We start from the raw sequence: 288,358 nt of genomic DNA, 5'->3' as shown, positions 1-288,358 counted from the left end.
CACAATTTTTGGAGGAATTTCACAAAACTTGACACGATTTTTTGTTATATTTTGGTAATACGCATATTGCAATTTCATTCAATTCAGTCACATTTTACCAGAGGTATGGCCTAGTTGCCACCGGGGGATATTGTGCTCTCAGAGCACTCTTGTTTTATATTTTCCAAGTTATTAACACATCCAGAAAAGGAGATTCTGTAAAATAAAAGTGTGTAAAAATGTGCAAACCTGATAACACTCAAAAACAAGCATGCTAGCTGGTTTCTTAGTAAAGTCTATTGAGGACTGTGTCGATCGAATGAGCAAAATTTAGGAAAGAGACTTCTGAAATGATGACTGTGTGCTCAAATTAATAACACTGATGGGCAGGTATTAATTTTGCATAAGGATAGTTCGACTAAGAAAACTGAAACCACTATATTACTAAAGTTTTTCAAAATTGAGACTCAGTATGAGCGACGTACAACATACCCAGAGTAACCAGCCTGGGGAGCAGGTGGGGGTTAGGTGCCTTGCTCAAGGGCACTTCAGCCATTCCTGCTGGTCCAGGGAATCGAACCAATGACCTTGAGGTCCCAGAGCTGCTTCGCTAACCTTTAGGTTACCTTAAACAAGTTTTAGTTTTACACATGCTCATGTGTACACACTTCATTTTGCATTCAAATCAAATTCTGAACCATTTCTCATTGCATCAGACCAATTTATAACATTCAGTTAATTATACAGTGGGGCAAAAAAGTATTTAGTCAGTCACCAATTGTGCAAGTTCTCCCACTTAAAAAGATGAGAGAGGCCTGCAATTTTCATCATAGGTATACCTCAACTATGAGAGACAAAATGAGAAAAAAAAATCCAGAAAATCACATTGTCTGATTTTTAAAGAATTTATTTGCAAATTATGGTGGAAAATAAGTATTTGGTCAATAACAAAAGTTCATCTCAATACTTTGTTATATACCCTTTGTTGGCAATGACAGAGATCAAACGTTTTCTGTAAGTCTTCACAAGGTTTTCACACACTGTTGCTGGTATTTTGGCCCATTCCTCCATGCAGATCTCCTCTAGAGCAGTGATGTTTCGGGGCTGTCGCTGGGCAACACGGACTTTCAACTCCCTCCAAAGATTTTCTATGGGGTTGAGATCTGGAGACTGGCTAGGCCACTCCAGGACCTTGAAATGCTTCTTACGAAGCCACTCCTTCATTGCCCGGGCAGTGTGTTTGGGATCATTGTCATGCTGAAAGACCCAGCCACGTTTCATCTTCAATGCCCTTGCTGATGGAAGGAGGTTTTCACTCAAAATCTCATGATACATGGCCCCATTCATTCTTTCCTTTACACGGATCAGACGTCCTGGTCCCTTTGCAGAAAAACAGCCCCAAAGCATGATGTTTCCACCCCCATGCTTCACAGTAGGTATGGTGTTCTTTGGATGCAACTCAGCATTCTTTCTCCTCCAAACACGACAAGTTGAGTTTTTACCAAAAAGTTCTATTTTGGTTTCATCTGACCATATTACATTCTCCCAATCCTCTTCTGGATCATCCAAATGCTCTCTAGCAAACTTCAGACGGGCCTGGACATGTACTGGCTTAAGCAGGGGGACACGTCTGGCACTGCAGGATTTGAGTCCCTGGCGGCGTAGTGTGTTACTGATAGTAGCCTTTGTTACTTTGGTCCCAGCTCTCTGCAGGTCATTCACTAGGTCCCCCCATGTGGTTCTGGGATTTTTTGCTCACCGTTATTGTGATCATTTTGACCCCACGGGGTGAGATCTTGCATGGAGCCCCAGATCCAGGGAGATTATCAGTGGTCTTGTATGTTTTCCATTTTCTAATAATTGCTCCCACAGTTGATTTCTTCACACCAAGCTGCTTACCTATTGCAGATTCAGTCTTCCCAGCCCGGTGCAGGTCTACAGTTTTGTTTCTGGTGTCCTTTGACAGCTCTTTGGTCTTGGCCATAGTGGAGTTTGGAGTGTGACTGTTTGAGGTTGTGGACAGGTGTCTTTTATACTGAAAATGAGTTCAAACAGGTGCCATTAATACAGGTAACGAGTGGAGGACAGAGGAGCCTTTTAAAGAAGTTGTTACAGGTCTGTGAGAGCCAGAAATCTTGCTTGTTTGTAGGTGACCAAATACTTATTTTACCGAGGAATTTACCAATTAATTCATTAAAAATCCTACAATGTGATTTCCTGGATTATTTCCCCCCATTCTGTCTCTCATAGTTGAAGTGTACCTATGATGAAAATTACAGGCCTCTCTCATCTTTTTAAGTGGGAGAACTTGTACAATTGGTGGCTGACTAAATACTTTTTTGCCCCACTGTACGTGTCTTTGTTTCAGTCTTCTGCGAGACTTTTTAAGCTCTCGTCATGGTTGTTGATAACACATAGCACACACAGAGACACCTTGTTCCCATCTTTTCCTCACCTTACTTTACACATGATGTCATTTACACATTTATTCTTTGCAAATCACCCACAATTCACCTTCTGACTGCAAACACAAACTCTAGTACTCTTTATTTAGACTCAGGATCTCAGTGTGCTAAGGCCTAATCGTGAACAAGCATAGCAAGTTTTCCAAATCTGGCCCCTGGTGAGACAGATGTTCGACAGATGCTTCCAAAAGTTATTGTTCCTAATTACACTTTTTTAATAGTCCCACAACTGTCCCAAGCATGAGCTCGCATCATCTCCAGCTCTTTTTTTTGAACAAACCTCGGGACGATGGGACGCCATTAATTTTGAGCTATCGCAGGAGCCTGCAGTCGCAGCAGGAGCTATGGCCTAGCTTTTAATCCACGCAGGAACAGCCACAAGGCTTACTGACTCAGACATGATGAAGTAGTGGTGTCTGTATCGAATCTTTATGATGTTTTCATGAAGGAGGTCATCAACTGCGTATAGCATAATTATGTTGAACACTCTGCATATCTTGGAGGATATTTTCTTTATATAGTGTAGCACTTTAACGAGAAAGTGAGATTGAAATGAGAGCTCAAATTCAGATTGTGAGAAATAATAATAATAATAATAATAATAATAATAATAATAATAATAGAGGGCGGCACGGTGGTGTAGTGGTTAAGCAAAAAGGTCCTGGGTTTGAGCCCCGTGGCCGGCGAGGGCCTTTCTGTGTGGAGTTTGCATGTTCTCCCCGTGTCCGCGTGGGTTTCCTCCGGGTGCTCCGGTTTCCCCCACAGTCCAAAGACATGCAGGTTAGGTTAACTGGTGACTCTAAATTGACCGTAGGTGTGAATGTGAGTGTGAATGGTTGTCTGTGTCTATGTGTCAGCCCTGTGATGACCTGGCGACTTGTCCAGGGTGTACCCCGCCTTTCGCCCGTAGTCAGCTGGGATAGGCTCCAGCTTGCCTGCGACCCTGTAGAAGGATAAAGCGGCTAGAGATAATGAGATGAGATGAGATAATAATAGAGGTCATTTTTGATTGCACAGCTTTCATTCAATATTTATTCAAGCTTTCATTCACAAACTCACAGACTGAAAAGCTTTTACTGTTAGCTGTTCATGTTCACGTGGTCGAAAGTGTTTTTGACTCTTCTGACCTTAGCCATCAGGCAAAATAATGCAATTCAAAACTGGCAACTATACGGAAGCCGAGAGAGGCCCTTCATATAATCCTTTTTTTTATTCACCTTGTTATCCCGAGATAATGACATAATTAATTCAGGATCTCGAGAAAACAACGCAACTAATTTGAGATCTCGAGAAAACAAAACCGTTATTTCGAGATCTCGAGAAAACAAAACAATTATTTCATGATCTCGAGTAAACAGCTGAGAAATGGTTCATTCAGGTGCGCCAAGAGACTTGTGATATGCTGACTTTGGGGCTATTTCTCATTCTGTATAGACGCAACTTTGGTCATTAGAATGTCTGGAATAATCGATCACCTAATAAGGCAATATTTTGATCGGGGGTTGACACAGGCAGAGATTGCATTAAGTCTTTTAATAAGGGATAATTTCAAAATTAGTCCGCGGCACCTCCGCAGAAGACTGGCCTGCCAATTTCTAAGTCTTCGTTATCTGACCCACAGGGGGGCGCAGCTCTGCTAGAAATCTCAGCTGTTTTCTCGAGATCATGAAATAATTGTTTTGTTTTTTCGAGATCACGGAATAATTGTCTTGTTTTCTCGAGATCACGGAATAATTGGTTTGTTTTCTCGAGATCTCGAATTAGTTGTGTTGTTTTCTCGACATCCTGAATTAATTATGTCGCTATCTCGGAATAACGGTTTTGTTTTCTCGAGATCTCGAATTAGTTGTGTTGTTTTCTCGACATCCTGAATTAATTATGTCGTTATCTTGGAATAACGGTTTTGTTTTCTCGAGATCTCGAATTAGTTGTGTTGTTTTCTCGAGATCCTGAATTAATTATGTCGTTATCTCGGGATAACAAGGTGAATAAAAAAAGATTATATGAAGGGCCTCTCATGGCTTCCGTACAACTATTCTCCATTTGACAGGTTTAAAATTGGTTGCTTGGAGAATGAAACTGTTTTATATTTGTATGTGTGCTTTTTTAAATGAATAGATGAGAATCTATATTTATCACCTCTGTGTTATTATCCTCACACCAAATTCAACAAAAAATTAAACGTGTGATATGCCTACCAGTCAGGTCAGTGTGTTACTCATAATGTGTTACTCATTTCCAGGAAATGTTTCATTCACAAAATGAATGCCTGAAGGAGGAAAATCATGGGAATTACGCTGGCCTTTCAAAGTGGTGAGCTCGTTTGAGATGTGTGACGGTGGTATTTATAGATGTACAGAGTGCACATTGTGAACATGTAACAGTATTGCCAGGCCAGCTCACTCACTGGAAAAGCCAACGTGTCAGCAAACAGGCAGCTGGACAACAGAACATGTTAACAGGTTTCAGGAAACTGGAACAGAGCATTTCCCAAGGGTGAGTTCACCTTCATCTTTGTACACAAAACTAAAAATGAGAAAGAGATGGACCATGTCATTGGAAGTGGTGTGTACTATTTTTTTTAGTGTGCTTGCTGCAAGCAGCAAGCACACTATTGTTCTTCTTAAGTTGATTTCTTTATTTATTATAGCACACTCGTTTTTTGGAACCACTACTCCTCTTGCAGCTTCTGAGATATCGACACCGTTCCAATTCTGAAACGTCTGTCCTGAACTGGTGTAGTGTGCTTGTATACAGCTTTTGGCTCGACAGACCCATTCTCTCATTCTTGTTGTTTTTCTGTCCTTTTTTTCCCATAGAGAATGAATAGGGCTCACGAATAGAATCGTCCTGCTCAGAGACACTTCATCAGAGATGCACCAAACCTCATGCGATACCTCAGGCCAACTCCCCTGACACATATATGCAATCGGTCCTGACCCGCACTCGTCTTTTCCGTTCTTTTCGCTCATCCCTTTTTCCTCCATTCACTTCCATTCATTTTTTGGCTCCATTGAAAATGAATGGAGTTTCAGGAGAAAAACTTTCACTCTCCTCTTCCCACCAGAGACAAACAATAAGTAACTGAGTTCGCAGTCAAATTAACAATACGTCTTAGCACCATAAAACAAAGGCTTAACGAGCCTAACTTAAGTGTCGATCACTAACAATTATCGAGAACAGTGATCAAAGGATTGATAAAAGGACGAAATGACTGTTGATATGCAAAACTTAGCACCTAGTTAAAGTATACCGACAGCATTTTTATACCCCATGCCCTGCCCCGTGGCATGACATAAAGTACATCGTTGGTGATCTGCAATACATGAATGAACTGAATGGTGAAGATTTAGAAAACATAGCAAGTCAGTGGGTAAACACTGACAACGATACACCGGTAGCCTCCATTATTTCCATAACAGATGAAGAAATCATCACCTCCATTTGTGATCCTTTAACTCAGCCAATAAACTGCGATAGTGACTCGAAAGGAGAAATTTGTGATAAGAAGAATGTGCCTGAAATATGAACTTTTTGGTAAAATGAACTATTTGGATGTTCCCCAAGCAGTTTGTTATAGCGGGGTTGCAGTGTACTAATTTTAATCAAAGTTTGCTAGTTTAGCAATGCAGCAAGTGAGCCAATCATCTGGCAGTCTTTCGATTTTGATATGAAATGCTTTTATTCTCTTACAGTGTACAAATCAGATACTAGTAGAAGGGGGCAAAGATTAATAAACCAAATAAATGAATAAATAATAAACACCCAAGCAGATGTTTACATAATTATTATTTATGATACACTATGCATTACAATGCTCCGTCGCTCATGCAGAATCCTCCATTAGAATTCCAGGTGTTCCTTTGGAGCTGTGTGATAGCTGGCTTTGATCAACATATCATAACAATTCGGTCTTTCATCTCTGGAAGCACGGTTTGGTTACGAGGGTGAATTTTGGATCAAGCTTCAACTGAAGCCTTGGCACGACCTCTACCTGTGAATTTCTTATTCAGGTCTGGAGTCAATCCTTTAATGCGGGCTTAGTAATATCTCCAGCATCAATCTCCCGTTAATTCCTCACTGCATACGGTGCATAAGTGAAAGCATCAACTGAGTGTTGACTGCAAATAAGTACTGTGAGAGGTTTTTTCAAAGGGAGAATTTATATATACAACCCCGATTCCAAAAAAGCTGGGACAAAGTACAAATTGTAAATAAAAACGGAATGCAATGATGTGGAAGTTTCAAAATTCCATATTTTATTCAGAATAGAACATAGATGACATATCAAATGTTTAAACTGAGAAAATGTATCATTTAAAGAGAAAAATTAGATGATTTTAAATTTCATGACAACAACACATCTCAAAAATGTTGGGACAAGGCCATGTTTACCACTGTGAGGCATCCCCTTTTCTCTTTACAACAGTCTGTAAACGTCTGGGGACTGAGGAGACAAGTTGCTCAAGTTTAGGGATAGGAATGTTAACCCATTCTTGTCTAATGTAGGATTCTAGTTGCTCAACTGTCTTAGGTCTTTTTTGTCGTATCTTCCGTTTTATGATGCGCCAAATGTTTTCTATGGGTGAAAGATCTGGACTGCAGGCTGGCCAGTTCAGTACCCGGACCCTTCTTCTACGCAGCCATGATGCTGTAATTGATGCAGTATGTGGTTTGGCATTGTCATGCTGGAAAATGCAAGGTCTTCCCTGAAAGAGACGTCGTCTGGATGGGAGCATATGTTGCTCTAGAGCCTGGATATACCTTTCAGCATTGATGGTGTCTTTCCAGATGTGTAAGCTGCCCATGCCACACGCACTAATGCAACCCCATAACATCAGAGATGCAGGCTTCTGAACTGAGCGCTGATAACAACTTGGGTCGTCCTTCTCCTCTTTAGTCCGAATGACATGGCGTCCCTGATTTCCATAAAGAACTTCAAATTTTGATTCGTCTGACCACAGAACAGTTTTCCACTTTGCCACAGTCCATTTTAAATGAGCCTTGGCCCAGAGAAGACGTCTGCGCTTCTGGATCATGTTTAGATACGGCTTCTTCTTTGAACTATAGAGTTTTAGCTGGCAACGGCGGATGGCACGGTGAATTGTGTTCACAGATAATGTTCTCTGGAAATATTCCTGAGCCCATTTTGTGATTTCCAATACAGAAGCATGCCTGTATGTGATGCAGTGCCGTCTAAGGGCCTGAAGATCACGGGCACCCGGTATGGTTTTCCGGCCTTGACCCTTACGCACAGAGATTCTTCCAGATTCTCTGAATCTTTTGATGATATTATGCATTGTAGATGATGATATGTTCAAACTCTTTGCAATTTTACACTGTTGAACTCCTTTCTGATATTGCTCCACTATTTGTCGGCGCAGAATTAGGGGGATTGGTGATCCTCTTCCCATCTTTACTTCTGAGAGCTGCTGCCACTCCAAGATGCTCTTTTTATACCCAGTCATGTTAATGACTTATTGCCAATTGACCTAATGAGTTGCAATTTGGTCCTCCAGCTGTTCCTTTTTTGTACCTTTAACTTTTCCAGCCTCTTATTGCCCCTGTCCCAACTTTTTTGAGATGTGTTGTGTCATGAAATTTCAAATGAGCCAATATTTGGCATGAAATTTCAAAACGTCTCACTTTCGACATTTGATCTGTTGTCTATGTTCTATTGTGAAAACAATATCAGTTTTTGAGATTTGTCAATTATTGCATTCCGTTTTTTATTTACAATTTGTACTTTGTCCCAACTTTTTTGGAATCGGGGTTGTATGTATATATATATATATATATATATATATATATATATATATATATATATTTTATTTAGACACCAAAAAAAAAAAAAAAAAAAATATATATATATATATATATATATATATATATATATATATATATATAAATCAAATTCTAGGTTTCGGTCTGTTCCCATATTTTGGATAAGTACTGATTTTCAAGCACAGCATAAAGTTTTTTAATCTCTATTAATATATCAGTCACGTCTCGCACGTCTCATGAGCTCTTCTAACTGTGTGGAGGTCCAAAGGGTTCAATATCAATTATTATACATGCCCTCTGAATAAAAAAAAAATTCTCATTCTCAGGAAAAAAAAAAAATCAGGGAAATATTAAATACATTTTATTATTGTTCTATTCAATTATAATTTAAGAAGAAAAAAAGCCTTCCAGTATTAAGCATACTAAGAAGAGCTAAAAAGCAAAAAAAAAAAAAAAAACCTTCTAAATTAAAGCACTTTTCTTTACAGACTTTTTTTGCACCCCAAGCTCCTGTGTTGATTCAAGAGGTTATGACTCCAGGCTCCGTGTCCACAGACGAGTAAAATTAAATACATACTTAAATACTCGCTAGCAGGCCCTGACCTATCTCAGCTATTAAAGAACGGCTCTTGTTATTCATATTCTGCTTCTACGCCTCATATCTATCAAACTCAGGTGCAGCAGGAACAACTCCGCACGAGATGCTCACTATAGGGGTGAAAGAAAGGAAAATAGGCCTGAACTGAAAACCTAAATTATTTAACCAGGGAGACAAACTGAAAAATTGCACTGGTGCGCTTCAATAGGATAGCAAGACCTCATGACCAGTTGAGACAACAAATTTATTATGCATTAGGCAAGATAAAGGACAGTGGTCGCCTCCCTTTCTCACAACAGTAATTATCTTCTAGTGTCTCTCAAACTGCAGCAAATTCGGTTGCATCGTGAATCATCTGGAATAGATTCACTTACTAAGGCTGTGTTAATGAAGAATTTCAAGCTTGTTGATAAAACAAGCTGAACTTAACACTTAACACTTCCAAAGGTTTGACTCAGCTTCATCATGCTTTCCCATCTTATCAGTGCTCTGTTTATAGAAATACTGTACACACAGCACATTTTCATACTTTTTTGCATATTCAGCAAGAGCTATCATGATTCCAATTCACATTTTGCAACAGACTTCCAGTGATGCTTTAAATAGATTTGCAAATCAAATCTCTTGGGAAATGGAGGTACTGCATCTTTAACCAAACCTGGTTCGAGCAAAAGCTCAGCAAAAATGATATAATGTGTTCTGAAGATGCCTTAAGTATTGTGATATTATACGTTTTGCCATAACGCTCACTCCGAGAACTCGTTTAATTGCGGTCTTCAAATGGTGAAAGCAGGCATATGCAAATGGAATACCTTCCTTAGGGTTGTATTAAATTCTATATACAATCGCAGTTCTTCACGTGACCTTCTGCAAATTCCATGCAAAATGTGTTCTTTTGCTCATATTAATAATAATAATAATAATAATAATAATAATAATAATAATAATAATCCTACACACACTCTGTTAATAAATTCAGGTTGCACAGGTGTTATCAAGTTTACATGTATTTTATTGCACCTGCAAGCCTTTAACATATCAGGGCCTTGTCATCTTCGCAAATGGAGGTACTGTATCTTTAAAGTGACCCTGAAATCAAAATTGTTGCTTTGGAGCCTACTGTACCAGTCCCTTAGGGTTAAGGACACCAATAAGATATTATATTTATATTATACAAAAAGAAAATTGCGTTCGGGCTTGACAGAAAAGCATTCACCTTACTGTCCGAAGATCGCAAGTTTGAATCCGAAGATGCCACAGAGATCCGTGGCATACACTCTCTCTCTCTCTCTCTCTCTCTCTCTCTCCACTGTCAATAACAGTGACACTAGGCAATCAGGGGCATCTGTGAGCTCATTTATGTGAAAGAGGGTGGACAGTGCTTTCCTCTGAGAGTGTTACGCCACCCTGTGATGTTGCATAAGCAGCAGTTTGAAAAGATGAGCTTGACTGGCTTCACGTCTTCATGGACGCACGTGATTACTGGTTGGTCGGTGTTGTATGATTGGGAAGCGCTGAAGAGCTGGTGGGTGGGGAACTGGGCACAGCTAAATTTGAAAGAAAATGGAGAAAAATAGGTTTGGAGATATTCTTGTTTTAATTTTACAGTTCATAGTGTCCAGAATAATGATTAAGAAGAAGAAGAAGAAGAAGAAGAAGAAGAAGTTCAATTTAGGGGTGGCATGGTGGTGTAGTGGTTAGCGCTGTCGCCTCACAGCAAGAAGGTTCTGGGTTTGAGCCCAGTGGCCGGCGAGGGCCTTTCTGTGTGGAGTTTGCATGTTCTCCCCGTGTCTGTGTTGGTTTCTTCCGGTGCTCCGGTTTCCCCCACAGTCCAAAGACATCCAAGTTAGGCTAATCGGTGGCTCTAAATTGACCGTAGGTGTGAAAATGAGTGTGAATGGTTGTTTGTCTCTATGTGTCAGCCCTGCGATGATCTGGCGACTTGTCCAGGGTGTACCCCGCTTCTCACCTATAGTCAGCTGGGATAGGATCCAGCTTGCCTGCGACCCTGAACAGGATAAGCGGCGACAAATAATGGATGGATAGTTCAATTTATATAGCACCTTTCTCACACCCAAGGTCACTTTAGAATTGGGGGGGGAGAGAGAGAGAGAGAGAGAGAGAGAGAGAGAGTCCACCTAATTCCAATGGCGTAGCTACCACAGTCCCACCAAAAGGTGCACAAAGATAAATCCCACACCACCTGCACAGCCACCGTGATGACGCCGGGCAACATCGCTCAGAATATTGCGCCAAGCACAGAAGCACCGCCGCACAGAGCGCTGGACAACCCTGATGGTAAAAGAGCAACGAGCTCACTGCAGTCCATAGCGAGGAGCACAGGCATCACTCACGGCGCACCAAGGCCTGAAGGGAACCGACACCCAAAACTGGGTCCGGAGCTACACCACAACCAGTGAACAAAACATAAAAAAGAAAAAACATCAAACTATGCAAACACAAAAGAAAATAAAAAGCTCCGGTGAGAAGTGGCAGCCAAAATGCACACAGCGTACTATCAACCCGAAACGGAAATAATAATTAATATTTGTTGAGGAGGGCGGCACGGTGGTGTAGTGGTTAGCGCTGTCGCCTCACAGCAAGAAGGTCCAGGTTCGAGCCCCATGGCCGGCGAGGGCCTTTCTGTGCGGAGTTTGCATGTCCTCCCCGTGTCCGCGTGGGTTTCCTCCGGGTGCTCCGGTTTCCCCCACAGTCCAAAGACGTGCAGGTTAGGTTAACTGGTGACTCTAAATTGACCGTAGGTGTGAATGTGAGTGTGAATGGTTGTCTGTGTCTATGTGTCAGCCCTGTGATGACCTGGCGACTTGTCCAGGGTGTACCCTGCCTTTCGCCCGTAGTCAGCTGGGATAGGCTCCAGCTTGCCTGCGACCCTGTAGAAGGATAAAGCGGCTAGAGATAATGAGATGAGATGAGATTTGTTGAGGACTCATACCCATACAATTGTTTTTCTCCAATTAAATGCTCTCCAGAACATACTACTCCTAGGAGCGGGGCTTGCTCTAGAATAGCAGCTCAATAACAGCAGACATGGTTCTTTGGAGTGTTTGGCTGTGTGTCTTCTCACACACTAGTCCTTTTTCCATCTATCCCTGGTTGGAGTTTATTCATTTCAGAAAGGATGGAATTTGTGCGAGTTGGCAGTTATGTGATGGGCACCTTTTTTGGAAGTGTTTTGCCGACTTGGGGCTGTTCACTGCTGGAATATGTCACTTTCTCAAGCTGAGCAAAAATGCCTTTCCATGTTTACACACTGTCAGGGCTCCATCAGTAAGAGGAATACCATTTTGCCTATCATTAAAACGCTTCGGGTGCCTCCCGCCGCTGGTGCTCAGCTCAAACGTGCATGGCACAACATCTTGTTAACTAGGATACCGTCTGCGATAAATTTACCAGGTGAGGGTGAAAACAGTGATGAGAACTCGTCCACAGTTGAAAAAAAGGCTCTTAGAAAATATGCCAACATACGGAATCAAATCATGGCTCTGAAGCCATTTCATGGGGATTTGAACAGTTTCTAACAAAGTTCAACACTGCTACAGAGCCAGAGGTCACCCCAGAACATTTAAATTCCAGTTCCCTGAGTCCTGCAACATATTACTTTATTTAACACGGCACTCATTTGACCCTATTTAAATCTCCCACTCTTGATCATTCTGACATTATCGAAGAAGTAACTAAAGGACTCGCTCGTGTGAACTCATTTTCACACCCAGCCTTACGCATATCACAGAGTTCGGTGTAGAATCAAAATTCATACTGTCGTACCGTACAGTATGCGATCTGAATTCTGCAGACTGGCAGTCTGTGTTCTGCTGCTGGGCGTGGACGGACACGATAAAAGTGCATGCAAATGAAAGACTGAAAGAATGGATTAATGGATTATCAAGCCACATCTAATGAAGATTTGTGTCTGGATGTGTGCTTGCCTTAGCCGATTCATCTCTTAAGACAACAGCAGAAGCGAGGGAGGGGGGAGGAAGATTTACAACCCTGCTCATATCTGTAATTAAAGTGTCTTATTTCTCTGCAGTGTGAAAGCTCCAGTAACACTCTGAAATACTAACTAGCAAATGCACCATTTATGACGCCTTAATTAAATCCATTGTGCTAAAAATAACTGGACGGAAATGTAGTGCACTGAAAGTTTGGACTAAAAACCTTATACGATGAGTAAATAAATCCCTCGTGTCGACATTTTTTGCGAAAGCACGCAAATTTATACAGTAAAGTCAATCTGGAGTGAAACGTTCGTTTGTTTGTTTCTGCTAAACCCACGTTAAATATACGTCTAGCAAAATAATGCTAACCCTGTGTTTAGCGATTAGGTTTTCCCCCAATTTAAAATGTTTAATAACAGTAATGGCGCCAATAAATTAACGGGGGTTTTCGTGGTGCCTGATAACAGCAGAGAGGAATACTGTGCAGGCTTGATAAGTAAAAATCAATTTGTGATAATTAATAATTAATAGGAATGCTGCAATCAATTACTGTCACCCGGACACTGTTTGGCTCGCCATGTATCAGCAAAAAAGTGCATACGCCAAAACACTGCTTCTAGATTTACATATCGAAAGAAACATCCTTATTATTTTTAGTATGAGTGTTGAAGTTGCTGTACAGATCTCCACAGTGCCAGACATGGCCTGGTTCAGAGTTTACTACTAAGCAGCTGCTTTCATTTTTCAGACCTGCTGAGGCTCGGTGAGAGCTCACTAATTATGTAAACATGACTCAGAAATGTCGAGCGGCACACAGAGCCCAATGCTATCACCAGTCCACATTACCTCATCTAAAGATATTTCAAACAAAAAAAAAAAAGGAAAGCTTGCCAGAATTTTAACGACGCTTAATGGTATCACTAAGACCTTACCTATGGAGAAAAGAGGAATATTTTCAGGCATTGCCCAAAATGTTTCCACGCGTCATCTTTTTGGGCTTTCTAGTGAGAATACTGGGGAGCACGTGGTTGGGGATTTAAGGCTGCTTTTGCACAAAGCTTTTTCTCTACAAGCACTGGATGGAGTTTTGTGCTGATATGGAATGAAAATTTTCACTCACTCACTTATCCTCGTCAATGTTGTGGTTAATCAGGAGCCTATCCTGGGAATACTTGGCATCCACATCCTGGATGTAATGTCAGTCCATGGCACAGCACCATGCCCACACCCATTCATACACGTTCATATCTAGGAAGCAATTTACAGTAGCCCATCCATCAACTAGCAGGTTTTTGTGAGGTTGGAGAAAACCACAGAACCCAGAAAAAAACCCAAGCAGATGAGGTGAGAAATCCTGAGCTCAGAATCAAACCGAGGAACAGCGACGCAGCAATGCCACCTGCTGCACCAACATGCCACCTCTTCTAAAGCTTCCAAATTTTATTGTCACTATTTAACGGGCGAGGGCGGCACGGTGGTATAGTGGTTAGCGCTGTCGCCTCATAGCAAGAAGGTCCGGGTTCGAGCCCCGTTGCCGGCGAGGGCCTTCCTGTGCGGAGTTTGCATGTTCTCCCCGTGTCCGCGTGGGTTTCCTCCGGGTGCTCCGGTTTCCCCCACAGTCCAAAGACATGCAGGTTAGGTTAACTGGTGACTCTAAATTGACCATAGGTGTGAATGTGAGTGTGAATGGTTGTCTGTGTCTATGTGTCAGCCCTGTGATGACCTGGCGACTTGTCCAGGGTGTACCCCGCCTTTCGCCCGTAGTCAGCTGGGATAGGCTCCAGCTTGCCTGCGACCCTGTAGAAGGATAAAGCGGCTAGAGATAATGAGATGAGATGAGATTTAACAGGGGGCACGGTGGTGTAGTGGTTAGCGCTGTCGCCTCACAGCAAGAAGGTCCTGGGTTCGAGCCCAGCGGCCGACAAGGGTCTTTCTGTGTGGAGTTTGCATGTTCTCCCCGTGTCCACGTGGGTTTCTTCCGGGTGCTCCGGTTTCCCCCACAGTCTAAAGACATGCAGGTTAGGTTAACTGGTGACTCTAAATTGACCGTGAGGGTGAACGGTTGTTTGTCTCTATGTATGTATCAACCCTGCGATGATCTGGCAACTTGTCCAGGGTGTACCCCGCCTCTCACCCATAGTCTGCTCAGATAGGCTCCAACTTGCCCGTGACCCTGTACAGGATAAGCGGTTACGGATAATGGTTGGATAGATTTACCTTAACTTTAGCAAGAAGGATGCTTTCAATGTTGTGACAAGTTGTAAATCTTCTTATTCACTCACACTCACTGTTTTCTATTTGTCCAGGGTGTTTCAAAAAATTTGATATCATTTCACAATCTAATAACTTTGCCAATTCTCATTCAATAGACCTCAAATTTTAACAGCGTGTGTGGAAACAGGTCAAAATTTTATGTTCAATGTTTTTTTGTTTTTATCTTTTTAGGTACAGAAATGCCATTCACTGGAAAAGAAAAGGCATTTTTCGAACACGGTTGAACAAAACTGTCCAGCGTGCATTTATGAGAGAATTCTCTAAAAATGCACCAACTGCAATGCAGATTTGGACACGGCACAAAAAGTTCAAAGAGGAAGGCTGTCTGTGCAGGGCAAAAGGATCTGGATGACCACCAGCATTGGAAGAGACGGTCGAGCGAGCAGGTTCGCAAAAAACTCTTGCGAAGCCCCAAGAAGTCCATCAGAAGAGCAAGCCTGGAGACCCAGATTCCTCCGATGACAGTTTGGCGTGTCCTAAGAAAACGTTTGCAAATGAAACCCTACAAGTTGCACCTCGTTCAGTGCTGTGTTTCAGGTGGTGCGCATATTGAAAATTTGTGAAATCATTCATGGAAGCCACATACCTTTGAATTTCTCATTCAAATTTTGAGGAATAAATCTTATATTGCTCAACATTAAGCCTGTTCAGTTTCATTTGCAGAGACTATGTAGTTTCTGGGCAGCACGGTGGTGTAGTGGTTAGCACTGTTCCCTCACAGCAAGAAGGTCCTGGGTTCGAGCCCAGCGGCCCATGAGGGCCTTTCTGTGTGGAGTTTGCATGTTCTCCCCGTGTCTGCGTGGGTTTCCTCCAGGTGCTCCACAGTCCAAAGACATGCAGGTTAGGCTGACTGGTGGCTCTAAATTGACCGTAGGTGTGAGTGTGAAAGGTTGTTTGTCTCTATGTGTCAGCCCTGGCGACTTGTCCAGGGTGTACCCCACCTCTCACCCATAGTCAGCTGGGATAGGCTCTATCTTGCCTGTGACCCTGTACAGGATAAGCGGCTCCAAATGATGGATGGATGTAGTTTCTGGGATATTTACATCTCAAATAATATCAAATTTTTTGGAACACCCTGTATTTTCTACATGTTTCTTCATTACCACCCTAGTTGCAATCTGATTGGTCAAGTGATAAAAAGCATTCGGTGTTATAAATTCTAAGTCTTTATCTATTCTAGGAGGATAAGGAGACCTGTAAAACGTGCGGGAAATGGAAAAATAGTTTGAAATACTGTTGTATCTTGATCAAAACATGATCTTAATTTTAAACTATTTGATCCAAATCTTCCATTTTGGGGGGTTTCCATAGCAGCAGGCCACATGTGTTAGTGTTGGTGTTGGTTTTTGTTTTGGTCCTGTCTCCACCCCTCACCTGGTCATTAGTTTGCTGCCCAACTGTGCTCACTTGTTCCGTGTTACTAATTGATTCATCAGTCTAAATGTATACCGTGCTGTTCCTTTGTTTTGTCACAAAGTTATATTGTGCTTTCTTTTAAAGTCCGAGCCTTATTTTCTTTTACACGTCCTAGTTTTGACCTTTACTTCTTTCCCTCTGTGTATATGGATTATCCTTGTGTTGTGACGCCTACCTGTATATTGACTGGATTTTGTCAACGATTCTTGGAAAGCTGACAGTAAAATACACGCTGAGCACTTCCACTTGCTTCCTTGAATCTAATTTAAGCATCTAATTGCATTTTAGCAAGCTTTATAAGATCGCAAATTATGGGTGTGTGCAAATATAATCACCAGAATAATTTTTCTGCATCACACCTTACTCGCTTTAAAACAGAAACAAGCCAATAAAATAGGTACCCTCTGGGTACATGTGGCTACTGCTTATAAATAAAATTGTTTTCTGATACCATGCCCATACAGTAAATATAGCATATATATTTACTCCATGAGGCCACAAAAATGAACAATTTAAACATCTCATCTCATTATCTGTAGCCGCTTTATCCTGTTCTACAGGGTCGCAGGCAAGCTGGAGCCTATCCCAGCTGACTACAGGTGAAAGGCGGGGTACACCCTGGACAAGTCGCCAGGTCATCACAGGGCTGACACATAGACACAGACAACCATTCACACTCACATTCACACCTACGGTCAATTTACAGTCACCAGTTAACCTAACCTGCATGTCTTTGGACTGTGGGGGAAACCGGAGCACCCGGAGGAAACCCACGCGGACAGGGCGAGAACATGCAAACTCCACACAGAAAGGCCCTCGCCGGCCACGGGACTCGAACCCAGACCTTCTTGCTGTGAAGCGACAGCGCTAACCACTACACCACCGTGCCGCCCCACAATTTAAACATCTCATCTCATCTCATTATCTCTAGCCGCTTTATCCTTCTACAGGGTCGCAGGCAAGCTGGAGCCTATCCCAGCTGACTACGGGCGAAAGGCGGGGTACACCCTGGACAAGTCGCCAGGTCATCACAGGGCTGACACATAGACACAGACAACCATTCACACTCACATTCACACCTACGGTCAATTTAGAGTCACCAGTTAACCTAACCTGCATGTCTTTGGACTGTGGGGGAAACCGGAGCACCCGGAGGAAACCAACGCGGACACGGAGAGAACATGCAAACTCCACACAGAAAGGCCCTCGCCGGCCACGGGGCTCGAACCCGGACCTTCTTGCTGTGAAGCGACAGCGCTAACCACTACACCACCGTGCCGCCCCACAATTTAAACATCACAGAAGTAAAATATACCAAGTGTCTGTACTTTATATTATTCTACTCTTACCTCTTAGTTTTCGAAACTGAAACCTCCGAACCGAGGCTGACATACACACGCTGTCGCCATGAACCAAACTCCTATTTCCGGGAAAAGGCCTGGTGCTAGAGCTCAGTGGTCTCAATACTCTTTTCGACAACTTCCTGGAACAACTCGGAAGTGCGTCACATCGACATCACACATGGGACCACTGGCCGAAGAAGGCGAGGAAAGGAGGACGACCTGGAGTGTATTTTAAAATAGGAACGCACTTTCCCTCGGTAATAAGCATAAACATGTCTGAAAGCGATTTCTTTAGTCTAGTCCATTTATTTCGAATAGTGAACCGAATTGTATACACTCACCGGCCATTTTAATCTGAACACTTATAGGCGCATGCGCAGTGTGCTATTGTTACACTCATTCTGACATTCTTACAACAAGATGACATAGTGGCTACAGCCTCTATGTGAGGCAGTAACCACAGAAAGCCACAAGAACAGTTCCCAACATAATCTGTCATGCAATTCTGATGGCTTTTTAAAAAGCCAGCGCTTTGCATCTTAACTTCTAAGTGATTTATAGGGCTCTTTCTAGAGTTGCATGTGACCGTGGCTCACCATCAACAAGAAATATGCTTACCCTTGAGTGGATTATCTCCAATCATTACACAATAAGAGGAGGGAGTCCAGACGCATGTGGGTAAGTCGATCTCTTCTGTGCAATTGCATACTGATCGCATACACGTACATAGCAAGACATGCAGGCAAGCAGAGGGATAAATGATTATGGCCGTGTCAGCCTTTTTTAGCCCAGCAGTCTCGGATGTGTGCACGTCTATAAGGGTTGCGTGTCAGTTCCTCAAGGACACCTTTACTGGATTTTAGCATTCTTACTGATGAGTCGAATAAATAGAATCGACCAGAATGGGGTCACGTTTTCAAACTCGTATTCCACAGTATATTGGTACTACCATCGGTAAACTGAATTCTAATTATCTCATCTCATTATCTGTAGCCGCTTTATCCTGTTCTACAGGGTCGCAGGCAAGCTGGAGCCTATCCCAGCTGACTACGGGCGAAAGGCGGGGTACACCCTGGACAAGTCGCCAGGTCATCACAGGGCTGACACTTATGGCCCTTTTCCACTACCCTTTTTCAGCTCACTTCAGCTCACTTCAGCCCGACACGGCTCGCGTTTCGACTACCTCAGAGCAGCACGACTCAGCTCGCTTCAGCCCTACTCAGCACCCAAAACTCGCACGGTTTTGGAGTAGGGCTGAAGCGAGCCCAACCGAGCCAAGTGGGCCTAGGGGTGTGAGGAGACACTCCCCTGTGCACTGATTGGTGAGGAGGAGTGTCCTCACATGCCCACACACGCCCCGCGAGCACGCTGGGATCTGTAAACACCGCAAACCCGGAAGAAGAATAATTACGAATTACGAGAATTTCTGAAGCCTTATGCGCCTCGCCTCATCTATACGCTCTTGCCAGTATCTGTTGGCGTTGTCGGTGACAACAAGCCACAGCAGCAACACTAACGACTCCATGTCCTCCATGTTTATTGTTTACTATCCGGGTCGTGAGACTACCGCTTAAAAGGTCACTGATGTCACTGTTTGCGCCGCCTAATGACATCATGTGACGTCCACCCACTTTCGCTAACTCCACCCAATGTGTCCACCCACTTCCAGCCAGCACGGTTCAGCGCGGTTGTAGTCGAAATGCAACTCCAACAGCCCCGCTCAGCATGGCACGGCTCAGCCCAACTCAGCCGCGTTGGTAGTGGAAAAGTGGCAATAGACACAGACAACCATTCACACTCACATTCACACCTACGGTCAATTTGGAGTCACCAGTTAACCTAACCTGCATGCCTTTGGACTGTGGGGGAAACCGGAGCATCCGGAGGAAACCCACGCAGACATGGGGAGAACATGCAAACTCCGCACAGAAAGGCCCTCGCCGGCCACGGGGCTCGAACCCGGACCTTCTTGCTGTGAGGCGACAGCGCTAACCACTACATCACCGTGCCGCCCCCGAATTCTAATTATATATCAGGTTATTGAGTGATTTTTCTTGAGGATGTTACGTCCCCTAACAATGAGAGGAATCCACTAAGGAAGTGACATTAAAACTGAAAGTTGGTGGCTTAGAGGGGGGAAAAAAAAAAGCTCTAGCGTTACTACCTGAGCACATTTATTTAAAATTGGCAAAGTAGGAACTGGCAAAAATCTTGTTAGCAGAGGTTAGTCCATTCTCTTTCTGACAGCAGCACCAGGTTTAACTTCGACTATAATGACAGCCAAGTTAGCTCAGTCCAGGGAGCCTTGTCATTCTGTTTAAGCCCTGCTTCTCTGTCTGCAGGTCTCATAAATGCTTACATACGACATCTCCATCTCGAAAACTCAAAAACAAGCGGCTATTGGCACAAACTGCCTCTCCGAGTTGGTGAAAATATTTCCAAAAAAACCCAAAAAACATTTTAACATAGAAAGGAAGAGGGTAAATATCGATGCGTCATACTCAAGAACAAGCAAAGCAATAGGAAAAAAACGCATTCAGGCAAACAGAAAGACAGAAAAAAATGGACAGTCCAAGGGGTAAAAAGTGAAAGAAAGCGAGTGAGGCGTCTGCTTAGTCTAGTGCTGTCTATCATAGGCTCGACACGCAGAGCCAGAAAGAACCTCAGCCTGCTGGCTCCTCATTCTCAAGGACCTTTAAAGATCAAAGGCGTGAACACAACAAGAAAGTGTGGCTGAGGAGCAGCGCTGTGAAGCAGAAGAGCCCGCATGCCCTTGCACTCATTAGGCGAGAACATCCCACCTACTGATCCAAAGGCAAAGCGTCAGGCCAGGGGTTTCAGAACAAGCCTCTGTGATTCACAGCATCCATTGGCTCAGTTCACTCCCGCTCCTCCTTCCCCAGCCTGACGGAGTGTCTTCCAAGTTTCACCAAAAAAAGATGACTGAAGCAACAGAATACAACCAGTTGGAAACTAAGAGCCCTAAGTAAACCTTTATCTACTAGTGTTACTCAAAACAAGACTGAGGATTTGTACCGAGGAGCTGCTGTGATATTAATAAAGACTGCTTTTCACACCATACTCATACTCAATACCCTTTCAACCCACTCTTTGACTTTATAGTAAACAGAATAATAGTTTATAATCCCACACCCTGGTGTTACCTTCTGAGTCTGGTTCCTCTTCGGGTTTCTTCTTTCTGTCATCTGAGGGAGAGGTTTTTTTTGGGGTTTTTTTGCCACTGTCAGCTCTGACTTGCTTATTAGGAGTCTAAATCTACATTCATATTTCTGTAAAGGTGCTTTGTGACAATGTCAAAGCTGCTTTGTGACAAGCTAAAAGCACTTTAAACATCAAAAAGGCCAGAAAAGGTAAGGACTGTGCTGTCAGTCTTTGAAACAATGCCGAGAAGAGATGGCAGAGGAACTAATGTGCACATGAACAACTCCAACATTTCAGCTAGGGATCAGAAATCTGCTATGACACGTAAATGCTAATTGGGTGGTACTGGGATGGCACTGGGCTGACACTGGGGTGGCAAGGAAATTCAAACAAGGACGTGGTAGCTCATCTGGCCTGCCATCAGAACAACCATGACGACCAAAACGTCAAACAAAACTGAAATGTGACAATGCGAGAGAGGACCAACCTCCAGGACAAACTGTTTACAACAGGAAAAACCAACAAAGGACTAAATTTTGTTCCCTGAGGGAAGATCGACCCAAAACATCGATCAGAACTGAATTCGCATGAATTCGAATGAGAGAGGAGATACAATTCTAGTCAGAAGAAAATTTGTGAAGTTGACCTAATTCAGAGGTGGACAGTAACGAAGTACATTTACTTGAGTACTGTACTTGAGTACACTTTTTGAGTATCTGTACTTTACTTGAGTATTTTTTGTGGAAACTTATGACTTTAACTTCACTACATTTGAAAGGCAAATATCGTACTTTTCACTCCACTACATTTCTATCAAAGTCCTCGTTACTCTTCACCATGAAGCAGCTTTGAACGTGGATATTTTTTCTTTTTTTTTCTAAAACGTGATTGTTTTTTTCGCAGGTGACACTGAGACAGTGTCAATAATCACTAGGGTCACGTCACGTCCATAGACTGTATAAAATCAAGTTCAGTGATTTCTCCGCAGCGTTATTTAACACGATCAGTTGATGGCAGAATGGAAGGAGGTGGTTCTTCTGGAGAATGCATGCACCCATGGCTTTAAATAGAACCCATGTTTGAGTTTTCTGAAAGGATTAAAGATTCGTTTTGTTTTAAATGTTTTCTTCGTTTGCCTAAAATGAACCACATCACAGCCTACGAAAACTTGCCGTCCAACCTGCAGAAGCATATTGAGATATACTGTATAAACATTTTATTCCAAGAGAAAGCTTGCAACGAAGTTGTCTGTGCTTTTAGAGCTAGCGATAACGTTGCAATAGCGACACAGTCTGGTTAGTCAAATGACTTTCTATGGATTTGCCCACCAAGTTGCCATAGCCTTGTCCACGGCTAACGTTGACACTTAGCTAGTTAACTTGGACACTGTTAGTTAGCATGTAAAAACAGAGTTATGCTAACATGAATAACATTAACTTATCTGAAGTCCTTTCAGGAATATGTTTTAGCATAATCTTGCCAAATAAACAGAATGTAGAAATCTTTCTTTTCTCATAGCGTTAGCTACCCAATATGATTTTGAGTTGAGTTTGAAAAGCGTTTGCTAGCATGTCAGGTGGAGTTTCACTGACTAGCTAGCTTAACGTTAAACCACCATGATGGCACATTTTGTGAATTCACATTTCTGTCTTTGGTAAAGGCATTAGGTTTTGTAAGCGTTGTGGCAATAATACAACAATGCGTTGACAGAAAATGTACTTTTAATACTTAAGTACTTTTAAAAGCAAGTACTTCAGTACTTTAACTTAAGTAAAAAAATTGACTGGACAACTTTCACTTGTATTTGAGTAACTTTTGACCAGTGGGCTCTGTACTTTGACTTAAGTAATGAAGTTGGATACTTTGTCCACCTCTGGCCTAATTACTAATTTGTTAGCAAGAAATTGACAATACAATGACCAGGTTTTGTGCAGAAGGTCAAGTTCTTTCAAATAAAACAATCAGAACTGAAATCCATTGCGAACTGAGGGAGGGAGGAGACACGATTTCACTGATAATAAACAAAGTTGTAAACAAATTGTTTACAACAAGAAAATCAACAAACAAATGACCAAGTTTTGTTCCTCAAGGGAATATCTACCCAAAACATCGATCAGAACTGAAATTGGGTGAGAACTACGAGAGGAGATCCAATTCTAATGAGAAGTCTCAAAACCCATTAACGTGACCTAATTAGCAGTTCGTTAGCAAAAATTTGACAATACAATGACCAAGAATCAGGGGTGGGTTTCCCAAAAGCTTCTTAACGCTAAGAGTATCTTAACTAAGAAAGAGAGTGTTCATTGTGATGCTCACTCTACCATTTAACAATGATCTTTGTGCTACGATGCTTTTGGGAAACCCACCCCCAGAACTGGAATTCACAGAGAATTGAGGGAGGCCATACGATTTAACTGAAAATAAACACAGCTGTAAACAAATTGTTTACAACAAGAAAATCATCAAACAAACGACCAAGTTTTGTTCCCCAAGGGAAAATCTACCCAAAACATCGATCAGGGTTGGGTTTCCCAAAAGATTCAATGCTAAGAGCATCTTAACTAGGAGAGAGAGTGTTCATTGTGCTGCTCGTGCTACCATTTAACGATGATCTTTGTGCAACGATGTTTTTGGGAAACCCACCCCAGAACTGGAATCGGATGAGAAATGAGAGAAGAGATAAAATTCTAGTCAGAGGCCTGGAAAATTCCTTAATTTGGCCTAATTACTAACTCATTAGTAAAAAAAATTGAAAAACAATCACCAAGTTTGTGTGGAGTGATGAGTTCTATCAAACGAAACAATCGGAATGGAAATCCGTGGAGAACTGATGGCGGAGATATGATTTAACTGAATTGTGGGCAACGGACGGATGACATACCCACGCCATGGCGATAACAATACTGGACCCAAACTCAAAAGCATGAGTTGCTGGCAGTGGTGTTTTGATGACATAAGCACTTCTATGATCCACTTTCAAACAGACACAAATACTGCCAGTTCCTACCAGAATTTAATTACATGGACACTGATGAGTCGAATAAATAGAATCGACCAGAATGGGGTCACGTTTTCAAACTCGTATTCCACAGTATATTGGTACTACCATCGGTAAACTGAATTCTAATTATCTCATCTCATTATCTCTAGCCGCTTTATCCTGTTCTACAGGGTCGCAGGCAAGCTGGAGCCTATCCCAGCTGACTACGGGCAAAAGGCGGGGTACACCCTGGACAAGTCGCCAGGTCATCACAGGGCTGACTCATAGACACAGACAACCATTCACACTCACATTCACGGTCAATTTAGAGTCACCAGTTAGCCTAACCTGCATGTCTTTGGACTGTGGGGGAAACCGGAGCACCCGGAGGAAACCCACGCGGACACGGGGAGAACATGCAAACTCCGCACAGAAAGGCCCTCGCCGGCCACGGGGCTCGAACCCGGACCTTCTTGCTGTGAGGCGACAGCGCTAACCACTACACCACCGTGCCGCCGCCTTTTTTTTTTTTAAACAAAATTCAATTCAATCCCAGTTATACGTCACCTCCCTTCCATGATGACCAATTGTTCCCGATCAATCACAGCAGACTCTCATTATCAGACACATGTCCTCAAGCATTACTCTAACTTCTGAAAATCGACTTTGTGGAGTAATCTGGATAATTAGACAAGCTAAGAAGGTCTTTGTTTTTTCATTGATATGGCTATACAACACCTCCAGTCCTGCCATAGTACTGCTGATTCAACATTATCTTTATACTAATGCTACTGACTATTGCACAGCATTGATGTCTACTCTATTAGGTGAAGGGCTTGGAGCATTGTTGTGTCTATATGTTCTGGGATGTTTTCCATCCTTGTCCACTCGCTGGATCATTTGATGTTCCGATTCCTCATGGGGCAGCATGGTGGTGTAGTGGTTAGCACTGTCGCCTCACAGCAAGAAGGTTCTGGGTTCGAGCCCAGTGGCTGATGGGGCCTTTCTGTGTGGAGTTTGCATGTCCTCCCCGTGTCTGCGTGGGTTTCCTCCGGGTGCTCCGGTTTCCCCCACAGTCCAAAGACATGCAGGTTAGGCTAATCGGTGGCTCTAAATTGACCGTAGGTGTGAATGTGAAGGTGTGTGAATGGTGGCTTGTCTCTATGTGTCTGCGATGATCTGGCGACTTGTCCAGGGTGTACCCCACCTCTCGCCCATAGTCAGCTACGATAGGCTCCAGCTTGTCTGCAACCCTGCACATGATAAGCAGTTATGGATAATGGATGGATGGATGGATGGTTCCTCATGGTTTACAAATTAAGTCCTGGGGAGGGACAGAGTGAAATCCATGGAAGAAGATGGGGGGTTACTTACGAGAAATTTTTCAGCTTAATATTGCTATACATTATCCTCAAATACAGGGTAGACAACTATATTTTTCTCATCACATTTAGGACTTTGCTTCTTCTATCCATTCTCTCTATCATGGTAAAACACAAGTCTGTGCTCATTGTTGTTGTTTCTGCTAATTCTGTTCATTTTTTACATGACACTTCCTTTGTTCTCGATACCAGACGCTTCGGAACATGACGCCTGAATATGAGGCTCGGGATCGTCTTTTAAAAGAAAACAAAAGACAAAACAAAGACAAAAGAAAAATGAATCTCATCACATTTTCTTTTTATTTGTGCCAAACAACAATATGAACTACAACCTGCAAAGTACAGCAAATCTATCATTAATCAGCAACATCTTGTCGGGTTCTTCCAGGCAACCGTATCCATAAACAATGAGTCATTTTATTGGCAACACCTCATCTTCCAGGCTAGCTTTGGCTGACTTGTGTAGCCTCCTTTGCCTGGGAGAGGCGAAACAACTAGCTTCAATAATTAATCCAGCCCAAGATGCATCAATCACTTCATCTCGGAGACGCAGGGAGACAGATACCAATCCTATTTATTTCAAGAAGAGGCAGAGGAAGAGGGGTGTGGATTACACAGAGCAGTGCAGGCACGCCAGGCTGCCAGCCCGTATGAAATAGAATAATACATAAGCCTTCAGCATGTGTGGCTTAGCTCCCCTGCCATTTGATACATAGAGCTGAGAACACAATGGCATTTACTCGCACAATCATGTAAATATTAGGGGCAAAACAATTCAATGAAACCGGCATTGCTCGCGTGGAACAGTAAAGCATGCAATCAGGACCTCCCAGGTTTCTTTTTTTTTTCTTTTCTTTTCTTTTCTTTTTTTTAAACTGATAAATAAACTAAAAGTCTATTACAATACGGGAACACAAAAGCCTGACCAAGCAGTTCAATACCAAAGGTAGAAATCTATTTCTCCATTCCCTGAATAACTTCTCACCTCGATGAACACGAGGGAGAACGAAAGAAGAAAGACGGAAGATAAGAGGATGGGGAGGGAGGCGGGAGGTGGGAGTGGAATAAGAATCGAAAGAACAAACTGGGTTCAATTTAAAAGTGCCCACAGGAGGTGTGGTGACCTGTATGGGCTACAATAGAGGTCAGGTGAATTTGAACAGCTCCACCTGTCAACATACGGGGGACCCCTGCCTCGCAGACGGACATCCGGGAGAAAACTGAAAGGTCCTTGTAGCATTCGTGGCCCCAGACTGACCTGTGGGCGGGTAGGTTCTGATTACAAACAATAGCAAGTGGACCAGGGGGGATCAACTGATTCCACGCCCCACTTGGAAGCCAGCACCACTGCTATGAATAACACAACACAAAAGCCCCGTGGCCACTTCACTCAAAAAGGGGCTTTGGTTAGTTTACTAAAATGCATCAGCAAAAAAGCCAAGACGCCCTTGATAGGTCTGTTTATCAGCAACATTCGGCAGCCAAGCTCACTGGGTCTATAACCCACAAAGAAATCCAGGCTGAGATCATAATTACGACTGTGTAGCGTAAGAGCTGGGGATTTTTTCTTTTTTCCCCGTGAACAAGGCTTTTAAGGATGTATTTACAGGCCCTGGCACGACAGTCTCATTTATATATAATTTACTGCTAAAATATCATCATGATTCAAAGAAGTAAGCAATTCTGTACAAATACATGGGTACACGCTGTTATATTTACGATTTCAAGTGAGGCAAACAAATGGTATGCAAATGTTATGGCATGTAAATGAAAGCAGGACTATTTATGTAAATTCAGCTTCTCCCAGCAGAAGATGATATTCAAAGCTCTAATCTCAGACATGACATTTGAGGAGAAATCGACAGCTCAAGACTGAGACTTCTGCTCGCTGCATTATGCATTCCAGTCATGCTCCGGACAGCTGCTCGTAAAAACGTTAAGGCATTTCCTCATAGAAAACAAACATGACCTTTAATTTCTACTGATTGCCCCAGAGAAGCTAATGAACATCTCGACAAACACTTGTGATTCAGGCAGGGTAATTTTAATTGTGCACCGTCTAGAGAGAAGCGAGAGAGAGAGAGAGAGAGAGAGAGGTTTAGAGAGAGAGCTTTCATTCACATGTTCAAAGGAAGACAAACATTTAATCATGAACAGTATTGGCTTCAATTATCTAAGAAAAAAGTGGCAAGGGATAAGAGAAAAAAAAAAACAAGAATTGACAGCTGCCAATATCATCTAATTTGTTTTTGTAATCAGCAAAATGTATCAAAATGGGTCATTAAAAAGTTAAATGCCTGTCTTTGTGACAGAAACAATTAAAACGTCTTAATAAGAATTGTTCTAATCCATACAAGCGAGCCTTAATCCACACGAATTCTGTAATGAGGTCAGGCTGTCGTGCTGGGGATTGAGCAGAGTCTTCAGCAGCACAAACACACAAGCGAGTCAAGGAACAAGGAAGGGAGGTGGGGAGAGGTGACCACCGACAAGAACAAGAATGTTTGGCCAAAAAAGGCACGCAGGGACCAATACATACATGCTAAACGTGAGTCAAGGATCACGGACACTGCGGCCTGCAACAAGTGCAATAGAAGGCAGGCTGGACTGACAGAAAGAAAAAATAAACTTATTAATTAAAGGGAAAAAAAATAGCTTGGGGTAGAGAATGGAGCGTTATAGGTGCGTTTATTTTTTATCTGACATTACAGACAGTGCGGCGGTGTAGTGGTTAGCGCTGTCGCCTCACAGCAAGAAGGTCCGGGTTCGAGCCCCGTGGCCGGCGAGGGCCTTTCTGTGCGGAGTTTGCATGTTCTCCCCGTGTCCGCGTGGGTTTCCTCCGGGTGCTCCGGTTTCCCCCACAGTCCAAAGACATGCAGGTTAGGTTAACTGGTGACTCTAAATTGACCGTAGGTGTGAATGTGAGTGTGAATGGTTGTCTGTGTCTATGTGTCAGCCCTGTGATGACCTGGCGACTTGTCCAGGGTGTACCCCGCCTTTCGCCCGTAGTCAGCTGGGATAGGCTCCAGCTCGCCTGCGACCCTGTAGAAGGATAAAGCGGCTAGAGATAATGAGATGAGATGAGATTACAGACAACAAATATATCTGGAGGTCAAACCCTGTATTGTGGTGCAGAACACTTACATTGTATATTAAATGGATGCTTTCTTCTTTCTGTATTTGGATTCTGACCTGTGCACTGTGCAGTAACAATAATCTAACAGGAAAGAGCACTTCAAATTGAATTTCCCTGTTTTGTGAGAACGGTTTCACTGTAGAAATGTGTATTATTATATAAATACGTTTTTGTTCCATCAAAATCAGTAAGCAACGAGTGCTGCCAGGCAAAACAAACCTCGTCCGGTAGCACTTATGATGAATATGAAGGAAGATATCCCAGGGAAAAAAAAACAAAACAATTTTGACCTTTTTGGTAACCTTGACCTTGGTTTTGACCTTGAGTGTGAACATACTTGGCCAATAAACGTGGTTCTGATTCTGATTCTCTGCTGCTCTCAGCCAATCAGAACACACCGTACTGCGTGATTATTACACTCTTACGTTCTTACAGCACGATGACATAGTGGCTACCGCCTCGATATGAAGCAGTAGCCACAAAAACCTTGACCTTGACCGGATGACCCCCAAAATGTTGGAGGTTCTATTTGAGACCAGTGCCCATCTATCCTGAAAGTTTCATGAAGATTGAGCCAGCCGTTTTCCCGTAATATCATTAATAAAAAAAAAAAAAAAAGAAACCCCACCGAAAACAATACCTCGCCCCCTGGTGGACTCCCTCCCAGGCGAGCTAATTAAATATCATGACTGAATTAAATATCGTGACCTCAGGAGCTGCGACTAGAGAAAGTCTCATCTCATCTCATCTCATTATCTCTAGCCGCTTTATCCTTCTACAGGGTCGCAGGCAAGCTGGAGCCTATCCCAGCTGACTACGGGCGAAAGGCGGGGTACACCCTGGACAAGTCGCCAGGTCATCGCAGGGCTGACACATAGACACAGACAACCATTCACACTCACATTCACACCTACGGTCAATTTAGAGTCACCAGTTAACCTAACCTGCATGTCTTTGGACTGTGGGGGAAACCGGAGCACCCGGAGGAAACCCACGCGGACACGGGGAGAACATGCAAACTCCGCACAGAAAGGCCCTCGCCGGCCACGGGGCTCGAACCCAGGACCTTCTTGCTGTGAGGCGACAGCGCTAACCACTACACCACCGTGCCACCCACTAGAGAAAGTTTAAGTGTAAATGGTCGTATTTGTTATTTTTATATTTCATTGATTGCATATTAAACATCAAACCAAATGCACACGAAATCCATAAATAGCAGTTTCTTTTGACAGTGTGTTTGTGTCTCTCATTAGAATGGTACAATTCAATTTGAAATGCAAGAACTTTTCATCTAGCTAAAATACATACGAAACGGAAACACACTCACAATCCATTTTAACAGGACCTCCTGTACCCCTTCACATTTACACAATCCGTTTCAAATATTTTTATTAATTTTCAGAAAAAACAACAGAGGTCCAGTACTGAATAATGTACAGTTGAATATATTCAAAGCATGACCCACTCAAAAAAAAAAAAACATGCAAAACCCCCCAACGAACCATAACCACCCTCACCACCCCCCTTAGCCAATCGCAACCCCGAGCGCTGGATTTAGTAGGTCAGGAGGCCCGCTCCTTTTCCAGGAAGGAAAGCAATGGTTGCCATATCTTTTCAAATTGCTCAGTTCTGTCTTTTATAGAGTATCTGATCCTTTCCAGATGAAGGGTGTCTGTCAGCTCCATCAGCCATCTCTTCACTGTGGGCACCTCTTTCCCTTTCCAACATATTAGAATCAGCTTCGGGCGGCACGGTGGTGTAGTGGTTAGCGCTGTCGCTTCACAGCAAGAAGGTCTGGGTTCGAGCCCCGTGGCCGGCGAGGGCCTTTCTGTGCGGAGTTTGCATGTTCTCCCCGTGTCCGCGTGGGTTTCCTCCGGGTGCTCTGGTTTCCCCCACAGTCCAAAGACATGCAGGTTAGGTTAACTGGTGACTCTAAATTGACCGTAGGTGTGAATGTGAGTGTGAATGGTTGTCTGTGTCTATGTGTCAGCCCTGTGATGACCTGGCGACTTGTCCAGGGTGTACCCCGCCTTTCGCCCGTAGTCAGCTGGGATAGGCTCCAGCTTGCCTGCGATCCTGTAGAACAGGATAAAGCGGCTAGAGATAATGAGATGAGATCATACATGTCAACCTTTGGTCAATCAAACCTGTATAACCAACCTCCAAAATCCGTATTTCCCTTATAAAATCCGTATAAGATGCAAATTAAAATAATTTACCTAAAATTTGAATGATAATTCACAATGATATATCCCAGTTACTTTTTATTCAATATTAATAACAATAAACCTTCAGAATGAATACAAAGCTCCAATGTTTGACAAAAACACAAAGTGTTATCAGCGTAGTTACGAAGGAAATACTTCGTTGTTTGGAGACAGGTTTCACCGAGCGGCTATTATGCATGAGACTTCATATTAGCCACAAAGTCAGGAAAATCTGTTCGTAATATTACGTTATAATGACCAGATACAATGAAAAGTATTTTTCCAGTCTCACCTGTGAAAGGTAATCCCATGTGATCTCGTTTGGACGGTAAACCTGTTGGTACAGTTAAACGCAGCACATGAATGAGGCATCTTTATTCTCGGCTACTGTCTAGACGCTTAGAATCTCCACTTTGCCACATCCAATATGGCGGCAAGGATGACGTATGATTCTACGCAGAAGGCGGCGTCTATGTTTATATGTCTATGACTTCACGGTTGGCGGGATTCTCGCAATGCGGTGTGCGCATGATAAGAAGTGGAACAAAGTCTCGCTACCACAAGATAACGCGCGATTTCATAAGACTCTTTACTGGCTGTCTGTGGAGTACAGTACGTTTGTAAATGTTATGCGCTCTTTTATCATCGTGGGAATTGATTATAGCTCTAAATAAATATTGAAGTTTTTTTAAAGAATCCGTATAACTTTATTTATACGCCCGTATACTACGTTTATTGAATCAAATCCGTATAAAATACGGACATTACGTATAGGTTGACATGTATGTGAGATGAGATGAGAATCAGCTTCTTAGCTATGATCAGACCATATGACAGTAGAAGTTGTTGCGTCGCTCTTAAAGATCTCAACACGTCTGAACTACCCAAGATTATTAGGACTGGTTCGGGTTGTATCTGTACTCTAAATATTTTTGAGAATAAACTGAAAATATCAACCCAGAAGCCTTGCAGTTTGACACACATGGCAAAGCTGTGCAGCAGATCAGCTTCTGTACATTCACATTTATCACATAGGGGTGAAATTTCAGGAAAAACTTTGTGTAACTTCACTTTTGAATAATGGATTCTGTGCAAGACTCTGAATTGGATTAAGCGATGTCTAGCATTTAAAGAGCAGGTATGGACGTGTTCTAAAATGGAGTCCCTGGTGTTAGTAGTAATTTGTAGTCCTAATTCCTTCTCCCATTCAGATTTAATCTTTGACATATCAGGGTACATTTACACAATCATCCAATCAGCTAGTTATGTGGCAACAACTCAAGAGCTTCAGTTAATGTTCATATCAGACATCTGAATGGGAACACACGTGAGCTCAGTCAGTTTGATGTGCTGGTTTGAGTATTTAAGAAACTTCTGCTCTCTTGAGATTTTTATATACAACATTCTCGAGGATTTGGTGCAAAAAACAAAGGCATCCAGTGAGCGCGAGTTCTGCGGGTTAAAACACCTTGTTAAAGAGAGATGTTAGAGGTGTCTCCCATAACTCGGTGTGGAAAGTATGAACCGGAACGGAACGGTACATTACAATAACATTACATTTTCTAAATATTCCGGGGTTTCATACTTAACATATTGTACTCACACGTATCACTGTCATGGATTCTTTGATTATCCAGTGTTATTATATCCTGTCACATTGTATTAACGTTATATTCACGAAATTTCCATCGAAACTGATCTAAAAGCCTGGAATAGAGGTCTGCGCGGGTCGGATTTTTCAGTCCCGCTCCCGCCCGTGCCCGCATTGTGCAGTCCCGCTCCCGCCCGCTCCCGCAGTGAGCTTTCAAAATTTGTCCCGCGCCGCACTGCTTTGCGGCGGGTCCCGCGGGACTCCCGCGGGAGTGCAGGGCTCTAGCCTGGAACTCCAATTATGGAATATACCTCGGCGTGACGTCGCAAAAAAAAATCCCGTGTGGCGGAACGAGCGCCATCCTGTTGGGACGGGTTCTCACTGGATAGTTGTCTCCACTTTTAACTGTCATGACGGAGATGTTGATGTGTCAGACAGTGGCGGAGGCAACTATCTCAGGTTAACATGTTTAAGAAGTGTGGCTCGGTTTGCAAGACCAGTGTCATCAGCGTCACTAGTTTTGAAATTTGTAGATGTTCAATCCCAACCTGATACTAATTCCTGTGGTTTATTTGCCATAGCAAACTGTGTCAGTATTTTACATGGCATTGACCCGTGTACCGTCGAGTGTGATGTTAGGGTCATGAGAGAGCACTTGTATGCAAAACAAACTCTTTACCATGTTCCCACATAAAACTGTCGAGAAAACTGATAGACATAGAACCATTCATGTAGAAAGGCTTTACTGTAGTTGTAACTTACCAGAAGATTCAGATTTGTATTTTATGTGCAATGAATGTAAAATGTGGTTTCACACTGATTGTGAAAACGTGGGTCATAAAACAGAAGCACAGATCAAAAAAGATATGGACTTGAAATGTATACAATGTCAGCTGAAGAAACGAAAAGGTAGCGGTAGGGGAAGAGGCAAGAAATTGTAAAATAGATGAATAAATAGCCGTTAAGTTACATGTTTTGACAATAAAACAACTAAACAATATATTTTGTTTTTCTTCTCACTTTATTTATCATACGTAACGAGACGGGTTCATCTATAAAGGCGGGATGACTCATCTAAGTACCGATTAATAAAACGGTGGACGTGACGGATGTCTCTGTGAAACTGGAACAAAAAAGGTAAGATTATACATTATGTAGATAAATGTCACAAAAATGGTATTGTGGGACGGCGCACTCGTTATACGTGGGACGGAACAGCATATAAAAACCCGGAAGGCAAATACAGGTAGTCGTCGACTTACGACCTATGCGACTTACGACCGATCGATTTTACAACCGTCTGGTTATGACTGGCAAGTGTCTCCCAGCTGAGCTAGCTGAGCGTACGACAGTTTCCGCCCCAGCTCCCGGCAACGCCTCTCGCCACATACAACAGTTTCCGCCCCAGCTCCAGGCACATGCGCAGTCTCTCTCGCACGCCCTCGCGCACTCCATCATACAGTTTCCGCTCCAGCTCCTGGTTTACGAAACGAGCAAATGCTCCCGCCATCCCGAGCGCTGCAACAGCTGATGATGACGTAGACGACCCACAGCCAAGCACCAGTGATGCCAGCGGTCACTAAATTTTGTATTTTGCTATATTTTACATTTGTATTTTGGTATGTTTCAAACTAAAATGTTTTCTATTTTTCACACCTGTATTTCGTATTTTTTGTTTTGCACATATTAAACGAATTGTACTGTATGCGGTGTAGTATGCAGTGTTTGACTTAAACCAAATAATGAGCCAAGGTAATGAAATAAGAAAATGTTGATAAAATAAGACTTTAAGATGATTACAATATCATTACACATCACAATATAGGGGCGGCACGGTGGTGTAGTGGTTAGCGCTGTCGCCTCACAGCAAGAAGGTCCTGGGTTCGAGCCCTGGGGCCGGCGAGGGCCTTTCTGTGTGGAGTTTGCATGTTCTCCCCGTGTCCGCGTGGGTTTCCTCCGGGTGCTCCGGTTTCCCCCACAGTCCAAAAGACATGCAGGTTAGGTTGACTGGTGACTCTAAATTGACCGTAGGTGTGAATGTGAGTGTGAATGGTTGTCTGTGTCTATGTGTCAGCCCTGTGATGACCTGGCGACTTGTCCAGGGTGTACCCCGCCTTTCGCCCGTAGTCAGCTGGGATAGGCTCCAGCTTGCCTGCGACCCTGTAGAAGGATAAAGCGGCTAGAGATAATGAGATGAGATGAGATCACAATATACTTACATTCATTTAACATAGGCCGACTTACAACCGGTCAGTTGTCACCAAACGCAGTTGTAAGTCGACGACTACCTGTATAAGAAAATACGTGATGCCACATTAAAATACGTGACGGTACTGTTCCGTCCCGTTCTGTTCCGTACCCGGTTATGGGAGATGCGATGTTAGAGAAGAATGGCCAAACTAGATTGAGCTGACAGGTAGGATACAATAACTCAAATAATCACTCTTTACAACTTTGGTGAGCGGAAAAGCATCTCAGAATGCACAACTTGTCAAACCTTGTGACAGATGGGCTACAACATCAATAAACTACATCAGGTTCCACTCCTGTTAGCCAAAAACAGGAATCTGAGCCGACAGTGCGCACAGGCTCACAGGAACTGGACAGTTAAAGACAGGATACACTTCCTAGACTGTTACACATATAATACGAATGATTTTTCTCCATCATATGAAGTTAAATAATGAAATGAAGTTTAGTTTACAAATACCTTCAATTATGAGACTTCCATCAGACACTAAGACTTTTACACTTCAACAAGAAAGCACAAGCCCTTAAAATCATTAATCTAAGAGCAGATCACATGAAAATACATTTTAAACTTCTGTAATAAGTTTGTATGTTCTCCCCGTGTCTGCGTGGGTTTCCTCTGGGTGCTCTGGTTTGCCCCACAGTCCAAAGACATGTAAATTAGGTAAAATACTCAGCCACTGGGGTTGCACAAGCCAGTGCATACTTAGTGCCGGTCCCAAGCCTGAATAGATTGGGAAGGGTTGCGTCAGGAAGGGCAGCCGGTGTAAAACCTATGCCAAATTAAATATGCGGAACAGATCCACTGTGGTGACCTGCATCTCCCATAACCCGGTACGGAACAGAACGGGACGGAACAGTACTGTCACGTATTTTCTTATATTTGCCTTCCGGGTTTTTATATGCTGTTCCATCCCATGTATAACAAGTGTTCCGTCCTGCAATACCATTTTTGTGGCATTTATTTACATAATGTATAATCTTACCTTTTTTGTTCCAGTTTCACAGAGGCATCCATCACGTCCACCGTTTTATTAATCGGTACTTAGATTAGTCATCCCGCCTTTATAAATGAACATCTACAAATTTCAAAACTAGTGATGCTGATGACACTGGTCTTGCAAACCGAGCCACACTTCTTAAACATGTTAACCTGAGATAGTTGCCTCCTCCACTGTCTGACACATCAACATCTCCGTCATGACAGTTAAAAGTGGAGACAACTATCCAGTGAGAACCCGTCCCAACGGGATGGCGCTCGTTCCGCCACACGGGATTTCTTTGTGACGTCACGCCGAGGTATATTCCGTAATTGGAGTTCCAGGCTTTTAGATCAATCTCGATTGAAAATATCGTGAATATAACGTTAATACAATGTGACGGGATATAATAATACTGGATAATCAAAGAATACATGACAGTGATACGTGTGAGTACAAGATGTTAAGTATGAAACCCCTGAATACTTAGAAAACGTAACGTTATTATAATGTACCATCCCGTTCCTGTTCATACTTTCCGTACCGAGTTATGGGAGACACCGTGGTGACCCCTAAAGGGAGCAACCGAAAGAAGAAGAAGAAGTATGAGTACTCTCCTGTGTCCGAAAACACTCCCTACTCACTATATAGTGGACTATATAGTGAGGTCGCCATTTTGTAGTGCTGTCCGATTGTATAGTGAGAATTATTACACCCTACAGTATATAGTGCACTCAAAGTATCCCACAATGTATCACGAAAAGTACTGTACAACCGATGGTCACTAACCAAGCAATATATCCCATCATGTATTGCGGTTGTGCTGAAAGAAATCAAATCAAAAGCCTCCAATTCGATTTAATAAAAGGCAGTGGCAAAGAATAAATTATTCAGCCTTGATTTAAAAGAACTGAAAGATGCAGCAGACACAAACTACTTTGTATTTATTAACGTGGGAAATATGCTCAGTATAATATGGATTTATCACAAAAATACATACACGTATTTATTATTTTGAAAACCCACCAGCCGACTGATCTGGTACTTTTTAATTGTGCGACAGTAATGACGTAAATAACGGTGCGGCGGAGTAGTGTCCGAAAGTGTTTTTTCATTTTGTCAATGAGCTGGGCGGCACAGTGGTGTAGCGGTTAGCGCTGTCGCCTCACAGCAAGAAGGTCCAGGTTCGAGCCCCGTGGCCGGCGAGGGCCTTTCTGTGCGGAGTTTGTATGTTCTCCCCGTGTCCGCGTGGGTTTCCTCCGGGTGCTCCGGTTTCCCCCACAGTCCAAAGACATGCAGGTTAGGTTAACTGGTGACTCTAAATTGACCGTAGGTGTGAATGTGAGTGTGAATGGTTGTCTGTGTCTATGTGTCAGCCCTGTGATGACCTGGCGACTTGTCCAGGGTGTACCCCGCCTCTCGCCCGTATTCAGCTGGGATAGGCTCCAGCTTGCCTGCGACCCTGTAGAACAGGATAAAGCAGCTAGAGATAATGAGATGAATGAGAATGTCAATGAGCTCACTATATAGTCCCCTATATAGTAATTCCCTAGATAGTGAGTAGGGAGTAGTGAACGAGTGAGTGACTTCGGACAGAGGGCTCGAGAGCCTGTAAGCAAGCCACAGGTTTATGAGCAAAATTCAAAGTGGCTGAAAAACGTTCATGTCGTGCCTGCTCAGGTCTAATCTGAATCGCAATACTTCAAGAATGAGTATCAAATCAGCAGACAGGTTCAATCTACCACTTAAAGTCTTCTTTGATGCGCTCCTATTGAGGATAGAATGGTAGAACCTTCCCAGCAAACCCATGAGGGTGTACATGAGGCAAGGCGGACAGGTAAGCTTCTCAATTCTGAACATTTCAAACACATGGGCCCGTTTGGTTTTGTGGAACACGTTTAGATCTAGTTTAGCTTTTGTCTTAATAGAGCGTGTTTTATTTTAGAACACAGACCACAAATGTAAGCTTCCACGGTGTAAGCGATGAGCCATTCTGCATAAATTGCCACAATGTGAGATTATAACTCAAAAAGTGACTCCTGTACATAGCTGTTATACCTCATGCCATTCCTCCTCCTGTCCCAGGCTCTCAGCATTTGGAATCGTTGTCCTACTAGCCACCGGCACCTGCATCTCATTATATCATTCACCTGGGACTCATTTAGTGGACTTATTTATACCCTGTTCCTTCTCCCCTACTGTTTGCAAAGTCTTGCCATTTTCTCAGCGTCTCAGCTGCCGTAATCCTACTGAAGCATTATAGAATTTCAGGCCTGAAGAACTTCACAAAACTCATAAACTATACAAAACAATGGCAAGCAATCAAAGACTAACTATAGTCAGTGGCGCTTGAGCAAGAAAAGGCAGATCTGGGAGTTTTTGACATTTCCGTGAACTAGTAAATGAAGAAAACAGAATGTTTAGTCTAAAATCTAAAACAATATTGGGAAAAATTCAATTAGCGTACAGGCTGCTGTGGAGGTCGACAAAAATCACACTCATATACTACTACTACCTTTAACTGCTTTACAAAATGAAACACACATAAAATGGAAATTACTGCAACAGGTTATGCAGTTTTTATCCTTTTTTTTTTTTTTTGAGCATGGCTTGACTGAACAGGATGTAAATACTGGAGTGCCAGAATAGTATCTCATCTCATCTCATCTCATTATCTCTAGCCGCTTTATCCTGTTCTACAGGGTCGCAGGCAAGCTGGAGCCTATCCCAGCTGACTACGGGCGAAAGGCGGGGTACACCCTGGACAAGTCGCCAGGTCATCACAGGGCTGACACATAGACACAGACAACCATTCACACTCACACCTACGGTCAATTTAGAGCCACCAGTTAACCTAACCTGCATGTCTTTGGACTGTGGGGGAAACCGGAGCACCCGGAGGAAACCCACGCGGACACGGGGAGAACATGCAAACTCCGCACAGAAAGGCCCTCGCCGGCCACGGGGCTCAAACCCGGACCTTCTTGCTGTGAGGCGACAGCGCTAACCACTACACCACCGTGCCGCCGCCAGAATAGTATATATATCAGACTATTAAAATTAACAAGGAATGCCCTGACAATGTTCCCTACGCAAGGGGGTCGAAGGGAGAATTTGAGAAAGTCAGAAGTTGCTTATGCCCAGGTCAGACGGCAGAAAGACGCATGCTGCGACCAGCGATCGGTCGGGTGGCGACTGATCGCAGGTGGACGCAGGCGTTTTGCGTCAAATCCTTTGTTGTGGTCAGATGTATTACAAGACGCAGAGTTTTTAAGCTGTTACGACAGGAAGCAGACGCAGCTAGACGCAGCACACAGAAAACCTTTTAAAAATATAAGGCCATAAGACTGCTCGCAGGTTGTTGTAAACTATTTGCAGGTGCAGTCTGTGTTTACCTATGATGCATTGCAGTCATTTCTAAAGACTTGTCTAACCCCAGCATCTAGCTGCCACTACCTGCTTCAACCTGCGATTGGTCGCTCAAGCATTGGACGACCGCCTGCCTTCTACATGCGTCAACCTGCTATTTGTACCGATTAGAAGCGAATCGCAGCTGAAATGTGAACAGATCGTGATCTACTTGAGTCAACCTGCCTCTACTAAAGACCCTCTGCAACACTGTCATTATCTGCGTCGTCGTGCGTCGACGCAAAATCAGTCTTGCGTCTACTTGCGATTTTGTTATCGCGGATAGACGCAAGTAGTTGAAAACTAGTTGCGGCCTGCCGTCTGACCTGGGCATTAGCGGTGATACGTTTTAGGATTTTCAGATTTATTCAGACATGTTATAGGTGCATAACCATAACTCATGATTTGACCCCTGGGGCATAAAACCCACTTTGGTCCTTGGCTTTGACACCAAGCGAGAGATTTGTTTGCACAGGAAAATGGGGAATATTACATGATGCTCCTTGCTGGTATTCAGAAAGAATACGCCTCTCGACAAGGCATAAATGTCATTTTCATTTTTATTACAAAACCTTTCTCAGTTTGTTTTAATAAATGCTTAGAAACCAGTCATTATCTCTCCAAGGAACAGAGGACAGAATGTATGCAGATGACTGCTACATGGACTTCTGAGACAGCAGGAAGAGAAGAAATGCTGAAAAAGAACGAAGATATTAAAGCAATACTAAACTCTTTCATGTAAGAGTTTAGACCTAGAGTTGCGAGGTAGAATTTACCTCCGGTTGACCTTTCCCTAACTGCCCCATAGCTCTGATCAATGGAATGATGCTTGGTGAGATGCTCAAGATGTACTCATTTTCAGGATACCGACACAGAAGAATGTTCTTCTCAATAATCCAAGTAAATGGGTTTCACTGGCAGGTACATCCCCTCTCCTGAGAGGGATCATGTTGTCTGTGACTTGGTAAGGGGAATGTAGTAATTTCTGCCCTGATGTGCCAATCCTCTCTCTTTTCCTTCCTTTCTGCCTCCTCCGTAACCAGAACCCTCTCTCTGGATGGAAGCAAACGGAAGAATGTGTAACCGGAAGATTGCGGTCCTCTCAGCCGACCTCTCTCTAGTGCCATGTTGGTCCACTAAGACACCATACTGTGCCAGTGCAAAGCAGAGAGAATTATTCCTAATGACGGGGTATTAAATGTGAAGCAGACCCTTGCGTTCTCTAGTTCGGCTCGGTTGATTCTGTCGGCTCCTGTAGCTGAGGAGTCGTATTATTGACTAGCCAATACTTATTAAAGGCCTGGATGTCAAGCCAGCTCAGAACTGGAGATCTGAGCTTTTCCTCACTTTAACTATGGCACGGTACTTCTTACCAAAGAAGATACCCTTAACCCTCAAATTAAGTCACACGAAATGTCAGTATATCAGTATTCTTATACAGTTCTGCTTACATCAGTTAAAACATAACAGGTCTTTCTCATAATAGCACTGGTGTGACCATTTTGAGAGACTCGTCGCGGATTCTCTGCTTTTCTAAACTTTCGACATCCATTTGATCTTTAAGATAATGAAATAATTCCCTTGCTGTGTCACTTCAACTTCTAGAAAACATTTTATTCTCATAAGAAACTTTACGACAATAAAGGTTCTAGTAACTTAACTAGGAACCAGAGGAACCTGAGAAATAGGATTCTGGGATGGTTTACTCATAAATCATTACATACACAAACTATGTCCAGGATGCGATAGGACAATCGAGAATATGCTATGATCTATAAAATGGATCGTACACAAAGCTCAAAGCTGCATGTTACTGTAGTGATACTAAAAAAATTAGGTTCGGACCCTAAGAGGTCCTATAAAAGCTCTGAATTTCTTCCTCATTAGCTCTGTTAGGTTGCCTCTATAATTAGCCACCATAATATCTCTCAGACTGTGATAATAATGCTGTAACAATACTGATTTTGTTATAAAAGAGTGCAGCGCTTTTGGTTTTTCTTGCTAAATAAATTGCTAGACTCTGGCCTAGATTTCCTCCTAATCCCCTAATAACAATTTAAAAGCGACGCTCCTAACCACCTCCCTACTTACCCTGTTTCACTACTTCTGCTTTCTCTTGTATTTTGATATGGATTTAGTATCTCATTTTCTGGTTGAGATGTGTTCCTGCACATTTTCTCACTGTGTACGTACACAAGGGGAATTAGGAAAAATCAGAAAAAAAAAAAAACCATGAATGAATCATCATGACCATGACTCATACGATCGTCTCCAAGAACACTAAGTAGTGAAAAGGTGAAAAGGTTGCCATGTACACACAGTCCCTGCATCAGACTGACTTTTTTTTTACTTCTCCGGTCTGTTTGTGACGTGCAATGTTAAATTTTACCTGCTAGCAATTTACCATTAAAAACATCACGATAAATAATTTGACCGTGCAGAATCAATAGGTTTTAAAGACAAGAAAGTGAGCAGTTCCAACATTTCATTAAAATATAATAGTGCTGTGCAGTCGAGGACTGCTTGCTGGCAGCAGCAATCATGACAACTCAGGCAGAGCACAGAAACAGACTCAAACAGAAACTTCGATAACACGGTACATTTTCAATATAATCTTTTCACCAATTGGTTGTCTTATGTCCACATGCCTGAGATTTTCACTGTTGGTCTGCTGCTCAAATTGTCTGAACCTATCTGAGCGCTGGAGAGGGGGAAAAAAATAAAGAAAACCAAACAGTGCTTTTCATCCCGTTCTAATTGTTATCTCATCTCATCTCATTATCTCTAGCCGCTTTATCCTTCTACAGGGTCGCAGGCAAGCTGGAGCCTATCCCAGCTGACTACGGGCGAAAGGTGGGGTACACCCTGGACAAGTCGCCAGGTCATCACAGGGCCGACACATAGACACAGACAACCATTCACATTCACACCTACGGTCAATTTAGAGTCACCAGTTAACCTAACCTGCATGTCTTTGGACTGTGGGGGAAACCGGAGCACCCGGAGGAAACCCACGCGGACACGGGGAGAACATGCAAACTCCTCACAGAAAGGCCCTCGCCGGCCCCGGGGCTCGAACCCAGGACCTTCTTGCTGTGAGGCGACAGCGCTAACCACTACACCACCGTGCCGCCCCTAATTGTTATCATTAAAATTATTTGTAAAGTGTTCGATCCGACATTTTGTTTGCAGTCCTATTTAAAGGAAAACTACAAGATTTTTTTTTTTTTTAACCTGGACCCTGTTTACCATCTCTTTGGGTCCAAACAGCGTTCAAGACAGCCAAGTCAAGTCAAGTCAAGTCTATTTGTATAGCGCTTTTAACAATAAACATTGTCGCAAAGCAGGTTTACAGAATTTGAACGACTTAAAACATGAGCTAATTTTATCCCTAATCTATCCCCAATGAGCAAGCCTGTGGCGACGGTGGCAAGGAAAAACTCCCTCAGACGACATGAGGAAGAAACCTCGAGAGGAACCAGACTCAAAAGGGAACCCATCCTCATTTGGGCAACAACAGACAGCATGATTATAACATTAACAGTTTTAACATGAAGACAGTTTCGTTGATGTTGTAACTCTTCATTGATGGAAACTTGAGTGCAAAACTGTTCATGACAACTGCAGTCCTAAAGTTAGCAAGTCAACTGTAGTCCTCAGCCATAAAAGCATTACTGTAAGAGTCCAGAGCATCCTCCAAGTGTGACTTTCAACTGTCCTCATGGGGTTGTCCTCTACAGGAGCGATGCGATGAGACTCTAACCAGACACAGGGCACCAGGATGGATCAAGCAGGTCCGAGGAGCAGAAGAGGTCAGGGTCTCGATTCCAGGACCGACATGTAACTCAGAGGGACAGATAGCCAGTATCGTATCGCAAAATGCGACCCAGTTTTGAAGAATTGCTAAGCAATTTTCTCAGTGTATTGCACAGAAATACGATGCAAAAAGTTGGACAACTTCTCTAAGAAAATTATAAGCTTTCCTTATTTCCTAACATTCCCAGGATAACTGGGTTAGTCAGGAAATAAATAAATAAATAATAATATAGAGACTACGGTTTTCCGTGATTGTGGTAAACGGATGTGAAACACGGAATCCAGTATTTGAAACGGAATGTCCAAGAAGTTTATTTGCACAAATTAAAACTAAATATTTTGTATCAAATAAGCCATTACGGTGTTGGACTTCACCTTTAACCTCGTTGGGGCATTATAACTTTTAAGCATAAATAGCATTATTCATGAAATTTAGAAGTACACCCAAACCTTTTTTAACGTTCTTGATCACCAAATTAGCTTTAAAATGAGCACTCAAATAGACGGCATTCCTAGCTGGATATGAGTAATGTCTCATCTCATCTCATTATCTCTAGCCGCTTTATCCTGTTCTACAGGGTCGCAGGCAAGCTGGAGCCTATCCCAGCTGACTACGGGCGAAAGGCGGGGTACACCCTGGACAAGTCGCCAGGTCATCACAGGGCTGACACATAGACACAGACAACCATTCACACTCACATTCACACCTACGGTCAATTTAGAGTCACCAGTTAACCTAACCTGCATGTCTTTGGACTGTGGGGGAAACCGGAGCACCCGGAGGAAACCCACGCGGACACGGGGAGAACATGCAAACTCCACACAGAAAGGCCCTTGCCGGCCACGGGGCTCGAACCCGGACCTTCTTGCTGTAAGGCGACAGCGCTAACCACTACACCACCGTGCCGCCCCTATGAGTAATGTGTAATGACCAAAAATGGGTCTTAAAGCTTGCTGTAGTAGCTGTACCATTACATTTGCATATTAGCACAATGATATAAAGGCTCACTGCAATAAAACGTTGTAAACTTGTCATAAGACTCATGTCTTTATTTTCTGTCACTCGCACATTTATTACTTAATATATATTGAAACAAAAAAATGCTACACAAAATTTTGGAATTGCTACACAAACTTACTATTGTGCACCATTTTTTTTTGCTACACACACAAAAAAAAAGTCATCTTGAACCCTGGGTCCAAATATTTGTTATTGGCCCTGTATTGAATTATAACCGGCAACCAGGCTTGTAGTACTCGAGTCCGACTCGTGCCCTAATTTTAAGGACTTGTGACTTGACTTGGATTTGAGCACTGATGACTCGGACTTGGACTCGAACTTGTGCATTAGCTGCATTCGGACTCATAAATTGGAGACGAGGACTCTGATTTTTTCTTTATTTTTTGTAACGTGCCATAATAATATTTATATATATTTATGGGAAACAATCCAGTCCAGTGATCTCCAACGGGTAGAAACCTCAACATACTTTACTAAAGTACTTATTACTGAGTTCTTACAGTGGCATGCAAAAGTTTGGGCACCCTTGCTGAAAATGTCTGTTACTGTGAATAGTTAAGTGAGCAGAAGATGAACTGATCACCAAAAGGCATAAAAGTAAAAATGACACATTTCTTTAATATTTTCCGCAAGATTACGTTTTTATTTCCATCATTTACAGGTGTAAAATACCAAAAAATAAAAAGGAGCCGAAGCAAAAGTTTGAGCACCTGACATGGTCAGTACTTAGTAACACCCCCTTTGGCAAGTATCACAGCTTGAAGCCAGCTAATAATCTTTCAGTTCTTACCTGGGGGATTTTCGCGCATTCGTCCTTGAAAAAGGCTTCCAGTTCTACAAGTTTCTTGGGCTGTCTTGCATGCACTGCTCTTTTGAGATCTATCCACAGATTTTCAATGATGTTTAGGTCAGGGGACTGTGAGGGCCAGGGCAAAACCTTCAGCTTGTGCCTCTTGAGGTATTCCATTGTAGATTTTGAGGTGTGTTTTGGATCATCGTCTTATTGTAGGACCCATCCTCTTTTTAACTTCAACTTTTTTACAGATGGTATGATGTTTGCTTCCAGAGTTTGCTGGTATTTATTCGAATCCATGCTTCCCTCGACCAATGAAATGTGCCCTGTGCCACTGGCTGCAACACAACCCCAAAGCATGATCGATCCACACCCATGCTTCAGAGTTGGAGAGGTGTTCTTTTCCTGGAATTTGGCACCCTTTTTTCTCCAAACATACCTTTGCACATTGTGGCCAAAAAGTTCTATTTTGATTTCATCAGTCCACAGGACTTGTTTCCAAAATGCATCAGGCTTATTTAGATGTTCATTTGCAAACTTCAGACACTGAATTTTGTGGCTAGGACGCAGGAAAGGTTTTCTTCTGATGACTCTCCCATGAAGGTCATATTTGTTCAGGTGTCGCTGCATAGTAGAACAGTGCACCACCACTCCAGGGTCTGCTAATTCTTTCTGGAGGTCTTTTGCAGTCAAACAGGGGTTTTTATTTGCCTTTCTAGCAATCCAGCGAGCAGTTCTTTCAGAAAGTTTTCTTCATCTTCCAGACCTCACCTTGATCTCCACTGTTTCTGTTAACTGCCATTTCTTAATAACATTACAGTCTGAGGAAACGGCTACCTGAAAACACTTTGCTACGTTCTTGTAGCCTTCTCCTGCTTTGTTAGCATCAATTATTTTATTATTCAGAATGCGAGGGAGTTGCTTAGAGGAGCCCATGGCTGTTGATTTTAGGGACGAGTTTGAGGAGTCAGAGAATTTATGCAGCTTTGAAATCTGCATCATCTGACCTTTCCTAACGAAGAATTTGAACAAGCCACAGCTCAATAAGCTAATTAAGGTCTGGAACCTTGGTAAAAGTTACCTGAGAACTTAAATGTATTGGGGTGCCCAAACTTTTGCATGGTGTTCCTTTTCTTTTTTCACTCTCCAATTGTACAAAACAAAAATAATACACAAATCCTGCATAAAACGCTGAAAAGAAATGTGTCGTCTTTACCTTTATGCCTTTTGGTGATCAGTTCATCTTCCGCTCACTTAACTATTCACAGTAACAGACATTTTCAGCAAGGGTGCCCAAACTTTTGCATGCCACTGTATATTTATTCATTGTTAGGTTTTGATCTGCCTGTATTGGAGGAATTGACAAAGTATAATCTCGGAACGTAGACCTCTGCCGCCTCAGAGATTCTGCCTCACGGACCGATCCTGGAGCAAACAGTCACTGATACAGACACAGCTGCTCAGAGATGTTTCTCAGTTTATTGTAGGACAAATCAGGCTTGTAGTACTCGAGTCTGATTCGTGCCCTAATTTTACAGACTCATGACTTGATTTGGACTTGAGCACTGATGACTCAGACTCAGACTCGTGCATTAACTGCATTCGGACTTGTAAACTGGAGACGAGGACTCTGATTTTTTTCTTTATTTTTGCAACATGCCATAATAATTTGGCATAAGGCAGATTCTACCATAACAGAGGCCAGTTAAGTCCCATCTCCTTAAATTGTTGAATTGATTATTTTGATCATTCTATTAAGTTTTTCTAGTAGCATTTGGGGTCTTGGACATTCACAGTAAATTTTAGGACAGTAGTCCTGGTAACTAATTAATAAAAGCCTGACGTGACAGACGTGCTAAATGACAATAGAAACACATCGGTTTCTATCATCAAAATCTGACAGACAAACTAACGTCTACCATCATATTCTGACAGACGCTCTAGATGACAATAGCAACAAAACTGTTTCTTACATTATTAATCTGACAAATTTAGTAATAATATTAAATACCTCATCACTAGAACCAAATAATAAAATAAAATATTGAAATAAAAAAGATAATATTTATTTTCAAAATTGAAATATCAACAATAATTGTCAGAACAGTGACGATAGACACGACTGTGTCACTTTCGCGGGGAAATAACACATTGAAATGGCCTGTCGGCTGAAAGGGTCGCAAGTGGCTCTGATTTATCTCAACTTACGATAGTTTTCCTCCAGAAAAATTTTAAATATGAATGCACAAATATATTCTCAATGTTTCTCATCTCATCTCATCTCATTATCTCTAGCCGCTTTATCCTTCTACAGGGTCGCAGGCAAGCTGGAGCCTATCCCAGCTGACTACGGGCGAAAGGCGGGGTACACCCTGGACAAGTCGCCAGGTCATCACAGGGCTGACACATAGACACAGACAACCATTCACACTCACATTCACACCTACGGTCAATTTAGAGTCACCAGTTAACCTAACCTGCATGTCTTTGGACTGTGGGGGAAACCGGAGCACCCGGAGGAAACCCACGCGGACACGGGGAGAACATGCAAACTCCACACAGAAAGGCCCTCGCCGGCCCCGGGGCTCGAACCCAGGACCTTCTTGCTGTGAGGTGACAGCGCTAACCACTACACCACCGTGCCGCCCCTCAATGTTTCTATCGTCAAAAATTTCTATCGTCAGGATAGCTGACAGAAAATCTTACCTTGATTTATTTGATGAAATCTAGCTGTCAGAACTCCAAGTCTTGCCCGGAAGTAAATGTCTGCTGTCACAAAAATCAAGCGCAGTAGAATTTCCTCTTTGCGTCAGTCAACATGTGCGTGGTGAGGGCTTGAATTTTGCTATCGTCAGGTGCATTTGACTGACAGACTGACGATAGCATTTTTTAAAAATAACTGTGGGCTTCTCTCGTGAACGAAATAGTTTTTTCACTGTTAATCTATTTCAACTCTATCTGCTGGCACCCAAAAATGATAAAGCCTGCTTCCACACGATAACTACCAAAGATCCGTAATGGCTGAGTCTATCGTCAGGTCATCTGACAGAAATTCACTGACGATAGCAACAGGGATAATGAAAGTGATTTTTAAAATGGGAGTTATGTCTGTCAGATATGTCAAAGAAATAGAACTTTTATTCTTTAAAAATCTTTTATGGATATACTCAGTGTATTTTTAAATGACGTGCTGTTTTAGAAGACCAAATACCATATTTTCAATCTTGAAAATATTACCTCACTGAAAAAAGGACAAGAAAAATTTCTTATTTTGTGGGCAAGTGGTTAATGGATCCAGTTACGGTAGAATCCGCCATAAGATATTTATATTTATATCTACCTTAAGTTTTATACTAATTTTGTGCAAGATAATGCACAATCACCTGATCATACGTCATGTTCAGGAACAAACTAACGTTAATGGCGCTAAAATGCCTGGAGAGAAACCCCTAGGATTGTCCGCTTTGCTTATACAGACTTCTCGTGCAGTGGGAAAAAATGCACTGCTATGTGTTCCATATGTAGAAGAACTATCGAGGAGACGACAGGGACAATCCCGAACTTCAATCGTCATTTGGCAAGACTCCACCCAGAGAAGGAAGTGACACGCTATGTTCATTGCCCTGTTGATAGCGGGGCTTGCTTGCTGACCGATGAACTAGCTAGTGTTAACCGTCTCTCATGTTATTTGCCCTGTTGATAATGGGCGGGGCTTGTGTCTGATTCAACTCGGATCAGTAGTGGACTCGACTTCTTTAATGACTTGGACATGGACACTGGGGACTCGAGACTGGACTCGGACTCGAGGTTTAGTGACTCGACTACAACACTGCTGGCAAGCGTAAAACACCTACGCAATGTAATTCTACAGGGGCAAACATCGGCGTTAAAGTAAACCTCTTGTTTTGGCCACTGACAGGCTCGTGGTGTTATTATAAGTGTTTGACAACATGGAAAGGATCCCTACAGAGATACAACTGCATCTGTTTACCTCGGCAACTGTAAATAAAAAGTAGAAAATGACTGTTGCTACACCCATTGTTTTACCTTTCTCTTCTTCCGGTCTCTGACAAAGTGCATCATTCAGTGTATGTAGCCGATTATCACGTTGGGCTGTTTTCTGATGATCACAAAAGGGGATGTTGAGAAAAAGGGGCAGGGCTTCTGGGTACAGTCAGTTAATATTAAGATCTCAAAATACGTATAAATCATCCCAAGTTCATATGCCAATTGGCCTACCTTTTGTTTCACTGAAGAGAAGAAGACCGGTGTTTTGGCATGGGGTAACTCATTGATTAAGGTACTGGGCTACTGCCCGGATGGTTACGAGTTCAAATCTCAGCATCACCAAGCTGCCGCTGCTTAATGGATAACTGATACGTCTTTGTTGAACTGTGAGGCTCTTAGACAAACTGTGTAATAGTTGGGGTGTCTGGTTATATAATATAATTGGAGTAAATCGTGGCAGTATAAAATCGCGTAGAGACGATTAAATCCGTATTTCACACAAGCCAAGTGTGGAGTGGTGACCTGATCGCTTTTAGATTCCAAATGAAGATGGAGTACGTCACCAAACGCTGCACAAACACAAAGGAAGTGCAAGAAACTACAATGCACGACTTTCAGGCATCGAGTGCTCAAAAAGCACAAAGCAACCGTTTTATCATTATAAGTTTGGAGTAAAACAATGGCTCCCTGTTGCATGTTAAGATACTTCAAATTTCAAGCAAGGAGAAAAACAAGGAGGCATTAGGGATGCAGGACAGGCGGGAGGAATATGCAGAGAATAAATGAGTTGTCACTTTAGGTAAGAGTCACACCATCAGCAGCAACAAGAGACTCCTTAATCCTTCTCAGCCTGCCATCAGTGAGTCACTCCAGCCCTGGTGTGTGTCTGGCACACATGAAAGAGAAATGCCCTTGGTTTTAGGGAAGGTTGACTCCCCGCTTTCCCATGCTACTGCCTCTCTTGATGTGTGCGCCACATAAGAATTAGTTTGCCTCTGTGGTTGAGTCGCAGCCCGCTCCGAGCATCCGCCACTGATAAGTTGACATTAATCTAAAGGGCATTTGACAACATATTAAATGCTCTTTAATGTGATGCTGAAAATACTACTAGTTTTTTCCTTCCTTATGAGGCGTCTGTCGTGATTTAATTTCCGTTATAAACGGCTTGACGGACTGTACAAAGGTGCGTCCGCCAGCAAATCGCTTCTACAAGAATGCAGACATTCTCTAATCGATTTTAAAAATAATTAATGAATTCATTTTGACTGGGAACACAACACTGCCGGTCAAACGTGTTACATAATCAGCTTCAATTAGGAACGTGTTAAGTGATTGTCAGGAATGTTGTTGCAAGACTGCAAGAACTGGATGATGTGTATATCCAAGGTCCTGTCTGTGGTGTTACTTTACATCGGAATGAACCTCAAATTGCGTTAAACGAAACGCAAACGACGTACAGAAAACATTTACAGTTACTCCAGACAAGATACACAAATACTCTGAGACTTGAGCTTTCATTCTCTATTCCAGCGGTGTCATTCATTTCCTTCTGCTCACCGCCCCTGAAAAAAACACGGTTGTCACTCCATAAAGAATACACCACGGGATGAAGTAGTGTATTCAATTCATAAATATCCCTTTAAGAGGGCCGCGGCAGTGATTTGTCACCGGGGGCTTTTGGCAGAACTGAAATTGATGCGAGAGTGACATTTGAGTTATGTACGAGCCGGTGGCAGGTTTTATGATTTCCAGGGAGGTAGGCTTACCCACCACGACACTGCTCACCCCCCACCCCACCCCACCCCACCCCACCCACTGCCTTTAACAACCTTCTCAGGAGAACAACGTTCATTAAAAAGTAGAGGAGAGCCATTTAAAAACTTCATGAATTATGACAAAAAAACACCAAGGGTTGTATCCTTTGACGATACTGCTGCCTGTCATTTAATGTGCTAAAGCGGCATGGGTTATCTGTATTGTATTAAAAATGCCACACCTTCTGTAAGCGTGGAGTTTATGAATTCCTGCTGAGAAATTGTGCAAGAGCAATCGTTTAAAAATCCCACTAGGTTTAAGCTGCTGAATAATGCTTAGTTTCAATCTCCTGGTCGACCGTTGTGGGGAAAAGCGAAACCACAACAGCAGACGAGACATGAGCGACAAATAAAATGTGAAAATCAAGCGAAACACTGTCTCATTTCCATTAAAGGATAAAGTAACCTGACGGAGAGAAATGAACCCATTTAAAATGGCTGGCCTACGGGTCAAGGGCAAGCAGCAAACTGCTTCTGCGTCTTTCTTTCTTTCTTTTTTTTCCCTTCACAAGGTCCCAAACAAACAGTGAGCGTTTTCATGTTCAATTCCAAAATATCTGAAAGCGCTCTTATCTTTTCCTATTTGTTTGATACATTGTGTGTGAAATACCTTCTGACTTTGATAAAATGCACTTAAAGTGCATTTTCATATGCAGATTTTTAGGGCTTTGCACTTTTAAGATAGCCCGGCTGCTCTGCAGGGGCACGGATGTGTGTAAAATAGCATGCTGACTACAATATTAAGGAGATAAACCATAAGACTGAGCTTTATGTCGAAATCCACTACAAGGCGTATTTCACAGCAAATCATCTTTTATTGTGTTTTAAAGTTAAGATTTGAGATATGCTGAGTCTGCCGTTAAATAAAAGTGTGAAAGAACTTTCGATAGATTTGCAAGGCTCAAAAAGAGATTCAGCATTACACACTGAGGGAAATCCATTTTGAGGAAAAGACAAGCTGGGCTCGTCTTCCAGCCCAAATAAGGAGTGGCACCAAGAGAACTGTCAGTGTGTACTAATGCAACCAAAACCATATGTTATTGCCTTCTATAAATAATCCACAGTCTATTTATAGTGGTAACGTTAATAAAAACGGCTGAAACAGATGGCTGAGAAAGTTCTGTGATGTACGGTAGCTCTAACTCGCAAACTGCTGTTCAGGGGATCAGAAAAACCTACATCTGAGCAGATATGTTGAAATTTCACAGCCATGCATACCACTGTACAGTGTTCACAGGATGTAAAATAGGTACATTACTTCACATGATTAATGAATTTTCTGCTCGACATCGGGTGAAGCACTGAATCATATTTTGCAATTCTGGGAACGCAAAATGATCTCTATGTTCATACACCAACAATGAATGCAGCTGTGCCCATTAGGCATGTGTCAATAGTAGGCTTTTGTATATAATACTGTAAAAACAGGGATGCGTTGATACTGATACTACAATTGGCTGTCCAATACCTCCGACACTGTGCTCATTTAAAGCCTGGTCCCATGATACCATGATATAACTATACCTATAACACCATCTCTGACTATCCCTCTGCCTGAATTTAGTTCCAGTCTGGAGCAGAAACACCACAACTATAATCCCGACTATAATATCGCTTGGTCCTGACACTCAGGGAAATAAATGCATGCAACTTAGGAATAGTCATGGAAGTTTTTTCCAAGTAGTAGCACATTATTCCGGGTCATACTGTACAGCAGGGGTCATCAAACTACGGCCCGCCACCCCCCTTTGACCGGCCCCACAGCCCCTCTGCCCCCCACCACTTGAACCGGCCCTATGAGGCAATCCCCAAAAGTGGTCATGGCCTATTTTTTTTTTAATTGCTTTTTGGCAAATATGTCTGCATCTTGTATTTTTTTTATTTTATCAGTTTAAAATTGATATTTAGTTATAAAATGAACTATTCATATTTTCCAAATTTTTGTCATATGCTCGCGGTCAAGCAGTGACGGGCAGCGCACGCGCAGAGAACTGTCAGTGTTCAGGACAGCAAAATGGCTAGCGGTCAGCAAAAAGCTGACAGAGAGTGCAGAGTTTTTAAAGAACAGTGGACCAACGATTATTTTTCGTTCAGTGTAAGGACCGTGCAGTTTGTCTTGTATGTAAAGAAAGTGTGTCGGTTTTCAAATAATATAATCTGCGTCGTCACTACGAAACCCGCCACAAAGAGTATGCTAGTTTGCGAGGGCAAACAAGAGAAGACAGGATTCGGAGGATGAAATGCGGACTGGCTGCACAACAGAATGTATTCCTTCGCCAAACCCAGATCAACCAGGCTGCTGTCTGAGCTAGCTATAAGGTAGCTCACCTACTAGCTACCCATGGAAAGCCGTTTACTGATGGGGACTTTGTTAAAGTATGCATGCTTGCTGTGGCCGAGGAGGTGTGTCCCGACAAGAAGGATGCGCTCAACGCGGGGAGTCTCTCCGCACCTACTATGACCAGACGAACCGAAGATTTGGGGGACACCGTGTATGACCAGCTGAATGAGAGAGCGTCAGAATTCGAGTTTTTTGCTTTGGCCATGGATGAGTGCAATGACGTGCAGGACACAGCACAACTGCTGTGATCTATTGCTCATATTATAATTTCACTGTTTTTTAAAATGTATTTATTTTATAGGCCTATTTATTTGACCTTTATTAAGTGCTGCACACTATTAATATTATTAATAATATCAACAGGCCTACCTACAATTTATAATTTTCCACTCACCTTTGCCAGTGTCAATCACCTCAACTAGGCAGATGTTTCTTACCTTGACAGCTTTGATGTTATTTTTATTAGAAAATAAATGGAATATCTGTGGTATTTCAAATTAAAACAAAGTGTGAAGACTCGATTACTACTTTTGCAAACCACTAGTAAAGATAAATAAATATGTGCCAGGAATCAAGTGTTGATATAGTAGTGTGGGTATAGTAGTGGGGATGGCTGTGCCAGGCTAGTAATCTCTACTACACAATGAGGCCTGCTGGTGGTCATATTTGTCTGGGTCATACAATTCTATGCTATATAGCTGACCCAACCCCGGCCCCCCATCACAGTCAGGAACGACAATGTGGCCCCCAGAGAAAAAAGTTTGGTGACCCCTGCTGTACAGCTTGGACTCCAAAACAACCCGTGTACCCGTGGCTGACAAAATTCGGATAGGTTACGGATTACGGAAATCTAATAAAAAAGGATACAAAATACGGAGTGGTTACGGATTTTAATACGGATGCACCACGGACGGATTAGTCACGGACGTTTCAGTGTATTACAGATTGATTACCGATTTCATACGGATGATGCATCATGGATAAAAAAAATTAAGAAGTCTAAAACAATTAAATGTTTGAACTGCCGAAGTTCATAATTAAAATTTATATGCTTACTTTATTCATTTACTATTGATATTTCACGGAAGATCACATGTCCGTGAATAAAAGATCCGTGCTTTGTATTTTTTATTTTTATTTTCTGTGAATTCGTATTCCGTGACTTCATGATGCAACAAAGATGCCTGGGAAAAAAATAGCACGTGCTCAGACAACGTCACATGTAAACAATTAGCTGATTGGTCAGATATTTTATCGGATCAGGTCCAGGCCTGGAAAAATCGCTCCAGGAGCAATCTCACCGATACGGATAAACCCTGGCCTGGGCTACAGGTATCGTTATCGGTCTGGTGTGAGCACCAACCACATAACCTGCAGGGGACTGATTTATTTAGAGTTATCGTTATAGCTGTAGTCATAATTATAGCTATTGGTATTGTAGGACCGGGCCTTTACTCATATTCATACTAGCAAAATACCATGTGATGCTATGTGACGTAAACCTATGAACAGACGGCATAGAATGTCAGCATCTTGTTATAATACAAACAAGAAGGGTACTCATTGGAGTGCATACCTCCACCAACGTCAAAATCAAATCACTTGAACCGAGGATAATACTAAAGCTGTTCACCAAATTTCGTCAAAATCTGTTTGCTGCAAAAAGTGATATCTTAGCAAGTCAAAATATCTTGAAAATAGTTGAAACGATCTAGCATTTCCTATTAGAAGAATACAAAACACCAATTCTGACATTATTAAACCTAGTTCTAGATTGCAGCCAACTTATTCTAAGATGTCTTATCAAGTAAAAATATCGGTCCATGCAGCAAGATAATTTCACTAGTAGAAAGTAATTTTCTCCTCAAATTCAGTTTTCAATTTTTTGCAGTGTTCACTACTTTTTGAGTTACGTTGGAAACAGACAAAAACATCCTGGATCCGCATACATATCTGGATTTACATCAAAATCTAATCAATTGTTCCTTGGCCCATGGTTCGCCTTTCCTCAAAATGTCATCAAAATCTGTCCACTACTTTTTGAATTATGTTGGGAACAGACAAATTAAAAAACAAACAAATAAACAAACAAACAAACAAATGGAGGCAAAAACATAACCTCCTCCAACAAAGATGGCGGAGTTAAGAACCTGATTAAACATAAACCTCAGCTCGAAGGGTTCATTGCTGAGAGTGCACAGTAGTAACCAATGCTTTAGCTAGCTAGGTGAGAATAAATGGTTCCAGGCAATGCTAGGTGAGTGAAAACAGGAGCTCTTACCCAGTAAGTTGTTCTTGATAATCAGCCACTACAATGAGAATTCTGACGTAACAAAGGTGATGAAATATGACCTAGAGCTGTATAGGAGAACTTTTCTGAAGTTAAACAAACCTGCATGCATGCAGCCATACTTGATAACTAACGTAGTCAACGGATGCATTTCATTAAAATCAGCTCACTAATGTTATAAAAAATCAATCTAGCAGCGTATGCGCATGGACACACACGTGTGCATTTTTCATAGCCTAGTAAACTAGACCCACCCGCCTAGCGGCCAAAAATATTTTTGCCTACGAGTGGGTCTAGCCTCGGACCATATCAACAACACACCCCGGGCATCAAATCGTGCCCGCCAATCACAACGCAAGGTTTTTGTTTGGATTCTTTGGACGGGCTTTTGCAGGAGTGACGACAAGGCTGCGCGACGCTGGAGAAAGCACAACAGGAAAGATGGCTACGGCTATTGAACAGCGTTCGTTTGACTCCGCTTTGGAATCAGTTTTAGAAGAATTAGACTTGGAGTTTTCGCTGAAACATGAGCAGGAAGAGGCTCTCCGCTCATTCATTTCCAAGAAGGACGTTTTCGCTGTTTTGCCGACCGGCTATGGCAAAAGTCTGATCTACGCTCCAATGGTGTCCCTCTCCACATGCTGTTTGTTTACCCTCCCCCACTGCTTTCTGTCGCTCTGACTACGTCACAGTTACTGTTGCGCTGATTGGTCAGAGCGTTGGCCTATACGCACAGAGACAGTTTGAAAGAGAACGGGTTGTTCCTACCCACACCCTTCGGAAATGTCTACGACCGAGACCGGACTAAATATTCGCATTTAGTCTGGCTTGCCAGGCTACATTTTTCAAGGCTGCTGTATAAAATTAGAGAAACGTAAACAGAGCTAAACAAAATGTTCCATGACGTCCGTGACTGATTAATTCTAAGTAGGTTACTCGTTTCAGTCTCACTTTCCTCCTAATCGGATTGAAAGAATGGTATTGGTGCATCCCTGTGTCCGTTGTAATAATGCGTCAAACCCGTGATAAAAGTTTATGCGATTGGTATGACATAAATATCAGCACCTGCTTTTGCTCCATATGTGTGCAGAGCCTCCGTAACACTTCCTGCTAAAACCTGGTGTCAGATGCATAGCTTAAAATAAAGAGGTGTGATTTCTATAAGGTCAGCAGCAGTAAAAAAAAAAAAAAGAAAGAAAAAAAAAGACAGCAGCAGATGGCAGGGAGAGGTGACCTTACCTCATTCGTGTTCCACCGGTGTCTCTCTTTTGGCAATGAGGAGCATTTTGGTAGACATTCAAGCAGCTTTTTGGGCAGGTATATTTTCAAATGTCCATGTTCATCTGAGGACACAGAGAAGAGCACAATAAGTGTGTCAGCGAGGTAAAGTCGTATGTATGTACATTTTTGCACACCGTAGAATAAAGGAGTTCACTGGCATCGCAAGGTTTGTGTTCAAACATGATATCTTGGTCAAACTCAGCGTATAGGTCGGGGGTGTCAATTACACTGCTCGTGGGCCGGGATCTGCTGAGTAAAGCTTCTAATCTGTATTCTTAATAAAAATCGTTTCATGGACTGTAAGTTAAGTGAAAGTTTAAAAAAAAAAAAGTGTTGCTGTTAATCCAAATCGAGGGTAAAACAGAACAATGATTTCAGAAGCATACACTCTGCTACTAACAAAACATGCTATGGTCTGTAATTCCTTATTAGCGAGCTAAAAATTTGACACTGTAACCCTGTGTCTTTCCAAAAGAACTAATTTCAGAGACTTACAGCAGTGGGGGGTGAATACTTATGCAATCAAAACATTTAAATTTTTTATTTGTACAACCCCGATTCCAAAAAAGTTGGGACAAAGTCTCATCTCATTATCTCTAGCCGCTTTATCCTGTTCTACAGGGTCGCAGGCAAGCTGGAGCCTATCCCAGCTGACTACGGGCGAAAGGCGGGGTACACCCTGGACAAGTCGCCAGGTCATCACAGGGCTGACACATAGACACAGACAACCATTCACACTCACATTCACACCTACGGTCAATTTAGAGTCACCAGTTAACCTAACCTGCATGTCTTTGGACTGTGGGGGAAACCGGAGCACCCAGAGGAAACCCACGCGGACACGGGGAGAACATGCAAACTCCGCACAGAAAGGCCCTCGCCGGACCCGGGGCTCGAACCCGGACCTTCTTGCTGTGAGGCAACAGCGCTAACCACTACACCACCGTGCCGCCCCGTTGGGACAAAGTACAAATTGTAAATAAAAACGGAATGCAATAATTTACAAATCTCAAAAACTGATAGTGTATTCACAATAGAACATAGACAACAGATCAAATGTCGAAAGTGAGACATTTTGAAATTTCATGCCAAATATTGGCTCATTTGAAATTTCATGACAGCAACACATCTCAAAAAAGTTGGGACAGGGGCAATAAGAGGCTGGAAAAGTTAAAGGTACAAAAAAGAAACAGCTGGAGGACCAAATTGCAACTCATTAGGTCAATTGGCAATAGGCCATTAACATGACTGGGTATAAAAAGAGCATCTTGGAGTGGCAGCGGCTCTCAGAAGTAAAGATGGGAAGAGGATCACCAATCCCCCTAATTCTGCACCGACAAATAGTGGAGCAATACCAGAAAGGAGTTCAACAGTGTAAAATTGCAAAGAGTTTGAACATATCATCATCTACAGTGCATAATATCATCAAAAGATTCAAAGAATCTGGAAGAATCTCTGTGCGTAAGGGTCAAGGCTGGAAAACCATACTGGGTGCCCGTGATCTTCGGGCCCTTAGACGGCACTGCATCACATACAGGCATGCTTCTGTATTGGAAATCACAAAATGGGCTCAGGAATATTTCCAGAGAACATTATCTGTGAACACAATTCACCGTGCCATCCGCCGTTGCCAGCTAAAACTCTATAGTTCAAAGAAGAAGCCGTATCTAAACACGATCCAGAAGCGCAGACGTCTTCTCTGGGCCAAGGCTCATTTAAAATGGACTGTGGCAAAGTGGAAAACTGTTCTGTGGTCAGACGAATCAAAATTTGAAGTTCTTTATGGAAATCAGGGACACCATGTCATTCGGACTAAAGAGGAGAAGGACGACCCAAGTTGTTATCAGCGCTCAGTTCAGAAGCCTGCATCTCTGATGGTATGGGGTTGCATTAGTGCGTGTGGCATGGGCAGCTTACACATCTGGAAAGACACCATCAATGCTGAAAGGTATATCCAGGTTCTAGAGCAACATATGCTCCCATCCAGACGACGTCTCTTTCAGGGAAGACCTTGCATTTTCCAACATGACAACGCCAAGCCACATACTGCATCAATTACAGCATCATGGCTGCGTAGAAGAAGGGTCCGGGTACTGAACTGGCCAGCCTGCAGTCCAGATCTTTCACCCATAGAAAACATTTGGCGCATCATAAAACGGAAGATACGACAAAAAAGACCTAAGACAGTTGAGCAACTAGAATCCTACATTAGACAAGAATGGGTTAACATTCCTATCCCTAAACTTGAGCAACTTGTCTCCTCAGTCCCCAGACGTTTACAGACTGTTGTAAAGAGAAAAGGGGATGTCTCACAGTGGTAAACATGGCCTTGTCCCAACTTTTTTGAGATGTGTTGTTGTCATGAAATTTAAAATCACCTAATTTTTCTCTTTAAATGATACATTTTCTCAGTTTAAACATTTGATATGTCATCTATGTTCTATTCTGAATAAAATATGGAATTTTGAAACTTCCACATCATTGCATTCCGTTTTTATTTACAATTTGTACTTTGTCCCAACTTTTTTGGAATCGGGGTTGTAAATAATTTTGCAAATTATCTTCTCATCTCATTATCTCTAGCCGCTTTATCCTTCTACAGGGTCGCAGGCAAGCTGGAGCCTATCCCAGCTGACTACGGGCGAGAGGCGGGGTACACCCTGGACAAGTCGCCAGGTCATCACAGGGCTGACACATAGACACAGACAACCATTCACACTCACATTCACACCTACGGTCAATTTAGAGTCACCAGTTAACCTAACCTGCATGTCTTTGGACTGTGAGGGAAACCGGAGCACCCGGAGGAAACCCACGCGGACACGGGGAGAACATGCAAACTCCACACAGAAAGGCCCTCGCCGGCCACGGGGCTCGAACCCGGACCTTCTTGCTGTGAGGCGACAGCGCTAACCACGACACCACCATGCCGCCGGCAAATTATCTTGATTTTCAATATTAAAAACTTCAGGGGGCGGCACGGTGGTGTAGTGGTTAGCGCTGTCGCCTCACAGCAAGAAGGTCCTGGGTTCGAGCCCCGGGGCCGGCGAGGGCCTTTCTGTGTGGAGTTTGCATGTTCTCCCCGTGTCCGCGTGGGTTTCCTCCGGGTGCTCCGGTTTCCCCCACAGTCCAAAGACATGCAGGTTAGGTTAACTGGTGACTCTAAATTGAGCGTAGGTGTGAATGTGAGTGTGAATGGTTGTCTGTGTCTATGTGTCAGCCCTGTGATGACCTGGCGACTTGTCCAGGGTGTACCCCGCCTTTCGCCCGTAGTCAGCTGGGATAGGCTCCAGCTTGCCTGCGACCCTGTAGAAGGATAAAGCGGCTAGAGATAATGAGAATGAGAATGAGAAAAACTTCAGGTATTTTATATACAAGGCATGACATATAACCCCAATTAAGTTCAGTTCATCTGCAGGTTGCTGCACTGCCTTGCATAAGTACAGTACTTACCCACACCCCACACCCACAATTGCCACCTCCCACCCCCAGAACTTCTCCACATGTTATAACAATACATCCTGGAGCTGAAACAGACTTAATTGAGATTATATATCATGACGCTATACAAAATAGCCCGTAATATTGAAAAGCAGTAAAAATCATTATAGCTTGCAAAATTAAAAATGCATAAATATTCACCCTGGTTACTGTGAGACAATGAAAAACAAGACTATCCAATGAGCAGCAGTTCTGAGAGCGGCCAGAGGACAATGACCAGACTGGTTCGAGCTCTAGTAACTCAAATAGCCGTTCTTCACGACCGCGGTGAGCAGAAAAGCATCTCAGAATGCACAGCACGTCAAACCTCACATCATCACATCGGGTTCCACTCTTGTCAGCCAAAACAAGCAACAATAAATCTCATACAATATTAAATCATGACACAGATATGCCATCAACTCCATTTGCTCTCACTTAAAAAATGAATTTAAATGGAGTGAAAAGCTAGAGAGAAAGAAGGCAAGACATGAATAAGAAAATAAACATCTGAGAGTGCATGGTTAGCAGAAGGCTTTGGGTATTTTGGAACAAAGTCAAAATTTCAAAGGCTTATAGGAATGATGGTAAGCTTTATTAAGACTTTAACTACCCAATAAAGTCCACAGCCATCCTGATCCTCTCTCCAAGGCGGAATGGTAAAAAGCACAAATGCCAGTGTGGGATGAAAGAAAAGGCAAACACAGTTTGTTCAGAGGGCAGTTAAGGCAGGGCCATAAATCAGCCTTTCTATTCTATCGCCGCGTCTCGCTGACGCCAAAGGGCTTAACAGACTCGTCCAATCACTGCTATTTGCCTTCATTGTTTTGGAGCAGAATGTCTAAATTATAATGATATGGTCTCCAACTGCGAACTGAGTGCAATAATAATCACCTTGTTACTATTGTGTGTCGATTACACGTTCGTCTCTCACCAGCACCCACTCATATAACACTCACTTCCAACTGCAATAAAAAAAAACCTCACTGGAACAAAGGATGGGATACACACATCTCACACAATAGTAACAAGGATTCTTTCCAGAATAATACGATAATATCAACAATAATATACATGTAAATTTAACCAAAGTCAAGGATGTGATACAAACAAGTTTTTCCTCTCATTTCTATCATATCATAAACAACATTCAATCTGGAATGAAGAGCAGAATGATGAAATTTTCCTCATATCCTACACTCTGACTCAATATTTTATAGGAAAATGTCAAATATTCAAAACAGAATGAGACTAATATGGCAAAAGGATCTTGGTAGTGAGATTAGGGAAGATTTAGGACAGGATGTGATCTCAAATGTAGGTTGGGCTACAAGGGACGCAAGAAGTAAGTTTATCCATCATGAGATTGTGCATTGATTATTATTTTACACCTCTGAAATGGGTTGAAATGGGCTTAAGCCAGGAAAATAAAGGTTGGAAATGTAAAAAGAAGAAGAAGAAGAAGGCCAGAGCATCAGTGACGTAGTAGCTCACACGGCTGTACCATGAGAAAGCAGACTCGTTTATTATTAGCTAAGCTGTTCTTCATGAGAACAATTAGAACAATGTGATCTTCCAAACAAAACAATCAGAATCAAAATCCACTGAAAACTGAGGGAGGAGTAGAGATTTTCCTCAAAGTTCGTTAACCGACCTAATTAGCAACTTGTTAATGAGAAATCACAAAACCAGGGAGTAACTTTTGTGCATACTGATCAGATCTTCCAAACAAAACAATCAGAATCAAAATCCATTGAAAACTCAGGAAGGAGTAGCGATTTTTGTGAATTGTGGACGGACGGACAGACGGACGCCATGTGATGGCAACAGGTCATCGCCCTATGGCCGGTGACCTAAAGAAGAAGAAGAAGAAGACCAGCGCGTCAGCGACGTAGTAGCTCACTTGGCTGTACCATGAGAAAGCAGACTGGTTTATAATTAGCTAAGCTGTTCTTCATGAGAACAATTAGAACAATGTGATCTTCCAAACAAAACAATCAGAATCAAAATCCATTGAAAACTCAGGAAGGAGTAGAGATTTTCCTCAAAGTTCGTTAACCGACCTAATTAGCAACTTGTTAACGTGAAATCACAAAACCAGAGAGTAACTTTTGTGCCTAGTGATTAGATCTTCCAAACAAAACAATCAGAATCAGAATCAAAATCCATTGAAAACTCAGGAAGGAGTAGCGATTTCTGTGAATTGTGGACGGATGGACAGACGGACGCCACATGATGGCAATAGGTCATCGCCCTACGGCCGGTGAGCTAAAGAAGAAGAAGAAAAAGACCAGCACGTCAGCAACGTAGTAGCTCACACGGCTGTACCATGAGAAAGCAGACTGGTTTATAATTAGCTAAGCTGTTCTTCATGAGAACAATTAGAACAATGTGATCTTCCAAACAAAACAATCAGAATCAAAATCCACTGAAAACTCAGGAAGGAGTAGCGATTTTTGTGAATTGTGGATGGGCAGACAGACAGACGCCATGTGATGGCAATAGGTCATCGCCCTACGGCCGGTGAGCTAAAGAAGAAGAAGAAGAAGACCAGCGCGTCAGCGACGTAGTAGCTCACAAGGCTGTACCGTGAGAAAGCAGACTGGTTTATAATTAGCTAAGCTGTTCTTCATGAGAACAATTAGAACAATGTGATCTTCCAAACAAAACAATCAGAATCAAAATCCATTGAAAACTCAGGAAGGAGTAGCGATTTTTGTGAATTGTGGACGGACAGACAGATGGACGCCACGTGATGGCAATAGCTCACTGCCCTACAGCCAGTGAGCTAAAGAAGAAGAAGACCAGCGCGTCAGCGACGCAGTAGCTCACATGGCCATACCATGAGAAAGCAGACTGGTTTATAATATTATAATCTGTGAGCTGTAGACTGGCCGCAGACCGGACGCAGAGGTTCTTTGTCATGTCAAACAAACTCTACGGGCGCTTACGTTTTTTTTTCAGGTTGCAAGACAAACTTACGGCCAACGTGCGTCTTTCTCCACGAACAAAAAAAACGCAGCGATTTGGGAAACGCCAAAAATCGCACGGCCAAAAAAATCGTACGTCCGGTTGTGACCTAGGCTTTAGAGAGGGTGGTCCCTTGTGGCTGTCTTATAAGTTTTTTGTTTTTTGTTTTTTTAGTTTTGTTTTTTGGGTTTTCTTTATTCATTTCTCTTTTTTCTCCTCTTCTCTTTCTTTATTGTGACTGTGAATCCTCTTATATTGCATTCGTATTGTATGTATTTTTGTATAAAGTTAATATGTTAAAATAAATAAAACCTAAATGACAAAAAAGAGTAGCAGGATGAAAAAAGTCAGCAATCATCTCATCTCATTATCTCTAGCCGCTTTATCCTTCTACAGGGTCGCAGGCAAGCTGGAGCCTATCCCAGCTGACTACGGGCGAAAGGCGGGGTACACCCTGGACAAGTCGCCAGGTCATCACAGGGCTGACACATAGACACAGACAACCATTCACACCTACGGTCAATTTAGAGTCACCAGTTAACCTAACCTGCATGTCTTTGGACTGTGGGGGAAACCGGAGCACCCGGAGGAAACCCACGCGGACACGGGGAGAACATGCAAACTCCACACAGAAAGGCCCTCGCCGGCCACGGGGATCAAACCCGGACCTTCTTGCTGTGAGGCGACAGCGCTAACCACTACACCACCGTGCCGCCAGTCAGCAATCAATATTGTAAAAATTTCTTTAATAGGGAATGAGGGAAGATGCAAGTGCATAGTAGTGGGAAATTAATCTTATGTCATAAAACCAGATCTATTTCCCTACCTCCCTCTCCAGTAAACGTCCTGTCCTGTATTACTGTAGCCACCTCACTAGCATCTTTCAACTAGAAACAGGGTAAATGTACGGTCATGATTGGTTAATCCTGTTTCTCGAGTTACTAGGTGGTAGCCAATAAAATGTGATTAAACAAACTCAGGGACTTGTTCATCTGGAGCAGTTGAATATGAAGGATGCATAATAAAGAATGCGTTATTGAATATCACTACAGCGAAATTACTGCAGAAATTATTTGTCATGTATATAATGCACTATTTTGTGTGTGTGTGTGTGTGTGTGTGTGTGTGTGTGTGTGTGTGTGTGTGTGTGTGTTAGTTATATTAAACACCCACAAATAAACATTTGGAATTGTCCTAAAATATTTCACGAAGGTTCAAGCAAAGCTTGTGCAATATTGATTTTTCTTTGCTCGCAATTTTCCATTTTATAAAATAAATAGATCGATTTAATTGTCCAGAACCAGCAGCCTAAAAAATTGAGCTTGAAGAAGAGTACAGGAGAGTGTAATAATCAGCTGTGTAGTCAGGGACTGCTTGCTGGCAGTGGCAATCACAAAAAACTCAGCTGGATGCTGGATTCACTTTAAATAGTACACTTTATAATTATCATTATTATTAACGTGATTTCTAAAGTGTTAGATTTCGGTCATAATTCTTGTCCTTTTTTCCCCTTCATCTACAAAACAAAAGTGGCATTTTTGACTATTTTTGTCCCAATGTTTTCAGTGGCACCCCTAATAAATATACAACCCCGATTCCAAAAAAGTTGTGACAAAGAACAAATTGTAAATAAAAATGGAATGCAATAATTTACAAATCTCAAAAACTGATATTGTATTCACAATAGAACATAGACAACAGATCAAATGTGGAAAGTGAGACATTTTGAAATTTCATGCCAAATATTGGCTCATTTGAAATTTCATGATACCAACACATCTCAAAAAAGTTGGGACAGGGGCAATAAGAGGCTGGAAAAGTTAAAGGTACAAAAAAGGAACAGCTGGAGGACCAAATTGCAACTCATTAGGTCAATTGGCAATAAGTCATTAACATGACTGGGTATAAAAAGAGCATCTTGGAGTGGCAGCGGCTCTCAGAAGTACAGATGGGAAGAGGATCACCAATCCCCCTAATTCTGCACCGACAAATAGTGGAGCAATATCAGAAAGGAATTCAACAGTGTAAAATTGCAAAGAGTTTGAATATATCATCATCTACAGTGCATAATATCATCAAAAGATTCAGAGAATCTGGAAGAAACTCTCTGCGTAAGGGTCAAGGCCGGAAAACCATACTGGGTGCCCGTGATCTTCGGGCCCTTAGACGGCACTGCATCACATACAGGCATGCTTCTGTATTGGAAATCACAAAATGGGTTCAGGAATATTTCCAGAGAACATTATCTGTGAACACAATTCACCGTGCCATCCGCCGTTGCCAGCTAAAACTCTATAGTTCAAAGAAGAAGCCGTATCTAAACACGATCCAGAAGCGCAGACGTCTTCTCTGGGCCAAGGCTCATTTAAAATGGACTGTGGCAAAGTGGAAAACTGTTCTGTGGTCAGACGAATCAAAATTTGAAGTTCTTTATGGAAATCAGGGACGCCGTGTCATTCGGACTAAAGAGGAGAAGGACGACCCAAGTTGTTATCGGCGCTCAGTTCAGAAGTCTGCATCTCTGATGGTATGGGGTTGCATTAGTGCGTGTGGCATGGGCAGCTTACACATCTGGAAAGACACCATCAATGCTGAAAGGTATATCCAGGTTCTAGAGCAACATATGCTCCCATCCAGACGACGTCTCTTTCAGGGAAGACCTTGCATTTTCCAACATGACAAGGCCAAACCACATACTGCATCAATTACAGCATCATGGCTGCGTAGAAGAAGGGTCCGAGTACTGAACTGGCCAGCCTGCAGTCCAGATCTTTCACCCATAGAAAACATTTGGCGCATCATAAAACGGAAGATACGACAAAAAAGACCTAAGACAGTTGAGCAACTAGAATCCTACATTAGACAAGAATGGGTTAACATTCCTATCCCTAAACTTGAGCAACTTGTCTCCTCAGTCCCCAGACGTTTACAGACTGTTGTAAAGAGAAAAGGGGATGTCTCACAGTGGGAAACATGGCCTTGTCCCAACTTTTTTGAGATGTGTTGTTGTCATGAAATTTAAAATCACCTAATTTTTCTCTTTAAATGATACATTTTCTCAGTTTAAACATTTGATATGTCATCTATGTTCTATTCTGAATAAAATATGGAATTTTGAAACTTCCACATCATTGCATTCCGTTTTTATTTATAATTTGTACTTTGTCCCAACTTTTTTGGAATCGGGGTTGTAGTTCAAAATTTGGACACACTCCGAATTCACAGGATTTTCTGTATTTTGACTATTTTCTACATTGTAGAATGTACTGAAGAGATCAGAACTATGAAATAACATACAGTAGGCATGTCAGATGCTCACTGGCTGTGCTGTGAAAATTGTGCTTGCAGACGCTCATCTAAGTTTCCAGACCTGTCATTGCTTAACTCTTGAATATTTTCTATCATGAATACTGTCATTAAAAAGCTTATAATCTCTGCTTTCCAAAGAAATGTATCTGGTTAAGATCTGTTCAGTACTTTGGGAGTAACGGCAGGTTGAAGTTGGTACAACAGAGCTCGCTCGATGCTCGCATGATGTCAGGAAACTGCCGGTGCTTTTTGAGTCACGGGAAAGCGGTCAGGCTCTCTCTCTGTCTCTCTCTCTCTTCTGATCGATTTCTAACTGGATTACTCATGAATATTAATCAGATAACTTTTATAGGGATGTTCTCTTGCTCTCACTGTTTCTGATGAAGTATTCAGCAAAATTTTCCATCAGCTAGTTTTGACATTATGATTCACGGGAGATTTTGAAGTGAGTTTTCATAGCTTTACCTACTTATTTTTTCAAATCAAAGTGATTCGTTTGAATAAATAACTATTTTAGAATAGAACCGTAGCTGTTTTGATGAAAAATATTGAGATCTTAGTGGTATTTTAAATAAACGGAAGTCAGAAACGCGAATGTCAATTTCAATTCAATTAATTGGAGATGTTGATTGGATGTGGATCAGACAGGTTTTTTCGAGGTTCGCCTTGAAAGCTGTGAATATTATCATTTATATTCTTTAATATAAACACTAGTAGGCCCTACTTTTGTGAAATATAAAGCCTTACAGAGCATAAAGAGGGTATTAGAAATAATCTTTTATTACATTTTTATTGAGTGTACCGATTTAATGTTTTTACCAAATTAGCAAAATTAATACTAATTAAATACTAATTTGCATATTTTTTTTTAATTTTCCAAACATTGTATTCAGTATACAACCATCTATGTGCCTGCCAATTTCCATGTAAATATCTTGAAAAATAAAAAAGTTATTAAGAAAAAAACATTTGATCTCATTGGTTAATGAGGCCCATTTTGGACCATGTGATCCTCATACAGAATATTACGGCAGTTTTCTAAAAAATTAAACCTTTTTTTATATTTTTATATTTTTTATATTTTAGATTCTTCAAAATAGCCACCTATTACCTTAATGACGCTTTACACACTATTGGCATTATCTTAACCAGCTTCATGAGGTAGTCACCTGGAATGCTTTTCAATTAACAGGTGCCTCGTCAAAAGTTAATTAGTGCAATTTCTTGCCTTATTAATGCATTTGAGATCAAACAGTAAATAGTAAATAATAAACATACAGTAAACAGCCCTATTCCACAACTGTAGTAACCCATATTATGTCAAGAACCGCTCAACTAAGTAAAGAGAAACGACATTCATCATTACTTTAAGACACGAAGACATGAATATTTTAAATTCATAAAAATTAAGAAAAAAAACATAGAATTAGAAGGTGTGTCTTTTGACTGGTACTGTATACGAAGTTGAACATGCACCGCTACATTTAATTTCATATTATCCATCCATCAGCCATAACCACTTATCCTGTGCAGGGTCGCGGGCGAGCTGGAGCCTATCCCAGCTGACTACGGGCGAAAGGCGGGGTACATCCTGGACAAGTCGCCAGATCGTCACAGGGCTGACACATAGAGACACACAACCATTCACACTCACATTCACACCTACGGTCAATTTAGAGCCACCAATTAGCCTAACCGCATGTCTTTGGACTGTGGGGGAAACGGAGCACCTGGAGGAAACCCATGCAGACACGGGGAGAACATGCAAACTCCACACAGAAAGGCCCCCGTCGGTCGCTGGGCTCAAACCCAGAACCTTCTTGCTGTGAGGCAACAGCGCTGACCACTACACCACCGTGCCGCCCAATTTCATATCAATAAGGGTCGGTCTCAGAAACTGCTCTCTCATTTGGGACATTATGGTCAAAAAATAAATTTTCTAATTTTACTTTTTTTTTTTTGCATTTACCTAACACTCAATGTTTCTTTTGTCATGTTTAATAAGAATAAAGATAGCATCTTGCTTTATCTGGCCTCCACTGTGGAAAAATTTTTTGATTACAATTCAAATGCTTTTGTAAAATTGATTTACATATAAAATAACTACATCATGAAGAATTAAAGCCCCTCCTTCACAGATGAGTGAAAATATTGAATAAACTTCCTCTTTTTGATTGCTTGGGTTAAAAATGCCAAGTTATGATGACTGAATTGATTATTCGCTTAAATATGAATAATATGATACATTTTGGGTATTTGATATGGCGAAATAGGACACAATGGAAAAATCAAGAACACACCGGAAAGATGAGAATAACGGCGGTGGTAAAAGAACAGCGACTGTACCGGCTGAAGGTCGCGCGGGTCTCTGCTGCGGCGCGCGAGCAACGGGACATCACTACCGCACCGGACGGAGCGTGAGGCGGGGGCGGGGCAAAATGATTGGCCATGGATTCTATCAAAAGTTCGATCTAAATTGACCATGGTTGCAAAATATTGGCCAAAAATACGCAAACACTACGAAATATGAAAGTAAGATGAAAAAGAAACATTCTATTGCCTTATGCTGCAAGACTAAAACAAAATAAAACTGTTAAAGCTCACCTTTTCAGCGATAACGTCCGAACAGATCACCCGCGTTAACAGAAAGACCGCAAATGGAAGCACGATCGACTTCTAACTGTTGGAGTGGAAAATTCAATTCTACACATGCAAATTGTTAATGCGTGTCCTTCCCCGCACACAAATAACACGCTACGGTAAAAAATAGACCACAACTCATTTTATAGCTCAGAAATTCATACAAGACCAGCTACCATCGTAACATATTCTGTAAGAAACATATTCTATACCTAACTTTCAGCTTTCGTTTTAAAAAACAAAATCGCAGATTTATAACTAAATGTTTATATGGCGTAGTGATTTTAAGTTACTACTTTTGTTGAGGTCGTGACCTTGACCCTGAGGCTTTCCGTTTAGATCAAAACACACGATCGTATTGGTTTTGGGTCTGCGGAAAATGGAGTTACGACGGTGATCAAATATTTTGCATGAGGTTTTATTACGGTTATGATTATTCTGTGAGCGCACCAATCCTTCGGTGTATAAAGTTACAACTTAAAATACAATTAGTGATCACTGTAGACTTTTCAGTGGACTACAACCTTTTTAAGGGAATGCGATGTAGTCAACCATTTATCATGTCCCAGATCAAGCCGCCATTTTTCCACAAATTTGCAGAATTTTTGCCAAATTCTGAATAGAGTACTCACATCAAAGATTGAATTTTATCTGTATTATTTCTTTCATCATTTCATTTCAAATTAAAACCAACATCACCATTCAAAACCGTAGAGTTTATTGACTGTGAGTATATTTAGTGGGGTACCCCCACAGTACCCAGTTTCTGAGACAGACCCATAAACTCCAAAGTGGGTGGGGCTTCTAGGTGGTATCAGTTCATATCAGCGAGTTTAAAACATCAGTGCAAATCATTCCACATAAATATTATCATGATTAACTCATGTTCCATTTTATTGAGAAGAAACACAGTTGCAGTCAGAAGTTTACATACACACACTATGGACATGAATGTCATGGGAATATTGGGTTTTCAATGATTCCCTTGAACGGTTCTTTTTCTGGAACAGAATGATTGTACAATATTTTGCTTTAATAGAAAAAAAAAACACAAGAATTTGGTGCCCAAGTTTTAATTTATTTTGGGTTTTCTGAAATCAACACAGGGTCAAAATTACACATCCACCCACTTAGATTATTAATTCACTGGTGCTGTAAGTTAATATAATCATTGTGAATGTCACTAGATATTGTTGCGGTGTAATATTGTGTACAGATGATTAAACTGTTATATCTCACACGCCCAGATCAAGCCCGAAATCCTCCCCCAGCTACGCATCTGGTTTAGCATAAAGGGCCCTCAACAAAGCAAGAAAGCTTCTCAGTGACAGCTGGAACATTAATCTCTATATATTTACATGTACTTTATGACATAAGACGAATAAAACAAAAGAGGAATTTGAAAGATAATCTGTATCTAAACCCTTCAAGAGCTAAAACGTATGACTCAATTCTGAATAATTTGCAAGTGTGGTTCAAGTGGGTTTTTATCTTCTTAGCTGCTATCTCAGTTACAACTACATGATCACGGCTTTAGCAAGAGTAAGGTCTTCGAGAGAACAACAAAACAAGGCAGTGATGAGTCAACTGTGTCATATAGCACTTCTGAGTCATCATGAGAAACACCAGCACGACTCTGATGTTGCTGCAATAGTATAATGACAATTCACTCATTATTTTCAAGAAAGCCTGCAATTGGAGTAAAGTAAAAGCTTGCAAATTGAGATTACAGTGTTTCTGCAGTTAATGGGCTTACTCTTCACACCATATTGTAACACCACTCATGTCACTGGTGACATATCTGGGTACACCTAGTGAAGCCAATTACGTGATTCTCAGCTCTGGCTGTATGCGCAACGCAGTGGGCAATTTGTGCAAAATTGAAATTACCATAGTATGAGGGCGCCTTTCTTTAAATCAATTTCCCTTCAATCCAATCTACACAATGAAAAATAACACAATAAGAGGGAGATGACAACCACAATATAGTAATATCAGTTCTTCTGAGAAACCCTCAGAGGCCACGTTTGCTTTGTGAAATGACAGAAGCCGCATGTAAACCGCGGCAGCGGCATCCCCATTGCATATCCCTCATGCTCTCCCTAGTTGTCAGGCAATCGACTCTTGATATTGCAGACATTTGTCAAAGAGCACGTTGTCATCTGTTTAGACTGAGAAAAATATGGCTTTAAATGAATTTCTTTCTTATTATTCTTTTCCTGTCATCTTCTCAGCCCTGCGCCGTTATCCAAAGTACAAATACAAACGTGTGATTTGTTTTAATGACGGCAGTCTGATTCAAGTCATAATCCCAAGGCTTTATGCAATACTGAGCTGTTCCATCTGCCTCAGCGTTTATTAAGCCTTATCATCTTTTTAATGCATAATTTTAAATATGTAATTAATGTATGTAATCCACTAGCATGACATTTTCCCAGTTGTTTTAAAACAATAGTTTCCAACTACAAAGCTTTGACTTTTACTCGCCCTCCTGTCCCTTTATATCAGCACTGCCAATGGATTAACAGTGGCACTTATTCAAAGTGTGTGAGCAAGCATTTTACTGCTTGTGCCTGATTCAGTGGATTTGGAATAAAATGTTTGTTACTTTTGTTTGAGCCATTCTTTATTAATGATCTGCTTAAGTCATAAAACTGATAGATATGGGAAACAATCCAGTCCAGTGACCCCCAGCGGGTAGAAACCTCAACACACCTTTAGCAAAGTATTTATTACTGAGTTCTTATATTTATTCATTGTTAGGTTTTGATCTGCCTGTACTGGAGGAACTGACAAAGTATAATCTCGGAACGTAGACCTCCGCCGCCGAAAAGATTCTGCCTCACGGACCGATCCTGGAGCAAACAGTCACTGATACAGACACAGCTGCTTAGAGATGTTTCTGAGTTTATTGTAGGACAAATCAGGCTTGTAGTACTCGAGTCCGACTCGTGCCCTAATTTTATGGACTCGTGACTTGACTTGGACTTGAGCACTGATGACTCGGACTCGGACGTGTGCATTAACTGCATTCCGATTCGTAAATTGGAGGCGAGGACTCTGATTTTTTTCTTTATTTTTGTAACATGCCATAATAATTTGGCATAAGATATTTATATCTGCATTAATTTTTGTACTAATTTTGTGCAAGATAATGCACATTCACCTGATCATACGTCACGTTCAGGAACAACCTAACGTTAATGGTGCTAAAATGCCTGGAGAGAAGCCCCTAGGATTGTCTGCTTTGCTTATACAGACTTCTCGTGCAGTGGGAAAAAATGCACTGCTATGTGTTCCATATGTAGAAGAACTATCGAGGAGACGACGGGGACAACTTCGAACTTCAATCATCATTTGATAAGACTCCACCCAGAGAAGGAAGTGGCACGTTATGTTCATTGTTCTGTTGCTAGCGGGGCTTGTTTGCTGACCAATGAACTAGCTAGTGTTAACCATCTCTCATGTTATTTGCCCTGTTGATAGCGGGGCTTGTACCGGACTCGACTCAGACTTGACTAGAAATTTTCTTTAATGACTTGGACTTGACCCGGACTTGAACACCGGGGACTCGAGACTAGACTCGGACTCGAGGTTTCGTGACTAGACTACAACACTGGGACAAATATGAGTATTTATTTTTTTCGCAGTGCGGTTTCCATCAAATCCTGCGCTCTGATTGGCTGGCGAACAGGTCCTACGGTATGGACCCCAGTTATGGACCCCGGTTACGGACCTCTGGCGACTCACTCATTCAGAACAACAACAAACATAGTAGCATTTTTGTCAACATTTATCTTTTTTTAATAATAGCCCAGGAGTAATAGGGTTATACCCGGAACAAATTAGTAACAAGCTGAAATTTTCAGAATATGTTCAGAATACCTTTAGGAATAACATACTAAAAGTCCCCGGAAATCCCCCTTGTGCTCTCTGAGAAATTCAAGATGGCGTCCAAAATGGCCACCAAATGGAGATCTGCCCATATCTCAGGCCCAAAACAAAATATTAACGCAATTAAAAGGTCAGAATATATGTTTTGTAGGGTCGGAGAGTAAATTCCAACATGTGTGTATTAATTACATTGTGTATTAACATTATATAATAACAATGAACACATTATTATAACAGTATATTTGTGTATAATGTGGATCCATTGGTTACTCGTTCACTCCGTATCATCCTATTCTGCTCACAAAACAACAAACACAATTATTAGGGGTTGGAGCACTTATTTTCATTAATATTAATTAAAGTAAATTGGTGGTGTAAAATTAAAAATGGCATGTTAAAAGGTCATGCTGAGTTCAGTCATTTTTAAAAGGTCATGCTGAGTTTAGTCATTTTTTTGTCCGAACACACTGGCATTGCTAGTAGTAAAGACTGGCACTAGAAACTCAAAGATTAATTTTTTTCCACCCTTAAACAAGCTTGAATAAATTCCCTACTTCATTGGTGGTACAACAAAGGTCCAAGCATTACAACTGAGGCACTGAGAAGTGTTTAAGTCTACTCATTGTTTATAAGCAAGAGCTTTTATTGAGGCAGACCTTTTTGTCATGAAAGTCGCCGGAATGTTGAAGAAGTATACTGAAACAGCTTGCCATTGTAGTTTTAGAAGATAGAGTTCTCAAATTTAATTTCCCTTTAATATTTTATCAAAGCTTAAAGATGCACTAAATATTAAGGAAATTGATGTCTAATTGTTGTCTTACATTATGTTCATGTACAGTATGTAGGTAGCCTACTAAGCTAATCTGTCAATCATGTCAACCATCAAATTCCATGTAATTTCCACATTAATGACTTTGTAATCTTGGTTAATTTTAATTTTAACAGTGTGACAATAGTGAATTTGCATTGCTTGTATGAGAGAACATATAATTTAACATTTTAATTGCATTTATATTATGTTTTATCCCTGAGATATTGAAAAATCTCCAATCGGCGGCCATTTTGGACGCCATCTTGAATTTCTCAGACAGCACAAGGTGGATTCCCGGGGACTTTTAGTATGTTATTCCTAAGGGTATTCTGAACATATTCTGAAAAATTCAGCTTGTTACTAATTTGTTCCGGGTTGGACTCAATTTTGAGCTAATGCTCTTGGGCTATAAGATTTATTTATAAGATTATCAGAAATCTTATAAATTTTTGCCAGCATTTCTCAGGAGAATAGCATTAATTTTACATCATGGATAGCGATAACGACAGTGTTCACAGTGAAAGCGAGTTTTACTACCCTGAGGAAGAAGAAATAAAAGAAAACATTTCAGGAAAGATAAAAACCACTAACTTGCTAACGCCGAGCAAAAACATGGCTGAATCCTGAATGACTCAATTTTGTATAAATAGGGGACTACATAGGCGGCAAAATGTAGTTTTTTTCCTGCCATGGAAGTGTACTTGTATACCGAGGAGGAAGCCATTTGCATTACAGCTGTGAATGAGGATTCAAAATAGCATTAATTTTACAGCATGGATAGTGATAACGACAGTGTTCACAGCGAAAGTGAGTTTTACTACTCTGAGGAAGACAAAATAAAAGAAAACATTTCGGGAGAAAGCTAAAAACCTCTAACTTGCTAACACCAAGCAAAAACATGGCTGAATCCTGAATGACTCAATTTTGTATAAATAGGGGACTACATAGGCGGCAAAATGTAGTTTTTTTCCTGCCATGGAAGTGCACTTGTATACCGAGGAGGAAGCAATTTGCATTACAGCCGTGAATGAGGATTCTAAAGGGCGGCTCACCTCGGCTTGGCTTGGCTTTCCCTTTCGGGCGCTCTCGTTTTCTGTTAGAATTTGGTAAAGAAAAAAATTAATATATTATTTACCAGCTTAAGGTCGGTCCGTATGGTGAAATACCGTGACCTCGGCCTTAAATACTGACCTCGGCCCAGAGGGCCTCTGGCAAGCTGGAGCATATCCCAGCTGACTACGGGCGAAAGGCGGGGTACACCCTGGACAAGTCGCCAGGTCATCACAGGGCTGACACACAGACACAGACAACCATTCACACTCACATTCACACCTACGGTCAATTTAGAGTCACCAGTTAACCTAACCTGCATGTCTTTGGACTGTGGGGGAAACCAGAGCACCTGGAGGAAACCCACGCGGACATGGGGAGAACATGCAAACTCCGCACAGAAAGGCCCTCGCTGGCTACGGGGCTCGAACCCGGACCTTTTTGCTGTGAGGCGACAGCGCTAACCATATATATATGTATGTTCACATTCAAGAGTGTGTGATTGGATGATGATGATTTAATTGACACAGCTAAGTTATCTACGGTATGTATAATGTAAATGGGTGATGAAGCATTACATCACTGGTTTAGACTACACTACTTTATGAAAGAAGAGAGACATTATGTACCATTACATCACCTGTTAGGATCATAGTCTTATGAAAAGAAGAAAGACACTACTGGTCAACATAACCTTCATTAAGCAGAGAGCGAATGAAGATAAATCTCAAAGATTTAACTATCCAAAACAAGTAGCAATCAGGACCAGCCTGTACCAGTTTCAAGAACAAGTAGCCATCAGACCAGCCTGTACCAGTTTCAAGCATGCCAGACAAATATTTCTATCATTCATCTATTTCTGACATGAGTCGTAGTTCACAGTACAATGAGCACTGCTTGCTTTTGTACTTAAAGGAACAGTCCACCGTACTTCCATAATGAAATATGCTCTTATCTGAATTGAGACGAGCTGCTCCGTACCTGTCCGAGCTTTGCGTGACCTCCCAGTCAGTCAGACGCAGTCAGACGCGCTGTCACTCCTGTTAGCAATGTAGCTAGGCTCAGTATGGCCAATGGTATTTTTTGGGGCTGTTTAGATGCGACCAAACTCTTCCGCGTTTTTCCTGTTTACATAGGTTTATATGACCAGTGATATGAAACAAGTTCAGTTACACAAATTGAAACGTAGCGATTTTCTATGCTATGGAAAGTCCGCACTATAATGACAGGCGTACTAACACCTTCTGCGCGCTTCGGCAGCGCATTTATATCTGAGCTCCGTATCAATGCGCTGTTGAAGCGCGCAGAAGGTGTTAGTACGCCTGTCATTATAGTGCGGACTTTCCATAGCATAGAAAATCGCTACGTTTCAATTTGTGTAACTGAACTTGTTTCATATCACTGGTCATATAAACCTATGTAAACAGGAAAAACGCGGAAGAGTTTGGTCGCATCTAACTACAGCCCCAAAAAATACCATTGGCCATGCTGAGCCTAGCTACATTGCTAACAGGAGTGACAGCGCGTCTGACTGCGTCTGACTGACTGGGAGGTCGCGCAAAGCTCGGACAGGTACGGAGCAGCTCGTCTCAATTCAGATAAGAGCATATTTCATTATGGAAGTACGGTGGACTGTTCCTTTAAACTGTTTCATTACCCTTATATGTTCACCTGTACTGGTAATTACAGGTGTTTAATGGTGGTTAGTTTGGTTATTTATGCCATGTAGTTCTTCTTTCTTCTTTCAAAGTCTTGCCAATAATAATGTGCATGTCTGAGCAATGTTTCCTGTCTTTAATGAATATCTGATTTTCCGACTTGTGCCTGTGTTACGATTTATTATTATTTTTTTTAATCTGAGTGTAGATCGTCCTACTTTGACATTGCCTACATTTGTATTGACCTCTATATTCAACTATGACTGGATGCTTTTTAAATTGACTGGGTTTAATTCAAACCTAAATAAGTCAAAAACAAGTGAGCCTATAAATAATGTCAACTTGAATCTATGATAAATTTTAATGCAAATGTAAATGTGAAAATTCAGAAATCAATCCAATACATAGTCAATGTATGATTGCATACACTGAAATAACGAGCCCAAGACTGGAATATTTGGATTGCATTCATCCGTTTGATTTCTTTTCCAGTTAAAGTGGTCTATGCTTGGGTATCTGGTTATTTAGCACAAAAGTCTTTTAGCACAAGTCTTTTAGCACAAATCTAAAGTCTTTTAGCACAATTCTATGTTCTTTAGCACAACTCTGGATTATGGTCACAATAATCGAAAATAAATACTCATCTTGATATAGGAAGGGGTTTATTATGATTGCTTAGAGACTGGAAGCTGGAATTTCTGCTGCTGTGCATGTTAAGGATCAGTTGTTGATCCCTGAAACGTGGACTGAAAATCCGATTCTTTGGTATCTTTGGGTATTTGTACTTAAGCCATAACAAACCTTGAACTGTGGGCACCTTCATAGATAACTTCAGTCACTTCTGATCATATTACATATTCAACTGACTGTCAATAATTTGCTGAATTAATTAACCGGGGGATTATGTCTCTTGCCCTGCTTGACAACATGTGTTTTGCCAACTAAGAAGTAACCAACAGTTGCGATATGTAAACAAACAAAAGAAACTTCCACTAAAGTATCTTAGAACGAATGGCAATAAATAAAAGTGCAATATAAACGTTCAGGAATGACAAAACAACCAAAATTAATATATCAATTATTTATACTACGACAATCGTGAAGCAAGAAGAAGATGAAGAAGAGATTACGCTAAGATGTAATGGTTGTTTGATCATCAAGACAAGTCTCGAAGCTGTGGATAGTTTACAGGGAAGTTCACTTTTCGATCAGAATCTCAGCAACTTTCATAAAAAAATCCATCAAACATCTTTAAACATGATTAGTAAGTATACATAATAAAGATTAAGTGTTCTTGGATCTTGTGCTAAAGACCTTATAGTTGTGGTAAAAGACTTTGGATATGTGCTAAAAGACTTTGGATTCGTGCTAAAAGAGTTGTGCTAAAAGAGTTTGGATTTGTGCTAAAAGACTTTAGATTTGTGCTAAAACACTAGATTTGTGCTAAAAGACTTTAGATTTGTGCTAAAAGACTTTAGATTCGTGCTAAAAGATTGAATTTGTGCTAAAAGACTTTGGATTTGTGCTAAAAGAATAGATTTGTGCTAAAAGACTTTGGATTCATGCTAAAAGGTTAGATTTGTGCTAAAAGACTTTGGATCCATGCTAAAAGACTTTGGATTTGTGCCAAAAGAATAGATTTGTGCTAAAAGACTTTGGGTTCATGCTAAAAGGTTAGATTTGTGCTAAAAGACTTTGGATTCGTGCTGAAAGACTTTAGATTTCTGCTAAAAGACTCTGGATTTGTGCTAAAAGACTTTGGATTCGTGCTAAAAGACTTTGGATTTGTGCTAAAAGACTTTGGATTCGTGCTAAAAGACTTTGGATTTGTACTAAAAGACTGGATTCGTGCTAAAAGACTTTGGATTCATGCTAAAAGACTTTGGATTCATGCTAAAAGACTTTGGATTCGTGCTAAAAGACTTTGGATTTGTGCCAAAAGAATAGATTTGTGCTAAAAGACTTTGGATTCGTGCTAAAAGGTTAGATTTGTGCTAAAAGACTTTGGATTCGTGCTAAAATACTTTAGATTCGTGCTGAAAGACTTTGGATTTGTGCTAAAAGACTTTGGATTTGTGCTAAAAGACTTTGGATTCGTGCTAAAAGACTTTGGATTCGTGCTAAAAGACTTTGGATTCGTGCTGAAAGACTTTAGATTCGTGCTAAAAGACTTTAGATTCATGCTAAAAGACTTTGGATTCGTGCTGAAAGACTTTAGATTCGTGCTAAAAGACTTTGGATTCGTGCTAAAAGACTTTGGATTCGTGCTAAAAGATTATGGATTCGTGCTAAAAGACTTTAGATTCGTGCTGAAAGACTTTAGATTCGTGCTAAAAGACTTTGGATTCGTACTAAAAGACTTTGGATTCGTGCTAAAAGACTTTAGATTCGTGCTGAAAGACTTTAGATTCGTGCTGAAAGACTTTGGATTCGTGCTAAAAGATTTTGGATTCATGCAAAAGACTTTAGATTCGTGCTGAAAGACTTTGGATTTGTGCTAAAAGACTTTGGATTTGTGCTGAAAAACTTTGGATTCGTACTAAAAGACTTTGGATTCGTGCTAAAAGACTTTAGATTCGTGCTGAAAGACTTTGGATTTGTGCTGAAAGACTTTGGATTTGTGCTAAAAGACTTTAGATTCGTGCTAAAAGACTTTGGATTCGTGCTAAAAGACTTTGGATTCGTGCTGAAAGACTTTGGATTCGTGCTAAAAGACTTTAGATTCGTGCTGAAAGACTTTAGATTCGTGCTAAAAGACTTTGGATTCGTGCTAAAAGATTTTGGATTCATGTTAAAAGACTTCAGATTCGTGCTAAAAGACTTTGGATTTGTGCTAAAAGACTTTGGATTCATGCTAAAAGACTTTGGATTTGTGCTGAAAGACTTTGGATTCGTGCTAAAAGACTTTGGATTTGTGCTAAAAGACTTTGGATTCGTGCTGAAAGACTTTGGATTCGTGCTGAAAGACTTTGGATTCGTGCTAAAAGACTTTAGATTCGTGCTGAAAGACTTTGGATTCGTGCTGAAAGACTTTGGATTCGTGCTAAAAGATTATGGATTCGTGCTAAAAGACTTTAGATTCGTGCTGAAAGACTTTAGATTCGTGCTAAAAGACTTTGGATTCGTACTAAAAGACTTTGGATTCGTGCTAAAAGACTTTAGATTCGTGCTGAAAGACTTTAGATTCGTGCTGAAAGACTTTGGATTCGTGCTAAAAGATTTTGGATTCATGCAAAAGACTTTAGATTCGTGCTGAAAGACTTTGGATTTGTGCTAAAAGACTTTGGATTTGTGCTGAAAAACTTTGGATTCGTACTAAAAGACTTTGGATTCGTGCTAAAAGACTTTAGATTCGTGCTGAAAGACTTTGGATTTGTGCTGAAAGACTTTGGATTTGTGCTAAAAGACTTTAGATTCGTGCTAAAAGACTTTGGATTCGTGCTAAAAGACTTTGGATTCGTGCTGAAAGACTTTGGATTCGTGCTAAAAGACTTTAGATTCGTGCTGAAAGACTTTAGATTCGTGCTAAAAGACTTTGGATTCGTGCTAAAAGATTTTGGATTCATGTTAAAAGACTTCAGATTCGTGCTAAAAGACTTTGGATTTGTGCTAAAAGACTTTGGATTCATGCTAAAAGACTTTGGATTTGTGCTGAAAGACTTTGGATTCGTGCTAAAAGACTTTGGATTTGTGCTAAAAGACTTTGGATTCGTGCTGAAAGACTTTGGATTCGTGCTGAAAGACTTTGGATTCGTGCTAAAAGACTTTAGATTCGTGCTGAAAGACTTTAGATTCGTGCTAAAAGACTTTGGATTTGTGCTAAAAGACTTTGGATTCGTGCTAAAAGACTTTTGTGCTAAATAACCGTAAACCCTATGGTTGCAAGAAGTTTGAGAAACCCTGTCATGATCAATACTTACATCATTTTGACAATGACTACAGAATGACTGCACGGTGGACAGGAGAGATAAAAAGAAGCATACACCAAGGTATTAATGAAGGATTCAAATCTAGCACATCAGAATGTGAACCAGGAGCAGTACTCACAGGCTTTCTTCCATTTCCACTGAGGTGACTCGGCCCTGGCATTTGGTGCATGCCGTGTGCTGAAAATGGGTTGTGCAGATCTAAATTGCTCTTACAGTAGGGAGCAGATACTGTATCTGGGATGATTTGCCTCGCTCAATTAACATTGCAACAGAGCAGCTGCTCGCAAATAACAAGGTGCTTTAGCATCACTCCAGGCGAGCAGAAGAAAGCACAATAAATACACAACTTATACAAGCAGTCCAACTCCAACGACAGGAAATGAGCTTCTGTCTCTGTCTTTAGGCTCAAGGCCTGACGGTCCACAATCCCTCTAAGCAAACATTTGTACAAGGAACAGAGGGAAAGTAATATTTTCCTTTGATAAGGATTTTAATCATTGCTTGATACTTGATACAGATTCCATCTTCTTGAAAAGGTAAAGTTTTCTTCATATTCATTGCACATTTCACGTTATATTTAACAGTTATTCCACGAAATCAAGTTGTACATGATAGCCGACAAGGCGCATAGCGCCTTGTATGATAAGATTAAGTGGAATAATTGTTTTATTCTATCCACATTCACTGGATTTTGAGAAACAGAGCATTTTTATCCCCCACCCAAACGAAGTTTGGTGGGGGATATAGAAACAGGTTCTGTCCGTCCGTCCGGTCATGTTTTCATTTCCAGGCCATATCTTTAAAACTACTGAAGATATCTTCATGAAACTTTGTATACATATCAAGCAACATGTGAACTGGCGCCTTTTGCTATTTTATATATTTGAAGGGGGGGGGGGGGGGGGGGGGGGGGTTACATAAAAAATAGATTTTGACTTAGTTTCTAAGAGCAGTGTTCGTTTCCGGAGCATATATCCAAAACTATTCATGATACGGATTTGAAACTTGGTATACATGTTAACAAGGTGACATAGATGTGCCTTTTCATACTAAGAAATTTGAGAAATTTTAATTTTTCATGTTTCCATGGAAACAATTTCAGACTTAGTCTCTCAGGTTAGTATTAGGGGTAGGCTTTGTTTCCGGAGCAGAACTTGAAAACTATGAGTGGTATGGGCTTGAAAGTTGGTGTATGTGTTGATTAAGTAATGTATATGTGCCTTTTGATACTAAGAAATGTGAGAAATTTTCATTTTTAGCTCACCTGGACCAAAGGTCCGGTGGACTTATGCCATATGGGCTGCTGAGGTCAGTGTAAAGAGGTAAGTTGGTTTCCTGCAGCAGAACTTGAAAAATATGACAAATAATATCTTGAAACTTGGTATGTAGTTGGTATATAGGGCAGGGGATACAGATGACTATGTCTTCTTGTTATTTTTATTTTTTGCAAATTCGATAAATAAAACTTTATACAAAACGTCTGACAAAATCATTTACGCTTAGAATGTAAACAAACCATTGAAATGGCAATAGCAATTTGTGAAAAATGTGATAATAATCATTCTTGAAAAATAAAAAAGATACCTTCTTACCATCAAATACTCATCTCATCTCATTATCTCTAGCCGCTTTATCCTGTTCTACAGGGTCACAGGCAAGCTGGAGCCTATCCCAGCTGACTACGGGCGAAAGGCGGGGTACACCCTGGACAAGTCGCCAGGTCATCACAGGGCTGACACATAGACACAGACAACCATTCACACTCACATTCACACCTACGGTCAATTTAGAGCCACCAGTTAACCTAACCTGCATGTCTTTGGACTGTGGGGGAAACCGGAGCACCCGGAGGAAACAGGGAGAACATGCAAACTCCACACAGAAAGGCCCTCGCCGGCCACGGGGCTCGAACCCAGGACCTTCTTGCTGTGAGGCGACAGCGCTAACCACTACACCACCGTGCCACCCACCATCAAATACTTTTGTTGCCTTTTTTTTTTTTTTTTTTGCATTTTTTGGGGGTTTGTTTTCGACTAGAGTTTTTATTTCATCCTCAGTTGGTTCAGCAACATGCTCTGCCATTTTGTTTTTCTCTACTCATGATATATGAGCTGAAAGCCTAGTAGTAGAGTAGCCAATCAGAGCACGTGACTGCTCATATTCAGTGAATGTGGGCAGAATAATTATGTTTATTCATTTGGCCTGGACAACTTTATCCAAAGACGTATCCACTCCAACCACGTCTATCAAGTAGCTGTCTATCAAAGTTGCTGTAAACTAATCAGTAATTAGTTTACAAGAAGTGTTTCCTATGCTAGCATGATTGATTTTGTGTGCATGTTTTTTTTTTTCCAACTAAAACAGTTTCTCAGAGGTTCTTTGGGTAGGTACACATTAGGATCTTACTAAATGGATTCTTCTTGAAACCCTATCTTTACCTTTCTGGATTTCCCCAAAGGGAGAAAGAAACTTTTTGCTTTCCTGACACTTATGTAAAAGATTCATTCATTTTTTTCTGTCCATTTTTCCTGGTCGGGTTCGTGGTGGCAGCAGGCTGCGAAGATCATCCCACCCAGACTTCTCTGTCCCCTGCCACAGATTCCAGCTCCTCCTGGGAGATCTCTAGACTTTCTCGAGCCAACTGTAAGATACAATTTTTCAAAATATACATTTCTTTCATTTTTGATTCTTGCAGTACATTTCAAAAATAGTTCATGTTCATGAGTCTTCAAATACATAAATTTCGCAGGATTCATGCATTTTCTGAACTAATTGGACTTCCATGAATACTACATTTCTTGTCTAATTGTGGAATTAATTCATATCCAACTTGACAAAAGAGGCAATTTATATGTAAGTTATGATTATATTATATTATATTATATTATATTATATTATATTATATTATATTATATTATATTATATTATATTATATTATATTATATTATGGGCGGCACGGTGGTGTAGTGGTTAGCGTTGTTGCCTCACAGCAAGAACGTCCGGGTTCGAGCCCCGTGGCCGGCGAGGGCCTTTCTGTGCGGAGTTTGCATGTTCTCCCCATGTCCGCCTGGGTTTCCTCCGGGTGCTCCGGTTTCCCCCACAGTCCAAAGACATGCAGGTTAGGTTAACTGGTGACTCTAACGCTACGTTCACACTGCAAGGCTTAATGCTCAATTCCGATTTTTTTGTGAAATCCGATTTTTTTGTGAGGTCGTTCACATTAACAAATATATGCGACTTGTATGTGATCCTCAGTATGAACGAAAAGCGACCTAAAAGTGTTCCGCATGCGCATTGCAGGATACGACGACGTCACACGCAGTGAGCATGGCCAGTGTTTACGGAAGTAAAACCGCCCGGTTGCGGTATGACCCATCCAATCTAGCTTGAATAGCTGCATCCCCCCAAATGGAAATCAGCTCCCTAACCTCTGCGTCCTTCCATTGAGAAGATTCAGAACCTTCACAGCCCGAAACATTCCTCGCATTGATGTCATGTGCAGGGGCGCAGATACGTTTTTTGAACTGGGGGGGACAAAGCTGCCAGCAAACCAACCCCAACCCCGATATGCCTGTCAAACTTGTTGTTAGTAACCATAGCAACCAAGCTCGAGCTCGCAACCTGTGCAGTCTGTGCAGCTCAACCAACCGAATATCAGTCTTTGTTTTGTTTTATGTGAGTTGTTGCAACTATGTATACACTGCTGTGCACCTCAATAAACCGAATGGTAATTAGTCTTTTGATTTTTCCGTGAGGTTTGCCTTATGCAAAGAAAGACAGCATAGACGTTTTTTCCTCCCTATAAGTGGGGGGGACCGAACGAGGTGAATTTAAATCTGGGTGGGACGAGTCCCCCCCTCTATCTGTGCCCGTGATTATGCGCCATGTTGTTGTAACTTTTTTTTTGAGAGACCCGCCGCCTACTTCAGCACAGAATAGTGACGTTTGTGGCTTGTTGATGACGTGTAAGTCGACCTGGCGGTTCAGACTGAAGTCGCATATGAAAAGAGCGGATAGGGATCGGAATTAGGACCACATATCCAAACGGCCTGGGTCGGATTTGAAAAAATCGGATCTGTGTCGTTCATATTGTCAATAAAAGATCGGATACAGGTCACATATGGGCGAAAAGATCGGATTTGAGTCACTTCAGCCTGCAGTGTGAACGTAGCCTATATTGACCGTAGGTGTGAATGTGAGTGTGAATGGTTGTCTGTGTCTATGTGTCAGCCCTGTGATGACCTGGCGACTTGTCCAGGGTGTACCCCGCCTTTCGCCCGTAGTCAGCTGGGATAGGCTCCAGCTTGCCTGCGACCCTGTAGAACAGGATAAAGCGGCTAGAGATAATGAGATGAGATGAGATTATATTATATTATATATTTAGGAAAAATTATAATCGTCCTACATATCTCATTAAAATTACATGAGTGCCGTGGCAAAACTGCACATATCCTTAATATCAAACATCAAATATAAAAAAGTAGAAAATATATAAAGGCCAACCTTATGTGTTTAGTCAATGTACACAGCCCACTATAAGATATGTTTCCATATCCCAATTAAAATTTACACTGAGTGTCATTATACAGCAATCTTGAACCTCAAACACTTAAAACACATGAAAAATTGTAGCATTACTGCATTAGTAATGAAAGTGGAGGTGTGATTTAGACCTTTCCTGGTCTCAAACAGCCTCACACACAGATCAGAGTAGTAATAGGTCTCTCTCTCGCTCTCTCTCTCTCTCTGCTCAACTGCCTGCTCTCTGTGATCAATCGTGTCCAAGGCACACGCTCAGTTCGTAATTAAGCGCTGTCTCTGCGTCTCGCTGATCAAAAGAAGCTATAACATTTTCCCAAACACTCCAGCTGATGTCATCATTCTCTCCCATGGCTGGCAGTGCAAGACCCTGACTTGTAATCCTGCATTGAGTGAATACATGAAGGTAAAAGTCCAATGATTCAGATCTTTTTTTTTTTGTTATTTTCTATATCAGTGCAGAGACTACAGGAAGAAAATCGGGATGTACAAAGAGCAGCATGGAACTGCTGGGTGAAGAACAGCCTGAGGAAAAGGAAAAAAATATCAGATGATGTTGGATGACTGTTAATTAAAAACTCATCACAGTGGTAAAATACTGTGTAGCTTCTTCTCCAAGTATGCAATATGGGACAGATCTTCAGAAGCCTGTGATCTGGTTCCTTTTCACTAAATTAAAACAATGTGACAAAGCAGAGGCTCATTGTTTGGAAGTGAAGAGTAAAAGAAGCACCTCTTAATGCTAATTCATCTCCATGATGCTGCTTGCTTTAATAACGAAAGACCAGGGATGGCGCTAGGATTTTTCATTCTGGGTCCAGGGACCCACATGACTGGTCAAATTGGGGTCCCTGGCAGTTTTTGTGGGTCTCAAATATTTTATATTTGTTTTTATACACTACCGTTCAAAAGTTTGGGGTCACCCAGACAATTTTGTGTTTTCCAAGAAAAGTCACACTTTTATTTACCACCATAAGTTGTAAAATGAATAGAAAATATAGTCAAGACATTTTTCTGGCTGGCGGCACGGTGGTGTAGTGGTTAGCGCTGTCGCCTCACAGCAAGAAGGTCCTGGGTTCGAGCCCCGGGGCCGGCGAGGGCCTTTCTGTGCGGAGTTTGCATGTTCTCCCCGTGTCCACGTGGGTTTCCTCCGGGTGCTCCGGTTTCCCCCACAGTCCAAAGACATGCAGGTTAGGTTAACTGGTGACTCTAAATTGAGCGTAGGTGTGAATGTGAGTGTGAATGGTTGTCTGTGTCTATGTGTCAGCCCTGTGATGACCTGGCGACTTGTCCAGGGTGTACCCCGCCTTTCGCCCGTAGTCAGCTGGGATAGGCTCCAGCTTGCCTGCGACCCTGTAGAAGGATAAAGCGGCTAGAGATAATGAGATGAGATGAGATTTTTCTGGCCATTTTGAGCATTTAATCAACCCCACAAATGTGATGCTCCAGAAACTCAATCTGCTCAAAGGAAGGCATACATGTCAACCTATACGGAATGTCCGTATTTTATACGGATTTGATTCAATAAACGTAGTATACGGGCGTATAAATAAAGTTATACGGATTCTTTAAAAAAACTTCAATATTTATTTAGAGCTATAATCAATTCCCACGATGATAAAAGAGCGCATAACATTTACAAACGTACTGTACGTCACAGACAGCCAGTAAAGAGTCTTATGAAATCGCGCGTTATCTTGTGGTAGCGAGACTTCGTTCCACTTCTAATCATGCGCACACCGCATTGCGAGAATCCCGCCAACCGTGAAGTCATAGACATATAAACATAGACGCCGCCTTCTGCATAGAATCATACGTCATCCTCGCCGCCATATTGGATGTGGCAAAGTGGAGATTCATAGCGTCTAGACAGTACCCGAGAATAAAGATGCCTCATTCATGTGCTGCGTTTAACTGTACCAACAGGTTTACCGTCCAAACGAGATCACATGGGATTACCTTTCACAGGTGAGACTGGAAAAATACTTTTCATTGTATTTGGTCATTATAACGTAATTTTACAAACAGATTTTCCTGACTTTGTGGCTAATATGAAGTCTCGTGCATAATAGCCGCTCGGTGAAACCTGTCTCCAAACAACGAAGTATTTCCTTCGTAACTACGCTGATAACACTTTGTGTTTTTGTCAAACATTGGAGCTTTGTATTCTTTCTGAAGGTTTATTGTTATTAATATTGAATAAAAAGTAACTGAGATATATCATTGTTAATTATCATTCAAGTTTTAGGTAAATTATTTTAATTTGCATCTTATACGGATTTTATAAGGGAAATACGGATTTTGGAGGTTGGTTATACAGGTTTGATTGACCAAAGGTTGACATGTATGGGAAAGTCAGTTTTATAGCTTCTCTAAAGAGCTCAACTGTTTTCAGCTGTGCTAACATGATTGTACAAGGGTTTTCTAATCATCCATTAGCCTTCTGAGGCAATGAGCAAACACATTGTACCATTAGAACACTGGAGTGATAGTTGCTGGAAATGGGCCTCTATACACCTATGGAGATATTGCACCAAAAACCAGACATTTGCAGCTAGAATAGTCATTTACCACATTAGCAATGTATAGAGTGGATTTCTGATTAGTTTAAAGTGATCTTCATTGAAAAGAACAGTGCTTTTCTTTCAAAAATAAGGACATTTCAAAGTGACCCCAAACTTTTGAACGGTAGTGTATAACAGTCATATATATATATATATATATATATATATATATATATATAGGCAGATTTCATGCATGACGGAACGTTATGGGAAATTCCCAATTAAAAAAAATACCTTATTATGACAAAGGTAAGCTCAAACGTGGACTTCTAATAGAAATAAACAAGCCAGGGCCTAGATCTAGCATATTTTATGGTGTTTAGCCTCGTCTACATTATCAGTACATAACAAACATGCTGCTAGTCTAAACAAGCGTTAGGTCTAATAAAATATATCGCGTCCAAAGCCCACATCCAGATCTACCTTTTAGCGTTACACAGAGCTCTCACACTAACCTGATCTAAAATGTTTTCCACACACACAGGAATATTTTATCAAACCAGTGTTCCTGTTTAACTGCAGCTCGGCATTTTTCTCATCTTTCTGGGTTCGCCAGGAAGCGGTGAAAAGTTAAACCAGAATCCAAAAACACTACAGGTTTCTAGGATTGTTCTTTTAGATGTAACTTCTACAAGTTTATCTGTAGATGGACTGAATTGGGCTTACAATCACTCGTATACACTTGTGCCGGTCGCTGGCAAACGCAAAGCTCGCCAGGCAACATGGCCGCGTAAACAAATCTGCAGTTGCGATGACGTAACGTGAAAGTGACCCCAATGTTGTGACCTTTTTGTTCTGTTCACTTTTGCTTTGCTTGTTAAACAACATACTCTAACAGATTTACCAAGGCAATCGGGAAAAATTCTTCAAGTAGGAGCCCTGCATCCCAGGACGCATTAAAATTCTGAACAGGCATTGTTGTGCATAAAAATGCACAATTTCCGCATTAATGCAATTCCTGAAGTATTTATTTATTTATTTATTTATTTAAAAACACACACTCTTATGGGTAGCACGGTGGTGTAGTGGTTAGAGCTGTTGCCTCACAGCAAGAAGGTTCTGGGCTCGAACCTCATGGCTGACGGGAGCCTTTCTGTGTGGAGTTTGCATGTTCTCCCTGTGTCTGCGTGTGTTTCCTCCGGGTGCTCTGGTTTCCTCCCACAGTTCAAAGACATGTAGATTAGGTAAAATACCCAGCCACTGGTGTCGCACAAGGCAGTGCTTACTTCGTGCTGGGCCCAAGCCCGGACAGATTGAGGAGGGTTGTGTCAGGAAGGGTATCCGGTGTAAAACCAATGCCAAATCAAATATGCAGATCATGATGATTCGCTGTGTCAACCCCTAATGGGAGCAGGCGAAAGAAAAAGAAGACACATATGCACTCTTATGTGACATTATTAGGGCTTTGGAGAGCTCCATCAGAAAACAAACAAACAAACAGCTGAGAGCAAACAGGAAAAAAGAATGAGAAATAAAAAGCAAACAGGCAGAGAGAGGAGACGGTGGCTGGACGTTTGTCGAGAAATACAGACAAATAATAACGCAACAAGAGGACGGAGTCTCCTCGAGAGATTTAGTTGTAACTACAACTGCAGATGCTGAGTGGAAGCCATTACCATGCTCACGTGGATGTGGGTTACACACACCACCGTACCCAAGCCAACCTCCACTGCTGACTCACACGCTTTGTTTTCTCTGCTAAAAACGGTGACGACACCGAAAGCATTAGCATAACTCAGTCTCCCTCGCACTGAAAAACAATCAAGTTGTTAGAGCCTAAAGTGCAAGGCAGGCTGAAACGGGAACGCCGCTATATTAGAAACTGGAATGCCAGTATATTATATGTGCAGTGCTGAGCTGAGCTGAGCTGGGAGGCAGCCAATTATAGAGTCCGGGCTGATCAGGAGAAAGAGCCCGCATACCCAAATGGCAAAGAAAATGTAACGAGGACAGATAGAGAGAGAAAAAGATAACAAAAAGCGAGAAGGAAATAAAAAAGGAAAGGGACTGTGATATAGAGAAAGTGGCTTCCTGGTTAAAAAAAGAGAGCGAGAGAGAGAGAGAGAGGCTGGGTATTGCAGAGGGAAAATAGGAAGGAATGGAAGAGAGCAGAATGAAGAAAGACAGAAGAGAGATAGTGGAAGGATTTTTTTTTTTTTGCCTGTGCTTACCACCCACACAAAAAGAGATTATTTCCTGAGATAAACCAGGTAGGAGAAAAGCCCCACCATGAGATCTGAAGTGTGAGATCAGATTTGGATCAGCGGCTCTCCTTGAACTTGGACCTTCTTGTCAGTGTGTGTGCAACCGCAAAACAGGCCTACAGTTTTTTGTCCTTGCCTCATCCTTCAAAAACTGTGATCTTTCCACGAAAAAAGAAAGAAAAAAGCCCAGTAATCACTGATGTTTCCTTATACCCATAATGCTCCGTCCACACCCACGCCCTGCCTGTCTCCGAACGCTCCAGTTATTTCTGATTACATCTCCTTGTAAGCATGTCTGACCAGAAGATGGAGGAGAAAAAAATGTCCTCCAGATTATCCCTGATACTGCTCCTGAAGGAGTCTGTTTAGGAGCTTTAACAATATCAGTCATGCTAGCTCGCGCCAGTGTCACCCTGGAGACTTGAGCAGGTCATGAAACTGGAGAGGGCTGACAAAAACAAATCTCAAATCAATATCTTGCACGACGCAAAACTCTCCCTCCTTCTCGCGCTTGCTCCTCCCTTGTCTGCATGCTTTTTCAGTGAGTGACACTATTCGCTTATAACTGTTGCCTCCTTCAGTGAGGTGTAGCTGTAACGCTGAAGTACTACTACATTCATCAAACAATCTATTCAATCTCCAAACCCCTTCTGTTCTTCCCCTGCAAGAGGATTACCATTACGGATGTTGTAAAATATTAAAACCGTGTTTTATCAATTCAGGTAGTGTTAAATGGTGCGAGTATAATCTTTTCCATATCCAGTGCATAAACTCTGGACACGTATGCTAATTCGCCACATGAACGCCAACACGTAAGCCTGTAAAGCAGCTCCCTGTAGTACACAAGTCACCTGACATTACAATAGATGGCTGTTATAAAAATCACTCTCAACTGTGGTATTGATCCATTCAATACTAATCTAATAAAGCATGCCTCCTGTGACCAAAGGGCCAGAAAAATGAATTGAAATAATAATCAGGGCACTGTTGTAGTGAAAGTTATTTTTAAATCAATCTATCAAGGATGCAGGACCATGAATGTAATAAAATGGGCTAAAACAACAAGGCCCCACCTTCCAATCGTCTGGCGAGACCTGAATCGTTTTTCGAAACACTGAAACCCTCGATCGCCCCTCCTCGCCTCCCGTCATGATGGAGAGCCGTAGCCATCGGGCTGTTTGTTAGCAGTCCGTCATTCTGCTGAGCTACTGACGCCCACAGCTCAACTGATGAACTCAATTTAACAAAGACCTGGCAGGCCAGTTGCTTCTCAAAAAAAAAAGGCTTGTGCTTTCCAAAGATTGGCACATCCTCTAAATTTAGTGTTACCCCATGGATATCACTGACAGATGCTATATTCTTATGCACCCCATCACAGCCTTCTGTAGGCGTACTTGTCAGATTTCACCATATAGGGAGGACAAATAATTCATGTGCTTTGTAGCTGTGTAAGGAAACACATAATACACAATGTCGTGAGGGCTCTACGTAAACCCGCAGAGCGCAGCTGGGTATCCAGGGTCAAAGCATGACCTGCGCATACTAATAATGCACTTACTGACAAATGCTGACGACGTACATTAATGTACACCACAAGCGCATGATAGAAATGCGATGCAGAGGAACGACTGAGCGGTATTAGGACTCAAAAGATATCTTCCAGCCTGCAAGACAACTTTCCTCGTCTATAAAGTGCTGTGTTCATTCTCGTGTGTTTATACCACAGTGCTGAAAGTCTCAAATCTGATTGGTCAGAAGGTGTAGGATCATTTTCAATAACCGCAGCTCTGACAGGTGTTCCAGCTGCAAGGCAAATCACAAGTTTATAATATTAGCATGCTGCTTGTACGGTATCATCGCTATAGTAACGACTTTCACTGGTACTTTATGGCAAGCACTCTTTATAAACGTGTTTTATCTTATGAGGTGCTTATTTAGCATTTTTTTGGAAGCGTTTTTGAAACATCTGGTTTCATCCCAACAGTTTTCTGCCACAGGACACTGTTCAGGATCGAGAGATTTGTGCTTTGCGGTTTTTTAGTAACTTGACAAGCTGCGATCTTTTTTTTTTTTTGTCTTATTAACTTTAAGAAAGGGAACAAAAGAAGGAGTGAATTTTTATAGCTGCTATAAAGGAAGTGAGAACAATAATTAACTTGTTTCATCGACGTTCCACATCATTAAAGGGATCAAGCAAATTGGCAAATTTCTGTGGTATATCAGAAATAGAACCCTTTAGGGTATGCAGCTATTGGAAAATAATAAACTTCAGGATGGTAAGCCCTCTGCCACATCGCACCTCCCTGTTGGTGACTATTTTCAGCCTGTTCTGTTGTGTTTGTGATGGTTTTAACAGTGCTTCAGCAATGGAGCAATTTCACCATTATAGCATTTGCTCTAAAATATATCGTATAATTGTAATGACAATATTTGCAAAGATGTTCTAACAGGCTTAAAAAATTTGTGGACACCTGACCATCACACCCTTGGGCCTGTTGCACATCCCATTCCGGATTTATTCCTCCTCTGCTGTTATAATAACCTCCACTCTTCTGGGAAGGCTTTCCACTAGACTGTAGGGGTGTTCACACGGCACATATTTGCATCGATGCTGCACCGATGTATTTTGTTGCGATATATCTTACACCGGTGTAAATTTTGTGGAGCGTTCACACGTCACAAACCTGCTTACTAGAGAGAAGCGTGTTAGCACCGGTGCAGCCCCACTTGCGTTCACACGGCAGTTTTTGCGACCGTGCTATACGATAGTAATAATGCGGAAATGAAATATGCGCTTGCGTGAAAATGTACTTCCTTTTCCCGGTTGTCATGGCATCACCAAGCGCCGGGAAAACAATGTGGATGAAGACACCAGTGTTGCCAGATACTGCTGACATTGTTCAGCCCAAAATATGTTCAAATCCACCAAAATGCACTTAAAACCGCCCAATCTGGCAACACTGGAAGACACGCAGTTCTGTTGTTGTTGATATTCGCCATTTTGGAAGCGCAAAATACCAGGATGCAAATTATGCAATGCCCGTATATAATCAACTCTCCTCACGCGTAGCGAGTCTACCCCTGTAGCGTTCAGACGTCCCATTTTATATCGGTGCTGCCCCGCGAACTAGCATTTACTCCGGAGTAAATTTCTTAAACCACCTCCCGAGCAGGGTTAGATTTGCACCGGTTTAAGCAGCTTTCAGGGGCTACACCGGTATAACTTTGTACCATGTGAACGCTCTACCGGGGCAGCCCCGGTGCTACACCGGAGTAAAAGTTGCCATGTGAGCACCCCTCGTGGAGTGTGGCTGTGGGGATCTGTGCTCATTCAGCTCCAAAAGCATGAGGCACTGACGTTGGATGAGGAGGTCTGGGGTGCAGTCAGTGTTAGAATTCATCCCAAAGGTGTCCAGAAGGGTTGAGGTCAGAGTTCCGTGCAGGACACTTGAGTTCTTCCACACCAATTTTAGCAAAACATATCTTCATGGAGGGGCGGCACGGTGGTGTAGTGGTTAGCGCTGTCGCCTCACAGCAAGAAGGTCCTGGGTTCGATCCCCGTGGCCGGCGAGGGCCTTTCTGTGTGGAGTTTGCATGTTCTCCCCGTGTCCGCGTGGGTTTCCTCCGGGTGCTCCGGTTTCCCCCACAGTCCAAAGACATGCAGGTTAGGTTAACTGGTGACTCTAAATTGACCGTAGGTGTGAATGTGAGTGTGAATGGTTGTCTGTGTCTATGTGTCAGCCCTGTGATGACCTGGCGACTTGTCCAGGGTGTACCCCACCTTTCGCTGGGATAGGCTCCAGCTTGCCTGCGACCCTGTAGAACAGGATAAAGCGGTTAGAGATAATGAGATGAGATATCTTCATGGAGCACAGGGTGCTTTGTACACAGGAGCATTGTCATGGTGGAACAGGTTTGAGCCTCTTAGTTCCAGTGAAGTGAATCTGTAATGCTACAACATACAAAGACATTCTAGACGACTGTTTCCTTCAAATTTTGCAGCAGTTTTGTGAAGACCCACATAGTATGGGTGGTCAGTTGTCCACAAATAGTATAGATTTGGGCAGCACGGCGATGTAGCGGTTAGCACTGTCACCTCACAGCAAGAAGGTTCTCGGTTCAAGCCCAGTGGCCGACGGGTGCCTTTCTGTGTGGAGTTTGCATGTTCTCCCCATGTCTGCGTGGGTTTCTCCCACAATCCAAAGACATGCAGTAGGCTAACTGGCTACGCTAAATTGCCCATAGATGTGAGTGTGAATGGAACCAACCACAATTTTGGCGAGATCGACCAAACATGGTTCGCCTCAAGCCCAGACTGGGTTCGGCAGTGACGACGACAACGAGTACTGTTTTACAGTAATTGCTGGGTTTCGCATGACATCACATCTGCCTCATTAGTTATTCAAAACTTTAGCTGGTGGTCTACCAAAGCTCAGCTGACAAAGCATTTGTACGGAGAAGCTGCATTGCTCACATGAAAAATGCCTTACGCTTACGTTGTTTTAGGTTGTTCAAATTGCTCAAGCCGTGAAACTGATAAAAAAGGCTGAACGAACACAGGATTTCACAAAAAGACGTCGAGAAAGGTGGCTTTTGAACCTCTCACTGAAATCAAAGGGAGCCAAGTTGAAGCCTGCTCATGTTTGCAGTGATCACTTGGTGAAAGGTTTGTATATCCCTCTCAGCTATGGCCTTAGTGTTTTCCAAGTACTTTTCTTGATATATATATGTTATTTACCAGCTGGGAGGTCCGTATCGTGAAATACCGTGACCGAGGTCTTGAAAGTACTGACCGAGGTCCTCTGGGCCGAGGTCAGTATTCAAGGCCGAGGTCACGGTATTTCACCATACAGACCGACCTTAAGCTGGTAAATAATATATTTATTTTTTTCTTTACCAAATTCTAACAGAAAACGAGAGCGCCTGAAAAGGAAAACCAAGCCGAGCCGAGCCGCCATTTAGAATCCTCATTCACGGCTGTAATGTAAATGGCTTCCTCCTCGGTATACAAGTGCACTTCCATGGCAGGAAAAAAACTACATTTTGCCGCCTATGTAGTCCCCTATTTATACAAAATTGCGTCATTCAGGATTCAGCCATGTTTTTGCTTGGCGTTAGCAAGTTACAGGTTTTTAGCTTTCTCCTGAAATGTTTTCTTTTATTTCTTCTTCCTCAGGGTAGTAAAACTCGCTTTCGCTGTGAAGACTGACGTTATCGCTATCCATGCTGTAAAATTAATGCTATTATGCTCAGAAATGCTGGCAAAAATTTATAAGATTTTTGATAATCTTATAAATAAATCTTATAAAAAAAAGATAAATGTTGACAAAAAATTCTACTATGTTTGTTGTTGTTGTGAACGAGCGAGTCGCCAGAGGTCCATAACCGGGGTCCGTATCGTAGGATACGGACCCGCTCGCCAGCCAATCAGCGCAGGATTTGATGGAAACCGCACCACGAAAAAAATAAATGTCGTTATTCTGCGGTACTTTTTTTTAGTCACGAAGCGCTAAAGTCCCCAGCTGTTTCTTTGTTTACTCCTCACAAAGTCCATATGCATGAAGGCCACGACAAAATCCTTACCCAGGCATACAGTTACAATGCGCCGTGATCACTTCTCCGTCTTGTTTAACTAAGATCCAGGTCTTTAAAGGGGTTTCTGATGATCTTTGTGAATGATTTAGCTGAGAGATAAGAGCCAACACAAGTGAGAATCAAGCCAACTGTTATTTGTTTAACTTCAACTTTCAGCGCTTCGTTGTAAAGACGCAAACAAAAAGCTGAAAAAAACTATACTTACACGGGCAAAAACAGTACAGGATTCATTCGACAGCGACTTGATACCGAGGTCCTTTACCCAGCCACATACAAAAAAGTTGTAAGCCTCCGTACTCCTCCACGCTTTCATCTGTTTTGCGCTGTAGAAGGACGTCTGCAACACCAGATAGTTCGAGATGTCGGGGAACTCGACTGAAGGGTCGTTTTCAAGATCGTATGACAAATCTTTCTTTCCCAGACTGTAGGGGTCGATTCCATTGCACATAGCAATCTTCTGAATATATCTAAAGCGAGCAGTGGCTTCTAGATTATGAGCATACTCTGATAAGTTATCGCTAGTTGTTTGCACTACGGCAGCCGTTTAGACCACCAGCTATTTCACTTCCGGTAAAGCTGCTAAGAAAAGTCACGTGACTGAAACCCAGCAATAGGCCATATCGTGTATATTTTCCAGGCAGGCACACAGATTAAAAACAAGGACTGTAGCATTCAGTTGATGTTTCAGCACAAGAAACAATACAACACTAAACCACAGCACTAATGTTAATGTTTGTCTTTTTACTATACGCAACATGAAGTGACCAAAACTAAATTACGCTGTAGCACTACGGGTCTGTCACATTGTAGAGGTAGTACAAACATTATACACAGTACCATGAAAAAGTCTTTTTGAAAGCAAAGATGCCTTTGAAAATTATGGAAGCCGAGAGAGGCCCTACATATAATTCTTTTTTTAATTCACCTTGTTATCCCGAGATAACGACATAATTAATTCAGGATCTTGAGAAAACAACACAACTAATTCGAGATCTCGAGAAAACAAAACCGTTATTCCGAGATAACGACATAATTAATTCAGGATCTCGAGAAAACGACACAACTAATTCGAGATCTCGAGAAAACAAAACCGTTATTTCGAGATCTCGAGAAAACAAAACAATTATTCCGTGATCTCGAGAAAACAAAACAATTATTTCATGATCTCGAGTAAACAGCTGAGAAATGGTTCATTCAGGTGCGCCAAGAGACTTGTGATATGCTGACTTTGGGGCTATTTCTCATTCTGTATAGACGCAACTTTGGTCATTAGAATGTCTGGAATAATCGATCACCTAATAAGGCAATATTTTGATCAGGGGTTGACACAGGGAGAGATTGCATTAAGTCTTTTAATAAGGGATCATTTCAAAATTAGTCCGCGGCACCTCCGCAGAAGACTGGCCTGCCAATTTTCTAAGTCTTCGTTGTCTGACTCACAGGTGGGCGCAGCTCTGCTAGAAATCTCAGCTGTTTTCTCGAGATCATGAAATAATTGTTTTGTTTTTTCGAGATCGCAGAATAATTGTTTTGTTTTCTCAAGATCTTGAATTAGTTGTGTTGTTTTCTCGACATCCTGAATTAATTATGTCGTTATCTCGGAATAACGGTTTTGTTTTCTCGAGATCTCGAATTAGTTGTGTTGTTTTCTCGACATCCTGAATTAATTATGTTGTTATCTCGGAATAACGGTTTTGTTTTCTCGAGATCTCGAATTAGTTGTGTTGTTTTCTCGACATCCTGAATTAATTATGTCGTTATCTCGGAATAACGGTTTTGTTTTCTCGAGATCTCGAATTAGTTGTGTTGTTTTCTCGACATCCTGAATTAATTATGTCGTTATCTCGGAATAACGGTTTTGTTTTCTCGAGATCTCGAATTAGTTGTGTTGTTTTCTCGACATCCTGAATTAATTATGTCGTTATCTCGGAATAACGGTTTTGTTTTCTCGAGATCTCGAATTAGTTGTGTTGTTTTCTCGACATCCTGAATTAATTATGTCGTTATCTCGGAATAACGGTTTTGTTTTCTCGAGATCTCGAATTAGTTGTGTTGTTTTCTCGACATCCTGAATTAATTATGTCGTTATCTCGGAATAACGGTTTTGTTTTCTCGAGATCTCGAATTAGTTGTGTTGTTTTCTCGACATCCTGAATTAATTATGTCGTTATCTCGGAATAACGGTTTTGTTTTCTCGAGATCTCGAATTAGTTGTGTTGTTTTCTCGACATCCTGAATTAATTATTTCGTTATCTCGGAATAACGGTTTTGTTTTCTCGAGATCTCGAATTAGTTGTGTTGTTTTCTCGAGATCCTGAATTAATTATGTCGTTATCTCGGAATAACGGTTTTGTTTTCTCGAGATCTCGAATTAGTTGTGTTGTTTTCTCGACATCCTGAATTAATTATGTCGTTATCTCGGAATAACGGTTTTGTTTTCTCGAGATCTCAAATTAGTTGTGTTGTTTTCTCGACATCCTGAATTAATTATGTCGTTATCTCGGGACAACAAGGTGAATAAAAAAAGATTATGTGAAGGGCCTCTCGCGGCTTCCGTAGAAAATAAATGAAATGAAACATTTTCTACATTAAAAAATTCTATATAGAGTCATTAATCAGTATGAAAATAAACAAAGTCAGTATTTGTAGTGACGACCCTTTGTCTTTAAACATGTGCCTGTAGACTCAAAATACACAGGTGCATTTTCGTAAGGAAATTATCTGGTAGGTTTTCCTGGCTTGTTCGACAATCTGCCACAGTTCTTCTAGAGACTTTGATTTTCACACTTGTTTCTGTGAGTGCAGGTTTTTACTAATATACAAACATTTTCCTATCAGATTTCATTTTGGTTGGAAAAGTAATGTTTGAAAAGCTAAAATGTTTCAGACGATCCAATAATGTAGAAGTCTTTTTGGCTTCAAATAAGGCTATGATTACTGTTATATCAGGGTGCCTCAAGGCCAATTTATCCTTCTGCATCCGTATATCCTTCAGAGTACACTACGCTGTCGCCTGATATGCACCCTTCCAGAAATGTAACTACACATCGTGGTGGCACAGACCGCAACAACTGTGACTGGTCCACTCGAAAGTCTGAGGCTCTATAGCGGCTATAGATCATTGTAACGGCCATTTTAATCTTGCATCTAATCCCGTGGATTTAAACACGAGTTACACTGAAGTGCTTTGAACCGCTCATGCTGCTGAATACAGATGAGTTAAAACACTTCAGAAATGCTTTCTGTGAGAATTCACTTGGTTTATAATTAACCACGCGAGGTTTCTTTACCCTCCCAGTAAATATGTTTCAAAACAGCATTTTGTCCGTGTTATTTTTCTGGATATTATTCCTACAGTGAGACACGGAACACGCATTCCTCTTCTTCTATGTGTAAGAATCAATCAGTTGCTGGGTTTCAGTCACGTGACTTTTCTTAGCGGTTTTACCGGAAGTGAAATAGCTGGTGGTCTAAACGGCTGCCGTAGTGCAAACAACTAGCCATAATTTATCAGAGTACGCTCGTAATCTGCTGACTTTAGATATATTCAGAAGATTGCTATGTGCAATGGAATCGACCCCTACAGTCTGGGAAAGAAGGATTTGTCATACAATCTCGAAAACGACCCTTCAGTCGAGTTCCCCGACATTTCGAACTATCTGGTGTTGCAGACGTCCTTCTACACCGCAAAACAGATGGAAGAGTATGAAGGCTTACAACTTTTTTGTATGTGGCTGGGTAAAGGACCTCGGTATCAAGTCACTGCCGAATGAATCCTGTATTGTTTTTGCCCGTGTAAGTATGTTTTTTTTAAAGCTTTTCGTTCGCGTCTTTACAACAAAGCGCTGCAAGTTGAAGTGTAAACAAACAACAGTTGGCTTGATTCTCACTTGTGTTGGCTCTTATCTCTCAGCTAAATCATTCACAAAGATCATCAGAAACCTCTTTAAAGACCTGGATCTTAGTTAAACAAGACGGAGAAGTGATCACGGCGCATTGTAACTGTACGGCTGGGTAAGAATTTTGTCGCGGCCTTCATGCATATGGACTTTGTGAGGAGTAAACAAAGAAACAGCTGGGGACTTTAGCGCTTTGTGACTAAAAAAAGTACCGTAAAAAAAACGACACATAGCAAGAAAAGTACTTGGAAAACACTAAGGCCATAGCTGAGAGGGAAATACAAACCTTTCACCAAGTGATCACTGCAAACTCGAGTATGCTTCGACTCGGCTCCCTTCGATTTCAGTGAGAGGTTCAAAAGCCACCTTTCTCGACGTCTTTTTGTGAAATCCTGTGTTCGTTCAGCCTTTTTTATTAGTTCATGGGGAACCCTGAAGAAACTTTTAGCAGTTTCACAGTTTGATTGATTCAAACAACCTACGACAACGCAAGCGTAAGGCATTTTTCATGCGAGCAATGCAGCTTCTCCGTACAAACGCTTTGTCAACTGAGCTTTGGTAGACCACCAGCTAAGGTTTTGAATAACTAATGAGGTGGATGTGACGTCAGGTGGAACCCAGCAGTTCTGGTGTGTCTCATGCAATAGCGCCTCCTACAGGAGACCTTTCATGCAAGTATAAATACTTCACCCTGTGTGAGAATCGACGCGGTACCTACAGCATAGATTCTGCACAGATGTATAAATCGGCCTTACGACTTTTATTTAGTACTGTATCTGGCATAAGAATGAGACTTGTATAAGAATGGCTCGACTGTGGGCGGCACGGTGGTGTAGTGCTTAGCGCTGTCACCTCACAGCAAGAAGGTTCTGGGTTCGAGCCCAGTGGCCAGCGAGGGCCTCTCTGTGTGGAGTCTGCATGTTCTCCCCGTGTCCGCGTGGGTTTCCTCCGGGTGCTCCGGTTTCCCCCACAGTCCAAAGACATGCAGGTTAGGCTAATTGGTGGCTCTAAATTGACCGTAGATGTGAATGTGAAGGTATATAAATGGTTTGTCTCTATGTGTCAGCCCTGTGATGATCTGTCCAGGGTGTACCCCGTCTCTCGCCCATAGTCAGCTGGGATAGGCTCCAGCTTGCCTGCGACCCTGAACAGGATAAGCGGTTACGGATAATGGATAGCTCGACTTTTCTGGGCAAGAAGTGACTTCAGAGGATGTGTCCTGACACTCAAATATTTAGAAAATCAAACGACCCCGCTTCCACCATATAATTAAATCAATGACCAGTTTATCAATGCAGCCTTTTCTGTTGAACAGATGTTACAGTAGAGTGTAATAATAGTCTGGAGAAAGAGGAGAGACTCGTCCCAGATTGTGATCGGCCCTGCTAATGAAGAACGTTCCTCTCTAACAATCGCTTGCAATAGCTGCCTAAATCACAACGCCGGCAATCAGAGCCAATCAGCTCGAGGAAATTGCTCGGGATTCTCCTAGCTATGAATTATGGTTGCGCTAATAAATACCTACAACTCAAACAGGAACATTTCAACATACACAGGATACACTGGTCCCTTCAAGTGAAATCAGTGGGACTCCTTGATAGATGCAGTTGCTTTTAAAAGACAGCTTTGATTGCACCGGACTACACACTTAATTAGCACCATCTTTTCAGATCGAGATCACAGGCTCGTCTATAAGCGGTGAAGGCTTTCAGGAAAATGAACACATGACTAGATTAAATGTCAAAGCCATGCTTTTAGCTTAACTACAAAAGCCAGAACTATCATATTCCTACTGAGAGGAGAGACATATCAAAGCAAATTAGGTACAGAATCACTTTTAAGAGATGACATGACAGTCAGAGGTCTATAACTGGATCTTTTCTCCTTTTACCAAGTTTTCGCTCCCACATATACTAATGTCATGTGGTGTGTGGACGGCTGCTAGGACACTGAGAGCCATTAATCACAAGGCCATGACAGGGAACAGCTCGAAATATTATCTTGTGGAAGGGTAAATTTTGTTCATCTCTGGAGGCACTGCTTGAAAGAGTGAATGTTTGTGCAATATGATTAAAAAATCATTTTGTGACGTGGTGTTTGAGGCCTCATGGTCAATATTTTTAAGGTTTGATGAATAGGCTGAAGTGGGAAAAGAACTTATTTAAATAAAGGCTTTCATTAAGCTTCCTTTCAAAGCCTGAATGTCCTCTGTGTGCTACTATTCCTGTACTATGACGATGATGATGTGAAAATTTTCCTTTGACCTTTCCTCGGTTAATTATTGAAACAATGCGCCCTTCGTTGTTTAACCTCGGCTAATAAGAAGGTTTAAAAGTTCATTGCTCTATGTGTTACACCAAATAAAGAGTTTTTTTAATGCCTACTCTAATATCAACATCTTTGCTTTCGTTAGAAATGTTGGAAAAACTGAAATCAAGGACTTAATTCAGCCCGAGCATCTGCCTCAAGTGAGAAAAGAAAGACATTTTTTAAAAAAATAATAAAAATAAAAAACAGCGACTCCTTATGTGTTTTCAGCCTTAGCCAAACTCACCCATCCATGAAAATCCCATCTCAGGGAGAAAGGAGGTGAGGACCTGAGAGCACACACACACACATGCGCACACACACTAGACAATAAGAGGACACACTGCCAGATCCTCACTAAAGCCCTTTATCCTTATCATAACTACTTCCACAATTACTCACATGAGTGGTTTACCTGCTTCGGACAGGACGGCTTTTTTTTTTTTTTAAACAGCCATAGTGATATAAAAACCTCCAGGCTGCTCATGTTAACTGGGCCGCCAGACGCAGCCACGCAGAACGGTTAGATCATGCTGCATGCAAGAGGGATGGAATCTCAGTGACTGGTTTAAGCAAGCCTATACATATGAGGCACAGACAGACAGACAGACAGACAAATGCACAGCTATACCTGGATGAGTGCAAACAGCTTCTTCTGCCATTCAGTCCCAGAAGAGTGTTCATTAAAACACTGTTTTGACGCACCGAGAACTGAACTCAATGGAAAGAGCATAATCAGTGAATAGCACAACAAGGAGATGAGCGTGATCTGGCTCCGTTTTCCAAATTACGGCAAACATAAACGCACTTAATTACACAGATCAACAAATTCTCCAGGGGTGGCAGGAGCGCAGCTCGATGCGTATTAAGCATGGAGACTTCTGGAGTACTAATGGAGCAATCAACGTTCTATGCGTCGGCATACATTAATACACATAATTGATCTAAAGGCAAAGAGCTTTTGCATTCTGAAGAGAAAACATTTGTTTTCGCAGTCGAAATGAGATTAACTCGCCGTTTTCACAAATCATTTCAACAAACTACAGCTTTGCCTACTCTGCAATATACAACATGATAAAGCCGATGCTTTTAGATGGATGGTAGTAGCGAGTTTTAGAAGGTCAGCGTTGTAGCGGATGGCAGCATTTAGTATGAGAGTCGGGCGTAATGCAGTCTTTATGGACAGGTCTGGCTCTTAGCAAATGGCAACACTTGTGATATTGATAGCATGCTGCTGTCAAGAAGACACTTCAAGGTTCAAAGAAAGCTCTGGGAAGGAACTCCCAGTGGAGACGGAGGAAGATATAATGAAATCAAGAAGTAAATAAATGAATCGATGAATGAATAATAGATCAGCCAGCAAGTGGCCCCTTCGAGCAATGCCATGGATGCAATATTAATAACCAGCTCTTACTGTTCATCTCTGTGTCATCACTGACACCCTTAGGAGCAGCATGGCCGGAATAACACACAGCTGATCTGTACATTCGATCCGGATTACGAATTTTCTTCAGTCCTTCCGGAGGCAGGGAAAGAGAGAGTAGAGAAAGAGAAGAGACTAGGAAAACTGCACAATAACTTAACATTGAGGCGTTCTACATTACACACACACACACACACACACACACACACACACACACACACACACACACAGAGAGCGATTACTGGTTACTTGCATTGAACCCAAGCCTCCCTCCCCATGCATCTCGGACATGTCCGTCTCGGAGCAGAGAAACACTTCTCACAGGCAATCTGTTCAATTCGGCTTGCGGGTTCAGTGTGCCAAATTCACTTCTCTCCACCAAGTCTACACCGCTGTTTCATTGTGCACATTCAGAAGGGCAGAAGGGATTGCTTTGACTTAAGTTGCTCCCTAGTGGTGAGGACATGTGGAATTTTATTCGGGTTCAGGCTTGGGCTTTGAGACGGTACAGAAGCAATCTCTTTCATCTTGTACAAGACTACAGCGCGCGTATGTTTTCATTACAGCAGACCTGCACACACGTTGTTTATTATTTACACTATATGAGCCGGGCGATGAACACTGAGTATCTAACTACAGAATTCAGCTTCAAAAAACATCAATGTGGCAACTCTGATAAAAAATTTAAAGTTCTGAATATGCAACGAAAAGATCATCTGAGCTGCTTGTCCAGGGTTTTCCAAAAGCGTTACAGTGTTACCGTAACTGTCGAGAAATGTTTTAGGTTTGCTCTTCTTTCCTGGGATAATGTCTTTCGGGAAATAGAGAGAATTGATTCCACGGTGTCAGACGGTTTGCTTGTGTATTTTTTTTTTCCCTTCTTCACCTTCTACTCTCCCTCGGTTTTGCTGAGAGCTGAGAAATCAAGATTCGAGAAACTTCGTCCAGCCTGCAAGGAAAGATGCAGCTCCAAAATTCTTTGGGGATTTTAATGGAAGTTTAGTTTTGTTTGCATTGTGTGGAGTTTTTAATGACGATGTTGGTTGCTTGTCTGAAGCAGGTAAGAGATCGCAACTGGTTAAAACACATCTGTTTCTACATTACAGCACGCACTGGTAACCCCTCTCCCCACAAACACGCACACATTAGGCCTAATTCACTTAATAGAGTTATAAATCCCCGAGCGAATCTCCACTCGAGCTTGACCAACATGATATTTTTGAAGCTAATATCAATACTGATGTTGGGCTAGAAAATAAATCATTACCATGGCTTGAAGAAATACTGAGATATTCTGCCTGTTTTTAAGATTTTATCAAACCAGGTAAAGAAAATAATAGAAGGCATTTTTAGTAGTTTATAATCTCAAGGTAATTTAGTAATAAAAATGTATTGTGCTTGTTTAAATGCTGTTCATTACATCGTATAGTGCCAATTCAAATATAAAGTTCATACTCGACATCAAACTGGTGATTTCCTTCCCACACTTACTAAACCCTATAATCATCAGGTGTCTTGAAGCAGAAAAATGACCAAACTCTCCTGGCTCTCTGGGACTCAGACTACAACGCTTACCTGAGCTTTGCTTTTCAATAATCACATGAGCGAGGTTCCTGTTTATTTCTTTTTTATAAACGGTTAATACTTTTGTGCAGCTTTCTGTACAAATTCCAGGTGACATAGAAGCAACTGGGGCGGCACGGTGGTGTAGTGGTTAGCGCTGTCGCCTCACAGCAAGAAGGTCCTGGGTTCGAGCCCTGGGGCTGGCGAGGGCCTTTCTGTGTGGAGTTTGCATGTTCTCCCCGTGTCCGTGTGGGTTTCCTCCGGGTGCTCCGGTTTCCCCCACAGTCCAAAGACATGCAGGTTAGGTTAACTGGTGACTTTAAATTGACCGTAGGTGTGAATGTGAGTGTGAATGGTTGTCTGTGTCTGTGTGTCGGCCCTGTGATGACCTGGCGACTTGTCCAGGGTGTACCCCGCCTTTCGCCCGTGGTCAGCTGGGATAGGCTCCAGCTTGCCTGCGACCCTGTAGAAGGATAGAGCGGCTAGAGATAATGAGATGAGATGAGATACAAGCAACTGCACTCCTGCTCTGCTTTAAAATAATTTACCGATATATTTTTGACCTTTATATAAATAGTCATTAGATCTGACTTACTGTACGTTATTGCTATTGGCTAGTTCAGCAAACCAGCTTGCTTATGACCAAGTGGGAAGCTAGTGTTAGCATAGTTACCACAGAAACAGAATCACGGCACGCGAGGAAATATATTCATGCTCTGCTTCGAAATAATTTACTTGTTTTAATTCCTTTATGTGAAATGTCACTAGTTAGAGCTTGCTTTTCACATTGTTGGCTAGTTCAGCAAGTGAACAGCTAGCTCGCTTATTAGCAAGAGGAAAGCTAGTGTTAGCATGGGTACTACAGAAACATGTCATGTTATAACACACATGTATCCTGTATCCTTGTTCCGCTTGAAAAGAATTTACTTATTTTAATTCCTTTATGTGAAAGGTCCTCAGTTAGAGCTTTCACACTGTCGGCTAGTTCAGCAAATTAAAGGTGCACTATGTAGGATTTAGAGGGGCTTATTAGCAGAAATGGAATATTGTCTTCATCATTATGTATTCATTAGTGTATAATCACCTGTAACTATGAATCATTGTGGTTTCATGAGCTTAGAATGAGCTCTTCATATCTACATAGGGAGTGGGTCGTCTTCCACAGAGCCCACTATGTTTCACCACCATGTTTCTACAGTAACCCCGAACAGACAAACCAAACGCTGGCTCTAGAGAGTATATTTCGCATTTTGCATTTTTACAAGTGGCAGCTTGAGTCCAGCACCAGAAGGAAGACAAAGAAGAAAAATGGAAGATGAAGGATATAGGAGCCATTTTAAGATACTCATGGCCTTGCTTTATTATGTCCCATTTAACAATTCAATTTGATTCACGATATTGAGTTCATGATTAGATTTTCCCACAATATTTTTTGAAAAAACAAATTAAATAAAGAAAATTTTATAAACAAAAAAGCGACATTTATTTTCCTATAACTTATCAGCTTAAATATTCATTTTATTAAATTAAAAAAAAAATTTGTTTCATGTTCTTAATCACCAACAATAATTATTTACCCACGTTTATAAAGGATGGTGTAAAATATAATAGCCTATTAACTAAAATATTCCTTTTATTAAAAATGAAAAAGTTAATAACAAATAGGCCTTTTCTTAATAAACATTCACGAACATTTGTACTACCTTCATTTACTTCTCTTTTCTTTAGCTTTCAGCAGTCTGTGAAAACACAGCTCTGATTTCTTGTTGAATTGACTTATACACTCAACTCTTACACAACAGCTTTTTCCCATTTTACATGTTTTATGAGTGTTTTCATGACATTAGAGCTGTGTTACTTCTACCTACAGTGAAGTTACGTGCACTCCCGTTATTGCACTGTACATTACTCCGCCATCTACTGTCTAAACACCATAATTACAGCTACGAAAAACTAAAAGATTGCGCAGCCTGACACAAATAACAATTAATTTTTTATTTCACTGATTTGAATCATAATACATTTGTATTGCAATTTATCATCACAAGATATATCGTTACATGCATAGTTTGCTTTTTATTTTAATTTAGTAATTTGTTAAACATTAATATAAACGTTTGGCACTGATACTTTTAGTATAAACACACAGGTGATTATAGGAAATTGTGCGCGCTGATTGGTTGAGAAATTAGGACTATTTCTTGATAATCACCTCGAGCGACTCGGCAAAATGGCGGCCAATCATTTTGTCACCGTAAGTGAGGAAGAATTACAAATTATGAAAGAAAATGCTGCTCCAAAAAGCACTAAAGATGCTATGAAGTTTGGTCTAAAACTATTCAAAGGTAAGGTGGAGTTGTGATTTATTTTATTGATTTCAAAACAAAGTACTTTATGCGATTCGGCATAGATAAGCGACACAAGTCTGTGCGCATTACATTTGCATGCCCCTTTTGAAGTTTGAAATAAATTATTTCTTTTTTTTTTTTTTTAATAATCACCTGTGTATTTATACTAAAACAATTATCCACCTCAGGCTCAGTGAATATCGGTCAATAATAACCGAGACGAAGTTGAGGTTATTATTCACCGATATTCACTTCACCTTCGGTGAATAACTGTTAAATATTGCTGTTGCAGTTAAGAGCAAGAGTTCAGAGTTAAATTTCTGTAGAATATCCCCCTGTCTGATACTCTAATGGTACATTCCATTTAGCATTTGTGGATGTGGAAATAATAACGGAAATAATATGCTCAGGTTAGGAGTAACACAGTTTTCTGACCGAAATGAACCAACTGGGATTTGTAACTCTCAATACTGAATGAGTAAAGGTTTTGTTTGTTTGTTTGTTTGTTTGTTTGTTTGTTTGTTTGTTTGTTTAAGATTGAAGCTTGAAGATTTTTGTTCTCTGAGAAATTTTTCACATCATGTTTGTGACAACTAACCTGCTCTGTAAGCGGCCAGGCAAAACGGAAGAAAAGCCGCGACAATGAAGAAGAAAGCAGAGGTAAATGACAGTCAAGTTGTATTCTTGCCTGTGTAATTGTTTTGGTCGTTCCAATAAAATAACATTATGCTCACAGTTTAATCCTGTTTGAAGTCAGTTTTATTCCTGCAAATATAGTGTAAACGTACACATAAAGTCCAGGCAAATCTACCAACCGCATACCAGGCTTTTAGTTTTCAGAAGAAAACCATAAAAGATTCAAAAGTGTTTATGACACTAGCACTGTTTTATTTTAGTTTTATATCACGAATTTAGGGCGGCACGGTGGTGTAGTGGTTAGCGCTGTTGCCTCACAGCAAGAAGGTCCGGGTTCGAGCCCCGTGGCCGGCCAGGGCCTTTCTGTGCGGAGTTTGCATGTTCTCCCCGTGTCCGCGTGGGTTTCCTCCGGGTGCTCCGGTTTCCCCCACAGTCCAAAGACATGCAGGTTAGGTTAACTGGTGACTCTAAATTGACCGTAGGTGTGAATGTGAGTGTGAATGGTTGTCTGTGTCTATGTGTCAGCCCTGTGATGACCTGGCGACTTGTCCAGGGTGTACCCCGCCTTTCGCCCGTAGTCAGCTGGGATAGGCTCCAGCTTGCCTGCGACCCTGTAGAAGGATAAAGCGGCTAGAGATAATGAGATGAGAATGAGATGAGATCACGAATTTATCTGAAAGCCAACTGAAGCATTTGAAATGTTAATTCGCCTAACAGTCATGCATGTGCTGCCACGGCTCTGCAGATAGATATCACTGCACCTGACAGCCATCATAGGTTCTAATACATGCTTGGAAGGGGGTGGACCGAAGGAGGGGTATTTAGTCGGTTGCAATCTGCAACCTCACCACTAGAGGCCATTAAATCCTACATAGTGCACCTTTAATAGCACCACTTATTAGCAAGTAGAAAGCTAGTCTAAGCACTTCCTTTTCCCATTGTTGGCTAGTTCATCTGATAAGTTGATTAGAAAGTGAATAGCTATCATTAGCATAGGCTTACATACCACACAAATATAATCTTTTTTGTTTTATTACTTTTATTTGTTCAGGGGGAAAATGCATGGCTAAATATAACTCCACTTGCAGTGACATTTTATTTCCACAGACTAATATTGTTAGAACATATTTCACTTTAATGCTGTCTGTTTAGACATGCATGTTTCCCTCAGAAACTCATTTCATATTCTGCTAAAGTATAAAAGGGGGGGAAGTAGAGCTCTGGTCAAAAGTTTTTGCCCTGTGTTCTTGAACTGTTCTCCCCAAAATTTGGAAATATCAGTGGAATAAATGGCGAAAAATGAGTGAATATATCCTGTTGATTTACCATATTTTTAAAAAATCACTATCGAGAGAGAGAGTATCAGAGGTTGCATGTCATTTTTTTATGTTTGCAGTTGTTGGAATCCTTTACTGCTATTATGTTAGTTGTTGTTATTATTAATAACACCATCGTGTGAAATAGTTTTACAAAAAAAAAAATTCATATTACATCTGATAGCCAACAAGCTGCTAAAGTCCGTATTATTAAACACTGTTTTGGGTGCAAGTGGGATTCTCTGGAAGTGAGAAGGGTCAAACTAGGGGACATGCGCAATCAGTGGGACATAAGAGATATTACCCATGTTTTCATAGCAGCCTCTAGCAAAGAACAGCCTGTCCTTATGAGCAAAAAAAGAAAAAAAATCAGTGAAATACTGAAGCCCTGGAGAGCAGCGCTCAACACAAACACTGCTGCTTCAAGGACAAAAGGTTATGGGACAGAGAGTAATCAAAAGGAAAAGAATTGTCGAAAATTACACGCAACACAATATTCCACTCACTTTCCACACTGCTACTATTAAGTAGGCCTAGAGTATTAAACTGGAACACTAGGGTAGAATACGTATGGAAAACCAAAAGCCCTTAACCTCTACAGCGCAGAAGCGGCTACGTTCATGTGTAAGTGTGTGACACATGTTCCTCCTCCGCACGTTGACCTCACAAGAACGGCAAAAATAACTCAACCTGCTCTGCCAGGGGAGTCTCAGCTCAGACGATCTAAAAAGCACGTGGCAGCCATAACGCAACGGGAGGAAGAACATGAATGCGGTACGCATTACAAGCCCGGATGTGTTTGTTTGCATCTGTAACAAATAGAGAACAAGCTTGGGTAGCCCTGAGCCATGTGATGCTTTCAACACAAAGGTAGATATCTCTTTATTCCAATACTCTCGGTCTCAGTTGACATGCCGTGCATAGTAAAACAGACGTGTACTGTGGTGAGTAACAAAGCTCAATACCACCCCCCTGTGGACCAGCTCTGGTTCAAACCCACCTCACTTCTCACTCCTCCTGTCATATTATTTCCTGATCGCTGATTTTACAGCCATAGCTTTGTAATTACAAGGTAATAAGTAAGTCAATAATACTCCTACATGCACGAGTGCTGTTTTATCCTATTACTTTACTACAAGGGCATTGTAGGAATAACCAGATTCATGGGATTGCCCTTTGAAACTCTTCAAGTTGAACAGTTTAGCATTGCTCATGTTCTGTCATGAAATATCACAGCAATAATGTCACGATCGCGCGATAAAATGATTCTTGTTGATGATTTTTTTCTTTCTGGAAAAGTTTCTTTTAACACAAGGTCTCCACCCTGTGGCTGGAAAAAGATCACCTTTACCTATTATTAGTTTTATTTTCTATTCAATTGGATCCACTGACTTACAGTCAACTTTATCCAAACTTAATTGAATCGGTCCCAGCCGGGTTTAGTTTTAGTCGAGGCGTTTAGGAAGAAAAGCTTTATACACCCTCTAGAGTCTGAACATCCTGATCATCTCACCATCACCATCGTTATTCGTGGAACCAGACTAACACCAAATGCCAAGTGGAAATATATCTTTTGAAGGAAATAGATGACACCTGTAATGTGCATTTCTACAGACTATAAGTAGGTTTTAAAACAGCTTCGGTCTTCTTGATAACACAAAGTTTTTTTTTTCCAAGAGCGTAAGTATGGATTAGGATTTTTTGGTTGGTTGGTTGGTTGGTTGGTTGGTTTTAGAATGATACAATGATTCTGTTTATAGCTGTGTCCCAGAGGTTTGTCAAGTTCAGGAGTTCATGCACATGCTGTATGGATGGATGGATGGAGTAACAGAGTGTAGCAAAGAAAGTAGCAAAGCACTGAGCCTGAGGTGTTACAAGTCAGTTACAAGTTATCCACTTTGGTGGATAAAAGCACTGAGGTGCGACATTGGAAACTTAGGACTCGTTTGGTGTCCCCTGAGAGCTGAGGCTTGAGAAATAAAAGAGAAGTTTGGAGCTGGACCTCAGTAAGTTTGCTCTGAGAGCTGAGACCAAAGGGACGCGTTTAGAGAAAGCGTGTGGCGTTTTTCTTTCTTTCTTTCTTTACAAACTGTCAAAATTCGTCCTTTTTCTCAAATATAACACACATTCCTGGCGAGCTACCCTATCCGGCGAGGGTAATGATATCTCTGAGGAGAAATAAGCAGAAAGCAGGATAAATGCGGAAACCCTGAGAAGCATCTCTCGTCGCAAGTTGCGAGTCCCCAGGCTCGACCTGCTCCTGACTGTCTTCCGTCCATTCACACTGTTGTCATTAGTAGTAAAACGTAAACAAGAACAACAACAACCAAACATTGTTTTTACCATCCCCGAGGTTCCGCATCTTACCTTCCGGCTTGTTTTCGGCAGCCATTTCCCCTCCGCGCGCCACATCCTCCTCCTCCTCCTCCTCTGCGCGAGCGTTGGGTACCACCACGCGCGTGCACGTCGAGGACAGCGCGAGGAGGGACCGGCGGAGCAGGAGGCAACTCCAGTCCGCTCCACCATTGGCTGCGGCGCCGTGACTGACCACGGGATGCTGAAATGGTCTGCGAGCTCAGCGAGAAACGACTTTCCCCTTTCCACGTGTCCGCTCGCGATCATTGGGCGGCGGAAGGATGTTCAGGTGCAGCATCCACGCCTCGGAAAGACAAGCAGCCAATCCGGGATGCGCTCGTGCATCATCTGTGCGCCGTCAGACGCGTGCGTGGAACTGAACGGACGCACGAGGCTTCTGTCCAATAGCTTCCCGAACCCATTGAACAGGGGTGGCAGAAAGGGGCAAGGGGTGGCACAGCCTAACTAACCACAATACACCGATTTGTCCTGTTCAGCATCAGGCTCCTAGATGGGCTTCATTAAAGGAAATGTCCACCCGGAAACACGTTCTACTGTACAGTATAGCGCTTTTAACAATGTCGCAAAGCAGCTTTATACAGAATTTGGATGACTTAAAAACATGAGCTAATTTTATCCCAAATCTGTCACCGATGAGCAAGCCTGTGGTGATGGTGGCAAGGGAAAAACTCCCTCAGACGACATGAGGAAGAAACCTGGAGAGGAACCAGACTCAAAAGGGAACCCATCCTCATTTGGGCAACAACACACAGCATGAGTATAGCATTAACAGTTTTAACATGAAGTCCGTTTCGTTGATGTTGTAACTCTTCGTTGATGGGAACTTGAGTGCAAAACTGTTCATGACAACTGCAGTCCTAAAGTTAGCAAGTCAACTGTAGGACTCAGCCATAAAAGCATTACTGTAAGTGTCAAGTCAAGTTTATTTGTATAGCGCTTTTAACAATAAACATTGTCGCAAAGCAGCTTTACAGAATTTGGATGACTTAAAAACATGAGCTAATTTTATCCCAAATCTGTCACCGATGAGCAAGCCTGTGGTGATGGTGGCAAGGGAAAAACTCCCTCAGACGACATGGAGGAAGAAACCTGGAGAGGAACCAGACTCAAAAGGGAACCCATCCTCATTTGGGCAACAACACACAGCATGACTATAACATTAACAGTTTTAACATGAAGTCCGTTTCGTTGATGTTGTAACTCTTCGTTGATGGGAACTTGAGTGCAAAACTGTTCATGACAACTGCAGTCCTAAAGTTAGCAAGTCAACTGTAGGACTCAGTCATAAAAGCATTACTGTAAGTGTCAAGTCAAGTTTATTTGTATAGCGCTTTTAACAATAAACATTGTCGCAAAGCAGCTTTACAGAATTTGAACTTAAAACATGAGCTAATTTTGTCCCTAATCTATCCTCAATGAGCAAGCCTGTGGCGACGGTGGCAAGGGAGTTTTTCCTTGCCACCGTCGCCACAGGCTTGCTCATTGGGGATAGATTAGGGACAAAATTAGCTCATGTTTTAAGTTCAGATTCTGTAACATGAAGTCCATTTCGTTGATGTTGTAACTCTTCATTGATGGGAACTTGAGTGCAAAACTATTCATGACAACTGCAGTCCTAAAGTTAGCAAGTCAACTGTAAGACTCAGCCATAAAAGCATTACTGTAAGTGTCAAGTCAAGTTTATTTGTATAGCGCTTTTAACAATAAACATTGTCGCAAAGCAGCTTTACAGAATTTGAACTTAAAACATGAGCTAATTTTGTCCCTAATCTATCCCCAATGAGCGAGCCTGTGGCGACGGTGGCAAGGAAAAACTCCCTCAGACGACATGAGGAAGAAACCTGGAGAGGAACCAGACTCAAAAGGGAACCCATCCTCATTTGGGCAACAACACACAGCATGAGTATAGCATTAACAGATTTAACATGAAGTCCGTTTCGTTGATGTTATAAACTCTTCATTGAGTGCAAAACTGTTCATGACAACTGCAGTCCTAAAGTTAGCAAGTCAACTGTAGTCCTCAACCATAAAAGCATTACCGTAAGAGTCCAGAGCGTCCTCCAGGTGTAACTTTCAACTGTCCTCATGGGGCCGTCCTCTACAGTAGCGATGCGATAAAAATCCAACCAGACACAGGGCACCAGGATGGATCAAGCAGGTCCGAGCGGCAGAAGAGGTCAGCATCTCAATCTCAGGACCGACATGTAACTCAGAGGGATAGATTGGGGGGGAGGGAGGGAGAGAGAGAAAACACAGGTTGTTAGGTATGCCCTAAAAATGACACAAGTATTAAGTCTGTGTGGTAGGCTCGCAGAGACGAGAGTCTTGACATCAGGCATAATACGCAACAATGGCATGTTAATATGGTTAAAAAATATCATGACCTGCTCTGGCTAGATGCTTGATTGGGTGATGGGAGCACACTCCCAATGATGGGATGCAGATGGGACCCTTAGGGCTGGACAAGACAATTCAGTTACATTTCACTGGGTCTGGGACATGCGACAGAATGTCTGACGGCTGATTCCCTGCAGGCTACGATAGCCAGTCGAGGTCTCCACCTTCTCCACCAAAACATTTCCTGTTGACTCCATGTAACTCAGAGGGACAGATTTTGGGGGGGGGGGAAGAAAACATGGGTTTTAAGTGTCTAGAGCATCTTCTAAGTGCAACTTTCGGCTGTCCATATGGGGCCGTCCTCTACAGGAGCGATGTGATGAGACTCCGACCAGACATAGGGCATCAGGATGGATCAGGCAGTTCTGAGGAGCAGAAGAGGTCAGCGTCTCGATCTCAGGATTGACATGTAACTCAGAGGGACAGATGGGAGGGAGGGACACAGGTTGTTAGGTATGCCCAATGTCAGTTGAAGAAGTAAGAACTAGAAAAGCACTCGGAGAGCGCAGACCTCCGCCAAGAATCCTTTAAAAAATTCCGGGATCCAGACGGTGATCCGGATCACCGCCAAAATTTAATGGATTATTACTTGTGCCCAGTCACACCTCTGGAAAAAATTTCAGAGCAATCCGTTCATAACTTTTTCCATAATGTTGCTAACAGACAACCCAACAAACAAACAAACCAACGCTACCGAAAACATAACCTCCTTGGCGGAGGTAACAACAGGGACTCCGGCAAAACTAACTATGACAGCATAACTAAAAGGGGAGAGCCAGAAGGTAACTCAGGCATGAGGGAGCCCCGGGACATAAAGCAGCCAGCCACTACACTGTCAACAAACTCGAGTGAGCAAGCAAGTGCTAGGCTTTTTTTTTATGCTATGCTTTCATTATTCCTGTGAGAATTTAGCTTTCGTGTGCCGCACTGACGTCACAAGGGGACATTGCTGGCTCAAACGTATTAAAGACGCACACACATTTATAACTGACAGTAGGTCACTAGTGGACATTCCAGGCTCCAGTTGTCTAGTATATTGGTATCCATCCATCCATGCATCCATTATCTGTAGCCGCTTATCCTGTTCTACAGGGTCGCAGGCAAGCTGGAGCCTATCCCATGGGCAAGAAGAGGGGTACACCCTGGACAAGTCACCAGGTTATCGCAGGGCTGACACATAGAGACAAACAACCATTCACATTCACACCTACGGTCAATTTAGAGCCACCAATTAGCTTAACCTGCATGTCTTTGGACTGTGGGGGAAACCGGAGCACCCGGAGGAAACCCATGCAGACACGGGGAGAACATGCAAACTCCACACAAAAGGGCCCTCGCCAGCCGCTGGGCTCAAACCCAGAACCTTCTTGCTAACGACAGTGCTAACCACTACACCATTGTGCCGCCCTATTGGTATCCATCTTTTATATTTATTGGTCAGTCACACTGTAAAACATTTCAGCCTTGTTTAGTTATGTCCACTTACTTTCTCTCTTTAACTCAATGAGCTCTGAAGTGTTTTAATTTGAACTAATCTATGCAAGTTTTCAAAGGTTAGACTTGAATTATTTAGTTGTCTTGACTAATTGAGACTTTTTCTGAGTTGAAACAAAGATAATCGTCAAATTGAGTTAAATTGCATTTTCAAGGCAGCAGGTCAACTTGCATTTCCAAGTTAAACCAATTTGAAATGTTTTACAGTGCAGCCGGATCCTCCACTCCCATTGGTGTTCGCCTCAAACGCATCGCCTCAAAGTTGAGCTTAAACCACACTCACAACCCGCCGTACGTGCTACTACGGACGGTCTATGGTAAAAAAAATTTGGCAAAACCTTGCTTGAGACTTGTGTAACACTTGCGTGTGTTCAGTGCCGTAGAAGGTCGCAGACTGGTCGTGGAGACTTTTGGTCCTGCACATGCAAATTCTAGGGGTCCTGTGAAAAATCAAGAATGCATACACCATGTACGGGACCTGTACTCCTTTTGTACACCTGAACCAAGTCAGCAGCACAGCTAGTAGGGGCTTTTTGCGATGACAGTAAGATGCACGAGTGATGCACGGTCATTGTACAAGTGACGTGCCTCAGAAGTACTACACAAGTACTCCACACTTGCTATTTCTGGGGCCCCCAAGACAGAAGTACATCTCACTTTCTACCCCTATGTGTGGCGTGCATGCAGTACACGTAACCCGCATGCGACACGAGGGGCAAGACTCTGGGTATATATATTGGGGGAGGAACCAAGGAACAGATTATGTAGCATGTAGCACTGTAGAAGGGAAGAAGATGGCTGTCGCCATACCGCCGCAACAACTGAGGGAGTTGGACCTTTATAGGCAGATGATAGAAGCTGAGGAGCAGCACGACACAATATTGGCTTTGCTAATACAGGAACACCAATGTTAGAACGTGAAGCGGCAGAGGCGGTGGCCTCTGTCCCATCTTTTCCCAATCACTTCCTCTCTCATATCTTCTGCTGCATGCAACCTGTACTTGACAAGTACTTTGCCCGTACTCCTCCCCCAAACTTTCCCCCAGGTTCACCGTGACCCTGTGGCACAGCTGCGAGCTACCAAATCTTGTGACCCGTGCATGTCCAAAACACTTACACCGGGTTGTGAATGTGGCATTAGTTTAACTCAGTACCCACCCACTTTGCATCGCCAATATTTATTCCACCAGTCCTCACTACAAGTCACCAAATTTCATTGACATCCTATGGGCTCTGGTTGCCACATCACTGCTAGTCCCTTCCTATGTATGCCCAGTGTAAAAAATTGTCAGCTTGCAGTTTTTATTTTATAGCAAAATAGTGTTTTATGAACCACAAGTTGGCTTAGTGGTTTAGCATGTCTATCTCTTGACTGGGAGATCATGAGTTCTACTCACAGTAAGGTGATACCAATGACCATCATAAAAATGTTACCTACTGCCATCTGGCAAGGCACGCCACAATACAGATGTGAGTAGGGAGTCAAACTCTCGTGGTTACCACAGGACTAGCCCCCCACTGTAACCCTAGCCATATAATAAATGAGAGGCTGAGGGCTATAGAAACGGAGATTGGCACTGTGCCTCAAAGAGCTGGGTAGTACTTGGACAGTAGACTGCCTGAGGAAGACCAAATCCTGGCATGGGAGGGACTTTGACTGTTTTGTGGGGTTTTTTTTAACAGGATTGTACTGTAAACACCGACAATTAGAGCAGTGCAATACAGAAAAATACTAGAATATGCAATACAGATTGGTAACATTTATGGAAGAGAGGGTTTCCAAGAATGGTAAAAATTCTCCTTGTGTCGACTTGGAGTTGAACTTTATGTTGTAGTTTATGTTACGTTGTGGGGTCTCAGTGGTTGAGGCTTTGAGTTACAGATCAGAAGGTCATGTGAAGGTCAGTTGTATATTGCATCAACCAAATGATCAAACATACTGGATTGTGTTTTATTTCATCCTATAATTACATTTGCAAGTATTTTCTCATCTCATCTCATTATCTCTAGCCGCTTTATCCTGTTCTACAGGGTCGCAGGCAAGCTGGAGCCTATCCCAGCTGACTACGGGTGAAAGGCGGGGTACACCCTGGACAAGTCGCCAGGTCACCACAGGGCTGACACATAGACACAGACAACCATTCACACTCACATTCACACCTACGCTCAATTTAGAGTCACCAGTTAACCTAACCTGCATGTCTTTGGACTGTGGGGGAAACCGGAGCACCCGGAGGAAACCCACGCGGACACGGGGAGAACATGCAAACTCCACACAGAAAGGCCCTCACCGGCCACGGGGCTCGAACCCAGACCTTCTTGCTGTGAGGCGACAGCGCTAACCACTACACCACCGTGCTGCCCTTCATTGTGAATGTCTCATCTCATCTCATTATCTCTAGCCGCTTTATCCTTCTACAGGGTCGCAGGCAAGCTGGAGCCTATCGCAGCTGACTACGGGTGAAAGGTGGGGTACACCCTGGACAAGTCGCCAGGTCATCACAGGGCTGACACATAGACACAGACAACCATTCACACTCACATTCACACCTACAGTCAATTTAGAGTCACCAGTTAACCTAACCTGCATGTCTTTGGACTGTGGGGGAAACCGGAGCACCCGGAGGAAACCCACGCGGACACGGGGAGAACATGCAAACTCCGCACAGAAAGGCCCTCGCCGGCCCCTGGGCTCGAACCCAGGACCTTCTTGCTGTGAGGCGACAGCGCTAACCACTACACCACCGTGCCGCCCTCATTGTGAATGTGTTTTAGTAAATTATTGTAAACTTTACAGTAAATGTTTTACAGTGTAACAGTCAGGTTTTGCTGTTAGCCCCAAAAAACAACAGCACAAAACCTTATTTTCTCAGTCACCATTTTCCAGCAATGTTCAACATTATATTAATGCGAAATCTAATGTACAAGTAGTGGAGTGTGATGGTAGAGATTTGGTTTGGCTGGTGATCTATGAGATGGCGAGTACGATGGTGCTGAATGTGGTATTTGGGATGAAAGTTAAAGCTTTGCGACCATATCTTGCTGAAGAAGAAGAAGCCTTTATTTGTCACATGTATATTCAAGTACAGTGAAATTTCTCCTCTGCATTTAACCCATCTGAAGCACACATGTGAGCAATAAGCACATACACATACCCAGAGCAGTTGGGGGTTAGGTGCCTTGCTCAAGAACACTTCAGGGGGATACAGAGGGAGGGGTAAGTGCTGCTCATTCATTCAACTCCCCTCACATTTTTCTTGCCAGTCCTGGGAATCGAACTGGTGACCCTTTGGGCCCAAGGCTGCTTCTCTATGAGCCATGGCCACCCCAAATTACATGAATAAATGTTTAAGATACAAAACACCTGTAAGGAAAATTCAAAACCGCCATTACACTGGAACAATAAACTCAGACATGAGAGAAAGTCATGCAGAAGCTGACCTTATATAGTTTAGTTCCACTTTCCATGAATTTGTGTGGTATCCATGCACCATCAAATTGAAACTGATGTAGTTTCATGCTTACTTTTTTCTGCAATGACCAAAGATTCTTCCCCCTAAAAAAGTAGACCCATCCCAGTTAGCTTTTCCTGACTAATTTATAAATGTGTTCTACAAAAAAAAAAGGTTTCACATAAATGTTTATACCACAGCACTGTTCTCAAATTGAAAGATATTGATGACGTTGCAGTAACAGCAGCTCTGACAGTAATGCAGGCTGTAATTCAAATCACAGACATATACAGTATTAATGGGCTTTGAAACATTATAGTTTCTATAGTAACAGCTCATTTTCATGGCAATTCATATTCATATGGTGGGTGATCTACTGTACATAATCTAAAACTCATGATAAATAGATTAAAAAATGTTATTTAACAAAGAAAATATGGTGAAGTTTTCTGTTCCGAGACATTTATGGAAGGAGTCTCCAATATCAGCACATTACACAGCCCATAGGTTTTCCTCCACAGAAAGTCTTCAGAGCAGATGGGTTTACACTTGGCCAACATGACCAGCTGCGGGTTTTTTGTTGTGTTAACCTTGAGAGAGAAAAATGAGATGCTGGTAAAGGATCGGTTGTTTATAACTGCTATAATGCAAGTGTTAACTGGAAATAACTCATCTTGTGAAGGTTCCACGACATTAAATGTAACTATAAATGTTTAAATTTCACAGTGTGTCATTTATTAATAAGTCAAAACTGGTAATAATTTGCAAATCACTGTAGTATAGTAATAATAAAGCACTTTGGGATGAGCTATATCACATCTCCCTGTAGGCCATATTACATCAACCTGTCATCAAATAGTTTCCTAAAACAGCATGCCTTGTCTTTTTTGTCTTACTCCCCAAATGACTTACATTAGACATCGATTATGGGTAAGATTTGAGTAAACTGGGCTTCCAATATGTTATCAGTATAGGAACATTTTGGAAATTCACGTCTGTCGTAATCACGTGCTACAAAATAATGCAAATAGAGATTAGGTTAAGAAAATGCTGTGTTCTTTTAAAGTGTTCTTTTAAAGACCTTTTAATTAAATTTTGTGTGATTAGGAACTTTGCCCGATTATCTATTAATGAGGTAAATGATTTGCAGTAATGAGGTAGACTTGTGTGAAATACGCAGTTGGTATAGGACTAAAGGAGGAAAAAAATGGAGAGAATAGGACGAGCTATCACACAGAGGTGGTGCTGAAGGGACAGCTCCAGAGAGAGAGAGAGAGAGAGAGAGAGACTCGTACAGAGAGAGGAGGAGATTTTAAACACTGTAATAACTGCTCCATGTTAAACAACCTAATTCAAATGAAACTGGAACTGAGTCTCAAAGTTCAAATTAGAGATAATGCAGATCAGCATACACTATAAGGCCAAAAGTATCAAATCAAATCAAATCAAGTTTATTTGTACAGCGCTTTTAACAATAAACATTGTCGCAAAGCAGCTTTACAGAATTTGAACGACTTAAAACATGAGCTAATTTTATCCCTAATCTATCCCCAATGAGCAAGCCTGTGGCGACGGTGGCAAGGAAAAACTCCCTCAGACGACATGAGGAAGAAACCTCGAGAGGAACCAGACTCAAAAGGGAACCCATCCTCATTTGGGCAACAACAGACAGCCTGACTATAATATTAACAGTTTTAACAGGTATAACCCTCAACTGTCCTCATGGGGCCGTCCTTCACAGGAGTGGGGCGATAAAACTCCGACCAGACACAGGGCACCAGGATGGATCAAGCAGGTCCGAGGGGCAGAAGAGGCCAGCATCTCAATCCCAGGATCAATATGTAACTCAGAGGGACAGACTGCTCTGGCTGGATGCTTGATTACAGTATGTGAAAGTATGTGGACACCTGACCATCACGCCCATATATTTCTTCCCTCAAGTGTTACCTCTTTGTGTGCTGTAGCATTACAGTTTCCCTTCAGTGGAACTGAACAGTACAAACCTGTTCCAGCATGACATTGCGTCTGTGCACAAAGTAAGCTCCATAAAGACATGGTCTGTCACAAGGTTGGACTGGAAGAACAGCTTTGGGATGAACTGTAACACTCACTGTGCACTAGGTCTTCTCGTCTGACATCAGTGCCTGACCTGAATAATGTTCTTGTGGCTGAATGAGCAAATTCTACTGGAAAGCCTTCTCAGAAGAGTTTAGGTTACTATGACAGAGTGGGACCAACACTGTGTTAATGACCATGGTTTTGGAACAAGCATGGTTGTGGTAGTCAGGTGTCTACATGCTTTTTGCCATATAGTATAATTAAATCTGGGAATGACTTTCAGGAATAATAATAATAATAATAATAATAGTAGTAGTAGTAGTACTATCATTATTATTCTTGTTGCTGTTAGAGATGGCAATGTGATACAAATAATCGGTATTGGGCTGATACCAATAAATAATGGTAGATTGGATATCTGACAGAAAAAAAAAGAATGAATTACAGCTGATTCTGTAACAAATAGGAGAGGTTAGAATTGGGTGTGATAGTCAGGCATGCACACAGTTTTGGTCATGCAGTGTATTTGCAAGATAAGTAATGTTTGTGTGAAAGCTGTGGTCTTCTATATCTCGTGTTTGTAGATATGATTTGCTTCTGTTTTTATTACTTTCCTTTAAAAATTATTATTATTATTATTATTATTATTATTGTTGTTGTTGTTGTTGTTGTTGTCATGATGATGATGATGAGGATGAGTTTGTTTTGAAGTGGCTCCACTTTGATTTTTTTTTTGTCATCCTTAAATTGTCTGAGAAACCTTGTTAATGTAGAATGCACTCATGAATATGTAAGTGGCCTGACACAACTGAGAGATTAATGAACATTCTTTAATTGCAGGGAGCTCATAGATAATGAATTAAATGTTTCTTTGCCTGCAGCAAAAACAGACCGTGAAATGCCACCATTAAAATATGATCCTTATTGCTTGCATTCGATTGATAACATGGGAAATGGGAACACTCTCCAAATCCTGACCTTTTTGTTGCCGATAGAAAGTCAGGAAGTGGTAAAGTAGCCTAATTGACAAAGTGCAAAGACCTTTGCTTTGTCAGATCTTGTTTTCTCTGTGGAGGGAAAAAAAAAAAAAAGAAGTGTTCCTGCATAATAAAACCGTGATGAATTAATGATCATGTTGGGTTTAATTCTCATTCAGAAAAATGAAGTGTAAAATTGGAAAAAAAAAAGTGTACTTAGGCCTACAGCTGCACAGATTAATTTAATTCTGTTTACTTTTTATAAGTACAAAATGTTCACTGGTAATTAACTACGCCTGTTTGTTAAGTCATTGCACTTCGTTTATTCTTGCAGTAGTTTGTTCGTGAAGCTAATAAATCTTGTCCATGTGCATGTCATAATTAGGGAAAGTATAATTTCAGATTAAGGCTGCCTAGGCCTACCAGTAATAAAGCATATCCTAATGTGCGATAGAGTAGGCGTTCAGAATAGGCTTTTGGGTTTTGTAGATCTCCAGAGGTAAGAATTGGTACATAAAGAATTACAAAACTGTGCATGGAGCTAATAGTAAATCCTTTCCACTTAGGAATAATTACGACATTGATTATATAAAGTGCACATAAAATTTAGATCACAGTTTAATAAGCTTTGTCTCGTCTCAGGGACTATATATATATATTTAGAGAGAGAGAGAGAGAGAGAGAGAGAGAGAGAGAGAGAGAGCAGTGTCTTGAAAACAGTTTATTCAGCATGTTATAGTACACTCAGCAAGAAACACAAATTCACATGGAAAAAAAAAACAATCAGTTCGCCAGTTCCCCTCCGGTCCTGATGGGGGCGATAACGTTCACAGCTCTGTGTGAAAACCGACGCTGTGCGGGATGAAAGGTTGTAAACATGGCGGCGGCCTTGGAGGAGGATGAAATTGACAATGATGATTACTATTCTCTATTAAACGTCCGGAGGGAGGTATGGGCTCCGTGTTTAATCGTGATTATATAATTAAAGGCTTAGAGTTATATGTGAACGGTAATATTTTACATAAAGATAATGCAGGTCAGCATTCAGAGTGAATTGAGCTAACGTGTTAGCATTGTGACCCTTGCTTATCATTGCAGCTAAACTGAAGACACTTTTCAGTGAAATTTATTTATTTTTCAACGTGCTACGTACAAATATGCGTCTTTGGAACTATTGGTACTCTTTCCGTAAACATCCTGCAAGTGTTTATTAGACTAGTTTTGTTTTAAAGACAAATTTATTGTAGCGTACAAGGAAACTAACTGGCGCTGAGCTACTTTCCATATCATGAGCATCAAAATGAAAGTCAGTTCTTGTTAGTTTCTAGAATGTTCTTCAGCCAAGGCGTGTCAGAATTAAATGGAATAAAATCATGTACATGTCTAACGCTGTCTCTGTCATTAACGCCAGTCAGGCTTGAGACACTTGAGTCGTTAAAGTGGTGCTGCCTTCACTTGCTGTCGAATTTATCGTTGATAAAAAGTTTCCAACCTAAACAAACCTCATTTAAAAAACAAACACTTGTTAATAGCTATACGGGTTGTTTTACAATCAGGGCACGCAAGCTAAAAATCACACTTAACACTTATCTTCAATATCAAAAGGCTTGACTAAATAAACTTGGTTGTTTATCGTAGCCCTGTGATAGCTCTATTTACCTTGCAAAAAAAATTGGTGATAACGTGATTTTTGGTGAATGTATGGCAATATATGTCATATTTAGCAAAATTACTCGTGTCATTTAGAAAAAGTGCTTTTTTTGACCACAGGTAGCTCCAAAAGGGATGCACTTACCGGTAAATCATTCTTTATACCTTAAAACACATATTTGGTGGGCGGCACGGTGGTGTAGTGGTTAGCGCTGTCGCCTCACAGCAAGAAGGTCCTGGGTTCGAGGGCCTTTCTGTGTGGAGTTTGCATGTTCTCCCCGTGTCCGCGTGGGTTTCCTCCGGGTGCTCCGGTTTCCCCCACAGTCCAAAGACATGCAGGTTAGGTTAACTGGTGACTCTAAATTGACCGTAGGTGTGAATGTGAGTGTGAATGGTTGTCTGTGTCTATGTGTCAGCCCTGTGATGACCTGGCGACTTGTCCAGGGTGTACCCCGCCTTTCGCCCGTAGCCAGCTGGGATAGGCTCCAGCTTGCCTGCGACCCTGTAGAAGGATAAAGCGGCTAGAGATAATGAGATGAGATGAAAATCATGTACATGTCTAACGCTGTCTCTGTCATTAACGCCAGTCAGGCTTGAGACACTTGAGTCGTTAAAGTGGTGCTGCCTTCACTTGCTGTCGAATTTATCGTTGATAAAAAGTTTCCAACCTAAACAAACCTCATTTAAAAAAACAAACACTTGTTAATAGCTATACGGGTTGTTTTACAATCAGGGTACGCAAGCTAAAAATCACACAACACTTATCTTCAATATCAAAAGGCTTGACTAAATAAACTTGGTTGTTTATTGTAGCCCTGTGATAGCTCTATTTACCTTGCAAAAAAAAAAAATTGGTGATAACGTTATTTTTGGTGAATGTATGGCAATACATGTCATATTTAGCAAAATTACTCGTGTCATTTAGAAAAAGTGCTTTTTTTTACCACAGGTAGCTCCAAAAGGGATGCACTTACCGGTAAATCATTCTTTATACCATAAAACACATATTTGGTGGGCGGCACGGTGGTGTAGTGGTTAGCGCTGTCGCCTCACAGCAAGAAGGTCCTGGGTTCGAGGGCCTTTCTGTGTGGAGTTTGCATGTTCTCCCCGTGTCCGCGTGGGTTTCCTCCGGGTGCTCCGGTTTCCCCCACAGTCCAAAGACATGCAGGTTAGGTTAACTGGTGACTCTAAATTGACCGTAGGTGTGAATGTGAGTGTGAATGGTTGTCTGTGTCTATGTGTCAGCCCTGTGATGACCTGGCGACTTGTCCAGGGTGTACCCCGCCTTTCGCCCGTAGTCAGCTGGGATAGGCTCCAGCTTGCCTGCGACCCTGTAGAAGGATAAAGCGGCTAGAGATAATGAGATGAATGAGACATATTTGGTTCCATATCATTGGAAACATACACTACGTTCACACTGCAGGCTGAAGTGACTCAAATCCGATTTTTTCGCCCATATGTGACCTGTATCCGATCTTTTATTGACAATATGAACGACAGATCCGATTTTTTCAAATCCGACCCAGGCCGTTTGGATATGTGGTCCTGATTCCGATTCCTATCCGATCTTTTCATATGCGACTTCAGTCTGAACCGCCAGGTCGCATTCATCCAACTTACACGTCATCAACAAGCCACAAACGTCACTATTCTGCGCTGAAGTAGGCGGCGGGTCTCACAAAAAAAGTTACAACAACATGGCGCATGACATCAATGTGACTCCGCACCCGCACGTTCCTTTGAACGGAGGTTGCAGTCAGTACTCCGCAGAACGCCTGAGCCAAAACCCTTGCCCTCTTCCTTCTCAACCTCCTCTTTAACATCAGGCTATTGTGCATGTTCTGGCTCCGTCGCAACAACAACTGCATCATCGCCAGGTACTCCATGCTGGCTACTGTCATACACAGGAAACTTTAGGTTACTTCTGTAAACACTGGCCATGCTCACTGCGTGTGACGTCGTCGTATCCTGCAATGTGCATGCGGAACACTTTTAGGTCGTTCATACTGAGGATCACATACAAGTCGCATATATTTGTTAATGTGAACGACCTCACAAAAAAATCGGATTTCACAAAAAAATCGGAATTGAGCATTAAGCCTTGCAGTGTGAACGTAGTGATAGTTAAGTTTTAATGTTGAATGCCAGTAAGTTTTCAGACTATTTTGATCAAATTAGTAATTGTGTCAAAAAAAAAGTCCTCTCCGAGACAGCTAATTTTTCAATATAAAATAACATATCTAAAATGATTATTTTCATCCTAAAATGTGGTCAAGATATTGGGACATAAATATTAGAGACAACTAACACAAAGCTTACAGCCTTATATTTAAAAGCACTATGGAAGTAGTGGATTCTGAATTGTCAAAAAAAAAAGTCCTCTCCGAGAATCACTTCATTTGTTTCTCCCAGCCCTGCTTAAAGCTACACTTAATCTTCTTTATCTTATAGCAGATTACACAAAACTACCATACACACATGTCAAAAAATTACCTGAAATCTGTTCTTTAACTTGTCCTTCACTTAAAAACTGGTACAAGAACCAGTTTGAATCAATTTGAATTTTGGACCCCTGTGACACAAACTTTGTACCCTGATTGTAAAACAACCTTTACATTATTCAACAGTGATGTCTGAGACAAGTCCAAGAAAGGACACTTGTAGTGTGTGTGTGTGTTTAGTTATTTTTTTCTAAATAGTAAATATATGCCTATTTAGTAGTCAGCGATTAAGTAACGCACACAGATCTCTAATCAATCTGTCCATCCATCTCATTATCTCTAGCCGCTTATCCTGTTCTACAGGGTCGCAGGCAAGCTGGAGCGTATCCCAGCTGACTACGGGCGAGACGTGGGGTATACCAGGTCATTGCAGAGCTGACACAGAGACAAACAACCATTCACACTCGCGGTCAATTTAGAGCTAACCTGCATGTCTTTGAACCATGGAGGAAACCCACGCAGACACGGGGAGAACATGCAAACTCCATACAGAAAGGCCCTCGCTGGCCGCTGGGCTCGAACCCAGGAACTTCCTGCTGTGAGGCGACCGTGCTAACCACTACACCGCCGTGCCGCCCCTTAACACACACAGATCTCTAATCTAATTATTGGTTAAATAATTAACTATTATTTTTTACGCGGTCCAAATCCTGCGCTCTGATTGGCTGGTGAGCAGGTCCGTATCCTACGATACGGACCCCAGTTACGGACCTCTGGCGACTTGCTCGTTCACAACAACAGCAAACATAGTAGCATTTTTTTGTCAACATTTATCTTTTTTTTTATAAGATTTATTTATAAGATTATCAAAAATCTTGTAAATTTTTGCCAGCATTTCTCAGGAGAATAGCATTAATTTTACAGCATGGATAGCGATAACGACAGTCTTCGCAGCAAAAGCGAGTTTTACTACCCTGAGGAAGAAGAAATAAAAGAAAACATTTCAGGAGAAAGCTAAAAACCTGTAACTTGCTAACACCAAGCAAAAACATGGCTGAATCCTGAATGACTCCTATTTGTATAAATAGGGGACTACATAGGCGGCAAAATGTAGCGTTTTTTTTCCTGCCATGGAAGTGCACTTGTATACTGAGGAGGAAGCCATTTGCATTACAGCCGTGAATGAGGATTCAAAATATCATTAATTTTACAGCGTGGATAGCGATAACGACATTGTTCACAGCGAAAGTGAGTTTTACTACCCTGAGGAAGACAAAATAAAAGAAAACATTTCAGGAGAAAGCTAAAAACCTCTAACTTTCTAACGCCAAGCAAAAACATGGCTGAATCCTGAATGACTCAATTTTATTTAAATAGGGGACTACATAGGCGGCAAAATATATATTTTTTTCCTGCCATGGAAGTGCACTTGTATACAGAGGGGGAAGCCATTTGCATTACAGCCGTGAATGAGGATTCAAAAGGGCGGCTTGGTTTTCCCTTTCGGGCGCTCTCGTTTTCTGTTAGAATTTGGTAAAGAAAAAAATAAATATATTATTTACCAGCTTAAGGTTGGTCCGTATGGTGAAATACCGTGACCTCGGTCTTGAATGCTGACCTCGGCCCAGAGGGCCTCGCTCAGTACTTTTCAAGACCTCGGTCACGGTATTCACGATACAGACCTCCCAGCTGGTAAATAATATACATGTTGGCTGGTGTTGAGTGGTATTCGCCCCTTTCACATATCCCACAATCCACTACACGGTTGGGAACTTCCAGTGGCCAGGTCCAGGCTGCTGATAACAGTACAAAAATGAATATTGGGCTACATAATCAGTTTTGATGTTCAAATTTTATGTTCAAATATTATTACAGGTTTACATGGACTCATGGATTTTTTTCAAGATTAATACTGCTCGAAATGATTGCACATTTATAGTTTGTCATCGGTCTTGATGTTCAAGCCAAAATGCGAGGTTATTAGATTGCTTTTATATGTCTAGTTACTGGTTCCATGGTATTTTTTGTTAGCACAGAAGCTTTTAATCGGTTATCCTTATATTATCACCCATACAGCCCTTTCACTCTCTGCGTTGTTTACATTAAATATGTTCCAACTACTCAGCACTATAACTCTGGCCAACAACATTAACTATGCATATTCATGACCATTGTAAATGTGCAGTCATTTCAAGCAGGATTAATCTTGAAAAAATCTGTGAGACCATGTAAACCTGGGATAATATTTGAACATCCGATATTTGAACACCGAAACTAATTATATAGCCCAGTATTGGTTTTCATACCGTGATCAGCAACCTGGGCCAGGCCATCGGAAGTTCCCAACTGCACAGTGGATTGTGGGATATGTGAAAGGGGCGAATATCAGATATATTCCATTCAGCTTGCTTGATATTGAATGAGTCGAAGATGAGTTCAATATCAGGCTAGCTGAATGGAATATATCTGATATACCAAAAAAAAAGCCAGCCAATATTATTATTATTATTATACATACACTCTCTTCCAGTTTTTCGATGGCCGTTGGTATGTTTTTCTCTTGTAAATATGCGTGAAGAATATCTAATGAAGTTTCGGTAGCATTTCAGGTTCTCAACGCGTCTTTCTGTTTCCCGGCGAACAAAGAAATGCTTCTGCGCATGTGCAGCAGAAGACTTTCTCATTGAATATCGGCATCAGCTCCGACATGTGATGTCATGTTTTCTTGACAACCATGCAATATCATAAACCATATTCAATGCTCGTTCTCCATTGGGTAGAGTGACGTAATACATGTAGGATTAGCGGTATGCTCACAATATTGCATGCTATCAAACCAAATGAACGAAACCTGCTAGAAGGGAATAGAATACATGTTTTTATTCTGTCGAAAAAGTGTCCTGTATGTATAATAATATACAATATTACAAAAGAATAAAATCTAAGGAAGATACCAAAACAGATCAGCAACATGAGCTGTTTGCTTGTATTCATGCATCTTCAGTAACTGCTTTTTGTAATATGTTTTTTGGAGGTGGGAGGAAACCCATGTAGATACCGGGAGAACATTTACAGCATTTGGGAGATGTCCTTACACTGAGCAAATTGCATTTGTAATCTCCATCAGAAACACATATTCATGCTAGTACATGTATGTCAGGGTTTAAGAATATTATCAAGCTGAATCCCTGTTCGAGAGAATTTAGTATTGTACAAAAACATTACATTACAGCCATTTAGCAGACGCTCTTATCCAGAGTGACGTACAGTATAACAAGTGCAAAAGTCAGGTACAAGAAGTGCTGAACTTCTAGTGACAGAAGAACACTTGGGCTACATCCACACGACAACGGCAACGAGATTTTTTTTAAAAATATCGCGTCCACATGGGCAACGGATCAGTAAAATATCAGGTTCATATGGCAATGCTTGCTGAAAACGATGCAATACACATGCCACACCACTACGTGTGCTGTAAGACGGTCCCATCGGAGACACCAGAACAATAGAAGTAGACGCATGCGGATAACTGCGCATGTGCACAGTGACTATCCCTGTCACACGCACACACTTTCTCACTCCCTATCCTATGGATATAGTCCCTTTAAATCACGTGCTCGTTTTTTGAATGGAGACGCGGAAAGAGGAATGAACGGGGGTAGATGGAAGCTGGTACGCCAACATTCTGATATCCTCCAGAATTCTTTAATGGTCCGGAATAAATTGAATGCTACACGTTGATGGATTACTTTGTTCTTCTACGCCCTTTTTGAGGAATGTATTGTCGGACTTAAACCAACATCTGAAGAGGTGAGATCGCTCCTTTTTTTTCCCTCTTTTTGCTGGCGGGATTGACTCTGCCCTAAGGGCTATTCTCTCTCTCTCTCTCTCTCTCTCTCTCTCTCTCTCTCTCTCTCTCTCTCTCTCTCTCACTTTGCACCATTACACAATAAATATTCACAGTGAAAATATTTTGTAAGCGCATTTCATGAACCAAGTTATAGGATTTGTTGACAACTCGCATCGAGTTCGTTACACTTCTACCCGGCGTGAAGCACATGTGGTTGTGACGTCATCGTAAACAAATCCGTTCTACTCATCCAGACGACTTCGCAACGGCTCCGTTGCCAGATTTTTTCACTCTGGAACCCGTTCTCAAAAGATTTCGTTTTGGGGCACCCAAAATGCCGGTGCCGTGTGGACGCCAGGCCGAAACGATAAAAATTTTATCAGATTCACCTGAATCCGTTGCCGTGTGGACAGGGCCTTAGTGTAATATTCTGTTGAAGTACTAACAATCAGCAAATGATTCAAAACACACAGAGCAAGGGTTTGTTTTGTTTTTTTGGCCGATTGAGTGCTTGTTGAAGAGGTAGGGCTTCGACAGCCAGTGTTTCTGTTGTTTGGAAAGCCAGAGGAACTTCTTTCCAGGACCTAGGTTTAGTTCAGAGAAGAGTCTTGTACTTTTTTTGAGGGATTGTGGTTCAAGTTGAGCCATGCACCGTTCCACAGGGTCAAAAGGCACTGTGGTGGTATTGCATATTGTAATGTACAGTATTACAATAGACTAAAATGTCAGGAGATTTCCAAAGCAGTTCAGGAATGCTAGCAGTTCTCATGTATTCAAAGACTGGGAAATAACACTGATTGATTGTGGAGCGTATGAAGGCAGCAGATTGTTTATTACAGTTCAGCTCAAGTCCACAGAGCGATAATCATAATGTAAGCCTAAACTGGAACTTCTAGAAAGTTCAGTTTTCCTACATGGGACCTTGGTAGAGTTCCTTGCACATGAAAAAGCCAAGGTTCATCTATGTTAATTTTCTAAAAGCATGACTGGATTAGCCAGGTTATCCTGTACACGTACTGTATATAAGTACACTTACCAATTAGTCCATCTGTTGCTTACACTCCGTCAGTGGAAAAGGACCACCACTGATCAAAGATTACAACCCCGATTCCAAAAAAGGTGGGATGCTGTGTAAAGCGTAAATAAAAACAGAATTTGAGGATTTGCAAATCCTTTTCAACCTATATTCAATCAAATACAAAGACAAGATATTTAATCAACTTGATTATTATTTTTTTTTAAAATATACACTCATTCTGAATTTGATACCTGCAACAAGTTCCAAAAGAAAGTTGGGTCAATCCCTGTGAAATCACCAGAGGCCTTGCCACTGACCATCTCAGATTTGCTTCATACTTTCTGGAAATATTGTCAGTGTGCCCAATAAATAGTGTACAAAATTTTAGGCTTGTAGGCTACCTTCATTAGTTTCTGAGATATAGCGGCTTTTAAAAAGGGGCGTGGCCCCAATTTCACTGTTAAAACGCATGCTACAGAAAACGGACCTAACTTCCATAAGTCATTACTTTTAAACACTTCATGCAAGATACATGAAATTTTCAAGGATTGTTCTTCAATGCCAGACATCTTTAAATACTAAAATAGAAAGTTCACAGTTCAATATTTGCCAATGGCTTGCTGAAAATCATAAAAAAAATGTGCTTTGGAGCAACTTTGACGCCCCATATCTCCACATTAAAGCGCACCAGATCTTTCATATTTTCTTATTTATTACTCATGTTATAGTACTCTTTAGGCAACTAGGTATGTGTTCAAAAGAAATCAAACTTTCTGATTTATTAGGCTTTAAAAAAAAAAATTTGCGCCTATAATTCAAATGCATATTGCAAATGTATGACGAGGTCTACCATAAAAACAATTATACCACTGGAAAGAGCTTGTTTTGATTAGCAAATGCACAAAATATGAAGTTGGTACCCTAAACCAAACTATAAATATTAAGGTATCAAGGCATGTTTTACGATAGACAGACATGCTGTTTTAAGGCATATAATCTACTAGCAGACAAACTAGCAAAACATCATTTCATTGCCAAACACCAGAGTGGATATTTGAAGAATTTGAAGAAAAATCTGTCAGCGGATGAATGTATTATGCTTTTGGATTTTGCCGAAAACTATTCATTCTGTGTACAGAATTCTGCCCAGGGATACCACTGGGACAACAGCCAATGCACTCTTCATCCATTTGCAGTGTACATTAGAGCAAAGAATGAAGATGGTACAAAAGTAACTAAATGCATCTCTATCTGCATAATAAGTGACTGCCTTAAGCATGATACAGTGGCCGTGCATGCATTCTTAAAAAAGGTTTTACCATATGTATGCCATTTTACGTCCCCAGCTGAAAAAGGTCATTTATTTCAGTGATGGATCAGCAGCCCAGTACAAAAACTATAAAAAAAAAAAAAAATCTCACAAATCTAATAAAGCGGGCAGCACGGTGGTGTAGTGGTTAGCGCTGTCGCCTCACAGCAAGAAGGTCCGGGTTCGAGCCCCGTGGCCGGCGAGGGCCTTTCTGTGTGGAGTTTGCATGTTCTCCCCGTGTCCGCGTGGGTTTCCTCCGGGTACTCCGGTTTCCCCCACAGTCCAAAGACATGCCGGTTAGGTTAACTGGTGACTCTAAATTGACCGTAGGTGTGAATGTGAGTGTGAATGGTTGTCTGTGTCTATGTGTCAGCCCTGTGATGACCTGGCGACTTGTCCAGGGTGTACCCCGCCTTTCGCCCGTAGTCAGCTGGGATAGGCTCCAGCTTGCCTGCGACCCTGTAGAACAGGATAAAGCAGCTAGAGATAATGAGATGAATGAGATCTAATAAAGCATGCAGATGATTTTGGACTTTTGGCAGAATGGCATTTCTTTGCCACTTCTCATGGTAAATCACCCTGTGATGGTATTGGAGGCACTGTAAAGCGGTCAGCAGCTCGAACTAGCTTACAGGCAGTCACGAGTGATCACGTACTAACCCCATCTGATCTGTTTTTGTGGGCAGAAAAACATATTAAGAACATCCATTTCATCTGGGTTGGTACAGGGGAAGTTATGGAGAGTGGAAAAGCATTGGAGACAAGTTTTTCAAGGTCAGCTACTATTCCTGGAACAGGAGACAACCACTCCTTCGTTCCAATCATGTCCAACCAGCTGCAGGTCAGCAGGGTGTCAGGTGGTCCTAGCTTCATTGTGGATATGAGTGAGAATCGGCCACAAGTAATGCATAAAACCCCTGTTAAATCAGCATTCTCTCGGGCAGATACAATTCTTGGTAAATATGTTGTATGTTTGTATGACAGACAGTGGTGGATAGGCAACATTCGTGCATTATCAGAGGAGGAACAAGATGTACAAGTAACATTTATGCATCCTCATGGTCCCTCTCAGACTTACAGCTGGCCCAGGAGAGAGGATAACTGTTGGGTCCCTCTGGTGCATGTCATGAAAATCATTGATGCCCCACTTACATCAACTGGCAGGCAGTATAAACTTCCATCTGATGTGGAAAAGCAAATCAATACACTGTTTAAGCTCTTCAAATAAAGTATTTTTAAGGTTGTTATTTTTCCTACATTGTAGGTTTGTAATTGTATTGTAATATGCCTTAAAACAGCATTTCTGTCTATCATAAAACATGCCGTAATTGATACCTTAATATTCATAGTTTGGTTTAGGGTACCAACTTCATATTTTGTGCATTTGCTAATCAAAACAAGCTCTTTCCAGTGGTATAATTGTTTTTATGGTAGACCTTGTCATACATTTGTAATATGCATTTGAATTATAGGCGCAAAATGTTTTTTTTTATTTTTAAAGCCTAATAAATCAGAAAATTTGATTTCTTTTGAACACATACCTAGTTGCCTAAAGAGTACTATAACATGAGTAATAAATAAGAAAATTTGAAAGATCTGGTGCGCTTTAATGTGGAGATATGGGGCGTCAAAGTTGCTCCAAAGCGCATTTTTTTTTATGATTTTCAGCAAGCCATAACTTGGCAAATATTGAACTGTGAACTTTCTATTTTAGTATTTAAAGGCATCTGGCATTGAAGAACAATCCTTGAAAATTTAATGTATCTTGCATGAACAGTTTAAAAGTAATGACTTATGGAAATTAGGTCCATTTTCTGTAGCACGCGTTTTAACAGTGAAATTGGGGCCACGCCCCTTTTTTAAAGCCCCTATATCTCAGAAACTAATGAAGGTACAAGCTAGAGGTCTGCGCGGGTCGGATTTTTCAGTCCTGCCCGCGCCCGCATTGTGCAGTCCCAATCCCGCCCGCGCCCGCAAAGAATTATGATTTTCAGTCCCGCTCCCGCCCACGCCCACAAAAAAATTTATGATTTTCAGTCTCGCTCCCGCCCGCGCCTGCCATATTTTGTCCCGCTCCCGCCCGCAAATCCCGCATGATGCAGACGTTCGCATTATTTCTCAGGAAAGTTCTTGTCTTGACACAGCGTGATGGTGCCCCACCCCCTACTTTGAGTGGATTTGAGCATAAATATCTACAGCTCACGTTCACGTTTGTTATTGTTTACCTTGTTTCTGAATTCAGCATGTAGTGTCTCTAATAATAATAATAATAATAATAATAATTAGTGCTGTCAAGCGATTAAAATATTTAATCGCGAATCGCACATTTTTATCACATGAGAAACCATTGTAATTCTCTGATCAGCATAAAAAAGTGAATGGGCTTGCTTTGTACCAATGGGTTTTTTTTTTTTATTGCAAAGCAGAGCTAGTAAAAGAAGTGAATTGATTTACTGCTTGAGTTAGTCTACAACTTTAATCAGAGAGACAGGTTACACAGTGACGGTAGGCTTGACTCAATGCTATCCCAGAAATCCTTCCTGTAATATGCAAATTTGGCTGCCTCTGATTGGACAGCCAAATTTGCATATTACAGGAAGGATTTCTGGGATAGCATTGAGTCAAGCCTACCGTCACTGTGTAACCTGTCTCTCTGATTAAAGTTGTAGACTAACGCAAGCAGTAAATCACTTCACTCATGGTTCTCTTGCTAGCTGGGTGTGAACTGCGAGTCATTAGAGTGATCAAAGGATTTCATGGCAAGTTTAAGATGCCATTTCTCACTCAATCTGGCAATCTGACTCTCTCTGCAAATTTAGGCATCTTAAAATGTTTTTATTAATGCCAAATAAAATATCCAGCACAAATTATATATGATAGACATAAATTAATAATTTATTAATTTTATTTCAAACACATTTTTAGTTAGCGGGACTGCAGCTTATCGCCGCTCCAGCCCGCGCCGCATATGTGCACTCCCGCTCCCGCCCGCGCGCACATATGTGCACTTCCGGTCCCGCCCGCGCCCGCAATGAGCTTTCAAAATTTGTCCCGCGCCGCACTGCTTTGCGGCGGGTCCCGCGGGACTCCCGCGGGAGTGCAGGGCTCTAGTACAAGCCTAAAATTTTGTACATAATTTATTGGGCACACTGACAATATTTCCAGAAAGTATGAAGCAAATCTGAGGTGGTCAGTGGCAAACATTTTTCTAAATTGGGTGATTTGGGGCAGAATTACCTAGTTGGGACAGGGGCATGTTTACCGCTGTGTTACATCGCTCCCCCCCCCCCCCCCCCCCCCCCCTTTAGCAGCACTCAGTAAGCATTTGGGAACTGAGGACATTCATTGTTGAAGTTTTGAAAGAGAATGGGAAAGAATTTCATTCTTTATATACAACTTCAGTTGCTCAACAGTCTTAAGTCTCTGTTGTATTTTGCACTTCATAATTCACCACACGTTTTCAATGGGAGGCAGGCAGGCCAGTTTAGCACCTGCACTCTTTTACTATGAAGCCATACTGTTGTAACACGTGCAAAAAGTGGCTTGTCAACATCTTACTGGAATAAGCAGGGACGTCCCTGGAAAAGGCATCATCCGGATGGCAGCATATGCTGCTCCAAAACCTGTATGTACCTTTCAGCATGAATGACAACGCCTTCGTAGATGTGCAAGTTGCCCCTGCCATGGGCACTAACAAACCCCTATACCAGACCTGGGCATTTTACGGCCCGCGGGCCACATCCGGCCCTTTGGTTCATTCTGACCGGCCCGCGTAAGGTTAATGAGAAATTACAAAATAAACGTATTTTCTAATTTTACCTCGTGCATGGACTGAATGTGCATTGCTTTTATTTTGAAGTTGTGTTCAACAAAAACGCAATGCGCGCGACATGAAAATGACATGAAATCCCACGAAACCTAATCCCGCGATAACTACTTCCGTAATTTGTCCAGACCAACCACAAACTTGTACGTCATCCTTCAAAAGGTCCAGCCAATCACATCATGTGACGTCACCAGCAGGCGCCGGAGCCGATCTCCGGCGAAAAGCACCAAATGAGGTGATTAAACTACAAATGTAGGCATCATTATTATAATATGATGTATCTTGTTTGATATTTGGAGTAGAAAGACAATATTGTGATGTCTTTATTGTGTTTTGGGGTGAATGTGACTGAAAAAAATGGTACAAACGTTCACATTTTGTTAACCATTGTTTTGGGAAATTTGATTGAATAAATGACATTTTTTGTAAGGCAACCTCGTTTTTTCCATACTCTTACCAGTCTTAGCAGCTTGTAAAAACAATGTTATTTATTGCTTTATATAAAGAAATACAATTAATATTATGCAGAATTTAGTTCAGCCTTTTGGTCCGGCCCTCCACAAAATTTTCTGTTTCTCATGTGGCCCCATGGAAAAAATAATTGCCCACCCCTGCCCTATACCATCACAGATGCAGACTTTTGAACTTTGTGCTGGTAACAATCAGGATGGTCCTTTTCCTCTTTAACCCAGAGGACACAACAGCCATGATTTCCAAAAACAATTTCCTGTATGTAGTTGATTTTATGGCTTTTGACTTGCGTAGGAGATGCAGCTGTGTTCTAGCTGTGTTTATCGACAATGGTTTTCTAAAGTGAGTTTATGAAGTAATATCCTTTATATAATCAGGTGAGGAATGGAACATCATGAGCGTTCAAGCTTGGTTTTTGGCCTTGTCCCTTACATGCAGATATTTCTCTGGATTCTCTGAATCTTTTGATGATGCTATAGATTGTTGATGGTGAAATCCCTAGTCTAGTCAAGCCAAGTTTATTTCTATAGCGCTTTTAACAATAGACATTGTCGCAAAGCAACTTTACAGAATTTAAATGACTTTAAACATGAGCTAATTTTATACCCAATGAGCGAGCCTGTGGCAAGGAAAAACTCCCTCAGACGACATGAGGAAGAAACCTTGAGAGGAACCAGACTCAAAAGGGAACCCATCCTCATTTGGGTGATAACAGACAACGTGATTATAACAGTTTTAACATGAAATCAGTTTCGTTGATGTTATAAACTGTTCATTGATGGAAACTTGAGTGCAAAACTGTTCATGACAACTGCAGTCCTAAAGTTAGCAAGTCAACTGTAGTCCTCAGCCATAAAAGCATTACTGTAAGTGTCCAGAGTCATCTTCCAAGTGCGACTTTCAACTGTCCATATGGGGCCGTCCTCTACAGGAGCGATGTGTTGATACTCCAACCAGACGTAGGGCATCAGGATGGATCAGGCAGGTCCGAGGAGCAGAAGAGGTCAGGGTCTTGATCTCAGGATTGACATGTAACTCAGAGGGACAGATGGGGGGGAGGGACACAGGTTGTTAGGTATGCCCAATGTCACTTGATGAAGTAAGAACAACAGGGACTCTGGCAAAACTAACTATGACAGCATAACTAAAAGGGGAGAGCCAGAAGGTAACACAGACATGAGGGAGTCCCGGGATATAAAGCAGCCAGCCACTACACCGTCAACAAACTTGAGTGAGCAAGCGAGTGGGGGACTGACAGCATCCATACATCCCGGTTTACCAAAACGCACTGTCTGAGGACCCTCCAGATCTACACCTTTACCTCATAAACACTATTAACAAAAGGCTTGACTAAACAGATATGTTTTCAGCCTAGATTTAAACACTGAGACGGTGTCTGATTCCTGAACACTACTTGGAAGGCTGTTCCATAACTGTGGGGCTTTGTAAGAAAAGGCTCTGCCCCCTGATGTAGCCTTCACTATACGAGGTACCAGCAGATAGCCTGCACCTTTTGATCTAAGTCAATCTCTAAATTCCTTTCAGTTGTATGTTGAGAAACATAATCCAGCAGTTTAAGAACAATTTGCCCATGCACATTTTACAGAGGGGTGAACTTCTCCCCATCCTTCCTTGAGAATAACGCCGCCTTTCCAATTACCAGCTGACCTGCAGAATGTTCCAAATGGGTGTTTTTTGAACATTCCACAACTTTCCTAGTCTTTTCTTGCCCCTGCCCAAACGTTTTTGGAACAAGTTGCAGGCATCAAATTCAGAATGAGTGTATATTTACAAAAAAGCAATAAAGTTTATAAGTTTGAACTTTAACTGTCTTGTCTTTGTATTGTATTCAGATGAATACAGGTTGAAAAGGACTTGCAAATCATTGCGTTCTGATTTTATGTACATTTTACACAGAATCCCAATTTTCTTTTGTCCGGGATGTATTTTGCTGGTTGACTATTTTAGACACCGCAGTAATGGTAACACTGTATACTAACTGAACGCTGTTAGAGAAGACCATTAGTCCATCTTGAGAACGTAGCTTCATTTTTCCATGTGGTATGTGATGGGCATCTAGCTGTTCAGCAGCGTCAGTGAGTGACCAATGGAAGTTGATAGCTGGATAGTTTTGATGAGTTGATTGCGTCTCATCCTAATGTACACTTGTACCAAGGCTACACATGCTACCGGGTCATTATCATGTGAGTATCAGTGCTGTAGTGAGAACGATCCACCCAGCGTTGTAGTCGAGTCACTAAACCTCGAGTCGCCAGTGTTCAAGTCCAAGTCATTAAAAAAAATTTGAGTTGAATTCGAGAACAAGATTCCAACCGCACCATTTGACGGTGTCTGTTTTAGCGCCATTAACATTAGTTTATTCCTGCACATGACGTATGAACAGGTGAATGTGCGTCTCTTTGTCAGGGAATGTGAAGTATTCTGTCAGAGACGGTTGGGAGACAGATGTAAGTGCAGAAGGTGTGTTTATTAATACAAGTAAAGACAGGTAAACAATCCAGAATGGCAGGCAAAGCAGTGAAACAGGCAATAGGTCGAGCGAAGCACAAACAGGCTATTGTAGACTCGAGAAACAGGAAATCAGGGCTCAGGAAACCAAACCAGGAATTAAAGCTCGTTAATGTGTCAGCAACATAGCTCAATACTTCACAAAGCAAGTGTGTTTTCACAGTTTTTATATAGGCGCGCTGATTGCGCCTTAATCCTATGCAGGTGCGAGTCGTTTATGGCACGCGCAAGAGTCCGCTTGGCACGCACGCTGTCCAGAGCGCACCCTAGAGTCTATCTAATGTACACGCCAGGGTGTGCAGGTGTGACACACTTGTATGAAATTGCTACAAAAATTAATGTAGATATAAATATCTTATGCCAAATTATTATGGCATGTTACAAAAAATAAAGAAAAAATCTGAGTCCTCGTCTCCAATTTACGAGTCCGAATGCAGTTAGTACATGAATCCGAGTCATCAGTGCTCGAGTTCAAGTCAAATCATGAGTCCTTAAAATTAGGGCACGAGTCGGACTCGAGTCCGAGTCCTGGACTTGAGTGTTACAAGCCTGGATCCACCACCTAAAAAGTATTAGTCAGAGGTCAGTGGTGGTCACTTGCTGGTCCCTTTCCACTGACTGATCCATGAGCTCCGGCAAGTAACTGTACCTCCAAGTTGCACTTCTATGTGGTATATCTGATAAAGTGGCCAGTGAATGTAAGTACAGTGTATATTTGTAGCATTTGGCCGCTGAGTGTATATACAGTGGGGCAAAAAAGTATTTAGTCAGCCACCAATTGTGCAAGTTCTCCCACTTAAAAAGATGAGAGAGGCCTGTAATTTTCATCATAGGTACACTTCAACTATGAGAGACAGAATGGGGGGAAAGAATCCAGGAAATCACATTGTAGGATTTTTAATGAATTAATTGTTAAATTCCTCGGTAAAATAAGTATTTGGTCACCTACAAACAAGCAAGATTTCTGGCTCTCACAGACCTGTAACAACAACTTTAAGAGGCTCCTCTGTCCTCCACTCGTTACCTGTATTAATGGCACCTGCTTGAGCTCGTTATCAGTATAAAAGACACCTGTCCACAACCTCAAACAGTCACACTCCAAACTCCACTATGGCCAAGACCAAAGAGCTGTCAAAGGACACCAGAAACAACATTGTAGACCTGCACCAGGCTGGGAAGACTGAATCTGCAATAGGTAAGCAGCTTGGTGTGAAGAAATCAACTGTGGGAGCAATTATTAGAAAATGGAAGACATACAAGACCATTGATAATCTCCCTCGATCTGGGGCTCCACACAAGATCTCACCCTGTGGGGTCAAAATGATCACAAGAACGGTGAGCAAAAATCCCAGAACCACACGGGGGGACCTAGTGAATGACCTGCAGAGAGCTGGGACCAAAGTAACAAAGGCTACCATCAGTAACACACTACGCCGCCAGGGACTCAAATCCTGCAGTGCCCCCTGCTTAAACCAGTACATGTCCAGGCCCGTCTGAAGTTTGTTAGAGAGCATTTGGATGATCCAGAAGAGGATTGGGAGAATGTCATATGGTCAGATGAAACCAAAATAGAACTTTTTGGTAAAAACTCAACTTGTCATGTTTGGAGGAGAAAGAATGCTGAGTTGCATCCAAAGAACACCATACCTACTGTGAAGCATGGGGGTGGAAACATCATGCTTTGGGGCTGTTTTTCTGCAAAGGGACCAGGACGGCTGATCCGTGTAAAGGAAAGAATGAATGGGGCCATGTATCGTGAGATTTTGAGTGAAAACCCCCTTCCATCAGCATTGAAGATGAAACGTGGCTGGGTCTTTCAGCATGACAATGATCCCAAACACACCGCCCGGGCAACGAAGGAGTGGCTTCGTAAGAAGCATTTCAAGGTCCTGGAGTGGCCTAGCCAGTCTCCAGATCTCAACCCCATAGAAAATCTTTGGAGGGAGTTGAAAGTCCGTGTTGCCCAGCGACAGCCCCAAAACATCACTGCTCTAGAGGAGATCTGCATGGAGGAATGGGCCAAAATACCAGCAACTGTGTGAAAACCTTGTGAAGACTTACAGAAAACGTTTGACCTCTGTCATTGCCAACAAAGGGTATATAACAAAGTATTGAGATGAACTTTTGTTACTGACCAAATACTTATTTTCCACCATAATTTGCAAATAAATTCTTTAAAAATCAGACAGTGTGATTTTCTGGATTTTTTTTCTCATTCTGTCTCTCATAGTTGAAGTGTACCTATGATGAAAATTACAGGCCTCTCTCATCTTTTTAAGTGGGAGAACTTGCACAATTGGTGACTGACTAAATACTTTTTTGCCCCACTGTATAAACATTCAATGAATTACATATTTTTAAAAATCTATACCTTATTTGACGTTTGACTCATAAGCATCTTGTGCTTTCAGGCCACACAAGAAGAACTTAAGGCATCTTATCGGCGTCTTTGCATGCTCTACCACCCTGATAAACACAGAGATCCTGAGCTGAAAAGACAGGCAGAGCAGCTTTTTAACCTGGTGCACCAAGCATATGAAGGTAAGCGGTGGTGTTGCGCAAACTTTCATCTGTGAGTCATGTCAGAGTTTAAAACACAAAAGAAGTACAGGGTTGGTCAAAATTATGTTAACACTTAAATGGTAGAAACCAGTTATTCACAAAACATACATCATATGTGCAAGATGATTTACAGGACGGTCTCAGTCTGTTCGCCATCGTGTTCAACACACAAAAACCAGCGAGCAACAGTACCATTTAATCTGTCACCCATGGCGTACGTCTATCTGCAGGAGAAAAATAATCCATTAGTGTTAACGTAATTTTGACTAACCCGGTATTTGAGCAGCTATTTTTTTTCTTCTGTCCAGTGGTACCATTTTTACTACAGTCGGAGGAAAATGTTTGTACACCTTTTGGAATTTTTTACATTTCTGCCTAAATTGGTCATAAAACATCGCCTGAACTCTCCAGCAATCTTAAAGTGCCATTCCACCATTGGATGTATTCTTTGGCATAAAATACAATATATTTTATGACAACATGACTAGACAGAGAAATCTTTTAGCTTCAAAATGATATATCAAACATAATTTTTTGACAACGACAAGTATATTAATTTTGCGACCAAAGTCACCTACCCTTTTAATTTCCGCGCGGTAGTGAAACGTGATGTCATCGGCAGGTTCCCCTTCTTGTGTACCGCGTGTCGGTCTATTTTTAGACCAGGAAACCCCCAAAGTGAGAGAGTCATTTCTCCTCGTATATGGGGGCCAAAAAAATTGCGAAAAATTTTGAGTTAATCTTTCAGTTAGCTAGATTTATTGGTATTAGCTAGATTTATTGGTATCATTTTTATCGCGTTCTATCCGCCATTGCTGATAATATGTGCCACGTCACAATCACGTGGTACACAAGAAGGGGAACCTGCCGATGACATCACGCGCGGAAATTAAAAGGGTAGGTGACTTTGGTCGCAAAATTAATATACTTGTCGTTGTCAAAAAATTACGTTTGATGTATCATTTTGAAGCTGAAAGATTTCTCTATCTAGTGATACCATTTATATATGTTGTCAAAATATATTGTATTTTATGCCAAAGAATACATCCAATGGTGGAATGGCACTTTAAGAATGAACAAACAGTGTCTGCTTGAACTAAAACCACTCAAACAATTACATGTTATCATATTTTTATTGGCCATAAGATGGAAATATTGACAGGATAGGGAGGCATAAGTAAGTACACCCTTAGCTAAGGCTCATCCAAGAGCTAATTAGATGATTAAACAATTTGACTCAGGTGTGAGCCAACCTGATGTCCAATCACTGAGGTGTATCGTAAGCTACCCACCCCACTGGAAAACCAGTTAAAAGGTGTGTTTTGATGAGAGGCATGTTCTGTGCATCATGCCTCGCTCAAAGGAGCTGTCTGAAGACTTAAGACACAAAATAATTGATTTGTATAAAGCTAAAAAGGGTTACAAAACCATCTCTAAGACCCTTGATGTTCATGTGTCTACAATTAGAAAAATTGTGTATAAATGGAGACAATTTGGAACGGTTGTTACTCTGCCAAGGAGTGGCCGCCCTGCGAAGATCACTCCAAAGGCACTGCGAGTCATCATCAATGAGGTAAAAAAGAATCCAAGAGTGTCCGCTGAAGACTTGAGGAAATCACTGAAACATGCAGACATCTCTGTGGACACATCTACTATAAGAAAGACACTGAACAAGAATGGGATTCATGGGAGAAGGCTATGGAGGAAGCCATTGCTGTCCAGAAAGAACATTTCTGCTCGTTTGAAGTTCGCGAAAAAGCATTTGGATGCTCCTCAGCGCCACTGGAAAAACATATTGTGGTCTGATGAAACCAAAGTTGAATTGTTTGGGGGGAACACACCACATCATGTGTGGAGGAAAGTCGGTACAGCACACCATCAGCAAAACCTCATCCCCACCGTCAAGTATGGCGGCGGTAGCATCATGGTGTGGGGGTGCTTTGCTGCCTCTGGGCCTGGACAACTGGCTGTAATCAATGGGAAAATGAATTCTCAAGTATATCAAGATATTTTGCAGAAAAACCTGAGGCAATCTGTCAAAACGTTGAAACTCAAGGGAGGATGGGTCCTGCAACAGGACAATGACCCTAAACACAGAAGCAGGTCGACATTAGAATGGTTTCAGAAGAACAAAATTCACGTTCTGGAATGGCCCAGTCAAAGCCCCGACCTCAATCCAATCGAGATGTTGTGGCATGACCTCAAGAAAGCCATCCATTCCAGGCATCCCAGGAATCTTGCTGAATTGCAACAGTTTTGCAAAGAGGAATGGTGCAAGATTTCTCCTGATCGTTGTGTCCGTCTAGTCTGCAACTACAGGAAACGTCTGGTTGAAGTTATTGCAGCCAGAGGAGGGTCAACCAGCTACCAAATCAAAGGGTGTACTTACTTATGCCTCCCTATCCTGTGAATAATTCCATCTTATGGTCAATAAAAATATGATAAAACGCAAATGTTTGGGTGGTTTTAGTTCAAGCAGACACTGTTTGTTCATTCTTAAGATTGCTGGAGAGTTCAAATGATGTTTTATGACCAATTTAGGCAGAAATGTAAAAAATTCCAAAGGGTGTACAAACATTTTCCTCCGACTGTATCTGTCCTTTTTATTCGTCTCTTATTTTATCTTATTTAGTACCCCAGTGAAATAACACTGTTGTGATTTTAAAATATTTCCCTCTCTGCGCAGTTCTAAGTGATCCACAATCCAGAGCGATCTATGATATTTATGGGAAGAGAGGGCTGAGTGTGGAAGGATGGGAGGTAAGTCAGGATTTAAACAGGGCTTGGCTGTAATAATGTTTTTAATTCTGATAGAGCAAGAATGAGCCAAATTTTCATTAATCCTTTGGGAAAGTTTTGTGTGTAAATGTTTTTGTAAGCCAAACAGAACCAAAAACTCCTGCCATATTAGTGATTTTTTTTTTTCTTTCATCTTCGTGTGTGTGTATTTTCACAAATGACACCTATATACTGTATATAACTGAGCATATTCGTGGAAGCTGATTTATATTTAGTGACACCCACAAAGCACCATAAAAAGGAAACGCTCACAATAAACTGAAAAACGATGATTAAATGGTGAAAGTGTACTTGGTGTTCCAGAGACACACTTTCTCCTTTTCATTTGCTCTAATTAAATGGCCAGTTTTATTTGTCTAAATTTATCGATTTCGATTGCTTGCTTTCAACTTATTAATATGAAATGACCATGTTTTGCATTTTTTTTTAAAATTTACTAAAATGTGTGTGCACAGAAGTAAACCATTTATGCCGCTTTTCCACTACCAACGTGGCTGAGTTGGGCTGAGCCGTGCCGGGCTGAGTCGAGCTGAGTGGGGCTGTTGGAGTTGCATTTCGACTACAACCGCGCTGAACCGTGCTGGCTGGAAGTGGGTGGACACATTGGGTGGAGTTAGCGAAAGTGGGTGGACATCACGTGATGTCGTTAGGCGGCGCAAACAGTGACATCAGTGATCTTTTAAGCGGTAGTCTTACGACCCGGATAGTAAACAATAAACATGGAGGACATGGAGTCGTTAGTGTTGCTGGTCTTGGTGCTGTGGCTTGTTGTCACCGACATCGCTAACAGATAATAGATGAGGCGAGGCGCATAAGGCTTCAGAAATTCTCGTAATTCGTAATTCTCCTTCTTCCGGGTTTACGGTGTTTACAGATCCCAGCGTGCTCGCGGGGCGTGTGTGGGCATGTGAGGACACACCTCCTCACCAATCAGTGCACAGGGGAGTGTCTCCTCACGCCCCTAGCCCCACTCGGCTCGGTTTGGCTCGCTTCAGCCCTACTCCAAAACCGTGCGAGTTTTGGGTGCTAAGCAGGGCTGAAGCGAGCTGAGTCGTGCTGCTCTGAGGTAGTCGAAACGCGAGCCGTGTCGGGCTGAAGCGAGCTGAAGTGAGCTGAAAAAGGGTAGTGGAAAAGGGCCATTACACTTGCCAAAATAATCTGTATGTAAAATTGCAGTAACTCCTGTTAAGTATTTGAAATGATTTAAAACTGATCTCTTGCGGTTTATATTAATTACTTTCCTTATGCATAAATTTACATAAACTTAGGAACTCTCACTGGATATGATTGTTTTTCTGAACTAACTGTTTTTTTTTATTTATTTTTTTTTATGAATACCGTGTTTCTTGTGAACAATTTCCAAATAAATGAATTCATATTCAGTTTGATTAAATGAGACCCAATGTTCCTTGGTGTTGACTGATGTACACAGCTGTCATTTTGTAAAATATGCTATGTTGTCATTTTTAAGGTAGTGGAGAGGAAACGAGCGCCGGCTGAGATCCGGGAAGAGTTTGAGCGCCTTCAGAGAGAGAGGGAGGAGAGAAGACTGCAGCAGAGGACCAACCCTAAGGTTTCACGTCTGTCTTGTATGACCATTTCATGTCAAGGTGTCTGTATTTTTACTGATTTACTGATCATCTCTCGGGCAGGGGACAATCAGTGTGGGTGTGGATGCCACAGACCTGTTTGATCACTATGAGGAAGAGTATGAAGAACTCCCTGGTGGTGGCTTCCCTAACATTGAGATTAACAAGATGCATATATCTCAGTCCATCGAGGTATGTGATTTATTTATTTTTTTCTTCAAAAGAGAAAATGTATTTGGGTCGGTCTCAGAAACTGGGTACTGTGGGGGTACCCCACTAAATATACTCACAGTCAATAAACTCTACGGTTTTGAATGGTGATGTTGGTTTTAATTTGAAATAAAATGATGAAAGAAATAATACAGATAAAACTAAATCTCTGATGTGAATACTCTATTCAGAATTTGGCAAAAATTCTGCAAATTTGTGGAAAAATGGTGGCTTGATCTGGGACATGATAAATGGTCGACTACATCGCATTCCCTTAAAAAGGTTGTAGTCCACTGAAAAGTCTACAGTGATCACTAATTGTATTTTAAGTTGTAACTTTATACACCTAAGGATTGGTGCGCTCACAGAATAATCATAACTGTAATAAAACATCATGCAAAATATTTGATCATCGTCGTAACTCCATTTTCCGCAGACCCAAAACCAATACGATCGTGTGTTTTGATCTAAACGGAAAGCCTCAGGGTCAAGGTCACGACCTCACCAAAAGTAGTAACTTAAAATCACTACGCCATATAAACATTGTTATAAATCTGCGATTTTGTTTTTTAAAACGAAAGCTGAAAGTTAGGTATAGAATATGTTTCTTACAGAATATGTTACGATGGTAGCTGGTCTTGTATGAATTTCTGAGCTATAAAATGAGTTGTGGTCTATTTTTTACCGTAGCGTGTTATTTGTGTGCGCGGAAGGACACGCATTAACAATTTGCATGTGTAGAATGGAATTTTCCACTCCAACAGTTAGAAGTTGATCGTGCTTCCATTTGCGGTCTTTCTGTTACGCGAGTGATCTGTTCGGACGTCGTCACTGAAAAGGTGAGCTTTAACAGTTTTATTTTGTTTTAGTCTTGCAGCATAAGGCAATGGAATGTTTCTTTTTCATCTTACTTTCATATTTCGTAGTGTTTGCGTATTTTTGGCCAATATTTTACAACCATGGTCAATTTAGATCGAACTTTTGATAGAATCTACAGCCAGTCATTTTGCCCCGCCCCCGCCTCACGCTCCGTCCGGTGCGGTAGTGATGTCCCGTTGCTCGCGCGCCGCAGCAGAGACCCGCGCGACCTTCAGCCGGTACAGTCGCTGTTCTTTTACCACCGCCGTTATTCTCATCTTTCCGGTGTGTTATTGATTTTTCCATTGTGTCCTATTTCGCCATATCAAATACCCAAAATGTATCATATCATTCATATTTAAGTGAATAATCAATTCAGTCATCATAACTTGGCATTTTTAACCCAAGCAATCAAAAAGAGGAAATTTATTCAATATTTTCACTCATCTGTGAAGGAGGGGCTTTAATTCTTCATGATGGAGTTATTTTATATGTAAATCAATTTTACAAAAGCATTTGAATTGTAATCAAAAAAATTTTCCACAGTGGAGGCCAGATAAAGCAAGATGCTATCTTTATTCTTATTAAACATAACAAAAGAAACATTGAGTGTTAGGTAAATGCAAAAAAAAAAAAGTAAAATTAGAAAATTTATTTTTTGACCATAATGTCCCAAATGAGAGAGCAGTTTCTGAGACGGACCCTTATATGTTTGAGCCACAAAGTGATCGAGTATAAAGGCTCCTGTTCATCAAAGATGTTGAGAAAAGAGACATTCATTGATTGATAAAGATTTGATGAGTGATGGGTACGGACGTGAATATTCTTTAGATCCTGTAACTTTTCCATGAAACATAACACAATTTGAAAGCATACGTACAGTGGGGCAAAAAAGTATTTAGTCAGTCACCAATTGTGCAAGTTCTCCCACTTAAAAAGATGAGAGAGGCCTGTAATTTTCATCATAGGTACACTTCAACTATGAGAGACAGAATGAGAAAAAAAAATCCAGAAAATCACATTGTCTGATTTTTAAAGAATTTATTTGCAAATTATGGTGGAAAATAAGTATTTGGTCAGTAACAAAAGTTCATCTCAATACTTTGTTATATACCCTTTGTTGGCAATGACAGAGGTCAAATGTTTTCTGTAAGTCTTCACAAGGGTTTCACACACTGTTGCTGGTATTTTGGCCCATTCCTCCATGCAGATCTCCTCTAGAGCAGTGATGTTTTGGGGCTGTCGCTGGGCAACACGGACTTTCAACTCCCTCCAAAGATTTTCTATGGGGTTGAGATCTGGAGACTGGCTAGGCCACTCCAGGGCCTTGAAATGCTTCTTACGAAGCCACTCCTTCGTTGCCTGGGCGGTGTGTTTGGGATCATTGTCATGCTGAAAGACTCAGCCACATTTCATCTTCAATGCCCTTGCTGATGGAAGGAGGTTTTCACTCAAAATCTCACGATACATGGCCCCATTCATTCTTTCCTTTACACGGATCAGTCGTCCTGGTCCCTTTGCAGAAAAACAGCCCCAAAGCATGATGTTTCCACCCCCATGCTTCACAGTAGGTATGGTATTCTTTGGATGCAACTCAACATTCTTTCTCCTCCAAACACGACAAGTTGAGTTTTTACCAAAAAGTTCTATTTTGGTTTCATCTGACCATATGACATTCTCCCAATCCTCTTCTGGATCATCCAAATGCTCTCTAGCAAACTTCAGACGGGCCTGGACATGTACTGGCTTAAGCAGGGGGACACGTCTGGCACTGCAGGATTTGAGTCCCTGGCGGCGTCATGTGTTACTGATGGTAGCCTTTGTTACTTTGGTCCCAGCTCTCTGCAGGTCATTCACTAGGTCCCCCCGTGTGGTACTGGGATTTTTGCTCACCGTTCTTGTGATCATTTTGACCCCACAGGGTGAGATCTTGTGTGGAGCCCCAGATCGAGGGAGATTATCAGTGGTCTTGTATGTCTTCCATTTTCTAATAATTGCTCCCACAGTTGATTATCTTCACACCAAGCTGCTTACCTATCGCAGATTCAGTCTTCCTAGCCCGGTGCAGGTCTACAATTTTGTTTCTGGTGTCCTTTGACAGCTCTTTGGTCTTGGCCATAGTGGAGTTTGGAGTGTGACTGTTTGAGGTTGTGGACAGGTGTCTTTTATACTGATAACGAGTTCAAACAGGTGCCATTAATACAGGTAACGAGTGGAGGACAGAGGAGCCTCTTAAAGAAGTTGTTACAGGTTTGTGAGAGCCAGAAATCTTGCTTGTTTGTAGGTGACCAAATACTTATTTTACCGAGGAATTTACCAATTAATTCATTAAAAATCCTACAATGTGATTTCCTGGATTCTTTCCCCCCATTCTGTCTCTCGTAGTTGAAGTGTACCTATGATGAAAATTACAGGCCTCTCATCTTTTTAAGTGGGAGAACTTGCACAATTGGTGGCTGACTAAATACTTTTTTGCCCCACTGTATGCATGCCGTAGTTTAGGCAGGTGTAGTGGATAAAGACCAGGGCTGAACGATATGGACAATATTTCATATCTCGATATTCATGCCAGATATCTCGATATCGATACGATATGACTACGGGTTCGGTGAAAACCAAGCATTTTTCAGAAAAATAAAAACATCATAATACAGAAAAATGTGGAAAGTGCAGTTTTATTTTTAAGAACTCGCTGCCAGCCATCAACATTAACATAAATTATAGTTACATAAATTATTATAACGCTTGTCCAGCGTCCGAACCATTTTTTTAAAGCCCTCTTTCGAGACTGTGTACACAGGTACCATGTCTTTTGCAATGTGGTATGTTATAGCGTCTGTAATTTCTTTATGTCTGGTGGACGTCGACTCGTACGGTGTAATGCTACTGAACGCATCAGCAATCAAACTTTGCTTTGGCTTATTTTGGGATGACTGAGAAGTCCCCGGTGTTTCTCTCATTGTCATACATTCTTCGTGCAGCACGCAATGGTGTTGTTTCAGGTGGTGAAACATGTTTGTTGTGCTACCTTGCTTCGTCACAATTTTTACTAAGCACGACCTGCACAACGCCTCACTCTGGTTAACATCGTCCTTTTTGAATCCAAAATACCTCCAAATAATGGAGGATGATTTATGTTTTGGCACCAAGTCAGATTCTGCACCGCCACCGGCCGCATTATCTTCCGCACTCATTTTCTTTCTTTCTTTTTAATTTCCCCGCTGTGTCTGTAGTGTGTGCGCGTGCGTCGGTCTCCGTCTCCCTCACTGCCGTCCTCATATGTTTGTCATTGGTTGGCTTCAGCTGTCGATCCACAGCAAGCATGAAATAAGGTTTGTGGTTGGCTGGCCTTAGCAGTGCATTCAAGGGCAATCGTAAAAATGATGTTTGTTGTGACTGCCAGAGCTGTACATGCAGGGCGAGCGCGGGGAGGGGAAATCTATATCGTTGCTTTTTCGATATTAATATCGTGAATGTTCATATCTAGATATAGATACGATAACGATATATCGTTCAGCCCTAATAAAGACTTTGAATTTGAACTACTAGTCTTGAAATCCTTTCGTCGTATATTCACTATTCCTTATTATTATACATCCAGGACACTTTTTTTGATGGAATAAAAACATGTTCTATTCCCTTCGAGCGGATTTCATTCATTTAGTTTGATAGCATGCAACATTGTTAGCATATCGCTTATCCTACGTGTATTACGTCACACTACCCAATGAAGAACAAGCATCGAACATGGTTTACGATATTGCATGGTTGTCAAGACAACATGATGTCACACATCAGTGTTGATGCGAATATCCAATTTTCTGCTGCGCATGCGCACAAGCGTTTCTTTGTTCGCCGGGAAAGAGAAAGACGCATTGAGAACCTGAAAGGCTACCGAAACTTCATTAGATATCCTTCATGTACAGTATATTTACAAGAGAAAAACCTGCCAACAGACATCGAAAAACTGGAAAAGAGACACATCGGAGATGTAAAACTTCCATGCTAGCGAGCGACTCTGATAATTTTAAAGAAGCATGGCCGCTAGGTTTGCTTCATTAAATACGGAAGATTTTGAGAGAATTTTGAAAGAGAAAGACGCGTTGAACACCGGAAAGAAATGTGTATGTAGTATAATAATAATATTGGCTGGCATGGAGTGGTATGTCAGATATATTCCATTCAGCTAGCATGAGATATACCACTCAACGTCAGCCAATATTATTAAAGATTCCTTTTTCCATCAGATCCTTACACTACTAAATTAATACTACACTTTTAACTCGGGTTATTGAAAAGAATTCCCCACACGGTATTATGATTTTTGTCTTGTAGTAGCCAATTATTGAAATAAAAAAAAAAAACAGTTAAAGGCTATGATTTCTCATTCTCTCAACGTTCTCTTCTCATAATGTCGTCTCAGTAATGATGATGCCAGTTACGAGGCTGATTTAACAGTCTGAGCAGGTGTGTGTTCAAAACCGAAGTTGACACTGTGTGTAAAATTTGCTTAAATTCACCTTTGATGTCTTTTTGATGAATCAGAATCAGCACTTTCATGTAACCATGTGCTGTCAGCATTCTATGAGATTTGCTTTTTAGACATTTTATCACACGCGGATGTTTGTTTTTCCTCAAGGCCCCTCTAACGACGTCAGACACAGCCATTCTCTCCGGATCTCTTTCCACACACAACGGTAATGGCGGTGGAAGCATTAACCTGGCTCTACGGAGAGTGACATCAGCGAAAGGCTGGGGAGAGGTGCGCAGTTCGCTTGCTTGCTTTTTTTTCCCCCCCCACACAAACTTTCTATGGATGCTATTACAGGGAATATGAGACATGTTTCACGTTTTTCTGTCTGTAGGTTGAATTAGGAGCAGGAGACACACACGGTCCTCTGTTTGGGTTGAAGATGTTTCGCAACCTGACACCTCGCTGGTGAGTAATGCATGTCAGCAGTGTCGCGAAGGTCTCATAAAAAAAAAAAGACTATCCTTGCACAAAGAGCTCCAGTGATTTAGATGATTCGTGAACTCGAAGAAGTTCTTTTATTTTGATTTCGATGAATCTACAGCACCAGCAGTGTAGAATGATGAAGGCCAGCACATGCCAGTATCTCTTTCAGAGCTTGTAGTACACTAATTCATCATAAAATACTGATTTATTTCTGTTACACATATATCTAAAAACCATGGCTAGTCCCCCTGGACTCCTGTTAGATAAACAACTGATGATATTTGAAATGAAACTACAGTTTTATGAGAGTAGGAGTGAAATGGTGCACTTGTGCTCTGTTAAAGTTATTTTAGGGTCTTTTTATGCACATGGTTGTCAAAGTGGGGTCTGTGACACACAGCCAGGAGTTCTGTGATTTTTCTAATTTTGTTAGTTATTTATACCCATCAATAGTTTCTGGAATGGAATGACATTATTATTATTATTATTATTATTATTATTATAAATTAAAAGTAGACGGACTTTCGATTTCATAAAATCGGTGAAATTTAGTTCCCTGTGAAATTTGGTCATTGTAATACATGTTATTTTTATAACATCTTTAAAAAACAAACAAACAGGCCAGTCTGTGGCTGGGAAGTTATTTAATTTGAGGGGATTCCTTAGCAAATAAAGCACATGAAATCGCTCGCTTCGCGCAGCCAAGCAGACCGAGGAAGTTCGGAGTGCTCATGCACAGGTTTACCTTTGAGCGTGCACCGACAGTTCCATCATTCTGTCGCTAAACGAACAGCTGATCACACCGAGGTGCTCGCTGACCGCCGATATTTATTAGTTTGGTCCTGTGTTTCCTTTCCTTCACAATGTCTTTTTTCTCACTTTCCGTTACTGTAGTCGGTCTTTCACGTTTCGTTCACACACACATCCTCCATTTTTCTCTCCTGTTTCAAATTTGTATCCCACAATGTCTTGCGTGAACAGGGAAAGCCCACTACGTCATGCATGACAGTATCTTGAATGAGGTCGTGGTGAAGCAGGAAAAAAATGGCGGAGAATTTAGGGCCACATGGCCCTAAATTCATTAATTGTTCTTTTAGGGGAAAAAAGTAATAAAAACAGAAGTCTGTGATTCGAATTCGGTAGCTTTTGATTCACTAAAAAAGATGATTGGGGGGCGTCGTGGCTCAGGTGGATAAGGCGCCATACCATAGACCCGGGTTCGATTCCAGCCCGAGGTCATTTCCCGATCCCTCCCCGTCTCTCTCTCCCACTCATTTCCTGTCTCTATACTGTCCTATCCAATGATAAAGGTGAAAAAAAGCCCCAAAAAAATCTTTAAAAAAAAAAAAGATAATTTGGTGTCAGGAAAATTCTTTTTATGACCTAAATGTGAAAAATCTGAAAGGCAGTATACCTTTTAAAAAAACAAAAAAAACATTGTTTTTAGTTTCTGAACTTAATCATTACACATTTAAATAATGTACTTTTTTTTTTTTTTTTTTTTAATCTTAAGGCTTTCTTGACTGTAAGAAGAAGTTTAAGAACCTATCCAAGACACACAAACACTGTTGCACAGTTCAATACAACGCATGGATTTCAGTTCGGCCCATTAACCCAGTCTGCGTGTGTGTCTTTTCAGCTTCATGACCGCTCAGTGTGCACTGCAGTTTTCGTCACGTGGTGTGCGTCCAGGCATAACCACTGTGCTTGCACGCCACCTAGACAAGAACACAATGGGCTACCTACAGTGGCGCTGGGGTGCTCAGTCTTCCATGAACACCAGCATTGTGAGAGACACAAAGAGCAGCCACTTCACATTTGCTGTGCAGGTCAGTAACATGTTAAAGCCAGGGATAAACAGACTATTGAGGAGTGGCTCCACTAACAAAGCTCAGTTCAAAATCTGTGCTTTTCCACAAGTCAGCGCAGTACAGTATGGCTCGGCTAATTTACCCGCATATTTATTGTTGATACACAGTCTGAATTTGGTTACCCTTCCTGCTCAGGTACAATGCGAGAGGAGTTATAAATAGCGCAGACCATTGATTAATCAAGCTGAACTGCCACAGACTCGACCTGATTAAGTCTGTGAGCTAGAATCGCTTTTCTACCAGCACGTTTGTGAAAGGGGACATGTTATGGAAAAAACTCACCTTTTCAGTACTTGTGCACTTAGATTTGAGTATCTGGAGTGCCTACCAACCCACATACTCTGAAATTAGACAATCCAGTCAGTTTCTTTTGGGCTGCCTATTTCAGAAAACACGTACTTCAATAAGCAGTCAGATTTGTCTCCCCTTTCTATGTCACAAGCTCGTTAGAATTATATCACCCCTTCATCTGAGTATCTCCACTCATGGCTTGAGAACTGGCTTTGCGAATGAATATTCATGAGGAAAGTAGCGGCGAGCGGCCTTGTGGTTAACGTGTCCGCCTCTCGATCGGGAGATCGCGAGTTCTACTCACGGTCGGGTCATACCAAAGACCGTCATAAAAATGGTACCTACTGCCGTCTGGCAAGGCACGCTGCAATACAGATGTGAGCGAGGAGTCTAGACTAGTCCCCCACTGTAACTCTAACTATGCAATAGGCCAGAGGCCGAGGGCTATGGAAACAGAGATTGGCGCCGCCCTATGCACCACATGACCTGAGAAGGGCTTTGATTGATTGATTTCATGAGGAAAGTGATGCCTGATTGTTGGAAGAGGGGGGTAGGATGAGCAGTGGCTCATTATCATTTAAAGGAACAAGCACCCAAATCGATAACTTGCAACCACGTGATCAAAATGTGCTACATCATGAGCGTCTTCCATGATGGTGGATATACAAAGCAACTCGGATGGCAGCCGCCGAAAGTGCGTCTGTAAACAATACTGAATTTCCTCAGTATTACCACGATTTGAATGGTCGAATGAAGATTTGATACAAAGAAAAGATAGATATGTGTAATTTTGACCCATGTTATTTTAAAAAAGTCAGACTTTTCTGAAGATAAGACGCTTCTACCGACCATCGAGTACACATATCATGTTCTATCTGGTTTGGCTGCTGAAGAATCAAATCTGACCTTGGATGAAACATAGCCCATTTTCTGAGTGGGTGCCCAGTCTGGATTGTTTCGATCAGATAATTTTGCTGGCGCTCCTAGAAGCAAAATGGTAATACACGTGTTAAAATTATAACAACGACCGAGTGAACCACGACAAGAGAACGCTCATTTTATAGCCAAATTCTAGCAACACGAAATAAAATTCTTCCATGATATTATCGAGAAAGCTTTTGAATCTCACCTGAGATAAAATGATTACTGCAAACACGAGCTGTTTTGGTTTCAGCCGCTGTTAAATCAGCCCTGCCGATGTTGTTCAGCCGTGCTCGTCTCCTCTCCGTACTAAGCCTCAGAGTTTCCTCGCCCTCTTTCCGAATCACGGACGGAATTCTAAAAAATCAGAACGTCCCACCCACGGTCACGAGTGCTGTTGTGACCACAACCATATACAACACAAAGATACGACAGAGCTAAAAGAACGCTTAAAGCAGTGGAAAAACAAAGAGAGTTACACACGCATGACTATGTTTTGTATGGAATGTCGCTCGACCCCACATTTGTATATCCACCGACATCCGGGTTTCTATTTTGCTTTGACGTCACTTGTAAGTCAAGGATCGGCCGTTTTCGACAGGGCTGTTCAGACAGGGTGAGAAGGGAGCTGTGGTGCTTTTATCCTGGTGACATTTTGGCAAAAGCATGTCACGGACTTTTCATTAACCCTTTGATGCAAAACATGGGTCAAAAGTGACCCGGCTGAGTTTTTATCTTCTATATCTTTGCAATAAATTAATTCCATCATTCAGTATTCAAGGTATTCCTCAATTAACTTGTTTTTGATCATCATACGGTACATCCTTATTTTATTTTTTCCTTTCTTACTTTTTGAATAAAAACCCTTTTTGTATCACTACCCTTCTAATGCACAACATGGGTCAAAAACCACCTGCATTCATTTTCCAGGTTATTTCATGTATGGCTGAGTGTTTCTATGATATACTTTTGAAATAAATTCATTTTGTCATTTACTTTTCCAAATATGCAGTCAATATCTTGTTTTTGTTTAGCACAAATCATCATTTTTATTTTTCCTTTCTTAAGTTATGAACAAGCACAGCTTTTGTAATTCTACATCAAGTTTATACACATGGGTCAGAACCGACCCGCATGCATTTACTACAGCGTTTGGTGGGAACTGTGAATTGTGCTTGTGTCAGACATTTCACAGCTCAGCACAGCACAGCGCCCTTTGCCCATCTAATACATGGAAGTAATGTTTTTCAATTGTTTGAACATTACCTTAGAAAAAAATTGATTATGTTTAGGTTACCTTGAGAGTGAGGAGATTACTTGTCAGAAAGTTGCAAGTAATTACTATTAGCTACCGAGCTGTTGACATATTCTACTCTAGTTAGCTAATTTTATTGTAGTTGGCTTAGCTAACTACATAGTTAATAAATAAATAACTGGCCCCATTCACTGCTAAAGTAATTACTTGAAACAAATTATTATTATAGTATTAAGACATTTAATTTTAAATCACACTTGGATGACCCATGTGTAGTAATATAAAAAGTATTTTTGTTCATAAAGTAGGAAAGAAAAAATTAAATTAATGATTTGTGGTAATTAAAAACAAGATATTTTAAAGAATACTTGGAATATTCAATCATATAATAAATTGATTTCAAAAGATAGAGCAAAGAAAAACTCAGTCAGCATGAAATAACCTGGAAAATGAATGCGGGTCATTTTTGACCCATGTTGTGCATTAGAAGCGGTGTGCATATGTTTTGCATCAAAGGGTTAAGACCTCAGAGAACTGTCTCAACGTGGAAAAGGGGTATAATATGTCACCTTTTAATGTAGAGACTCATAACCAGTGCTTTGAACCGGTTCAAGGAACGAAAACGAAAACCGGGAACTTTTTCTATTTCACATGGAACAGAAACCAGAAACTTTATTATTTTTTATGTTCCGGAACAGAAACGCTTATTAAAAATAATGGTAACTGGTTAATACCGGTTTTTATTTCGTTCCTCAAAGTTTCCGTAGCCTACAAATAAAAAAGTCATTCTTCTCCTGCGCAAGTTTCTATGACCCGCTGGGGTTCACTTCCTGTGTGACGTTCGCTGACTGAATGGAGAGAGCGGGAGGGTGGACTACTATTACGTCTCCACATCTTAAATAAGAGGTAAATATTGCAGTCTATCGTTATTCAAAAACGTCAATTATAAACACGATATCAATATATTTGTCCACGTTAATGAGAGGCTCACGAACATTAAATGACATTAACCTCTGTTAGCCTATCAATGCATAGGGCCTGACTAGCCTTTGGTAACACACTAAATGAATTATCTTTCATTTTTGGCACTTTTTCTGCTGGTGTAGATGGGAAGACATACTGAGAATCCAAATCGCCAACATTTGAAATAATAATTGTTTTGAATTATTTCTTGTCTTATTTAATGAAGGTTGTAATAGAATTAGCCTACATTTGGCTTAAGCTGGATGAGACAGAGACATAATTTTATAGCCATTTGTTAAACAGCTGACAGGGAACGTAATTAACCGTTCCGGGAACGAAATTTTTTTTGTTCTAACCGGTTCGGGAACGTCTATTTAATGGTGGAACCCAAAACCGGAAACATTAAATTCCGTTTCTGTTCGGAACGAACCAATAGGAAAAAAATTCTGGTTCAAAGCCCTGCTCATAACACATTTTTATCATACAATTCGTTTTCGTTCATTTACCCACAGCAGTGTGTTCTTGTCAGTGATCCAAGTCAAGTCAAATTAGACCAAATCCCAAATGGTTTCCTTTTCACGGTCCATGCTTTCTATATAATGATACAACACAATGTCTTACCTGGCGTAAGAACGCCATTTTGGATTTAGCCACAGAAATGTGACCGTTTTGTGTAGCATTTTAACATCAAACAGAATTTGCACTCTTCGTTCTCTATTTTCAATGTGAAAGTATCAGCACACTTGTCTGCATGTTGTATCACCCTGTTGTATATTTCATATCACAGTTGGGGATCCCACATACTTTCATTATGATGAGCTACCAGTACAAATTCCAAGATGATGACCAGACCAAGATCAAGGGTTCTGTTAAGTATGTTCTTGAGTCCTATTATGTATTGCTAGTTTGACCTTCTTGTATAAACAGTGAATTCTGTTCAGTTTTAAAGCCCTTTTTTCACATGCAAGCATTCTTTGTGTACAGATCGGGCTTTTTTGGAACAGTGGTGGAATATGGTGCTGAGACGAAGATCAGTCGACACAGCATTCTCGGTGCTTCTGTCAGTGTTGGAGTGCCGCAAGGTGTTTCCCTCAAGATCAAGTATGAAGCTGATTTTTATTTTATTTTTAAACTTCAAGTAATTTTTGTCACCTTGTACGTAAAACAACTTTTCTATTTCAGGTTGAACAGAGCCAGCCAGACATATTTCTTTCCGATCCACTTGACAGACCAGCTCCTTCCCAGTGCCGTGTTCTACGCCACTGTCGGACCTCTTGTATTTTACTTGGCCATCCAGCGGCTTGTCATCAAGCCTTACATGTCTGCTCAGAAGGAACAGTAAGCCCGTTTCCCCATACCTCTTGAAAAATTTTTTAAATTGTGAATATAATGCTACCAAGTAATTTTCAGATTTCATAATGTATACGTTGCATTACATTAATGGCATTTAGCAGACGCTCTTATCCAGAGCGACATACAACATAGCCAGAGCAGCCTAGGGAGCAGTTGGGAGTCAGCTGCCTTGCTCAAGGGCACTTCAGCCATTCTAATGGTCCAGGGAATCGAGCCGGCGACCTTTTGGTCCTGAAGCTGCTTCTCTAACCATTAGGCCGTGGCTTCCTAATGGCCCAATTATGTACAATTAATATTAATTGTGTATTCTATACATTGCAGTTTCACTCATATAATGTACGGGGCGGAATGTAAGCCGTTCATTTGTTTTGGGATTTGTATTTAATTTACTTGTGACCCTCTCTGTCACTTTAGGGAACTAGAGAAGCAGCGGGAGAGCGCCGCGTCTGACATTGCCAAGAAGAAGCAAGAAGCAGAGTCTGCCGTAAGTCCACATGGCACTATTGTACTGCTGATGGTTCTTAAAGGACCCATGGCATGGTGGTTTGTTGATGCTTTAAACGGGCTCGTGGAGGTTTCCGGATGTTATATCCGCAGCCTTTCTCGAAATGAACCCTCGGCACGTAGATATAGCCTCCTGGGAGAAAGCCCCATTTCAGCCCTTTTCCCAGTGCGTCGTTTTGCTAATGAGAAGCATGGAGGCGGGGAAGGGTAGAGGGTGGGGGCGGGCCATGGGGGGAGGGGCTTGACCAAGCTGCGGGCATGCTACCTGTGTGTGAACAGTAGCAATGGCAGGTCAAGCAACAGTCCAAGCTTTCGCTTTTGACCCCTCGGACTCCTTTCGTAAACTCAACGTGACACAGAGAACAGAGAGTGAGAGTGTTCGGAGTGGTAGTTTACGAACGTATAATACCCTAGGCTTGAACACGCACTCCATAACCAAAGAGGATAGAAGCAGCAACTACAGCAACATAGCGCTTATCCAACAGAAGACATCCATTGCGGAGCAATAGTCAAACATAAGCTCATAAGTTACAGTCAATTTCCAGACTAAACTCAGTTTAACAGAGCATGCTGCATGCTTTTTGGTTTTGTAGCGCAGAGTACCTGGCTAACTGCAGGAAGCGGTTAGCTGCACAGCTAATGTAGCCATTGCAAGGCTAACGCACCGATTTTAAAACACGGCAAAACGACTTAACAGTTATACACTTACTTGTTCGGTGTTTGTTGCTGATGCGGCAGGGATGCTTGGTACGGACCCAGGCTTCAGTGACAGTTGATGTGCAAAACCTGCCCTGTACTGTCCCAAGTTGTGGAAACATTCCTCAGGAAAATGCTTCCGACAAACATACACCGTCTTAGGTAGACTCGACGGCGTATTATTGGAGTAAATAAAATTAAGCCACTGCGTCTAGAGGGGCTCTCCCGTCAGCAGTAAAACAGACTCCTTTCTGTGTTGTCACATCCATGTACAGCGCAATTTCCATGTTTTGCTCGCTTAGGTGGTGCCATGTTGTTGTGTCCTCTATGGTCTCCTCACTACAAAATTGAAGTGTCGTATCTATGGTGGCAACTTTTGAGCTGGGCGGGCAATCCATACAGTGGGTGGGAATCCAGAGGGGGGCATGGGGATCATCTCCCTTGCTGATGTACTAAAGGGAAGAGCCTATCAACGTGCCATTTTGACGCGCCATTCTCAAATGTTGACAAAGGGTGGGCATAGTTTGGTTTGCACATTATGACATTTCTAGCCACTGGGGTGACTTAAGAAGGTCAGAGGAACTCATTTTAACGTTAAAAAAACCTCAGAAAGTGAAAATTTCATGCCATGGGACCTTTAATATGGATTATTTAATCACAGTCCATCTGAGTAGCATGAAAGGAAGCAGTACATTTAGATTACACAGTTCTCTATTTATCCATTAGTAACTTTCTCATAGTGATAATTATGGCCCTTTGAAATGTGGGAAAACTTTTCACACCATGAAAGTTGACATTTTCTACTCTATACAGTGTGATTTTTTTTTTTTTAATGTTAACCTTTATACAGCGATACGATAAAACTCTCGATCTCCATCATGTGTGACTGAAAGACCTTGCCACAGCCTTTCTTTTATGCCCCAACCGCAATACGGTAGCCATTAGAACAGTACTGTAAAGAAAAGAAAAATGTTGCCATCTATCCATCCATTATCCGTAACCGCTTATCCTGTGCAGGGTCGCGGGCAAGCTGGAGCCTATCCCAGGTGACTATGGGGAAGAGTCGGGGTACACCCTGGACAAGTCGCAGGGCTGTCGAGTAGAGACAAATAACCATTCACATTCACACCTACGGTCAATTTTTAGAGACACCAATTAACCTAACCTGCATGTCTTTGGACTGCGGGGGAAACCGGAGCACCCGGAGGAAACCTATGCAGACACGGGAAGAACATGCAAACTCCGCACAGAAAGGCCCCTGCTTTGCAGCTGCTGGGCTGAAACCCAGAACCTTCTTGCTGTGAGGTGACAGTGCTAACCACTACACCACCGTGCCGCCCCATCTCATTCTCATCTCATTATCTGTAGCCGCTTTATCCTTCTACAGGGTCACAGGCAAGCTGGAGCCTATCCCAGCTGACTACGGGCGAAAGGCGGGGTACACCCTGGACAAGTCGCCAGGTCATCACAGGGCTGACACATAGACACAGACAACCATTCACACTCACATTCACACCTACGGTCAATTTAGAGTCACCAGTTAACCTAACCTGCATGTCTTTGGACTGTGGGGGAAACCGGAGCACCCGGAGGAAACCCACGCGGACACGGGGAGAACATGCAAACTCCACACAGAAAGGCCCTCGCCGGCCACGGGGCTCGAACCCGGACCTTCTTGCTGTGAGGCGACAGCGCTAACAACTACGCCACCGTGCCGCCCCGTGCCGCCCCATGTTGCCAATAAATACGAAAAGTTTTTTTTAATCATCCTATAGATCTGATAACTCCAGACTAGCTCTAAAAGTGGAAAGGGAGAAACCCCAAAAAATGTAGAGGTTCAATTCAAATTCCACCGAAAGATGTCAAGACATTGTCCAAACACAAATGGCATCTGTTAAATTATTTTGTATTTATCATGGAATAATTATGATAAAAGGAATAAATATCCATGAAATCTCTCTATATTTCTACCAGAGGTGGACAAAGTACTCAACTTCATTACTTAAGTCCAAGTACAGATCCCACTGGTCAAATGTGACTCCGATACAAGTGAAAGTTCATCTCATCTCATTATCTCTAGCCGCTTTATCCTGTTCTACAGGGTCGCAGGCAAGCTGGAGCCTATCCCAGCTGACTACGGGCGAAAGGCGGGGTACACCCTGGACAAGTCGCCAGGTCATCACAGGGCTGACACATAGACACAGACAGCCATTCACACTCACATTCACACCTACGCTCAATTTAGAGTCACCAGTTAACCTAACCTGCATGTCTTTGGACTGTGGGGGAAACCGGAGCACCCGGAGGAAACCCACGCGGACACGGGGAGAACATGCAAACTCCGCACAGAAAGGCCCTCGCCGGCCACGGGGCTCGAACCCGGACCTTCTTATTGTGAGGCAACAGCGCTAACCACTACACCACCGTGCCGCCAAAGTACTTGATTTTTAAAGATACTTAAGTATTAAAAGTACATTTTCTGTCAACGTGTTGTTGTATTATTGCCACAACGCTTACAAAACCTAATGCCTCTGTAGCAACCGACTGGATTTACTGACTCGCTTGTAGAACCTGTAGAATAAACACCTTTAAACACAGATTTCTACATTCTGTTTATTTGGCAAGATTATGCTAAAACATATTCCTGAAAGGACTTCAGATAAGTTAATGTTATTCATGTTAGCATAACTCTGTTTTTACATGCTAACTAACAGTGCCCACGTTAACTAGCTATGTGTTAACGTTAGTCAATGGCAACTGGGCAGGCAAATCCAGAGAAAGTCATGTGACTAACCAGACTGCACAGCTATTGCAACGTTATCGCTAGCTCTAAAAGCACAGACAACTCCATTTCAAGATTTCTCTTGGAATAAAACGTTTGCATACCTCACTGTGCTTCCGCAGGTCGGACGGCGAGTTTTTATAGGCTGTGATGTGGTTCGTTTTCGGCAAATAAAGCAGATGTTTAAAATGAAATGAATCTTTAATCCTTTCAGAAAAATGGGTTCTAGGTATGGCCATGAGTGCGTGCATTCCTTAGAAGAACCGCCTTCTTCCATTCTGCCATCAACTGATCGTGTTCAAATAACGCTGCTGAGAAATCATATAGAGTCTATGGATGTGACGTGACCTGAGTGATTACTGATCGGCTGTCTCAGGGTGTATTCAGACCAGGATAGTTCGATAGTTCACTTGCTTTGGTCCAAACCAAATGTTTTTTTTATTTTTTCATTTTGGTGCGGTTCGCTTTCACACTGTACATTTTAGTAAGCGGACCAAAATCTGTCAACAAAGCCACGCGCCCTGAGGTCGTTCAGCTATTGGTCAGAGACGACACGCGCACAAAGCGTTAAGTTCAAAAGTAGTCATGGAGGCTTTCCGTGCTGTTATTCTTTTTAATGTCATCAAAGCTATATGTTTTTTCCAGTTTTTACTGTTTTCACAATTGTGCGATTACTATGCTGTTGTACAAGTAATTTATCAACGACGACGACAAAGGGCAAGGTGGCTACGGAGGACAGTGCTGATGAGCGCACATCATGTTGTGACAGTTCTGGCTCTTCACGCAATAGATGAATTTCTTTTTTGCGTCGCTAGTACCGCCACTTTTTGAAAGAATGTCCCTGATTTTAATGTAGGTCTTACGGAGTTTCTTCACTTTTAGCCGACATTGTTCTGGGGAGCGCGTGAACCCCTTCTCCTTCATTTTCTCACTGAATACAGCAAACACGTCGGCATTTTTGTGTGTTCTCTCCAAAAGCTCAGATATGTGGACATCTGCCCATATATCCACAAGGGTACGCGTTTCTTCCTCGGCCCACGTTTGCCCCTACTCATTTTTTTGTCCTCTGTAGTCTAGCCTACCACTGGTCTGAATGACTGAACGACTGTTGTAAGGTTCCCTTGACAACCGAAACAGTGTTTGCACTTTGCGGTGGAGTGTCAAGACTCTGTTTCCCATAATGCTCGACAAACGACGGAAGCTCCCGAGGTACAAAAAAGCAAAACTGTCGGATTAGGTCCGGTCTGCTTTCACACCTCCAAAAGATCCGCACCAGGGTTCCTTTGGTCTGGACCGAATCCGACCTTGCAGCTCGGTCTCGGTCCGCTTGTTTGGTCCGGACCAGAGTTCGGTGGTTTGTATTCAGACCAACCCAAAAGGTCCGGACCAAGGGAAATTTGGTTCGTTTGGTCCGGACCAAACAACGTAGGTGTGAATATGCCATCAGTGTCACCTGCGAAAAAAAAATCACGTTTTATAAAAGAAAAAAAAAATCCACTTTCAAAGCTGATTCATAGTAACGAGGACCTTGATAGAAATGTAATGGAATGAAGAGTACGATATTTGTCTTTCAGATGTAGTGAAGTTAAAGTAATAAGTTTAAAAAAAAAATACTCAATTAAAGTACAGATACTCAAAAAGTGTACTCAAGTAAATGTACTTCGTTACTGTCCACTTCTGATTTCTACCCACTTTTATTCATTCCCACATCCATTTCTACAGCCGTATTTTGTTAACCTGGCTCCTTATCTAGCAATTCTAATCTTGATCGATACCGTAGGCATGTTTAGAAAGTTAATCAAAACATTTCGATAAGGGTGAGTCAAATGAAAATCTTAAAATTGTGACAAATAGAGAAACGGTACATTAAATATGTAATTGAAAAAATAAAAATATACTACTGGTCTTTTTTTTGCAGTAGCCCTTCCTATTGCTACCTTAATCCTGATGCACATTTGTGGCAACTGGTTTGAAGTAAATAATGCAAAAAAATGAAGGTTGAGGTAAAATTATTGCCTGGGTTCTTGTGTCTCAGGTTCTGCTGATGCAGGAGTCTGTGCGCAGGATCATTGAAGCTGAGGAGTCGAGACTGGGTAAGAGAATATGGGTCCACGTTGTTCGTGTCAAAACACACAATTCAAATTAAATTTAGTTTTGTGTGTTGAATATGGTGATGCTATGAATTCGCTGGTTAAATGTCATTGTAGATTATACACTCACTGGCCACTTTATTAGGAACACCTATACACTTGCTGTTTTATGCCGTTATCTAAATCAGCCGGTCCCTTGACAGCAGCACAATGCATAAAATCATGCAGATCCAAATCAAGAGCTTCAGTTAATGTTCACTTCAAACATCAGAATGGGAAAAACTGTGATCTCAAAGTGTGACTTTCACTGTGGCATTGGACTGGTTTGAGTACAGTGGTGCTTGAAAGTTTGTGAACTCTCTAGAATTTTCGATATTTCTGCATAAATATGACCTAAAACATAATCAGATTTTCACACAAGTCCTAAAAGTAGATAAAGAGAACCCAGTTAAACAAATGAGACAAAAATATTATACTTGGTCATTTATTTATTGAGGAAAATGATCCAATATTACATATCTGTGAGTGGCAAAAGTATGTGAACCTCGAGGGTTAGCAGTTAATTTGAAGGTGAAATTAGAGTCAGGTGTTTTCAATCAATGGGATGACAATCAGGTGTGAGTGGGCACCCTGTTTTATTTAAAGAACAGGGATCTATCAAAGTCTGATCTTCACAACACATGTTTGTGGAAGTGTATCATGGCACGAACAAAGGAGATTTCTGAGGACCTCAGGAAAAGCGTTGTTGATGCTCATCAGGCTGGAAAAGGTTACAAAACCATCTCTAAAGAGTTTGGACTCCACCAATCCACAGTCAGACAGATTGTCTACAAATGGAGGAAATTCAAGACCATTGTTACCCTCCCCAGGAGTGGTCGACCAACAAAGATCACTCCAAGAGCAAGGTGTGTAATAGTCAGCGAGGTCACAAAGGACCCCAGGGTAACTTCTAAGCAACTGAAGGCCTCTCTCACATTGGCTAATGTTCATGAGTCCACCATCAGGAGAACGCTGAACAACAATGGTGTGCATGGCAGGGTTGCAAGGAGAAAGCCACTGCTCTCCAAAAAGAACATTGCTGCTCGTCTGGAGTTTGCTAAAGATCATGTGGACAAGCCAGAAGGCTATTGGAAAAATGTTTTGTGGATGGATGAGACCAAAATAGGACTTTTTGGTTTAAATGACAAGCGTTATGTCTGGAGAAAGGAAAACACTGCATTCCAGCATAAGAACCTTATCCCATCTGTGAAACATGGTGGTGGTAGTATCATGGTTTGGGCCTGTTTTGCTGCATCTGGGCCAGGACGGCTTGCCATCATTGATGGAACAATGAATTCTGAATTATACCAGCGAATTCTAAAGGAAAATGTCAGGACATCTGTCCATGAACTGAATCTCAAGAGAAGGTGGGTCATACAGCAAGACAACGACCCTAAGCACACAAGTCGTTCTACCAAAGAATGGTTAAAGAAGAATAAAGTTAATGTTTTGGAATGGACAAGTCAAAGTCCTGACCTTAATCCAATCGAAATGTTGAGGAAGGACCTGAAGCGAGCAGCTCATGTGAGGAAACCCACCAACATCCCAGAGTTGAAGCTGTTCTGTACGGAGGAACGGGCTAAAATTCCTCCAAGCCGGTGTGCAGGACTGATCAACAGTTACCGGAAACGTTTAGTTGCAGTTATTGCTGCACAAGGGGGTCACACCAGACACATACTTTTGCCACTCACAGATATGTAATATTGGATCATTTTCCTCAATAAATAAATGACCATTTAATAATAAATAATATTTTTGTCTCATTTGTTTAACTGGGTTCTCTTTATCTACTTTTAGGACTTGTGAAAATCTGATGATGTTTTAGGTCATATTTATGCAGAATTATAGAAAGTTCTAAAGGGTTCACAAACTTTCAAGCACCACTGTGTTTCAGAAATGGCTGATCTCCTGGGGTTTTCACACACAGCAGTCTCTGGAGTTTACACAGAATGGTGCAAAAAACATTGAGTTGAGTGAGCGACAGTTCTGTGGGTGGAAATGTCTAGTTGATAAGAGAGGTCAGAGGAAAATGGCCAGATTGGTTCGAGCTGCTAGGAAGGATATAGTAACTCATATAATCACTCTTTACAACTGTGGTGAGCAGAAAATCATCTCAGCATGCAACAGCAGAAGAGCACATTGGGTTCCACTCCTGCCAGCCAAAAACAGGAATCTTAGAATCAAGAACAGGTTCCTATTAAAGTGGCCGGTGAGCGTGTAATGAAATCACTACCATGTCTTAACTTTTTTTTCCATCAGTTTTTACACTTTTACTCCACCATATAATAACATTTACACCTACAGATTCCAGCTCCAGTCCTGAAGGCCCACTGTGCTGCAGTTTCATGTTTTCTGTGCATCCAGCACATATGATCCAGTTATTGAACGATTTAACTGTTGTCTCATGAACTGAATCGGGTTTGTTGGAAATGGAGAAACTGTGCAGGGCAGTGGGCCAGGAGATACTCTGCTTCAAGCCTCACTCACAACCCGCCGTATGGGCTGCTACGGGCGGTCTCCAGTAAAAAACTTGGCAAAACCGTGCTTGAGACTTGCGCAACACTTGCATGTGTTCAGCGCCTTAGAAGGTCGCAGACTGGCCGTGGAGACTTCTGGTCTTGCACATGCAAATTCTACGGGTCTTGCGACAAATCAAGAACGCATACAGTATGTACGGGACCCGTACTCCTTCTGTACACCTGAACCAAGTCAGCAGCGCGGCTAGTAGGGGCTTTTTGCGATGACCGTAAGACGCATGAGTGACGTACGGTCATTGTATGAGTGATGTGCCTCAGAAGTACTACACAAGTATTCCATACTTGCTATTTGTGCGGCGCGCAAGACAGAAGTACGTCTCACTTTCTACTCCTATGTGTGGTTTGCACGCAGCGCACGCGACTAGATGGGCAAGACTCTGGGTATATATATTGGGGAGGAACCAAGGAACCGATCATGTAGCGTGTAGCATTGTAGAAGGGAAGAAGACCACCTCATTTGCTGTTTTTATTTGAGGATATGTTTAATTTACCATGCAAACGTCAAATAATAAAACATGAGTAGAAGGGAATAATGCATTTTATTACATTGTAAAAAATTCCAACTAAATAGCCCAACAGTTTGAGCACTGAAATACACTTTGACTCCGAGCTACTGTCCTGTTCCTGCTGAGTGGTGGGATGGGATGTCGGGATGTCCTTGTCCTTATCACTGAGCATGGCACAGTGTCCTGACAGTGACGATGGGATTGCACTGTCCTCACTTCTGGGCGTCGTTAGCTGAAACATACATGAAAATCAGCATATATAATATTAATTACATAAGCGTATAGATACTGAAATGAATGTTTAAAGCATGTGTACTTGCCTGTGAAAATCCCTCTGGCGGGGTACTGTGCCTTCTGCCAGCTTGAAGGCAAACTTCTCCCTGTCCGTGCAGGGCTCGCCGGTGCTGCTACCATCATCAAATTCTTCCTCCTCCTCCTCCTCCCGCTCTGCTGTTTCAGGCTGGGTTACTTCACTTTTGCTCGCTTCTTCTTGGGTCCCATTTTCTAAACTTTAAACTGAAAATTTTTCCCACAAAATATCCAACGTTCTTCAGTCGAAAGACAGATGCAGAATGCTGCAGACACGCTGGTTTTATACCCACTCCTGGCTTGCATCACACGCAAGTTATGAGTGATTGTAACGTGCTAATCACATGTATCATACACGCTTCACAAGTGCAGCCCGAACTCGTAGCGCAGGAAACTGGTAAAATGCAAGTCTCACACACTCCACACTCACTGAGCACTCACTGATCACGTGCATCAGATATATACTTTCCACGGGCTAACGGCGCAATTTTTTCCCACGCCTCGAGGAAGTTAGGTGTGCAACCTGTACTTGACAAGTACTTTGCCTGTACTCCTCCCCCAAACTTTCCCCCGGGTTCACCGCGACCCTGCGTCACGGCTGCGAGCTACCAAACCCTGCGACCCGTGCGTGTCCAAAACACTTACGGCGGGTTGTGAGTGAGGCTTTAGATAGTATTCTCAAAACCTGGACATAACTTCCTGTGGTCATATCACTGACATGCCTTCTACAGTACTCACCAGACACTTTAATAGGAGCTTGTTCTTGATTCTAAGATTCCTGTTCTTGGATGGCAGGAGTGGAACCCAGTGTGGTCTTCTGCTGATGCATGCTGAGATGCTTTTATACTCACCACAGTTGTAAAGAGTTGCTATGAGTTGTTCGATCCTTCCTGGCAGCTCGAACCAATCTGGAGTGAGTTTCCCAAAAGCATCATAGCCCAAAGATCATCGTTAAATGGGAGAGCAAGCATCACAGTGAACACTCTCTCTCCTAGTTAAGAGGCTTTTGAGAAACCCACCCCTGGCCGTTTTCCTCTGACCTCTCTTATGAGCAAGGCGTTTCCACCCACAGAACTGTCCCAACTCAATGAATTTTGTTTTTTGGCACTATTCTGTGTAAACTCTAGAGACTGGTGTGTGTGTGTGTGTGTGTGTGTGTGTGTGTGTGTGTGTGTGTGTGTGTGTGTGTGTGAGAAAACCCCAGGAGATCAGCACTTTCTGAAATACTCACACTGCAAAAAATGGCCTTTCAAAAATAAGAAATAAAAGTTTAAAACAAAGCATATTTGCTTGAATCAGGTGAAAAAAATCTGCCAATGGAACTAGTCAAATTTGACTTGGTAAGATTTCTTAAAGTAAGATGAAAACTCTAACCTGTTTTTAGATGAAATAATTCCAAAATAAGATTGGGGAACTTATTATGCGAGATCTGATTAACTCAAAATAATCAAAATGGTTCTTATAACATGATCGTACTTCTTACATTTAGCCATTCAAGTCGTTTGTATTTATTTCATTTTAAGGGTATTTCACTTAAATTCATGACAAAGTCTTAGCAGTAAAAACTGAATTTAAGATAAATATACTAATATTAGGATTGTAAAATTCTGCAACTAAGCATTGCTAGCTTAAAAGATTCTCCTTTTGTGACCTGTAATTAGTAAAATACTCTAGATGTGAGACCAGAGACTATCTTGAATCAAGTTGACGACACGTGTAGCATTGCAACAAGTTTATTTTTTTTTTCCCATTTCAACATTCAAACATCTCTTAAGATTCCACTTCCCCAGGACCTCAGGCACCAAAAAAAAAAAAAAATAATAATAATAATAATAATAAAAAGTCTACGCATTTTGACTTGCAGTGCTTACACAACGCCAAAGCAACAGTGCATTTTGGGGGCACTGACTATTCATGTGTACGAGCGGTTTACAAGATCAGGCACAAAAAAAACCAACCAAACAAAAAAAAACACTGAACTTAACTCACAGCATTCCAAAAAGACCTCACTAAAGCGCCCTCCACTCACTCATAGCCTTTTTGAAGGCACTTGTCTGGTCTGGAGTCTGTACAGCATCTAGAAGGAGCTCACTCTGAATGACTGAGAAAACAGTCGCAGTAAACTTAGGATCTGTAAGGTGGAGTTGAATTGTAATGAAAGATTCAAAGATTTCAGTAAAGTTCATTTATTCCCAAAACAAGCATACTTTGGTTTTTTTTCTTGAAACAAGATGAACCGCATTTGACAAATGTCCAAAATGTACTTACTTGTTTAAAAAAAAAACACCTTGTTTTATTTTCAAAGGTGCTCCAAATAAGACTTTTTTTTTTTTTTTTAAGACATTTTGTCTATACAAGATTTTCAAGATGGACTGTCTAAAAACTAGCCTTTCTAGCTAAATGAGGTTTTGCTTGTTGGGCAATTATGTCTTATAATAAGGGTGGCTAGATGTTTTGACTTGAAAATAGACAAATAAACTTCCTAAGATTTTTATTTTTTGCAGTGCAAACTCAAGTCCATCTGGCACCAACACCCATGCCACCATGAAAGTCAGACTTTGAGATCACAGTTTTTCCTACTCTGATGTTTGAAGTGAACATTAGCTGAAGCTCTTGATTTGGATCTACGTGATTTTATGCATTGCGCTGCTGTCAAGGGACCGGCTGATTTCGATAACTACACGAAACAGCAGGTGGATGGGTGTTCCTAATAAAGTGGCTATGTTTTTATTAGCTCATCACGTGTCATCCATCCACAATTTACAATAATCGACACTCCTCCGACAGAATTGATCGGATTTCGATCAAACTCACAATGTTCCCCAGGTGGGTGTGCATAAAAGTTGTAAAGATGGTGGTGCCACCTATCATATTTATGATTTTATGGGCATCTTGGCTGGTATGGGCTCCAGCCTCATTGAGGGTATCTTATCAGTATTGGACTCAGTGAAGCGATGGCCTAAATACTGTCACATTGATGCAATGCATGATTCATTTGCTCATTATAAAATCTGTTATGAGTTTCGATAAATTATTTATTGGTAGCTGTAACATCCGCAGCTCTACAACTTCTGTATTAGCATAAAGATTATGAAGCCTAGGGCCTGTGATATTAATGTGGTCTCACACCTAATTTGTTGACTACTGTACCAAGGTAAAGCATCTGTATTGTGCTGTGCCTGCAAAATTAGATGTAAAGTGTTTTTCTTCCAGTGTTCAAATTATTAGGTGGTTAACTTTATGCTGTTCTTTTTCCCCCTTGAAATATAAATTAATAAGTAATTTAAACCATAAGGGGTGTTCACACAGCACATATTTGCATCGATGCTGCACCGATGTATTTTGTTGCGATATATCTTACACCGGTGTAAATTTTATGGAGCGTTCACACGTCACAAACCTGCTTACTAGAGAGAAGCGTGTTAGCACCGGTGCAGCCCCACTTGCGTTCACACGGCAGTTTTTGTGACCGTGCTATACGATAGTAATAATGCGGAAATGAAATATGCGCATGCGTGAAAATGTACTTCCTTTTCCCGGTTGTCATGGCATCACCAAGCGCCGGGAAAACAACGTGGATGAAGACACCAGTGTTGCCAGATACTGCTGATGTTTTCCAGCCCAAAATATGTTCAAATCTGCCAAAATGCACTTAAAACCGCCCAATCTGGCAACACTGGAAGACACGCAGTTCTGTTGTTGATATTCGCCATTTTGGAAGCGCAAAATACCAGGATGCAAATTATGCAATGCCTGTATGTAATCAACTCTCCTCACGCGTAGCGAGTCTACCCCTGTAGCGTTCAGACGTCCCATTTTATATCGGTGCTGCCCCGCAAACTAGCATTTACTCCGGAGTAAATTTCTTAAACCACCTCCTGAGCAGGGTTAGATTTGCACCGGTTTAAGCAGCTTTCAGGGGCTACACCGATATAACTTTGTACCGTGTGAACGCTCTACTGGGGCAGCCCCGGTGCGACACCGGAGTAAAAGTTGCTGTGTGAACACCCCTATAGTGACCCTGACCAGAATAACACATTTATGAATAAATGATACCTCATGTTCATTTACAATAGACTTTTATTCACTATCTTTTCTTCCCAGGCCTCATCATACTCAATGCCTGGTATGGAAAGTTTGTGACGGACAACAGCAGGAAGCATGAAAGAGCAAGAGTCATTGATGTGACTGTACCTCTACAGTGCCTCGTGAAAGACTCCAAACTCATTCTCACAGAGGCCTCAAAGGTAACACACTTCAAGTAGTTATTTCAATGAATATAATCAGAACATCCTTAACCCTCCTGATGGCTTTGTTTTGTTTTCTGTATACACCCCTTGTCCTCCGGGTCAAAAATGACCCGTCCTCACTAAAGATCTGAAATAAACCAATTTAATTTCATTGTAAGTGCCAAATCTATTTTGCAGGAAGAAACAACTTGTCATTCATCAGAAACCGTGTGAATATCAGAGTTTTCCCTTTTTACAGTGCAGAAACACTGCATTCATTCAGTGGACAGCACTCGTTTTTATTACAACACAGCTGTAATATACGTTTTCTTTAAGTCTAGGTCACAACCGGACGTATGATTTTTTGGCCGTGCGATTTTTGGCGTTTCCCAAATCGCTTGCGTTTTTTTTGTTCATGGAGAAAGACGCACGTTGGCCGTAAGTTTGTTTTGCAACCTGAAAAAAACGTAAGCGCCCATTAGAGTTTGTTTGACATGACAGAACCTCTGCGGCCAGTCTACGGCTCGAAAATCAGCACGTCACAAGCGCGCCCCCTCCGTGCGTTTCACGCGCGCCCTCCATGCGTTTCTTGCGTTTTTTGCATGTAGACCGGCCGTAGGAGCACGTACGGCTGGTTGTGACCGAGGCTTTACTAAAGCAGATTTTTATTATTATTTTTATTTCTTAAGATACTGCAAAGGTGGTAAACAATATTTTTTTATCAAGATATAGTACTTATATAGCCGAAGAAAGCATCACAAATGCGCAGAAAGTAGTTTTGAATGCAATTTACTGAAGGCACTTCCAATGATAGTCAAATTTTTTTGTTTCCGGTTGAGAGTACGTCGTGCGCGTTCTGGCTGCCGCTTCTCACCAGAGCTTTTTTATTTTATTTCTTTTTCTATTTTTTTTTCTGTGTGTTTGTGTAGTTTGATGTTTGTTTGAGTGTTTTGTCCGCCGGTTGTGGTGTAGCTCCAGACCCAGTTTTGGGCGTCGGTTCCCTCCAGGCCTTGGTTCGCCGTGGGCGATGCCTGCACTCCCAGCTGTGGACTGCAGTGAGCTCGTTGCTCATTTTACATCGTGGTTGTCCAGCGCTCTGCGCTTTAACGCTTGGCATGAAGTTCCGAACGATGTTGCTCAGTGGTGTCGCGGCGGCTGTGCAGGCGGTTTGGGACACACCAGCGCTCTGTGTGGCGGAGCTTCTCTGCTCGCTGTGTGGATCCATGGCGTGGTGTTCGAGTGATGTTGCTGATGGCGTCACGGCGGCGGTGCTGGAGATGTGGGACCTGTTTTCGTGCGCCTTTTGGTGGGACTGTGGCTGCTACACCACTGGAATTACATCCTGACCCCTACTTGGTGGACTTTTTATTTATTTATTTTTTATTATATATTTTTTATTTTATTTATTTTTTTCTTTCCTTGTTTATAATTGTAAAGCGTCCTTGGGTTTTTTGAAAGGCGCTATATAAATTTAACTTATTATTATTATTAAATGTGAACAATCTTTTGCAACAAGGCAATCTGAGAGGGCAATCATGACCAACACAGGAGAACAAGCGAATAACAGACCACTCCCTAAACACGTCCCCTATGAAACACGCACACAATCTCCATATCTTGCAGGGACAAGTCAATCAGTGAGGACATGTAGGGCAGTAAGCAACTGTGTGTGCATGGACTTTGCAGATATATTTCTCACATTGGCAGCACACAGTCTGAGAATATCAGCTCTAAGGCCTGTTCAGCGCTGTAACGTGCACTCATGGCTTCATCACAGAGAGAACTGAGGGTACTGTTATCTGCAGCACATTTAGAGACTCTGAATGTAGAAGTATTGGCCAACAATGCCTTGACGGTTGTGTCTGAAATCGTCTGAACTTTGATCTTTGAAAGTTGCGTATGGGGTCGCGGAAAGGTGGTGGTGCACCTGCACGAGAAAGTTTTAGTTCTGTCTAAGATCAATCAGCAGTGAGTGTGTGTGTGTGTGTGTGTGTGTGTGTGTGTGTGTGTGTCTCTGTCTGTGTATTGTGTCTGTGTGTGTTTTTTGTTGTCTGTAATTGACTCTGTGACTGTGTTTTAGGTGCCGGGTCAAAATGACCCGAAGGCAATCTTTGTACCTAAGTTGTGTACAGCCTCTATGGAAATATGAATAAACAAAATATTTCCCTTTTTCTAATATTAGGGTCATTTTAGGAAAAGTCATAAAATTTCAAGTTGAAAAAAATAACATTAAAGGGGTTTTCTCTGCTGTTAAACGCAGTTTCGGGTCATTTTTGACCCAGAGACATCAGGAGGGTTAATATGTAAGGAATAAAACATGACGGCATGATGGTATAGGAAAATACACTACCGTTCAAAAGTTTGGGGTCACTTTGAAATGTCCTTATTTTTGAAAGAAAAGCTCTGTTCTTTTCAATGAAGATCACTTTAAACTAATCAGAAATCCACTCTATACATTGCTAATGTGGTAAATGACTATTCTAGCTGCAAATGTCTGGTTTTTGGTGCAATATCTCCATAGGTGTATAGAGGCCCATTTCCAGCAACTCTCACTCCAGTGTTCTAATGGTACAATGTGTTTGCTCATTGCCTCAGAAGGCTAATGGATGATTAGAAAACCCTTGTACAATCATGTTAGCACAGCTGAAAACAGTTTAGCTCTTTAGAGAAGCTATAAAACTGACCTTCCTTTGAGCAGATTGAGTTTCTGGAGCATCACATTTGTGGGGTCGATTAAATGCTCAAAATGGCCAGAAAAATGTCTTGACTATATTTTCTATTCATTTTACAACTTATGGTGGGAAATAAAAGTGTGACTTTTCATGGAAAACACAAAATTGTCTGGGTGACCCCAAACTTTTGAACGGTAGTGTAATAAACAGGGTAGTTCTAATAACAGCACATGCTGAAAGGTTTTATTCAGCTTACGCCACAGAAATTTGCCAACACTAATGTTTTGTTTATTAAAGGATGACATCGTACTTTTTAATCTATCTGTTTGGCTGCTGTTTCTAAGGAAGAATTACATTTCAAGGAAAGGTTTTCCATTGCCTTCTCCTCTCAACCACTCACACTTATAGGCAATTTAGAGTAGCTGGGGAAGCAGACACAAGGAGAACATCCAAACTCCACACCACGAGATTCGAACCCGGAACTTTATTGCTGTGAGGTGACAGTGCTAACTGCCGTACCACCGTGCCGCCCCTGTTTATACTATCCATCCATCCATCTGTTATCTGTAGCTGCTTTATCCTGTCCTACAGGGTCGCAGGCAAGCTGGAGCTTATCCCAGCTGACTATGGGCGAGAGGCGGGGTACACCCTGGACAAGTCACCCTGGGCTGACACACAGACACATTCACACTCATGGTCAATTTAGAGCCACCAATTAGCCTTTGGACTGTGGGGGAAACCGGAGCACCCGGAGGAAACCCACGCGGACACGGGGAGTACATGCAAACTCCACACAGAAAGGCCCTCGTCGGCCGCTGGGCTCGAACCCAGGACCTTCTTGCTGTGAGGCGACAGTGCTAACCACTACTCCACCGTGCCGCTCTTGTTTATACTAGTTACATTTAATGGTGGACATCTGCAAAACAGGTTACTTCCTGTTATCACTTACAGCAGCACCACCACCAGCCTCACTTTTTTCTTTTTTTTTCTTTTTCTTCTCCTCTCCTGTGAAGTTTATAAGGCAAAGAAAAACGGCAGCTTGGCATGCTATTGAGACACTACAATGCACCAAGTCCTCTGTCCTAAAGACTTTCAGGTCAGGAAAGGTCAGAAAACTAGTCGCTGCTATAGCTCGGAGTATTGCAAAACACTGATACTGAAGACTCCTTCCAAATGCTGTCACAGAAAACTTCACCATATCAGCAATTACAGGCTGATTATTTTTTAGCCTGATATTTTTGCTTATGTGAAGCATCTACGATACAAATCCCTGTGTGATTTGTTACTACAGAAATGATAACATTTTGGAAAAAGGGCATTAATGCAAAACTGATTTGCCTTGCAGCCAGAGCTGCTGTTACAGAAAATGAATCAATGCCCTTGAGGTGTAAAATAGCATATTAAATGTGATGCATGTCATTTTTTTGTACTTAACTCAACTCGAGTGTGTTAAAGGACCCATGGCATGGTGGTTTGTTGATGCTTTAAACGGGATCGTGGAGGCTTCCGGATGTTATATCCGCAGCCTTTCTCGAAATGAACCCTCGGAACGTAGATATAGCCTCCTGGAAGAAAGCCCCATTTCAGCCCTTTTCCCAGTGCGTCGTTTTGCTAATGAGAAGCATGGAGGCGGGGAAGGGTAGAGGGGTGGGGGCGGGCCATGAGGGGAGGGGGAGGGGCTGCCGTCTGCCTCCCAAGCCGGCCGAGAGCGCTCCTTGTCGGGCACGGCCAGGCGGGCGAATGCCCTGGTCCGTCCGCCCTGTCTAAAAAAAAAAATGGTACAACTCGAGCCCATGGTAAAACTGGGACTTTGTCGTTTTTTTTCAGCCTGAGGCCCATGGTAAAACTGAGCAGTTTTACCATGGAGGAGTGGGGACTTTGGTGGTGTAGTGGTTAGCGCTGTCGCCTCACAGCAAGAAGGTCCTGGGTTCGAACCCCGGGGCCGGCGAGGGCCTTTCTGTGCGGAGTTTGCATGTTCTCCCCGTGTCCGCGTGGGTTTTCTCCGGGTGCTCTGGTTTCCCCCACAGTCCAAAGACATGCAGGTTAGGTTAACTGGTGACTCTAAATTGACCATAGGTGTGAATGGTTGTCTGTGTCTATGTGTCAGCCCTGTGATGACCTGGCGACTTGTCCAGGGTGTACCCCGCCTTTCGCCCGTAGTCAGCTGGGATAGGCTCCAGCTTGCCTGTGACCCTGTAGGACAGGATAAAGCGGCTAGAGATAATGAGATGAGATGAGTGGGGACTTTGCCGTTTCCTCCCCCCAACTCGCCCCTGGGAGAACCGCTGCCTCCACGGGCGGCCGGTGCCGCTGGAGGGCCGCCCGCGCGACCTCGGCTCCCGACAAAAGATTGGATCTAGGGCTGACTTTCAATGGATCGCAGCGATGGAGCTGCTCTGCCACTCACGACACCCCGGCCCAGAATCAGGGAAAAATACCGCGCGCTGACGTCATTAAGGTGCGACGCGAGTAAAGAAAATAAATTCAACAAATGTTTGGGTTTTTACTGAACAAACAAACAAATAAAATGAATGAGTGACTTAAAAAAAAGAATGTGGGTGTCTTTGTAAAAACTGTTTTGATTGGCTATTATAACAGAGGTAGCGCAGAGTACCTGGCTAACTGCAGGAAGCGGTTAGCTGCACAGCTAATGTAGCCATTGCAAACACACCGATTTTAAAACACAGCAAAACGACTTAACAGTTATACACTTGCGTGTTCGGTGTTTGTTGCTGATGCGGCAGGGATGCTTGGTACGGACCCAGGCTTCAGTGACAGTTGATGTGCAAAACCTGCCCTGTACTGTCCCAAGTTGTGGAAACATTCCTCAGGAAAATGCTTCCAACAAACATACACCGTCTTAGGTAGACTCGACGGCGTATTATTGAAGTAAATAAAATTAAGCTACTGCGTCTTCAGGGGCTCTCCCGTCGGCAGTAAAAACAGACTCCTTTCTGTGTTGTCACATCCATGTACAGCACAACTTCCATGTTTCGCTCGCTTAGGTGATGCCATGTTGTTGTGTCCTCTATGGTCTCCTCACTACAACTGGGCGGGGCAATCCATACAGAGGGTGGGAATCCAGAGGGGGGGCATGGGGATCATCTCCCTTGCTGACGTAGTAAAGGGAAGAGCTTATCAACGCGCCGTTTTGACGCGCCGTTCTCAAATGTTGGGCATAGTTTGGTTTGCACATTATGAAATTTCTAGCCACTGGGGTGACTTAAGAAGGTCAGAGGAACTCATTTTAACGTTAAAAAACCTCAGAAAGTGAAAATTTCATGCCATGGGACCTTTAATGACATGGTTCTGTTTCTGTTGTTGTGTTCAGGCTGGATTACCGGGCTTCTACGACCCCTGTGTGGGTGAGGAAAAGAGCCTGAAGGTGCTGTATCAGTTCCGAGGCGTCATGCACCAGGTTCTGTCTGGTGACACAGAAGCACTCAGGATACCAAAACAGTGTAAGTCTCTGTCGTACTTACTCTGTGATATTGAAATATAATTTTAGTTTCTGTCTGTTTTTTTTATATTTGTCCACTGCTATGGTCTCATGTATTTTATCTTTTCCCTCTTCTTTCTAGCTCACAGAATTGATAATGACACTTAGGAGCCTTTATCTACAGGGCTGAAAGGAACAGCTTGGACTGACGTAAAGGAGAAATAGTGACTTGGATCTTCCCTGTGGCCTAAAAGCCATTCACGTGCACTATAGCCTTCATTTTGTGGAGTTTTAATCTTTAAGTAAAGGGATATGATTAATGGAGTCCAGTGGAAAATGCATGAATTTGTTGAATCCCCATTTGAAAAGCCTGTATCTCAAATCAGTACAAGCAAGAATGTGCAAAGTTTTTGTTACTTTTCTTGTTATTTTTGCCTTTTTTTTTTTTTTTTTTTAAGACAAATTCCTCATCCCCGTTGGAAAATGGCGGTTACTGTACTAACGTGTGCTGGAGGATCCCCAGGATCTCAACAGTGCATGTATTCAGTCCTCATCTGAGAGCGCTGTTTAACCCTGCTCTGAAGCCGTCAGTTCATGCTGCTGTAACGGTCCACAGAATCCCACTAAAAAGGGAAAAGGACTGTCCCAAGCTTCTGCATTGATTACGAATATTAGTTGAAAAGGAAACACTGGATAGCCCTATACTGATTTAAGAAACGATAACTCAGCCTCAAAGATTCCTCTGCTGGCCAATTGTAATAAATTTATCATTCCATTTTATCTGAAACTCAATTAACCCAGAGGTGAGAATCGCCTCTCGTATTGTAACTTACATTAATATCAAGCACGGGGACATTATAATCCATTTTTCCTCAATGATCCAAGTATAACATACCACTGGCTTTGACATTCTGTGGCTGGAGAGACGGATCTAAAATTACACTGAATGTGCACAGTTAAATATCAAGTACAGTCAGGCATCCACCCTGTTCTTAAACGACTTGATTTAGTAATAAATAATGGTGTGAAATATAAGCTTTCATCATCTTCCCATACCTCCTTGAATTCTCTAAAAAGTCCTGTTTCAGTGCGACATGGAGAAAATGACATTCTATCCATTTCTCTGCTACCACAAGCCTTCAAAAAGAGACTGATGACTTCTGCAGTTGTTGAGACGTTTGGGGGGATGGGGGAGAAAAGGACAGGTTGTGCAACATCTGTTTCTCTCTGAAAGTGTCCATCATCAGTAAAGAACACACTCTGGACTTGTGCCATGGGATTGGGAGAGATTAATTAAAATGAAATCAAAATGGTTTTAAATGGTGTACTTTTTTTTTGCAACCACTCAGACTAATCACCATAGTGTCAGTTTTAACCCTGACTCTTGAATTCCTCAACACTATCTGGATTAACATGCAACTCGAATATGGAATTCTGCAAGTCTGATTGTAGTCTGTGCTAAAGAATGTGACTGGAATTATTAGCAAACTCCTTCTCACAATTTCATCAGAAGGAAAATCCCTGCGTTTGAAATATTCTTTCCATTCTCAGAAGACCTTATCAAAGACCTAGTTTAATTAACTGGTAGCATCATCCAGAAACTGGTGCGGTGTCTGTTGTGATTAGTAACAGGACTTCTTAACCAGTGTGTAAACTGCATGCCCAACAAAATGAGAGTGGCCTGTTTCTTTTGTATTGGCTGCTTTTTGATGCACTATAAGGCCAAAGGTTTGTGGACACCTGACCATCATACTCGTGTGTTATTTGAACGCCTCTTTCCAGATTTAGTGCCCTTGACTGTTATAACGGGAAGCCATGGCCTAATGGTTAGAGAAGTACCTTTGGAACCAAAAAGTTGCCAGTTCGATTCCCTGGACTAGCAGGAATGGCTGAAGTGCCCTTGAGCAAGGTGCCTAACCCCCAACTGCTCCCCAGGCTGCTCTGGATAAGAGCATCTGCTAAATGCTATTAATATAATGTAATATAATAAGCTCCACTCTTCTGGGAACACTTTCAACTAGATCTTGGAGCATAACTGTAGGGATTTGCTCCTTCAGCCACAAGAGCATTCGTGAGGTCAGGTGCAGTTGGTGTTCTTGTTCATCCCAAAGGCATACAGTGGGGTTGAGGTCAAGGCTCTGTGCAAGACACTTGAATTTTTCCACTCCAATTTTGGCAAACCCCATCTTTATGGAGGCGGCACGGTGGTGTAGTGGTTAGCATGGTCGCCTCACAGCAAGAAGGTCCTGGGTTCGAGCCTAGCAGCCGGCGAGGGCCTTTTTGTGTGGAGTTTGCATGTTCTCCCCGTGTCTGCGTGGGTTTCTTCCGGTTGCCCCCGCAGTCCAAAGACATGCAGGTTAGGTTAATTGGTGGCTCTAAATTTGACCGTAGGTGTGAATGGTGGTTTGTTTCTGTGTCAGCCCTGCGATGACCTGGCGACTTGTCCAGGGTGTACCCTGCCTCTCGCCCATAGTCAGCTGGGATAGGCTCCAGCTTGCCTGCGACCCTGTAAGACAGGATAAGCGGCTACAGATAATTGATGGATGGATGGATGGATGTCTTTATGGACCTCGCTTTGTGCATTGGGGCATGGCCATGATTGAACAGGGCACATCCTAGACATCATGAGTCTCCAATTTTGTGGCAAAAGTTTGGGGAAGTTTTAGTTACAAAATCTTTGCTTGTTCCTATGATAGTCTTGTGTTTTTACCTGTTCCAGGTTTTCATCTGTATTATCAAGGGTTCTGTTTACCCGAGATGGGTTTTTATGATTTCCTGCAACATTCAGGTGTGTGAACATTATAACAAGGAGTTTATTTAGCTCAAAGCTGTCACGTCCAACGTTGATTCAACCATTATTTCACTGGTGATGATTTGTGGAAAGGGAATTTGACAGGAAACAAGCTACAGAAGGTTATATTTTGTATTAAATATTCAATCATCTGTTCTATTCATAGTAGATGATGGATATGGACCTGAGGAAGATAATCTCGGGTTTAATGTGCCTGTACCTGAAGGTGCAATTATATTATAAACGGAGCAACGTCCCCCCCTCTCTCTCTCTCTCTCTTTTTTTTTTTGGCCCCGAACAAAAATGGCGGACCGGAAGTAAAGCTTGAAATGCTAGTTTATATTTTTTAACTTGTTTCTATTATTGTTATGATGGTGTGGTAATAAAATAATAGCAATATTCGTGTTGTTTATTCATTAGGACGTTTTAAAGTATTACAGATTTATTACCATTGGTTCACTTCCTGTTTTGAGCAGCAGTGAATTTCAAAATAAAAGTCCTTGTGGCGTGATTTAAACACATTTTTTTGCTTTCACTTTTTTCTTTTCTTTTTTCTTTTTGCATTCATTACACAAATTAAACCATGAGACAATCAATTATAGCGTGGTTTCCTTTTCTTATAGGGCTGAGCTCGTTACAAATCACGAGCGATTCATGATGCTCAATCCTATTGAATCCTGGCTCACGGTTCATCTTAAAGAGCCGACTCAAAGAGTCGATTCGTTCATGAACAACACATTATCAGTGCTGCCATCTCTGATTAGGGGACAGTAGCTAATGAATACACAAAACGTCAGATTACTCCATAGACTAATTTGCGTATTAATTAAATCGTCATGGTCATTTGCATATCAAAATGGGTTCCATGAAGATGGAAGATTTTCAGCATAGAATAGATTTTAAATGAATAGAAATTTAACTCTAACCAGGACTACATCTAGTGCACAGGATGGGACAAATGGTGGTCAGTGATCAGGGACTAGTCATGGGGAACATTGTGCAAATGCAGCTCCATCAGGCTTTACATTCTGGTGATGAGTTGACTGAACCTGCTCTCTTGTCTAACCAACAGTTCTAATGTGAGGAGCTGGAGAGCTGTGTCAATTAGTTACCCGTCCATCCATTATCTGTAACTGCGTATCCTGTTCTACAGGGTCGCAGGCGAGCTGGAGCCTATCCCAGCTGACTATGAGTGAGAGGTGGGGTACACCCTGGACAAGTCGCCAGGTTATTGCAGGGCTGACACAGAGACAAACAACCATTCACACACCTTCACATTCACACCTACGGTCAATTTAGAGCCACCAATTAGCCTAACCTGCATGTCTTTGGACTGCGGGGGAAACCGGAGCACCCAGAGGAAACCCACGGAGAGAACATGCAAACTCCACACAGAAAGGCCCTCGTCGGCCGCTGGGCTCGAACCCAGAGCCTTCTTGCTGTGAGGCGACAGTGCTAGCCACTACACCACCATGCCGCCCTCAAGTACAACCCCGATTCCAAAAAAGTTGGGACAAAGTACAAATTGTAAATAAAAACGGAATGCAATAATTTACAAATCTCAAAAACTGATACTGTATTCACAATAGAACATAGACAACATATCAAATGTCGAAAGTGAGACATTTTGAAATTTCATGCCAAATATTGGCTCATTTGAAATTTCATGACAGCAACACATCTCAAAAAAGTTGGGACAGGGGCAATAAGAGGCTGGAAAAGTTAAAGGTACAAAAAAGGAACAGCTGGAGGACCAAATTGCAACTCATTAGGTCAACTGGCAATAGGTCATTAACATGACTGGGTATAAAAAGAGCATCTTGGAGTGGCAGTGGCTCTCAGAAGTAAAGATGGGAAGAGGATCACCAATCCCCCTAATTCTGCGCGGACAAATAGTGGAGCAATACCAGAAAGGAGTTTTACAGTGTAAAATTGCAAAGAGTTTGAACATATCATCATCTACAGTGCATAATATCATCAAAAGATTCAGAGAATCTGGAAGAATCTCTGTGCGTAAGGGTCAAGGCCGGAAAACCATACCGGGTGCCCGTGATCTTCGGGCCCTTAGACGGCACTGCATCACATACAGGCATGCTTCTGTATTGGAAATCACAAAATGGGCTCAGGAATATTTCCAGAGAACATTATCTGTGAACACAATTCACCGTGCCATCCGCCGTTGCCAGCTAAAACTCTATAGTTCAAAGAAGAAGCCGTATCTAAACACGATCCAGAAGCGCAGACATCTTCTCAGGGCCAAGGCTCATTTAAAATGGACTGTGGCAAAGTGGAAAACTGTTCTGTGGTCAGACGAATCAAAATTTGAAGTTCTTTATGGAAATCAGGGACGCCGTGTCATTCGGACTAAAGAGGAGAAGGACGACCCAAGTTGTTATCAGCGCTCAGTTCAGAAGCCTGCATCTCTGATGGTATGGGGTTGCATTAGTGCGTGTGGCATGGGCAGCTTTCACATCTGGAAAGACACCATCAATGCTGAAAGGTATATCCAGGTTCTAGAGCAACATATTCTCCCATCCAGACGACATCTCTTTCAGGGAAGACCTTGCGTTTTCCAACATGACAATGCCAAACCACATACTGCATCAATTACAGCATCATGGCTGCGTAGAAGAAGGGTCCGGGTACTGAACTGGCCAGCCTGCACTCCAGATCTTTCACCCATAGAAAACATTTGGCGCATCATAAAACGGAAGATACGACAAAAAAGACCTAAGACAGTTGAGCAACTAGAATCCTACATTAGACAAGAATGGGTTAACATTCCTATCCCTAAACTTGAGCAACTTGTCTCCTCAGTCCCCAGACGTTTACAGACTGTTGTAAAGAGAAAAGGGGATGTCTCACAGTGGTAAACATGGCCTTGTCCCAACTTTTTTGAGATGTGTTGTTGTCATGAAATTTAAAATCACCTAATTTTTCTCTTTAAATGATACATTTTCTCAGTTTAAACATTTGATATGTCATCTATGTTCTATTCTGAATAAAATATGGAATTTTGAAACTTCCACATCATTGCATTCCGTTTTTATTTACAATTTGTACTTTGTCCCAACTTTTTTGGAATCGGGGTTGTAGTTACCATCTCCTCAAAAAGTGCTAGATTTGTCACAAGGCTCTCTTTTGGAATAAAAGGAGTCTAAGACGTTAGATAAACAAGTCCTGGTTAGATTTAGCCTTGTTTATTTGCCTCGAGCCAAGGTTTTTAAAGTGGGGTCCAGAGACTGTGTCCAGAGGTCTGTGAAATACAGCCACAATTAAAAATGTAATAGATTAATATTTTTTAATACGATATGATCACTATCAATTACTATAGACAAATTTTCATAGTTGTCTTATAAGACTATTTTGTTGGTCACTTGGATTAAATGAATTTAGTATAAATATTCACATGATTATAGAAAATCATACTATTTCTCAAGAATCACCTTGAGCGACTCAGCAAAATGGCAGCCAATCGCATCGTAACTGTAAGTGAGGAAGAATTACAAATTATGAAAGAAAATGCTCTTCCTAAAAGTACTAAAGATGCTACGAAGTTTGGTCTAAAACTATTCAAAGGTAAGGTGGAATTGTGATTTATTTTATTTATTTCAAAACAAAGTATTTTATGAGAGTCGGCATAGATAAGTGACACAAGTCTGCATCGCACCGTTATTACATTTGCATGCTGCTTTTGAAGTTTGAAATAAAATATTTTTAATGATTTTTTAAATAATCACCTGTGCATTTATACTAAAACAATTATCCGCCTCAGGCGCAGTGAATATCGGTGAATAATAACCTCGACTTCATCTCCATTATTATTCACTGATATTCACTTAGCCTTCGGCACATAATTGTGAATTAATATTTGTTTATTAAAACAAAAAAATTACAATATTAGAATGCCAAATTGAATATAACCACAGTTTTAATTACAAAAATACTGTGTAAAAATGTTTAAATAAAATTCAACATGTTTAATTATTCTAACACAGTGTAATTAGTTTTTCTATTTTAATATGATGGTGTGTTTTGAATAATTGGATTATATTACACACACTAGCTGATCTGCTCATATAGCATCCATGCTGTATCAGCTACAATGTCTCTCTCTCTCTCTCTCTCTCTCTCTCTCTCTCTCTCTCTCTCTCTCTCTCTCTCTTTCTCCCCACTTTCAGTATAAATTACTTAAATATGTGTAATATAAGCTACCTATACATTCTTCTTCTTCTCATTAATTTTATAGTCAGCCAGACAATGCCTGTCTTTTTGAGCTTCTACATCCTTACATCCCATCTTGCATCCTCAGGACCACCAGCAGAAGACTTCAAGTCCCCAAACCAGGCTTTCCTTAATAAGTGATAAGTTCTTTAGTGTTTAGTGTCACAGCCCCCAAACTGTGGTACCCTTAACCTTCTAATCAGTAACCCAGAACGTTTACCACTGTTAGAAAGTTGATAGATAGATAGATAGATAGATAGATAGATAGATAGATAGATAGATAGATAGATAGATAGATAGATAGATAGATAGATAAACAAAAACATACATACAAATAAGCAAGTGTTCACTAAATAAAGCTGTTGAATAAATCTGTTCATTAAATTTGTTAAATAAATTTATTTTCCCCACTGATAGGGGTCCCTGGTCAAAAAAACAAAACAAACAAACAAAAAAACCCTTTACAAAACTCTTCTCCCGAGCAGTGATTTTCAAAATGGCATCTGGAATATCCTTGGGTCCCATACTGAGAACTCCTGCTCTAAGATAGAATTACAGAGTTTCATAAAAAAGATTGTTTTGTAGGTTTTTTATTTTAATTTTTTTAGGGTATGTATGTTTGTGTGTATATATATATATATATATATATATATATATATATATATATATATATATATATATATATATATATATTTTTTTTTTTTATTATCAGTGCAATGTGTACATACAGAACCAATACAATTCTGTTTATATTCTATTTATACTATTTTATCAGTGCAATCTGTGTACATATAGAACCAGTACAATACAATTCTGTTTACATTCTGTTTATACTATTTTAACAGTGAAATTCTGTATACTTTACTATTTATTTTTAGACTTTATTTGTTTTTATTTTTTTTTCTATAACTCATGAGTCAACAGCACCTTCAATTTCTTTGTACCTTTGAAAAAGTGACAATGACAATAAAGACTTATCTTATGTATGTGTGTATATATGTATGTATTTATTTGGGGTGATTTTTTTTAAATGTGTGATTATGGGCTTTGTACTGTACTGGTTGTGTTTTATGGTATTCTGTTTTTATCCCTCTTTCTTGTATTATTTTTTTTGATTGGGATTTTTGTTTGTTTTGGTCCAGCCCTTGTTCATGTTGGTCATTTTGTTGTTACAAAGCAATGAAAAGTGAATTTACCCCCCCCCCCAAAAAAAAAATAAAAATAAATAAATAAATTAAATAAATAAAAAAAGATTGTTCGGGTTGTTATTGGGTTTTTTGTTTGTTTGTTTGTTTGTTTGTTTGTTTGTTTTTTGTTTGTTTTTACAGTGGTGAAAATCGCAGCCCACCTTGATCAAAGCTGCTGTATCATTTATAAATTGATTGATTGATTGATTGATTGATTGATTGATTGATTGATTGATTGATTGATTGATTGATTCCGAACAGTAAAGGAAAAAAAATGCAATAATCAAAACATCGTCATGAACAAACAGAATAGTGTAGCCACAAGGCAATAACAATAATGTTCGGAAAGGATTAGGAAGAAATAACTTATCAAATCCTAACCCTCTATACCACCGCTAATCAAACATCACTTTCTGCCATAATAAAAATATATATAAAAGAAAACAAAAGCAACAAACAAAATAGAAAACATACCAACATACCAAGACATACCAACATGGTATAATATTGACCAAATCAAATCATATATACAGATACTTATGTTATACATATATACAGTACATACATATACACATACCTATAACTATATACATATCCATATGTACACAGACACCCATAATATCATATAATTATGCATATATATATATATATATATATATACACACACACACAATATTCATCTCATCTCATTATCTCTAGCCACTTATCCTGTTCTACAGGGTCGCAGGCAAGCTGGAGCCTATCCCAGCTGACTACGGGCGAAAGGCGGGGTACACCCTGGACAAGTCGCCAGGTCATCACAGGGCTGACACACAGACACAGACAACCATTCACACTCACATTCACACCTACGGTCAATTTAGAGTCACCAGTTAACCTAACCTGCATGTCTTTGGACTGTGGGGGAAACCGGAGCACCCGGAGGAAACCCACGCGGACACGGGGAGAACATGCAAACTCCACACAGAAAGGCCCTCACCAGCCACGGGGCTTGAACCCGGACCTTCTTGCTGTGAGGCGACAACGCTAACCACTACACCACCGTACCGCCCCACTGCGAATTTTAAATTTCAATTTCCCCCTAAAATTATAGCCCCCCTCTCTACCCGAGAACATTGTTTGGATATTCGTTGGTACTTTATAATTCCTTACTTTGTACATTATTAAGGCAGTTTTATATTCTATAATATCCCTGAATTTTAAACTGAATTCTTCTAGCTATTCACCTATTTGGTTACATTAATTAAATGGTTTAATCCGAACCTCAATAACATGCTGACAAATAATGTCCCATTGACTGTACACATTTAAATAATGAGCCTAATATTATTAGCAAATATTTCATAAAATAAACATGTACCCAGGGCACACGTTGAGTTTATTTTACAGTTAAATTATCCGGGCGGCATGGCGGTGTAGTGGTTAGCACTGTTGCCTCACAGCAAGAAGGTCCAGGTTCGAGCCCTGTGGCTGGAGAGGGCCTTTCTGTGCGGAGTTTGCATGTTCTCCCTGTGGGCTTCCTCCGGGTGCTCCGGTTTCCCCCACAGTCTAAAGGCATGCAGGTTAGGTTAACTGGCGACTCTAAATTGACCGTAGGTGTGAATGTGAGTGTGAATGGTTGTGTGTGTCTATGGCTACATCCACACGGCAACGAGATTTTTTTTTTTAGCGGGTAAAAAAAATATCGCATCCACATGGGCAAAGGATCAGTAAAATATCAGGTACATATGGCAACGCAACGCTTGCTGAAAACGATGCAATACACATGCCACACCTCTACGTGCGCTGTAAGACGGTCCCATCGGAGACACCAGAACAATAGAAGAAGTAGGACGCATGCGCATAAACCCCTTCTTCTACCCGGCATGATGACTTTTTCTAGGTGGTGTTTACATTAGACCGTATCAGCGGATCATCAGATTAACGTTTTTAAAACGATTCGCGTGCACACAGCAACGCCAATACACGATTCGCGTGCACACAGCAACGCCAATACACGGATACGCTCGGCTCTGCAGGCATCCTGCGCTCCAAATCACTCCGCCCTGAACAGCAAGTGCCCTCTGGAGGGTGCGCACTCCGGCCCTGCGCAGCTCACAGAGCGCGCGAGTGAAGCGCACGAGCAGTGATTCGGGACAAATAGCAGGAAGTGAAAGTCCGCGCCATTTTTCAGCAGTCGCGTCACATGACCAACGTGGCATGACCAACGCCAGCGAATCAGGAAGGTGGATGTCACAGTGACGTTGTCCAATGATGACGTCAGCTAGAGCTCAGCACTGTGTTTCCTCGTTCCTCAATGTTTACACAGCACCGGATCAGATACGAACTGGGTTGAATACGTGGGCCTTGGCGGATTCAAGTTGTTCCGCCTGTGGAGTCGTTTCCCGGCGTTTTAATGTGCACGGACAGTGCATCCGCGACGAAAACGAGACGGATACGGTCTAATGTAAACACCACCATAGTCATGTGGTCGTGACGTCATCGTAAACAAATCCGTTCTACTCATCCAGACGACTTCGCAACGGCGCCGTTGCCAGATTTTTCCACTCTGGAAACCGTTCTCAAAAAATATCGTTTTGGGGCACCCAAAATGCCGGTGCCGTGTGGACGCCAGGCTGAAACGATAAAAAATTTTATCGGATTCACCTGAATCCGTTGCTGTGTGGACAGGGCCTATGTGACCCTGTAGAACAGGATAAAGCGGCTAGAGATAATGAGATGAGATGAGATCAAATCAAATCAAATTTATTTGTATCGCGCTTTTAACAATAAACATTGTCGCAAAGCAGCTTTACAGAATTTGAACGACTTAAAACATGAGCTAATTTTATCCCTAATCTATCCCCAATGAGCAAGCCTGTGGCGACGGTGGCAAGGAAAAACTCCCTCAGACGACATGAGGAAGAAACCTCGAGAGGAACCAGACTCAAAAGGGAACCCATCCTCATTTGGGCAACAACAGACAGCCTGACTATAATATTAACAGTTTTAACAGGTATAACCCTCAACTGTCCTCATGGGGCCGTCCTTCACAGGAGCGGTGCGATAAAACTCCGACCAGACATAGGGCACCAGGATGGATCAAGCAGGTCCGAGGGGCAGAAGAGGCCAGCATCTCAATCCCAGGATCAACATGTAAAGGGCCCCATACACGTTCAAAAAAGTCGTCAAAATTTTGTATCAAAATTTTGATATAAAAATTTTGATACAAAGTTTGATCGTGTGTAGGGTGTTTTGATGTCAAAAATTTGATGTCAAAATTTTGAACCCAAATTTTGACATATCAAATCACTTTGATATTTTTTGAAGAGTCGTCAAATTATTGATGCGTGTGTGGGGGGCTTGATGGACAAGCGTTCACTTGGTGGTATAGATGAACGCATCACAGTGTCTTCTTTCAATATCAATGGCTTGACAAGGTCCAATAATTCATCGAAGTATGGGGCATCCATCCTAAGGAAATTACGGAAGTCCTCTGGTTCTTTGAGACGAAGTTCTCTGAGGAGGTTGACGTGACCATACGTTTGCCGTTTCAAAAACCAGTCTTTCGACCATTTCTGTCGATGCCGAGGCGGTTCATTGTCCAAAGCGAACACAAGCGCTACGGCCACTGCTGCGTCCATGTCAAAGTTTTTGACAATACTGAATTTTTGATAGAAAAAACATTGAATCGTGTGTGGACATTTTACATCAAAATTCATTCATTCATTCATTCATTCATTCATTATCTCTAGCCGCTTTATCCTTCTACAGGGTCGCAGGCAAGCTGGAGCCTATCCCAGCTGACTACGGGCGAAAGGCGGGGTACACCCTGGACAAGTCGCCAGGTCATCACAGGGCTGACACATAGACACAGACAACCATTCACACTCACATTCACACCTACGGTCAATTTAGAGTCACCAGTTAACCTAACCTGCATGTCTTTGGACTGTGGGGGAAACCGGAGCACCCGGAGGAAACCCATGCGGACACGGGGAGAACATGCAAACTCCACACAGAAAGGCCCTCGCCGGCCCTGGGGCTCGAACCCAGGACCTTCCTGCTGTGAGGCGACAGCGCTAACCACTACACCACCGTGCCGCCCTACATCAAAATTTTGATATCAAAATTTTGACGACTTTTTTGAACGTGTATGGGGCCCTTAACTCAGAGGGACAGATTGGGGGGGGGGGGGGGGGGGGAGAGAGAGAGAGAGAGAGAGAGAGAAAACACGTTGTTAGGTATGCCCTAAAAAGATGAGATGAGATGAGATGAGATAAATTATCCCTGGCTCTAAAAAGTTTGAGAACCTTTGCTTTCGAGGGACTTGTGGAGCTTTTACTTTGAAAAAAAAAAAAAAAAAGCAACGTTTGCGCAATGCATTATGTATGTGGTGTCAGATCCAGGGGATGTAACTCGGTCTGACAGACAGGCGTCCTCTAAGCATGATGCATGATTATAAATGTGATTTATGAATCTTGATGCTGATTTATGATCAATGCGGCTGTGTTCCTGCAGAAAGAGAGTGTGTGTGTGCGTGTGTGTAAAATTATGGGCGTGTCCCACCCCAGCGCAGTCTGATACGTCAGAAAAAGAGAGCTGCTTGTGTAGTGAAGGGTTGGCTGCATGCACGGTCTATGGTTGGCTGTGGGAGGAAAAAAAAAGCGAGTTTAAAAGAGGGGGATGGGGCAATGAGTTGTTTTGTGTTGCATTCCTGCAGTGTGCTTGACCTTTGACCTCGTTGTTGTGCTCTCTTCTCCTCCTCGCATACCGGAGTGAGGGAGTGAGTGAGGGGTTTTCCCTGCAGTATGCCACAAGGAGGCTGCTCGCACGCGCTGCGCCCTGGACCTGTTTACTAGCTTACAAAAGGCTCGCGCTGTTTACCTTCATGAATCTGCAGCTAGCTAGCTAGCTAGCAACGAAGGCTTGCTTTATTATTATTATTATTATTTTTTAAACTATTAAGAATATTACTACTGTTTTTTTTTTTTAATCCGGTTGAGGCGCGTGTATTGCATTGTAGGAGGCCGAGCAGGAAAACGTTTTCGCTGTCTGTGGGGAAAAAATTCAGAAAAAAGAGAGCGCGCGAGAGAGAGAGAGAGAGAGAGGAAGAAGAAGAAGAAAAAAAAAGAGGTGTGTGAATTGTTTTGGGGAATCATTACGCGCGAGCTCAGCTCAGCTCAGGTCACTTTACAACGCGCGAGCTCTCGAGCCGTTTGCACGCGCACACGTTTTTCCTCTCGAGCGCTGCTTATTATTTTTTTTTTCTTCCGCCGATTATTCGGCTTCATTCCGCCGCAGAAACACGGAGAGGACCGAGGAAATGAAGGACAAACAGAAGAGGAAGAAGGAGCGCACGTGGGCCGAGGCTGCTCGGATGGTAAAATTACAAACCTTTTGTGTCTTTGTGTTTTATTTTCCAGTCTATCCGGCCTCTATTTTTATGTTTTTATGCGTCACGAGTGGCCAGACAAAGCTCCGGTTTCTGTGAAGCCGCTGCGGCTCGGTCTCTCTCTCTCTCTCTCTCTCTCTGCCTTGTTCACACACACACGCCTTTCTAACGCTGGTAGGGTTATTAAATCCCTGTTTACGTAGAAATACTTTATATCCATATAGAACACTTAATGTTTTGGATTCGCACGTGAATCAAATCAGGACGCGACTTGTAGCTTAGCGACATTAGCATCGCTACCAGTTTGACCCTTTGTTTGCGTGTCTCGAATTAGCTAACGTTAGCTTGCTAGCTAGAGATTACAGAAAGCACGCAATAGCTAGCACAACACCGTCCATCCATCCATACATCCAGCTATCCGTTTTATCAAAAACGCGCACGTCCTGTACCATCTTTGTTTTAAAACTGCACAGCTTTTATATTTATTTCCACACCGGGCTTCCTGCCTCCTAGCTTCAGGTCGCTAAGGGAAATCAGTAATGCTCTACAGTATACAGTACATTAGGGTGCATCAGCTGCCCTTACTTTCATAAAATCTGGTGCGTTTTTGTTTGGGTGTTCTTTTTCACCAATAAAGACATCCTGTAAAAATTCTTTGACCATATTCAAAAGTCTACTGGTGGCACCATGAGGTTTTTTTTTTTTTTTGGTCAAAAAACGCTTATTTTATGTTTTCGCGTAAGGTTTGAATCACAATGCATGTTGGACTCCATTTATTGATTTCTTGTTTCCCAGAGATCATGTTAAGAACCTTTGCAAGGGATTGAGAAGCATTAATGTGATTCATAATACGTTTGTATTGTTTAAAAGTAGTTGAGCAATGATTCGATGAACAGCTAAAACTCAAACTGTGCTTGATGATGATGTATTTAGAATATGTACTAAAAGGTGCCATAATGTTTCATGAAAAGTGATAAAATAGCAGCTTTTTCCATAACTTTGAGCTCCTGGTGCTACCATTAAACTTTTGAATTTTGTCAAAATATTTCACCCAGTGTGTGTGGCGGTGGTTTTTTTTTTTTTTTTTTTCTTACCAAAAGGAACATAAAAACAAAAATGCAACTGTAAGGTGCAACTGATGCACCTTACAGTACATGCATGTTAAACTATTGTGTTTTTTTTAATCCTATAGAGATCTTGTAGTCACGTGACCGGAAAGTACACAGCCGCCATCTTGTCGGTAAAAAAAACAGCTGAATATTGCTGCACTCGTGTACAGAATGGATCAATTTCAACCGACGGACTACACGGCTCATTTTTCTAATGAACAGATAACTAGATATATGTCTAAAATAAACGACCTACAGATTAGTGACCCTTATGGCTTACCGGACGGAGTTTTCACGACCGTGTGATGTTGAACTGTCAGCGGAATACCCAGACGTGTATAATTACCTCATTAACTTTCCCTCGCTGTTCAGTGGTGAAGCACTGCGTGCTTATAAATCTCTGGACAGTTATCTTTACAGAAATTAAGGATTTGTCAGCCGCCCTCAGATGTGGCATCTTGTAAACAAGAAAATAATCCTCATTGGACGGGTAAGTCACTTAAGTATTGAGTATAGCACTGACCAGCCAATTATAGAATAGAATAAGGTAATTCCAGCTGTAATTCCAAATCGTCCATCTTGTTTACCATGGGTCTGGCGTTGGAGAGGTAGAGGCTTGGCAGTGGAGATTTGAGTGGCTGTTTTCTGAGCTTAGTCAACAGGCCGGCTCTGCAGCCTCGCTTTTGCTTCCGCTCCTGGCGCCGCCTCCTTCGCTTTGCTTCCGATAACAATCCACGGAGACCCCGCTGGTCTCGCTATCTCGTCTGGAATGTTGTGCATGCGATGGAAATCGCTACAAACCGTCATTTTCTGCTGGAAACCAATGTCCAGTAAGTCCATACAGTTGTAGTGGATATTGAAGTCCGGTACAGATGAACAACACGCAAAAATACACACAAAAAACATAAACGTGCACAGGTAGGGAGAGCTTGTAGCCGCAGACGTTGTAGTAGAATTGTATATAGTAGGGTTTTCCAGAAGAAAAGGTAGAAGTAGAAGGTGGAAATATGGCGTTTGACCGACAAGATGGCGTCTGTCACAATCTGGATTGGCTGTGACATCACATGCAAGTGCTCCATTGCAGTGCATGTATGTAGTTTTACGCTAGCCATTTTGACAAATCAGTGACTAGCTGTATTAGCTTTGCTCTTTTTTGTTAAATCTGATGAATGTTATTGATATTCCTATTACTGTACCTATATACTGTATTAGCCTACAGTTCTATGGATCAGTACTATTTTTATTTTTAGACACAAATACCAAATATGAACAATTTTAGCAAATACATTGGTCAATAAAGTTTAAAATATTGCCTGCACATTCAACCACACTTACTGTACTATACACTGCAAAAAAAATATTGTTAAGAGAAAATATATCTTTACTATAGGTGAATTTATCCAATGTTTCTGATTATATGATTATTAGAACGCAAATATAAGTTTATTTAGCTTACTTTTAGATGCTTTTGCTCATTTCAAGCTTTAAATTGTCTTATTCTATTGGCAAATAATTTTGCTTCTTTCTAGAATTAAACACTTAGCAAAATTATCTGCCAATAGAATAAGAGAATTTCAAGCTGTAAATGAAGAAAAGCATCTAAAAGTAAGCTACATAATCTTTTGAGTCCAAATAATCTTCTAATAAGAAATGTTAGATAAATTCACTCACTTTCTCTTAACAGTATATCACTTTTTGCAGAAGACTACAAATCAGTCTTCAGCCACGTACCATACAAAGACTTGTATTGCTACTGGAGATAAGACACCAGACCCAGAAGAAGTGCTTCCTGTTTCAGATGCTCTCCACGACATATTGAATAGCAGCCAAGTGAAATGTTTTAGCTTAACCTAGTGAAGAGCAGAGCTGTTTTTACTGTTGCACTGCTTTTATATATATATAATATATATATATATATTTTTTAACGATCTGAATAAACCCAAATGGCTTAAATTATGGCTACTGTCTAGCTGATATCTTTACGTCTGTGTCTGGTCTCTTCTATGACAGCAGATCATGATTTCAGGACTGGGTATTGACTTCAAGAGGGTTCAATATGTGGCATGAAATGTAAAGCCAAATCATATCATTGCAACTGGTATTATCTAGTGGCATCTGCAAGTCTAAGGTTACCATTTAGGGTGGGGTGCAGCGCTGGTGCCAGACTGGCATCGTTCAAAGATCTTACCGGGAAATGTTTATTAAAAAAAATTTGAGAAAGTGGTTTGGCACATTTACTTTCTGGTTAGCCTGACTATTGGTTGTTTGTTCATCTGTCTGATGGTTTCTACATCTAAAGAAGCTATTGGGGAGACTGTTGTGAACTGTCATGATTAAACTAGATGGATCAGGTTGAGTAACAACACGTTGCATCAACAAGGGAATCATGACAACGTAGAACATGGTACTTTGCATTAAAGGGTCCTGAACCCTTTGTCTCGTATGGTCTCAGCAATTAGGTTAAATGATTTAATCAGGTTCATGTTTTACTTTTTTCTCATTTTAAATCAACGTAAACCCATTTTGTACGGAAAGGATCATGGTTAATCTGCTGAGATTTTCACTGTTTTTCACGTCTTTGCGAATTACAAATTGCACAAGGTTTAGATTTTACAAGTTCAGTATATGCTGCTGCAGGAGGCTATGTACATAACCTATACAGCACATGTAATATTTATGAGCATAATCTGTTAAATGTTACCAAGTACTAATTTTGTTGTGTTTCTATGTAGAAACCACAACTGTGCCACGTTGCTGCGATCTGGTGGAAGATGGGCTTAATAGGCTTCAAACTGAATGAAGCCTAATGAAATTTTAATAACAATGATCTGAGGGTTAATGCTCCATAAATCAGGGTTATATGCATAAAAATACGTTATAAATTACGGTTGATTAAAAAAAAAAATCTCCCATGACCTCATCAACATCTCAGGTGGCCTCAGGTTGAGAACCTATAGTTTACTAATTTAATTTGTAAAGAAAGCATTACATACAGACATGCTTTTATAATTAAAAATGTGAATATGGGTCTTGCATTGATGTGTTGGAAGCAGGAAAAATGGGCAAGCATAAGGAGCAACTTTGATAAGGATCAAATTGCGATGGCTAGAGGACTGGATCAGAGCACCTCCAAAACAGCAGGTCTTGTGTGGCGTTTTTGGGTATGCGGTGGTTAGTACCTACCGGAAGTGTTCCAAGAAAGGAAAACCAATGAACTGGCAATAGAGTCATGAGTGCAGTCCCAGAAAAGAGCTACAGTAGCACAAATTGCTGAAAACGTTAATGATCAAAAGGTTTCAGGACACAGTGCACTGCAGCTTGATGCGTAGTCCACTAATGAAAGCTCCTGCAAGAGGCACGTGAGCATCAGAACTGGACCATGGAACAATGGAAGAAAGCAGCCTGGTCTGATGAATCAGGTTTTCTTTGCATCATGTGCATGGCCAGGTGCATGTGCATCACTTGCCTGGGAAAGAAATGGTACCAGGATGCTCTATGGGAAGAAGACAAGCTGGTAGAACCCCTTCATGGCAGTGGTATTCCCTAATGATGGTGGCCTCTTTCAACAGGATAACGCACCCTGCCGCACTGCAAACAATTTAAAAATTTTTTTCAGGGATGATTTGAGGAGCATGAGTTCAAGGTGTTGACTTGGCCTCCAAATTCTCCAGATCTCAATCCGATCAAGCATCTGTCGGATAAACAAGTCCGATCCATAGAGGCCAAACCTCACAACTTGCAGGATTTGAAGGATCTGTTGCTAATGTCTTGGTGCCAGATACCACAGCACACCTTCAGAGATCTTGTGGAGTTCATGCCTCAAAGGGTCAGAGCTGTTTTGGTGGCATGAGGGACCTTGTTTTAGGCAAGCAGTTTTCATGTTCTGGTTGATTTTGTGCATGATTCAAAATTGTGTGAATTATGCCTGTCCATGTATAAATACTTATGGACTAGATAGTGGTCTTTCTTTTGATTAACAATGGAAAAACTTTAAAAAAAAAAAACAAACAAACTTATTAGCTCATCCAGCCGACAGGATGAGCTTATGCCATCATGTGTTGTCTGTCTAGCCTGGGCCCGCCCATCCTAAGCGTGACGCAACACGAGGGCCTGTTGCGAGCTTAGTCTGGCCAGGCAAGCTATCTACAGCTCTTCCAAGCTCCCAAAAAATCGGGAACCAGTCAACTTTGAGCATCTCCAACGGCCCTGGGTAGAGGCGTGTTCAAGGCAGTAACGTAGTAGAACTGCGACCGGAAGCCATAGATTGTTTACAGAATCTATGCCGGAAGCGCTTCATTCACATCACGAACATGGAGCAGCGGCAAGCCTTTAACACAGCAGTAGATGCTGTATTGAAAGCATTCAACGGGAAGTTCTCATTGAAAACGGAGCAAAGAGCAGCCCTGGAGGTATTTATTGAAAGGAAGGACGCTTTCGCCTTGCTCCCAACCGGCTTCGGTAAGAGTTTAATCTACCAGTTAGCCCCGCTGGTAGCCAAATCAATGGGGCTCAGCGAGAATCCTATCGTCGTGTCACATACGTCAGAGGAAAGAATGATGTGATTGGTTTAAGCTTCGTCACAGCCTTTTCTGGCTTCAACCAGTAGCAAACTGAGGCATTTCAGGGAGGCGGATCAACCACGGGCTCTGGGAAACGGTTGGGCTTTAATATCTTGGCCAGACCAATAGCTCGTAGAGCTTTGAAGTCGCGTCAGCCAGACTATTGTCTGTCCAGTGTTGTCCATATTTCACGAAAATTGCTTCTTCTTCTCAATTTTTCACCAATTTTTATTCTTTTTGGCAGGAAGGTCGGTCTGCCTGGGGTGCATATAGCTTCTACCCACATTTGCATAATTGCAATTAATAATGAAGATATGGAGTAATTAAGCCCTAACGAGCAGTTTCCACACACATGGCTTCTTCTCCCTCAATTCTTCAGTGATTTTTGATTCTTTCTAGCATGAAGGTAGGGGTACCAAGGGTGCATATAATTGCTACCCAGATTTGCTTAATTACAATTATTAATGAAGTTATGGACTAATTAAGCCTTAATGAGTAGTTCAATAAAAATCGTCCTTTTTTTGGGGGGGGTTAATTCCTTGCCGTTTTGGATTCTTTCTGGCAAATAGGTCGGTATTCCTAGGGTGTATATCGCTTCTATATATAGCTTGTATGTAGCTTGCGACATTTCTTGTGCAAGGTGGCCCACTTTAGATCGTTCCTTCTGGACTAGACGGGGCCAGAGTGAGCTTCACCATCATCGACGGTCCTGTAATTAGATTTATGGTCATTTTTGTACGTTTCAAAATTGGCTTAAAATCACTGGATTTTGTTTACTGTTCAGATTTAAGTTTCATTACAAATACTAGAAGCTGTACTCATCACTCTGATCTCTATCAGGTGACTGCTCACACTCCAATTTCACAGGTACACTGGAGTATATTTATAAGAACTCTTGGTCGGTTTCCTTTCATATGCAACGGTAGTGTTGCAAACAAAAATCATAATTTCAGTGAATTAAATAAGACACCATTTTAGTTAAATGGTTAAGGCATGACTTTCAGGAACATGTCAGACTTGTTTAATCTTATCAGGTTTTAATCGCTTTATAATGGAAGTATTTCAGTACGATTGCTCCTATTTTTAATTGCTTCACAGTGCTGTTGTAAGCGTGCCTGAGTGATGTTTGTGGTAACTGTTGTGCTGACTTCTCGGCCATGGTTTGCTAGCAAGAGATCTTTGTATCAGCGTCACTACCCTGGTTAAAGAAAGACTAAATAAATTAGAGAAGCATGTAATAATCCGCCATAGGTGCAAGAGGATCGTGTTTTCGACTCGCATTCACGTTTTTAATTATGAAGTATGTCTGTCTGTTTTGTACTGTTTTATTTTTAAAGGGTCACTCCCCAAGCTTTCTCAGTTAATATATGTGCCTTTGTTAAACATCTGACGGTTTCCTTTTATTGCTTTATCAAAGCACGTTTTGGCCTCATTAGTGCATATGTGGTGTGTGCATGTGTTGTCTCATGGCAGAATCTGGGTGGGGCTTTTTTTTTATTTATAAAAAGACTGTTGCTGTAATGGAAGGGACTGCATATTTGTGGGAACAAGCGACACTTCATACAGGCTGTGAGGTTCTCTCCAGATGGTTTAGTATGTCTGGAAGTTGGCTGATTTGCTTTTTGCATTAATGTCCCACAGAGAACCGTTCGTTATTCAGAAATGCCCCATATGAACTTGCACGTTGAATTCCCAGTTTCATCTTTCTTTTTGCCTTTAATGAGTGATGCACGCATTTGACAAAATTGCAATAAAGTTTTACACAAAGCCCTCCTTGTGAGAAGCATGGTCCCCATTTAGATGCTCGGAGGAGCCTCCGAGGTTCTTAGGTTCCTAAGTCACATTCCTTGTGAGCAAAATCAGCCAAAAAATTTGATACTGATAATGTCTTGTCATCTTTCCCTAATCACTACTTAAGCAGAGCGTACTAACGTTTGTGCCATTATAATGGTGCACGTAATAGTGAATGCTAAGATTTTTTTTTTCTTGAGAACATTTACAGCATTCAGCAGGAACCCTGATCGTGAGCAGAATAACTGCCATCAAAAACATCAGTAGTACTGAGTGAATAAACTTCTACATTAGACTGGCCACATTTTGCTTTGCTTTTACTCTTCAGGGTTTTTTTTTCTCTTCTTTTTCCTCCCCAAAGCCAGACTTGTAGGTCCGTTGCTGGTATGACCTGTAAATTTAAGTGTCTCTGTGGGTGTTTGTGTTCCTCTGCACTGCACAGCATTACTTTCAATTCCTGTTTCTGTCTTGGTTTCAGATTTGTTACGCCACCAGGGATGATTATGTAGCATTTCTCTTTGTAACTATAAGGCAGACGTCAACTTCCTGCAGCTTGCTGTAGCCAGAGAGAAATGTTCTCAATAGCTTTTGACCATTTTCAGTAGGTAATAGCAATTTAGAGCTGCTTTGCAAATGACTGCTTTTGTCTAATGCCGCTTTTCCACTACCAACGCGGCTGAGTTGGGCTGAGCCGTGCCGTGCTGAGTCGAGCTGAGTGGGGCTGTTGGAGTTGCATTTCGACTACAACCGCGCTGTACCGTGCTGGCTGGAAGTGGGTGGACACATTGGGTGGAGTTAGCGAAAGTGGGTGGACGTCACGTGATGTCGTTAGGCGGCGCAAACAGTGACATCAGTGACCTTTTAAGCGGTAGTCTCACGACCCGGATAGTAAACAATAAACATGGAGGACATGGAGTCGTTAGTGTTGCTGGTCTTGGTGCTGTGGCTTGTTGTCACCGACAACGCCAACAGATACTGGCAAGAGCGTATAGATGAGGCGAGGTGCATAAGGCTTCATAATTCTCGTAATTATTCTTCCGGGTTTACGGTGTTTACAGATCCCAGCGTGCTCGCGGGGCGTGTGTGGGCATGTGAGGACACTCCTCCTCACCAATCAGTGCACAGGGGAGTGTCTCCTCATGCCCCTAGCCCCACTCGGCTCGGTTTGGCTCGCTTCAGCCCTACTCCAAAACCGTGCGAGTTTTGGACGCTAAGTAAGGCTGAAGCGAGCCGAGTCGTGCTGCTCTGGGGTAGTCAAAACGCGAGCCGTGTCGGGCTGAAGTGAGCTGAAAAAGGGTAGTGGAAAAGGGCCATAATACAATGCACTTGGCTTTGAGATGAGGCACAAAACGTGTAGGCAGTTTGTGTTTTCACGTGCTGTTGTTGTGATTGTGATTTGTAGTGAAGTTCACCTGAAAAGATTTTGGCTTATGATGGCACATTTTGCTGTGTTGTGGGCAGATTGTTCCTAAAACCCCAGGGAACATGGGATATAGATAGTAACAAGCAAAAGTGAGCGTGAGCACAAGTAACGCGCAACTGTAGGTTTCAGGAAGTATGGCAGGAATACAGAGCTGAACGGAAGACCACTATTGGAGGAATGAGATGCCGCCAGTTGCCACTGCCAGACAGAACCTAGTCTAGATTTAGAGCTGACGCATGTGGTCAGGGTAAATGTGTTCAGCCATGTAGGCTTGCACATGTCTCACTAGTGAGGGATCTTCCTTAATGTCCTGTCTTCCTCGAATAGGTTCTTGAGAACTTCTCGGATGCCCCAATGACGCCTAAACAGATTCTTCATGTCATCCAGACGAAGGGACTCAAAGAAATGAGGTCTGTTATTAATGCACATTATATACGAGTGTGATTGTATGACTTATGTTTTTCACGAATTGCCTACTGAATAACTTTTTTTTTTTTCTCCTCCCTTCTCCAATCGTCAACTGTAATGGCATCCCCTATCACAAAATAGAAGGTAAGTTGCTATGAATATTGTGCTATATTAAAGAGCTATGACGTGTTAGCACCCGGATTAACCTTTTATATAAATGTGTCTCATACTTTTAGCGGCACAGCCCCTCTAGCCTGCCTTGTTACCATGCTTCACTCACAAGTGAGGGGTGATAGAGTGAAGAACAGCATCTTCTTCAAGCTACCAGGAAGAATGAGCCTTTTCACACTAAAGGTAGTAATGCTGCACGTTTGTTCCTCGCGCTGATTCGCTTTTCCGGCGTAGCGTATTGGAGACCTCAGTGATTTCATTTAGGAAGTGTGTATACTGTTCGAGCTTTGCATTTACCAATGACGTGTACTCGGATCCTGCTGACGCTAATATCGGCAGCTGTGTATTTCCAGAAAAATGCCCTCCAGTGGACAAAGAACCCATCAGGTTCTGAGGTTTCAGACCCAAACACCACACCAGCAGCGTCATCCACAACTACGTTCGGAGCAGCAGAGGGGGCCGAGCAGGAGAGCGGCGATTCCACGGAAACGACGGCTGCTAGTGGTGAGAATGATGGTGTGTAAAACTCGATTGGTTGGTTTGTCCTGTCAGCAAGTGTTTTATTTTTGCTGTTTTAAACGGGGGATGTCCTGACCTTACTGAAGAAACACCAGAAAAAGAAAAAAAAAATTGTGTTCATGTGCAAGATCTGTTTGTCAGTCAACATAACTGTAGTAGTCTAAGGTTCTTGGGGAAATGAGGAAATGGGAGACAGGCTTGACAACTTGATATGCGTTTTGTTTTTGTTCAGTTCAGTTTTCGGTGATTGCTCTGCACGCACAGCATTAGATAGCGCTCTCTTTCTGGTTACTGGCTTCTCCTGAAAGAACACAAAAGACACACGGACACAAATAGATTGCCAGTAATCAAACGCTGATGAAAGTCATGATGTTACCTGCTGGTTCTCTCTGACTCCTTGCTGCCTGCAGCTGATGCTTGACCACGCCCCTGTTGCCACAATAATGTATTCGGTGTATAAAATATATCCCTGTATCAAATCGGATAATGTGGACTCTGGTGAGATATCAATCAGGTATCAGAATTTTTTAGGCCAGCATCATCAGTCCCAGTAATCAATACTGCATCAGATGGGTATGTTTTCCTAATATGAAACTGAAATAGCCATGGCTTTTCACACATGGAGATATGAAATGCAATGATGTACAGTATATTATGCATTCTCATTACAATATAATGGTATTAATATACATTTCAATGTTTGGGATTACCCTGGGGCTTGTCTAATCATGAATGTGCCTCCCCCCCCCCCAATGTAAAGGTTTTATTTATTTTTGTCCATCATATGTATCTTGATACTACTATAACTGTGGCTTGTGGTGTTTTTTTTTTTTTTTTTTCCCCGGGTATGTGTTCAGAGATTTAAAGCTTTAAATAAAATGAAATTCAGATGAAGGACCACCGCTACCTTAAGCTTCAAGAACACAGGATGAGGGGGAAACATTGATTTCTTCTCTCCCCCCCAGAACGTGTGTGTTGCCATGGATACTGCAGCAGCACATGACATCCCACAGTGACCTAGTTGAGTGTGGTTTAAAACGTGCATACGATTGTGCGTGTGATCAGATCTCTAATGGGGACAATTAGAGCTAAATTATGAAGGCGCTTTACATATGGAGTCAGAAGGCGGGTTTTGCGTTCACTTGTGCAGGAATGAGGATGTCTTAAAAGCATTTCGTTTCTGATCGTTCACTACAAGAGCTCTGATTGTGGTTTTGGCCCTTGTGATATTCATAGTGTATGCGTTTTATGGTGCAGCGATCGCATGAAATATTGTCTGTAGGGTTATTGCATGTACATGATTATTTTTGGACCAAGAACTAGAGCTGGGTGATATGGCCTAAAAAAAATATCTTCGATTTTTTTTTTTTCACAAAAAATCCGATTTTCGATTTTAATCGTTTTGTTCCCCCCACTAAAAATCAAACTACAAATGACAAAGAAATGGTTCAAAACAAGTTTTACCTTTTTATTTTGTTTTCACTTAAATTTCCCCTTTGGTGTTAAAGTGCAACCAGAAACCAAAAAGAAGCCAAAAAAACAAGCTTGTAGATGAGATGGCAGACCATGCCATTGTAAACAGTGAGAACATAGAGTAACTTTTAGAAAGCTTTCTCCAACATAGCTTAGTTTCAAACTGTCACTGACGCAATGCATCCTCGTGTGTATGTAATTTACTAGCTGGGAGGTCTGTATCTTGAAATACCGTGACCAAGGTCTTGAAAGTACTGACCGAGGTCACGATACGGACCGCCCTTAAGCTGGTAAATAATATATTTATCTTTTCTTTACCAAATTCTAACAGAAAACGAGAGCTCCCGAAAGGGAAAACCGAGCCGAGGCGAGCCGCCATTTTGAATCCTCATTCACGGCTGTAATGCGAATTGCTTCCTCCTTGGTATACAAGTGCACTTCCATGGCAGGAAAAAAAACCTACATTTTGCTGCCTATGTAGTCCCCTATTTATACAAGTAGGAGTCATTCAGGATTCAGCCATGCTTTTGCTCGGTGTTAGCAAATTACGGGTTTTAGCTTTCTCCTGAAATGTTTTCTTTTATTTCTTCTTCCTCAGGATAGTAAAACTCGCTTTCGCTGTGAACACTGTCGTTATCACTATCCATGCTGCAAAATTAATGCTATTCTCCTGAGAAATGCTGGCAAAAATATAAGATTTTTGATATTATAAATAAATCTTATTTAAAAAAAAAAAGATAAATGTTGACAAAAAAAAATGCTACTATGTTTGTTGTTGTGAACGAGCGAGTCGCCAGAGGTCCGTAACCGGGGTCCATACCGTAGGATACGGACCCGCTCGCCAGCCAATCAGAGCGCAGGATTTGGACCGCGAAAAAAATTAAAATAAATAAAGTTGTGTCCTTTTCGATAAAACTGACAAAATAGGAAAAAATCCCGACTTTTCCACTATATGTATGGGCACCATGTCTTTTGCAATAAACATCACGATAGCATCTGTGATTGCCTTCCACCGCGCCCCATTCTTATCATAACGCACACAGTTCGAAAACGTGCCCGGGACGGTTGCTTGCTTTACTGTGGATGGTGTGCTCGTGCTGCGGCTGTGTTCATTCCGCTGGGAGCAGCACTTCTCCCGCTCCGCTGCAGGCTTCTGTTTAAGGTGTTGGAATAAATTTGTCGTGCTGCTTCCTTTGGAAGCAACTGTTTTTTCAAACACAACTTACAACGAGGACTTGTTTTGGTCTGCGTCCGACGCCGCAAAACCGAACCAATTCCAGATCACGGAGGAAGTAACTCCTTTCTTGGGCACAAGTTGCGGCTTTTCCCCAATCGCTACCATGTTTGTGTGTCTCTATGGCAAGCGCGTGGGAGGAGGGCTATAGTGTCCGTGCCCGATCCGTCCCTGCTGCCCGATCCGTTCTGCACATGCGCAGAGGGGAGCGTCGGTAGCGGAAGTTAAAACTGAGAGAAAACCGATTTTCATAAACACATCGTCCTTAACTGTAAATTTGAATTAATTGATTAAAATCGGTTTATCGCCCAGCTCTACCAAGAACTGAATATTTCTGTCTGTGAGTCTTTAAACATGTGCCAGTATTCTGTGCAGAACTTGGCTTAGGTGTCCACACCAAGATGTGCACCAAATGTGAACAATTTCTCTCGTTGCCTTGCCTTGCAAAGCCAAGAGCACCTGCTAGATCTCCTAAGAATCATCACTTAACTCCTTTTGTAATGGTATAAATATGGAATTAAAACAGTGTGGCATGCTGTTATTGGAAAATAATTAACCACTGGGTGGTGTGATGCACTGTGAAGTAGTTGATTATTTTCTAATAATAGGACATTGAGTGTTAATTCATGTTCCACAGCAATATGAGGACGCTAATATTTATAACTTATTAAAGAATGATCTACATTTTATGTATTTATAGTTATGGTTAATGTTGTGGAATGTCCATGAGATTAGTTAGTTCCTGTAATAAATTTTTGGCAGCTAAAAACAGTTGTTCCTGAACCACCCTTAAATATAGATATATATTTTTAAACTCTCCTCTATTAAAGTTGGTTAAGATTAAAAAAAAAAAAGGCAGTATTGCAGTCATATTACAGAGAGAATGGAAAGGGTCTCTGTCGTTATTGGATTCATTTCCACGTTCTGCACAGATACTTTGGATGCATTTTCGTACAATTATTAGAGCTCTGAAACTTTTTTGTCTTGCTAACTTTTGGGTATTATTGTACAATGCATTGTTTCAGATATTTTACAGACCTGTATGCTTAAAGCTAGACGGCCTTTCGATTTCATAATCGGTGAAATTTAGTCATTGTGATTTTATGTTTATTTTTGTAACATCTCAAAAAAAAACCCCAGGCCATTCTGTGGTTGTGAAGTTATTTAATTTGACGGGATTCCCAGGCAAATAACGTGCATGAAATTGCTCGCTTCGTGCAGTCAAGGAGACCGAGGAAGTCTGGTGTGCGCATGCGCAAGTTTACCATCACCACCTTCTTTTGGGTTTTACGGCAGCTGGCATCCAGTGTTGCATTACTGCCATCTATAGGTTTACTTTTGACTGTGCACTGACGGTTACATCATTCTGTCGCTAAATGAACAGCTAATCACACCGAGGTGTTTGCTGACTGCTGATATTTATTAGTTTGGTCCTGCATTTCCTTTCCTTCATGACATAACGTCTTTTCTTCTCGCTTTCTGTTACTGTAGTCAGTCTTTCACGTTTCGTTCGCACACTTGCGTCTTCCGTTTTTCTTTCCTGTTTCAAATTTGTATCCCACAATGCCTTGCGCGAACGGGGAAAGCCCACCATGTCATGCATGATGTTGTATCTTAAATTGGGTCATGGTGAAGCAGGAAAAAATAGCGAAGAATTTGGGGCCATGTGGCTCTAAATTCATAATTGTTCTATTTAAAAATAAATAAATTGGAAGTCCTGTGATTTCGAATTCAGTAGCTTTTGGTCAACTAAACAAAAATAATTGGTTGTCGGGAAAATTCTTTTTATGACCTACACTTAAGATCTGAAAGGCAGTATACCTTTAAAGCAATGGCAATATAGTAAGTTAGCACTTACCAATTCCTGCTTCCTGTTTCAGCTTCAGTGGATGACACTTCTTCCAGTGCCTCCTGTTCCACAGAGCCACAGACACGACTAAGTCGATCCTCACAGGTACCTTCTCTCTCAACAGTTTTGCATGTATAATCACGATTTATTTTTTTATCATGTAAATACATGTTTGTTTGTTTTTTCTCTCTTCCTCTCTACAGTCAGGGAGACAGAGGAAGAAATCTGTTATGATGCCTCGTGTGGTTCTTACTCCACTGAAGGTCAATGGTGAACACGTCCCATCAGGTTATTTTCTTTTCCCGCTCATCCTTTCCTTCTCTTCCTCCTTTTCCTCCTGCCAGTCTTCACTCTTTCTGCAGTGGTTTGTAAACCCATTCACTTTGACTTTGGTCTGACAGTTTTTGTAATTTTACCCACTGACAGTCTTGATCATTATATTGCTGCCTTCTTAAGGCCAGTACCCCCACAGTTCCATCCTGTCGGCAGCCTCCTCTGTGTGTGTCTGTTAACACTAAAACAGCATCTTCCCGGCAGGCACTGCCCCCTTTTTTTTTTTTTTGGTGTAGCTTGTTCTTAGTACCTCCCTTTGCTCGCAGTGTGTGAAACCAGTGTTTCTGGTTGTAAACCCTGCTCTATGACCTATGGATATCTGACCCCTCTGCTTTGCGTATGCATCCTTACTTGAAAGATCCACTTACCTTCTTGCTCAGTATCTCCATGTCTGGGACATCTGTCCTTGTGGCTTTGTGTGTGTGCACTAGCCAGCACTTTTTTTTTTTTTTGCCTGCTGTTCTAGCCTCTCCAATGTCACTGGCTTTTCTGCCTGTGCTGCCCTTCCCACACTCACTCGTTCTCCAAGTCTCACCAGCCTCCCTCCTCCCCCACCTGTCCCCTCAGGAGCTGCGGGGAGGCGCAGGGAAGGGTCTAGGGGGGGTCCAGGCCCAGCACTTCGAGCCCGCTCCGAGCTGGGCTGGAAACACCCCCAGCACTTCAAGAGCATGCGTGGCCTACGTTCAGGTACAGAGGATGAGACCCTGTGGGACCCATTTTGCTATTTACCCCTAACCCACTTTGTACATCACTTAACCATCCTGTCTATTTACACTGTTCAGCACCACCTTCCACACTGTCTTGGGGTGAAGAGTTTAAAATAAAGTGGAAGACAAATAGGACGGGGTTTGTTTTTATTGGTCACATTTACCTTATGGTCATATTTTGAACTTGAGTTGTAGTGTTTGCCAGTGAGCATTTTATTTTGCATTGGTTTGGTGAATTTTATCAGTGAATGGAGACTGTACTGCCTTTATTTTTTTTTAATTAATTTTTTGCTTTTCTGTTAATTTAAATTTAATGTTTGCTGAGTATTGAATGAAGGACTTGTTCCTTCTATTTTCCTGCCATGCGATTGTCGCTGAGCAAAGTGTTTCACTGTAAAACAAAGGCTGAAGAATTTTTGATGAAATGGGAATCACACTTTTTTATTTTTCTTTGCCTCCCCCTCGACTTTGAATCACAGATCAGTTCTCACTCATGAATCACGACACCTTTTTACCGTGCAGGGCAAATGGCCTCAAATTTTGCCCTAAAAATTCTGTGGTATTTCAAGTTTTCAAGTACATGGTTCAGTGCAGTACTGTTATGTTTTTTCTAGGGGTATAATTGGGTTATTTAGATAAAAGTACATTTAAAAAAAAAAAAATTTTTAGAAACATTTCTGCAACAGAACAAGACAAACCCTGAAACATAAATCAGAATCATATATGTAAGGCTTGCAATATGGTACTAGTACATAGTGTCTTTTTTATAGATCTCATCTCATTATCTCTAGCCGCTTTATCCTTCTACAGGGTCGCAGGCAAGCTGGAGCCTATCCCAGCTGACTACGGGCGAAAGGCGGGGTACACCCTGGACAAGTCGCCAGGTCATCACAGGGCCGACACATAGACACAGACAACCATTCACACATTCACACCTACGGTCAATTTAGAGTCACCAGTTAACCTAACCTGCATGTCTTTGGACTGTGGGGGAAACCGGAGCACCCGGAGGAAACCCACGCGGACACGGGGAGAACATGCAAACTCCGCACAGAAAGGCCCTCGCCGGTCACGGGGCTCGAACCCGGACCTTCTTGCTGCGAGGCGACAGCGCTAACCACTACACCACCATGCCGCCCATATTGCAAAGATGAATTAAAAATATTATAAAACAGGAGTCTGTACTGCAGTAGTGTCTTACCAGTCATATTCACTTCACATGCATGATGGGCCAATGATAAATGGGGTAGGATATATTTATCTATGGGATAATTCACTATGTAAATGCTATTCACTGTAGAGGGTGTGGTTTACTATTTGAGACACACAAGCATGTCTTTCCATTCACTGAATGTACTTACGACTAGCCTTTTTTTCTTTTTTTAAAAAGTGTATGTGGATGTCCTGAAGTCAACCTGGGAAAGTGTAGAGGGCACCAGTGACCACTTGTAGTGATGAAAAGCACAAATGCGCATGCGCGCCTGAAGCGAGCCAATCAGAATCGCCGTTACAAATCAGGAACAAAAAAAATCACACGGGAGGCAAGGATGCTGGTTAATGCGTCCTTTTTTTTTTTTTTTTCCCTTTTGTAATGTACTCGCTCAAATCATTTTTGTGCTTAAAGAAGCCGACCATAGGTGTGCCTGAACAGGCCTAACTTGCTAAAATATTTCTGCCTGAGCATTTTGATCGGGCAAATTGGGTATTCGGGCAATGCCTGGCGTTGAGGCTTGCTTTGGCCAGTTTAATAAGAAATACTGTGTGTGTATATGCAAGCAAAAGTTACTTTTACCACCTCAAAGTTGATCGTTTTGAAGTGTTTCCTTTTATACCACAGCAGCTTCCCCATGATTTTAATATAAGAACAAGCCATGCCATATCCACTTATAGTTAAAACATGCAGTTGTAATTTGCATTGCAGCGGACACTAGCATAGGCCAGATGTATTCTAGCAAATTAACGCCTTCGGACTAATCGGAATTGAGAATTCGACCATGCTGTGGTGAAAGCCTATTTGTTAAATTCTTACCTTACTTTGGCAGAGCCCTGTAGCTTCATTTTCCTTGTGGATGTTTGTAAAAGACAGCTTGACTGCATTTTGAATTGCTGACTTGTTGGTAAATTTGCATTGCCCAATTCTACGCAAAAATAACCGGAACCATATAAGGATTCCGAGTTAGTAGCGCGTCCTCCCAAATTTAAAAGGGAACCATCAATAATGTCTGGTTAAACAATTAGCCCTTGGTTCTTTTCTTCTACCAGTAGAAAGTTATAAGCCATGTTTTGCAGAGGAAAATTGGTTTCAATTCGTGTGTAATGCATTACTGACTGGCTTTAAGCGAGACAGCTGATGCAGCTATGAGTCACTCGACCCTGTCATTCATTTCATGTTTTACTAATTAAGAATTTAACATTCAGTACATAATAATAAACATTTTGTTGACACGTGTTCCTTCTGAAGGCAGTGGGAATTGGGATGATTTCAAAGTTCACTCAGAGCTTAGCTTTGTGTCCAAGTCCTCATACTTCAGGTGTGTGAGGTCCTGTGGTACAACGTCATTGGTTATAGAGGAATAATGCTTTTTTTTTTTTTTTTTATATAAATATAAATGCGGTAGTTGCATGAGCACAAATCCTGAAGATGTTACGCTGTTCTTGAAAAACAAATTGATATTTCAATTTTAATATGTGCATATATAAATTTTATTTTTTTTTTTAAATTGCGGCCCTATGTGCAGTACATTGCTGTTTGTGTTCTGAGTATTGTTTTCAAAGATTATCGCTGGGATCACTCCTGACACATGCCAGTATATTTTTGAAGTTGTGGGTTATGCAGTGAAAGGTTCTATATTGTATCACGTCCTTCAGCAGCAGTGTTGATTTCAGGTTTGAATTTGCAGGACCCATGAAGAGGAATAGGGGTGGTGTGGAGGTGGACTTTGAGACTCCAGGCTCAATTCTGGTCAACACCAACATCCGTGCATTGATTAACACGCGTACATTTGCAGCATTTCCTCCTCACTCTCAGCAACAGCTCCTTCAGCTTCTCCCTGAAGTAGACAGACAGGTGTGTGGTTATGGCTGCTATTTTTCTCTTTTCTGTTATGATCTCTATCAAACATTTACCCCAATATGCTGTCTTTTTGAATCGTGTTTTATGTTTAGGTTGGTCCTGATGGTCTAGCCCGGCTCAGCAGTTCAGCACTGAATAACGAATTTTTCACTCATGCCTCCCAGAGCTGGAAAGAGAGGCTCGCTGAAGGTGAGGTTCACCTTGATACTGGAACACGGTGCCATTTCATGCATTAACTGTTTATTATAGCCATGTTTTGTTCACTTATGTTGGAGATTTTAGAGTCATATTGAAAGTCCTCTTTTTTCTTTTCTCTCTAAGGTGAGTTCACACACGAGATGCAGGTTCGCTTTAGACAAGAGATGGAAAAGGAAAAGAAAGTGGAGGCATGGAAGGAGAAATTCTTTGAGGAGTACCATGGCCAAAAGTAAGGTTCTTTTGACATGGCTGCTGTTGATTTTAAACAGTTCTTAAATTTGTAATTAACTAACATGAACTCCTCCCTCCACACCTTTCCTTATAGATCTGGCTTAACCCGTGAGGAGGCATTAAAACTCACGATGAGTGATGCAGGAGATGTTTCTGGGTCAGTCCTCGCGGCTGACACTGCTGCAGCCACACCCAAGAGGAGAGGCGTTGGAAGACGACGAAGGGAGGGCCGTATTAGGAGACGATCGCGCGCCGACCTCAGACGTAGGGCGCGCCGCCCACTCTGCAAGACCACTCCTGCAGCAGTGGTTCAAGAACAGGCAGAGACCCAGCCAGCTTTGGAAGTTGTGGCCCCAACTCCATCACCTGTCCCAGAAACCAGCACAGTGCAGGCAGAGGTTGTCCTTCAAGCTGAACCAGAAGCTCCAGTGGAGACGCTCTGTACAGAGGCAGCTCCCTCCCCTGTCCCGGTGTCTACTCCTGCTCCTGCCTCTACAAGCTCAACCTGTGATGAACCAGAAGGTACCACCAGCCTGCTCCCTGAAGTTGTTGAACCCACTGTTGGGTCCACCTCCTCGCCTTCCTCATCCTCTTCCTCAACATCCTCATCATCCTCTCCATCTTCATCTCCCTCTTCTACCTCTGACCGGCAAGGAGCCTTTGCTGCTAGCTCTGACTCCTCCTCATCTTCCTCCTCATCCTCAACTGCTGCTGTTGCTACTGACCCACTGGATGATGGTGCCTCGATCACCACTGGCACAGCAGGCACCGGTGCGAGCAGCAGGGAGAGCAGCCCTGCAGCAAGTCCTGCTACAGCCAGTCCTGCCATCCAGCTCAAGGAACAGAAGAGGAGACCAGATGAGTCCCAGGCCTTCACCAGCTTTCCCGAGAAGAGGGCACGACTGGATGAGCATCAGTCCTTTCGTAACACAGTTGACTGTGTGCACTCAGAAAAGCCGCAGCCTACAACAGAGGAACCCAAGGTCCCGCCAATCCGGGTATGATAGCCATGTTTGTAATACACTTGGTGTTTGACAGGATTTCAAAGCAATTCTATTTTTTGATTATTACATACAGTAGGCATATCAGATGCTCGCTGGCCGTGCTGTGAAAATTGTGCATGCAGGCGCTCATCTAAGTTTCCTAACCTGCCATTGCCTAACTCTTGAATATCTTTTATTGTGAATACTATCATTAAAAAGCTTATATTTTTTGCTTTCCAAAGAAATTTATCTCGTTAAGATCTGTTCAGTACTTTGGGAGTAACGGCAGGTTGAAGTCGGTACAACAGAGTTCACTCTGCTCACGTGATGTCAGGAAACTGCTGGTGCTCTTCTTTTTGAGTCACAGGAAAGTGGTCAGGCTCTCTCTCTCTCGCGCGCGCGCTCTCTCTCTCTCTCCTGATTGGTTTCCAACTGGATTACTCGTGAATATCAGTCTAACTTTTATAGGGATGTTCTCTCGCTGTTTCTGATGACGTATTCAGCAATGAAATATGCTCTTATCTGAATTGAGACGAGCTGCTCTGTACCTCTCCGAGCTTTGCGCGACCTCCCAGTCAGTCAGACGCGCTGTCACTCCTGTTAGCAATGTAGCTAGGCTCAGTATGGCCAATGGTATTTTTTGGGGCTGTAGTTAGATGCGACCAAACTCTTCCGCGTTTTTCTTGTTTACATAGGTTTATATGACCAGTGATATGAAACAAGTTCAGTTACACAAATTGAAACGTAGCGATTTTCTATGCTATGGAAAGTCTGCACTATAATGACAGGCGTACTAACACCTTCTGCGCGCTTCGGCAGCGCATTGATACGGAGCTCAGTATTAATGCGCTGTCGAAGCGCGCAGAAGGTGTTAGTACACCTGTCATTATAGTGCGGACTTTCCATAGCATAGAAAATCGCTACGTTTCAATTTGTGTAACTGAACTTGTTTCAGATCACTGGTCATATAAACCTATGTAAACAAGAAAAACGCGGAAGAGTTTGGTCGCATCTAACTACAGCCCCAAAAAATACCATTGGCCATGCTGAGCCTAGCTACATTGCTAACAGGAGTGACAGCGCGTCTGACTGCGTCTGACTGACTGGGAGGTCGCGCAAAGCTTGGAGAGGTACGGAGCAGCTCGTCTCAATTCAGATAAGAGCATATTTCATTATGGAAGTACGGTGGACTGTTCCTTTAAAGTGAGTTTTCATAACTTTATTTATTTTTTTTAAAATCAAACTGATTTCATGTGCATGAATAACCATTTTAAAATATAACTGTGGTTTTGATGAAAAATATTGAGATCTTAGTGGTCGGAATGATCTATTTTTAAAAACCAGAAGTCAGAAACGCGAGTGTCAATTTCAGTTCAATTAATTGTTGTTTTTTTGTATGTTGCTCAGTTTTTTTTTTTTTTTTTCGAGGTTCGCTTTGAAAGCTGTGAATATCATTTTATATTCTTTCATATAAACACTAGCAGGCCCTATTTTTGAGAAATATAAAGCCTTACAGAGCACAGAGGGTATTAGAAATCTTTTATTACATTTTTGAGTGTACCAATTTAAAGTTTTTACCCAGTTAGCATAATGAATAACTTGCATATATTTTTTTTTTAACAAATTTTTCAAACTTTTGCATTCAGTATACAACTATTTATGTGCCTGCTAAATTCAATGTAAATATCTTGAAAAATAGAAAAGTTATGAAGAAAAAACATTTGATCTCATTGGTTAATGAGGCCCATTTTGGACCATTTAATCCTCATACAGAATATTATGGCAGTTTTCTAAAAATTATGCCTTTTTTTTTTCAGTCTTTGATTAGTAGTATCTCAAGAACGGGTAAACATTTTAATTCTGTAAAATGTACTGCATTCAATGAAGGCAGTTTCAAGCAATTTGGATTGAATTTGAATTTTCACCTGATATGCCTACGTATATTACTATTATAATTAAGTCCTTACACAATTTAAATAATGTGTTCCTTTAAGTAACTGTGTCCCTGTTTTGTTTTTTGTTCTTTCCCCCTTTTTTTTTCCTTTTCTTTTCTTCTTTTCTGTCCCCTTTTTTCCTAGATTCAGCTCTCCCGGATCAAACCTCCGTGGGTCAAAGGGCCGCCAACGTACCAAATCTGTCCCCGCATCGTGCCCCCCAACGAGGGGTCGCGGCGCAGTGGGACGGGGGCGCGCACCTTGGCGGACATCAAGGCCCGTGCCCAGCAAGCTCGTGCACAGCGGGAAGCCGCTGCTGCTGTTGCAGCCACTGGAGACGGGGCAGGCCCTGGGGGGGGCGGCCCGGGGGGTGGTATTGGGATATCGGATTGCTCCAGCGGAAGGCGTTCGAGAGAGCACCCGGGTCCCGTTGAACCAGGAGGAGGAGGAAGAGGAAGAGTTGATGTGGAGGACCAGGAATCGCCTGCAAGCTCTCATTCGTCTGGAGCACAACTACAGCTATCCAATGTAGAAACTCCAGAAAAACCTCAAGCTTCTACCCCACAAACTATGCCATCTCCATCCTCTGTGTCCTCCAATCCTTCAGTGCTACCCTCCGAGTCCCCTAAAACTCTTACACCATCACCAACTGAGACAGACAGTCCAGCCTCCCAGGACCAGGTAGATGACATCTGTGGCGGGGAGGAAGTGCCTGTCAGTTCCAGTGATAAAGCCTCCGAGCAGACCTCAGATACTCCTGTGCCTACTCCCAGTGAACCGGAGTCTGTAGGCAGTCAACAAGAGAGTAGGGTTGAAGAAGCAGATTCAAATGACAGCAGAACGGTGACTCCCAGTTACACAATTACACCAGTGTCCAGTGAAGCAGTCAACCTTGTTCCCACATCAATACCTGACTCCTTGCCTCGGTTTGGTGCCCAAGGTGTGGATGTGATCAGAACGTTGGCAGCATCAGCTCAGTCTTGGGAAGGCGAGCAGAATTTGGGTGAACATCGTTCTGGCACTACTGGGGTCATTCAGCATGGGTCAGATGTGAAAGTCCCCAAAGAGACATTTGTTGTGGCCCGCAATGGTTTTGTACCCGGTGTGGAGGATCATGTGGTTAGAGAGAGAATACTGCAGGAGCACAAGCGTGCAGATATTGAAACTGATGGTAAATATGTAAATTCCCTCTCATGTTTACCAAATAATATGAGGGAGGAAGATAATGGTGTGCACAGTGACTCCACAGAGACTGCATCAGACTTTGAGAATGAAACTCAAGAGGATGATACGGTGGACTGGCATAGAACGATGGACCGTAATGGAGTGCAAGGTCAGAATACAAAGTCTCAGACTCAGCCTGTCATTCAGACACCAAATCGTATTACTTCATGCACTTTGAGCTCTCCCCAGCATCAGCAGCCTGTCATCCAGGCCCATGTTTCTAACCTTGCCCACAGCCAAACTGTCATTCAGGCTCGTTTCCCCAATGGCATGCCAAACCAGCCAGTGATTCAGACACAAAAGCACCATTCATTCCACACCCATGGCATAAACCATGTCCAGGAACAAAACTCCAATGCCTTGACCCAGGTCCATGTGCAGCCATATCTCATGCATGTAGAGAAGGACCAAAGCAAGGCTCATGGTCTAAATGAAAGTAGCAGTGGAGCAAAGCCATTTATCCCAACAGAAGATGATGCAAAACTCTTCTGCAGAGGGCCTGCAGATGATTCTGGATTAAAAAACTCTGCCAGTCTTTCTGCTGTTAAGAGAATTCAGGGTAGCGCACGTCCTGTATCCTCTGTAGAGGCGAACAACCCTTTGGTTACCCAGCTTCTTCAAGGCAGCTTGCCTTTGGAGAAAGTTCTACCCCAGTCACATTCTGCAAGTAAGCTAGAGATAAATCGACTCCCAGGGGCACCAGCAGGCTTACCATCCAGCCGCCAGCCTGGAGGATCTCCCAGAAACATGGCTCCCCGCTTCAGAACCCCAAATGAAACGGGAGGAACTACAGAACTTGCTGGTTCAGACTTTCAGCACAAAGCCCCTTCTACTCATCAGTCACCTGTGCCTGGAAGGAATTATGGTCCCTCACCGCCTGCCACTTCACAGTCTCGAATGGCATGCTTGCTTGATGAAGCCAGCTTCCGTGGCACAGTTGTCCAGCAGTTTGTTCCTCAGCAGTCAGGGACTGTGCCTCCTGGTGCAGTACCGGTCATCACCTCTCTCCCCTCCACTTCTTCCTCTTCTAGGCATTCAGTGGACATGAACTCTCAAAGTGCTCAAGCTTTGGAGTCAGCTGTGATAAAAGAGCACCACATCCCTCAGCCTTCACGTGGTGAGACTCCAGAGAGGCAAGCGGCTGGTCTTCAGCAACACACTATTAACCTCTCCCAGCCAATCTGCAGAACCACACCTGATGCTCCTTCCCCTCCGCATGGTGACCTTTGCCCTTCTGAAGTTGTACCTACCGTTAAGATCAGCTGGCACCCATCCAAATTGCAGCCAGCCCAACCTCAGTCCCATCAGCAACAGCTCTCTCACGGGGCTAGTGTGAAAAATGAAGTCTCCTCACGCCCCTCGTGCCAGCAGGTGCTCACCAAAAATTCACAGGCTCAAATGGGTGGCAATGGCTCTGTTGTTGTAACCAAAAAAGAACCCCAGAGCTCCACAGACAATTATCTAGGAAGTGGGGGAGCTATGGAAGGACTGCTTAACATGGAAATGTCACTTGCAAAAATGGCAAAGAAGGAGCAAGGTAAAAGTCTTTACACCCATCATACAGATTCCTCAGTCTCGCCTGTGTCGTCTTCTCCTTCCTCTGCCTCGTCATTTCCCTATCATCTGTATGGAAAGCTGCCGAAGTTGCAGCAGAGTGGAGGTGTATTGAGTGGAGACAGTGGAGGAGGGTCCTCCTCTGGCTTCAGCTACACAGCTAATGTGTCTGTAGTGGACGGTAGTGGCTTCTCGCGCAGTATAGCAGATAGTGTGCTGCAGTTGCGGCCACGTGTTAGTGTTGGGAACACTGGAAGCCAAACCACTGCCCTTAGTATCCAGGCATTTGCTGACAGTGCAGCAGAGGAGGTGGCTCTTAAGTGCTCCTGCCGCCTCAAGGCCATGATTATGTGCCAGGGGTGCGGTGCCTTCTGCCATGACGATTGCATCGGCCCTTCCAAACTCTGTGTTTCCTGTCTGGTGGTCAGATAGTGTGTTACAGCACCTCTGAACTGAGTCGAGGTCCGTGCTAATGCATTGGCTTCCCAATATTTTACCTGTTCTCAGAAACCAGAGGAACTTTTGGACTCAAATGAGCAAAGAATATATGGTAGAACTCTTGGTGTGGATACCTGGCCTGATTATTATATTATTTTGTTTTTATGTTGGACAAAGTAAAACAATAGGGCTGGTAGATGCCCTGCAAGATCAAATTAGTCTGTATTTTTGCTTCATTTTTTTTTTCCTTTTCTATTGCTGTTATGATGGTGTTATGATGTGTATTATTATTATTATTATTATTATTGTTGGTATTAAGTGAATTTACATGGCACAGTTGATTGTAGATTGTGCCTTTTCTTTCTTTCCTACAAAACATTTACCTCATCTACTTGACACCAATCATTGGTTCAGTGTGAAAATGGTGGTCATGTTTGCATTTTTCCTCTCACCTGCCTCTCTGAAAAGAGTGTGTGAAGAGTTGTTTTGTGCATCTTGTCTTGCAAAGAAATATTTTTTTAAACCATTAAACAAGGCAATTCTTTTGTTATTTTATTTTGTAAGTGCTTCCTTTCCTTTTTTATTTTCTTATCCAAAGTGAAGTCCAGTCTGTACTTGGCGGTTAAGCACAGTATTCTAATCTAATAAAGCTGACAATGAACAGATTGCCTCCTTTTTTACTTAAACTTATAAAATGCCATGTGATGGAGTTATAGGGTGAAGGAATCGCTCATGAACAAAATGCATACATGTCTTGTTTTCCCCATTATAACTATGCCACAACTCCTCACACTTTATTTGTAATGGTAGTATTTAATTAGGAACACAAATTGGGCTTCTGCAGTCAAATTGTAAGTTTTATATTCCATTGAACATGTTTTTTTTTAATAAACTCGACATTTATAGGACTGTTGTGCTGTCATGTCCGATGTTTTAATGGAATAGTGCAGTTATGCAATTTTCGCAGTAGTAGCCATCAATGTGTGATTTTGATTATAGTGGAAACATTTTAATGTATGGAATGGTCAACCTTTTATACACTTAATTACAGGTTAGGCTTTTATACACACAACTGGAATGTACAGTTTTCTTCACAGGAAATTTACCATGATTTTGTCCAAAAAACCAAAAACTAATAGCCTGTATCACTTGGACACACTGAGGAAAAACTTCAGTAATTTATCATGAACTTAAACATGGTATTTGATTCATCTCTCAAAAAGCAGATTTAAGGGATCTTGGGAAGAGAAAAAGGTTGTATATGGACAAATTAAACTCGATACCTTTCATTTATATTCTAAAATGTTATTGAATAATTTTCATATATTCAAGTAAGAAAATACTTTGTCAGCACTGCTTTGTATTCCTCTGAAATCTGAGGCAGGGGAATACACAATTTATGGACGGAGCCAAATGATCCCACATAATGTTTGTGATTCAGTTAGCAGTTGCTCGTTACGCTAAATGACGTTAGTAAAATAAAACGTAAGATTCCCCCACGCACACTTCACTCACATAAATCATAAAGATGGGCATTTTTTTAATCTCATCATCTCTAGCCGCTTTATCCTTCTACAGGGTCGCAGGCAAGCTGGAGCCTATCCCAGCTGACTACGGGTGAAAGGCGGGGTACACCCTGGACAAGTCGCCAGGTCATCACAGGGCTGACACATAGACACACACAACCATTCACATTCACACCTACGGTCAATTTAGAGTCACCAGTTAACCTAACCTGCATGTCTTTGGACTGTGGGGGAAACCGGAGCACCCGGAGGAAACCCACGCGGACACGGGGAGAACATGCAAACTCCACACAGAAAAGCCCTCGCTGGCCCCGGGGCTCGAACCCAGGACCTTCTTGCTGTGAGGCGACAGCGCTAACCACTACACCGTGCCGCCCTCATTTTTTTAATGGTAGAGCATAAATTGGAAAGTATTATTGAGTCCTCAGTTTTTCTCGTATTGTCTACATTGTTTTGTACAGTGTATTCAAAGAAATGCATGGAAATTAAAGTAAGTAATGCTGGCCACCCCAGGTCCATACTGGGACAGTTTACTACCAGTGTAGTTGATGTACAGTTCATATTTCTTGGTTTATGTGCTTGTCAGATTCCTGATTGTGGGTGCAATACTTCAGTAAAATTGGATGTTTTGTAGGAGTTTAAAATCACTGATACCATACAGTGTTTTTTTTTTTCTTCTCACTAACCATGCTGATTATTTAGCTAATAAAAATGTAATTTGTGCACATTACATCCAACAAGGCAGGAGTTATGTGTAACTGATGAACATTTTAGGACTTGTACATAGTCTGTAGATGAACTGAAATAAGTCATCTCAGTAAACTGATGGCCTACTTCTCTCTGTAATATAGAAGGTATGTTTTGAGTGGCTCTGGAAGAGGCAGGCTGAGGATCCTCTCCCTCAGGACGTTAACAGGAGCTTCTGTTACTCTCACCTCCTTCCTCCTTCCATCCTCACCTTCCCCAACCTCATTATCCACTCGTTCGAAAACGCCTCTGCAGTCCTCATCGTCATCTGACTGATTGTTGTTGTCATCTATAGCTCTGGGGATCAGACGACTCATGAACATATAGTTGTTGGTCAGTTGTGTGGAGTCACGTCGTTCGCGTCTCTGTTTCAGACGAGACCTGCTTCTGGATCCCACCTTCTGAGGAAGGGGCCATGAACCAGACACAGATTTCTTAAGAGCCTGCCGGATGGAAATGCGAGCCAAGTCCTGGAGGCTTCGCACTTCAAACATGGCAGCTGCACAAGATTTAAGAAAAAAAAAAAAAAACTACATCATTCATCTTTAGTAACCACTTTATCCTAGTAACACTGTAAGAATGGAACCTATCCCAGGAACACTTCATGTGCAGCAGGAATGCCCCAATTCATCATGGAGGGCATCATGCACACATTCACACACTCAGGCAATATAGTCATTCCACCTACTGGCACGTTTTTTGCGGGGAAACTGCACAGACGCTAACTGAAGTTTAGATTTCAACAGGGGATCCTGGAGTTGTGCCATGGGAACACTACTCACTGTATCACTTTACCACCCATGAAACGATATACTAACTGAAAACGAACTTGTCAGACATCCGAAAGTTCATATTAATCTCAAAATGTGTTTAACAAGTAATTCGTCTTCAGATAAATATGAATCTCTGCTGGAGCATACTTACGTAGTGGTACTGCTCCGGGTTTGCCGTTTTCTCTGTGTTTTGGAAGGACAATAGGTGCAAAGGACACAGCAATGATCTTTTTTGTCTCCCATGAGTTGTACCCTGTCCGAGTAATTTTGGTTAGCTGAAAGAAAAAATCCTTTAAGGTTTATTACCAACTAAAGATTTGAAAATTGACTAAGAACATTACGTACACTCAATATTTACAGTAAAATCCATGATAGGATTATGTTTTGTTTCATTGATTTAAAAAAAGGTTCAATTATACTTTCCCTATCTGATCTAAGATAGAAATTCTAAGGATTCTTGCAGAGTGGACAACTCAAAGTACCCTTTAACCTCCTAAGGCCCAAGCTGTTTTTTTTTTACATGCATTTTTTATTTCTCTTTGCTATTTGGGCTTATTAGAACCTGATTAGAATAAAAACTAAGCATCATCTTTTGATAAGATGTACTTTTAGAGAAAAAGTATGTCCACATATGTGGATTCTTGTTCCGAATTTCCATAAAGTGCTGTCCACACATGTGACCGCTCAGCCCTAGGAGGTTAAGGTTCAATGTTGAAATTTTTTTTTTTTTTTTAAGAGTGCAACACAATAAAATACAGATCCAAAAAGTTCACAAAGTTTGCAGCACTTCCACAACTAATGCATTATCATCATGTTGCTACACTCTTAGATAAAAATGGTTAATTCCTCAAGGGCTTTTTGGTTGGTTAAAAGTAGACTGCCTTTCAGATTTTTCAAGTTTAGGTCATAAAAATGGACCGAAAACTAATTCAAAATCACAGACTTCCAATTTTATTAGTTTTTTTTTTTTTAAATAAATAGAACAGTTGATGAATTTAGGGCCACATGGCCCTAAATTCTCCACTATTTTTTCTTGCTTCACCATGACCCAAATGAAGATACTATGTCATGCATCACGCGGTGGACTTTCCCTGTTCATGCAAGGCATTGTGGGATACAAATTTGAAACAGGAGAGGAAAACGGAGGACATGAATGAAACATGGAAGACCGACTACAGGAACAGAAGGCAAGAAGGAAAGGAAATACAGGACCAAACTAATAAATATTGGCGGTCAGCAAGCACCTTGGTGTGATCAGCTGTTCATTTAGCGAAAAAATGATGTAACGGTCAGTGCACGGTCAAGGTAAACCTGTAGATGGCAGTAATGCAACACTGGATGCCAGCTGCCGTAAAACCCAAAAGAAGGAGGAAAAGAAGAAGAAGAAGAAGCAGGTAAACCTGCACATGCGCACATGGACTACTTCTGTCTGCTTAACTGCGCAAAGTGAGCAATTTCATGCACATTGTTTGCTCAGGAATCCCCTCAAATTAAATAACTTCCCAGCCACAGAATGGCCTGGGTTTTTTTTTGTTGAGATATTGCAGAAATAAACATATCACAATGACCAAATTTTAGAGGGAACTAAATTTCACTGCTTTTACGAAATCGAAAGGCCGTCTAGCTTTAAGGGTTCTTGCCTCCTAAAAAAGTTCAACATTGGAATCTTGTTGGTTACTTTCAGAAAAAAATGTCATCGGGTTCTTTACCCTGTATGTAATTACTAATTTAAATAAAACAGAAATTGACTCTCACTTCTCCCATTGAACACAATAAGAGTGTACACTTTCTTATATCTATATCGGTAATAAAGATTTCAAAAACATCTACAGACAATCTATGATGGGCTCTTCACAGAACCTTTAAGGACTCACACGGGGTACAAACTGAAGAACTACAATTCAGATTGGTTTAATAGTGTATGTTTTCTTCTAATGGGTGTAGAAACCATGTCTTACCACATGATAAATATGCTCACCTTTTCTTCTAACGGCAGCACCAAGATACCCCCAACCTTTAGCAGGTTCTTCATGAAGTCCTCGTGCTCTTTCTGAACCCCTGCTCCACAGTACACTCGGTCGTACTGTCGGCTCTCTGGAGCAATCTCCAGACAGTTCCCCACCACAAATGATGGCTCACAGAACTCAAACCTGAGGTATGTCATATATATGATATGATATATGATATAGTCAGTTAGCATAATACTAGAACTCATGCTTTATCTTAGTTGTAATACTGAACTATAAAAACTCGAACAAGCACATGGATACTGACTTGTCAAAGCTGTCACTCGTCTTGATAAAGCAGTCCAGCTTTTGATAAGCATACTCAATGACATCAGCATGGAGTTCAATGCCATGATTCACACCAAATGGACCTAAACAGTTGAACATCTAGTCAATAAACATGAAATAAATCCTGAAAAATACAATACAACTTCACAAATAATGTAACCACCCCTAGTGTTGTGGCTTTCAAGAACCTGTTACTGTAAATATGGTATTATTTTACGTATAGATGACCATGACACAAGAACCGCAATGTGTGCTTTAGCAGGAGTAACCATAGAGATGTTTCAATGCCCATAGCATAGAAAGTAAATTCCATTCTGTCATAAGGATTTACTTACTGTCAATACAAATACTACCTTACATTTGTCATCAAGCATTAATAGGAAAGTCTACATACTACACTCTGTACACTTGCCATGTAGTCACATATTCAGACCTTCCTCTACCCCACATGACAGGCAACGTCATTGTTCATTCCTATTCATAAACCTTGAACTTACCCAGTATGAGGCCCACCATGGTGCTGAGGTAGCCCGTTCCACTTCCCAGGTTGAGGAAGGACAGGCCAGGCTGTAGGTCCAGAGCCTCCATCACCTCTGAGTAGATGCAGGGTGCAGACAGGTGGATGTTGCCATGTCTCCAGGCCAAGTCCTTATAAGCACTATCACGGAACTCATCCAGGTAGTAGTCGGCTCGGTCGATGGCCCTGAAAGCACACTCCACCAGCTCTGAACGAATGTACTGAGCCTCTTTCAGGTTGTCAATCAGGTCATCATTGTCGTCTCCTGCACTTACTGCACCTCCCATTGTTACTGAGGAAGAACACAACGTTAGGACCCAAAATGTGGACATCGCGTTATTACCGAAACTCAGTGATGCAGTACATCTATAAACACAGACAGACAATCTTAGAAGGTTCCATTAGGCTAATAAAGGGCTATTCAGTTTGTCCCTCGAAGTGAGCTCTTAAAGCAGGGACATTCAATCTTATCTCCAAAGGGCCCACTGTGGGGGCAGGTTTTCATTCCAATCAAGCAGGAGCCACACTTGATTTCACCTGTTTAATCAGTTAAACTTGGCTTTCAGTCAACTATCAAGTGTGGCTTCTGCCTTGCTGGAATGAAAACCTGCACCTACACTGGCTCTTTCTGGATAAGACTGGACACCCCTGCCTTAAAGGTTCGAGTTACAACCCTACAACAGCGAGTCTCCATTTCAGAAAAGATTCCAAATAGAACCTTTCACAAGTTAGAAGTGCTCACCACCCAAAGAACACTTGCAGAACCCTTTCATCCAGTGTGTACTGTGAACTTTCTGTACACTTTTTTTTTTAAAGCTGAATTTAGATCCGGGCGGCACGGTGGTGTAGTGGTTAGCGCTGTCGCCTCACAGCAAGAAGGTCCTGGGTTCGAGCCCCGGGGCCGGCGAGGGCCTTTCTGTGCGGAGTTTGCATGTTCTCCCCGTGTCCGCGTGGGTTTCCTCCGGGTGCTCCGGTTTCCCCCACAGTCCAAAGACATGCAGGTTAGGTTAACTGGTGACTCTAAATTGACCGTAGGTGCGAATGTGAGTGTGAATGGTTGTCTGTGTCTATGTGTCAGCCCTGTGATGACCTGGCGACTTGTCCAGGGTGTACCCCGCCTTTCGCCCGTAGTCAGCTGGGATAGGCTCCAGCTTGCCTGCGACCCTGTAGAAGGATAAAGCGGCTAGAGATAATGAGATGAGATGAGATAATTTAGATCCTTTGAGCATTCTTTGGTTTACCCCTCTGGGTGAACCTTTAAAGTTTCTATGTAGACCCATATAACATAAAGGTTCCAAACAGAACCCCTATACAAGGTCAGAATCACTGACTATCCAGAATTCCTATCCTTTTCATAAGAATGTAGAGGGATCCAGAGGACCCATAACATACTTTGCAATTTGCAAAACAGGGAGTAGGATATCATATTGGACACAGAGAGTGTTTTATTATACAGAAAAGAGACCATGGCATCTATTTTTGACCATCATTTCACTTGGGGTGGCATGAAAGCCTCACAGCTCCAGGGTCCCTGACTCAGGTTCCTGTCTGTGTGAAGTTCTGCATGTCCTTCCTGTGTCCTGGTTGGTTTCCTCTGGGTTCTTTGACTTTCCTCCTACTGGTAGGTGGATTGGCGACTCCAAATTGCTCATAGGTGTGGATGTGTGTGTACATTGTGCCCTGTGATGGACCCATCCAGGGTGTATTCCTGTGCCTTGCATTTTCATTGGCTCCTGATCCACTGTGACCCTCACCAGTATAAAGCCGTTACTGAAGATGGATGGGTGGAGGAATTAATAAATGAATACATGAATAAAAGAATCATTACACGCAACTTGAAAGAGCTTTGCAGTTTCCCAGATCCTTCACACGGTGTCGCTGGAAAGCAGGAATTCCTAAATTTCCCAGGAGACTCAACCTGAAAAAGTGCATCTCTGAGAAACATTCCCACCAATCCTAGAAAATGTTCAACACAAAGCTGCCCCATGACAGCTTACACTATTAGTGTGCATTTAAAAGCTACTTCCAAAACATCACACTACTGTACTAAATAGTATATTAAAGCTAGACGGCCTTTCGATTTCATAAAATCAGTGAAATTTAGTTCCCTCTGAAATTTGGTCATTGTGATATATGTTTATTTCTGTAATATCTCACAAAATATCAGGCCATTCTGTGGCTGGGAAGTTATTTAATTTGAGGGGATTCCCTAGCAAATAATGTGCATGAAATCGCTCACTTCATGCAGTCAAGCAGACAGAGGAAGTCCGTGTACGCATGAGCAGGTTCACCTTCTTCTTGTTCTTCTTTTGGGTTTTACGGCAGCTGGCATCCACACCGTTGCATTACTGCCATCTACAGGTTTACCTTTGACTGTGCACTCACCGTTACATCATTTTGTCACGAAACGAACAGCTGATCACACCGAGGTCCTCACTGACCGCCGATATTTATTAGTTTGGTCCTGTGTTTCCTTTCCTTCACAATATAACGTCTTTTCTTCTCGCTTTCCGTTACTGTAGTCAGTCTTTCATGTTTTCGCACACTCACGTCCTCCATTTTTCTCTCCTGTTTCAAATTTGTATCCCACAATGCCTTGGGTGAACAGCAGAGCATTTTTTAAGGATTTTCCACTAGGAGACCAACTGGTCTGGGCAATACATGGTTTTCACATGACGTCACAGAGTCGGGGATTCCTTAGTGGCGGCCATCTTGTGGGTCAAGCTTACCGTACGGGTCACTGAGCACACACTGTAACGCGCGAGTACAAAGTCTTCAAAAGAACCCAAGCAGGCTATTTAAAGCTAGCAATGGTGCACACCTGTTGTATTCACGGCTGTCGTAATAGGTCAGCGGAGCTTTTATGGAATTCCCACTGTACGGGAGCACGAAGGCGAGCAAACAAAGAAACTCAGCATACAAAGGAGAAATCTATGGCTTGCGAGAATCAACCGCAAGGATTATCAGCCTTCCAAACACAGCAAAGTCTGCTCTGATCATTTTATAAGTGGTAAGTTGTTTAAATAAACAATCAATTGTGTTTAAGTTTGTTTTTGGAAACCAAAACATCGTGTAAACAATCTCTGGAGAATGCCTAACTGGAACCGCTGAGTGTATGTTTACATTGTAATGTACACTTAATATCGCTCGGTACAAGGCTGCAAACATATAATTATTACTGGCCTATAAATTGTCATATTTATCATAAACACAAAATGTAACAAGCCTACATACCAGTTAATTATATTATAAAGTTTATACTGACATGGTACTGTAATACCACTAATGGATGTAAAATTTGTCTTAAATCAACTCGATATTATACACACACACACACACACACACACATTTATATGCAGTGTTGAGAGCTTTAAAATTCCAATGTTTACATACCTTGGCTGTAATTAGGACACAACTGTCACTTGTTTTTATATGGTGGACTTCACGGACCCAGCCACAGACAAAATAACTGTATGACTCCAGCGACTTGTATGCTTTGGGGTCGTCAAGTGTGTAGGCACTTTTACTATTCATGAAATAGTTCACAATATCGGGGTACGATATGGATGGCAGCCCTGCATAGTCACTTGAAAATGCATCTTTGTCCACTTCGTAGGGGTCAATTCCCCCAATCAAGGCCAGTTTGGCTGCATACCGTTGTCGTGAGATGTCGTCCAATGTATCTATATACTTCCGTTTGCTTGATTTTGCCGACATTGATCTTTATTTTAGAAAACTGACTATATAACTTCATAAATTCGTCCGAGATAACGTAGCCGGTAATAGCGATGGTCCGTTTTGTTTGCCCCACAAGATGGCGGCTGGAGGGCGTTCCCCGGAATGCCGTGACGTCAGTGAAAACTATCTATACAATCACAGGCCCCAGAGTCCATGCGGCTGCACCGCTGCGGCATATTCTGTGATGCAAATTGCCGCATTACGAATCCTCGTTTCAGCCAGCATAATATCAACATAGTTAATGCAGTGCCAAGTTTTCCTTGTTAAATGTATACTTACATGGTACTTGGTTAATTAATTGCAACTGATTGAACCAAATGATAAGACATAACTTGGTTTAAAATTTGGTCTCCCAGTGAAGCTGGTTTGGCATTGACTAGGAGACCATTTGGTCTCCCAGTAACTATGTTAAAAAATGCTCTGGAACGGGGAAAGTCCACCACGTCATGCATGACATACCGTATAGTATCTTGAATTGGATCATGCTGAAGCAGGAAAAAATAGCGGAGAATTTAGGGCCACGTGGCCTTAAATTCATTAATTGTTCTGTTTTTAAAAAAAACGAATAAAATTGGAATTCAGTAGCTTTCAGTCCACTAAACAAAAATAATTGGGTGTCAGGGAAAATTCTTTTCATGACCTAGACTTGAAAAATCTGAAAGGCAGTCTACCTTTAACCTAGAAGGCCATTTGCGGTAACTATGGTAACTGTGCTATGAGATTCATACTGTTTAATACAGTAGGCTATGTGTGCGGTTTCTGATGTAGCCATATTGAAGTTGCAAATTAGTGGCACATTACAAAAAGAAGAAAGAAAAGAAAAAGACCTCTCTTATTAATATGCACGTTGTTTGAAATGTTGTCGTACTTGTGCAATAAAATATTTCAGCCCAGTAGATGATGACACGATGGATTCCATCTGGTTCATATAAGAGGATGATTAATTTTCAGCTCACCTCCAGCTGTAAACAGTCGGTGTGGATAAAATGAAGGCTGGTTCGCAGGTAATGTATTCTGTGCTAAAATCTCCAGTCTCGTTAGCAGCAGCAGAGTCACGGATGTGATATTTTAGGCTTATTTTAACTCGCGTGTGGTGTCTTGTTGAAGCTGTGCATGGTTTATAAACCTGTCATCTTCATCCATAGACGGTTATCACAAAGCGGCTACAGTTCTGGATGTAAACACTGAACAGCTGACTGCGTGACGACACACACACACACACACACACAAATCTGTGTGTGTGTGTGTAGTATATATATATATATATATATATATATATATATATATTAGTTTACAGACTGTTGATACTTCATACACACTGATACACTTAGGAACTAATGCCAGATGTTACTACAAAGCTTCAACAAAGAATCGGTTCAGAGTCGGTTAGTTCATGAGAGAGTCGGTTCACAATGGCGTTGCTTCCAAAATGTAACCTCACATGTTTGGATGTCATTCAGATGTTTTCATGTTTTAAGATAACTTTACATTGCCTTTTCTCTGAAAAATTAATGAATGAATTTAATTCAATTTACAACCAATGTAAATTACAAAATTACAACCATCACATTATTTACACATTACCATGATATCTAAGGCATAATTAACAAGATTTACAACAATAAAAAAAAAGAATTAAAGTTCATTATGTATAAATGATAATGCACATATAACATATAGTATATTGTGTGTGTGTAATAAAACAGAGAGAGAGAGGAGGAAAAAGGGATAAAGCTCCCCTTCTCCCCCTTCTGTCTCTCTTAGGAAACAAATATTACATTTTTTTACATATATCTATAATTTCTAATATTAATCAATGAATTAGTCATTTTGATTAAAATTAAATGTAATTCAGGTGCAATGCATGTCTGATGGTGAGACAGTATTCAGGAAGAAGCCACAGGCTTATACTTTTGAACTGTCTCAAATTATATTCGAGACATCTGATTAGCTGCAACTATAAAAAAAAAAAAATAAGGAAAGATGCCGAAAATAAGTAATCCTCAGATAACTGACTAACAATTGTTAATGAAACTGTAAACAGTAAAACAACAATTTCAGTAACATTTGACACTTTTTAAATACAAACTTTCTAGGGTTTTGTTAAACCGAGTAAATATTGCTTCAAGTTTTTTTTTTTTTTTTAAATGTAATGATAGTTGACTCAGATTTAAGTTCCTTCGGGAGGGAATTCCATAATTTAGGCCCATTAGCAGCAATAGTAAATTTGTAGATATTAGTTCTGCAAAGCTTAACTCTGTAATTGCTTGAGTATCTAGTAGCATATTGATGAATTTGAAAATTTTTACAACAAATACTTTTAAATGTTTCTGGTATAGTATTAAAATGAACAGAGTACATGAGTAGTCCTACTTGTAAAGAGTGAATGGTATTCAAATTTACCAAATTATATCTATAAAATAAAGGACCAGTTTGTGCTTTGTATGAGGATTTATGATAATTCGTACCACATGCTTTTGCAAAACAGTCAGTCTATTGAGATTTGTTTTATAAGTAGATCCACAGAATACAAATAAGAGTAGACTAATGAATAATAAAGTTTCAACAATGATGGCTGTGACAAGTAAATTTTGGATTTTGAAATTATTCCTATAGTTCTAGATATTTTACTAGATACTGTGTTGATATGCTCTTTCCAACTTAGATTTTGATCAGTTATCACACCTAAGAATTAACACTGCAATGTGTCCTTTTGATTGATAAAATAAAGCAACAAGAGGAAGAGGAAACACAGTGTTAGTTTAGGCTACTAAAAGTGCAATAAAATAATGTTATGTGGAGGAACAACTTCACTAGTAGTTTCCTTACTCAACCAGCAGAGGGCAGAAAAACCTTATAAATCCTGCTCCCACCACAATCATTCCACCTGTCACTTTTTACATTCCCAAGAACAAATGGGTCTCTGATCACGTGACGTAGGTGATAGAATTTCCTTTTATTATATCACCAACAGATGAACAAAAGTCTATCAATATGCAGCAGTCACTAACACAGATACATTTACAAAATAAATATTGCAACAAGAGCGCCATTCAATTTATACTTAAATATTACATAACTAATAATAATAATAATAATAATAATAATAATAATAATAATAAATACATCATACTGTATCTGTTCAACCCATGTCACTGTGGAGGGTGTCAAAATACTTTTATGGAAAACAAAACTCATTAAATAAAAGAGAATATTATAAAATAATATAAAAAATCGATAAAAAATATTTGCACTTAAAAAAGAGATTCAAAATCTCTGTCTTTGAAATAAATACGGTTTATAAAACACTTGCAGTGGATATATATTTTTTTAAAATATTGCCTCTTTCTCAACACAAGAGGGCAACTATTCTCCTTATATTGACTGTTAAAAAGCTGCTTATAGAATCTTGTGGTTGTAAAATAAATAAGCTCTTAAATAGACAATGACAAATAAATAAACAAAAATAATCACCCAAGCATGAATAAATAATAAATTAAACATATCAGTGATCAAATTTAAATAGTAATAACAATAAGATAACGAAACTACAAACTATTATGGAAGTGCAATATCTATGTTTTCAAATACTATGACCATTTCTAAATGGGACAGGAACCAATTTCCACCAAATATGAGACATCATCATCATACATCATACAAACAACAGTAGTGCTGTAGCCTAATCATGATCCATAAAGGGGACGCCAGGAATCCTAAAAGTACCTGCAGACATTAAATGTCAACCACACACATGTATGTACACACACACACACACACACACACACACACACACACTGGCAGCTTGTTCATGACAACTCCCATTCGCTGAGAAGAGTAAGAAAGGCAGACTGGGACAGGTGTGAGCTGGTCACTAATAAAGAGGTGATCTCCAAAAAAAATCCCATTTAAGCACTGTGCCCAACTGACGTTTTGGGTCATGTTGAAATGGTACAGCAGCAAGATTGGATTTTCACATTTGGTCCATCTCTTTAAACTGCACAGGGCCTCGCGGTGCTCTTCATCATCGTCACATACAAAACCTGAATGTCCTTTAACAGTGCGCAAATATTGTTGATCTGTTTTACAAGCCACAGTGTGTTCTGGAATTCTCATGGTACTCTTGGTGTTCATGCTCTTTCCTGCTGTGTGTTTGATCCCAGCTGTTGCTTATACCTCAATGCCTTTGACGGCCTGGTTGATGGACTCGAGCAGGGCTCGGTTTGCAGGGTTCTGATAGCACTCTTTGTTGCTGAACATGTGGGTCAGAGTGTCCACATATGTATCAAAGTTCTGTTCACTGATGGGCTCCTGCTGAACAAAAATGGTAAGATTACAAAGTGTTACGCATCTTCAATCTTATTCTTTCCTTGTATGATGCTAAATTAGTGTAGACAGAGCTTATTTGCCTTCTTACATTTTATTGTATTGGTTAAATCCTAATCTTTCCAATTCTACAATGCACCATAGGACTACCAACATGGGTGGCAGTGAATGTATAAGCATTCTCTGAGCTGTGTAATGTGCTTTTTCCCCCAGGTTACCATCAAGGAGATGGAGAACGTTAACCATGATTTTGTGTGACTAGGCTGATGCTTGATGAAAGAAACAGAGCTGCTCTTATTGTCTCATCTCAGTATCTCTAGCCGCTTTATCCTTCTACAGGGTCGCAGGCAAGCTGGAGCCTATCCCAGCTGACTACGGGCGAAAGGCGGGGTACACCCTGGACAAGTCGCCAGGTCATCACAGGGCTGACACATAGACACAGACAACCATTCACACTCACATTCACACCTACGGTCAATTTAGAGTCACCAGTTAACCTAACCTGCATGTCTTTGGACTGTGGGGGAAACCGGAGCACCCGGAGGAAACCCATGCAGACACGGGGAGAACATGCAAACTCCACACAGAAAGGCCCTCGCCGGCCACGGGGCTCGAACCCGGACCTTCTTGCTGTGAGGCGACAGCGCTAACCACTACACCACCGTGCCACCCCTGCTCTTATTGTCTGTCTTCTTATTTGCCACTAATCTGTGCGAATTTATCATTTCTGAACGTTGGAAAATTGTGCTTCGCATTTGTGATGTCAAGAGACAACAGTGAAGGTAGACTATGGCAGCATTAAATAGTGTGCCAGTATGCAGTGTGAACCTGAAATAAAACAACCCAAAAACCTTTTCACAGCTCCCTAATTGTCTAATAAGCAAATATTTGCAATGGTACTTGACAGAGTTTAGATAAAGTAGGTGGTGGACAGTGTGGAGAAACTCTGCTTTGTCTGCAATGTGTTTGGAATGACGTCATGTTGTACTGTAGAGCGCTAGTTTACACACCATCTGTGGCAGGCGGATGTTGGCCAAACTACGGATAAGAGTCTGGCTCAGGCCAGACAACTCCATGAACAGAGCTTCATTTTTCTCTTCAATTAATTTATTTTCCTCCTCCATGCTCTTCAGATTCTTCTCCATTGATGAAATCTACAAAAGTCCATCAAAAAATACAAGTCCATTTGGACAATCTGGTTAAAATTAATTCATTACATTTATATTAATTCCCACTGATTATCAAAATGATCAGATTACCTCTTTTTTTTCAAATTCAACAACTGAACATCTTGTGATGTATTGATTCTATATTATTAATAAATTCCTTATTTATAACCTTTAAAAGCCATTCCTTAAATTCATGCTATTGGATGTGTTTGTTCAGGAACGCAACTACACATGCAAACATGAGAAGAGCTGAGTTACAGACTTCACTCCGTATGGACTGACCTGTGTGTGTAGGTTGGCCATGTCTGCCTCCATCTCAGAGTTTGACTCATTGAGCTCACTGATCTCTTTGTTCAGCTGCTTTATGTCTTCGTCATTATCAAGAACTGAGAAAAGGCAAAACACATTATGAAATCTGCAGGATGGAGCGCTAAAAATAACACCTATCCCAAAATAATTGCTCCTTATGCCTTACCATCGCTTGCCCTGAATTTCTTGCTGATGTAATCATCCCCAGGGAACCTCGCTCTTTTCTTGTTAGCAGAAGCTCTTGGACAACCTGACAAGCTGTGGGAATATAGGTGGAAAAATACAGTTATATAACACTTTAGTTTTTAAGGACAGGACTAAAACCCCTTTAACATTCCAAACACAGTCTCAGTACTGTTGAAAGTATTGAAACCATGGCTTAATAGTTCGAGAAGCAGCTTTGGGAATAAAAGGTTGCCGGTTCAATTTCCTGGACCAGCAGGAAAAGCTGAATTGCCCTTGAGCAAAGCACCTAACCCCCAACTGCTCCCCAGGTTGCTCTGGCTATGTTGTATGTCGCTCTGGATAAGAGCGTCTGCTAAATGGCTGTAATGTAAGGGTATAACTCGTTGTGGTGATGTGACTTACTTTGTATCTAGCCTGGCAGTTACATCACAGTGCAAGTCACTAATATGCAGTAATTTTGGCAAATCCCATTCTGCTGTTAAGATTTATTTATACTACACATATACTGTTTATTATTATTATTATAGTCTATAACACTGCCAGGGATAACTTTCATTTTGCACAAAGCAATTGATTAAACTCTTGTGGTGTACCTGCGATGAGTGAGGAAGCTGCCGTTGGCGTGGCCTGAGCCGTCACATCCCGGAGTGGGGCAGGTGGGGCCCTCTGTCTTAAAGGACTTCCAGGAGAAAGGTGTGCCATTCAGCAGGCCCTCCTTCTGTCTGCGTGCTGCCAGAGGACACCCATAGGCACTGCGATGAGTGGCATACTTCCCACTGATATGACCCAGACTATCACAGCCAGGCACTGGGCACCTTAAACGAAGATATTTACATTCAAGTATACCTCAGAAATCAAACTTCATGAACTGCATGGTGCATCTAATGATAAACATTAACATGAACAGACTTTGGTAAGGTTTTGTCTGATGTTTTTTTTTCTTTTTGATCAAAAATGAGTTAATGCTATGAACATATAATCGCTCTCTCGCATATCGTTCTATCTTCTCAACCATTCACACCTATGGACAATTTAGAGTAGCCAGTTAACCTAACTGCATGTCTTTGGACGGTGGGGGAAACCGGAGCACCCGGAAGAAACCCATGCAGACACGGGGAGAACATGCAAACTCTACACAGAAAGGCTCCCTTTGGGCATGAGGTTTGAATCCAGAACCTTTTTGCTGTGAGGCGACAGTGCTAACCACTACACCACTGTGCCACCCATATAATAGTGGAGCCCCATAGGTATACCAGTGTTAGTAATTTCCAGTCATACACACCGCCTAGTGGCCAGTGTTATTAATTCCCAGTCATACACACCGCCTAGAGGCCAGTGTTAGTAATTACCAGTTCTAAACACCGCCTAGTGGCCAGTGTTAGTAATTACCAGTTCTAAACACCGCCTAGTGGCCAGTGTTAGTAATTACCAGTTCTAAACACCGCCTAGGGCAGCACGGTGGTGTAGTAGTTAGCGCTGTCGCCTCACAGCAAGAAGGTGCGGGTTCGAGCCCCGTGGCCGGTGAGGGCCTTTCTGTGCGGAGTTTGCATGTTCTCCCCGTGTCCACGTGGGTTTCCTCCGGGTGCTCCGGTTTCCCCCACAGTCCAAAGACATGCAGGTTAGGTTAACTGCTGACTCTAAATTGACCGTAGGTGTGAATGTGAGTGTGAATGGTTGTCTGTGTCTATGTGTCAGCCCTGTGATGACCTGGCGACTTGTCCAGGGTGTACCCCGCCTTTCGCCCGTAGTCAGCTGGGATAGGCTCCAGCTTGCCTGCGACCCTGTAGAACAGGATAAAGCAGCTAGAAATAATGAGATGAGATGAGATGAGATGAGATGAGATGAGACACACCGCCTAGTGGCCAGTGTTAGTAATTACCAGTTCTAAACACCGCCTAGTGGCCAGTGTTAGTAATTACCAGTTCTAAACACTGCCTAGTGGCCAGTGTTAGTAATTACCAGTTCTAAACACCGCCTAGGGCAGCATGGTGGTGTAGTAGTTAGCGCTGTCGCCTCACAGCAAGAAGGTCCGGGTTCGAGCCCTGTGGCCGGTGAGGGCCTTTCTGTGCGGAGTTTGCATGTTCTCCCCGTGTCCGCGTGGGTTTCCCCCGGGTGCTCCGGTTTCCCCCACAGTCCAAAGACGTGTAGGTTAGGTTAACTGGTGACTCTAAAATTGACCATAGGTGTGAATGTGAGTGTGAATGGTTGTCTGTGTCTATGTGTCAGCCCTGTGATGACCTGGCGACTTGTCCAGGGTGTACCCGTAGTCATAGCTTGCCTGCGACCCTGTAGAACAGGATAAAGCGGCTACAGATAATGAGATGACATGAAACACCGCGGCGGCACGGTGGTGTAGTGGTTAGCGCTGTCGCCTCACAGCAAGAAGGTCCAGGTTTGAGCCCCGTGGCCGGCGAGGGCCTTTCTGTGCGGAGTTTGCATGTTCTCCCCGTGTCCGCGTGGGTTTCCTCCGGGTGCTCCGGTTTCCCGCACAGTCCAAAGACATGGAGGTTAGGTTAACTGGTGACTCTAAATTGACCGTAGGTGTGAATGTGAGTGTGAATGGTTGTCTATGTGTCAGCCCTGTGATGACCTGGCGACTTGTCCAGGGTGTACCCCGCCTTTCTCCCGTAGTCAGCTGGGATAGGCTCCAGCTTGCCTGCGACCCTGTAGAACAGGATAAAGCGGCTAGAGATAATGAGATGAGATAATGAGATGAGATGAAACACCGCATAGTGGCCAGTGTTAGTAATTACCAGTCATACACACCGCCTAGTGGCCAGTGTGAGTAATTACCAATCCTAAACACCGCCTAGTGGCCAGTGTGAGCCACTAAAAACTAAAGTGGCCAGTAAAGAAATAAAACAAAACATATAAGGAAATTTGATATAAGAAAATTCTACACCCCAGAAACAGATGGGAGCTCTGCTTTTAGGCCATGCCTAAATCTATATATTATACTTTATTCTATCCACATTCACTGGATATGAACAATCGTGTGCTCTGATTGGCTACTCTACTACTACGCCATCAGCTCCTATACCGTGAGTAGAGAAAAACAAAATGGCAGAGCGTTTTGCTGAACCAACCGAGGATGAAATAAAAACTCCACTCAAAAAGTCTGAAACTTAATTTTTTCTATAATATGCATTTTCATTGATTGACTGTTGATGTAAATCTTGTCAAATTTTAATATTTTATGATGCATGTATGCAATTTGTCACATGTCCACTAAGTGGAAATGATTTTGTCGGATGTTTTGTATAAAGTTCTTATTTATCAAATTTGCAAAAAAAACCCTTCCATTTCTCAAAATCCAGTGAATGTGGAGAGAACAAAACAGTTATTCTACTCAATGTCGTCATACATGGCTTATAGACAACGTGCTGCTACACGTCTTGTTGGCTATCAGCTAATGTACAACTCGATTTTGTGGAATAACTATTAAATATATAATTGAAAAGTTGTATCTACTTTGACTTTACTTAAGCTCATCATATTACAGCTCAATACCTAAAATAACAGAACTGCTATGTAGAACCTTATCAGTCTCATGCTGAATCATACTCATTGATATTTGATATAATATAAGAGTTGAAGACTGGTGATGGTGAAACTTTGAGGTCATGTGATTGTTTTTCATGAAAGGGATTTACTTGATCAACTCTGAATCCTCCTTGTCATCCTTGGTGGGGGTTGTTTTCACTCCTCCCTTCTTTGCTCGAGGACATCCAGACAAACTGTGAAAACCAGGCTAAATGTTAATATCAGATTTGCATTTTGCCCTAACTGGATTTTGTTTGAATGGTGCTTGAAAGCTTCTTGCTGGCAGCACACAGTACAGATGAGGATATTACATTATAGTATTAGAAACTAATGTAGCAGGGTATATTGCCTCTGACTAACAAAAGGACATTTTCCTCAAGGTTTCGCTGCTTCTCTTTTGTGTAGACTGTTTATTATGTTGTGGTAGATTCCTGACAGACTAATAAAAGTGATGTACCTTCTGTGTGAAGCATAGTTTCCAGTGATGTGTCCTGATCCATCACAGCCTGGAGTGGGACATCTGGAAGTCAGAGAATTATAGGTCAGTGCAGTCAAAACATCTTTGCCTGATAGGGAAGCACTTAACCGAACAGTTCTGGGTCATCATCTGTCATCATGATGATATAGTGTTATTCTTTCTGAATGAAATTTTTAATATCAGTGTAGTTTAAAGGAACAGTCCACCTTACTTCCATAATTAAATATGCTCTTATCTGAATTGAGACGAGCTGCTCCGTACCTCTCCGAGCTTTGCGCGACCTCCCAGTCAGTCAGACGCAGTCAGACACGCTGTCACTCCTGTTAGCAATGTAGCTAGGCTCAGTATGGCCAATGGTATTTTTTGGGGCTGTAGTTAGATGCGACCAAACTCTTCCACGTTTTTCCTGTTTACATAGGTTTATATAACCAGTGATATGAAACAAGTTCAATTACACAAATTGAAACGTAGCGATTTTCTATGCTATGGAAAGTCCGCACTATAATGACAGGCGTACTAACACCTTCTGCACGCTTCGGCAGCGCATTGATACGGAGCTCAGATATCAATGCGCTGCCGAAGCGCGCAGAAGGTGTTAGTATGCCTGTCATTATAGTGCGGAATTTCCATAGCATAGAAAATCGCTACGTTTCAGTTTGTGTAACTGAACTTGTTTCATGTCACTGGTCATATAAACCTATGTAAACAGGAAAAACGTGGAAGAGTTTGGTCGCATCTAGCCTGGGCCCGCCCATCCTAAGCGTGACGCAACACGAGGGCCTGTTGCGAGCTTAGTCTGGCCAGGCAAGCTATCTACAGCTCTTCCAAGCTCCCGAAAAATCGGGAACCAATCAACTTTGAGCATCTCCAACGGCCCTGGGTAGAGGCGTGTTCAAGGCACTGACGTAGTAGAACTGCGACTGGAAGCCATAGATTGTTTACAGAATCTATGCCGGAAGCGCTTCATTCACGAATGCTGTATTGAAAACATTCAACGGGAAGTTCTCATTGAAAACGGAGCAAAGAGCAGCCCTGGAGGTATTTATTGAAAGGAAGGACGTTTTCACCTTGCTTCCAACCGGCTTCGGTAAGAGTTTAATAATAGGATGTCTATGGTTTAATCTACCAGTTAGCCCCGTCGCGTCACATACGTCAGAGGAAAGAGTGATGTGATTGGTTTAAGCTTCGTCACAGCCTTTTCTGGCTTCGACCAGTAGCAAACTGAGGCATTTCAGGGAGGCGGGTCAACCACGGGCTCTGGGAAACGGTTGGGCTTAATATCTTGGCCAGACCAATAGCTTGTAGAGCTTTGAAGTCGCATTAGCCAGACTAGGTCGCATCTAACTACAGCCCCAAAAAATACCATTGGCCATACTGAGCCTAGCTACATTGCTAACAGGAGTGACAGCGCATCTGACTGTGTCTGACTGACTGGGAGGTCGCGCAAAGCTCGGAGAGGTACGGAGCAGCTCGTCTCAATTCAGATAAGAGCATATTTCATTATGGAAGTACGGTGGACTGTTCCTTTGAGGCAGTATTTCTCAACCACTGGGCCATGGCCCATTAGTGGGCCACAAAGTGCCATCTAGTGGGCTGCAAAATTTTTTTCCCAAGTGGAAGCTAGTAGGGTACAATTGCTGGGCTGCATCCGATGTCACATCTGCCTCATTAGGTATGCAAGACATGAAGTGGTGGTCAGCTAAGCTCACTGTTCATAAAGCATTACTATCACTGGGGTGCCTCGCTTGTCGTTAAAATTTCCTACGCTTGCGGTGTTTTGGGCTGCTCAAATCAAACAAACCAGGAAACTGATAAGTTTCTTCTGGGTTCCCCGTGAAGTGATAAAAAGGGTGAAAAGGCAAAGGATTTTATGAAAAGATGACGAGAAAGGTGGCTCTTGAACCTCACTTTGTGAAAGGTTTGTAAATTCCTCTGATTTATTTTGTTTGGATTTGCAAATCACTTTTCTAACCATTTTCTATTATTTTATGATGTTTTGAAGTTAAGGAGACACTTAAGTCCTCAGATGTGTTTTTGTTTACTGTTTGATTGTGGTCACCATATTGTAAACTAACATGTACAGTGGTGCTTGAAAGTTTGTGAACCCTTTAGAATTTTCTATATTTCTGCATAAATATGACCTAAAACATCATCGGATTTTCACACAAGTCCTAAAAGTAGATAAAGAGAACCCAGTTAAACAAATGAGAAAAAAATATTATACTTGGTCATTTATTTATTGAGGAAAATGATCGAATATTACATATCTGTGAGTGGCAAAAGTATGTGAACCTCTAGGATTAGCAGTTAATTTGAAGCTGAAATTAGAGTCGGGTGTTTTCAAGCAATGGGATGATAATCAGGTGTGAGTGGGCACCCTGTTTTATTTACAGAACAGGGATCTATCAAAGTCTGATCTTCACAACACATGTTTGTGGAAGTGTATCATGGCACGAACAAAGGAGATTTCTGAGGACCCCAGAAAAAGCGTTGTTGGTGCTCATCAGGCTGGAAAAGGTTACAAAACCATCTCTAAAGAGTTTGGACTCCACCAATCCACAGTCAGATAAATTGTGTACAAATGGAAGAAATTCAAGACCAGTGTTACCCTCCCCAGGAGTGGTCGACCAACAAAGATCACTCCAAGAGCAAGGTGTGTAATAGTCGGCAAGGTCATAAAGGACCCCAGGGTAACTTCTAAGCAACTGAAGGCCTCTCTCACATTGGCTAATGTTAATGTTCATGAGTCCACCATCAGGAGAACACTGAACAACAATAGTGTGTATGGCAGGGTTGCAAGGAGAAAGCCACTGCTCTCCAAAAAGAACATTGCTGCTCATCTACAGTTTGCTAAAGATCACGTGGACAAGCCAGATGGCTATTGGAAAAATGTTTTGTGGACAGATGAGACCAAAATAGAACTCTTTGGTTTAAACGAGAAACATTATGTTTGGTGAAAGGAAAACACTGCATTCCAGCATAAGAACCTTATCCCATCTGTGAAACATGGTGGTGGTAGTATCATGGTTTGGGCCTGTTTTGCTGCATCTGGGCCAGGATGGCTTGCCATCATTGATGGAACAATGAATTCTGAATTATACTAGCGAATTCTAAAGGAAAATGTCAGGACATCTGTCCATGAACTGAATCTCAAGAGAAGGTGGGTCATGCAGCAAGACAACGACCCTAAGCACACAAGTGGTTCTATCAAAGAATGGTTAAAGAAGAATAACGTTCATGTTTTGGAATGTCCAAGTCAAAGTCCTGACCTTAATCCAATTGAAATGTTGTGGAAGGACCTGAAGTGAGCAGTTCATGTGAGGAAACCCGCCAACATCCCAGAGTTGAAGCTGTTCTGTACGGAGGAATGGGCTAAAATTCCTCCAAGCCGATGTGCAGGACTGATCATCAGTTACTGCAAATGTTTAGTTGCAGTTATTGCTGCACAAGGGGGTCACACCAGATACTGAAAGCAAAGGTTCACATACTTTTACCCCTCACAGATCTGTAATATTGGATCATTTTCCTCAATAAATAAATGACCAAGTATAATATTTTTGTCTCATTTGTTTAACTGGGTTCTCTTTATCTACTTTTAGGACTTGTGTGAAAATCTGATGATGTTTTAGGTCATATTTATGCAGAAATATAGAAAATTCTAAAGGGTTCACAAACTTTCAAGCACCACTGTATATTATACCTGTAATACCCAGGTCTTTAAAGGTGTTTCTGTGGATCTTTGTGAATGATTTAGCTGGAAGAGAAGAGCAGGGAGGATTGAGAATCGAGTGGCTGTGGTTTGTTTACAGCCAATACTAAAACTTGTAGTGTCCTAGCAACCATTGCAAAGACCTATACAGAAAGCCCCAAAATGCCTACTTACCCAGACATAAACAATACAGGATTCATCTTATTGTAGTGTCCTGATCCCCAGATCTTTAACCCAGGCACAGATAAAAAGTTGTACGCCTCTGTGCACTTCCAGGTTTTCATCTGTTTGTCTGTGTAGAACGATGTCTGCAGCACCAGGTAGTTTGAGATGTTGGGGAACTCAGTGGATGGATAATATTCCAACTCATAGGAAAAATCCTTCTTTGTTAATGTGTAAGGATCTATCCCATTGAGTGGGTTCTATATCCACTTCTTTTGAGTGAACTTCTTAGTTTTAATAACTTTCTTGTTTGCTGTACACAAACATGGCAATAAGTTCTTGTGTTAATGGACCAGACTCCACTTTTAGATCATTAATCCCTTTTGACTGAGAATACCCTGCATGCATGGTTTTATGTTGGCTTCTGGCACATCCATACAGTTTTAAATACAACCTACAATTAAACAGATTGTTTTTATTACATTTATTTAATTCCTGGGCTCCCATCTGTAACAGGGAGTGATGCTGCATCCCATCAATACACTTTACTGTAGATTATTAGATTCTAAGAGAAAAGATGAGCCAAAATAATTTGGGATCTTTTCTAATGGGCCTAGACTCATTATAAGTATGAATAGGTGGGCCTTAAAGTAGAAAAGGTTGAGAACCCCTGGTTTAAGGAACACCAGCACTCCTTAGACTGTACTTTTTTTATAGAAGCACTCGTGATCAGAAACAGTGGCAAGTATGACTGAGAAGCTTTGAGGTTGTTGTCAGTGCACAAGAAAGGGTACTAAAGCATAATGCCATAATTCTTAGATTGTATTAAAAGCAGAATTCAGTAGAAACAGCAGTATACAGTACAACTAAGCGGTAAAAGCATTATAGTAAAGACTCATTAGAAGGAAGATCAGGACAGACATACTTGAGTTCACCAGTGTGGGCAGCCATGAGGGTCCGAAGACTTTTATCAGCAAGAGGACACCCAGACAGACTGGAAGGATAAAGCAGAGCAGAAGAAGAAAGACAAGAGAAAAGAGAAATTTATGGGCCAGATAGAAAAGGAAGATTGCTCCTGTATGTTTGGTATAATTCTGTGACTATAATTAGGTTTGCATTAATATGCATTTGAATGGGCATAATGGACGTTGCTGTTGTGTAGAGTATTAGTGAAGTAGTATTCATAGAGTAAAGGGAAAATGCATGCTATTGATGCTCACATGCACCAGAGACAGAGACGAAAAAGGATGAGTACAGTGTTAGGGTGAGAGAGAAAGGCATACTTTCCTGAGAATACAGTGGTGCTTGAAAGTTTGTGAACCTTTTAGAATTTTCTATATTTCTGTATAAATATGACCTAAAACATCATCAGATTTTCACACAAGTCCTAAAAGTAGATAAAGAAAACCCAGTTAAACAAATGAGACAAAAATATTATACTTGGTCATTTATTTATTGAGGAAAATGATCCAACATTACATCTCTGTGAGTGGAAAGAGTATGTGAACCTTTGCTTTCAGTATCTGGTGTGACCCCCTTGTGCAGCAATAACTGCAGCGGAATGTTTCTGGTAACTGTTGATCAATCCTGTACACCGGCTTGGAGGAATTGTAGCCCATTCCTCCGTACAGAACAGCTTCAACTCTGGGATGTTGGTGGGTTTCCTCACATGAACTGCTCGCTTCAGGTCCTTCCACAACATTTCGATTGGATTAAGGTCAGGACTTTGACTTGGCCATTCCAAAACCATTAACTTTATTCTTCTTTAACCATTTTTTGGTAGAACGACTTGTGTGCTTAGGGTCGTTGTCTTGCTGCATGACCCACCTTCTCTTGAAATTCGGTTCATGGACAGATGTCCTGACATTTTCCTTTACAATTTGCTGGTATAATTCAGAATTCATTGTTCCATCAATGATGGCAAGCTGTCCTGGCCCAGATGCAGCAAAACAGGCCCAAACCATGATACTACCACCACCATGTTTCACAGATGGGATAAGGTTCTTATGCTGGAATGCAGTGTTTTCCTTTCTCCAAACATAACATTTCTCATTTAAACCAAAAAGTTCTAATTTGGTCTTATCCGTCCACAAAACATTTTTCCAATAGCCTTCTGGCTTGTCCACGTGATATTTAGCAAACTGCAGATGAGCAGCAATGTTCCTTTTGGAGAGCAGTGGCTTTCTCCTTGCAACCCTGCCATGCACACCATTGTTGTTCAGTGTTCTCCTGATGGTGGACTCATGAACATTAACATTAGTCAGTGTGAGAGAGGCCTTCAGTTGCTTAGAAGTTACCCTGGGGTCCTTTGTGACCTTGCTGACTATTACACGCCTTGCTCTTGGAGTGATCTTTGTTGGTTGACCACTCCTGGGGAGGGTAACAATGGTCTTGAATTTCCTCCATTTGTACACAATCTGTCTGACTGTGGATTGGTGGAGTCCAAACTCTTTAGAGACGGTTTTGTAACCTTTTCCAGCCTGATGAGCATTAAGAACACTTTTTCTGAGGTCCTCAGAAATCTCCTTTGTTCGTGCCATGATACACTTCCACAAACATGTGTTGTGAAGATCAGACTTTGATAGATCCCTGTTCTTTAAATAAAACAGGGTGCCCACTCACACCTGATTGTCATCCCATTGATCGAAAACACCTGACTCTAATTTCACCTTCAAATTAACTGCTAATCCTAGAGGTTCACATACTTTTGCCACTCACAGATATGTAATATTGGATCATTTTCCTCAATAAATAAATGACCAAGTACAATATTTTGTCTCATTTGTTTAACTGGGTTCTCTTTATCTACTTTTAGGATTTGTGTGAAAATCTGATGATGTTTTAGGTCATATTTATGCAGAAATATAGAAAATTCTAAAGGGTTCACAACCTTTCAAGCACCACTGTAGGTGTAGGATTAGTAAGCACCAGAGCTAAATTTGGGTTATACCTGCGGTGAGATGCATAGTTTCCTGTTATATGACCACTGCCATCACATCCTGGGGTGGGACATCTGGACAAAGTTTAAGATGGTGTTATAGTTCAGTAGAATACGTTAACTAATGCTGAGTAAACTATTTCAGACCTGTCCCACTCTGTGTTACTTTTATTTTGCTGACTGTAAAGAGGACACTTACAGCAGGAGCTCTTTCTTGTTTTCCTTTGATGTGAGCTTAACCTTAAAGCTGGAAGTGGTGACCTCACCAGGGTACTTCCTGTCCTCCAGACCCTCTTGTGTTACATCATCATCCTCTCCATCAGAAGAAGCATAAGACTGGGTGGTATAATCCACCTGCAAGTCAAAATATGGTTCACAATGAATAAAATAGATAATTAACAGTTATTCTATGAAATCGAGTCGTACATGAGCTGATAGCTGATGAGGTGCGTAGCACTGAACTGGCTATAATCCATGTACGACGAGATTGAGTGGAATAACTGTTTTATTTTATCCACAGTCACTGGATTTTGAGAAACAGAGCATTTTTAGTTTTGTTTTTTTGCAAATTTGATAAATAAAAGCTGTATACAAAATGTCCGACAAAATCATTTCCACTTAGAATGTAAACAAACAGGCAAAATGACAGGAGCAATTTGTGAAAAATGCGATAATAATAATTATTGAAAAATAAAAAAAAATACGTTCTTACCATCAAATACTTTTATTCCACATTTTGCTGTTTTTGTATCATTGACTTGCAAGTGACATCAAAGCAAAATAGAAACCCAGATGTCGGCCATGTCGGTGGATATACAAATGTGGAGTTGAGCGACATTCCATACAAAACATAGTCACGCGTGCACAACTCTCTTTGTTTTTCCACTGCTTTAAGCGTTCTTTTAGCTATGCCATATCTTTGTGCTGTATATGGTTGTGGTCACAACAGCACTCGTGACTGTGAGACGTTCCGATTTTTTAGAATTCTATCCGTGATTCGGAAAGAGGGTGAGGAAACTCTGAGGCTTAGTACGGAGAGGAGACGAGCACGGCTGAAACAACATCGGCAGGGCTGATCTAATAGAGGCTAAAACCAAAACAGCTCGTGTTTGCAGTGATCATTTTATCTCAGGTGAGATTCAGAAGTTTTCTCAATAATATCATGGAAGAATTTTATTTCGTGTTGCTCGAATTTTGCTATAAAATGAGTGCTCTCTTGTCATAGTTCACGCGGTTGTTGTTATAATTTTAACATGTGTATTACCATTTCGCTTCTAGGAGCACCAGCAAAATTATACTATAGAAACAATCCAGACTGGGCACCTGCTCAGAAAATGGGCTATGTTTCGTCCAAGGTCAGACTTGATTCTGCGGCAGCCGAATGACACCAGAGAGCTCAAAAGAGAAGGAAGACAGCTGAATTTGTGGAAGCTGCATGCGGTAGCTCCCCTGTGGAGTCCCAAGACATCCAAGACACCACGGTTGAAGCTGAGAAATTAATACCAGGTCAGCTAATTTTGACTGAAACAAAGTAATATTATTTCAAAACTTCCATAAATTTAAGATTTCCAAACTGATCTGGGTACTCGATGGTCGGTAGAAGCATCTTGTCCTCAGAAAAATCCGACTTTTTTGAAAATAATATGGGTCAAAACCCACACATATCTATCTTCTCTTTGTATCGAATCTTCACTCGAACGTTCAAATCATGGTAATACTGAGAAAATTCAGCGTTGTTTACAGACACGCTTTCAGCGGCTGCCATTCTAGTTGCTTTGTATATCCACCATCATGATGGACGCTCATGACGTAGCACATTTTGATCACGTGGTTACAAGTCATCTATTTTTTTGGTTTTTTTTCTTCTTCTTAGTGTTTTTTGGCAGTTGGCAAACCAACTAAAAGGTGCATTACCACCACCAACTAGGCTGGAGTGTGGAACAGGAGATATTGGGGAAGAAAAAAACAACTATATTCTTTTAGATATTTCTGTTTCTTTTAAATACTTTATGATAATTTTTGGGGTTCTGTTTTCAAGTAGAGTTTTTACTTCATCTTCGGTTGACTCAGCAACACACTCCACCATTTTTTCTCTACTCATGGTATATGAGCTGATATCCTAGTAGTAGAGTAGCCAATCAGAGCGCATGATTGCTCATATCCAGTGAATGTGGATAGAAGAGAGCTTGTTGGACCAACCCTCTATGAAGTATAGAGTATTTGACTACTGCTATTTGTATTACTGTAACTACTGACATCTCTTATTATTAATAGCTAATAGTTAATACAAGAACAATAACCTCCTCAGGCTCCTCCTCCTTCTGCCGGGTTGTCTTGGTGTAGTCTATTGGCCCCTCCCACTCTTCTATTTTGTAGGCATGGCCAGAGTGAGGTGAGGTAACTCCATGCTGTTGTGACGAAGACGACGATGAGGAAGAAGGGTCAGGTGACCTCACACCCTCTCTTTTGGGTTTCTTCATGCTGAGGTCCAAGGTGCCATTCTCATCAACCTCAATATCCATATCCTACAGATGAAACATTAGAAACAAGATTAGAAACAAGAAAATTCAACTAACATCACTATAAATTATTTTTTTACCATTAAAATGGTAAATTTTTACAGCATCTTAGAGGACTATTGTGTAGGCCAGTTTATGCAAGGTTAATCCCAACATTTGTGGTTGTTTAGGGTTGAAGTGTAGCTCCATACTTTGCTGGTCTGGTCCTGATGTTTGGTGCTGAGGTTCTCTGGCCTTTCCCAGCAGCGTGTGGACAGGTTCAGGATGGCAGTAGCAGCCATGTGTGCAGCCTCGGCATCGTGGGTATAATCATATCCACTGGAAGTGGAGGAAGAGCTGCTCTTGGTGTAGCCTCCTGATAAGTTCTGGTTCGGGGAGGAAGCTTTAGGGAATTGTTTTGCTGTTAATCAAGACAGTGACACGAACACATGTAAATTCAAAATCTATTATGAATACACAATTGTTAACTGCCATTCGATGTCATGACATGCTGAGGTCACTGCTTCAGTGAAAGTGGTTAAAACGGTAAAGTAAATTTACATTTGAAGGCTTTAGGTGAGGTTTCACTGGCAGGCATCTTTGGGGCAAGCATGCGCTTCCCAAACACCTGCACGTCAAAGCTTGCATAGTCAAAGGACACCTTGGAGTACTTCTCCAGCTCCTTTGCCAGGTTGGCTCGTGGAGTGGCTGGTCCCACATTAGGCCGGTAGCTACCATACTGAGGAATCTCCAACTGCTTCACAAAACACATGGGCCTATAGTAGAGATGATTAAAAAAATTAACCAAATCACTTGAAAATACCCTTTTTCTTCTCATCTCATCTCATTATCTCTAGCCGCTTTATCCTTCTACAGGGTCGCAGGCAAGCTGGAGCCTATCCCAGCTGACTACGGGCGAAAGGCGGGGTACACCCTGGACAAGTCGCCAGGTCATCACATGGCTGACACATAGACACAGACAACCATTCACACTCACATTCACACCTACGGTCAATTTAGAGTCACCAGTTAACCTAACCTGCATGTCTTTGGACTGTGGGGGAAACCGGAGCACCCGGAGGAAACCCACACGGACACGGGGAGAACATGCAAACTCCACACAGAAAGGCCCTCGCCGGCCACGGGGCTCGAACCCAGGACCTTCTTGCTGTGAGGCGACAGCGCTAACCACTACACCACCGTGCCGCCCCACCCTTTTTCTTAATTCATTTTATGACTGTCATCTTAAGATGGTATACTGAAGACATCCATGTTGAGCAGACAGCTTGCCTGAGTACTCTGTCTGAGTTAGAGCCACCAACAGCTTGCTCACTGACTGAAGCCTGGGTCTGAGATGGCTTCTCGTAATTCTTTGAATGTTTCCCTGCAGCAGCAATTGGGCAGCCGGATAAACTGAAACGAGAAAAATATGAATATAAATAATATTGTCTCTTAAGATTGTTAATGCAAGTTGAGCAATGATTCACTGATGATATTGATTGACAAACTGAGGAATGGTACCTGCGATGTGTGTTGCGGTTGCTGTTGACATGGCCTTGGCCATTGCACCCAGGTGTCGGACATTTCAGCACATTCTCATGCATGGCCAAGACTAAACAGACAACGAAAAAATGCCAAAATAAATCTAACAGAAGAGGTATGCAATAGACTCAACAATATAATAATTGGTATATTTATAATAGTAATACATAACAGAATATGTATTTGTTATTGTACTCACTTTCAGGTGGTACCCTGTCCTTATGTGGGCACCCAGAAAGGCTCCGATGGTGAGGGTACAGTCCAGTCACATGACCTGTCCCATCACATCCTGGTGTTGGACACTTTACTTCCTTCTTCTCTGATCTGGATCCTTCTATGATGAAAGCGGAGCAAGAAGGAGGGAGCAGAACACAAATGTACATCAAGGTCTCTTGTTTGAAATTACTATTTGAGTCATTTAATAGTAATGCTGTCGAATTTATCAGTTGTAGCTCCATGCCTTGAAAATGCCGTATGTGTTTCTGAAATGCTTCAGCAATTCACATAGCCCAACTAGAAGAAAGTATGAGTCAGAGCTCAGAGTCGAACATTGCACAATGCCTTCAGAGTTTTTCTCAAAGCCCCAATAGTATAGTACCATGTGACAATTGTAGGATTTGAATTCATAACCTTCAGGTCACTAGTAAAACCCATAAAAACAAATCTACCACTGGCCTTATTAGAATAAAGTATGTAAGTCTGAGAGTTCTGGAATCTTAAATATTTAGTGTCACCCAGAATCTGTGCTCGGTAAGGGAGAGCAGGGAGACTTGGGACAAGTTTTCAGCTTTTATAGATTGTGTGAAATTCTTTGCAGATAGCATCACATCCATATTGCATTCGAGAGTATTAACTATTAGTTTCTCAGCTTGTCATATATACTGGCCTTCAGACTTCACTTTTTCTGTTATTATTCTCATCTCATGTCATTATCTCTAGCCGCTTTATCCTTCTACAGGGTCGCAGGCAAGCTGGAGCCTATCCCAGCTGACTACGGGCGAAAGGCGGGGTACACCCTGGACAAGTCGCCAGGTCATCACAGGGCTGACACAGAGACAAACAACCATTCACACTCACATTCACACCTACGGTCAATTTAGAGTCACCAGTTAACCTAACCTGCATGTCTTTGGACTGTGGGGGAAACCGGAGCACCCAGAGGAAACCCACGCGGACACGGGGAGAACATGCAAACTCCGCACAGAAAGGCCCTCGCCGGCCCCGGGGCTCGAACCCGGACCTTCTTGCTGTGAGGCGACAGCGCTAACCACTACACCACTGTGCCGCCCTCTGTTGTTGTTATTATTATTATTATTATTATTATTATTTTGCAGGGATACATGAGACATTGAAGGGAGACTTGGGACATAGTGGGGAGACATGAAACAAAAAATAAAATGCTGAGGCCTACATTTTTTATTTTTATTTATTATCAGAACTAGTAAGACATGAACTGTATGAACACACACTGCTGGTACAGCGATAGAAAAATGTCAGTTTACCCAAAACCTGACTCAAAAAAACAGTTCCATTCTCTAGAAAGAATGGAATAAGATTAATCCTCATGCAGGTACACTCCCATATTTTTAACAAACTTTTAAAAACAATTTTATATTTGTAAACCACAAGAAAAAACCTGCAGCCTGATGAACTGTCCCAACTCTCCCCATCTGGCCATTTTGAAAAAAAAAATTCCTAAATGTTTTTTTTCCCCAGAAATTAAGTTTAATAAATAATACTATATCTGGTAACTCTAGATGACATACTTTAATTCCTAACAAATCCCGAATTCACCAGTGCACATTACACCATAGAATGGAGATAGAGGCGAAGAAGAAAATACAAGTTTTGCTTGACAAAAATATTGAACTGCACAAACCTTACTGCAGTGTCCAGATTCATGGCTCCAAAGGAGGTAGGTTACTCTAAGGGTCAGCATCTAACTTCTGATGTCATCTAAAACCTCTCATCTCATCTCATTATCTCTAGCCGCTTTATCCTGTTCTACAGGGTCGCAGGCAAGCTGGAGCCTATCTCAGCTGACTACGGGCGAAAGGTGGGGTACATGCTGGACAAGTCGCCAGGTCATCACAGGGCTGACACATAGACACAGACAACCATTCACACTCACATTCACACCTACGGTCAATTTAGAGTCACCAGTTAACCTAACCTGCATGTCTTTGGACTGTGGGGGAAACCGGAGCACCCGGAGGAAACCCACGCGGACACGGGGAGAACATGCAAACTCCGCACAGAAAGGCCCTCGCCGGCCACGAGGCTCGAACCCGGACCTTCTTGCTGTGAGGCGACAGCGCTAACCACTACACCACCGTGCCGCCCCATCTAAAACCTGATTGGTTGAATTAATTTCTAGGAATAAAAACCGTCCCAAGTCTCCCTGCTCTTCCCTACAATGTAGTAGTAATGGAGTACTTGTAAAGACTGGATTTTACCCCATTTTCTATTAATTTGGCCAATTTTGCCAATCCCCACCCACTAGCTAGCTGTCCCTTATCATACAATAGCTTCCAACCAGGAAAGTGCTTCCTCCAAAGCACATGAAGTCAGGCTCCGTACCTTTTCAGACTACAGCTTGTGGTATGTCACAGGGCAGCTGAACACACTTGGAGGAAAGCACTACCCTCTTCTGCATACATGAACTCAGATGCTACCAATTGGCTATCACTCTGCTTATTGACAGGGGAGTGAGTAATGCCATCCCTCCAACTCAGAGAGAATGACCAACTTTGCTCTTTTAGACTCCCAGCCACAGATAAAGAGCATGATGTGTGCTGACTGTACCTTTACCATAGTATCCCCTGCGTGGTGTGTTTTCAGCCATCTTGCTGCTCCTCTCATCTGCACTGTGGTAGCTCTGCTGTTCTGGAGAGTGGCTCTCCTCAGAACTGCGTGCTGTCTGCTCAGCCTTCAGTGCGATGGCCTGCTCTAGCAGGCCCAGGTTTCCCCGCGTCATGTCATATGTCTCAGACTCGTCTGTCACCTCTGACCTGTGAGACACACTGTCCATTTCCTCATCTTCTGCTTCATCTACCTCTTCCTCTCCTTCATCCTCACCATCATCCTCTTCTTCCTCCTCAACCTCGTCCTCGTCGTCAGATTGAAGCTCTATGACCACTGTAGGTGAGGCTTTGTTCGATGCATCCTCTTGCTCCTCCTCATCTTCTTCCTCTTCTTCTTCTGCTTCCTCATCCTCACTTAAACGAGTTTCGGGTTTCTCACAATTATTTATCATGGCATCTGGTTCTGATACCTGAGCTGAGAAGCTGGTGGCTACAGTGCTGGGGGAATGGCTGGGCTCTACCTGTTCCTGCATCTCTTCCTCCTCATCTTCCTCCTCGTCTTCCTCCTCCTCTTCCTCCTCCTCCTCCTCTTCTTCCATTTCATCAATATCATCTTCCTGATCATTTGATTTCTCATCAGTTTCTTTGGCCTGAACTTTGTTGAAGTCTCCACTGAAGTACTGGTGGTCTGAATTGTTCTTCTGACTCGAGCACTGCGTCTCATGCTCCTCATCATGTTCTTCTTCTTCCTCACCGTCTTCTTCTGATACCTGCACAGGGTCATCAGTGGCTTTCAGCTGCTGAGTCATTCTCTCTTCTTCCGTCATCTCTTCTTCTCCATCTCCCTCCTCTTCCTCTCCGGCCTGGATCTCTGCGGCAACTTGAAGGCCCTCCTCACTTTCAGTCTCTACAGTCACTTGTTGGATGGGAGTCGCTTCAGACTCAATGTGTTCTTTTTTAGACTCCTCTTCAGGTGCTGGAATAGAAATGTCTTTGAGAGCTGTATTTTTACCTTCAGGGACCTCTTGTGAAATTACTTCTGTAGAAACAACAAGTGTATTATTAGATATATGAAGACTGAGGGAATTACAATCACACTATGACTAATGATTTGGCAAAACCTAATGACCTTATTTCCTACCTGTCAATGGCTCGGATGTATGATCCTTCTTCTTAGGCTCTTCTTCTTTCTCTGCTGTGTCTTCATCAGACTCTGCTGCTTCATCCTTTGGTTCAGTTTCACTGTTTGTATCACTGTCTGCATTGAACCCATCATCCATTGCCAGCTTCAGGGGATTGGACTTCTTCTTTGAGACTGACTGGCTTTCTTCTGCTTCCTGGAGTTTCCTTTTTTTTGCTAACGGACAACCCAATGCACTGTGGGATGAATAGAAAAAACAACAACCCCAAAACAGTCAATAGTATGCAAGTCATATGTATCAACTTAATTTGACATATTCAAAGGTTTAAATGATTTAACATTTTTATTTCATGGTACCTTCTGTGTCGAGCATATTTTCCACTAACATGACCCAAACCATCACATCCTGGTGTCGGACAACTAAAAGTAGAGAAAAGTATAGTTGTTTGTTTAATGATATTATTCATTCAGCATTGTTTAATCTACAGTGGATATAAAAAGTGTACACACCCCGTTAGAATGATAGGTTTTTCTGATGTAAAAAAAATGAGACCATGATAAATAATTTCAAAACTTTTCCCACCTTTAATGTGATCTATAACCTGTACAATTCAATTGAAAAACAAGCAAATCTGTTAGGGGTAAAACATAAAAAAAAAAAAAATAACGTACAATAAGCTGGTTGCATAAGTGTGCACACCCTTAAATTAATACTTTGTTGAAACACCTTTTGATTTAATTACAGCATTCAGTCTTTTTGGGTAGGAGTCTATCAGCCTGCCGCATCTAGACTTGGCAATATTTCCTTGCAAAAGCGCTCCAAATCTGTCAGATTGCGAGGGCAGCTCTTGGGCACAGCCCTCTTCAGGTCATCCCACAGATTTTCAACTGGATTTAGGTCTGGGCTCTGACTGGGCCATTCCAAAACTTTAATTTTCTTCTGGTGAAGCCATTCTTTTGTTGATTTCGATGTATGCTTGGGGTCATTGTCGTACTGAAATTCCTCTTCATCTTCAGTTTTCTAGCAGACACCTGAAGGTTTTGGGCTAAAATTGACTGGTATTTAGAACTGTTCATAATTCCTCCACCTTGACTAAAGCCCCTGTCCCAGCTGAAGAAAAACAACCCCAAAACATGACGCTGCCACCACCATGCTTCACCGTGGGTATGGTGTTCTTTTGGTGATGCGCAGTGTTGTTTTTGCACCAAACATACCTTTTGGAATTGTGGCCAGAAAGTTCAACCTTGGTTTCATCAGACCATAACACATTTTCCCACATGCTTTTGGGAGAGTTCATGTATGGTTTTTTTTGGCAAAATTTAGCCAGGCCTGGATGTTTTTCTTTGTAAGAAAAGGCTTCTGTCTTGCGACCCTACCCCATAGTCCAGGCCTATGGAGAATACGGGAGATTGTTGTCACATGTAGTACACAACCAGTACTTGTCAGAAATTCCTGCAGCTCCTTCAGTGTTGCTGTAGGCCTCTTGGCAGCCTCCCTGACCAGTTTTCGTCTTGTCTTTCCATCGATTTTGGAGGGACGTCCAGTTCTCTGTAATGTCACTGTTGTCCCATATTTTCTGCACTTCTTGATGACTGTCTTCACTGTGCTCCATGGTATATCTAATGCCGTGGAAATGTTTTTGCACCCTTCTCCTGACTGATACCTTTCAACAATGAGATCCCTTTGAGGCTTTGTAAGCTCTCTGTGAACCCTGGCTTTTGCTGGAGGATGCAACTGAGTAAATGTCTGAACTTTATTTGGGGTTAATCAGAGTCATTTTAATTGATGGCAGGTGTGAACCCAAAAAGACTGAATGCTGTAATTAAATCAAAAGGTGCTTCAACAAAGTATTAGTTTAAGGGTGTGCACACTTATGCAACCAGCTTATTGTACATTTTTTTATGTTTTCCCCCCTAACAGATTTGTTTGTTTTTCAACTGGATTGTACAGGTTATAGGTCACATTAAAGGTGGGAAAAGTTTTGAAATTATTTATCATGGTCTCTTTTTTACATCAGAAAAAACTATCATTCTAATGGGGTGTGTACACTTTTTATACCCACTGTATATAGTATTGGTATAGAATATCATGAAAGCCACAAATTATAAAATAAACCCACACCTGTATTCTTGTCCCACAAGCTCAAGGGGAACTAGAATAGAAAGGAGAAAAGGCATTCCATATATTTTACTTTTACTAAAAACATTAGCATATGTATCATATCACATGTATATCTCACATTACACATATAGTAGATTGCAGGTTTCACATAAATAGGCCAGACAGATCGAAGATATGTCTTTGGTTTCCTGTATTATGTTACATATAGTAAACTATCCTCACCTCTGATGCCTTTTGAGCGGGTCCGTGTCCTTTTCTCCTCTGTGTCTTGGCTCATCTAGCATACATGAAAAAACAAAAGTTGGCCAGATTGCATTGAATACTTCAGCTTATTTTCATTTATGCTCCATTTTCTCTGTTTTACTGTCTCATTCGATTTCACTGGTTTACTCTCTTATTCTTATTCTCGATGCCTTTTGTAATTATTTAACAGCCATTTAGAACAAAATTTCTTATAACAGGATCTCTAGTCTGTCCTTCAGTGAAATATCTAATGTTCGGTGAGCAGTGAGATGCTAAAGTAACTAGAGTGGCTCTGTGTATGCTTTAAATGCTGTGAGGCAGCAAAATCAATAATACACTTCCAATGAGTTCCTTTGAGATGCATAACGTGACCCAGTGAGAGGATTAGGGGGAGGATGTGGGAGAGAAAGCGTAAGAAAAAATAATACACAGTACACAAGAGAAGCAATGATTTGGAAGAAAAATTGCAAAGCTGAATAATAATTTGAAATAGAAAGAACAGTGCGGTCATTATGGGTCAGAAAAGATTACATTACAATGAAATTGTGGCACTTTATACTGAAAGGGTAAGAAGAATAACTTGAGGTTATTCACTGCATGATAGCTCTCGTTATCGGAAATGCAAAAGAAACTGCACTATACTGGGGGAATAAACGGACATCCACATCCTTATAATGAAAACTTATCTATGTCTCACTTTGGTTCTTTTACTCCTCTTGCTCTCCCAGCTGCTGATCCGGTCCCCTTTTGTCCACCTCTGACTCAGCAGCTGCCCGTGGAACTCATTCTCTACAGGGCAAGCAGAGGAAAGATATTATGGCATATTACTCAAGCAAGTACAATGTACAGTATGTTTTATATATATATATATATATATATATATATATATATATATATATATATATATATATATATACACAGTGGTGCTTGAAAGTTTGTGAACCCTTTAGAATTTTCTATATTTCTGCATAAATATGACCTAAAACATCATCAGATTTTCACACAAGTCCTAAAAGTAGATAAAGAGAACCCAGTTAAACAAATGAGACAAAAATATTATACTTGGTCATTTATTTACTGAGGAAAATGATCCAATATTACATATCTGTGAGTGACAAAAGTATGTGAACCTCTAGGATTAGCAGTTAATTTGAAGGTGAAATTAGAGTCAGGTGTTTTCAATCAATGGGATGACAATCAGGTGTGAGTCGGCACCCTGTTTTATTTAAAGAACAGGGATCTATCAAAGTCTGATCTTCACAACACACGTTTGAGGAAGTGTATCATGGCACGACCAAAGGAGATTTCTGAGGACCTCAGAAAAAGCGTTGTTGATGCTCATCAGGCTGGAAAAGTTTACAAAACCATATCTAAAGAGTTTGGACTCCACCAATCCACAGCCAGACAGATTGTGTACAAATGGAGGAAATTGAAGACCATTGTTACCCTCCCCAGGAGTCGTCGACCAACAAAGATCACTCCAAGAGCAAGGCGTATAATAGTCGGCGAGGTCACAAAGGAACCCAGGGTAACTTCTAAGCAACTGAAGGCCTCTCTCACATTGGCTAATGTTAATGTTCATGAGTCCACCATCAGGAGAACACTGAACAACAATGGTGTGCATGGCAGGGTTGCAAGGAGAAAGCTACTGCTCTCCAAAAAGAACATTGCTGCTCGTCTGCAGTTTGCTAAAGATCACGTGGACAAGCCAGAAGGCTATTGGAAAAATGTTTTGTGGACGGATGAGACCAAAATAGAACTTTTTGGTTTAAATGAGAAGCGTTATGTTTGGAGAAAGGAAAACACTGCATTCCAGCATAAGAACCTTATCCCATCTGTGAAACATGGTGGTGGTAGTATCATGGTTTGGGACTGTTTTGTTGCATCTGGGCCAGGACAGCTTGCCATCATTGATGGAACAATGAATTCTGAATTATACCAGCAAATTCTAAAGGAAAATGTCAGGACATCTGCCCATGAACTGAATCTCAAGAGAAGGTGGGTCATGCAGCAAGACAACGACCCTAAGCACACAAGTCATTCTACCAAAGAATGGTTAAAGAAGAATAAAGTTAATGTTTTGGAATAGCCAAGTCAAAGTCCTGACCTTAATCCAATCGAAATGTTGTGGAAGGACCTGAAACGAGCAGTTCATGTGAGGAAACCCACCAACATCCCAGAGTTGAAGCTGTTCTGTATGGAGGAATGGGCAAAAATTCCTCCAAGCCAGTGTGTAGGACTGATCAACGGTTACCGGAAATGTTTAGTTGCAGTTATTGCTGCACAAGGGGGTCACACCAGATAATGAAAGCAAAGGTTCACATACTTTTGCCACTCATAGATATGTAATATTGGATCCTTTTCCTAAATAAATAAATGACCAAGTATAATATTTTTGTCTCATTTGTTTAACTGGGTTCTCTTTATCTACTTTTAGGACTTGTGTGAAAATCTGATGATGTTTTAGGTCATATTTATGCAGAAATATAGAAAATTCTAAAGGGTTCACAAACTTTCAAGCACCACTGTGTATATATATATATGGCACAGTCTCTTAGATTACTGGAATATTTGAGAATAAAATGTAGCATGTAACACTGATTAGTAAACTTGTAGACTTATTGTTTTTGTTGGCTTAGTCTAGAAGTCTAAAATCCTTCCCACACTGTATGGCGCATTAGGCGGTGCCGATCTCTGTTTCTGTAGCCCTCGGCCTCTCGCCTATTACATAGCTAGGGTTACAGTGGGTGGCTGGTCCTCTGGTAACCATGAGAGTTTGTAACTGCGAGTTGGCCTAGTGGTTAGCGTGTCCGGCTCTTGATCGGGAGATTGTGAGTTCTACTCATGGTTGGGTAATACCAAAGACCATCATAAAAATGGTACCTACTGCTGTCTGGCAAGGCATGCTGCAATACAGATGTGAGTGGGGAGTCAAACTCTTGTGGTGTTGGCTTACACTTGGTTATAAAATATTATGTAAACTCTGTTGCTGTTTACCTATTTGCACCCTGCTGAGCAGTGTCGTGCCACAAACAAATGAAAGCACAATAATTAACACATCTTTACAACACATGCAAAAAAGATTTAGGGGAAGCCATGGACTAATAGTTAGAGAAGCAGCTTTTGGGACCAAAAGGTTGCTGGTTCAATTCCCTGGGCCAACAGGACTGGCTGAAGTTCACTGCTCTGGCAAGAGTGGTAGTGTACCTTGTGTCTGATTAATCAAAGAAAAACTGATGATGTGATTATCAGTTTGGGTGGTACCTGGCCAAGACTAATTACAAAACAGTAAGTGGAACTACCAGTCGTAGTTTATCATTCAAACCATCATTATCCGTAACTGCGGGCAAGGTGGAGCCTATCCCAGCTGACTACAAAATGGTAGCATTAGAAGCATTATTTAGGGTGAGAGATGGGGTACACCCTGGACAAGTCACCAGATCATTGCAGGGCTGACACATAGAGACAACCATTCACACCTACAGTCAATTTAGAGCCACCAATTACCTGCATGTCTTTGGAGGAAACCCACACAGACTCCACACAGAAAGGCCCCTGTCGGCTGCTGGGCTCGAACCCAGAACCTTCTTGCTGTGAGGCAACAGTGCTAACCACTACACCACCGTGCCACCCCTCGTTCAAACCAATATGCCAAAATTAGGAAAATTTTAGCAAATATTTTGACTAGTCATCTTTGTATGATGATCTTTCAGGCAGCCATTTTGCAGTATTCTACAGTACAAAACTGAAATATCAATGAAAAATTGTGAATTAAATTTTTTTCATTCTTGATTTCACCTCTAAATTTAATTTTTTGTTCTTAAGCACAAATCATATTTAACTTCTAATAATAGCAATGGCTATACAAGAAACTGTAAAGAAAAAAGATAAAGTTAACTATCAGCAGAAAGTTTGGCACATTTCTTAAACACTTACAGACCATAAGTAGCATTTTATTAATTTTATTAATTTAATGTGTGTTGACCCACATTCAGTGTGAATTACTTCAACAGAACCATCAGAATCACTTCAACAGAATCCTAAAACAATGTCAAAATTAGAACTAAAACTCAACATGTCTGAGATTATGCAACAATAGACCAGTTTCAACATTTCAACATAGTCACTGATGTGTGCTATGACCTAATATTTATGTTATAGCCTGTTTGAATCACGGACTTTCAGACTGCATGCTATGACCTAATCTACTTCTTAATAGTATGTTCTGTGTGGTAATAAAAATACCATAATGATTCTCAAATTCAAATGTTAGCAAATGGAAGTAACTGTTAAAAATGCATGCTATGTAAACTACAGTACTGTGCAAGAGTCTTAGGCACCCTATTTTTTTCATACAAACTTTGTTATAGATTTCTATTTTATAACTTCTACATTATCGAGTCGGTACAAAAACATTTTAAAGTTCCAAACATTTGTTTTCCAGCACAAAATTAAACATTACAGGAAAAAAAAATGTTTGTATCTAAGCAGCATATTCCATAAGTGACCACTTTTCAGATTAAAAAAGAAAACATAATGAAGGCTACTGAGTTTTGGTGCAAAATCAAGAAGCAAGTGTGACAGTCAAAGTGTCCAGAAGAACTGTGGCTGGTTCTGCAAGATGCTCAGTAAAACCTATAGCTCGTTTCCTTATAAAACTGCACTCGTTGTACTTGAGACTACTATTTTTATGGCTACTGCCTCATAGAGGCGAAGCGAGGCAGTAGCCACTATGTCATCGTGTTGTAAGAACGTAAGAATGAGTGTAACAATATCGCACTGCACATGTGCATACGCATAAGTATTACAATCACCAGAACGGTGAATTGTGATCTCGTGATATGAACAGTTGATCTTGTGTTATCAAAGGTACACAAGAATGAGTGGCAAAGCCACTATGTCATTGTGTTGTAAGAATGAGTGTAACAATAGCGAAACTTCGTAACCAACCAGCACTTATTCTGATCAAGTTCTATTACCCATTCTACTTCTTGATAAACTTCAGAACCAATCAGAACTAGAAATTAAATAAGAGAAGCCTCATTATAACTTTGGAGTATTGGAAGATAATCAGCAGATAAAAAGATAAATGAAATTCACCTCATGGTTAGTCAAGGCTACTGATTCGATATCAAGTAAGTGGTGTTTATTTTAAGAAAATGTACCGTTTGATGATCACAGCTTTTGGTTGGTCCTTCTGAAAGGTTAAATTAAACTTTTTGTAAGTTTTTTTTTTTTTTTTAGCTTTTTGGCAGATATATTGAGAAACCGATATCAAACTTCTGCTATTTGCTTTAATTTTTTTTACTTTTATTTTTAATTTTAGAGTCTTTACACTACACTTGTAAAACAAAATGTGCTCATTAGTACTAAATAATGCTTCTAAGACAATTCATGAACAAGTGCTTTCTTACTATTTTGAAAATATAGTTCACAGCACTGTATTTTGAACAAAGCCCTGATGCTGCTCACAGCTTAGTGATGCTTGCAAGAAATGAGGTGAGTATAATTGATAACATGTATATATGATATATTTACTGTATGGACATATCAGAAAACAATTTTATTTATAAGCAGTAGCCACATGTACCCATAGGGTACCCTTTTTTTTTTTTTTAAAGCAAAGGGTCGTCTCACACCAAATATTGACTTTGTTTCATTTATTATGGCTTACTACTTACTGTTTATAGTATTTTTTTAATGTTGAAACCTTTAGTTTCATTATTTTTAAGCCATTTTTTGGTCTACAGCATTTATGTACGTGCCTAAGACTTTTGCACAGAACTGTATATTTCTCAGAGTGTGCTGTGAAAATGTCTAAATGTTGTCTACTAAGTTACATTTGTTCATAGTTCCCGGTGAGATGACACTCGACAGTTATGTATAATAATAAAAAGAATCGTCTATAATAAACAAGTATATTTGAGCGACAGTTCATGACTCTTCCGGGTTGTCACTGGGGAGGGCGTGGCCTCTACGGGCGATGGAACAGGTCGTGCACGCGCACTTCTGAATGGAACGCCTTCTGTATGTTGTGAATGAACAGTTCTCCGAGCGCGAGCCAGCTGTTCCATTCGGCCATTATGACGTAGCGCTCCGATTTGGTTTCTGCTGGCACCTGGTGCTCTCATGAAGGAGGGTGGGGATGTCCCCAGAGAAATATACCGCCATTTTACACACACACTTAAAACAGTTTGTCCTTTAAAGTTGTTGAACAATTTCTCACCGGTCATAAGTGTCTCCAAATAGGATATGTTACGTGTCTACGCGTTTCCAAAACATTTACACATGATTATCCATAAGACACAAAAGCTTCATACAACTACAAGCGACTTCCGGTTTAGTTACATACAGTATATATAAAACAACTGAGCAACAATTCGGTACCTTTCTCTACTATTTTTGCCATGTCAGAGTCTCAAAACGAAATGAAAAACCTTAAGCGCATGCGTAGACCTTCAAAAATGATTCACGAGATTGTGTTCTGGAGGAACCTGGAACCCCACAGCATACAAACCCCCATATTATCATAAGATAGTAATACTAAAATGGTACGTCTCCAAGAGAGCAGGCTAATGAACGCAGCCCACGCCTTTAAATGACTTCCATCATCTGAGCAAACAAAACAAAAACAAAGCAAAAACAAAACGAGTCCATTATCTACACCAAGCATAAATGATGGAGATGAGTAAGTATCTTCATGAAAACACGAACCTGATCATAACTACTTTATAACCACATAGTCACAAAGAGCATTTAGTAGAACACAACACCCATGTTCATGATGCAGGCTGTCAACAGTGAAATATGATAATAAAGCATTAGTTATAAATCAGAAAGGAACTCTAATTAAAATCAAGGCCTATAATAGGCTACAATTCAGAACTAACAACTTATAACTAAAACTCATACCTAATAAAATAAAACACGTGATGCAGCCCACGCCTTTAAATTACTTCCATCATCCGAGCAACAAAACCAAAACCAAAACAAAGCAAAAACAAAACGAGTCCATTAGGTCTACACCAAGCATAAATGATGGAGACGAGTACATCACATAAGATGATGTACTCTTACGGAGATGAGTGTTTACATCACATAAATGTGATGTTTTGAGTGATAAAAAGTTGAAGTCGGTTAAGTTCTGGCAGATTACAAAAGCATCTGGAAAAAACTCTAAACTTATTTCTTTGTCGTTCACCTTCATTTCTATATTGTGAGATAAAGTAGGCCTACATTACAGATGTCTATATACATGCAAGTCCTTCAGGAGTGAATAAACTTCACCAGGTTGTGTTGTCAGTGATACCATGGATCTACTTTCAACTAGCGTTGCTCACGTCATGGACAAATTCACTGACAGTAAATTCAGGCCTGTTTCTCTGAAAGTAGCACGACAACAACCTAACAATCTGACTTCTCCGACACAGCTATAATAACCAAACAGGAGAAACATGTTCAATTAGCTACACCTTTTATATGTACTCTATAGCCCATAGAAAGTCGGTTTTATGGTATGTCGCCGTATTTTTCTTGATCCCAAAATTATTACTGTGCTTCAGCTTCCTCCTTACAAAAATAAAATGAGGGCTGAAAACGAGGCAGGAGAAAAACAGGTCGAAACATTGTCTCTTTAAAAGATTACGGAGCCAGACCGGCGTCCATTATAGACAACAACCGAGCGCGACGGATAGGGAGAAGATTAACCGACTGGATGAAAATGCAAACATTTTTGCAGTCAGCATCCATATAAAGCGCATCTCAGGAGGAGATCAACCTACCGCAAGCTTTGCTTTGCTTCCGATGATGAGATGCAAAAGCGGCCTTTTGCTCTTTGTAGCTGTAACTTCAGTGCTGTTCCGCTTCGCCTTTTCATAAAAGCCTTTGACCGTTACAAACCGTAAATAATCCGACCAGGACTCGTATACGAAACCTCTTCGTATTCGGATTTTGGTCGTGTATATCCAATTTTGCCGTTTGAATATGATCACATGGGCGTCAAAAACATTTCGATATAACGTTTGTCGGCGAGAATAATATGAACTTACCTTTAGCTCACAGGCCCATTGTTCACCCCTCCTCTACCCAGTGCTGTGACATCATCATAGTAAAATGTACAATACAGGAGGGGGTGGGATCTATCATATCCCCCACACACACATACACACACACACTTTAAACACGTACACATCTCATATAAACACATGAACTGTCTTTGACCTGATCTAATACGTACAAAGGACGCACGCAGCATTACCACTATAAGATGTGAAACACACTGATACATATAATCACACACACAGCATTCTCCCATGTTTACAAAGCCACGGTTATAAAGATTTTTGCGCTTCGTCCTAGTGACCTAGCCTACTTTTAAAGTTCAGCACTCTAGACAGCTCTAGCTTAGGCTATTTCAGCACCCTGGACAGAAACTCTTTTCCATAGCAGCTTCCTCCGAGGCACAAAACGTCATTTCCACTGAGACTGAACTGTTTTTCCTCTAAAGGTGAACAGAGAATAGGAATATGATATTACATTTGGATGACTATTCACAAAAAAACCCTCTTTTTATTTTCAAGCACCAACAATCTTTTTAACCAAATTAACGACAAATGATTAAATGCACTACTACCACGTTGCATGTATAAAGGATACTTTTATTCACCTGAGAAGGGTTTAAAACCTTTAAAAAAAGATGACCATAGCCATGGGCTGGAACTACTTTATCATGCGCAGTGATACATTTGATCTACAACTGACCTAGATTAAGCAACACGAGCTATAACTGTATAAAAGAGCACAGCGTCAGGGAAATACACCGCAATAAATTTAGCAACATTTCAGTTAATGATTGTTAGCAGAATATATTATGATAATTCTTATACAGTACTGTGCAAAAGTCTTAGACACATGCAAATAAATGCTGTAGAGCAAAGATGCCTTGAAAAAAGAGCAGTAAACGGTAACAAATGAAACAGAGTCAAGAACGGGTGTGAAGACTATTTTCTTTTTTTTTTAAATAGTAGCCTCGTTTCAGGTACAATTAGGACAGTTTTATAAGGAAATTAGTTGGTATGTTTTACTGAACATCTTGCAGAACCAGCCACAGTTTGTTTGGAGACTTTGACTCTTAGAGTTACTTCTTATTTTTGCAGCAAAACCCCAAATGACTCGATAATGTAGAAATCAATCAATCAATCAATCAATCAATCAATCAATCAATCAATCAATCAATCAATCATAACAAAGCTTGTATAAAAAAGTGTGCCTAAGACTTTTGTACAGTACTGTACATTGTTTTCTCTAATCACTAGTTCCCGTTTTGCATGGTATCATACATAAAACGGGACAACTGTATTGTCTCTCAAAGGATTGCGAACTTCCGGGTGTGAGCATATTCTGATTGTTTATTAGACGGTCAAAAACGAGTGAAAGTAAATTAAACAGAGGTGGGAGATGAGAACGAAACCCCAAGAAAATGTCCAAAAACAGAATGCAGCAATTTACTCCACACGGTGTTTACATGAGCAATAAATCTGGAGGATGAGATTTGAGTTGCACTAACTTTATAGAAATATTAAACAAACAAACAAACAAACAAACAAACAAACAAACAAAAAGTTCTGGGGAAAAGAAAGTATCGCTCTTGCGACCAGAAAAAAACCCACTTCAGCATGTTCCTGCATATTTAATCAGGCCAAAGTTCTTCGGTTACCAGCTGGAACTTGGTTCAACTCAGTCTCATCTTAAACCTTGCTACAGATGGACAGCCGTGTTTGCTCCAGCATACAATTAACTTCGCGGTCTGTTTCTCAGGGCCAGGCACCGTGTATAAATATTACATACGTGCCAGCTGAGCGAGTAAGGAGCCCATAGCCCTGCACGCACACCCACCCACACCCCCCTTCTCCATGGACAGATGGACTGATCTAAGTCCCTCCCTCATATACAAACTTTTTAACGGGTCTATACAGCAGTGGCCTGAAGTCCCCACAGAGCTGAGACACAAAATCCCCTTTAGGAACAAAAGTTTCCTTTGTTTGTGAACTGGCATTTGTGTTGTGAAACTTTTCAGAAACTATTCTGTCCTGCAGAATACAGGTATAATTATATAGCATAGTTGAATACATTTATACGAAACATAGCCTACAATAATACATCTTTTTAAATGTCTGTAAACTATTCTAATACCAATCCCGGTTGATTTGGCTCATTAGAAAACCATAAACCATAACCATAAGATTCTTTTATTTCCAAAAACGTCAGTCTGCTTTGACGTAGTAAAAGTCTACTTTTTTTTTTTGTTTACTACTGCTCCTGTGTTGTGTATAAAGAATCACACAATCACCAAACAGTATAAAATATTTCTGTTAAATCACGCCTAAGGGCAGGACGTAAAAGTTAAACCACTGGAACAGTTTACTCACCGAGAAAAGTTTTACACAGCTTCATCTTGGCTGTGATCTCTCTCTCTCTCTCTCTCTCTCTCTCTCTCTCTCTCTCTCTCTCTCTCTCTTTCAGCTTTCAAACTCCTTCAACTTTGCTTCCAGAGTGAAAGTATAACTTAAAAAAGAAAAACTTGCCGGAGTGGGAAGACTTCTCCGAGCTAACCAATCAGATCCTGTCCGCGTCATGGTTGTCCAAGAGGAGAGCCAATCAGAAAGATCCTGAGCTCGAGAGCTTCCCAAACAAGCAAACAAAGGCCATTGAAAGAGAAAACAAAGGAGTGCAAGCTGGATCTGTTCAAAAGCAGACATACGGCAAAGGGGAACTACTTCTCTATTCATCTGTCACAACTCCCACCCAATAGTTGGAGAGAAAACTTTTGGGTAAACTTTCATCAGTGTTCATTTTAAAATAGATAGATAGATAGATAGATAGATAGATAGATAGATAGATAGATAGATAGATAGATAGATAGATAGATTTATTATTTATTTCTATTATACTTATTATAATGAAAGATATACTTTTATGTAAACTATCCAGTTTCCATAAAAGTATGTCTTTCATTATAATAAGTATAATAGTAATAAATAATAAATCATTTTAGGGAAAAAAAAACCCCAACGGCTTTCATATTTAAAACGTTAATATTTAAAATGTAATTTAAACTGGTCATTTGACTTCACTTACATCCACTTTATTACAGAATATACAGAACTGTGCAAAAGTCTTCAGCACATTACAAATACTGCAGAGAAAAGATGCCTTCAAAAATAATGAAATTAAATTTTAATGTTTCAGCTTTAAAAAAAAATACTATAAAGAGCAGTAACCAGCAATAAATGAAACAAAGTCAGTATTTGGTGTAATGACCTTTTGTTTTCCAAAGAAATAATAGGAGTCTCGGGCACAATTTGGGAAGGTTTACTGAGCATCTTACAGAACCACTCACAGTTCTTCTGAAGAATTTGACCGTCATACGTTCTTCTTATTTTTGCAATAAAACTCAGTAGCCTTGATTACGTTTTTTTTTTCCATTCTTCCATTCATTATTTGTAACTGCTTATCCTATGTATAGTCACGGGCAAACTGGAGCCTATCCCAGCTGACTATGGACGAGAGGCAGGGTACACCCTGGACAAGTCACCAGATCATCGCAGGGCTGACACATAGACACAAACAACCATTCACACTCACATTCACACCTACAGTCAATTTAGAGCCACCAATTAGCCTAACCTGCATGTCTTTGGACTGTAGGGGAAACCGGAGCACCCAGAGAAAACCCATGCAGACACGGGGAGAACATGCAAACCCCTCGCAGAAAGGCCCCTGGTGGTCACTGGGCTCGAACCCAGAACCTTCTTGCTGTGAGGCGACAGTGCTAACCACTACACCACCGTGCTGGCATATGTCTAATATAATAAATATAATAAACTTTTAATGAAAATAAACTTATTCAGAGAAAAACAAGTGCCTCATCAAGAAAATTATTGGTGCCCCTGCATTTAATACTTTGTACAATGTCCCTTTGCCAGTAAAACAGCACTGAGTCTCTCCTATAAGATTTTGCAAGGTTGGAGATACAGAGCAGGGCATCTCAGACTGTTCCTCTTGACACAATCTCTCCAGATCATCCAGGGTTCAAGGCCCTCTTTTGTGCTCTCTCCTCTTTAGCTCACCTCACAGGTGGGGTTCAGGTCAGGGGACGGAGATGTTCATGGCAGAAGCTTGATTCTGTGGTCAGTGAACCATTTTTGTGTTGATTTGGACACATGCTTCAGATCATTATCCTGCTGGAAGATCAAGTGATGACCCAGTTTTAGTTTCCTATCAGGGGCAGCCAGATTTTGATTTAAAATGTCTTGGTATTTCATGGAGTTCATGATGCCATGTACCCTAATAAGGTTTCCCGGGTCTTTGGAGGAAAAACAGCCCCAAAACTTCACAGAACCTCCACCATATTTTACAGTTGGGATCGGGTTCTTTTCATTATAGCCATCTTTCTTTTACACCAAACCCACCTCGAGTGTTTATCATCAAAAAGCTCCATTTTTTGTTCCATCAGACCAGAGAACACAGTTCCAGTCAAAGTTGTAGTAGTGTTTCGCAAACATCAGTTGCTTACATTTGTAGTTAACTGACAGAAAAGGCTTTTTTTTCTGGCACCTTCCAAATAACCTGTTGGCATGGAGGTGGCATCTGATGGTGGTTTCAGAGACTTGGAAACCCCAAGATTTTACTTTTTCTTGTAATTCACCAACAGTGATCCTTGGGGATTTTTTGTCTCTCTTACCCTCCTCCTCACTGCATGTGGGGGCAAACTAAACGTGGGTTCTCTTCCAGGTGAGTTTGTAACAGTTCCATTTGGTGTCCACTTTTTTATTATTGCCCTAACAGTAGAAATGGACATGCTCAGGTGAGCAACTATTTTTTATAACCATTCCCTGACTCATGAAGCTCAACACACTTCTTCCTCATTTGGTTGGTGTGTTCTCTTATCTTTCCCATGCTGATGATTGACTAAGGGAACTTGGCCTCTGTGTCACCTTATATTTGTTCCCCAATTAATCAGGAAACCACAGATTACAGCTTGAAAGTTCCTACACACTCCAATCCACTCAAAACTATACAATTTGAATTAGAAACATGCTTCAGTTACATTGTGTTCACTATTATTTCAATGGGGTGCCAATAATAACTTGATGAGGGACTTTTTTTTTCTGAATACATTTATTTCAATTAAAAGTTGGATTTTTCTCATTTTTTCATTGTGAGATGGAGCTACTTCACCAGAAGTTGGATTTTTTAAAACCTTTTTCTTTTTAAACTAATCTTTACAAGGGGGGACAGTAATTATGGAGGGCACTGTAAGTATTTGTATGTAGTACCGGTCAAAAGTTTGGACACACCTACTCATCGATTATTATTATTATTATTATTATTATTTTTGTTTTTACTATTTTCTACATTGTAGAACCATAGTAAAGACATCAAACCTATGAAATAACATATGGAAGATACACCGATCATCCATAACATTAAAACCACTGATGGGTGAAGTGAATAGTATTGATTATCTCATTACAATGGCACCTGTCAAGGGGTGGGATATATTAAGCAGCCAGAGAACAGTCAGTTCCTGAAGTTGATGTGTTGGAAGCAGGAAAAATAGACAAGTGTAAGGATCTGAGTGACTTTGACAAGGGCCAAATTGTGATGGCTAGATGACTGGGTCTGAGCATCTCCAAAATGGCACATATATTGTGGGGTGTTCCCAGTATGCAGGGGTTAGTACTGACCAAAAGTGGTCCAAGGAAGGACAACTGGTGAACCGGTGACAGGGTCATGGGTGTCGAAAGCACATTGATCACATGGGGCACGAAGGCTAGCCCATATGCTCCAATCCCAAAGAACAGCGACTGTAGCACAAATTGCTGAAAAAGTTGAAGATCATGGCAAAGTTGAATATTTTCCATCAGTTATTTAAGTAAGTGAAAATTTTATATATTCTGGATTCATTACACATAAACTAAAATGTTTCAAGTATTTTTCCATTTTAATTTTGAAAATTATGGCCAACAGTGCAAAAAAAAACCCCTCAAAATATTAGAACATTTCATTTTGATGTTGAATAAATTACTATTCAAACAGTATAAATACCATGTATCTCCCATTCTAGTTCAGTGCACGCAACCACAATCATGGGGAAGACTGCTGACTTGACAGTTGCCCAGAAGACAATCATTGATTGTCCACAAGGAGGGTAAGTCACAGAAGGTTATTGCTGAAAAGGCTGGCTGGAAAAGGTGCACAAGCAACAGCGATGACCGCAGCCTTGAGAGGATTGTCAAGAAAAATAAATTCAAGAACTTGGGAGAGCTTCACAAGGAGTGAACTGAGGCTGGTGTCAGTGCATGAAGAGCCACCATGCATAGATGTTTTCTGTAAAGGGGCTACAACTATCACATTCCTAATATCAACCCACTCCTGAACCAGAGACAACATCAGAAGTGTCTTATCTGGGCTAAGGAGAGAAAGAACTGGACTGTTGCTCAGTGGTCCAAAATCCTCTTTTCAGATGAAAGTACATTTTGTGTTTTATTTGGAAATCAAGGTCCTAGAGTCTGGAAGAAGAGTGGAGAGGCACAGAATCCAAGGTGTTTGAAGTCCAGTGTGAATTTTCTGCAGTCTGTGATGGTTTGGGGTGCCATATCATCTGTTGGTGTTGGTCTACTGTGTTTTATCAAGTCTACAGTCAACACAGCCGTCTACCAGGAGATTTTAGAGCACTTCATGCTTCCATCTGCTGACAAGCTTTATGGAGATTTGGATTTCCTTTTCCAGCAAGACTTAGCACTTGCCCACAGAGCTAGTAATGAGGTGAAACAATTACATAATGATGTGATTTGAAGCAGGTGATGTCAACAGGTAATTATAAACATGATTTGATACAAAATCAGTATCCAGGAAAGACCTGGTCTTTGAGGACCAAAGCTGGGCCAAGGATCTCCAGTTTATGAACAAATGCATGAGAAAATTATTGAAATGTTAAAAAACAATGTTCCTTAAAGGACAAATTGAAGGGACATGGATATTTCACTCTCTATACTGCATAATATAATTAAATTATTCAAGGAATCTGGAGGAATTTTAGTGTGTAAAGGGCAAGGGCTCAAGCCTAAGCTGAACACCTGTGATCTCTGATCCCCAGATGGCATTGCATCAAGAACCATCATTCATCTGTAGCTGATACAACCACATGGACTCAGGATGACTTTGGCAAACCTTTATGAAGCACTACAATATGGAGTTACATCTGCAAACACTAGTTAAAACTTTACTGTGTAAAAAAGAAGCCTCATGTTAACTGTGTCCACAAGTGCCATCAACTTCTTTGAGTTTGGAGGCATCTGGGATGGACCATCACACAGTGGAAACTTGTGGTCAGACGAATCAGTACTCCATGGGGTTGTGTCAGTGCCTTTGACAAAGGTAACTTACACTTCTATGATGGCAACATTAATGCAGAAAAGTACACTGAGATTTTGGAGCAACATACTGTATGCTGCCTTCAAGACGACATATTTTCCAGGGATATTTCAACAAGACAAAGCAAAACCACATTGTACACACATTACAAAGGCATGGCTGTGAAAGAAGAGGGCATCTGTCTCCTCTATCCTCAATAGATAATGTACGGCAAATTTTGAAATGAAAAATATGATAACGACCCCATACTGTTGCACACCTTAAGACCTGTTTGCAGGAAGAATGGGACAAAATAACATCTAAAACGCTTCACCATTTGGTGTCTTCAGTCCTTAAACATCTTTTAAGTGTTGTGAGAAGGAATGGCAACATTATAAAGTGGTAAAAGCTTTACCGTCCCAACTTTTTTCAAAATGCATTGCAAGAATCAAAATTGAAATCTAAAATTCATGAGGTAAAGCATCAAATAATGTGCTCTTGTATTATTTTGAGTGCAATACAGGTCAAAGATTATTTACAAATCATTGATTTCCATTTTAATTTCAATTTCAACATACTGATTCAACGTTTTCTGATTTGGGGCTGTAATTAAAAAGTAGAAGTCGGCAACATTTCACATTTTCTGTCATGGCAGTCCTCACTTCAAAAGATATCTTTATGAGCCAGTTAATCAACCAATCAAGCATTCAACAAGATTTCCATTGAAAGCAATATCATCGGATATTTAGTCACACACTCTTTCTCACAATCTTAATCTGTTCTCTCTCTCTCTCTCTCCCCTCCCTCCCTCCATTAGCCCAGTGCAGAGGCATATGTGCTGAGGTACTGAGGTATCCCCAGTCTATGAGCTAAACTCTCAGCTCCCCATGACAGATGGCCCTGCTGATAATGATGCCAGCATACCCCCCCCCCCCCCCCCACTGTTGCCATAGTGAGGGAGAGGTGGGGGGGGACTGGAGCATGGAAAGAGCCAGGGGGCGCTTATTAAGGCATCCACACTTAGTGGACACCAGGCCTGCAGAAAGTCTACAAAGCTTTCAGAGCCTGATTTAAAAAAGAGTTTTGGAAATGAAGGTGTGAGGGTGTGGGTCTGCGTACAGCTGCCCTTCTCAGACGCCTTTGTTTCTCCACATGTAGCTGCAGAGATGAAGAATTAGCTCCATGCAACAGAGACACAATCACAACATATCTCTACTGAAGAATAATCCATGCACAAACTTTAAAATCTAGTATATGTTTTGAAAGAGTTTCTAAACTAATCAGATAAATAAGCCGGCTCGTTATTTTAGCAGTTTAATATAAATCAGAGCTATTTGATTTGATACATCAAACAGCACAATATTAAAACAGTGACAAGACTCAGAGATAAGTTCATAGATAAGCACATAAATGTGTGCATCTTATCTGCTTTTGTTATCAGACACTCCAGTCACTGAACTCAAATCGAACAGCTGCTGTTTTCTGATTTAGACTCAGACTTCATCACAGACTTGTGTGCATTTGCTATGTTTTTTTTAATAAATCTGTAAACTCACATTTTTATTATAATTTCATTCAATGTTTAAAAAAAATGCAAAAGCAAAATGTGCATTTTGAAGATTTAAAACACAAGTAAAATTAGTTAATTTGTGAAATTAATTTTTTAAATAAGAATTCCAATAACAAAAGAAATAACAACAGCCTCAGTAAATTTATTATTCCAGAAGTGCTAATGTCATTAAGTGTCCTTGTATTCACACCAGCAGAAAATCTACTTTAATGTACTTCACTGTAGAAGTTCACTTATGCTGCATAGTTTGCTTTCTGCTGTAATGAAATGATGAGAATTTATTTAGTAAGCAATATGAAAAATTGTCACTGATTTATTTTAATTACACATACTGCATTTAATTCCCAATTCATTATTAAGTTAATAAATGCAAGTACACAAGTTTAATGCAGGTTAACTTGTACTAAAACAATTTAGTTATGCTGTTGTAAAACATTTAGAATTTTAATTAAGGACATATTACACAGACACAACATAAATTAGGGTCATAAAAATTTATAGTTAAAGTACTCTTTAAAATTTAAGTATAGTTTAACTTCATATAATTATGCATGTACTTTACAGATTATACAATTTTTTCTATTATTATTATTATTATTATTATTATTATTATTATTATTATTATAACAAATAAACTGGTTATAAATAAAAATTTCCATTATTATTATTATTATTATTATATCATGGGTGACAAATTGTCATATGAATACCACATAAGTGTTTTTGCCAGTCTAGGAGTTGAGGTCCAAACCAGTGACACCACTTCACTCATTTTCCTAGCCTTTCTCTGTTTTGAGAGAGAGAGAGAGAGAGAGAGAGAGAGAGAGAGAGACTATTAAAATAACAAAGGCTGTCCACACTTCAGGGCGGAGCAAAGAGGCCGATTTCCAGGCCACTGAGCTAGAGAAGCTCTCTTCATAGAGAGAGACAGAGAGAGAGAGAGAGAGAGAGAGAGAGAGAGAGAGAGAGAGAGAGAGAGTGTGTGTGTGTGTGTGTGTGTGTGTGTGTGTGTGTGTGTGTGTGTGTGTGTGTGTGTGAAAAAGCACTACTTGGCACAGCTGTGACCCTGAAGGGTGATATCAAGCAAGTACACCTAGTCGTTTTAAAAAGATAATTGCAAAAATTAGTGGTGACTTATATAAAGCCAAACAAGACCCAAAAATAAACTCCTTTATACTGACAGATAATATCCATACAAGACATGTTTGAGTGTTCATTTGTTCATATTTGTACCTCTATACCATATACAGATTTTATTTTAAAAGAAAAACAATGTATTACAGCACAGTGAAATTCTTTCTTTGCATTCAACCCATCTGAAGCAGTGAAAACACATGCTCATGCACACACACGCGTGCACACACACACACACACACACAGAGAGAGAGAGAGAGAGAGAGAGAGAGAGAGAGCAGTGGTACATGGGGATTTTTTTTTTTAGAATTAGAAGCCTTTATTTGATGGTTCTGTGTTACTATTAAGGTAAACGGTGTACTAGTGATCCAGTTACATCATAGGTGGATATCCGATTTCAGTGCAAATGTTTGCATCCAGGTAAGCCTATTTTTTAGCAATATCATAACTTTTAAAATGGATAAATTGTTGTTGTTATAATGTTTTATCTTTAATTTAAACGTGCGGAGGGAACATCAGGGCACTTGCCGTGATCGGCAAACGCTGTTTATTTTTGGCTTTTGTTTGACGTTAAGTGATAATAGTCCAGCGTTCTAAATAATGTGCCTCTACAGTGAATTTAGCTTAATGAAAATGAAACTTCTTGCATACTGTTGATAAAAATTGTATGTCTATTAAAAAAATCAAAAGAACAGGAAAAGACTGATATTAATTTACACTAAGACTCTATGATCATTCTGGCACATAAAATAGTTTGATAGAAAAGTTATATGCCATTTTTATTAAAAATACTGCAGGAGGAAATGAAGATTTAAAAGGTGCATAACTTCTCATTATAAATGCACTATGGTAGCTTGTGGATTTCCAATGAAATTTTACCATGAGCAAAAGTAACAGATGTCTTATTTATTATTCAGCTTACCAACTGGACACAAATGGGGATAGGGACAATTTTCATTACCTCCAAAACCTCCATATGAACTTACAGAGTTTGGAGGAAAAAAAAAACTTCTCGACTGCAACCATGCCAAGTTGATGATTTTGTGCTAAGCCCTTTGAGCTGTTAAGCTCTGGGAAAATCAGCCTAGCAGATGTCGTAAAGTATAGGTTTTCTTGTCTCAGGGAGAAAATAAGACAAAAGTGTCTGAAGAAGCAGGGGACAAGCTCCTTTCAGGCTTCTCAGCCCCTCCTGCTTGCTCTCTTTGCAGAAGACAATCTCCCTTCATCTCTTGCCTCTCCTCCACCTGCTCCTGTACCCCCCTAGTCCTCTCCACTAATTAAACATACTCACTTTCTGGACACAAGTCAAGGCTTGATTAGTCAATTTACCCCCCCAGGATGATGAATAACTTCACCCCCATAACACGTACGCCTTTCAACACTTGCCCCATCTGCGGTAAGTCTCAGCTATGCAATTACATAATCCTGCATCGGCAGCCCCGTTAAATTTAATGATCCCAAAAGTGCTAATAGCATTTTGAGAGGGCGAGAGCAATCAATGAAACACTCAAATGCTCCCCCCAACATCTCGCTCTCTGAAATATCCATGCTAATCAAGATGGCACCTGTGCCTTTCTGGTGATGAGAAGGTCACCAAAATGCTTAGAACCAAAGCTACAAATGATGGGCTAGTCAGCAAGTCTCTTTCCTTGGCTCATCAGCAGGCCTTCTCTGCCCTTCCCCCACCTCTTTCAGCTCTATAGTAAGATTGTCTGGGCATCTGTATGCAAATATTCTGAGTGGTACAGAAACTATACATCAGACTGTGTAAGGTTTCAACTCACATCTGCTACAAAAAAGTAAATTCGTGATATGTTGCAACCATCAGTAGCTGATTTGTCACTGTGAAAATTCCCATTTGCAATTAAATATCATCTGCAAGTTTTCCTTGAGTGATTATTCTTTATAAACAACAACAACAACAGGACTTAATAGTGCTTGCACCATCTCCTGGCTCGTGTGAGACACATACAAACTACACTGCATTAAAAAAAAATCACAAGCATGCAAATTAAAATTGCTTTTGATGCCATGACATTTCTATATTCATTAATTACAATTTAGTGGAACACGTCTGTCATTTCAAACTCCAGTCTCCGCTGGAATCAAAGTACATGCTTACACTACCGTTCAAAAGTTTGGGGTCACCCAGACAATTTTGTGTTTTCCATGAAAAGTCACACTTTTGGCGGCACGGTGGTGTAGTGGTTAGCGCTGTCGCCTCACAGCAAGAAGGTCCTGGGTTCGAGCCCCGGGGCTGGCGAGGGCCTTTCTGTGCGGAGTTTGCATGTTCTCCCCGTGTCCGCGTGGGTTTCCTCCGGGTGCTCTGGTTTCCCCCACAGTCCAAAGACATGCAGGTTAGGTTAACTGGTGACTCTAAATTGACCGTAGGTGTGAATGTGAGTGTGAATGGTTGTCTGTGTCTATGCGTCAGCCCTGTGATGACCTGGCGACTTGTCCAGGGTGTACCCCGCCTTTCGCCCATAGTCAGCTGGGATAGGCTCCAGCTTGCCTGCGACCCTGTAGAAGGATACAGCGGCTAGAGATAATGAGATGAATGAGATGAAGTCACACTTTTATTTACCACCATAAGTTGTAAAATGAATAGAAAATATAGTCAAGACATTTTTCTGGCCATTTTGAGCATTTAATCGACCCCACAAATGTGATGCTCCAGAAACTCAATCTGCTCAAAGGAAGGTCAGTTTTATAGCTTCTCTAAAGAGCTCAACTGTCTTCAGCTGTGCTAACATGATTGTACAAGGGTTTTCTAATCATCCATTAGCCTTCTGAGGCAATGAGCAAACACATTGTACCATTAGAACACTGGAGTGATAGTTGCTGGAAATGGGCCTCTATACACCTATGGAGATATTGCACCAAAAACCAGACATTTGCAGCTAGAATAGTCATTTACCACATTAGCAACGTATAGAGTGTATTTCTGATTAGTTTAAATTGATCTTCATTGAAAAGAACAGTGCTTTTCTTTCAAAAATAAGGACATTTCAAAGTGACCCCAAACTTTTGAACGGTAGTGTATTAATGCTGAGTAATTATATTTCACATTGACAAAGACATCAGAGTGACAACAAGGCTCCTCACAATGAGTATTGATACCCCCTGTCAGCATGTGATCTTTTTTCCAGGTCCTGTTACAACAGAGCACAGGAAGGAGCATCACCCAGGGACAGCTTGACCCCACTGGTCACTGCTTGACCTCTGACCTCAGGAGGTGTATGGTACACATAGGACATAACCCCATGACCTCCTGTTTCTTCTTCTATAGAAGAAGGTGCTGGAAAGGAGCTGAGCATGGAGGGAGATAAGAACATTCGGTGTCAGTCAGCAGCGTTTGGAATCAGCGCATGTACCATTTTCTCTCAAGACTAACATTTCAGTCAGTTGGCATTAAAAATATGATGTCATCAGTTTAATTTAAAGGTCAACATCTTAAGTAAAGTTTTATAAGCTTTAGTCCTACAAGAGCTTGTTCTGTAGTAATCACATGTCCACATTTCTTAATTCAGACTTTCAGGGTCATAAATATTCTGAAATCCACAGAGAGACATCTATCTCAAATTTGCTCTCTATTTACACTACACTACTTTATTAGTGGACCTGTGAGTGTCTTTATACAAATTTGCATACACTCACTCACGTTCAATTCGTCATGTCTGCTGGATGAGAGTGATAAGACTGCAGCAGCTGAAATCTGGCTCTGCACAGTACGGCTAGGGCTGAGAGAGTCAGAGGTGGCAATCTGTAGGAGAGACCACCCGAGGAAAACTCATTAAGGACCCAATAAAAACCTTCTGTTCAGATGACAGGACTCTTAGAGATACTCCACCGACAAAGCACACAACAACAAGAGCGACCAAAGGAGATACTGGCAAATAAAAGAGCCCTCTAATTAGCAGAGCACACCCCTGTCACATATGCTCCTGAACAGAGAATGACGGACGGGAGAGAAAGAGAAAGATGAGGAAGAGAAGAGAAACAGCCTTGGGCTTATAGACAGCAGAGCCACTGAATGACTCCTGTACCAATAAGCTGACACAATTGGACCTCGAAGCCAATGAGTATGACCACTGGACTTGGATAAGGACATCAGCAGCGTGAGGCCATTCAAGTCATTTTCTCCAGAGTGTAAAATATGGAAGTCTCGTGTTAAAATAGAGTTAATTCAGACTGTATTTTCTTATTATCCATTTATTCATAGCTAATCAGCGCACATACAGTTGTGGTCAGAAGTTTACATACAGTGACATGAACGTCATCTTGGATATGAATGTCATGGCAATATTCGGGCTTTCAGTAATTTCTTTGAACTGTTCTTTTTCTGTGGCAGAACAATTGTACAGCATACATTTTTAATAAAAAAAAACACTAGAATTTGGTGCACAAGTTTTAATTTTCTTTGGGTTTTCTGAAATCAACACAGGGTCAAAATTATACATACAGCACACCTAATATTTGGGTAAATGTCTCTTCACAAGATTCACCTTGACCAACATTTTTGTTTACCATGAACAAGCTTCCGGCAGAATTCTGGTTGGATATTTCACAACTCTCCATGGTAGAATTGGTAGAGTTCAATTAATTTTTTTTTCTTGGCATGTACTCGACTTATAAGCACAGTCCATATATTTTTAATAGGGTTGAAGTCAGGACTTGTTTAAAGCTTAATGTTAGCCTGCTTTATCCTCCACAACCAGCTCTGATGCGTGTTTGGGTTCATTGTCCTGTTGTAACTCCCAAGTCCCAAGTTGTGTTCAAGTTTCTGATGGTTTATGCTGAAGAATTCTGAGGTAGTCCTCCTTCTTCATTATTCCATCCATTTTGTGCAAAGAACCAGTTCCACTGGCTGTAAAACAGCCCCAGAGCATGATGATCCTACCACCACCACCAGCTGGTACAGTGTCCCTCTGTACATGGTGGTCATTGTGGCCAAACAACTCAATCTTTGTCTCATCTGACCATACAGCTATCCTCCAGAAGGCTTTTTCTTTGTTTGTGTGGTCAGCTTCAAACTTTAGTTAAGCTTGAAGGTGTCAATTTTGGAGCAGGGGGTTATTTCTTGGATAGCAGCCTCTTAGTCCATGGTGATCTGAACTGTAGACAGTGATCCATCAGCTTCCAGTTCATGGCAGGGCTGTGCCATGGTGGTTCCCAGGTTGTTCCTGACCATCCAAACCAATTTCCTTTCAGCTGAGGGTGACAGTTTGAGTTTTCTTGAAGCAAAGTGGCTTGGCAAAGTGACTATACTTCACAATAACTTGGATGCAATTGTTTGAAGTGATCTTGGAATTTGCAGTTATTTAGAAATGGCTCCTACAGTCCTGTGCAAAAGTCTTAGGCACATGTAAAGAAATGCTGTAGACCAAAAATGGCTTAAAAATAATGAAATGAAATGTTTCAGTGTTTAAAAAACACTATAAACAGTAAGCAGTAAGCCATAATAAATGAAACAAAGTCAATATTTGGTGTGAGATGACCCTTTGCTTGAAAAAAAAATTAGTAGTCTGAGGTACAATGAGTGCAGTTTTATAAGGAAATGAGCTGTAGGTTTTACTGACCATCTTACAGAACCAGCCACAGTTCTTCTGGACACTTTGACTGTCACACTTGCTTCTTAATTTTGCACCAAAACCCAGTAGCCTTCATTATGTTTTCTTTTTTAATCTGAAAAGTGCTCTCTTATGTTGTATCTGAGCACTCAGATACAAACATGATTTTTTTTCTGTGGCCTTTAATTTTGTGCTGGAAAATGAACAATTGGACTCTAAAATGTTTTTTGTACTGACTCGATAATGTAAAAGTCATAAAATAGAAATCTATAACAAAGTTTGTATGAAAAAAATAGTAGGGTGCCTAAGACTTTTGCAGAGTACTGCATTTTTGCATGTGCTATCTGTTTTTTCTTAATAATCAGGGTGGAAAGGAACAAACTACATGTCTTTTTATTTAAGTAGGCCTACTTGATTAACCAGATCACCGTAATGGTACTTTTGGAGTATAAGTCAAGTCAATTTATTTGTATAGTGTTTTTAACAATAGAAATTGTTGCAAAGCAGCTATACAGAAAAATTAAGATTTTAAACATAGGAAGTAATACATTTATCCATAATAAATTTATTATTTATTATGAGCAAGGCTGTGGCAATGGCAACAAGGAAAAACTCCCTGAGATGACACAAGGAAGAAACCTTGAGAGGAACCAGACTCAAAAGAGAACCCATCCTCATTTGGGTGGAAACAGATAGCGTGATTATAAATAACTCGCTTCTATAAGTGTGTCCTATATGGTCAAAAAGTGCAGTTTTGTAACCAATAAATTCATTATCGTTTAACATGAAGTCTATTTTGTTATCAACTGTTCAATGATGGATACTTGAGTACAAAACTGTTCATGACAACTGCAGTCCTAAAGTTATCATGTCAATTGTAGTCCAAAGCCATTGTAGCAAAACTGTAAGTGTCAAAGCCATCTTCTAAGTATATATTTTTTCGACTGTCCATATGGGCCCATCCTTGACAGGATCAGTGTGATGAAAACACCAACCAGAAGTAAGGCATCAGGATGGATCGGACAGGTCTGAAGAGCAGGAGAGGCCAACATCTCTAGTATTTTAGGATTGACGTATAACTAAATCAGAGTACTTTTACGTTAGTTTTATTTTTTAAACATAATATTCAACTGCTACACTAAATGCTTTGGCAGAAGCCACATGAAATACAAATAAATATGAAAGCTCTGTATTAAACTTAAGATGTCACTTTAAAGGAACAGTCCACCGTACTTCCATAATGAAATATGTTCTTATCTGAATTGAGACGAGCTGCTCCGTACCTCTCCGAGCTTTGCGCGACCTCCCAGTCAGTCAGACGCACTGTCACTCCTGTTTACTCCTGTTAGCAATGTAGCTAGGCTCAGCATGGCCAATGGTATTTTTTGGGGCTGTAGTTAGATGCGACCAAACTCTTCCGCGTTTTTCCTGTTTACATAGGTTTATATGACCAGTGATCTGAAACAAGTTCAGTTACACAAATTGAAACGTAGCGATTTTCTATGCTATGGAAAGTCTGCACTATAATGACAGGCGTACTAACACCTTCTGCACGCTTCGACAGCGCATTGATATCTGAGCTCCGTATCAATGCGCCGTCGAAGCGCGCAGAAGGTGTTAGTACGTCTGTCAGTATAGTGCAGACTTTCCATAGCATAGAAAATCGCTACGTTTCAATTTGTGTAACTGAACTTGTTTCATATCACTGGTCATATAAACCTATGTAAACAGGAAAAACGCAGAAGAGTTTGGTCGCATCTAACTACAGCCCCAAAAAATACCATTGGCCATGCTGAGCCTAGCTACAATGCTAACAGGAGTGACAGCGCGTCTGACTGACTGGGAGGTCGCGCAAAGCTTGGAGAGGTACGGAGCAGCTCGTCTCAATTCAGATAAGAGCATATTTCATTATGGAAGTACGGTGGACTGTTCCTTTAATGTTTGATAGTAATTATCTATGGTGTTAAAAATAGCAAACTTCTGCTCTCACCTATAGGTAGCTAACAATGTAGCTACAAACATGTATGAATTAGCATGAGCTAGCTAGCTAACAAACCTAGCAACCTACTGAAACCCCAACAGCATTTTGCTAAGATAACTATCCAGCTAACATTTCTTTATATGCTGTGTAGTGTAGCTCACATGGTTATTTAACATGAGAAAAGAATAGAACATTTTCAGATTTGTATCATTTATAGACATATAAAAAGTATATTTATAAAGTGAGTACTCAAGTAGCTTTTCATCAGACGACTGATTTATTCTTACTTGAGTAATTTCCTTGATCATAACTTTTATGGAAGTGAATTACTACTACAATAACAGTACTTTTATGGTTTAAGTGACTGTTTTGTAGTTTTTCCACCACCATCAACAACTACTCTAACCGGAAATGTGTTTGAACCTTAATTTAAATATTTGTAACATATTGGTATTTATACGGGCGGCACGGTGGTGTAGTGGTTAGCGCTGTCGCCTCACAGCAAGAAGGTCCTGGGTTCAAGCCCCGTGGCCGGCGAGGGCCTTTCTGTGCGGAGTTTGCATGTTCTCCCCGTGTCTGCGTGGGTTTCCTCCGGGTGCTCCGGTTTCCCCCACAGTCCAAAGACATGCAGGTTAGGTTAACTGGTGTCTAACACTACCAGTTAAAAATTTGGACACATCAGATTTACGTATTACAGTGCCCTCCATGATTATTGGCACCCCTTGTAAAAATGAATAAAAAAGGTCAGAAAAAAATCCACCTTTTGGTGAAGTCGCTTCATCTCAGACTGAAAACATGAGAAAAATCCAACCTTTAATTGAAATAAATTTATTCAGAGATAAACAAATCCCTAATCAAGAAATAATTATTTTCAACAAAAACACATGTGCCACTATTACTGGCACCCCTGGAAATTATAGTGAACACAACATAACTGAAGCATGTTTCCCATTTAAATTGTACAGTTTTGAGTTGTTTGGAGTGCGTAGGAACTTTCAAGCTGTAATCCATGACTTCCTGATTAACTGGGGTACAAATATGAGGTGACTCAGAGACCAAATTCCCTTAGTCATCCATCAACATGGAAACGATATGAGAACACACAAACTGCTTGAGGGAGAAGTGTATTGATCTTCATAAGTCAAGGAATGGTTATTTAACAAAAAAAACCCCAAACCCTGCTACTTGCCTGAAAATGTCCATTTCTACTGTAAGGTCAATAATAAAAAAAAAAAGTGGACACCAATTGGAACTGTTACAAACTTGCCTGGATGAGGACCCAAGTTTATTTTCCCCCCACATACAGTGAGGAAGACGGTAAGAAAGGCAAAAAAAAAATCCCCAAGGATCACTGTTGGAGACTGACAAAAAAAAGTAAAATCTTGCGGTTTCCAAGTCTCCAAAGCCACCATCAGACGCCACCTCCATGCTAACAGATTATTTGGAAGGTATGCCAGAAAAAAAGCCTTTTCTGTCATTTAATCTGAAGTTTGCAAAATGCTACTACAACTTTGACTGGAATCGTGTTCTATGGTCTGATGAAACAAAAATGGAGCTTTTTGGCAATAAACACTCAAGGTGGGTTTGGTGTAAAAAGAAGGATGGCTCTAATGAAAAGAACCCGATCCCAACTGTAAAATATGGTGGAGGTTCTGTGAAGTTTTGGGGCTGTTTTGAATACTATCAGGCTAAAAACTGTTTCAGAGGTAATACTAAGAATCAACAATACTAGTGGCAGAGATCTAGATCTAGTTAATTCAAGTAGATAGTACACAAAAGTCAAGAAAAAATGTAATGATAGAACACCTTAAAACACACTTAAATCTGACATACACTACTGTTCAAAGGTTTGGGGTCACTTTGAAATGTCCTTATTTTTGAAAGAAAAGCACTGTTCTTTTCAATGAAGATCAGTTTAAACTAATCAGAAATCCACTCTATACATTGCTAATGTGGTAAATGACTATTCTAGCTGCAAATGTCTGGTTTTTGGTGCAATATCTCCATAGGTGTATAGAGGCCCATTTCCAGCAACTCTCACTCCAGTGTTCTAATGGTACAATGTGTTTGCTCATTGCCTCAGAAGGCTAATGGATGATTAGAAAACCCTCGTACAGTCATGTTAGCACAGCTGAAAACAGTTTAGCTCTTTAGAGAAGCTATAAAACTGACCTTCCTTTGAGCAGATTGAGTTTCTGGAGCATCACATTTGTGGGGTCGATTAAATGCTCAAAATGGCCAGAAAAATGTCTTGACTATATTTTCTATTCATTTTACAACTTCTCATCTCATCTCATTATCTCTAGCCGCTTTATCCTGTCCTACAGGGTCGCAGGCAAGCTGGAGCCTATCCGAGCTGACTACGGGTGAAAGGCGGGGTACACCCTGGACAAGTCACCAGATCATCACAGGGCTGACACATAGACACAGACAACCATTCACACCTACGGTCAATTTAGAGTCACCAGTTAACCTAACCTGCATGCCTTTGGACTGTGGGGGAAACCGGAGCACCTGGAGGAAACCCACGCAGACACGGGGAGAACATGCAAACTCCGCACAGAAAGGCCCTCGCCGGCCACGGGGCTCAAACCCAGGACCTTCTTGCTGTGAGGCGACAGCGCTAACCACTACACCACCGTGCTGCCCATTTTACAACTTATGGTGGTAAATAAAAGTGTGACTTTTCATGGAAAACACAAAATTGTCTGGGTGACCCCAAACTTTTGAACGGTAGTGTATGTTTGAATGACAACACACACACACACACACACACACACATTACAAAAAAAAATAATAATTGTCTTCACACATCAGTTAGAAGTAACATAAATGATTAACTGTTATCATACCATAAAGTTTTAGTGTATCCTGTATACCATACATCGCTGAGGACAAAAAAGGAAAGCTGATTATTTCCATCATATTAGTTCTGCATGTCGTCAGCTATAGAGAGAACCAATTTGACCTCCACCTCCACTTGACTTGATGACAGCTTTACACATCTTTCAAAAAGCTCTTAAAAGTATATAAATGACCTGCTCCTTACATGTTCTTCACTATATGTGTCATGCCATGGGATTTTTGTTCCAGATGTTCTGTTTACAGAATGCATGGAAATGGCGTTGAAAAGCGTGTGATATTTTGCACCATTTTCGCTGGCTGATCCAGTAACTATCAATGAATAATCACCTCAATAACATCCCTACAGGATAAATTTACCACTTTTAACATCATCTATGACTGTGTTGGACTGAGGCTGGGATTTGAGACAGGGATTTGTCTTAAATGACTACCATGTAGTTACTGTCCACAACTGGAAATGAGTCAACACTCAACAGCATCCATTCATTGTACTGTACATGTACTGACTGATTCTGAGTCCTGGTCTCCATGTTTTCAACACTGCATGTTCAGAGGTTAGAAAGAATAAAAACAAATTTTATGACTGACTATCTTATATCAACAATAGTTCTAGTTTTGTTGGTAACATTTTGTACAGGTTAAAGTTGGTCCTATGTTAGAAACAGAGGATCGATGACTAATATTCTGACAGTCATTTCCATTTCCGTTTCCAGTTGAGAGTACGCTGTACGCATTTTGGCTGCCGCTTCTCACCAGAGCTTTTTATTTTGCCCCCCCCTTGTTTTTATTTTTATGTTTGTATAATTTGATGTTATTTGTTTGAATGTTTTTTGTTTGGGTGTTTTGTCCACCAGTTGTGGCATAGCTCCGGACCCACTTTTGGGTGTCAGTTCCCTTCGGGCCTTGGCCAGCCATGGGTGATGCCTGTGCTCCTCGCTATGGACTGCAGTGAGCTCATTGCTCTTTTAACATTGGGGTTTTCCAGCGCTCTGTGTGGCAGTGCTTCTGTGCTTGAAGCGATGTTCCGAGCGATGTTACCTGGTGGCGTCGCGGTGGCTGTGCAGGTGGTGTGGGACATACCTTTGCGTGCCTTTTGGTGGGACTATGGTAGCTATGCCATTGAAATTACATCCTGACCCTCTTTTGGTGGACTTTTTTTTACCTCACCTGGGACGGAGTCCACCAAGGGGTGAGGTATTGTTTTCGGTGGGGTTTCTTTGTTAGTATGTTTGTTTTTTTGTTAGCAACATTACAGGAAAATGGCTGGACCAATCTTCATGAAACTTTCAGGATAGATGGGCACTGGTCTCAAATAGAACCTTCAACATTTTGAGGGTCATCCGGTCAAGGTCAAGATCACCAAAAAGGTTAAAATAATAGTTATTACAGATTTACTACATAATTATATGTAAGGAAATCTTAGCTCCTCTGAAGAGCTCTTTAGTTGCACTTAAAACAAACAAACAAACAAACAAACAAACAAACAAACAAACAAACAAACAAACAAACAGTGCTACCAGGTGAGGTTTGTTTTGCCTAGCAACACTTCTTTTTTTTTTGTAATTGTAAAGCGACCTTGGGTATGAGAAAGGTGCTATATAAGTTGAAACTATTATTATTATTATTATTATTATTATTATTATTATTATTATTATTAACAAAGTGCCAAAAATGAATTTGGCATGGTGCCAACCAATCAATGGTTCATCAAATTAAATTACCTATAGCTGTTTTGCAAATCCATAGTAAAAGTAGTGTCATTCTGGTCTAAAAATACACTTTAGACCTAGAAACATCCTGTACATCATGGACATTTTGAAGGCTTTCTGCCTGGAAAATGGACCATTTTGTGTTGCGTGCACATGATTTCATGTCAGATTTACAGTAATTTCCCTTGGTCCAATTTCACTTTGGTTTGTATCTCCTGCATACGGAGGCTTGGTAGTGTAATGCAGCAGGTATAACTCAAAATCCATAATCTGAGCATCTGGTATGAAAATCTGGTGGACTGACACATATTTTAAATTGTTCTTATGGAATTTAAATTTGACCTTGTCACCATTTTTTTCTTACCACCGGTCATATCATTTCTTTTTCTCTTCTTAAGATCACTCCCTTACGTATCTCCAGCTGTATATGGCACTTTGCATCTGGAATATTAGCCAGTTTTTTTACACGATAAAGCAAACAGCTGTATTTAATTTCAAACCCAATTCACAACTTTCACTGCTTACAAACCTGTTTACTTGGAGATGTGCAGTCTTATCTGCAAAGAACCAGTGTGGCTGCAGGTTGTCATTTTAACCAAGCACACTGATTCCTCTCTTTCATTCAGTTGGTCTTGGTCTTTAAATGACTAATGAGTTGTAGGCAGTCTGCTTGGTTGGAATGAAAAGCTAAATCCATGCTGGCTCTTTGTAGATAAGACTGGACATCCTTCCTTTCAACCTACACCAAGTCCCCAGCAACCACATTACTCTTTAGACACACACACACACACACACACACACACACACACACACACACACACACACACACACACTGTATCAAGCATTTAGATAGAGTAGTCTCACTTCCTTCTATAGAACAATCCCTTAAACATAACTGAGGAGTTGTCAACATCATGTGTACCATAATCTGAGTTTCCAGTTCAGTAGTTACTATATATATATATATATATATATATATATATATATATATATATATATATATATACTGTATGCACACATTAAATTGTCTCTTTATTATGTATTGCATTCTAGTACATAATACTGAGTGTATGTGTATCTGAGCAGTACTTTTGGACTGATATGCTGGATTTCAGCTTGTTTCTCAGTCTTTGTCTGTGAGATACACTTCACTGTTACCCTTACAAAAAGAAGTTTATTCAAGCGTGCTTCTAGTATACTTCTTTTAAACTAAAAATAAGAGAGTATGCTTTTAGTTTACTTTTTATTTACTTATCAGAGATATACTTAATAAAGTTATACATGGCTTATACTGAAAAGTATATAGAAAAGTCTAAGTATATTAAGCTTATACTTAAATTTTTGATCAAGATATACTTAACAAAAGTGTAATAAAGTATTAAAATATTTGTGCCGTATGTTTAAGTGTACTTGCCCTGTAGTTGTGCTTATCCTTTTGATAGTAGCCTATAAAATCCTTCTTTTTCACACATATTGGCTTCTTTGTGATATACGGCAGCATGTTTTAAATCCCATCTTTTAAACCTACATGTACCATAAGTTTATGGTCAGCTCTGGGGTGGAATAGCTTAAGAGTAAACAGTGTTGGAACGTAAACTTATATTTTATGTACATCGTGTTATTAACCCACAAAGAGACAGATAAACATTTCTCTTATTTTATTTGCCAACAAATTTGAAAACAAAGGTGAGAACATTGTGACAGTAACTAATATCATTATAACCAGTAACTAATAGTATATTTCCAATATGCTATGAAGTACACTTTTAGAAACTAAAAAGTGGACTAGAAGTGTGTAACGAGTAAACCAATAGTATATTTCCAGTATACTATAAAGTATACTTTAGTAAACTAAAAAGTGGACTAGAAGTATAAAACAAGTAAACTCATAATATATTTCCAGTATACTATGAAGTTATAAACTAAAGAGTGGACTACATGTATAGAACTAGTAAACTATTAGTATATAATGCCGCTTTTCCACTACAAACGCGGCTGAGCCGTGCCGTGCCGAGTCGAGCCGAGTCGAGCTGAGCGGGGCTATTGAAGTTGCATTTCGACTACAACCGCGCTGAACCGTGCTGGCTGGAAGTGGGTGGACACATTGGGTGGAGTTAGCGACAGTGGGTGGACGTCACGTGATGTCGTTAAGCAGCGCAAACAGTGACATCAGTGACAGTGGCGGAACAAGTCAGAGCCGGGCCGGGGGCGGGGCAAATGACCGGGCATTTTATTAAAGCTTATCATAACATCATTTTAGGCTACAAAATGTCCGCAACTGCGGTGTTTACCAATTTCAACACTACCGGGTGCAACTATGTTATTTAGTACATCAAGTCCTTCAAACGAACATGTAACTCAGAAACAAAAAACATTAGGATACTGTACATGGCTCATAATAAAACATCAATAGCCTATACTGCGCACATTATTTGAAGGGCATACGAATGAGCGCTCAGAGGTTGCAACGCTGACAGGAAGAGTCAGAAATAAAAGGAGGGCGGTGCAAACCTCACTGAATGCACTGTGTTTACCAATTTCAACACTCCGGGGTGCAACTATGTTATTTTGTACATTAAGTCCTTCAAACGAACATGTAACTCAAACAAAAAAACATTCGGCGACATACTGTACATGGCTCATAATAAAACATCAATAGCCTACTGCGCGCATTATTTGAAGGGCATACGACGAGCCTTGCGCTCCGCGAACTCGTCCACGATGCTCTGTATGTCACTGATTCAGTGAGCTTTTCAGCGGTAGTCTCACGACCCGGATAGTAAACAATAAACATGGAGGACATGGAGTCGTTAGTGTTGCTGGTCTTGGTGCTGTGGCTTGTTGTCACCTACAACGCGGACAGATACTGGCAAGAGCGTATAGATGAGGCGAGGCGCATAAGGCTTCAGAAATTCTCGTAATTCGTAATTATTCTTCTTCCGGGTTTGCGGTGTTTACAGATCCCAGCGCGCTCGCGGGGCGTGTGTGGGCATGTGAGGACACTCCTCCTCACCAATCAGTGCACAGGGGAGTGTCTGCTCACGCCCCCAGCCTCAGTCGGCACGGTTTGGCTCGCTTCAGCCCCACTCCAAAACGGTGCGAGTTTTAGGGGCTAAGCAGGGCTGAAACGAGCTGAGTCGTGCTGGTTTTTGGTAGTCGAAACGCGAGCCGTGTCGGGCTGAAGTGAGCTGAAGCGAGCTGAAGTGAGCTGAAAAAGGGTAGTGGAAAAGGGCCATAAGTTTACTTGTGGTGTACTTCCAGTAAAAAAAAATACTAGTTGTATACTCAAAGTTTACTTCTCTTAGACTTAAAGTATACTTTTTATAAACTAAAAGTGGGCCAATTTAATCCCAAGAAGTATTAGATTAATTTACTTACAAGTATACTTGGTACACAAAAGTATACTTAAGGAAATATACTTTAACTTTACTTAAGTATACTTAATAAAATGAACTTGAAGTATACTTCTTTTTGATAAGTTTAAGTTTTATAATTCTCCCTGGTCGAGTTCAAGACAATCCATAAAAGGTTTGATGCCAAACTTATTTAATCTTCTAACTAGTTGCCTTTCCTTGATATCATGGTTACCATATCATTCATAGAATTTACTGCATAATATCAAGTCAAGTCAAAGTCCTCTGGTAACCATGAGAGTTTGAATCCCCACTTGCATCTGTATTGCGGTGTGCCTTGCCAGTAGGTACCGTTTTTATGATGGTCTTTGGTATGACCAGACTGCGAGTAGAACTCACGATCTCCTGGACAAGAGGTGGACACGCTAACCACTAGACCAGCTCATGGTCATTGCATAATATGCTCTAGTAAAAAAAAAAATCTATTAAAAGCTAGGAGTTTAACACTGTAAATAATTTAGGTTAGATCAATGAATACACTAAATTTAGACAGATTTAAGATCTGAAATTCAGTTGAGTTTATAACCGAAGATAAGAATACATTTAAGGTAATTCTAATATATTACACTCTCATCCCGGGAGAAGTTCCTAAGCTAATGTGAAATAATACACATTATTTCACAAATATTTAAAAGTGTACCTCCAAACAGATTCCTCTGAGGAAGAATCCAATAATTAATTGCAGTGTACTTTAGTCTTTCTGCTGCCATCCTCATAGTAGAAGGTCGGTGATCCAGGAAGCCATCACCTAGCTCCATGAATTCTCTTGGGTGATTATAACACACCAGAGGGACCCAAACCTTCATCTGGTGGTGGGTACACATACACACCTATGGGAAATTTAGGGTAGCCAATTGACCTCATCTGCATGTCTTTGGACTGTGGGAGGAAACCGACTCAGGCTACATCCACACGACAACGGCAACGAGATGTTATTTAAAAAAATATCGCGTCCACATGGGCAATGATCAGTAAAATATCAGGTCCATATGGCAACGCAACGCTTGCTGAAAACGATGCAATACACATGCCACAACTCTAGGGGCGCTGTAAGATGGTCCCTTCGGAGACACCAGAACAATAGAAGAAGTAAGGACGCATGCGCATAAACTATTATGCGCGAGACTTCATATTAGCCACAAAGTCAGAAAAATCTGTTCATAAAATTATGTTATAATGACCAAATACAATGAAAAGTATTTTTCCAGTCTCACCTGTGAAAGGTAATCCCATGTGATCTCGTTTGGACGGTAAACCTGTTGGTACAGTTAAACGCAGCACATGAATGAGGCATCTTTATTCTCCGCTTTGACCCATCCAATATGGCGGCGAGGATGACGTATGATTCTACGCGGAAGGCGGCGTCTTTAATGGTCCGGAATAAATTGAATGCTACACGTTGATGGATTAATTTGTTCTTCTACGCCCTTTTTGAGGAATGTATTGTAGGACTT

The 288,358-nt window shown here is 41.4% G+C and overlaps 5 protein-coding genes across 9 annotated transcripts in view; 2 read left to right on the top strand and 3 right to left on the bottom strand.

Moving 5' to 3' along the window:
- camta1a (calmodulin binding transcription activator 1a) overlaps positions 1–110,805 on the bottom strand; it is a 1,048,086-nt gene extending 937,281 nt beyond the window's left edge. For all 3 annotated transcript variants that reach the window (XM_060938363.1, XM_060938365.1, XM_060938364.1), the window contains exons 1-3: positions 110,781–110,805; positions 102,542–102,643; positions 56,237–56,340 (exon numbers count right to left, since the gene is read on the bottom strand). In XM_060938363.1, the coding sequence (XP_060794346.1) occupies positions 56,237–56,340; positions 102,542–102,643; positions 110,781–110,805 (231 nt within the window). The remainder of the gene's footprint in view (positions 1–56,236; positions 56,341–102,541; positions 102,644–110,780) is intronic.
- An 11,212-nt stretch (positions 110,806–122,017) lies between these two features.
- On the top strand, positions 122,018–179,013 carry dnajc11a (DnaJ (Hsp40) homolog, subfamily C, member 11a). The gene is made up of 16 exons (XM_060938361.1): positions 122,018–122,116; positions 140,673–140,802; positions 143,510–143,583; positions 145,094–145,195; positions 145,275–145,403; positions 150,919–151,041; positions 151,145–151,218; positions 152,876–153,065; positions 157,325–157,410; positions 157,522–157,638; positions 157,720–157,875; positions 158,305–158,374; positions 163,908–163,965; positions 171,458–171,600; positions 177,586–177,715; positions 177,836–179,013. The coding sequence occupies exons 1-16, from the start codon at positions 122,045–122,047 to the stop codon at positions 177,859–177,861; spliced, it is 1,680 nt and encodes a 559-aa protein (XP_060794344.1). The 5' UTR covers positions 122,018–122,044; the 3' UTR covers positions 177,862–179,013.
- Positions 179,014–190,315: 11,302 nt separating this feature from the next.
- asxl1 (ASXL transcriptional regulator 1) lies at positions 190,316–217,141 on the top strand. Of its 2 annotated transcripts, XM_060938360.1 has the most exons (13): positions 190,316–191,257; positions 200,479–200,561; positions 200,701–200,703; positions 200,796–200,913; positions 201,084–201,246; positions 205,837–205,910; positions 206,009–206,093; positions 206,706–206,825; positions 209,746–209,912; positions 210,011–210,112; positions 210,245–210,345; positions 210,442–211,345; positions 213,409–217,141. In XM_060938360.1, the coding sequence occupies exons 1-13, from the start codon at positions 191,201–191,203 to the stop codon at positions 216,472–216,474; spliced, it is 5,043 nt and encodes a 1,680-aa protein (XP_060794343.1). In that variant the 5' UTR covers positions 190,316–191,200; the 3' UTR covers positions 216,475–217,141. The 2 variants fall into 2 exon arrangements, with proteins under 2 accessions (XP_060794343.1, XP_060794342.1); XM_060938359.1 differs by lacking the exons at positions 190,316–191,257; positions 200,479–200,561 and having other exon boundaries at positions 200,683–200,703; positions 213,415–217,141.
- A 1,695-nt stretch (positions 217,142–218,836) lies between these two features.
- On the bottom strand, positions 218,837–227,243 carry pcmtd2a (protein-L-isoaspartate (D-aspartate) O-methyltransferase domain containing 2a). The gene is made up of 6 exons (XM_060936984.1): positions 227,032–227,243; positions 222,318–222,629; positions 221,801–221,903; positions 221,505–221,676; positions 219,678–219,801; positions 218,837–219,252 (listed from the first exon to the last, which is right to left on the bottom strand). Exons 2-6 carry the CDS (start codon positions 222,622–222,624, stop codon positions 218,837–218,839), a joined length of 1,122 nt encoding a protein of 373 aa, XP_060792967.1. The 5' UTR covers positions 222,625–222,629; positions 227,032–227,243.
- A 3,002-nt stretch (positions 227,244–230,245) lies between these two features.
- On the bottom strand, positions 230,246–263,752 carry myt1a (myelin transcription factor 1a). Of its 2 annotated transcripts, none has more exons than XM_060936982.1 (22): positions 263,673–263,752; positions 253,943–254,034; positions 253,225–253,279; positions 253,003–253,033; positions 251,238–251,300; positions 250,881–251,116; positions 249,741–250,778; positions 247,135–247,269; positions 246,915–247,005; positions 246,684–246,806; positions 245,955–246,169; positions 245,606–245,814; positions 245,196–245,420; positions 243,095–243,249; positions 242,908–242,970; positions 236,066–236,128; positions 235,719–235,802; positions 232,659–232,880; positions 232,046–232,137; positions 231,853–231,956; positions 231,412–231,555; positions 230,246–230,389 (listed from the first exon to the last, which is right to left on the bottom strand). In XM_060936982.1, the coding sequence occupies exons 1-22, from the start codon at positions 263,695–263,697 to the stop codon at positions 230,246–230,248; spliced, it is 3,609 nt and encodes a 1,202-aa protein (XP_060792965.1). In that variant the 5' UTR covers positions 263,698–263,752. The 2 variants fall into 2 exon arrangements, with proteins under 2 accessions (XP_060792965.1, XP_060792966.1); XM_060936983.1 differs by having other exon boundaries at positions 230,246–230,386.
- Between the last annotated feature and the right edge of the window lie 24,606 nt (positions 263,753–288,358).

The sequence above is a fragment of the Neoarius graeffei genome, chromosome 13, assembly GCF_027579695.1.
Source record: "Neoarius graeffei isolate fNeoGra1 chromosome 13, fNeoGra1.pri, whole genome shotgun sequence".
NCBI classification, from domain to species: Eukaryota; Metazoa; Chordata; class Actinopteri; order Siluriformes; family Ariidae; genus Neoarius; species Neoarius graeffei.
Note: the sequence above shows the minus strand (reverse complement) of the source record. Positions and strands in the feature narration are given on the sequence as shown.

Bases quoted from the DNA above. Each gene is read 5' to 3' on its own strand.
- pcmtd2a (XM_060936984.1), bottom strand. From the start codon at position 222,624: ATGGGAGGTGCAGTAAGTGCAGGAGACGACAATGATGACCTGATTGAC. The intron at 221,904-222,317 runs GTAAGTTCAAGG...TCAACTGTTTAG, and splicing joins CATGGTGGGCCTCATACTGG to GTCCATTTGGTGTGAATCAT. The intron at 219,253-219,677 runs GTAAGTATGCTC...AATCTTGTGCAG, and splicing joins ACCCGGAGCAGTACCACTAC to CTGCCATGTTTGAAGTGCGA.
- dnajc11a (XM_060938361.1), top strand. From the start codon at position 122,045: ATGGCGGCGGCCTTGGAGGAGGATGAAATTGACAATGATGATTACTAT. The intron at 158,375-163,907 runs GTAAGTCCACAT...CTTGTGTCTCAG, and splicing joins AGCAAGAAGCAGAGTCTGCC to GTTCTGCTGATGCAGGAGTC. The intron at 163,966-171,457 runs GTAAGAGAATAT...TTTTCTTCCCAG, and splicing joins AGCTGAGGAGTCGAGACTGG to GCCTCATCATACTCAATGCC.
- asxl1 (XM_060938360.1), top strand. From the start codon at position 191,201: ATGAAGGACAAACAGAAGAGGAAGAAGGAGCGCACGTGGGCCGAGGCT. The intron at 210,113-210,244 runs GTTCACCTTGAT...CTCTAAGGTGAG, and splicing joins AGAGGCTCGCTGAAGGTGAG to TTCACACACGAGATGCAGGT. The intron at 211,346-213,408 runs GTATGATAGCCA...CTTTTTTCCTAG, and splicing joins CCAAGGTCCCGCCAATCCGG to ATTCAGCTCTCCCGGATCAA.
- myt1a (XM_060936982.1), bottom strand. From the start codon at position 263,697: ATGAAGCTGTGTAAAACTTTTCTCG. The intron at 245,815-245,954 runs GTAAATTTACTT...CTTGATTAACAG, and splicing joins CTCACCTAAAGCCTTCAAAT to CAAAACAATTCCCTAAAGCT. The intron at 231,556-231,852 runs GTCAGTCCATAC...GGACTTTTGTAG, and splicing joins TGGCCAACCTACACACACAG to ATTTCATCAATGGAGAAGAA.